Raw genomic sequence first — 229,638 nt, forward strand, 5'->3', positions numbered from 1 at the left:
GAAGCTTGGTCACCCTAAGAGAGCTCAGAGCCGCTGCTTCTCCACATACAGATGAGCCAGTTGAGGTGGCGTCCTGGACGCCTCCATCGAGAGACCGTAGGGAAGACCCAGGACATGCTGGAGAGACTACGTCTCTGAGCTGGCTGGGAACACCTTGGCCACTTTAAATCTTGGTGGCACACGAAAACCATGAGCTATATTTTCAAAAATCATTCTAATAAACATTGTAAAACCGCCTTTAGATAACTAACAGAGAGTAAAATGGCTACTGATATATTTTGATTTATTGTGTTACTATTTAATGCTAAAATGCGAACAATGTGAACAAATAAAAGTACAGTTAACATTTTGAGTTGCACAAACATTTTATTCTCCAATTACATTTGTCAAAAGGTGAGCATTTATTGCAAACAAAACAAAGCCGGGGAAACCAGATACAAACAAGAAATACAGTATGTGCAGAAACAATCACATACTTGCATAACAGCTGTTTTATATAACAATACTTCCCTAACAGGGACAATAGTCCGCGATTCTCTTTACCACGCTTCAGAATAGCTTTATGCGCATGTTGCTATGTTTTTTGGCAAACACATCCACAAAGTCATCAAGATCTATGTCCCTAGCCCTTCTTGGTTCTACACTCCTATCCCTTTCATTATGACACAATGTTCTTTAGAAAATCGTTTCTTCACCTCAGAGAGAAGCACATCAATAACAGGAATAAATAAACCTGTCCGACTGGACTCCTCCTCTATGCTCCCTTGTCTTTGAACCAATGGCATGAACAAGTAATGCCCTTCAGGCAAAGAGCTTGCCCTGACCTGAAGCCCTGAAGGTGTGTCACTAATTTTGGATTGCTCAGTAAGACTTGAAATATTGTCCCAGATGTCATTAAAGAGAGAGCCCTCTCTGTAACTCTCCAATGTGTCAACAAGAGAGTCCACAAGTGTGACAGCTGTGCCCAAATCAAGTTGTGGAAACTGTAAATGATCTAACAGATAGTTTATCTCACCAAGAAAACTGGTAAATGTTAGAATGAGGCTATAGCTATAGTCTATTTGGGCTAACAAACATCTTGCCTCTACAGTTCTGTCACCATTTTGCTCTTCTGATATTTCTTTTAGAAGATGTACAATGGCTGGCAGTCTGTCACTGTCTTGCAAGCGTTATACCTACATACCCACCGTGTCTCTGTCAGTCTTTGCAACTCTCTTGGGGCACCCTGACTCATTTATCTCTGTATCACAAGCCATCTTTGGTGAACATACAACCCCACCACCCCAGTGGCGCCACTGGTTCCCTATTTATATTTGGCCATTTTACACAAAAGAAATGCATTAATTTTATATATTCGTAATACAGGGGTCTCAAACTCAGTAACACAGGGGGCCTAAATCCAAAACACGCTTTAGGTTGCGGGCCAAACAACATTTATTGAACACACTAGAGCTAAACTAAACCTTTTGAGCATAAATATGAATAAAAACAGACAGGTATATTAATCCTAAAAAAATGTATTATATTTTGCTCTCCATAAAAACGTATTATGCCAAAATCATACAAATGTGAACAAAAGGCTAGCAACATATTAGCAAAAGGATTCAGAAGGTTTCTTTTCTTTTTAAACTTTGTTCTTGATCTTCTCCTCTGGATCCACAGACTCCATCAGGCTGGAGCTGATCTGTGCTCAGACAGGCTTGGAGATGAGGTTTAACAGCTTGTGGTCCTGAGTCTTTGACCAGCAGGATGCAGAAGTGATCTATAGGGAGCTGGGCTGTGGAGCTCCATTAGGCCTCTGGTGGGCGCTCTATGGAGAAACAGAAGCTCCAGATTGGAGCAGAGAGTTCCTCTGTGAAAGTCACGAGTCTGCTTTACTCGACTGCAAAGGCAGCAGTTCATCACAGAAGTTATGTTTTTCTGGCAAAGCTGTTGCCCTCACCTGTTCAGGTAGAGGAAAAGTGCTGTTAACAGAATGACTTATTTTTACATCACTTTCTATTTTGCTCCAGCCCATTTAATGTTGGTGGAATTGAACAGCCGCTGTGCTGGGGTCCTGGAAATATTTTACGGCACTGAGGGGAGACCAGTTTATGACATTGAATCTAATGGAAACTGGAACAACAGTGTGTGCACGGCTGGGTTGTGGTTCTGCTTTGATCCAAATGATCACAACAATTCCCCACTGAGAAATGTGTGGTTGATCAAGTCCTCTTCTCATCCTTTTTTCTACTATGATGAGAATTCAAAGCGCAAAGACAGACTGGTGGTGTTGTGTTCAGGTAAACTGATGTTATTGTGTAAGAAACTACGGGGTAAGATCAATGATTCACTTTAATTACAGTGAGGCAAAGAAGTATCAACACCCTGTGACGCAAGTGATGCAAAATGAAAGTGTCAGACCCCCTCAGTGGGAGACTGAAGGGGTCTGACACTTTCATTTTAGGTACATGTCCACTGTGAGAGTCCTATTCCAAACACATAACCTGAAATCAAATTGTAATTTTATAAAAATGTCTGTGTACTACTCAGTAATATCTTCTTAGAAAACTGTAGCCTGTGATCCAACTGAAGGGGGCGCCAGTTAGCTGCTACCCGCAGAGGAACTGACTTTTCTTTTTGGTCCCGAGTGCGCCATCTCGTGGTCAAATAAATACATAACAAATTAGAAAGAAAAGGTCAACATCAAGGTCAAAATCCAGTCAAAGATTTTGACTGTTATTTCCATAATATTAGTGGTTCGACCCACTGAAATTTCTGAAGGTAACTCATCTAAGAAGTTTTGTAAGGCCTTTGAACACTCAAAATGAAGAGACAAATGCCATTGTATTCATTAAACAATAAAAATGTAATTAACAGCATACTCCTAAACTTGTCTGCCACACAAAAAAGCTCTCCTGGACCTTCATGGTGCGCATTGCCATTTATTCTTCAAGTGGAACAGAACTGGAATCTGTGTGGGCACAGATGGACCAAAAAAAAAAAAAAAAAGATTGATGAGGTGTTGCAGCATCCCATGACTTCACGCCTTAAAGACATGGTTATTGTTAAGACATTGTTAAGGCATTGTTATGAAACAAGTGTTGGAGAGCTTGATAGTAATTTTCAGTAACAGCACGCCAAACATCTCTCCATAACCTCCTCAGCTGTGGGCACCCCTGAGGTTTCTTCGTTTTTTCCGGATTCCGTTTTTTTTTGGGAGTTTTTCCTTACCGCGAAGGGGGGTCTAAGGGCAGGGATGCCAGTATAGCTTAGTCAGTTTGTTAGTTCATTTTAGTATTTTCCTATTGAACTCTTTGTATTCGTGATCCTTTTAAGTTCATGTTTTACTTCGAAGCCCATCGAGACGACTGTTGTTGTGATTTTGGGCTATACAAATAAAATTGAATTGAATTGAATTGAATAACCTCTCAATATGCTGATTGTGGACGCTTTGGCCTGTAATGAAAGGTCTTCTCTCTGCATAAAGAAAATGAAGATTTCAGTGCAAGAATACAACAATTTTATGTCTAGGCAATTTCCCCTTGCTATATTTATAAATCAAAATAAGGAAAAAAAGTTCAGGGTGGGTTGCTATGAATGTAGAAATTAAAGTTTTGGAAAATAAAGTCAGAACAGAAATCAATTTTTTGATTTATTAAATGTCACTTTACATATCCAATGTTATACTACATCAAGGCATTCATCCTCATCCCATTGTTTTTAAGATACTTTAAGAAACTGAAATCTGAAATTTTGTTCCTAAAATTGCATGCATAATGAATATCAAATGCATGCATTCATAAAAGTCTCATCAGTCACATCAGGGATCCTCGTGCAATAACAATTTTACTCAAGAAATTGTCACCCCCTTTCTCACCGCGGACATGTCTTGGAACTCCAAACTGCTGAATGGCTTCAAGAAAGGCTGAAAGAACAATGGATGCCTTTTTGTTGTCAGCAGCCTTGAGGTACACAATTTTTACATTGATTCCCCCATGAATGACGATCCTACATCTGCACACAGCAAAAGAAGAAAATTACTAGTGAAGTAGTGTTCCAAAATTGTTCAAAAATAAAATATGCAAAGAATGTGTTTTCTACTTTCACTTTTGGAAACAACCCTCCCTTGAGGATGACTTGCATGGTTAACTTGGCAATGTTTTATGCCCTTCCTGACACAACCCTCTCAATCCAACTGGGCTTGAGACTGGCACAGCAGCAGAGGAGGGAATAGGGAGCAGTCTGGAATTTAACCCTGGTTTCACGGACGGAAGGTGCTGCAAACCAGCACGAGCTAAACCGGCCCCATGCAAAGAATGTGTACCGTATCAATTTATGATTCCCATCAATGTGCCGGAGAGCCATGGGTGCTGGTACAGAGTAGACTCTTCTTGGAATAATATTAATGCTCAGACCATAAAAAAAGGTTCCAACTGGATCAACAAGTCTTAAAGTTTCCATTATCCGAGATCTTTGGATTCTAAAAGAGCATATAACACAGAATCCATATCAGTACTAGTACAGCTTACATTGTAAATTGATAATTTATTAATTATTAATATTTCTGGTTACACATACAGTAATCCAATGCTGCTGAGATATCCAGAGCCAGTTTTAATCCTAGAATTGGGAAATTTCCAAATGAAATGACTGATTATGTCTTTAAGATCCGGATCTGGTAGGTCACTGTAAGACATTCTGACAGATAAACCATATTTTCAGATTCTTCGCCGTGTGGTCCTGTATTTCAGTGTTTTTCAACCAGTGTGCCGCGGCACACTAGTGTGCCGTGGGAGATGGTCAAGTGTGCCGTGGAAAATTGCCCTCATTAACTGATCTAAAAACATTTCCCATCTCCAGGATTTCAGCTCTGTGTTCATCCAAACAGGCCCTGATAAAACACTGAGGAGTTAGGAATATAAAAGATCGTAAAATACTTTTTCTTTGCGTTTATTTTATTTTATTAAAGACATTTGGATAAGAATGACAGTACCACGATTCAGCTGCAGCTCCGGCTGTGTTTGGGAAAAGTCCCGTTCCTTTGACTGTCTCCACCAATCATTCTTGAGGGGCTTAATCACATGTCATCAGTCTGACCAATCAGAAGTGGTTAAAGTCTTCACTTCCTTGTCCCGATTTAGCTCGTAAAGTCGCTCAGTTCTAACAAAAATACCAGCTAAAGCTCGTCTTTTGCGCTGTTGCTTTCCACAGAATCCGGTATCAGACCGTGGAACAAGTGAACAGAACAATGAAGCTCCGAAAACCGATCTCCGGCCGTTTTATGCACTACATCTCCCATGATGCATTGGGTTGTGAGAGTGACAGCGCATACGGAGATCTGTTGTTAAACGTCTTGAAACCAACGAACACGCATCAAACTATTTTTAAATCTTCTAACTTAACTTTTATTGAATCTTTTAGAAAAAAAAAGCTGCAGTTTCCAGCTTTTTCTGCAAGAATTATCTCAAAAATGCATGTGAGATTGTGGAGGGGCTGTAGATCAATACATACTATGAGTTTCTCCTTCTTTTTTTTTAATTTTTGGATGCTGGTGTGCCGCGGGATTTTTTTTAAGGTTAAAGTGTGCCGTGGCTCAGAAAAGGTTGAAAAACACTGCTGTATTTGACACAAAATAAGTGTGCAATTTCCCTCACTGTAAAATGAGTCAAGAAAGCACTGCAATTGTTCACAAGAAATTTCCCAATTTCCAGTTATCAGCAAGGAAGGCCTGAATCCCAAAGAAGGTTCATTATGGGCTTGTAGTAATTGCAGCACTTTTTGTATATTTGCTTCAATGATGTCCACATCTTGTAAAAGTCCCCTGTGTGCACATATTAGAAGTATTCAATGGAATTCTTCATTGCGGGAATAAAGGAAATCCAAATCCATTACGTAGCTTTGTGATTCCAGTTGATCACAAAGCCGCTGGGTCTCTCTAAAGATGAATTCCAGTAGCTCACGGCAGAGTGGTACCTCATCAAAACTGCGTTGGAAAGACATAAAAGTTGTCATATTATTACGTCAGGTCATCATGACATTGTTCACAGTCTCTCCAACTAGCTTGCAGACACTCGCATCCGCCACCTATCATTACCAGTGCAATAAAAATCAAGAGGACCTGGTTACAGGCAACAACATGGCGCCTTAATCCTTTGGTTGGAATTTAAACACTGGAGTGGAACTAGAGCTTCAGTGTAACAGTATAACAGTAAAACGATAAGCAGTTTTTGCCATGTTTTAAGTGCATTTTTCACGCTGAACCGTTCATTCACAAAGTTTTCCAAAGTTTTAGAAATCTTGGAGAATTTCCGTTTCCACCTAATGATGCCGGGGCGCCCTCTTGACAACCCCACCTCCACCCCCAGGCCTCCGCCAATGGATCAAGACCGGCCTTTTCCATCACCTTTTTTGCGACTACTCCTGATTGTGTCTGCGAGAGTTTTGTAATAATTATATTTCAATTTTTAAAATAAATAAAAAAATAAAAAACATTGCTCAGAGCGTGAGGTTTCATGTGTCATTTCTCAAAGCTAATCTATAAATATGAAGTACAACTACTTAATAACATAAATAGCTATTGTGTTAAGGAAAAAAACTGATATGTGACCAGAACCACCCAAAATAAATAAATAAATACATAAATAAATGAATAAATGAAACAAAAAGAGGGAGAGATAGGGTCTAATGGTTGACAAATTTTTGTTTGACAAAGATAGTTAGAACTGTTGTTTAATTGGTCAAACCAATGTCACTCACATATGAAAGCTTCGCCCACATCTGACCAAGCTATAAATACAAGCGCGGCAAATACGGCCAGTCTTTTTCCCGCTTGACGCAAGGGACATTGCTCCGGATTGTCAAAGAGTTGTGGAAAACGACTAGAAACGATCATCGGAATGGAAAACCAGAACTACACCAATCCTTTGTGAGTTATTTTGATGTAAAAGTTTACATACATTTATGTATTGTAGTTAAAATGTTTAGCTTAGCTTCAAGCTAACAGTTATGCGGTTTCAAGCTAGGTAATGTGACTGTTATTACACAAAAACTCTGTTTATGAGCGTACAGTGTTGCGAGATTGGGCTGTTTTCCGGGCAAATTGGCGGTATCGGTTCTAAATTTGCGGGTAAAAATGGCTTTTGGAGGATAGGAAAAATTTAAATAGGCGGGTTTTGAGTTGTTGCGGCGGTTTTAATTTTTTCATAAAAATATCGTAGCGACCTTTTCGTTCCTAGTGAGGTACGTTAAGGCCTAATCAATACAAGCATTCACTCTTTCCTGCCCTCCTTGCTCTCCTCTTCCTCCGGGTTGTACACGCTCACCGTGAACTCGCCAGCCTCCTTGCCAAGCTTAACCAAATAATAATACTAATTCACAAAGTGCTTCACGGTAAAGCGTAGAATATACAAAATAACTATGAAAAAGCAGTTTTAAAAAGATAGGTTTTCTGCTGCTTTTTTTAATTCATTCACAAACAAACAAACCTATAGACTGTATAGTTATAAGTTTGATGTATTTTGTAAAGTAAATCTGAAGATTGCAAAGATAAGGCAAACATTGAATGGAGGTTGAATATATGAATAATTTCTAAAGTGGACTGTGTTTGTAGTGAAGATTGAATGTTTTGTTTTATAGATGACATTTCAACAATTAAACACGCCTGGTGAAAGAACTTCACAAAAAGACACTGAAGGAATCCTCTATTGTTGGATTTAGACATTAAAAAACACATAAAAACTCTTAGATTATAAAGGTTTTTAGATACATATTATGAAATGTTTTCTAACTTCTGGGTATACGGATATAAAAACAGAATAATCCCAATCAGCGAAGATCCCAGAAGGAGAAGAATAATGGTGAAGTGACTCATCTGACCCTGATTTGACTGACAGCTGACACCAATGGTCTGGGATCTTCAGCTGATTGGGATTATTCCGACGGCTGGTCAGGGCTCCAGACTGCGACCATTTGGTCGCATTTTGCGACCAAAATTTGAGAGTGTGCGACTGAATTTTACATCCGGTCGCACATGTGCAACCAGTAAATTTGCCTCCCCCACCCTCCGTATTTTTATACATTAAACGTGGAAGGGGCACGTCAATGATCGATGAAATGAGCAATGAAATCATCAATGAGACGCGAGCGCACACGCACGCAGACAGACACACACACTCGCGCGAATACTCATGAGACTGGAGCACACGCAAGCGCACACTCGTGTGTCATTGAGTGATGCCTGAGGCAGCCAATGCGTGTGAGAAGAATAGGGAAAGTCCCTGTAAGTGGCTAAAATATGTGGAGTGGCGGGGCCTAGAGATAATCGAGTGCGCGTAAACATCTGTGTGAAGGAAACGGAGACAAATATCATCACAACCTGATATGTGCGTCTGAGCTATGAGCAAGCGAACGATTGATTCGTTCTTCCGACCTGCGGCTAGTGTACCAGAGCCAGAGTGTACAGCAGGGGTCTCAAACTCGCGAAGCAAACCGCGGTTCTCATCATGCACGGCTGTTACGGCAGCACACCGCTCCCGCGGGAGATGGTCAGCTGAGGAGAATAAATGCCCCACACGTTCATGCGTGACAGCTAACGGGCTCTTGACATTAAACACGTGTGAGCGACAACACGATTTAAAACAGGCAGGGGAAATGCAACGATAGATAGACGTGTTTAAGATGAACCAGCGCCCTGGGGGTGGGGGCATGAAGGCGAAGCTGCAGCGAGACTGAAGGATAACAGGAATTAGGAGTTGTCCTTAACATTCAATTTAGTTTTAATATGCCTCTCCCCCTAAGTATGATCTGTGATATTACATCTTTTATAATTATTTTAATGTTTTGTAATGGATGTAGCCTTTTTTTAATCAGTTGGTATTTTAAATTATTTTAATTGATCACTGAACTACAAAAAACCCATCAGGACGCATGTCCCATAATGCATTGTTTTGTAGTCTGTAGGGCAGCTTTCAGTCAGTTCAGTACTAAATTTCCAGCTGTGTTCGCTCAGGTTGGGGTCTTGCTTCCACCCCTTTCTGTTGATATTTTTGTTTTGATTGACAGGTGATGTTAGAGCAAAAACAAAAATATACGTCACACACCAGGTGATCTGTGCAGTGTTGCGTCCATCTGGGTGATCTCAAACACACTTATTGTGCATCTTGGCTGCACCCATTTGGTGTCGCCAACATGAATTTCCATCCTCTAATATTTACATACATTTAAGTATTGTTTGAAACTGTGAAATGACGAAAGGTTACTACGGTAATCACTTGTTACTAAAAACTTTTTTTTATTCTAAATGTATGGTATTTTTTTTTACTATTTGTACTGTCATGACAGCGATGGTGCTGTCAGTTTACCTGTTGTTGCATCTTCAAAAGTGCAGAATAAAATGTGACACTGATTTTGAAACAGCACATTGTAATTTCTGCATCTATTATTATAGTATTTATTCTTCACAGTGGAAATTAGTAGATTTGGTTTGAATGTTGATTTACGCTATGCACCCCTAAATTTTCTGGTTGTGCCCCTAAGTGCTCCTAGTGAAAAAAGTTAGTCTGGAGCCCTGCTGGTGGTCTCGGAGGCAGAGAAAGCCTGCTGGCTAACAGACGACTTGGTGCTTAGGTAATAGCTGCTCTCATAGTCATGCTGGTGCAGATGCTGCTTCTGCGCCGCTTGTATTGATCCCGACATCGTGAAGGCCACCCCGCCAACTTACACTGGCCGTCCTTTACCTTACCAGCTCTGTAAGTCAATCTAACTGTTATTCGTGTAGACGGATTTCAGAACGGGGGGCCATTAGTAAAACTCTGGGGGGGGGGGGTTAGAATCTGCTCCAAATATTGTAGAAAGAGTTGCTGTTATGACCGTCTTTCTTTAGAACAAAATGTTTTTAATAAAGAAAAATTACAATTTTGCAAACTGATCAATTGAAACCAAAATATGTTGATCAAAAGTGTGGAAAGAGCATCACAAGACTGGACAAGAACTTGTCTCATCACAACCAAAAAAAACAAAAATGAACGTATTTAATACTACCTAAAAGTGATGTTTATTGTGACAAAAAAAGTTGCCATAAAACAAGTTAAACGATTACACAAGCAGTTTTCCATCCAATCTCATCTGATGATGTTCTACAGCAAACAAGTTTTGGATTAAAGGTTTGGTCTAAAGATGACTGTCCATAAATACTCACGTTCATTCATTTTTTTTCTATTCCGTTTTATCCCTTTCGGGGTCACAGGGCTGCCGGAGTCTGTCCCGGCCACTTATGAGCGAAGGCAGAGGGACACCCTGGACAGGTTGCCAGTCTGTCGCAGGTTAGAATGTCCTCAATCACACACCCATTCACTCTCACACTCACACCTATGGTCAATTTAGAGTTGCCAATGAACCTATGAAGCATGTTTTTGGACGGTGGGAGGAAGCCGGAGAAAACCCACGGGGAACATGCAAACTCCACACAGAAAGGTCCCCCATTGATGTTCAGCTTCAGGTCCCCCCAAGCTGGGACTTGAACCGGGTGCTTTCTTGATGTGAGGCAAAAGCGCTAACCACTTCGTCACCATGCAGCCCATAAATAAATAAATACTCACAATTCCAATATATTTTCCTGGAAATATGAATACGTAAAGCTTGGTTTCAGCCGCCCTGCCCATCACTGTCTACGTAATGTTTTTGAATAAACCATGTGCTGGATGCATGCTTCAGCCAACACCTGCAAGCAACAAAATCAGTTTTTATCTGTTATTCTTAAAATCAGGTTTAGTTCCAGGCAAAGCGGCAGGGCGAGGGGCCGTGGATGCGGCAGCTTTCCACTGAGCAGAAATAAGGCTACCAATCGGTAGAATGCAAAGACACTGTCAGAACCTTTTAAGGCCGGAGCCGCTTTAAATATAGAACATGAGAACAGAAGGGCCAATCTGGATCTAAATGCAGACCTCCCTTGAGCACTGGACTGCAGGGCAAAAACAATCATGAGACGCAATGATATTTTATTTCAATATAATTATTGAGTTTGATGACAGCACCCAAAGCCGTGAAAGTGTTTATTATGAATGAATAAAATTGAATTAAAATTATACATAAAAATATAGTGAGAAAACCGTTATCCTTGGTTTTGTTTTCATCTAGTGGTGAAACATTTACTACAATCTTTTTAATAAATGAATGTAAATACATATTATTAATATTACATTATTATTATTACCAATAAATATAAATTTCAGCACAAATGCCTCATACTTTGAATGTTTATTTTTAAGAATATATACTAAAAACTAAAAATGTGTTTAATACGGCGCTGCAAAGTGGAACATTCTAGACCGTTAGTTTCGTCCAGCTGCCCTCTGATTGGCCTATTTTCATAACCAGAAAATAAAATATTGACGCTCCTCTTCAGTAGCCTGTGGCTTAGTTTTTAATCGTCATTTTCTCTGATCAATATTTGCACTAAGGTGGGTCATTCGGGTTATTTTTTTGGTCTTTAATTCTGTGAACAGATTAGTGTTCATCGATTTAAAGTCATCGGAGATGTGCTTTAGTGCTAAAGTAATCCCCTGTATCGCTAAAGCTAGCCCAGCCTGTTAGTTATATGTCAAGAGATGAGATAAATTAAAAAAAAAATTTTTTACAAGTAAAATGTGGATATTTTTCTTTAACTGTGATATTTTTGTCAGGACATCACTAGAACACTTTATCATCCTTTTTTTTTGTTATTGCTTTATTTTTAACCAATGACTGATATAATTTTACGTTTATTTTTGTGTTGTAGCAGATGATGCTAGCAATAATATAACAATTAACAAGATACCATAAAAAAGATATTATTAATATTGTTTTTACAATTAAAAATAAGGATCATATCATAATAAGACATTAAAAATATGTTTAGAAAAATATTTGTTCTGTAGGTTTTTGTGCTTTAAAAATCACAGTTTTGTTGCATCTAATTTATTTCAAAATAATTTCAAACAGACCAGATCTGTTGATTCTTTTTAAAGGTTTTTCAGCAAAGAAACAAAAACTAAAGTGTTTTGATTATAAAAACTACTCAATATAAACAAAAACTGTAATCTAGCACACAATCAATTTATTACAATAATGTCTTAACATGTAATACTGAATAGAAAGATAATTGTTAATATTATGTTTGGTAACAATACCAACACGGCCTATTGTTTATGTTGAAACTGACAATCATTTGTCTTTATTAAATATTCCAAAGAAATTAAAATATACGTTTGATGGATTTATTTTCAGGTAGAGCTTCTGTTTCACAGGTTCACAAACTAAATGTTCTAAAATCTGAGGATTTGTTCAGTCACATCCCATCTGTCAAACTGTAACTTCACTCAAATAATTTTTGGATTTTGTACATCAGTTCCGACCTGTCTTGATGTCTGCATTTCAGAAGTCGCCCAAGCAGCAGCCAAAATGTCAAGCAAGAGGGCCAAGAACACCAAGAAGCGTCTCCAGAGGGTCACGTCCAACGTGTTCGCCGTGTTCGATCAGTCCCAGATCCAGGAGTTCAAGGAGGCGTTAAACATGATCGACCAAAACAGGGACGGCTTTTTTGACAAAGAAGACCTTCATGACATGCTTGCCTCTTTAGGTTGGGCTTTATCAAATGTGTATCTATGCATGTGGGGCCGGTAAATATCCGGGGTTTGTTTTTCTAAAGTTGTGACTTGAATCTGTTCCAGGTAAGAACCCCACAGACGAGTATCTGGAAGCCATGATGAACGAAGCTCCAGGCCCAGTCAACTTCACCATGTTCCTGACCGTGTTTGGGGAGAAGCTGAACGGCACCAACCCAGAGGATGTGATCTGCAACGCTTTCGCCTGCTTTGATGAAGAGGGAACAGGCAAGTCCATCTGTTTAACAGGGTTTTCTAGGAAAGCCTTCTTAAGCCTGAGAAGTCCTGGGCCCTTCTAAGCCTTTTTTTTTCTTTTATACGATTTGCTCCAAAAACGTACCTATAAAGTAGTTTTTTGTGGCACTTCTTAGTACAATCCCAGCCAGGGATTTTATAATATTCCGCAATAATTTCACATGAACCTCAAACTACCGTATTTTCACGACCATAAGGCGCACCGGGTCATTGCGCGCGGTCTCAGTTACAGGGGATTTTTCAGTCTTTGACACATACAAAAGGCACATCGGGTGTTAAAGCACGGGCACTTTAACGCCCAATTCAGACCCTCACAGCCTCTAGAGTAGGTTAATAAAAGAACAGGTCTCTATTCTTTTACAGAAAACCTTTTTATTCTTCTCCCTAACTAGGCGCTTCATAGGCGTGTCTCTTAGCAGGCAGCATTTTCAGGCTTGGAGAAACGATGTTCTGCTGCATGCACACACCTGCTCTTTTGTACTATTGGGGTATGTCTTCTTTCACGCCCTCACTTCCCTGTCCAATCTCATGCTGTCTTGTAACACGTCCTCACTTCCATCAACTCGTTCTCATGCTGTCTTCTACGTCTACTACTTCTCTGCCAAAGCAGCCCCGCAACTACAAAGGCGCATAGGGCGCCCCCTGCTGGCTGAAGAAAATTTATGACTTTTTAAGTGTGTCTTATAGTCGTGAAGATATGGCATACAAAAAACACAATTCAGAGTTTGTCTTTTTTACTACAAAAATAAAATAAAATCACAAAAATTAGGAAACAATTAATTTTATGTTTAATAGCAAAGATCCAAAGTATATAAATAAAATATAAATGTACAAATTCCCCCTAAAAAATATAGAATATAGGTCAAAGCAATGTAAAGAAACAGTCTTAAGTGTTTTCAGCTGCACTACAGGAACATCTTATGAATTGAGATGGACAGATGCTAGAGTAACATTGGCGTTTGCTGACGTCTGGCCTGACGTTCTGAGAAAACATAAAAAGAGGGCAGAAACATATTTTTAGGTACAATTTTAAACATGTGTTTTTATTTCACATTTGAAAACAGCTAAATACCTGCATGCACAGCCTGTCTGTAAACCCTTGATGAGATCTTCTGGTGTGGACACACAGACCTCCTCCAGTCCAACCACCTGAACCTGCTGACAGCCATCCTCAAAAACCTGGAGTTGGGTCTTTTTGTTCAGCAAATCCTACACCTGTATGTAATAAGATATACTTTGCTGGAGTTTACTACGAATATAAAATGCAAAACTTAGTTATGGAAAAAGTACTTTTTCTTATTTTTCCATTGTAGATCTCAAAGAAACTGACATAGACAGACAAATCCAGATAAGCAAAGTTCCTGTAGTTCAGATGGGTGAAAACATCTTGGGCTAAATGGAGAGAACAAAATTTTATTTCACCCAGAGTCTACATACAGGAGGAAGGTGCAGGAATACTTGAAGATTGAAGTTGTAGTTCATACTTCTGCAAAAGTAGCAGCTGCAAAAGTGGTGCATGCACAACTAGACAAAAAACTTAATTTTTTCTAGTTTTTGATTGTAGATAACATTCCTCTTTTCAACATAAACATGATTCTAGACTTACTTTGTCAGTAGTAGCAGTGGGAGGCTCAGCAGTAGAGCCCTGCGCGGGACTATTTTCTTCATCCCGCCCGCGCCCGCTGAATTTCTGACCAATCCCGCCCGCTTCCGCAACGTATGCGTTACACTCCCGCCTGCACCCGCAATATGCATCTCCACTCCCGCCCGCACTCGCAAAACTCATAGAATTTAGTCCCGCACATTAATAGAGATGCATTGATTTTGTATCGTCTCCCGTCCCGCAGGAAAAAAACACGTATTTGTATTGATATTACTAAAGAGATTCATGTCCTCCTCCAGCTTCATCTTTTCATGCATTCCTCCTTTGTGTAATTTGCAACTTAATTATTAAATATATTTTCACAAATCCTGTTCGGTTAAAAGTGTGCGTGTGTGCGTGCGCGCCTGAAGCGCGCTCTTAGTAAGAGGCGGGGCGGGGCGTTGCACACCCCCAACAACAGGTTAGATGACAGAGGCCATTGGGCGTCTCTACCTGGTGCCTTCACGGAGCTTCAGTACATAAGAATCCAACAGCCGCACAGCCTAACGTAGTCCGCTAATATATATTCATGAGATATTCATGGCAGCACTGATCCCGCGGGTTTTTTTTTAGCCGCCCGCAGCACAATTCAAACCGCCCAATCCCAATGCAGCCCTCTACTCAGCAGCTTCTTTGTTGGCAGCATTGAGTTGACACACAAACTCTGGATTGAGTGGACACATTGCACGTATGTCAATCTAAAAATAAAAACAAGTGCTTGGTGTATAAATGCATGAGTTTAATTCAGAGCTAGAAAATAGAAACTCTAATGTATGAGTTTTTGCATATAAACATAACAACAAAGAAATCTATGAGGTGCCGTGTAGGACATTATTCAGAATTAGCATTCATAAACACATGTGAAATCTCTCACACACACTAGTGAAATGCTTGTATACATACAACTGAAAATGTATTCATTCACATACACATGTGAAATGCTCTCACACACACTACTGAAAATGCTCTCACATACACATGTGAAATGCTCTCACACACACTATCGAAAACGCTCTCACATACACATGTGAAATGCTCTCACACACACTATCGAAAACGCTCTCACATACACATGTGAAATGCTCTCACACACACCATCCAAAATGCTCTCACATACACATGTGAAAATTTCAATAGAAACGGAAGGCATTTCAGTAGAAACAACGTTTTTTTTTTTTACTTTATTGTTAGAAACGAAGTTGGTCGACTGAAGGCATTTCAGTGGAAATGAACCTGTGTCCGAATTCCTGCCCTGATCCCTAACTACTAAAACCTTATATAGTGCAGAACTATATAGTTCTCTATATAGTTCTCTGAATTTAAAAGCAATTCAGACACCCGTGCTCAGTACTTTTTTCTTTTGGGTGTTGTTCATAACGCGCTTGACACGGAAACAAAGTGGCGCATTACCGCCACCACCTGGTCTGGAGGCGAACTACTCCTATTTAACGCGGAGAATGACACTTATTTGTCAGAGTAAAAACATAATAAATATGAACATTTTACAAAGACTATTTATGAATCTGCTGTGTTCTGATCATGGAAAACGTGACTGATTTATAAATAATTAAATTACAAACACTTTGGTGTTGATTTAATGTATTTGTTCATAAATAAACCCCCAAGTTATTTTTTCATGCCAATATTTATTTTGTTTTTGTGCCGCTGAACGATTAACGGGCTCTTGCAAGGAGGCATTTTTTTCTGTAGTTTTCTTACACCTTACTGAAAATGGCTTTGAAAATGAATCTGTCCGTGTTCCTGGCAATAATTCAACCGTTTTTCGTGAGATCAAACTGAAAACGAGCAGATATGCAGCATCACAGGACGGCAAGGACAAGCAGACATCTCAGAAGATTTCCTCTGGATGCCCTGACCAGACAGAATAACTTGAGTTAAACTTAAAGCTTTTTTTTTAGTTAAACTTAAACTTTAACTTAAACTTTGTTACTAATCATGCTCAAGGTTACACAGTCTGCTGGGTAAGAGTTTAACATTCTTTTTCAAGTGAGTTGTGTAGTCCAATTACATGAAACACTTGTGAGTTCAAAGTTTAGAATATTTTATTCAGAGTCAAACCATATCACTTGTTTTAAACAAAAACAAAACAAAAACTTTCATTTTTAAAAGTTTAAATGAAAATCCAAAAACCCAGCCAAATAAAAACCACGAGATTTTCCAGAATTAATAAATACTTCATAATCTAAAATGTAAGACATCAAAATAAATAGAAACATTAAAAAAATGTGATTGAATTTCCTCAATGAAATAATTAATGTTGCATTTTCCAGGGTCTTCCACGTCTCTACTGCTTCACCAACACAAAGGTGTCTGTCCTGGCCCTTTACGCTGACGGTCAGTCCGACACAAGACTGGATTTTCGGTTGACCCGCAGGACCATCGAGCATCTGGGTCGATGGTCCTGAAGCATCAGCTTCGGGTTCCTCACACTCTGGGGGGTCACAGGAGACTGACGTCCTGGTGTTTCTTTTCTGGCTGGCGTGTGGCACATCTTACAGTGTGGTAGCCAGAGTCTTTGACATGACACGGTCCACTGTGAGCGATGTTGTCCACAGGACGGCAGACCGCATCCTCCAGCTGATGAGCAGGGTCACCCAGCTTCCCAGTGGGAATGAACTACCATAAGTCGCCTCTGGATTTTAGCAGCTCGCTTGGTCTTTCTCCTTCCAAAGGGTCACAAGGAGCATTGATGGCTGCCACATAAGAATAAAGGCCCTAAAAGAAAATGCAGCTTGTTATTTTAACAGGAAGCTTTTTTATTCCATTAAAATGCATGCTGTATGTGACTCTAATGCCAAATTTATAGATATTTTTGTTGGGAATCCAGGATCAATCCATGATTCACGGGTTCTACGTAAAAGCCCAATTTATGTAAATCAAACGAACCCACCTGAAGGATCCTTTTGGGTGATGGTGGGTATCCCTGCATTGCACATCCCATCATGCTGCTGACACCCTACAGGGAACCCATGAGGAATGCCATTGAGGCAGTTACAACCAGAACCACTCCAGAACACGCTCTGTTGTGAAGAGAGCATTTGGCATGATAAAGATGAGGAGGAGAGCAATATTTCTGGGGGCACTGGAAGTAAAACCAACCTTTGCAATGAAAATCATTGCCTGCAGTTCAATTCTGCACACTCTGTGCATCAGCAAAGGCGACTGCTTAGCCACAGATGTTGAGCCACAGCAGGACAACACCAGGAACATGCAGGACGAGCAGAGTCACGTCTGTCTGCAAGGACAAATCTTTGCTTTCCTTTCAGCTCCAACTGTGACACACATGACTCTAGAAGACCAGGATTATTGTTAACATGTATAAAAATAAATATTAACATATAAAACGAAATTCTAAATATGTACATCTGATATTTATATGAAAATCCTTTTAAGATTGTTAAAAATAGCTCAGATTTAAATAATACATGTAAATTATTCATTTTTGTTCATACATTTATTAAACAAATTGGAAAAACAATGGCTGCATTACATTTAGAACAATAATTTCAACTCAAGTAAACTTAACAGACTCTCCTGTCGCTGTTCCTCCCTTCTAGCCCTTTCCTCCTCTCTCTTCTGGGTCTTTAACATAAACCTTTAACCCAGTACGACAACGATTAACCGTTTATTAAAATGAAGTCAAATCTGATCATATGTCTCTACCCATCTGGCACAGGCTATCTTTCTCCATCCGCAAATGGATCGGATTTTCCTCATCCTCGTCTGTCCCTACATATATGAACACATTTAAAACATGTGTTAATAACTTGTGACTACGGTTAGAAGTCACTGCTTTTTGATGTAATATCTAGCGTTTGTTTTTAGCCTTCGGCGCTAATTCGCGTTAGCGTTAGCTTTAGCATTACTGAAATTGATGAGCTTCAAAACAATCTAGGTTGTTGATTGAGGAATATAACATATTAAACACATCATCTTAAGTATTTACAAATATATTTTACAACAGATACTGGATATTTTTTAATATACTTACACGTTTCGGTGGTTTTCCTTGCGCAACCGGCTGCCATTTTCGAATGATTCAGACGATTGATTATCTCGCGATAATCAGCCAACTTCCGTTTCTACTGAAATGCCTTCCGTTTCTGTCGAAAATTTCAGTAGTGTATGTGAGAGCATTTTGGATAGTGTATGTGAGAGCATTTTCACATGTGTATGTGAGAGGATTTTCACATGTGTATGTGAGAGGATTTTCACATGTGTATGTGAGAGGATTTTCACATGTGTATGTGAGAGCATTTTCAGTAGTGTATGTGAGAGCATTTTCAGTAGTGTATGTGAGAGCATTTTCAGTAGTGTATGTGAGAGCATTTTCAGTAGTGTATGTGAGAGCATTTTCACATGTGTATGTGAGAGATTTCACATGTGTATGTGAGAGATTTCACATGTGTATGTGAATGAATACATTTTCAGTTGTATGTATACAAGCATTTCACTAGTGTGTGTGAGAGATTTCATATGTGTTCGTGAATGCTAATTCTGAATTATGTCCTACACGGCACCTCATAGAAATCATGAAAATGTTCCTAAAATACTTGTTCATTTTTCTAGCTCAGTCTCATTGGGGGATTGGGTGGTTTAGTCTGGCCAATTGCTCCTTGTCCACGGCAGACTGAACAGTCGCTGGATGACAAAGACAGAACATATTATTTCAACTTATTTGCAGTTTTGTTTTTTCAAAAGGTTGTAACGTACATTTTGACATCATGAAGGGGTTACATTTAATTTATTATTCTATTAAAACTAATAAAGTTGGGGTTTGAACTAACCCATTAACTTCTGAGAATAATATAACAAGTCTGGAAGTACCAACTCAATGTTGTATGAGGGCTGTTTCATTGCTTCAATAAAATCATTTCCCCTCTTGAAGTAAAAATAAATGAATTATTAAAGCTGTTTTGCTTTAAAAAGTTGCAAAGTACAACAACAACAAAAGAATACCTTAAAGCTCAGCACAGACTTTCTCCTTCAGTTCTGTGACATTGGATATGGCGTCATACACGATGGTGTCTAAAGGAAGTTTCTGCAACACAAAAATAAATAAAAATATAAATGATTTTTTTTGGGTCTACCACAAACTTTATTATTATTTATTTTATTTATTATTATTATTCCGAAAGACTTGACAGTTAAAGGTTAACTCAAGTCCTCAGAGGAACTGTTGAAAGACTAGTTTGTCTTGGGTGCGTGATTGCTTTTGGAACTGACTTTCAGCTCCTCCTGTCAAATAAATAAAACAGTTGAGTTTTGTCACCAACATGTCTCTATACTCTAAAGGCCAACTGATGGAAATCAACTGCTGACTGCTTGGAAAAACTTTCTTGCACAAAACCATGTGAGCATTTTGCTCAAAATGGTGGTGACAAAAACTTCATCTTTTCTAGTTTTTGATTGTAACTAACATTCCTGTTTTCAACATAAACATGATTCTAGACTTACTTTGTCAGTAGCAGCAGTGGGAGGCTCAGCAGCTTCTTTGTTGGCAGCATTGAGTTAACACACACTCTGGATTGAGTGGACACATTTCACGTGTTTAAAAATAAAAACTAAAGACAAGTTGTTTTGACTAGAGAAAGAAATCAACCTGTTTTTCTCTGCATACATTCCACTCTATCCACTCCACCATAATGTGGATTTCACTGTCCACGGTTTTCACTGTGGCTGAATGGACTCGACCTGTTAGGAGGAAGCGAATTCAGAGAAAAACTAATGTCCCGGAGGGGTGAAAAAACAACAACAAATATAAATATATTGTAATGGCCACAAGGAAACTCCTTAGTCGGGCGATTGTCAAAAAGCTTTCTTTATTCACTTTCCACGTCGGAACGGTTACAACAGGAGCAAAATGGCGCAGCCTGCTCTTTCATTCTGCAGGGCAACGATGTTCACCCAATGCACACACATAGGTAGATCCCGCCTCCAGCAACTGGCAGAAAGAGGGGTGTGCAGGTTGCAGGGGGGTAATGCGAGTCTTGTGTGACCCAAGACGATTGCACATGAGGGAAAACACCCGGGACTCAAAGTTTCGGCCCTGGTTGGAGTGTATGGTCTCCGGAACTCCAAAACGGCTAATCATGCCCTCCAGGAGGGCGTCCACAACCGTTTCTGCCTCCTGGTCAGGCAATGCGTATGCCTCTGGCCACAGAGTAAAGTAATCTATGGCAGAGAGAACATACCGGTTACCTTTTGGCAGAGCGCAGCAATGGGCCTAAGATGTCCTTTGCCACCCTCTCCATCAGCCCTCACACCTGAAATTGTTGGAGAGGAGCATGTGACTGGTCTGAGGGACCCTTGCAGGCTATGCAGAGGTTGCACTGACGGCAAAAGTCCTCCCTTTCCTCCTACATTGCCCCCAGTAAAAGCGTTTTTTGCAACTCCAAAATGTCTGGACCTCGCCACTCGAGGCATGGCCTGCAGCCCCAATTATTATTCCCATTAATTTTATTATTATAAAGGGCAGTGGATCTGTGGATCAGAGTAGCAAAACAATGAGTAAGATCATCTATTTGCTAGCATAGAAAAAGCTAATAGTTGTGAGCAGCACTCAGTTATGCCTGCCACTCAGAGCTGAAAAGTCATTAAAAATAAAAGAAGCTAATTTTGATTTTCACCCCAGTGATTGATTTAGTAGAAGCAGAGACAGTAAAAATATAGTTTATTAAGAGGCCAGCAACTCTTTTTGCTCTTACAACCAGCAATTTGAAAATTTGGTTCATCTACTTCCAAAAAATGAATATGCTGACCTGACTCTTGAAGTTTGAGCTCGCTGAATCAGTAGCTTTGCAATAATATGAGCTATTAAGACAGGTCGTAGCATATTGGTCAGTAAAAAAATGTATCTATAGACAGGAGGAAGGTGCGGGAATACTTGAAGATCAAACTTGTTGTTCATACTCCTGCAAAAGTAACAGATGTTCCTGGTGTAATAGGTGACAGAGGGCAGTGGCTAGACTCTGCTTGGAGCCGGTCTAGAATGGAGATGTAAGGCTCCTCCTTCCCTCCACTAGCCTGGGTGTACACCTTGGGCAAGTGTTAGCACACCCTGAGCCTCCCTAGTCAGGGTACGACATTGGCAGTTCTGGCTATCAACTCGGTACCAGTTCCGGAAGTCGGCAGTGATATCTACGTCAACTCGGCAACATCTCTGGCAACAAGCAACAGAAGAGTTATGCATTTGTTTCAACTATGTTGTGCCACTGGGCAACATAATCTTCTGCCAAGGCACATTATTGTGCACCGTTTAGTGTCGTCATCGTAGGTGCAGCCTCACTTTAATCATGGAAGTAAATTCGAATTTGACAAATCATATTACCGCGTTCGGGGTAGCTGATGTGCCACAGGACACGGCCGTTGTGAACGAGAAACGAAATCCGTGGATCAGGAGGATCCTGATAACTGGACCCTGGATAACTTTCCTCGTTATCCAGGGTTTGTTATTTGTGAAGCAATTAACTTTTTTTGTGAGCACAACATTCTCCATACAGAAGTTCATATAATCTGTTATGCATTGAGATGCTCTCTCTGAGATGTCCTCTCCATAATGATCCAGCAGGACACTCCAGTCAGTGGTTTCAAAACAGTCCCTGAGCTCCGCCTCAGGTGTCCACCCCCTCGCGCTCCGTTTTATTGCAGGCTGTCTCCTCACCAAAGGTGTGTATGTAGGCTGTAAGGAGATCAAAACGTGATCTGATTTGCAGAGAGTGGGGAGGGGTGTGGCCTGATAGGCATCTTTGATGTTGCAATAAAACAAATCAATCGTCATGTCATTGCGAGTTGGGCAGTTCACATACTGCTGCATAGATGACAAGGGGGAATCCAGGGAGACATGATTAAAGTCCCCTGAGATGACCACAAGTGCCTGTGGGTGCCGTGCTTGTAGTTCCATGACCGTATTAACAACCACCTCCATTGCTGTTTCTGCGTGCGCTCTGGGAGGGATGTAAACACTGCATGAATTCTCAGGTGTGCTTGGAGATAAGCCTTCTGATTAAAGCTTCTACCACATTCTTCACAAGAAAAAAGCTTTTCTCCTAAGTTAATTCTCAGGTGTGTTTCACGAATATAAAATGCAAAACTTAGTTATGGAAAAAGTACTTTTTCTTACTTTTCCATTGTAGATCTCAAAGAAACTGACATAGACAGACGAATCCAGATAAGCAAAGTTCCTGTAGTTCAGATGGGCGAAAACATCTTGGGCTAAATGGAGAGAATACAATTGAATTAAAATTAGAGAAGATCAACACTTTTCAAATGTAAAAATAATACCTCTTTGTATCTTCAAAATTATTTTATTCTGGCTCTACAGTTAAAAAGAAATACTAAAAAATTCAGAGACCAAGCATTAAGATTGTCCCCTAACCTGCAAGAGCATATATTTATTACTTTGGAGATCTTCTGCCACTTGTTGTGAAATCTCCCATTGTCTGCCACTAATAGAAAGTATTAGTGTTTAAGTCAGTAAACCTTGGCTGTGTCCAAATTCCCACCCTAATCCCAAACTACTAAAACCTATATAGTGCGGCACTAGATAGTTCCCATGATTTAAAAGCAATTCGGACACCCATGCTCACTAATTTTCTCTTTCGGGTGTTGTTCATATGGCACTTGACAAGAAAACAGAATGGCGCATTACTGCCACCACCTGGTCTGGAGGCAAACTAAATATTATATATATATTATAAATATTAACCTGGCGGTTTTCCTGTTTGCAATAATTCGATTGTTTTTTGTGAGATCAATCCGAAAATGAGCAGATATGCAGCACGGGGCAGCAAGGAGGAGAAGCAGACGTCTCACAGCGGCAAGGAGGAGAAGCAGACGTCTCAGATTCAGAAGTTTTCCTCTGGCTGCCCTAGCCAGTGTTGAGGTGAAAAGGGGTTCCATAATATTTTCTATGATCTTTTCATTATGCATTACAGGGGTTCTATTATATTTTCTATGTTCTTGTTATTATGCATATAATATGAACAACTTGTGAGTTACACTTCAGCATTTGGGGTTACGCCATCTGCTGGGCAAGAGTTTTACATTCTTTTTCAACACTGGATTATGAGTTGTATAGTCTAAATACATGTGAGTTCAGAGTAAGTCAAACCATATCAGCCTTCAACACAAAGTATTCTATATCAGTTTATTTAGAAAAAAGATTTACACCATACTTGTTTTAAACAAAAATACTTTCATTTTTCAAACTTAATATGAAACTCCTAAAACCCAGCCAAAAGCACATGAGATTTTCCAGCATTCAAAAATAATTTATAAACTAAAATGTAAGACATCAGAATAAATAGAAACTTTCCAAAAATGAGATTTAATTTCCAAAATGAAATCATTAATGTTCTATTTTACAGGGTCTTCCGCGTCTCTACTGCCTTGCCAACATAAAGGTGTCTGTCCTGGTCCTCTACGCTGACGGTCAGTCCGACACAAGACCAGATTTTCACTTGGCCCGCAGGACCATCGAGCATCTGGTGGAGCAGCTTTGGGTTCCTCACAATCTGGGGTGGGCGCAGGAGACTGAGGTCCTGGTGTTCGTTTTTTGGCACATCTTACCGTGTTGTAGCCAGGGCCTTTGACATGCCACGGTCCACTGTGAGTGACATTGTCCACAGGACGGCGGACCGCATCCTGCCTGCTGATGCAAAGGGTCATCCGGCTTCCCAGTATTAACTGCCATTAGTGGCCATTGGTTTTAAGCAGCTTGCTGGGTTTGCTGCCTTCCAAGAGGTCGTCGGGAGCATTGATGGCTGCCACATAAGAATTAAGGCCCCAAAACATTATTTAATCACACTGCTGACACCCTACAGGGAACCCCTGAGGATTGCGGTTGAGGCCCTGTGGTGGAGAGAGCATTTGGGATGATGAAGACAAGGTGGAGAGCAATATTTCCTGTCAGCTCCAACTGTTCCACAAATGGTTCTAGAAGACCATGAGTATTGTTAAGATGTACACAAAAGTGTTAAATATAAGATGAAACTGTAAATATTTACCTTTGATGTTTATGATTGTTAATGTTATTTGAGATTGTTAAAAATGGCTCAGGTTTAAATAATACATGTAATTAATTTCTGTTCATGCATTTATTAAAATAATTGGAAAAATAAGAACAACAACAATGTTACATTTTTTCAATAGTCTTTTATAGTAATCTTAACAGTCTCTCCTGTCGCTCTTCCTCCCTTCTGGCTCTTTCCTGCTCTCTGCTCTGCCTTTTCTAGCAGACTGAATAGGCTGCCTCGCCGTGGCCTCTTAGCTGGCGGGGGCTCCTCCTCATCTTCCCCTGCCTGCTCCTGCTGTTGTTGCACTGAGGCAGAGGATGTGGAAGGGTTCTCCCAGGATAAGGCATGGAGGCCTCACTGATGCCCTGCTGCCTATTGCCTCATTCATCAAGGAGAACCACTTCCACAAAGCTGCTGAAGGTTCCCCTGCCTCAGTACCACTGCATGGACATGTCTAGGCCTTCATTTCTTCACAAACCTTATATGTTGTCTTTAGCTTTTTCCATTTCTTTGCTGCTCTGGCTGGACTTGTCATTTATGTCAGCCCCATTTCATGTGTCACTGCTGTAAATACAAGGGAACAACAAAAACCTTTACCCCAAATGATGACAGTTTAATGATAAATGAATACAAATCTGAGCTGTAATCATCTTACTCCCATCCGGCATCTAAAGCGAATCTTTTGCCTGAAAACTATCTATACTAGCTATCTTTCTCCATCCGCAGGCGGATCAATCTCTCAACATCTTTGTCTGTCCCTATATATGTTAACACATTTAAAAGATGTGTTCATAACTTATGACTGTGATTAAAACTCGTCCTTTTTAGATGTACTGCCTACTGCGTTTGTTTTTAGCCTTCGACGCTAATTAGCGTTAGTTATAGCATTACCGAAATTGATACGTTTCAAAATAATGTAGGTTGTCGAGGAATATAACATATTACACGTCATATAATATATATACAAATATATACTTGAGAACAGATACTTAATTCTTAACATACTTACATTTATAAGTCACCTTCGCCCCACCGTCCGCCACTTTCGGATAGATCAAACGCAATGCATTGTGGTCTATAGTTGCTAATGTAGTGAGCATCGATCCAGACTGGTTTTTCGCAGAGACTTGTGGGAAATTTCTACTGCACTCGATTTTGGAACTGTAGATTCAGACACCCTTACAAAATGGCGACCGTACTATATAGTGCACTATATAGGGGTTAGGGCGGTAATTCGGACACAGGGCTTATTTTAAAGCTGCTCCAAATCAGAATGTAGACTTACATGGGTCTTTCCACTTCCTGTCTAAGCAAAGCAAGTAGCCACACCCCCTTCAAAAATAGATCGCACCAAAGGTTGGCAGTAAACCTATGCAAGAAAAACGCAATAAATAAATTGTGCACATACCTTTAGCATGTGAAGAGGTTTTGAAGATTCTCCCTCTGGAAAAACTAACGCATACCCTTCATGACAATATTGAAGAGTTTAAAAAAACAATCTGGCAACCAATTATGGATGCCGCTGGTGATGAAGGCTTTTTTCTTTAACCTGCTGCCTTTTTATGTTGTGATGTTAAAAAGAAAATATGGGTTTGTAAACATCTTGATGTCCCCTTTTTTTCATGATTTCCTATGTTTTCACTACCCAAAATAAAGTGCGACAATTTCAGTCTTATTTAAAAAAAACTCACATACAATATTATCCACCAAAAATTGGTTTTATTAACTATAAACACATGCAGGACAACAATGCAAATCTAATCAACAAATGGAAAAAAATACATAGTGTATAGATGGATAAGTTCAATTCAGAGCTAGAAAATAGAAACTCTAATTTATGAGTTATGCATATAAACAAAACAACAAAGAAATCAACAAAATGTTCCTAAAATACTTGCATTTTGTTCATTTTTCTAGCTCAGTTCCAGTGGTTTAGTTTCGCTATCTGCTCCTAGTCCACGGCAGCCAGAATAGTCCCTGGATGACTGTAAAGTTACCTTTGTTAAACTTTCTTCTTCATTGCACTCTCTTGTTTCTCTCATTTCAATCTTGAATCCAACAAACTCAGTGAACAACAAGAGACGGTCTTAATCGTTTGAGTGGCTCTGTAGAGGTGCCAATGATGCCATCCATACCAACAACGGTAAAACAACCGTTCCATTCATTTTTTCAGAAGTTCACCAGCAGCACATTGCATCATTAACCCAAAAGATTTCCTTTTAGAAAAAACAGAACTTACTGACTTCAAAATAAAAGCATACATTGTTCTTTAAGATTAAATTATAACATCGCTGGCAATAAACTATAAACATGTCACATAAATGGCGCTAACAATGACAAAGACAAAACATATTATTTAAACCCATTTACAATTTTTTTCTCAACAGGTTGTAACATACATTTTGACATCATATAGTACATTGCACATCATGAAGGGGTTACATTTAATTTATTATTCTATTAAAACTAATAGAGTTGGGGTTTGAACTAACCCATTAACTTCTGAGAATAATTCAACAAGTCTGGAAGTACCAACTCAATGTTGTATGAGGGCTGTTTCATTGCCTCAATAAAATCATTTCCCCTCTTGAAGTAAAAATAAATCATTATTAAAGCTGTTTTGCTTTAAAAAGTTGCAAAGTACAACAACAACAAAAGAATACCTTAAAGCTCAGCACAGACTTTCTCCTTCAGTTCTGTGACATTGGATATGGCGTCATACACGATGGTGTCTAAAGGAAGTTTCTGCAACACAAAAATAAATAAAAATATAAATGATTTTTTATTATTTATTTTAGTTATTATTTTTATTATTATGAAAGACAGGATGTCCACTGTTTTGTCTGAGTCATTGATGGGTTTTTGCCTATGCTGAAAGTTCTCTTTCGGAAAATGAGTGTAGTGTCTGTGGTACGGTTGAGCAAAGACATTGCCTCCTGACAAGCATCTCCTTCCAGCTGCTCCTCAACTACAACAGATCTCTGGAATTTAGGGCCCCATGAAGAAAAGAACACACACACTTTAAAGAAATTAAGTCTTAGTTGCTGATCAGATATGTAAATATTTTAAAAAATAATGTAACTACAGTAATTCCAAGAAAATGTTCATGAAATCTAGTTAGTGGAAAGCTGCTTCCTAATGTCAGACATACAAACTACCGTATTTTCCGGACTATAAGTCGCTGCGGAGTATAAGTCGCACCAGCCCAAAAATGCATTATAAAGTAGAAAAAAACACAGATAAGTCGAACTGGACTATAAGTCGCATTTTGACGGGAAATTTATTTGACAAAATCTGAGACCAAGATATAATAACTTGCACAAACTGATATAACACAATCATAGCAGACTGTTTGTCTCATAATTTCACAGTATTTCTCTCATACTTATTTATTTATTCCTTTCATGAAGCATCATTGGCCAACTAATACTCTGTTTTCATCCTGTATTTGTAGAAACAATTGTCATTTTTATTGCATTTCTGAATCTATGAAATCATTGGAAAATAGAATATTATGTTTTTAGCCTTCAAGATCTTACTGTAAAAAAAGGTTTGCTGATTCTCTGAGTCACTTAACATACTCTTAACACTTAACATACCTCATACATCAAATTGACCCAGGAACATCATCTCTGTTCCTCACAAATGAACATAACAGGAGGGTTAACAATGTATTTATTTCAATTTATTTCTAATATAAGTCGCTGCGAAGTATAAGTCGCACCTAGAGCTATGACGGTGTCGAATTTTTGATCACCGCGGTGATGAACCACCAGGCACCCCCCCCCCCCCCCCCCCCCCCAAAAAAAACCCCCCACAAAATCCCCCGGCGGCCGCATCGGAAATAAATACAATTACAACGTACTATTCTTTGTTAACAAATAACAGTAACACCTACATATCTAACTTGTGAACTAACTATAGGTGTGGTAGATTGACTGTGTGTGTGAGCGTGGAGTGTCTTGTGTAGGAATAGTAGGTAGGTGCGCACACGTGTGTTGGGGGTGTGTGTTGATTCTTCTGCAGCGGACCGCTCTGGAGCTGCACGCAAGTTTCACCTGTTCTCTCTGGTACAGACATCTTATTCAAATATTATGTATTGACCAGTAATAAGCAGACTGCAGACACTGTCACCTTTCCGGTAGCCGTGAAGCCTAACTAACACCCATGAAGAACGCGGGGCAGGAGGCTCCACCTTTGTTTATACAGACACGTAACGTTACGCTGCAAAAAATAGTTCCCAAACAAAACATGTAGTGATATTCATGGAAATCTAACAGTTCATGTTTGGTGTTACAGAGTGAAGGAGAACAGTAATACCACCCCCCCCCCCCCCCCCCCCTCCAACACAAAATCCTCTGGTGGGTGGCAGTGTCGCGCACTTAAGAACGCACGCAGCTTGTAATGGAAATGAATACAATGGAAATTAATAATTAGAAAGCAGTAAATTTGTTGTATTTCCTTGCGAGACGGAAACTTCTGTTGTAGAGTGAGGATGTGTGCTTCTGAAAGCGCGCGCCTGTTTGTGTAACTGTAAAAGGAGCCGCGTGTCACGTGCAGCGCAGAGGCAGACAGTGAGAGCGCGCACCTACGAGAGAGAGTGACAGGCGCGGTGGGAGAAAAGGAGACAACAGTCTGAAAGAAAGAAGGAAAGTCTGAACACAGGACTAGCAGAAAAAGGAAATTATCAGCAAAGATGAATGCGTTTAATGAAATCAATCATGCACCATATGCAAAAAGTAAAAAAAAAAAAGTGCGGTGATGCGATCATCACCGCGGTGATGCAGTTATCGTCACAGCCCTAGTCGCACCCCTTGCAAAACTATGAAAAAAGGGCGACTTATGGTCCGGAAAATACGGTACTTATGTGAAAGAGGTGACAGCATACAAACCTAAAACCTTCTGTTTTCTTCTACTACACCAGCTGACATAATGTAACCAGTTTGTAAATGTATTACCTCCCACTTGAGAAATGCCAGTGAGGCTATTTGAAGGGGTAGATTCTCATCTAATCTTTCTCTGGATTGTCTTAAGACGCCAAGAAATGTATACTGTACTGCTCGCAGCATTATAGACATGTCCATAGACATGTTGGAAAGAAAAAGAAAAACTACCTTGATGGCGCGAAGGCTGCAGTTGATTTCTGCAGTCTCAACCAGAGTGCTGTGGTCACTGCAGTTGACATCCGTTCCACGCTCATTGCCAGCAAGATCGACCAATGAGAATTTGCCATGTGAGGTTTTGGGACAATCATTGCGCCGCAGCACAATCTGGAGGAAGGCATGGGAGCGTGAGGATTTGGCATTGACTGACGTCTGGTCTGATGTTCTGAGAAAACATAAAAAGAGGGCAGAAGCATAATTTCAAGTTTTACAAATTTAAACTTTTTTTTTTTTTTTTTACATTTGAAACCGTTAGAAAATAGTCTATTCTACTGTAGGTCTTGTGAGCATTGGAGAAAAAGAGTATTGTCTGTCATGTGGATGCAAGAAACGACAGATGTCCAAGACGCCATAGGTAGAGAGGAAAGACTGAAAGCGGAAGCGGCTTTGGGTATTGCGTATCCTGGTTTAATAGAGGATCTATCCATTTCTGGATTCAAACACAAGTTTAAGTCTCCACCCATAATGAGAACATGGGAATTTGAACATGGCAGTCGTTCAAAATTACGAGAAAGAAATTTCGATTGTCAATGTTTGGAGCGTATATATTAGCTAGAGTGACCTTGGGTAAACCTATATATAGGTATAGAGTAAACCTGTGACTATTACATATCTACCATTGGGATCAGCTAAGACTGAGGAGGGGGGAAAGAGATATTCTTATTTATTAATATTGCAACTCCCTTCGCCTGAAAAGTCTAATGAAATAGCTGTCCAACCCAACCACCTCTCAAGTGGGCATTGTCTACATTTTTGAGGTGCATTTCCTGAACAAATGCTATTCCTGTACCCATTTTCTTTAAGTGAGTGAGAGCTTTTTTCCTTTGACATTCCAGGTTACAATATCAACAGAACAAGCCATTAAGGCCTAAATATATTTAGATAAGAAAAAAAAAGGATACCATAACAGTAAGCACAGTGATTAGTCGAGGTACAGTCATAAATGCATATTTTGGCTGAGATGATGAAAGCAGAGATAAACCTTTGGTTCAATGTTGACAGCAAGGAATTAAAAACCATACTCCCCCCTCCCCCGAAACCCTAAAACGACCTGGTGATACTAGCTGTTAGAACAAACAGCACACCTACCCTATCAAAATGCAAAACTTCCACACTAAATCTAAACCCTTCTATGCCCTGATTTAAAATTAAAATAAAGAGATACCTGAAAGAATGCAACACCATGACTTGCAAATATTTCTGAAATATGTATACAATACCTTAAAAAATAAATATAAAATAGAAAATTTGTCCCAAATAGAAAATAAAACATTCATGGTAACACGCAAAGTATTCTGGTAATAATGAGTACGAAGAAAAATAAATAATAATAAAAATAAAAAACCAAGTGGCCGGAAAGCCAAAAACAAACTCACAACATGATCCAGATCAAGAGGGACACGCTAGGGGGCAGTCATTAATATAAACCGCTGTGTGGCTGAAAAAGCCTAAATCACGATTTAAAAGTGAACAAAGTTTTATACTTCACCCATGTTCAAATTATTTAATTAGTCCGTCTTGTGATCCTTCCCAAACTTTTCAGCCTCCAGCACCGAACTGATGCTCTGCCGCGTCCCATCATGTTTAGTGATGCGGAGCCGCACTGGGTAAAGCAGCAAGGCTCTCAATCCCATCCGATACAGTTCGGACATCACTGATCTGTACTCCTTCCTTTGGCCAACAACTTCAGGGATGTAGTCCTCATAGATGTGAAAGGGTTTATCCAAGTATTTCAGCTCTCTTCTCTTCCTGGTCTCCCTAATCAGCAGCTCTTTGTTTTGGTGCATGTGAAAACAAAGGATGACCGGCCCCAGGCTTCTAGCAAAGTGAAACTTTCTAGAGTTCAGCTTCAACCTTGCATCCCTAATTCTTGTTAAAATTAAAGTGAGACAACTTGCACAACTAAATTAAAAGATATATTTTTTATCACACTGTATTTCCATAGTTCTTAATTTTGTTCAAGCAGACCAAACGATTTCTAGAGGTTATCATATTTATTATGCCAATGCTCACCATGCAAGTTCTGGACTTCTCCCCAATGAAGGAATCCTTCAGCACTTTGGTTAGAGTGCTTGTTCTGAAAGGAATGTGATTACTGTTCATTCCCAGTGAGTGAATGCACTCCTATAGGAAACAACATTGGTTTAGTGAACATGTTAAGTGGAACATGTTAAGTAAATTGTTGGAAAGAAAAAGAAAAACTACCTTGATAGCGAGTAGGCTGCAGTTGATTTCTGCAGTCTCAACCAGAGTGCTGTGGTCACTGCAGTTGACATCCGTTCCACGCTCATTGCCAGCAAGATCGACCAATGAGAATTTGCCATGTGAGGTTTTGGGACGATCATTGCGCCGCACCACAATCTGGAGGAAGGCGTGGGAGCGTGAGGATTTGGCATTGACTGACGTCTGGTCTGATGTTCTGAGAAAACATAAAAAGAGGGCAGAAGCATAATTTCAAGTTTTACAAATTTAAACATGTTTTTTTTTTTTTTTTTACATTTGAAATCAGCTAAATACCTGCATGCACAGCCTGTCTGTAAACCCTTGATGAGATCTTCTGGTGTGGACACACAGACCTCCTCCAGTCCAACCACCTGAACCTGCTGACAGCCATCCTCCAAAACCTGGAGTTGGGTCTTTTTGTTCAGCAAATCATACACCTGTATGTAATAAGATATACCTTGCTGGAGTTTACTACGAATATAAAATGCAAAACATAGTTATGGAAAAAGTACTTTTTCCTACTTTTCCATTGTAGATCTCAAAGAAACTGACATAGACAGACGAATCCAGATAAGCAAAGTTCCTGTAGTTCAGATGGGCGAAAACATCTTGGGCTAAATGGAGAGAATACAATTTTATTGAAATGAGAGAAGATCAACACTTTTCAAATGTCAAAATAATAGGCGGCGGCATCTTCTCAGGTTCATTCTCCTTTTTCGTACGGTGGCCCAGAAGGGTCACAACACAACACATTAACTTTATACACAACACACTAACTTTACACACAACACACTAACTTTACACACAACACACTAACTTTACACACAACACATTAACTTAACACACAACACATTAACTTAACACACAACACATTAACTCACAACACAACACAATAACTCACAACACAACACAATAACTCACAACACAACACAATAACTCACAACACAACACATTAACTCACAACACAACACATTAACTCACAACACAATAACTCACAACACAACACATTAACTCACAACACAACACATTAACTCATGGCCCAGAAGGGTCACAACACAACACATTAACTTACCTCACAACACATTAACTCACAACGGAAGTAAAGCAGCAATTGAAGTGCTTTTATTCTGAAATTTCTACTGGGCTGAGCAGCTAACTACCTAACAGAAAGTAATGTCACAGTGAGCTGTGGAGGGAGCATGTTATTGCTACAAGAGAAGCTAGCAGCAGTGTTGCCAGAAACTTTGTCTTTACTATGGTTCTCGTTCCTCTAAACACACACAATATGAACGCACACTCCTCCCTCCGCTCTGACATCCCCCTCTGTCGCTGCACGCGCGCTCCTCTCCTTTTTTCGCTCCGTCCTGTGTGTGCGTGTGTGTTGGGGACTGCACGTGCCTGTGTGAGAGGACGGAGCGGAAAAAAGGAGAGGAGAGGAGCGCGCGTGCAGCGACAGAGGGGGGTGTCAGAGCGGAGGGAGGAGTGTGCGTTCATATTGTGTGTGTTTAGAGCAGTGTTTTTCAACCAGTGTGCCGCGGCACACTAGTGTGCCGTGAGAGATGGTCAAGTGTGCCGTTGGAAATTGCCCTCATTAACTGATCTAAAAGCAATTACCATCTCCATGATTTCAGCTCTCTGTTCATCCAAACAGGCCCTGATAAAACACTGAGGAGTTAGGAATATAAAAGATCATAAAATACTTTTTCTTTGTGTTTATTTTATTCAGTGATGAAAGTCAGGCAAGGAAAAAATCCCTGAACTTTTCTTTGAGCGATATGGCGGGCACAGAGCGAAATTTTGGAAAAATACGTGGTCTTAGATGCATTCTGGTGCATTCTGGCAACTAGTTATTCACTTCTTTATCAAGAAACTAAGACTAATTGGAGCATCATGATTTGTCATTCAAACCCCTAGTTTGACTCTCCATTAAGGACTTGCTGGTCCTAAAAAAGAATTTGGAAAATTGCTCAAAGTAACACAATCCTACAATCTACGCTTTTCCTTAAAGCTGCAAAACATACAATTGCTAAAATATAGTAACATCAAAGCCCCAAATGGCAAAAAGAACACCAGTAACTATTATATTCTATGAAAATACCTCAGTTATTTATACATTATTTCTGCTTTAGAAATGACTGATGTACAACATCCACTTGCACTGTTTTCTCAAACTATAACTACATCAAAATATGGGATCTGCTTTAAACTATAATTCTATAACATAATACATCAATTCTTTAACACCAATACTAAGTAATCTGGGAAATATCAAAACAAACATACAAACTAAACTAAACATTGTAAACATTATTTTTTAAGGGAGTGTGGGTCCAAACCATCAAATACTTATAATTAATGTCAACTATACTGAACTAAATCATGGTAATTAGGAAATACAAATAAATTAGATAAAGAAATGTATTCAAAATAAAAACTGAAACTCAAAACTAAAATTGAAATTATTTCAAAATGTGGTTTTGAGATTATTTTACACAAAAAAGTATTTGACCTACACTACCTTAAAAATCTTTTTTTTCCAGCCAAGACCACTTCAATTTGTTTTTTATCGTCTTCTCACAACTGAGGTCGTGACCACGCTCAATAATGACGATGCCTGCCATTATTTTAACACAAATTTGATCGCAAACTCTTCAGATGTGTTTGTGAAAATTTAGCGTGGGTCCGCCAGTTTTGGTCTCTAGGGAAGCGAGTCACGCTGACCACGTGGTGCAGACAGAGCCAATCAGACCCGTCGACGCATCCGAAAGCTACTAAAACGTCCCGTCATTGGTCAATTAGGCCGGGAAGACGAGAGATGGCCACGACCATAGAGGAAGCGATCTGCGGAGAAATATAGAAAATAAAGCTAAAATTAGCTGATTTCAGACCATTTTTTGATCCGGAAAGCGATTTGTCCGTAGAGATCAGGTCTTTATTTCCCGGAAAGTACGTTCGGTTTGCTCAAAAACCCGGATTTCCGGGAATTCCCGGAAGACTTTCATCACTGTTTATTTTATTAAAGACATTTTGATAAGGTACCGCGATTCAGCTGCACCTTCGGCTGTATTTTGGAAACGACCCGTCCCTTTAACTGTCTCCACCAATCATTCTTGAAGGCTTAATCACATGTCATCAGTCTGACCAATCAGAAGTGGTTAAAGTCTTCACTTCCTTGTCTCGATTTAGTTCGTAAAGTCGCTCAGTTCTAAAAAAAATAGCAGCTAAAGCTCGTCTTTAGCGGTGTAGCTTCCCACAGAATCCGGTATCAGACCGTGGAACAAGTGAACAAAACAATGAAGCTCCGAAAACCGATCTCCGGCCGTTTTATGCACTACATCTCCCATGATGCATTGGGTTGTGAGAGTGACAGCGCATACGGAGATCTGTTGTTAAACGTCTTGAAACCAACGAACACACATCAAACTGTTTTTAAATCTTCTAACTTATCTTTTATTGCATCTTTTAGAAAAAAAACAGCTGCAGTTTCCAGCTTTTTCTGCAACAATTATCTCAAAAATGCACGTGAGTTTGTGGAGGGGCTGTAGATCAATACAGAGTATGAGTTTCTCCTTTTTTTTTAATTTTTGGATGCTGGTGTGCCGCGGGATTTTTTTTAAGGTTAAAGTGTGCCGTGGCTCCGAAAAGGTTGAAAAACACTGGTTTAGAGGAAGGAGAACTGTAGTAAAGACAAAGTTTCTGGCAACACTGCTGCTAGCTTCTCTTGTAGCAATAACATGCTCCCTCCACAGCTCACTGTGACATTACTTTCTGTTAGGTAGTTAGCTGCTCAGCCCAGTAGAAATTTCAGAATAAAAGCACTTCAATTGCTGCTTTACTTCCGTTGTGAGTTAGTGTGTTGTGAGGTAAGTTAATGTATTGTGTTGTGACCCTTCTGGGCCATGAGTTAATGTGTTGTGTTGTGTTGTGAGTTAATGTGTTGTGTTGTGAGTTAATGTGTTGTGTTGTGAGTTAATGTGTTGTGTTGTGAGTTAATGTGTAGTGTTGTGAGTTTATGTGTTGTGTTGTGAGTTAATGTGTTGTGTGTTAAGTTAATGTGTTGTGTTGTGAGTTAATGTGTTGTGTTGTGAGTTAATGTGTTGTGTTGTGAGTTAATGTGTTGTGTTGTGAGTTAATGTGTTGTGTTGTGAGTTAATGTGTTGTGTTGTGAGTTAATGTGTTGTGTTGTGAGTTAATGTGTTGTGTTGTGAGTTATTGTGTTGTGTTGGGAGTTAATGTGTTGTGTTGGGAGTTAATGTGTTGTGTGTTAAGTTAATGTGTTGTGTTGTGAGTTATTGTGTAGTGTTGTGAGTTTATGTGTTGTGTTGTGAGTTAATGTGTTGTGTGTTAAGTTAATGTGTTGTGTTGTGAGTTAATGTGTTGTGTTGTGAGTTAATGTGTTGTGTTGTGAGTTAATGTGTTGTGTTGTGAGTTAATGTGTTGTGTTGTGAGTTAATGTGTTGTGTTGTGAGTTAATGTGTTGTGTTGTGAGTTAATGTGTTGTGTTGTGAGTTATTGTGTTGTGTTGGGAGTTAATGTGTTGTGTTGGGAGTTAATGTGTTGTGTTGGGAGTTAATGTGTTGTGTTGGGAGTTAATGTGTTGTGTTGTGAGTTAATGTGTTGTGTGTTAAGTTAATGTGTTGTGTGTAAAGTTAATGTGTTGTGTTGTGAGTTAATGTGTTGTGTTGTGAGTTAATGTGTTGTGTTGTGAGTTAATGTGTTGTGTTGTGAGTTAATGTGTTGTGTTGTGAGTTAATGTGTTGTGTTGTGAGTTGTTATGTTGTGTTGTGAGTTAATGTGTTGTGTTGTGAGTTAATGTGTTGTGTTGTGAGTTAATGTGTTGTGTTGTGAGTTAATGTGTTGTGTTGTGAGTTATTGTGTTGTGTTGTGAGTTATTGTGTTGTGTTGTGAGTTAATGTGTTGTGTTGTGAGTTAATGTGCTGTGTTGTGAGTTGTTGTGTTGTGAGTTAATGTGTTGTGTGTTAAGTTAATGTGTTGTGTGTAAAGTTAATGTGTTGTGTGTAAAGTTAATGTGTTGTGTTGTGAGTTAATGTGTTGTGTTGTGAGTTAATGTGTTGTGTTGTGAGTTAATGTGTTGTGTTGTGAGTTAATGTGTTGTGTGTTAAGTTAATGTGTTGTGTGTAAAGTTAATGTGTTGTGTTGTGAGTTAATGTGTTGTGTTGTGAGTTAATGTGTTGTGTTGTGAGTTATTGTGTTGTGTTGTGAGTTATTGTGTTGTGTTGTGAGTTAATGTGTTGTGTTGTGAGTTAATGTGTTGTGTTGTGAGTTAATGTGTTGTGTGTTAAGTTAATGTGTTGTGTGTAAAGTTAATGTGTTGTGTTGTGAGTTAATGTGTTGTGTTGTGAGTTAATGTGTTGTGTTGTGAGTTATTGTGTTGTGTTGTGAGTTAATGTGTTGTGTTGTGAGTTAATGTGTTGTGTTGTGAGTTAATGTGTTGTGAGTTAATGTGTTGTGAGTTAATGTGTTGTGTGTTAAGTTAATGTGTTGTGTGTAAAGTTAGTGTGTTGTGTGTAAAGTTAGTGTGTTGTGTATAAAGTTAGTGTGTTGTGTATAAAGTTAATGTGTTGTGTTGTGACCCTTCTGGGCCACCGTATTTTCGACTCACGTAGAAAAGGCACCGATGGCGCCGGTTTGGCATCATTCCCTCTGCGGTGCTGTTTAGGAGCTGCTGTACAAAAAGAAACAGATAAATAATAATAAATACATCAACATGAAAAGAGATTAATATAACAAATGTCTGCCATTGAGATGCATCACATTTACTGTACAGACTCCATTTTTTTAAGGTTTAAAAAGTTTGATACTAACCAGAACCAGAAACTTTGATTGGTTGGCGGGTTAAGATCCGGATGAATGGTCTCAGGGTGAGCTGAGGAAGACTGCTGGATGTGCTGCATGCTGTAGGGAAATGATTCAAATATAGTAAAGCTTTGTTCTCCAAACAAGCCCAGGTTTCACACCAAGCAGGTAGAAATATGACACGATCATAAAATACATTTTTGGTTTGTTTTTTACTTTAATAAGAAGAACTATATAGTTACTACAGACATCAGAATTTAATTTTAAACCGTTTTAATTTGCCCTGTGCCTATATATTGCTATAAAGGGGAAAAAAAGGGTTAGAAACGGATTAATCCTGTCTTTTATTTGACTCAACTCAATCACCAGCCTCTAATAACTGTTATCACAATTTTGCAGAGCTTGATAAAGCAATTGCTCAGCTGATTTTATCTAGAGGCATCATAATAATCATAAACACTGAGGAAGATCATCTGCTAGCACAGAGAAAGCTAATAGTTGTGAGCAGCACTCCCTTAGTTGGTGAGAAAAAATATATATCTACATACAGGAGGAAGGTGCAGGAATACTTGAAAAATGAAGTTGTCGTTCATACTTCTACAAAAGTGACAGATGTTCCTGGTTCCTAATATCTAAATAGCTACTAAACTTTTCTTATCTTTGATTGTGAATAACATTCCTCTTTTCAACATAAACATGATTCTAAACTTACTTTGTCAGTAGCAGCAGTGGGAGGCTCAGCAGCTTCTTTGTTGGCAGCATTGAGTTGACACACAAACTCTGGATTGAGTGGACACATTTCACGTATGTCAATCTAAAAATAAGAAAAAGACAACATTTAACTGGCAGAAACTAGAGGGGGGCGCAGGCCGCCAGCAGTTCTGTCTCAACTCGGAGTCGTTACAACATAGACTAGAGGGAAATATGAACCTACCACCATCACTGCGACTGATTTGGATAAACAGTCCCACATGTTTTCTGGACAGATTATCCTCCATCATACTATAGTGATATCATACTTCCACTTTCTTGAATTACGCTTTCTAATTTATTTTAAAAAATATTGCCTGAAGACAAAACTCACTAACGAGCTCTCTTTTCCAACAACTTTCAAGATTTGAAACTGTGCCGTAGCAATTTTTCCTTTTTCTGATTGGCTGCCGTCGTGGAAATGTTCCATTAATTTGTCATTTCCTAATTAATAAAAATGTATATTTTTCGAAGCAGACGGTGCATGTGTTCTTCTGTTAGCTGGTCTAACCCGGAAGTTACAGCGCCACATAGTGGATCGGGGAGAAGTTACAACTTTAATAAAATAAAAATTACACAGCAATGTAGTAAAAATACTTATTCATTTCTGTTTAATTTTAATTTACTTTGTCGTAAAAAAAGCAGTTTTTGCAGATGTTCCTCTGTGTTATTTGTTTTCTGAAGGTCACTTTATCCTCTGTGAAAGCCATTTTTTGCTGTTGTATTTCTGGATGAATTTTTTGCTGCCGAATATATGAGAGTTTAAAAAAAAGTTTATCTTAAACGTTTTATTTCTTAATAATGGAGATATAAACTAAATTATAATTACGAAATGTTGCACCTTAAGACACCATAATGGTCCATTTACTGCATAACAACTACAGCTATAATGTTTTGACAATATTTATATAAATCTGACTGTTGATTTAAAAGAGGAACACATGACAATCAACTTTTGTAATCATTCGATTAAAGGGGATTTACTTGTTATTTTACTACACAGTTACGTCAATACACAAAAATCAACCTCAATTGTCAAATACTTGGAGAAATAAATCCATTAAATCAGAAAATCTCAACTAATTAAGGAATATAATTTGGTGGGTTTGAAGACAATTGATTTTGAATCAATGGTTGGAACTCTTAGAATAAAATGGTTAAAAGACTTTATGTCTAATCCTGACTCAATATGGTTTCATATTCCTAAAAACATCTTCAAAAAAGTAGGGGGGTTGGATTTTTTTGCTGAGATGTGACTTTGAAAATTCCAAACCTTCTATAAAGATTTCAGAATTTTACTAACAAGTACTTTCCATTGGAAAATGATATTTAGCCATAATCTTACCCCTCACTTCGCCACCCTGTGGAACAACAGAGTAACTACCACAAACAGGAAGACCATGTTTTATCAGAATCGGTCTGACCGCAAGATTTTTTTGTAAGCGATGTTCTTGATTTGAATGGAGAAATTCTTCAATTAAACGACTTCAAAAGCAAATATGATATTCAATGTTCAACCAAGGAATTTCAGAAAACCTGCCTAGCAATTCCAAAAGCTTTAATCTATCTATCTATATACCCCGGATGTGCCCCACCAAAGTGGGGTAGCCTAGACAGGGCACACGTTTAATACATTTAATAAAAGTATAATATTGTCATCCAATATTCTAATCAAACTACCAAGTTACGTAATAGGTGAAATAAAAACAAATCCTTTAAAAAGGTCAATTGTACCATGACTTTAAGAGAAAAGTGAAATTTAAAATAACGACACCTGTCAAATCCGTTGCTAAACAATGAAAATTCTTGAAATGGCCAGTGGTCCCCTAAATTAAAGAAATGCAGTTCAAAATTATAAACAATTACTACCCATCGGCAGAGAAGTTGAGGCGGAGATTTGGCTTTGAGCTTAGATTCTGGCAAGATTTTAATAATTGTCAAATAGTTAATAATTGTCAACGAATTAACCTCATACAATTCATAGAAGATAATATTTTGTTTTATAACAGTAATTTGTCAAAAGAGACAACAAAATTAGTGAACATCCTCCTGATTTTGGGAAAATATATTCATAAAAAACTTTTCCTCATTGAAATGTATTCAGAAATCCTTTCATTGATGACATTTGTAAATCTGAATGGTTACTGAACTAGGGTCCAGATTGTTGATTGCTTTGAAATATAATTTATACTGAAAGTTTTTTTATATATCTATATAGATATATAAATATCTTTTATTGTATTTATTTATTTGGTTGTTGAAGAGCTATGCCCTGCATCATTGTATTATTGGCTTAAATCCATCTGGGGGGGGCATTTGTATGATGCCCTCCCCAAAGACACCACCGGAAAACGTCAGAGAAAAAAAGGGGAGAAATTTAAAAATAAAATTTCTGCTTTCAGAAAGCTTTTATTTTCAGTCAAAATATATTTTTTCATTTAATGTTTGTAATTTGTTGTTGATTTATCATAACTTTCTAATATTTAAGGTTTTATTTTCATTTTATTTAGATGCAGGAATCAAACAAGCTGAATTTTGCAAAAGCATGTTTTTTTTTTTTTTGAAATATTAATGCTGCCATTTAAATGGGGGAGCGCTCCAATAAAAAAATATAGCAGTTTTTGTTTTTATAATGTTTTTATTTTTTCAATCTCCATTTCATCTGAGGTCTAGCCGAGTTCACAGACATTTCAATTTTTTAATGAGACAGAGTCACTAGATCTGAGCTTCAATAAGAAAAATACAGAAACATTTTCATTGTTTTTTTTTGGTTTTGTTTTTTATTTAAAACGTCTTAATTAGACTGGTTTGAAAGATTAAACATTTGTTCTTTTACCGAAACTCTCAAAACTGATCTGCTTTCAAGAATCTTTTTTGTGTATGGTTGGAAAAAAAAAACAACCTATCCAGCCTGACTGTTTTTGGACAGGTCTGCACAGCATCAGGACCACAATCCTTTGCAGAAGCATCACTTCTTTACTCAACCTCTTGAATTTATTTCCAGCTTTGTTTTTGCTTTCAAGTAGATCCTAAATTAAGGTCAATTTGTGTGATTTGCATTTGCATCAATAGGCGTCAAACATGCAGCCCTACTGCTGCCGTGTTTTATTCAAAAAACAAGCTGAATGTAACACTTTTGATTAAAGTGGAAGTTTAAAAAGGAATTGGACTAGGGAGGTTCGCCTCAGGGAGGAACACAAAAAAAAAACTCCTTTAGCTGGTTCGATGCAGATGTTTTTACAGTGAACAAAAAATTAACAATATGTACAGTGTAAATAATTGTTGTTTTTTTCAGTCCAGTGTTCAAACAAGTTCACCCTCTTTGGGTGTTGCAGTGAGTCTTTGAAGTGGATGAATTAGCTCCAATACTGGTTGCTTGGTGATTGCTTGGTCAATCAATCAAACTTTATTTATAAAGCACTTTTCATATAAAAGAATAACACAAAGTGCTTTACTTTAAAAAAAAACAACAAAATAAATATAAAAACAAGCATGAAGATTAAAATAAACAAGCACCAAAAAATACAAATAAAAATAGGGCCCCCCTCCCCGTACCTACACAACCCCCCACTTCTTACGCATCTCCCACCCCCTAATTGATGGGGAAAGAGAATTAGAAATGAGAAATAAGAAATAGGCTGAGCACGAAAACAAGATGCTGGAAACGCTGATAATTGGAACCTCCCTCTCTGTGAACCGCTGCATGACCAGCCAAATGCAGCATCACAGGCGGTGACCGCTCCACCACAGCAAAGAGGTGATGCAGGTCCCCATCCAGAGCTGCAGTGGCTGAACAGCAGCCGACCCAGAGGGAGAGGTTCCAACTGAGGAAGCACCAGAAAAATAAAAATAAAAAGAGAATGAAAAAGTAAACATATTGATAAAAGCAATAAATAAAACATTGAAATAAGATAAATTTAAATAACACATTAGAATCTAGTGTAAGTTTATAAAACAAGATAAAATGGATAAATTAAAATAAAATAAATAAATAGTGGTAGTAAAAATTTGATGAAAGCCAGGTTAAAAAGTAAAGATAGAAAGTAAAGATAAAAAGTTAAAAAAAAAAAGTAAAATTTATTAGATTTTAAGTCGTAAATTTATGAGAAAAAAAACTCGTAAATTTACGATATTAAGTGGAAGTGAGCATCATGCAGAGCAGCAGGTGAACGCCGCGCAGCAACAGAGCAGACCCACTCAACGCAGTTGAACAGGTGAGCTGAATGAGCTTGAACGTTCCAAATATCTGGAAGTTCATTTGTTTGATTTACAATTTATTAAAGTTTTATTCATTGATGGTTGGTTTGCAGGATCCCTGCAGCCCGATGAAGCCATCGGTGTCCCTGCAGCTTTCCACTTCAATCCTTTCTTCCTCCACCAAAAACAAGATCTCTACGTTTGTGTGACGCATTTTCAACGTTCTAATAACATAATAGACTATTTTCATTCATCGTTGTTGTTTAATGATATAACGGGACGTTTACTTCCGCATTGGTGTTCGGATCTGATGACAGGTTCATGACGTAAGGTGACAGATGAACTTCAGGGTTTGTGAATGAAAAGGAGAATAAAAGCTGCAGCGATCCTCTGCACCCAAACGTGTCTCTGAGCTCCTTATTTTACAGATGAAACTCCGCTTTACTGACACTGAACCCCGGAAAGCCGGCTCCACTGACAATAATCTGATTTTGAGTCGCCAAAGGTTCAGAATCTCTTTGTTTTAAACCTATAATCCGGAAATAAAGCTTCACAAAAAGCCTCCACATCTTTCATCTTCAAGCGATGCTCCGATAAACGCACAACTTCGGTGTTTTCTCCTTGTTAATCTATGACCTTTTGTAAAAAGAAAAAAGTCATAATTTTCCTTTTTTTTTTTTTTTGGGGTGGCCCTTAAACTCCGTCGTAAGATGGGTCTTTAGCTTTTTCTTAAAAACTTTAATCCGGCTCTCAGGCAGACTGTTCCATAAACGGGGGCCATAGTCAGTGCTTCTCCGTTTTGGTTCTTACGGTCGTAATGGTTAACAGATGAGTGCCAGAGGATCTCAGGGTCCGCGAGGGTTCATACCTTACTAAAAGATTAGATAAATAAGAAGGCGCAAGACCGTGAAGACATTTAAAAATGGTGAAGAACATCTTAAAATCAATCCTGAAGCATGTGGGGAGCCAATGCAGGGATTTTATAGTTGGGGTGATGTGAGCCCGCCTCCTGGAAGACTGGAAGACCAGCAAGCAGGCCGTTACAGTAATCAGTTTTACTCATGATAAAAGCATGCATTAGCATCTCCATATTAACAAAAGAGAGTGGTGGGCGGACCGTAGCCAGATTTCTAAGGTGATAAAAACCAGTTTTAACCACCTGTGTAAGAGTTAATGTTACAGTGTTCGATTTGTGCCACCGTGTCAGTAGGAACTGTTGGGCATTTGGTCCAGGTGGGCTCAGCTGGCTTGCCATCAGCAAACGGAATGAGAATTTTCCCAGGTGGAAAAAAACCTGGCCTGTATAAAACAGGAACAAATACTTTTTTAAAACATTGAATTATGTTTCAAAATCATTCGATGACAATTCGTTTCCTAATATGCATATTTTTCCAAAATTGAATTTATCTGATTAATTACAATCAAATGAATCACCACAACATAATTCACAATAATCAACATGCGAATGATCAATTGTTGATTATATTAGAGTACTCATAATTACATTTATACTAAAAAAAAGTTTCTTATAGTTTTCCAGTCATTTCCTTTTGTGTTTTACCTGACCACAAACCGAGATCAGCAGACGCCTGGCTGCACCAGCTGACACACACACACACACACACCCAAAACGGCGTCACGTACCAGTTAAAGCATAAGAAAAGCGCGCGTAGATTTGACGTCTCAGTGGTGCAGGGCGTTGCAGAGCAAGGACTTTGCCGTTGGCTCCCGAACGTATGTCGCCTGTCAAACATCCCCGCCACTGATTTATAATAGAACATACACGGAAGTTGTCTGTGAAATCACGTTCTGATATATCGCGATATCTCCAGAAAGTGCGTCTGTGTGTGCGTGTGTGTGCTTGTGTGTGACAGCTTAAAGGGACAGTGCAAATTAAAATTCTGAAAGGCCTTTTAATTTACTGCAGTTTCTGGAAAGTGCATTTTTGTACAACAGTTTATGTTTTTTATTTTGTGAGATTTGGAAGCACGTTTTTGTTTTTTTTCATTGTTTTCTTAAGGAATAGAATAGGATAGATTAAAATACAATAGAATGGAACTTTTATCACAGACTAGAGGGCCACATGTCAGCACAATAAACAACATGTAAGTCATACAGCAGAATAAAAATACAAAATTAAAATACAAGTAAAATGTAAATCACAAACTTAGAAACTTAAAAGCTAAATTACTTTAACACCCGCTTGGTCTTGGAACTTTGTGTTTTTAACAAGTTCTTGTGGCATTTTTCTCATTATGGAGGACTATAGAAGACTTTAAGATAAAAATTTCTTCTTCAAATCTGGATGAATAAGGACAATTCAGACGAAAAAAATGCTGTTTAAAAAAATCTCTTTTGTCCACTCCATTCTGATGCATCCACTTAAAAAACAAATACATATATTAACGTCTTTGGTTTCCTTGGCTGAGCTGGTATCTAACTCAAAACTGTACGGCTGGATACCTCTAATATTGCTCACCATTATTGCTGCACTGCTAATGCTAGCGTGGGGTTGTGAGGAGCTGTAAAATGGTATTAGAGAGTGTAAACAAAGGGATGAAGGGATGTCAGCAGAGGCTTACAACTCACAACTCAGAGGTGAATTTCTGATGAACTCTTGCCGCTCTGCACAAACTTTATCCTATGACAGAGGCTTATTCTATTTTGTTTTGCATAAAAACAGCCTAATCATCAATAAAGAGCACTGGGGACACTTTTACTATAGACCAAAATGGTGGGACTGGAAGGGCTTCTATACTTGTACCTACAAATTGGGGATGGCTAACAAAGAGGGTTAGAATGATTTCATTAGGATTACATCAATGCACATGTCAAAGGCACATTAAGTCAGATTTTTTTGTACATTTTACTTTTATGTTTTAGTACTTATCTCAATTTAACATTGTCCTGTCTTTTTTTTTTTCTTATATTGATGTTTTTGGTCGGATTCCAGGCAACAGGAAAAAACTTTGAGATGTAAGCAATTTTATTGAAAAATGAACAGGAAATAAATGTATTTGGTTGATTTCTGAGAGAAAATGTATATTTTTAATCTGCATTTGTTTAAAGGATTTAAAGGATTTCTCCAATAATGCAGTGTTGCACTTTGTTATAACCTCTTTCATTTGAAGTAACACATCACATGTGCTTAATTGTAAACTCAGTCGTAGTAGGTATGTCATTGTTCTTCCAAATATGTAAATTTTCCTGGAAGATCCTTCTGTAACCGTAAAACATAATGGATGTTTGTTTTTTGGAGTAAATAAATGATGTTCTTCCGTCTTCGATGAATCCACAGTGGCGCTTTCTCCCGCCATGTTTAGGGAACTGCACCACTCCTTTGAGACCGAGGGGGGCGCTGTGTACTCAGGCATCACATAGACAGCGCTGACTGAACGGACAGAGAGCTTTGTGCCGAAAAACTAAGCCCAACCTGAATCAGACCAATGAATTAAAACGGCCCAGGTAAATACTTTGGAAGGAACGCTGGACTTGTGTCCCGGGATGCAGCATTTGATGGTTTAAAAATAGACTCATTCTGTATTTGTTAAGGTGTTTAAAATCCTCCGTGGGGCAAGTTGTTGAGAGAGAGGAGGGCTCAGGGCGACGGTAGCAGCCCTGCCTCGCCTGTAAACTAGCGGTAGTACGGAGCGATGCTGGGAAGTTGAAAAAGACCTTCACAAGTAAATAACCTCAATTTTCTAACTTCTAAAAGTATCGGCATTAGTTAGAAATCACAGGAATTGAGCAGGATCGTGGCTGTTTTAAACAAAGATGAGACGATACTTCACTTCCTCTGTGATTGTATGTAGACGGAGATGTGATGGGCACCTGAACAGTTTGCGGCCTAGGCTAGCATCGGAGCGCTGCTAATGGGAATTAGCAGCTAACACGACTTCCTTCCCGCAAAATATTAGCCTGTGTTGTTAGCACTTCTAGCTAGCTAATGTAAGAATCAATATGACAGGAGCTAGAGACACCGGCTCCTGTTGTGTTTTTTGTAATTGCCGTTTTTATCCGGACTGCTTTTATATGTGTGCGTTTTTAAAGTGTGAGCGGAACTCCTTTCCCTATCTAAACGGAATTTCACGAAGGATTTGTAAAAGCATAACTGCTGGTGTTTAGCTGGGGAAAATTAGCATGTAAGCTAATAACACACGCGATCCTTCTTCAGTGGTGCTATTTTTGGTCTAGGTGAAGGGATTTAATGTAATTTATCATTTGAATGTTGTTTTAGATCTTTTAAGAGGAAACTACAACGAGTGGCGCACACTAGTCTCCCTTAAAGATGTGTTTTAGTAAGTGCGGTAGCATGGTTGTATTGAAGTAATGTTTTTTGACCTATAGAGGCCAGTAGAGACCGTGTGGACTGAGCATCAACAAGCATGGAGTTCGCGCAACAGCAGAAACCCACGGGGGACGGGAAAGTAGTCTATCCTCCGGGAGTGAAAGAGATTACGGATAAAATCAGCAATGACGAGGTGGTGAAGAGATTGAAGGTACGTTGATGAGATTTTACCCTTACGACCTATGACTTTGTCAAAAGTACTCAGCCTGTGACTCAGTCCCAAGATCCTCCTGACTTTGTGAACTTCCCATAAATTCTCTTTCTTTCTGTGTTTTGTAACGAAATCATGTTTTCAGTCTAATGTTGTGGTGCCCAGACTCTATGTTTATGTCAAGGTTTTACCTAAAAATATTCAGTGTTAGAATCCTTTCCTCACATTTATTTTTACACTGAAAGCTCAGTTCGGATGTTGAATAGCAGCAGCAACACTAATACAAATTTGTTTAGCTATTAAATAATGATAATCTTGTAATCTCATTTAAAAACGTCATTTACAATTATGCAGTTTAGCTCAGATCCAAAAACGTATGTTGTCTTCTAGGACATAGTTTCTGCAGAACGACAGTAGTTTATTGAAAATGCACAAGAACATGTTAAAAACACAATTTTACCTGTTAAGACCCCAGAACATGTAGGAATTAACCCTTTAAATATGTAGTCACAGTGCTCCAGTTTAACAAAATTAACTACTGTGGTTGTATTTTTAAAATGTGATGTCCTCGCATGTGATCCTAAGAGATTAAGTGAGAAAAGGGCAAATTGAGATTGTTCAAAACATAAACTTCAAACTGTTTTTGACATTCATGTTATGAGGACAGGTATTATTTATGGAGAATAAAAAAGCCTATATCTTGTAACAGAGAAATTGTGTCACAGATTTAAAACTAATGGCATTATCTGAGATCAGACTTTATTGATCCCCGGAGGGAAATTTAGTTGTTACAGCAGCCAAACAAGAAATATAACCGTTAAAAAAACAAATAGCAAGAGAAAAGACAGACGTAGTAGTGAAAAATGGTGGTAAAAGTACACGTCCTAATTGTACAGTTTAACTGCTTTTGGGACAAAGGACCTCCTGTAGCGTTCCTTTTTGTACTGAGGGTGCAGCAGTCTGCGGCTGAACAAGCTACTCGTGGTCCTCACCATCTCATACAGAGGATGAGAGGGGTTGTTCCGGATGCTGGACAGCTTGGTCAGCATCCTCCTCTCACCTACAGAGTCCTCTGAGTCCAGCCCAGGACAGAGCTAGCCCTCTTGACCAGCTCGTCCAGTTTCTTCTTGTCCCTGTCACACACCATGTCATTTATTTGAACACCTTTAAAATTGCTTAAATGATAAAACTCAGAGTGTAGCAATCATGTAACGTATGCTATAAAATACATTGTTAAAGCTGACTGACTTTTCCATTGTCCGAATCAGACTCGTATGTTAGATTTTGAGAATTTATTGCTTCTTGTTGTGCTTTCTTGTTTATAGTTTAGTTAAAAAAAGTGTGTATCTTATGAAGTCCCTTCCTAGACACATTGACAAACCAAACCACCTTTTCAGTTCAAATTTTCCCCATAGTATGTTAAGTTTTTAATCAACTAAAGGCTAGTTTTCATACAAACACTCACTGTAATAAGAGGCTACTTACTGGTTAATGCAGACTCTCCCTGTCTGCCTTGACTCTATGTTCTAAATCATGGGTCCCCAAATCCAGGCCTCGAGGGCCGGTATCCTACATCAACGGTCCCCAAACCCCGGGCCGGGGACCGGTACCGGTCCGTGGGTCATTTGGTACCGGTATGGTAGGGTTTCTGGAAAACCAGCAGGACACCGGCCCTCAAGGCCTGGATTTGGGGACCCCTCTTCTAAAGGGAGGGGGTGTCCCAGTTTTATTGTGGAAGAAGGGAAGTGCTATAGCCTTTCAAAAGAATTTAAAGTTTTGTAGTTGTATACAAAATGAGAGACATTAAGAAACTTTTGTTTTTCAAAGTCCTCTTTTGATAAAATAATTCTTCATTTATCTAAAATTTTATCAGTAAATTGAAGATGGAGTACCTTCAGATCAGAATATTGAAAGCAAATTCAAGACTCTTAGTTTTAATTTTTGCATTTTTATCCTGTCATTCTCCTATTAAAAAGAGTGCTAAAATGTGTGCATAAGTCTCTACATCCTGTCTGTGAAACCCGAAGATCTGGATTAAGAATCTAATAATGCTAGCCGTCCCTGTAAGACATATGTGCACTGTTTCATGTTAAACTCTGTACTCGACAGTTGTTCTTCTGCATTTGCATTCAGCCTGCATAGAAGTGCTTCAGTCACACATTAAACTAGTAATATGAAATGCTTTGCATTTTGTAGAATTCTCTTCTTTCTTTTTTTTTTTAAAGAACGCTATGGATTTAATCAGTAATCTCTTGTGCAAATTAAACAAAGGTAGTAAACGTGATGTGAAAGGATGGTATACATGCACTTTATAAATATAAAATAAAAACAAACTGAACTTTAATACAGCATTTGCAAGAACAAACAAGATTGATTTGGGAGCCTTTTCTTCAGTGACGTTTCTCAGTTTTTAAATGGATTATGGCATTAGAGAAGAGTCAAATGTCATTTGATTTGCCAGTGTTACATTTACAGCAGTAGAAATTGTTTTCATAAAATGCAGACTAACTGGCAGGATCCTTATGCGACGATCTGGTTTGATGCCAAAAGTGATTTGCAGATGGAAGCGGCTACATCTGGGCTTAAAAAACAACAGCAGGCAAAGCAATAGAAGCAGACACCGTGACATAACATTATTTTGCTGAAAATTTCATTTCTGCCAGAGCAACAGGAAATGAAACATTGAAAACATAAATACACCATGTATCTACGTTATGACTCATGTCTATGTAAATGTTTGTGCACGTTTACATGAAATGCTGCGATTCATTTCTTTTGGTTATATTTGGTACCTGGTGTAGAGAACTGAAGTCTTTCAGTGCTGCTGCTAGTCATATAATTAGAGGATGGTTACATTAGTTGGTGGTGGTTGAGCAGATCAGTGTAACAAATATTTACCCACTAAGAATCGGTGGGGAATATTGAAATCTAGGCATTTATGGTGATTTTTTTTTCCATACCTAATAGTGTGATTTCCATGTTGGAAAAATACGAAAATAAAGCTAAAAGGCATAAAATAGCTTGGATGCCTGGTATAATTTAGAATTCAGCGAGTCTGCGGCCTATGGCTGTTATTTAGCTGTATTAGTGGAAGTGTCTGTCGAGGGACTGAACGATTACAGGATTGATTCCCTAGTCTGCACTTACTTTTAAAAAGGAAGATCAAGTCTTTACGGGTTGCAAAGGGTTTGTGGGAAAATATTAGATTGGTTCTCAAGTTGCCCCTTAGTTTATTCTTTTTTAAATTGATCTAACCTATTAACAGGCCAAATACCACCACTTCACTCATGCTTCTTACCCCCCCCCCCTCCAATCATGCATACATCCAAGTAGGGATATGAAACCTGAGGTACCATTCATTCCTATTCCCAGAGCTATGGAGCATCTACAACACATTCCTTACAATATGATGACGCAAACATTTAGCAAATGGATTTGTCTTTTATGCTCTATGATGAAAGAATTATAGAAACCTTATAGAGTTTGGATTCTTAAATGCAAATATTATAATTTGAATCTTGTGCAAAATAAAAACCATTATTGGCTCATGTTTCTGTTTATGTTCAAATCTATACAGGTATAAAAAACTTTATTGAAAGGATGCTGATTACAGTGGCGATGATGTCAAAAGCTGAAATAATGTTTTTTAAAAGAGCAGGTAAATCTGTTGTAACAGCGTTCCCAGTGGTCTTTACCTCTTATTTGTTCTGTTTTTAGCCAAAATAAACAAACCTGTAGTTTTCTTGGGCAGTTCGAGCAGTGTGACAGGAGTTGGTCAGAAATTCGCCTCTGAGTTGTGGGCGGGACCATTGACATAGAAGTAAGCCTCCACTGATATCCCATGATCCCTTTGTTTAGACTCTCCTGCTAGCTTACAGCCCCTCACAACCCCAGGCTAACGGTTGTAACTAAAATGGCGAGCAATATCCGAACTATTCAGCCATAAGGTTTTGAGCCAGATGCCAGTTCCGACGAAGAAACTGAAGACGTTAATGGATCTATTTGTCTGCATCAGGTTGCATCAGAGTGGGGCGGAGCAGGAAGACTTTTGCCCGCCCTTTTCAGTTCCTGCATCACAATTGAGAACTTTCTGAAACAGCTATTTTTTTTTTTCATCTGCTTCAGATTCTCTACAATTTGATTCAAGAAATTTTAAACCTACACGTTTTTATATCCATAATATGTCCTCCATTATGAGAAAAATCCCCCAAAAATGTTTGTTTTTTTTAAAGTTCATAGATCATTATAGAAGAGCCTTAGAGTGAAGCCTTAGCGTGGTTTTAAAGGCCATGTTTGTGTTTGTTGTGAAACTGCATCACGGTTAAAGCTTAGCTTGAATACATGGATATAAAACATGTTGTGTAGATGCACACAATCCAGGAGCTTTTGAAAGTGTTAGCACTTTCTTATGCAAAGAAAAGCGATGTATACGTGTGTGTGTCTGCACAGTTGTGTGTTGGCGGGAGAACTGCTCCTGTGTGTGCCGTGGGCCCATCCCCCACTCCTGCTGGCTGCCTGCCTGATGGTGGAGGGAGCTTTACCGCTGCACTTCAGCTCCTGAACACACCCACACACAGGAAGCGACAGCCTGACACAAAAATTCCAGACTTTTCCACAAAAACCTTAAGAGTGGTGTGACATATTCGGTTGTTTTGTAATTATAAGGGCTGAATAAAAAGCATACTAGTAACACTAGTAATTTTAACTTCAGTTGTTGTTATAGAAAAACTGATTGAAGAAAGATTTACGGTATGTTTGCGATGTCCGAATTCCCACCCTAATCCCCAACTATTAAATATCAATATAGTGCAGGACTATGTAGTGCCCTGGGTTTTGAAAGCAATTCGTGCACCATGGTCACTATTTTTTTATTTTATTTTATCCAATAAGATTTCGTCGATTTCAAGAAGTTAAAATCTAATTGATATGAGCATTTTGCGACGACCATTTATGAATCCACTGTCTTCTGAGGATAGAAATATTGATGGTTTATTAAAAAAATAGATTTAAATTAAAAAAAAAATTGGCAAAAATTGTTCAGACGCAATGCATTGTGGTCTATATTCGCCAATCTAGTGAGCATCGATGCACACTGGTTTTCTAAGAAATTTTTAGGGTACTCGATTTTGGAATTGTAAAATCGGACATTGTGAAGGAATTTGGACACTACCTTCATGTTTGTTCATTTTTTTGTTATAAGTATTAGTGCTATCTTTATGGAGACATGTTAAACATGGGGATAATCTTTTGCATCACCCTTTGACTTCAACTTGGTTATATTGAAAAGCACTTCAGGTCGGATGAAAAAAGGCTTGCAGTTTGCTAAAGCTCACTGTATTTTTAGAGAATAGTTGCAAACTTGTAAAATCCGTGTAATGACAACAAAAGTACATGGCAGTATTAGGGACATCATAACAGAAGAAAAATAAATGCATATATGGAAAAAAAAGTCGTACAATTCTGAAAAAAGAAAAAACAATTTGCATGAGTAAAGTTGTAAATTAATGCTTTAAAGAGTCCTAATTTTACTATAAAAAAAAGTTACATTTAGCGCTTTTAATGTTTCAACATAGACAGTTGAGCACTATCTGCTTAATTTATGTTGCACACAGTTAAGGGAAATCAGACGGACATCACACTACTCATGAATTTTTACTGTCACAAAATTGCAAATTTATTTACAAAAAGGCTCAACTTTATTTCTTGTAAAATTACAACTTTTAAATAATACATTTTTGAATATATTCTTTTAAAATGCTGACATTTTTTCTTTAAATGTACACCTTTATTTTTTGTAAAATGTTGACTTTTTTCTCATAGTTTCACAACCATTTTCCACAAAATTTTACAACTTTATCCTCAAGTTTAGATTTTTTCATATGATTGCTCTAATACTCATCGTACAAAAGAACCGTTTGCATCCCCCACCTCAGACTTTGTCCCTTTTATACTAACAGAGTATTTCTTCGTTGCACCTCCACTATGCCTGCGCAATAAATCGCAAATTTATCGTTATCGCGATATCAAGCTGTGCAATACGCTTATCGCAAAAACAATAAATGGTAACCTTAAATGTCCTGAAACAATCTTATGGCAGCTTGAAGTATTTAACGAATCAAATAAATCCTTCTATGTATTTGACCAATCAAATGTTGCCCTTCATGTTGTTGACCAATCAAATGTTGCCCTTCATGTTGTTGACCAATCAAATGGAGCCCTTTAATGTTAGACGTTTGCCTCCTATGTAGACGAGGGTCATTTGGAGTGTAATGCAAGTTGCGTTGACTTTTAATTAAATTAAATTGTTTCAATGAAATGGAAATGATTTTTGTTGTTGTTTTGGTATTTGTTCATGTATCGCAAGTTATGTCGTCATCGCAATATTGATCATTAATGTCGCACATTGCTAGTTTTCCTCATTGTGCAGCCCTGACCTCCACCCTCAAGTCAGTTCACACTGCACCCACAGGGAGGAATTATTCCTGCCCTTGAGTGCTCCGCAATTTATATCCAGCTCAGTGGCCTAGCGGTTAGGGCTCCGACCTGGAAGGTCGTGGGTTCAAACCCAGGCCGAGAAATACCAAAGACTTTAAAAATTGGACCCAATGCCTCCCTGCTTGACACTCAGCATTGAGGGGTTGGCTTGGGGAGTTGAACCACCAAATGGTTCCCGAGCGCAGCTGTGTCTGCAGCTCACCGCTCCCCCAGGGGTTGGGTCAAATGCGGAGAGCAAATTTCGCACACCTAGGTGTGTGACAGATAGTGGGACTTTATCTTTACTTTACTTTATTCTACAATTAAAGAGGTTGTAACTGCGGAGACCTTTTGCAATCAAAACAGATCTTATAATAAATGAGAAGGAAAAGAAATATGGCTGTATGCGCATGCCTGCTTGTGGAAGGCATCTACCTAAGACTTAAAAACAACACAGTTGTGTATCCTAATTTTCTTGTGAAGGTTGGCCCTTTCAGGAAAACTATGTACTTAAGGATGTAACTCTGGAATTGCTGGCTACTTTCAAAACCCACCCCTTGAGTTTCTTTGTGTCGACTTTATATAGAAAACTGGACAATGCTGTGTGTGACGTCACCCATAGAGAATACCTTACCTCCAGCTCCAGCGAAATGAAGCCTAATCATTAGCCATTTTTGCATGACACCCCACCATCTTGGAGCCAGACGACAGTGATTGATCCTAGTCGGTTACGTTTCTAGGGCAACTACTGTGGCCAATCATGAGTAAGCTTGTTAGAAGTCCACACTCCTTCCACTGAAAGCGGGCCAGGGAGAATGCGTCAATCAAATGTTCAAGGTGGGGGCCAGCATTATTATCACATGCTTTTTATTAGCCATCTGGTTGGTCAGTTTAGAATTTGAATAACTTGTGATAAAGAAAAAATGTAATGAAAAAAATAGATTAGCAAGAAAATATTAAGAAAAATGTATTGGAACAAGAACATTTAGTCTGACCAATGGAAGGACTTAGGAACAGCTGTTCTAAATAGAAGTCTCTGGGATTTTGTTTGCTTGGAGCCAGCATGTACTTCCTATTTGGAATGCAAGGGGGAGGGGTCACTCAGTCCAGTTCTCTGTATACAGTCAATGGTTGAGGTGCAGACGACCCTAGCCTTAGCTTTGCTGATATGACAACTATAAAGTCTATAAATGAGCTGCTGGTTTTTTGTTCACACGGAGGGAGAAATGACAGTTCTGGAAGTTGTGCAATGAGTTCTCATGTCACTGTCATCCATCTTCTCTTTTTTTTTAACAGTTGCACGGATGTAAAACTAAAAAATGTATTGGATAAAAGTGAATACCGTAATTTCCGGACTACAAGCCGCTACTTTTTTCCTGCGCTTACAGTCCTGCGGCTTATTCAGTGAAGCGGCTAATTATTGGATTTTATTGGCGGCCGCCGTGTACATATTTTTGGACACACTGAATGGTTTGAATTCTCTAACATCAAACACAAGTCATTTGTTTTTCAACACACCTCTAAGCAGCCAAACAGCATGGACCTCACTTCAGGTCTTAGACACTTCAGTCATGGTTCAACAAAACGAAACACGCATTCCCGGCCGCATCCCAGAATCCTTTGGTGCCATCAGACCCAACGTGCACGTGATCGCCGCTACAATATGATGAAGCTTTCAAGATAAAAGCAATAGTTAAAAGCAGCGTGAAAAAATCACCAACGGGTTTGGAAAAGCCGGTCAGCTGCGTGACGGAGAGAACAGCGCATGCTCAGGAGTGCATTTACCTCTGAGTCATAGTGACTCGGCTGGCTGCACGTAAATATGTGGCAATAATATCAGCCTTTATTTTGTCGGGACACGACTGGAAACACAAATTGACGTGGTCGTGTTAACGGTTTCTAAGGACTGAGCAGAGATTTGCATTGAAACGCTCACAGCCTCCGTGTGAGCTGGAGACTGCGTATCGTGTGAGCTGCGGGGCCGATGGCAGTCTGAAGGCTCCCACACGTAACAACGCATCCGCCCCTCATACACAAAACGTACAGTATTAAGTCCGATTGCTCTGCACAGACACGATTTGCTCCGTCCACCGGCGCAATGGGGACGAAGCGCTCCTCCCTGTAGCCGCGCTGGCCAGAGCTGTCGGAGTAGATAGGAAGGGGAGACAAGGAGCGCGCGGGGGCGCGGAGGCGTCGAGCCATTCTGCAGGCTGCAGCCAGGGCTTACTCGAGGCGTCCGCGGAGCACGTGTTTGTTGTGGAAGGAAACTTCTGACCCACGCGCCGCGAGGAGGCGCGCGTATCGCGCTGAGGCGCGCGCTTTTCAGTCGTCGCTGCTTTATTTTACTAGCGTGTTTTTTAACCAGCCCTGTTACTCCCATAACGCTGCCGCGACACAAGCGGAAGGAGAGCTTTACCCGTTCACCCCTCCATGCACTGCTGCTCATTCTTAAACACGTACAACAGAATGGCGAGCCGGGCGTTGGCCCCGCCTTTAGCCCCTAAGACTCATGGGAAATGGGGCATCGGGGATGTAAATTTCCTCATCATAACTGAGGGATGTAATTTTGATTATATGGTTACTGTTTGTAATTTTATGTGTGATAGCTAGATTGTCAATAAGTTAAAAAAAAATAAAAACCATAACTGAGGAACTTGTGAACAGAATAGAGGTGCATACTGTTTGGCAGATGCAGATAGACTCAAAGACATGAGCCTGAGGCAAAAATGACTCCACCCACTGTGTGCTAATAAATCACACTTACACTCTGAGTCAGGAAGTGATCCGTCAGGATGACAATGTTGCCTAATTCATGCGGCTTGTACCCCGACGCGGCTTGTGTATGTATAAAAGTAGTTAAACACGTGAAAATGGGTGGGTGCGGCTACTAATCGGGTGCGCTTTGTAGTCCGGAATTTACGGTACTTGCCAGAAAGTATCTGCTCTTTGAAGAGAAACCTTCATGTCAATTTAAATTGATGTCTGAATAACTTCTGTTATTATTAAAAATAAACCCCATCTACAAGTAAATTCAAAAATCGTGTAACTTAAGAAATCAGATTCACATCGTGTGTGTGGTTGCATGGAATCACACACAGTTTGTCTTCAGGCTTCAGTCATATCTGCTGCACCATTACAGAGTTTCAACTTTGAGACGTCTGTTCTGACCTCCAAGGTTTTAAATGAGGAAAAAGTTGCATGATGTGAACGTAGAAGCTGGAAAGACAGAAAATGAAATTGATGACTATAGAGCAGCTGCTGGTTAGCTGACTGTTACAGTAGAAATCAAAGCAATTGACAGCTGTACCATCTGTCCCTGATATGTTTAAGCCAATGATGGTTTAAACAGCTGCGTCATTTTGCTGTGTTTGCATTTGTATACTAATCTTGAATTCTGTCTGCTCAAGAATTTTATGTAAATAGTCTAATAACTCAGATCTTGAATATGACACAACCATGTAAATACATGTTTCATCATCTTTTCTGGAAGTGATTTATCTTACACAGAGGGGCTTTTCTGTGCTGTGGAGCAGCCTTCGACAACCTGTCTCTGCTTGACTTGATGAAAAAAATACTTTGTTTGCTTTTTTTGTTTTTACAAAAGTTTCTGACAGAAGCTTTCATTGATCCCTCTGGCATCTTTGAATTATACAGGAGCAGCAGAGCTCAGATTCTGTTTTTTCTTGGTACATTTCTCAAGCTCAATCTTCGATCTCAAGCTCTAAACAAACATTCTGCATCGGGTGTCTTCATGAGCTATCATGAAGTCAGACTTTATGAGAGTCAATTTAATATTGAATTACAATAATTAAATTAAGGATCCTGCAGCCAACGACATAAATAAAAGTGATTTTACTTTAACACCTTCCTTTCTTTTGACAGATGGTTGTGAAAACCTACATGGACATGGATCAGGACTCAGAAGAGGAAAAGCAGCAGTACCTTGGCCTGGCGCTCCACCTCGCCTCCGAGTTCTTCCTAAGGAACCCAAATAAAGATGTCCGGCTGCTGGTGGCCTGCTGCCTCGCTGATATCTTCAGAATTTACGCTCCCGAGGCTCCTTACACCTCCCACGACAAACTCAAGGTTAGCAGCTGATGCTTTACCCAACACAGTTTAAGTCAGAATTATGGAAAGATGGTTTAAATGCATCATATCCTGAACAATTCACAGGTGTACTGCCATTACCAATAAGAGAGGGGAGCCACCAATATATTTGACTTATTTTCTATGCCAACTTCACGATATTTCAAAATAAAACAAGCAATAAACAGCAGTCAGATAAAAAACGTTATGTTGTTAAATCTGCTTCTTCTACATCAAATAATAATAATGATAAAGTGTAATTATTTTTAAATTCATAACCATTACAATAAGTATTTTAACTGCATTCTGACACTTGAACTAACAGGAACAAATGTGTTTTAAATCACTTTAACATTGGTGTTATTAGTTGTTTGCTCTGTAATTTAACAAGACTTTTGGAAAGAAAACTTGGTTGATGGTTCAGTTATTGATTTTCATTTGAAATTTGTTTCTTGATATTTACCTTTTTGCCTCTTCATTTAAATAAACAGACTTAAAAAGTTGTTTTGCTGTAAGAGTCCACTGCTAAAAGGGCAGATGTGTTTGTACGGATATTGGAACTGAGTTCAAAATGATTTATTTCTGCAGGACATCTTTCTCTTCATTACCAGACAGCTGAAGGGTCTAGAAGACACCAAGAGTCCTCAGTTTAACCGTTATTTCTACCTGCTGGAGGTACAGTAGAAACCAAGTCCAACTAAAAGTCGCTTCTTCTTTTAGATTTTTGACAATAACCTTAATGTCTTAATATATGACTATAAATAAAGTCATTTCTTTTATTTATGTATTTTTATTGCTATTTATATATTATTGAAAGTGTCTGTTTTTAGAATTCAGTCAGGCTAAATGTCAAGTTTCTTTGTCTCAAACAAAATGCAGTCATGCACAAACCAATCAAGGTTTTTTTTTTCCAAACTTTTTGTTTTGTTTTCTAGAACCTTGCATGGGTTAAGTCATACAACATCTGCTTTGAACTGGAGGACTGTAATGAGATCTTCATCCAGCTCTTCAAAACGCTGTTCTCCGTCATCAAGTAAGGCTTTAGAAACCTGCTCTTACCTGTGAAACTCTTCCTGCTGGAGACTCAGGCGGTCTGATAAGCACCTTTTGAAATAGACAGATAATTTAAATCAAATACTGAGTGTCCGCTTAGTCATAGAACTGCTTTCCTTTTGCTTTATTTAGCTAGTTTGTTTTAATGTTCCATTTAAGAAAAATGAAGTGTAACATTTGAGTGTTTGGTCTTGAACAGTAACAGCCACAATCAGAAGGTGCAGATGCACATGATGGACCTGATGAGTTCTATCATCACGGAGGGAGACGGAGTCACACAGGAGTTGCTGGATACAATCCTCATCAACCTCATCCCTGCACACAAAGTAAGACCGTAGACCCGTTAGCCATAAGGAGCCATAACTCCTCAAGTCTATCTTTGAAATAGTGTCAATCAATTATATTGTTTACTAACAAAAATGTCTCTTTAATTGTCATATAGCTATATTTTCTAACACATATAGATTGAAACTTCTCCTGAAATTGCTTTATGAAACAAAAATGTGTTCTAATTTGAAAAGTAGTGTCTCTATTTATTAATGAGAAGCTCTTAAGATGAACTAAAAACACACACAAAAAAATGTTCTTCTGCAAATGGATGAAAATGTTTCATTCTCCCTGTCAGAAAGGAGGTTTCCTGTTTGAAATATTACTGCACATTTTTACCGTTTCATCCACTCACCACTCTTTCAACATTCCTTTGAATAGAATCTGAACAAGCAAGCATACGATCTGGCTAAGACCTTGCTGAAGAGGACGGTCCAGACCATTGAGACGTGCATTGCAAACGTAAGTTGTGGTTGTTTGTCTCCCCCCACTTTGGTTCAGGACTGAATAACTATGCGGGGAACTGCTACTCACCTCATGTGTTCATGTGACGTGTTTGCTTATTACTGCAACCAGAGTTATGTGAATGGCAGAAAGGCGTCTTTCCTAATGAAAGCTGTTTGAATTCTCCATAAGAATGGAAGGAAAATAAAGCACAATTCCCTGCAAAAACCGAATCTTAAGAAAGTGAAATTGTTTTTTTTTAAAAAAAGTCTTCTTTTCTGTTTTGCAAGTATTTTTTATTAAGAAAGTTTGTCTATAGCAAAACAATCTCAGTTTAAGAAAACAAGTCTTATTGACGATAAAAGGATTTTTCCTAAGATAAGAATTGTTGGTGAAACTTTTTAAAGAGAAATTTTCAAAGGTTAAGGACATTTTTACAGATTTTTAGGGGGATGTTGCTCCAGTGTAGGTCCTAATAAAAAAGTTATGATGTTTTGTCAATTCTTTCTTTCCTTCTGCAGTTTTTCAATCAGGTTTTAGTGATGGGAAAGTCATCAGTCAGTGATCTTTCAGAGCACGTCTTTGACCTCATCCAGGAACTGTTTGCCATTGACCCCATGCTGCTGACCTCAGTCATGCCCCAGCTGGAGTTCAAACTTAAGGTACTTATGGAACACAGGCCAGGAAAGCTCAGTCAGTCTCAGAACAGACCAAAACCTCTTCAAAAAAGAGAAAAAACTACTGAAACATTTGGTCTATTTCATGCTCAGATTGAATGGAGCACGTGGTAGTTGTACTTTTCTTCCTCTTATACTATACATGTCTGCACTTTTGCAGAGTAATGATGGCGAGGAGCGTTTGGCAGTTGTCCGGCTGCTAGCGAAACTCTTTGGGGCTAAAGACTCTGAGCTGGCCTCTCAGAACCGACCGCTGTGGCAGTGTTTCTTGGGACGGTGAGTCATCTCGATAGCCCATAATGCAGCTGAAAACTTCTGTTAAAAGGCTTCAGGGTTGTGTTTTCCTGCATTCTGGGCGAAGAAATAATCAGTTACACTTGTATTTTTGGTGTTTTTTTTATGTGATATTTGGTTCCTAACGCCTTTTTTATGTTCTTTAGGTTTAATGACATTCACGTACCTGTCAGACTAGAGTGTGTAAAATTTGCAAGTCACTGCCTCATGAACCACCCAGACCTGGCAAGAGACCTGACAGGTGAGCTTTATTTCAGTCCCATTATGAGGTCTTCTGCTGGTCCCTGCAACTGTGCTGCAGTGAGTTAACGGCCCGTTTCCTTTAATCCAGAGTACCTGAAAGTGCGTTCTCACGATCCAGAGGAGGCCATCCGCCATGACGTCATCGTCACCATCATCAATGCTGGAAAGAAAGACCTCAACCTGGTCAACGACCAGCTCTTGGGTTTTGTTCGGGAAAGGACGCTTGACAAGAGGGTGAGTTCAACACCTGTAGTGCAGGCAGAGAAACAGAAATGTTCTAAATGCATCAGTCCTTAGCTGTAGTGTTGGTCCTTTAGTGTTCATCACTGTCTCGTATACTTTAAAACAAGTCATAGAAAGGAATTGGTCAACTTGAGTTTACTGATGTTTTTTAACATCTTCTGCTTCTGGGTTGTGGAAAGTGATCTAATGTCCTCGTTTTTAACACCAGGTTATTTAACCTAAGCAACAGTTGTGTTTACCTATTACCTGTTTGTGTGTCCTCCTTGCCTCTGCAGTGGCGTGTGCGTAAGGAGGCCATGATGGGTCTTGCTCAGCTCTTTAAGAAGTACTGTTTGCACCATGAAGCTGGAAAGGAATCGGCTATGAAGATCAGCTGGATCAAAGACAAACTTTTGCACATCTACTATCAGAACAGCATCGATGACAAGTGAGAACCTATTTGTGCAGTTTTTAAAAAAAAATTGGGAATTGAAGCTGGTGCAGAGATTCTGATTTGCTTAGTAACGGACTCATCAGGATGGAGTGGTTACTCCCAACTTACGCTTGGATTATTTGTGCAGTCTGTTTTCCACGAAGGTGTTTGCTTTTAAGTGATTCATCGAAACTTTGTTTCTGCAGGTTATTAGTAGAGAAGATCTTTGCCCAGTACATGGTACCACACAGTCTTGATACAGAGGAGAAGATGAAGTGTCTATACTACCTGTATGCCTGCCTGGACACGAATGCCGTCAAGTTAGTAAAACTTGTGATGTTTACACTTCTCTGCATAAACTGACAGACCCAGTCGTATTACGACATAGAAGCAGTTTTTTAATGAGTGTGTTCTGTTTTCCTCTCTAGTAACTGATCTTTTCTTTCAGGGCTTTGAATGAGATGTGGAAGTGTCAGAACATGCTTCGAAGTCTTGTCAAAGAGCTGCTTGACCTACACAAGCTGCCAGTGGTTTGTTGCCCCTCCAACAGCTTTAATTCAAACAAAAATGTATTCTTACTTAATTTCGTATCTCCTCTCCATTTAGTCTGAGGCCAACAATACATTAATGTCAGCAAAGCTTATGGGCATTGCGAGTAAGTTGGGATAAAAAGCACAGGCGCTACATTTCTATTTGTTTTTCCTGCATAGTTGACTTTAATCTCCCCCCCCTGCTGGGTTTGTAGAAAACCTGCCAGATGCTGGAAAGGCTCAGGACTTCATGAAGAAGTTCAATCAAGTGCTGACGGAGGATGAGAAGCTGCGAGTCCAGCTGGAGGTGCTCATCAGCCCAACCTGCTCCTGCAAACAGGCAGAGATCTGTGTGGTAAGAGAACACATGGATTCTTTCTTTCTTTCTTTTAATATTATTTGTCCACTTCCCACATCATTGTATTGTTGTTTTGGTTAAGGCATGTTATTTTCCGACTCGCTAACGTGCTTGTATCACTCTCACTTGACTTGTTCTTTTGAATAGATGTACAAAGCAATTGGTATTTGTCACAAGTGTGTTGTTTTTCTGCGTGCACAGAGAGAGATCACCCGGAAGTTGACATTTCCAAAACAACCGACCAATCCTTTTCTGGAGATGGTCAAGTTCCTGCTGGAGCGGATCGCTCCTGTTCACATCGACTCTGAGGCCATCAGGTCAGAAAACCGGGAGCAAGACTTTACTCACATCATTTTATTTGAATCTGAATTCCAAAGGAATTGTGTTTGATTTCTGATTACTTATACAGGATGCCTGAATGTTCACATCTTTTCATGATAAGCATAGTTATTTGATAGGAAATGTGACATTTCTGCTTCACTTTTGGTGCTCCAGTGTAGTTGTATTACTACGCTTTTCTCAGTCACTGGGCCACCTAGTGGTGAAGCTGTGTAACTGCAGACCTCAATGTGGGCTGGGGTTTAACCCTTTACACTTGATGGAAAAATACTACAAAACCTTATACTCTAGTGACTACTTTTAACTTTGAAAGCTATATATATATGTGTGTGCAGTTGTTAAAGGTTTTATGTTTTTAAGTTTTGTAATCTGTTTCTTTCTAGTGCTTTGGTAAAGCTGCTGAACAGGTCTATTGAGGGAACAGCTGATGATGACGAGGAAGGCGTCACTCCCGATACAGCTATCCGCTCTGGACTGGAGTTGCTCAAGGTAACATGATTGGGCATCAACCAGTAGTGGGTGTAAAAAAAATAAAAAGTTTTGAGGGAAAAGCTCCACTAATTAAGGAGTAAAAATTATTAATGGCGTGTACTTTCAGGTCTTGTCGTTCACACATCCCACGGCGTTCCACTCAGCTGAGACCTACGAGTCTCTTCTCCAGTGCTTAAAGATGGAGGACGACAAAGTTGCAGAAGCAGCCATCCAGATTTTCAGAAACACCGGGCAGAAGATAGAGAGCGAGTTACAACAGATACGATCGTAAGACTGAAACCCGGAATTCTGCTTGATTCACATAAACATGCTCTTGGTTTATCTCACAATTTAACAGTTTTTTTGTAATATGCTTCCATTAAAAAAAAATATATATATATATAATTTAAAACCCTTTTTTTGTTTGGTTGTTAAAAATGAACAAAAGGGGGTTAAAATACCAAACCAGGCCTTCTTCTTCATAAGAATTTAAAAACAAAAGAAACGCACACTCTCCTCAATATTCTCTGCTATGTGTCTTTTAGGACACTTATTCCAATCCTGCATCAGAAAGCCAAACGCGGTACGCCTCACCAGGCCAAGCAGGCGGTCCACTGTATTCACTCCATCTTTAACAATAAAGAAGTACAGCTGGCACAAATCTTTGAGGTAAGGAACCACATGTTGATTTTATTCTACACTGGTGTTCATGAGTTGAATTGATGGAACTCAATAGACTGTGTCCTATAATAACCTTAGAACTGTACAAGTATGAACATAAATGAATAGAAATTAGGTCCATATTAATCCACAAATACATATAAATGGAGCAGACTTGTTTGTTTGCCATCAGAAGTGCAGTAGTAGTTGTTGAACGTTTGAGGGGCACAGAGTGCATCTTTTTCAGCACATTCAGATTAAAGACTCGCTTTGATGAAAAATTGTGTTTTTGGTGTTTTTAATTTGTATTTGTGACATTTTTCTCATGATGGAGAGCATATATAAAGAAACGGGCTCAAAAGTGCATTTCTGAGTATTTATCATTTCCAATCGGTGTGAATCAGGAGCAGGCGAAAAAGTCCGTTTGAAAAAGAGCGTATTTGTGACGTGGAAAAACGCTGGGCGGGGCCACATGTCCGCTCCATTCTGATGCAGACACATAGATCCACGGACATCTTCGTTTTCCTCGTCTGATGTGGCATCTGGCTCAAAACCGTACGGCTGGATAGTTCCGATATTGCCCGCCATTTTAGTTGCACCGCTAATGTTAGGTTGGGGGGTTGTGAGGGCCAGTAAGCTAACGGGAAAGCGTGTTAACGCAGAACATCAGGAATAGGGAGGGGGAGTGGGGTTGCTTTGCCCCAATTTAAAGGTGTCCCTCTGCAGAAACTATGTCTAGAAAACGACACAGATTTTGGCTAAAAACATCATAATCTTAATAAAAGACCACTTTTAAAATGGATCAAAAGACGATCAAAGTGGGTCTTTGATCTCACGCTGATCCCAAACTTGTCCCACATTCACGGTGTCTCTCGTCCTTCACGGCAGCCTCTGTCGCGGAGTCTCAACGCAGACGTTCCAGAGCAGCTCATCACCCCGCTGGTGTCTCTGGGTCACATATCCATGCTGGCCCCCGATCAGTTCGCCTCCCCCATGAAATCCATCGTGGCTAACTTCATCGTTAAAGACCTGCTTATGAATGACAGGGTATGGCCTCCACATTCACATCCTTTTGTTTAAGCAGCAGCATATCAGTAGACGTGTTTGTTTGTACAGATGGCGGGGAACAAGAACGGGAAGCTGTGGACCAGTGATGAAGAGGTATCTGCTGAAGTTTTAGCGAAGGTAAGACGTTTTCATCATTTCTAACCTAATCCTTTCTAGGTTTTCTTTTAGGACCAAACTAATATTTTTACCCATAATCCATGTGTTGTGTCAGGTTCAAGCGATCAAGCTTTTGGTGCGATGGTTACTAGGAATGAAGAACAACCAATCGAAGTCAGCGAACTCCACTTTACGCCTGCTGTCAGCCATGCTGGTCAGTGAGGGAGACCTTACAGAGCAGAAGAAGATCAGGTATGCGCAGCCCAGAGCTGTCAATCACACATGACATCTGCTTACCGTCAGGTCAGATTAGAAACTCGTTGGAGTCGATGGTTTCGTTTCGATTGTTTTCATGTGTCTTCTAACAGTAACTCCGACATGTCCCGCCTGAGGCTGGCCGCCGGTGCAGCCATCATGAAGTTGGCACAGGAGCCATGTTACCATGACATCATCACGCCAGAGCAGTTTCAGCTCTGTGGACTCGTCATCAATGTCAGTTTCACCCTTTTCTGACATTTTTAATTGAATTTCTTGCGGCTGTTTTAAGTTATGTGCTGTTGGTTTAGTCACCTGAGCTAAAACGAGTTTTATTTATTCACATTTAAAAAAAACCACCTTCAGTAAATGTATTAACTTGACTAAAACTCCTGACTTATCTTTATTTTCCGTTTTGTTGCAGGACGAGTGCTACCAGGTTCGTCAGATTTTTGCACAGAAGCTCCACTTGGCTCTGGTCAAGCTGTTGCTGCCTCTGGAGTATTTGGCCGTCTTCGCTCTGTGTGCCAAGGACCCGGTGAAGGAGCGACGCGCCCACGCCCGACAGTGCCTCCTCAAAAACATCTCCGTTCGCAGAGAGTACATCAAACAAAACCCACTCGCTCAGGGTCAGTTTGTCCCAAAATGTGATAGGACTCCAATTTTTTAAAGATTCTATCTATGATCTATTAATTAATGGAATTCCAATAGCTAGAGGCAATTACCCAGCTTGCATTTCTCGTCTTTTTCTTTGTTTTTATGAATATGATTTTTTACCCCAAACTAAACGGATCCTTTTTCTTCTCCCTTGACAGAAAAACTTATTTCTCTTCTTCCTGAGTATGTCGTTCCTTTTATGATCCATCTTCTGGCCCATGACCCAGACTTCACAAAACCACACGAATACGAACAGCTAAAGGACGTCAAAGAGTGAGTTTTTGTCTTTCTATTTTTTCCCATGTATCCACCGTTATTTTAAAAAACAGCAGCCGTGTTTACTGTGTGTGTAAACTGATTATTTTAGGTGCCTGTGGTTCATGTTAGAAGTGCTGATGACCAAAAATGAGAACAACAGTCACGCCTTTCTAAGAAAAATGGCGGAGAACATCAAACAGACCAAGGATGCCCAGTGTCCAGAAGATGCGAAGGCCAATGAGGTAGGGAGGGCCAACACTCCAACCTGAAACGGGGTCAAACGCGTACTACAAGTTCTGTTCTCATCAGTGCCTGGAAGAGATTGTTTTTGGTCCATTTGAAATGATTTGAACATTTTTGTTTTCCTAACAGAAACTGTACATCGTCTGTGACGTAGCTCTATTTGTGATCGCTAATAAGAGCACAGCGTGTCACTTGGACTGCCAGAAAGAACCCGTCCTTCCAGGAAAGTTCTTCCTCATACAGGACAAGGTAACACACACAAACACACACGTGGGTTAGTTAGATCACATCATCAACCGTTTTCTTCTGGGAGGTTGAAACCATAAAGTGTGAAGACAACATTTGCATCGATCTGTTTTTACTTATATTTTCGTGTTTGTTTTTCCATCAGGATTTCAAAAACGATAAGGAGTACCTGACTGCAGAGATGAGACAAATGCTGCTCACTGGGAAGGTAAACTCCAAACACCGATTGTTGGATTCTAACCAGGAAGTGGTTTTTTGAAAGTAGGTAAATGGTTGCCGTGATCACGTTGTTGTGGTTTCTCTCTTGGTCTTGCAGCCTAAACCCGCTCCTGTTTTGGGAGCTGTGAACAAACCCCTGACGGTTCCAGGTCGGAGGATCTTGACAAAAACCACAACCGTTGCAGACACGACTACCAACACCAGCAGCAACTCGTCTCCTCTGGCCTCCACCATCAACAAGAACAGGTCTGTAAACCAGACGCTGATGCAATCATGTTATTGGGAAAAATGCTGATTATTTCACTCATTTCTTTATCTGACGTAGTAACAGCAGTGTCCCTCCCGAGTCGCCTGAGAGCCGAGTGCAAGAAAACAACGAGAACCCAGTAATCGAGAATGAAGAAGTGAAGAAGGTCACACTTAGGACCTGTTTTTTGTTTCTTTCCAAATGCCAGCGCACTTCTCTTTAAAGCCTTTTTTTATTATTATTCTTTCCTGCAGGCAGAACAGAGTCAGAAAGGAACTCCTCAAGCAGGAACAGAAGGAACACCAGTCAAACGACGCGGTCGACCTCCAAAGTCTGCAGCCTCTGCTCCAGCGGTGAATGAAAAGGAGGCGGCGGTGGTGGTGGTGGCGCCGGCCGGAGCTGGCAGAGGCAGAAAGAGAGCAGCAGACTCCAACTCCTCCACAGAGTCCATCAACATCAAGATGTCCAAACAGCAGCAGATTGACCTGCAGAGGTGAGCGCACGCTGGGCCTTGTTCCGACTCGGGCAAAGCAAACGTTTTTCAGCTTCATTTCTGCATGAAGATAACTGGGAATCACCTATTTTTCAAACGCATCCAGCAGCTTTTAGGCTGTGATCAAACAAAAGCAGAAATCTGGAGACTAAACGAAGGATTCAGTGCCGACTCTAATGTTAAACGTTTGTGTTTTTCAGGTAAAGAGGACCTCACGACAACCACAAAAAAGAAATCATGACTCTGGAGAATGGGCCAGAATCTTCCTTTGTACCTTCTCACCTCTTAAAGCTTTCCTAAAGATATTATGGACCTTTCTAAAAAAAAAAAAAAAAAAACAAACACAAAAATACACACACAACCCTGCACACATCCTAGATTTTAAACACTCTGCAGTCATGAAATAGAAGCTCGCAGTATGTAGGTCTTACTCAGAAAGATATTTTTTCCCTTTGTGTTTGTTGTTCTTTGCTTCTTTGTGAAGCCATTTTTAAGAAAAGAAAAAAGACTGAGTGGGGGGGAAAAAACATGGACATTTTACAAATATTTTAATCTGATTATGATTGTTGCTTATTAAATTTCCTGGGAACAAAGCTTTGGGTAATGACTCGACCTCTTTCTCTGTTTTTTTTATTTGGACTAACGTTTTTTTTTACAGATATAGTTTGTAAATATGCGTGAGCAATTTATTCTTTAACTTTCAATAAATCCGATTGAAGCGAAAGCAGTTTAATCAGTGATTTAAATAAATGGGTTTGTTTAGAAGCTGCTTCCAGACGTCGTTTCACCAGAATACCTTTGAACTGTCCGGTCTCATTTATTTAGTCAGCGGTGCTGAAATGAAGCTGTCCTCTTTTTTATTTAGTCACAATTTTCTATTTTTGAAGACATATTTACTCATTTGTGTTCATCTTTTTCCTCTTTTACAAATGTCTTTTTTATAGAGTAAAATGAGTTGGACGATGTTGTTGATGCTCATTTACCTTTTATGTAGTAGAATATTGCTTTTTATTAAGGTTTTTTTTTTTCCTTCTCCCAAACAATAAATGCTTCAGATGTTACATAGCAGGACATTTTTACGCTCCTCTTATTTGGAAATGCAATTTTTAGGAACACAAGCAACTTGTTTTCCACTTTTTTAATTAAAGAAACATGACAATGTCACAATAAATAACCATGCCTTTTCTACTGCTGACGCGCCTCGAAGAAAACGACACAAATGGAGAAACTGAGATGCAGCAGCCCCTCTTTTTGCATCGTCGTCGTGCAACATTCGCACACTGAACACCAGGAAGACGGGATAGAGAGCGGGTGGGCGGAGCTCGGTCTCTGTTCTTACTTTTTATAGATGCAGATCCGGTCATCATTGATGAAGAACTCCACTATTTACAAGAAAGTTGTGCGTTCGACGCCGGGGTCACTCCCAGGGACAGCTGCACACTAACCTCCATTTCACACCGCACTAAATAAACAGCTCTGGGTTTTAACAAATGCATTTTCTTTCTAGTCCTCCTGCTGTGATTTTGTTGTAAATCAGAATTTTAAAAAAAAATGGTGTTTCAAAAGTAGGACGCATGTCAAGGCTCTGTAGAAATTGCACAGATCACATTCAGGAGCCGATTCAGATCTGTTCTGAGGCGGGGCTAAAATATTTTCAACAGAGCTAGTTTTTAAAAAAAGTTTTCAGAAAATACCCTGATCAATGCTACTATAATATATTCTTGGTGTCTTTTAAAGCAGTTTTCTGTCTATAGGGGGACTATTTGATAAAAATCCACCATATTGTTTGGTGAAAACAAAGGCAATTAAAAACATCCACCAGCAAAAGGCTTTGATTGTACAGCAGAATTATTGACCTGTAGGGTCCTGAGCCGACTCCTGTTGGATCAGGATTCCTGTTCAGTAAACCCCACAGAAGATGCAGGGGGGGGGGGACCAAAAAAATCAAAGTCCTGATCTGCAGAGGGAGTTTTCATGGATCACACAAGCATCAAATAAGTCTCGATACAACTAGGGATTGTTTATATTTAAAATAAATCTGTTTTTACAATGCCATCCGTGTATATAAAACAAAAATTATACCCCTAATGTATTTCCAAATGTACACATATCTATTTACAGATCAGCTGTTTGTGCGTGTGTGGAAACGTGAGGATGAACATTCCTAGTTCTACATAGATGATGGAAAATGTGTACATCCAAAGTTCTGGTTTAGCAGTTTAACGGCTCTCGCCCAGCAACTATACAGTCCAGTCAATTCAATCTGATGGACTTATAGCATAAAGATCTGGGTAAAAATAAGACTCAAAAGTCCAACTCTGCTCAAAACAGTATGTAAATTAGAGGAGTATGGAGGACTTTTATTCTGAAAAATCCCCCGGCTCTTGGCATCTTTTTTTGGGGGCGGGGAAGTAAACGAACTTCAAAGAAAGAGGCGTGGAGGATAGTTTTGAGGGATTGCTTGGGCTTCTTAACATCAGGAAGAAAACGGTGAATGAGATTGGACAGGCATCCGTGTTGAATTGGTAGTCAAAGGTTGGCTTGGACTGCTGTGTTCACAGGAGGGCGTCTGCTTTAACAAAAGGCAATGCTGGAAGGGTGCAGGCAGGGAGCGGGTGATGACGCAGAGTTTGGGTCCTCGCTCTTGATTGGGGCTCTTCAGTTGCTGAGCAGCAGCTCTGTTGCCGTTTCCACGTCCCAGGATTTTGAAGACAAGGCTGCTATTACTGCATTCTAAATACAAGAGGGGTTTTCGGTTATTTCATTATGGCTCAGTTCCAAAGGAGAAAAACTTTAAACAAGTCTATTTTTTATGCAACTATAACTTCAGCTATGTTCAATTAAGATACGGAACAAGTGGCAAATCACTTTTTCAAATCATTTTTTTGTAGAGTATAATTATTTTGTGTGTTGAGTTTTGTTTTTGAATGTACCACCTACCTTTCCTTTTCTGCACCATTAATCAAAGAATTATTTGTATACAGGTAATTGTCTTCAGAAAACCTACACGGATTCTAAAAATGACTATATATATATATATATATATATATATATATACGCTGAACAAAATGTAATGCAACACTTTTGTTTTTGCCATGAGATTAACTCAACATTTTCTACAGACACACAGAAACAAGCATTTCTCCTAAATATTGTTCACAAATCTGTGATCGTGAGCACTTCCATATCAAGACAGCATGATTATTGCACAGGTGTGCCTTAGACGGACCAAGAAAAGGTCACTGGGAAACCAGTTTTTTTTTGTTCAGTCAGTACAAATCTTTTTCATTTATGTAAGGGTTAATGGCTGACGAAATGTGCACTATCACTTTTTAACGCACGCTACGGAGTGATAATGCATACTTCGTCGGCCATTAACCCGCTTATACCATGGTCACTTACAAAAGAAATAAATAGTAACCCGTTTTTAGTCCTTAATTCTTGTTTTTTTTTCCAAGGTGGATCGCTTTTCTCACAAAAAGCGGACTAATTTTTATATATATATATATATATATATATATATATATATATATGCTGATCTTTCCGATGGGTTGAATAAAGCATCAGTTCAGAGAGGAAGTTCACCTCTTACCACTTGTTTTTGTCCAAATGATGAAGCTAAAGGTTCTTTTAAAGAAGCCGGCGCAGTGATACAAAACAAAACTTCTTTTTTCCCCGTGCGGTTATCCTGTGGTATATCACTTTTTAACGCACACCCAGCAGCCAATCGGAATCGAGTATTCACCCGGACCATAGTATAAATGGTAATGTGTAACAAAAGCAGTGCAGTGTGTCTGACCTTATCAAAGCCCATGGCACAGAGTTTGTCTATTTTCCGTGTGTAGTCCGGACTGGAGGCGGGAGCACCTGCGTATACGTGGGACCACAGCCTTGCAGTCTGTTTGAACATTTCTGGGTTCTGCTTAAACTGGTTTGGAGGATCAAAGAATAAAAGATAGGGTCATATTTTTGAGTAAAGAAAAGAAAATCTTGATCATGGAGTGGACACACACAGTACCTGGTTTGCTACTACTGCATCCTGTGGATCATCTGGTTCTGCTGCAGCAAGAAGAGCCTGTAGGGACAACAGCACCGTCCGCAGGGTCATAGCGGCTGCCCTGAGTGAGGCACATTTAAACATTGGAGGAGATCAATGGAAATGTTCAGCACGGAAAAATGCATTTTTCTGCAGCTCACCATTGGTCTTTTAAGATGTCCAAACATATTGCTCCTGTGACAGAACTGATATTAGGATGCCAGATCTTCGTTATGAAGCGCACCTGTAAAACAAAAAGAAAGGAAAAGTCTGAAAAAAAGTAAAAATGAAAGCACATTTGTCCCTAAGTGACCCTAAATACTACCTGAAACTTGTCTACTAGTATGGTACAAAAGTTCAAGTATTATTTTCTGTGCTGTAGAACTAGAAAAACCTCATCACACATACCTTTGGAGGATTAAACGGATAGGTTTCTGGGATCTTTATTTCAAGCTGATATCTCCCACCTTAAAAAGGGAAAAAAAAGTTATTTAACAAATAAATAGTATGGATTAGAATATTTCATTTGGAAATGTAGAACAATACCTTCATATGGTGTATCTGGAGGACCTGCTATCTCGCCCCGTAGTTCTGTGAAGTTCTCATCCACCAAATCAACTTTAATCTGGTTTTTACTTGTCTAAACGTGGAGAAAAAAAACAAACAAAACAGGTCGTAAGTGATGTCCCATTTATGGGGTTTCCTTATAAAATATTTAACCCCCTATTTCGTAAACTTAGAATCACTGACAAGTCTCAGCCTACTCTGGTCATTCCCCTGAAAATCAAAAAAAAAAGTTCCACGGAAGCGTGATGTGGCTGAAAGGGTTAAGTTATTTATGTTAGCACAGCACATAGCTTACTAATACAGATAGAACAAGAACAAAATAATAAAATATAAATAACTTAACATGCAATTTAATGACAACATAAACGGCCTTTCGTTCCGAATCAAACCAGCAAATAACAAGTTTGATAAATTCAAGAACATGAAATACACCACGGCATGCTAATGCTAACTCTAGCTGTCAATGTAGCAGACCAAAAAACTAGCTAACCTGAAGTGATACGAAAACAACCCACGGTGGGTACGAGAGTGCACACAATACTCGGCTTTTGTACGTAAATAAATTTACCTGCGATAGAATTTTATTTATGTATTTTAACAAAAGGCCCGTGACATAACAAACGAAATCCCCAGTGTTTCCTGAACACACCCACCTGACACGAGAGTCTCGACTAAAAACGAAGCTAAAGCTAGCTAAAGTTATCGTGGCCCGACCTGCTGAAACACCGGGGCATCCCCAGGTAAAAGTGCTCTGCCTTTCTTCTAAGATTTACTGTCACGGCAAATAAAATAAAATAAAGAGCAGAAGAAAAACAAACAAAAAATACTAATCTTAGGGGAAACCAACAGTTTATAAATCAAACGCACCTCTTCGCTTTTCAGAACTTCTTTGAACTCTCGCTTAATCCGCTGGACCGCAATGTTAGCCATGGCTGTCTGCTGATGAAGGGACTGCTGACTCCAAGGTGGACCCGGGGCTTGTCACCCGGGGTCGGCCGGCGGCGGGATACCTTACTGTGTTATCGATCTCGTTTCACTTTCAGCGCCCGGCGCTTCTTTTCACTCCAGAGGGAGCTCAGCCTCGCGGTCGCTGTCGGCAGTCTACCTGGCTGTGTGTCCGCCCGCCTGCACACAGACTGACTCCAGAACCAGCAGACCGTGAACACGCGCTGCATGGAGCACCAGCTGGAACTTTCATCAGCAGCGCCGGTGACTGACGGAGAACTTGGACTGCTGCATTTCTGAAAGTCCCTGAACACAATGGTTACGCCAACGACATCAGTCCCTGACAGCAAAATACGAACAACCAATTGTGTTCTGTCAATAGGAGTTTATTTTTTGATTTTAATATGGAACTAGCACAATGATGCTCCTTTTTTAAATATTTATTTATTTGTTTGTTTGTTTATTTATTTATTTATTTAAATCAATCAAGGAGCAACAAGAAATGACAAGTTTAGATGTGGGTGATGTTACAGTTAAATAATAAAAAAACAAATACATAAATAAATATGTCATATTTTGTTAAATGGTTGTCCCTAATTTGATTTTGGTCTTAAACTAATCCAGGCTATAACGTTTACTTCTTTGAAAAATGTGTCATCTAAAATACAATTATTTATTTTTTGAATATCAAAAACAAAGTATTTTTTAAAGTATATTTTGTAGTATATATGTAACAGTAGGCCAGAAAATTTTGTAAAATTCTATACACTGTATGTTTATGATTCAGTTGTGGACATAGCGGAACTTTACACAGAAGCACAGTGGAGGAAGAATGTTAATGTGGAATGCAACATTAGGACTTTTCCTAGACAAAACCCTTTAAAAGTCTATGATTGCTTCTTGTGTTGTGACTTCTTTCAGATTTTAAAGACCCACTCTGATAAAAATTGTTTTTGGTCTTTTTAACATAATCTTGTGGTATTTTTCATTTTGCACATTTGCATCTGCTTCAACGTAAACTTACCGGAAATATGATTATTCTATAGACAACATTGGAATGCTTTTTTTTTGGTTATTTTTGAAAAACTAATTGATTCAATACATACTCTGACCTCCACCAAAAATAAAGAAACATTTAAGATTTAGTTTGAAGTAGCAGGCAGTCAGAAGATGTTTATTAAAATTCAAACAGCATAGTCTTATCAAGGTGGAAGCCAACCAATTCATGTTTTCAAAGCAAAGAAAGGGAGAGTGTAAATTTGTAGTAAAAGAAATCATAAAAAATGTACCAAAAAGATTGAGAAAAAGGCGCAAAGCCAAGCTACTTTGACACAAGTATCGCCTGGAAAAACGTTTATTTATTTAAAGGTGAGGTTAAATACGAAGTGCTTATTTTTTATTAATTTATGTAATTATTAATTTAGTTTATATTATACAAAAGTTGAATTAAAAAAGAAAAGTGTAGATATAAAAACAGAAGATACTGGTGTTTGAAAAATTCGATTTCTTTAAGGTTTCCGTAGTTTTGGGCGATAACATTTTTAGGTTGGGGTTTTTCTTTACATTAACATTGCCATGTTAATGTAAAGCTTATATCTATGCTCTATTATTAACTAATTCATATTACTGGTTGATACAATTTAGACCAGGGGTGGGCAGACTGTGGCCCGCGGGCCGGATCATAGTTTGGTCTGGCCCACTGAACATCATCAGAGACCCATGTTTTTTGTTTTTTTTAATCTGGCCACACAATCGATACCAGCATAGAGGGTGACTTTTGTTCCACCCTTCTGCAGTCTGTGCCCCAATCTGAAATCCCGGTCAAACAGAACAGAAGGCGTTCCTACCTTTCTATGTTTTGCTTTCTCAGTTTTGCTTGTGCCAAAAATACTGGTAAGGACAAGGTGCCTTATGTTGATAGGTGATATTTTTTCAATGACAGAGCATCTAATACTCTCAGTTTCTCCTGCACTTCTATTCTGAACTGCTCTCTTAAAAACTGCTTTCCTCTTTCTGCTCATCAAAGTACAGTACGTGTGTTTGAGGCTGAGCTATTATGAAGACAATCCCGAAAAATTGAATTTTTCTTCATCCAAATATGTTCTCAACATCTATCGCTTATAATATATAATAATGATGAATGAAAATAATCTTTTTACTGCAATGTACTACATGACACAAGTGTGTACAGTCCAACAGTCCTACAAATAATTAGTCAAACTGTCTGTATTCAGCCAAATATTCAATTAATATTTATTTTTAAACAGTTTTTAAAAACTACAGGAATTATCATTTAAACTTTTAGATATACTTTTAAAGTGTGTCCCGTTAAGTCTGAGAGTGTTGTATTAGCACAGATGTTTAATGTCTCATTTTACTGCCAGCTGGATTTTGTTTACCGTTCACACGATCAGACAGCTGCATCGTGATTGGCTAAAAAACCAGCCAATCAAATATTTTGACCAATAAGGAGCAACCATCTGCCTCCCATGAGGTCCCGGATGCCGCTCACGTGTATTAAACAAAACACAGACCGATGGTTGACATGTCTTTGGTCTGACGGCGACTGTAGGGAAGAACTGTGAGGTGCAGGCCCGCTAAAGACGATTACGTCGCCTTGTTCGTGGGTCTGAAAAGTCAGGTGAGTCTGGTTGTGGCTGCTGTTTATGTTTTCGGGTTTATCGCGTAGGAAGGAAAAGGGAAAGCAAAAGGAAGCAGGAAATAAAAAATATAATTATAATCATCTGGTTTGGCTGGTCAGACTAGTAGCAGTGGTGCTATTTAAGCAAAATTCCTAATAGAGCAAAAAAAAAGAAGCGCTGACGGCTGTGTTGCTCGTTACCGAACCTGTAGAACCGCGATATTCATATTCCGTCTGTTCATCGCTCAGCCTCAGCCTGTGTGCCAAAACGAACAGGGCTGCACTAAATCTCACTAAAAATGTCCATCACACATTCGTTAAACTTAACATTGTTGTTTTAGTTGTGTATGTCACTGTTGTTTTCTGTAGCTAACTAGCCTAGCACCGACTAGCTTTGCTAACCCTATGGCTTAAGTTAAGACATCAACTTAGTTCGTAGTTAAAATCAAGGCAAAAAAAAGAGAGAGGGGAAAAAGGTAGAAATGTAAATTAGTATTTCAATTCATATAATTAAAAGATAATGAACTTAAATTTAATGAAGAAAAATTACAATCTTAAACTGACAGGCCATGTTTTTTTATTGTAAAATTTAAGCAATGAATTCTTAAAAACATACTATGTGACTTCTTTTATGGTATGTATACAAATTTTAGTAAATACTGTACTGCTCTTTTAGTTTCAGTCTTGTAAGACTGAAAGACTGTAGACAATCATATAGACAGATAAATATGATGTCACATTCCTATCATATTTGAATTTGGCCAAAAAAAAAACAAGACTAAATAAAAGATGGATGTGCTTTTGCTAAATTTGTCTTTGGTTTATAACACATTTGGTCTGTGGTATATTGTTATTTATATTTATCTATTACTTAATAATGTATTGTATATAATATAGCCTGCTATTTCAGTGTTTTTCAACCTTTTTTGAGCAAAGGTATACGTTTTCCTTGAATAAAAAAATTCCAACGCACACTACCTAGCGAACGATGAAACTCTGTCGTCTGTATTAGCAATACAGTCATTAAAAAATAAAAAATCTATCGTCTTCCTCTCATCTGAAGTCAGTTTGCAGGGGTAGAAGTTTAATAGACTGGCTCCAAATTCCCTCTCCACCAAAACTTCCTCCAGTTCTGCTGAGGGATTCAAAAGCTCTCCCAGACCAGCTGAAAAACATAATCCCTCCAATCCATCCTTGGTCTAAATTTTTTTAATTATACCTTTATTGTTTTGTCCAACAAAGACCTGTTTTTTGCAGGAACAGCAATGGTTTCATTGTCAGCATTTACTGGATGATTTTTTTTTTTTCTTGCTGCATGTTGCCAGCAGAGCAGTCTCCTCCCTCTTTATCTTTGTCCTGCTATGAAATAACAATAGTTCACAGCACCAACAAGAGGTAGCATTAGATTTCTCTCACTCGTTTGCCCTAGTTACAGTGCTTCTGTTTCAAGGTGGAGACGGTCTGGTGAGAAATGGCGGAGGGCGGCTTCGACCCCTGCGAGTGCATCTGCAGTCATGAATTCGCTATGAGGCGTCTCATCAACCTGGTGAGTAAAGAATAACTTAAAATGTGACAGGACAGGTTCCATGTCCACAAAGTGGTGATAACAGATCATTTGGACGGTAGGAAATGAAAACGGAAGTTGTGATAACATGAGAGATAAATGCGATGTAAAGCTATTGGAGAGATGTTTAGATGTAAACATCTGAGTAAATGAAAGACTTGACGAGAAGTGGAGGGAAATAAAGTTCCTTGATGCTACGCAAACATATCCTGGTTCCTGTTTTGTGTTTGTCTTGAGGGCTTAACACACTTTTTCTGTCTCTAATGTACTTAATAATGCAGGACTTTCACTGGGATTTCCCAAAAATGAACTCGGCTTTTAAACAAAACGTTTATCTAATAGACAGATTAGCTCCATTTCCAGAAAACTTCTACTCGCACAGTGAGTTTCAGTCGGTTTAGAGTTAAAAGCCAGGCTAAGGTTGCTGGTTTGCCCGCTGCATTGAAGGGTGTGTCCGGATGAAATTCTTAACCTTTTATTTCTTTACTGTCACTAAAACATTATTAGTTAGAGTTCACAGGGCACTAACTGGGGAGTTAATACTTTTTTATTCTGTTTTACAATTATTAATCTATTTTTGGGGGAAATGGTAAAATGCTTTTCTGTTTTGCTTCTTTTTCCCCCCTCTAGCTCAGGCAATCCCAGTCTTACTGTACAGATGCAGAGTGCCCTCAGGAGTGTATGTATTCTCTGACATTTGTTTTTACGTTTTTTTGTCATTTTTCTGGAAGCTGTCATGTTCTCAGATGCGTGATGGTGTTTTTGTTCCGTCTAGTGCCAGGACCTAATGGACTAGTCGGTGGAGATGGAGATCTGACCCTCCCCATGGTTCTGATGGGATGGGCCGTAGTGGCCTTGGTCTTGTTTTTGCTCCGCCCATCCAGTCTCAGGGGACGACGCCCTACAGGGAAACCCTCCGGACCCCAAAATGTCAGTACTAGTTCTAACTATTCCCCTTTTTTGGCAAGAATTAAGCCATTAAGTTAAAATTGGTTCTGACCAGTTTTTGACCTTGTTTTTAAAACTTTTTTTTTCACTTTTAATCTTTTTGAGCTTGACGTGGTTTCCTGCATTTTCTTGTAGTATTACAGCAAATACTTCTTTGTTTTAACTCAAAATACCAGGGTTTTGTCCATATTTTGTGGTCACTTTCTGACTGAAATGAGTAGTTTTGAATTGTATTTGTAAATACCTGGTGGCTGAGGATTATTTGACTTATTTTCAGAAACATCTATTTGGGAAAATTGGTGCTGCTGCAGAACATGGAAGCATATTTTTCAGAATATTATCTGAAAATTGAGTTCAATGCTTATATTCAGACAAAACTTGTTTTAAGACCTCCAACGATACATTATAATAACTACAGTTTGTACTTGCCGTCGTTTTTGGAAATTTATGATCTTTTGTGTTGCTCTCCAGAATCACGGAAGGGAACCTCCAGCCCCACCCGTTGACTGACACTGAATGCAGACGACCAGCAGTCCTGATGCTCTTTTTGGAGGAACGTGACCAGCCTTCCTGTCAGCTTTTATTCACATTTCCACCCCTCTGCCTCCTTTTTCTTTTTTAAAACTTCGGTCACAGGTCTTTATGTGATTGTTCCTCTAAGAGCCCGACTGAACTCAAATCTCTGACGCCATCACAGAATTTGGGACATTTAATGGTGAAGTTATGCAATACACAAGTTTCTAGTCATTCTTTAACATATATTAAAATATAATCTCTTACTCCAATATTTTAAACAAAATATTTACTTTATTCAAAATGAATGCACAGATGTTTGGTTTTTGGCATAACAGCAGGAATATGCTCCATTCCTGATCCATCTTTGAAAGTCAGGACTGTAAAAACAGACATTTGATGATTCGGTTGGACTCTTATCAGTTCCCTCCTTTCATCAGGAAATGAGCTGAGCCTGGACCAGGTTTAATAAACGTCAGACAGGATCTTAGAGTGAAGGATTGTGACATGTTTGGTTAGTGAAGGGGTTGCTAATGAACTATTCTTGATCCTGCACTTTGTATGATTAATGGTGGTGGGTGTCTCGAAACATTCCACCTCGTCTAAAATAATATTACACATTCAAACGGTGCCAGTCAGAATAAATATTATCAGTAATTTTTTCAAACCAAAATAATTACAGAATGTGTCACTTTTTATATTGAGCTATCTCATAAATTGTGGTTTAATTTCCGGAAACACTAATCTTATCAGTAAATCAGCTCTGTGTGTTTATTGATTTATGTTTCCAAGAAACCTCTACAATTCATAGTCTTAAATACATCACGAGGAAGAGTTTCGATGCCAGTTTGGTTGGTTATGGGAGACTGCAGTCAGTCTGCTGAGAATACTGGGCTAAAACTTGACAAACGCAGCATCTTAATTGTGAGATTACAGGGTATGGTCCGACATTAATACTTTCATGGACAGCGTTAAGAATTGGTAGAATTTTGGTTTGTTCTAAGATGACAAAAATGGTAAAACTGACCTCTTAAAAAAAGAAAAAAAGAATTGTGTCTTGTCTGTGTTCCTTTTCTACACGAAAACCCAAAGTTTCTAGCTTATGTTTCATTTTACACTGGTGAGGAAAAACAAAACGTTTCTTTATTTTTTTTTTTTGCCAATGTGAATGAATCATTGTGAAATTCTAGAGCACTTTTCTACAAGATCTTATTTTGTTTTATATGAAACGTGTTGAGAGGTGAGCAGAATATTTCCTTGTTGCTTGTCATGCTTGAAACCCTGACAAAAGCAGTATCCTGAACCGTTTGGTTCCTTCCCTGGTTTACCCACTTCCACCGTTCAACAGAATCATTGAATCCCACAATCACCAGCTAAACCTTCAAACTGTACCCTGTAGCAAGAAAATGGGGTTTTTCTTGAGCTCAACAATGTTTAACATTTTTGAGAGTTTATATATTGCACTTGGTTTCCCCGCCTTGACCTTAAAATGCCAGAGCATAAATACATTTGTTTAAAGATCAAAGGTTTTTGCATTGTAAAGTTTACCTTATGGTGCATTTGTACTATCAGTAAATGTGCACCATTGTTTTTTTTTGATATATACTGCTTTTTTTTCTTTTTAAAATTTTTTTTTCTGGAAATGCCAAAAAAGGTCGTCTAGATTTTTTTTTTTTTTTTTTTCAAAGCACTTGTGCAAAAGCAACAAGTTATCACTGAGATGGATAAATGAAAGAGACCTCAAATTATACTGTTCTAAATGTTTAAGGGCTTATACTATGCACTTTTCCTACAACAATGAATAAAGATCTAAGTCTTACATGTTTGGCTGTTTTGTTGCAAGCTTGCACGGACCTGGTTTAGTATTTACAAAATCTTTAAAGTACTTTTTTTTGTGCTAAATAATTAATGACAACTAACTGCACTCTATTTTAGCTATTTCTGTAAAACAAAAAAGAAGTATAAGCTATAAAGTAATAATTAGTAGTTTTATTACCCTTCAGAGGTTTATAAAGAAATGGTTATTCATCAAAAGATTACCAATGAGAATAATTCTAAGGGAAAAATGTAAATGAAAAACCACTGTTTTTTTTTTATTTAAATCATAGGTTTAAATGTACAGAGCGCTGGAAACATTCAAAATAATAAAAATTGTTCCCTCAAATTAGTAATTAGTGGGCACGAATTAGTATTTTGTGTGTACAAATTAGTCTTTTGTAGTCACAAATTGGTAGTAGGAATTGATACTAAAATAATTTTTGCAAATAAAATAAAGTACTTGGTGGCCACAAATGATTAATTTGAGGGAACAATTTTTTAAAATTTATTTTCACGTTCAGGGGTCCGTATAAACGTGTTATCGTTAAATCGAGCAAGTCGGTGTGTGTTTGTGGAAGTGTGCGTTGCTGTTTTATTGACTTAAAATCAGGTTTGAAAGCTCGTGCCTCATTGGGCTGTTCTGAGCATGCGCAATAGCGCAGGCCGTCGTCTCCCAGGGTTACCATCAACAACGCCTTTATCCACCATTGCCCTATCGTTCGTAGGTTTTAGACATACACCGTTCATTCTTGGTTGCATTGTGTTTGTGTGTATAAAAGCTTTGCCATTGCGTTTCACTGAGGAAACCATTAAACAAACTAAAACATCGGTTAATGATCCAGTGGTTAATTAGCCTCGAACACATGCTAGCATGCTAGCATGTTCTACAACTCCACAATCGTAACTCAATTATCTAGGTTTTTATAATGACACATCAAGAGGTTAGAACACTAGCTTACCCCAAAAGTCCAAAAGCATCTAAAAGAACAACATTTCAGGTGAGTGAAGTCGTTTGTTTATCTGATCAATCAGAAGCTAAATTTGTTTACCACTGACATTTCTACTTGTAGGATGAACTTCAGGCTGCGGTGTCTTCTAGAGCCAGCAGAGCTAAATTGGAGCATTATGATTATTATGATAATGATGAAGATGGTAAGTTGTGACAGCAGCATAATTGGCAAAGCAGTAATGTTAGCAATTAGTGATCTGTTGTTTCTCATGTTTCAGATTTTTTAAATGAACTCATCAACTCCAGAAAAAAGAGGAATGCTTTCAAGGCCAGGAAGAATAAAGGCAAAATGAATAACTTTGAGCTATCGGATGACGAAAGCAGTCAAACCACAAGAAAAAAGGTCTCCTTCTTGAAAACCCAAACAACCAGCTCCTCATCGAACCACACAGAAACCCCAGAGTTGTTAAAAAATGAGCAGCCGGTTGACAATAGTGGCTCTTTTTCCTCGGAGCAGTCGACCCATCTTGGGGAAGAAACCATGTCATCTAAAAACAGTGCCTTGGAGTCCACAGAACCGGAGATCGCTAGAGAAGATTCCAGTCTGTCATATCAAACATCAGAGGATAATCTACCTTTGCCATTGCCATCTGACAACAGTGTGGTTGAAACTCCAGATGTAGTGGAAGAAAATTCTGAGAGTCCATCCACACCAACATCCAACCAAAACCATGATATCCCAGCTGGTCTGTTTTGATGACTTTTTAAAAATATTAAAAAATGTCCTTAGATATTAAACTTACATTTCATTTTTTTCTTGTTATTCAGACAATATTAAATATAATGAACCACCCAAGCCCAAACCGCGCCAAAGGACCTTTAGACTGAGATCTCGTGTTACAGAGAAGTCATCAGAAGAAACTGGATCTATAGATCCTTTTGGAGCCCAGACGTCTTCTGCATCAATCCCACTCTCAGCTGATACCTCCAGCCTGATGACTGTAATGATCAGCCTGTTCATCTGTTTGCTATTTTGTGCTTCCAAAGTGAACATGTTTGCATAATCTCGTTTGTGACAGTGGACAGAAGGAGACCAAGCAGTTTCAAGTCTCAGTAAATTTTCTTCCAAAGAGAGTCAACAGTTTGTCACAAAGACCACATGTGGTTCTGATTCTAGAGGTGATAACTGGAACCGAGCTGTTCTTAATTCTTGTTATGAGGAATGAACAATATTAATTTCAGATCTGTTGTTTTAGATGGACTCATTTCTGATGACAACAAAGAGCCAGAGAGAAATTACTCTTCATCATTTCAAGAATTTAGTGTTAGTCTTGCCGACATGACTGTCTTTTAAAGTACAACTAACTACTATTACCTAACTTTTGCATATTTCTCTGCAGGAATCCTCGAGGGATCACACAGATCTGCCTTCTCAGTCCCCTGAAAAATCATTTGATACGAGGTTTGCTTCCAATTCAGACGAACAGAGCTAAACCCGTAAAAACAGGATAAGGTTCTGTTCTTCAGGGCAGCTAGACCTTTAAAAAGGAATCTTGAAAACAGTTTGTTGCACATCTGAGTGGTTTAATGTCTTCTAGATCATCATTTTAAACTCCAGTTGCCCTGAGGGAACATCATTTTGTAATTTTCTGCCATTTCTTTCTTCCTTAATCTTTGAACCAGGACATCGAGCTCCAAAACCCCTGAGAGGCCTCGGAGCGAGTGCACCAAAGTGGAATCCAAGTATTTGGGAGCACTCAAAGTTCTTGACCGCAAAGTTTCCCTGCAGGAATCTCAACCGCAGGCAGCTGAATCCCTCAGAGCAGCTGTTTATCAGGTCAGTGCTTGTCAGAGGGCTGTTTTACCTGCTACAGGAGCCCCCACTCCAGCAGTTATGTTTCTAAATATGGTTCCTATGTTCGGAAAGATGTCTGTGTGGTTACTTCTGGATTCAGCTACCCCTCTACTCATTTAAAGTAGTTAAAGACCGATGGATTAAAATCACTATTATTGATCCCTTTTTACCTAAAACTTAGTTTTAATTTAAAGTTGTGTTCTGCGGAAATTCACTTAAAAAAAACGAACACCTTTTTTTGGTATTCCATTGATGCTTTAAAATTTACTGCAGCACATATTAGTTCATTTTTGCAGCAAGACAGGTGAATTTTCCCACTTCCTATCTGAAGCAGGTAGCACAATTGAACGCAGATAATTGTTTTCTGATTTAAGAATAATTATAGCTACTACAGGGGATAGTTACATTGCCAAATAGAGGCTTTGTGATTTAATACCTCTGCATATTGAGCATAAACTTTTGTAATATTGTTTAGTATTTTTATTTTATTTTAATATTTATTTATAGATTTAATAATGTATGGAGAAAAATGTGCCAATCCTAGATGCCTATTTGAAAGCAAGAAAACTCTGCAGAAAACCTTTTTTAACCAACAGGGGGCAGCACTTATCTGAAGTCAGTGTGACAGTTGTGAGCTAAAGTTTTCAAAAGGACAGTTCTTAAGTCTGCAGAGAAAAGAAATCCCAAAATGAAATCTGTATTCTTATCCTTTCTTTGTGATCATGAATTCTAGGGACATTTGTGTATCAAACTGCTCCGTATTCTACATCTAAGATATTTCTTTCAGATATTTCTCTGACAAATCAGTTTTGAAAGTTCACTTTGACCTCTGCTTCCTAATGTGTTAAATTCTTTGCAGGAATGGCTCAAAAAGAAAAAAGAAAAGTCAAGAGAGAACATGCAGCTGAAGAAGAAAGAGGAACTTCAGAAGGAAAAAGAGAAAGAAGTGAGTCACCCTTTGCATATGTGAAGATTGAAATGTGAAAAATGATTAATCATGTTACATTTACGACCATTCTTTTATCAAAAAACAGGACCAAGAGGCTAAAAAAGAAGAAGCGAGTGCATCATATAAAGCATGGAAAGAAAAGAAGGTCGAAATTCTCCGAGCAATGGCCAAAGAGAGGAAAGACAGGATTAGAAAAGAACAAAGAACAACTCAAGAGAAACAGGAAAAAAGGCAGTCTGCCATTGAGGTAATGTTTGTGTTTGTCGTGAACCACCACACCAGTGTGCATTTGATGCTAACCTGAAACATCTTTGACAACAATTAAAGATGTTTGAGAAATGGAAGCGTCAGCATGATCATCTTCTCCAAGACCAATACAGAAAACAGAAAGAGGCCGAAAACAAACTGAAGGAAGGAAAACAACTGAAAGAGGAGGAAAGAAAGAAAAACACCCAATCTGCATTTTCTGACTGGTAATCCCATGTTTTTACGGTCATGTCGATTTCAGGTTTCTCATTTTTTTTCAAAGTAATCAGTCTTAAAAGCTGGCCATAGCGACAGACCAGGTAAAGATGCTGTAAAGTTGACATATCTTTTCCTAAAAAATTCTATTTTACTTGTATTTTAATTCTTTTGCATGACTTATGTTTTGTTTATTATGTTGACCTCGAGTCTATCAGATGAAGTGAACCATCAAAGATCAAATATTTACATTTGTTTTATCTGCCAAAAATATCTAACTATTGATTGAATTGATCAATACAAGGATTCTGTTTCAGTGAAAGCAAAACTGAATTAAAACACTTTGCAGGCAGAGGAAGCAGCAGATATGTAAATTAGTTTTTTCAGATACTTTTATTTCCTTTTTTCCTAAAACATTCAAGGTGTGAAAAGAAAAAAGATGTCCTCCATGAAAAGCTAAAAACGGAACGCAAAGCGGTTGAAAATAAGAAAGAAGAGGAGCAATATCTGAAAGAGGAAAGGGAGAAGACAGCTTTGCAGATGTATGAGAACTGGCTGGTAAGTAGAACGATCACAGACAGTGGAGATGAACAAGTAGGTGGTTAAGAAAATGTCACATCCCTATAAAATTTAAATACTTAAAAAGGACAAGTTTAGGTTTATTCATCCCCAAAACATGTATACATTTTAGTGATTTAATTTTGAAATACTTGGATACTTCTTTTCCATGCTTCCCAGTACCTCTACTCCTTAATTAGGACACTGAAAATAAAAGAGATGTTACAATTCATTTTTTTTTATGATTCCAACAGAGAAGAAAAGATCTGGAACAAAAGAGACAAAGAGAAGAAAGACGAATACAAGCAATACTGTTGGACAGTCCACCTCCACCGTGGAGCCCACCAAACAAAACCATACCCTTTAGAAAATAATCCTTCAACTACAGCTTATCCAGAGAAGGGTTTTAAAGTATTCCGTGACTGAAAAAAGGGACAGTTATGTTTTCAAATATCTACATATATATATTTGATTTATTTTGCAGCAACCAATTCATTTTTTAATGTTTTTATATACCAAAAAGCTGACCAACATTTTTTGGAAATTGTTTTCTTCAATTTGGTACAAATTAAATATGTTTTTAGAAATTTGTTTTCTGGAAAGTGATACATTTAGTTGTTACTAAAACAAACGCACATTAAGGAGCATTTCAGAAGGATATCTGTCATATATGAAAATCTGCAATAACTGTTATCTTTAAATGCTAACGCTGACCTGTTTTTTTTTTTAAACCTGTCTTTAGTTTTTATTTTTGACATAAAGACAAAAAATACCTCACAAACCTCTCCAAATCCAATTATTATCATCATTATTATCAATCATCCATATCATTTCAAATAGCAAAAGTGTTTTCCTCTTAAAATCAGCTATAAAATATGTTGATAGATTTGCTTTTGTTGTTTTACTTCTGTGAGTTTATCTAATAAACTGCTTTTTCTAGTTTCTTGTTCAGTTCTTGAAGACTTGAAACAAATTTCTGTTGTGAATGTGGAATATAGCTGGTATTTACTAGACAAGCTGTGAATGAAAATGTTTTTTTTTTTGTGTCAATTTTCTTGCTTTCCAAAATAAAATGTGTATTCTGTAGAATACACAAAATATTTTAAAAATACAAAAAAGAGGATTGTCAATTTAGTGGCGAATTGATATGTTGTTAATGTCTTATACTATAGTATAAGGAAGTGATTTAAATTGATTATTTGGGGGCATTTCATGAGGTAATCTTTGACAATATGTGCTGTAATATTTTCAGATTAAAAAAAAAAGCCTAGATTAAAACAATACATGAGGTAGTATTTGAAATGAACCACTTGTCTCTGATTAAGAGATGTCAAATTTGTGTTTTACATGAGCTCACGTGAATTTACTGATAAATGTAACTGTTATTTGATCCTACTAATAATTTCCAAAGACTCTGCCAAGGTGCTTTTCAAAATAAATTCATTTTACTAATTTACACGGAATTCCATTTGAGGTTAATATTCAAATTGTAGTTCCATATCAATACAATAAGCTAGTTAGGGTGTAATTGTTTTGAAAATCTAATTCTAAATAATTAAGTTGAGCCTTACTACACAGATCAACATTCGTTGTGCTTTTATTTTGAAATTAACCCGGAAGCGTGTGGACTTGTCTCAAAATCTGGTAAATGAACTGAAGTATGTTCATTTAACTTTTAGTTGCCAGAAGGAGCTCCGTGGTGGAAGTTCGTTTTCCGGAGCTCTGGTTTCCCTGAGGTTAAGGAAGGTTCGTCGTTGTTAGCAGACTCGCGGTTTGGGATTTCGTGGTTGTTTCGTCCAGAACTCTCATCTTTCTAAAGGAGAAGCCGGTGAATTCTACGCCTTCTTCAAGTTCCGACCTGGTGGAGGAGGGAACGCAGCGCTAGCTGAAGGTTTGCTAACCAGCCCAGAAAGAGTCTATTCAATTAAACACAACCTCCAGCTTCAGTTTGCGTTGACGCAAAGCTTAAAGTAGCTCGTGGGTGTTCCGTTAAACGTGTTCCGGTTCGCCGCTAAACTCGGCGTTTTGAGCCGGGAAGGTGTCCGAAAGCAGCTCCGTCTGTGGATGAAAGGCTCATTTATTCCCAGCCAGACGTGGCGAAACTGATGAACGAATAAAGGACTCTTTCTTTTTGCTCCACAAAGATGCCACTGCGTTTCTCTATAATGATTGACACTTCTAAGTAATAGAATTTGAATTTTCTTTCTTTAATTAATTTGGTACAGTTTCAGACTATATACCACATTTGATTTTAGAAGTAAAACTACTAAAAAAAGTAACATGTTTGTTTTCTAGTTTCATATACAATTACTATTCTTTCACGTGAAAATAGGAAATTCTACCTTTTAAGTGTCAGAAAGCATCTTTTCAGGCATATTTCCACATCTGTCTGGTACTATTTGTCATAATAATCTACTGTTTCTCTTCTAATTTTGAATTAATTTCTATTCCCACAATCCAATCAGTCTGAGGAAAGTTGTTAATCTAATCAAATCAACCTACACTACTAAGAAATTGGTTGAAAATGAGATCAATTGATAAGAATTGAATAGGTTTATTTTACTGTAACTATACTATATTTACTAAACACCATGACGACGACCAATTTAGCAAAGATGTGACCATACAGAGAGCTAGAATGTTCTAATAAATTTCCCTTTGATTATTTTGATGTGAGAAAACAACAGTGGGCTGAACTTTGATACTAAAATGTGAATGGATTTCTTATCAATTCTGGTTTACCTGTTTGATTGTACACATTTAATCTATACTTGATTAAGAAAATACAAGAACACACTGTCCAAGATGCTGGAATTTATCAGAGTCACACTGGTTGAATTTTTGGCTCAAGTTGGATCGATTTTAGGTCAGTGAATCGGATCGTTCAGAATAAAACAATATTGACTATGAATTGTATCGTCAACACAATTTATGACATGAATTGAACTGTTAAAAAGAATTGCTATCCTGTAGTATTTTGGTTGTTAAATGTCTCGATTTTATTTATAATCTGACTGATATCGAGGATCTGAGGAATTCAACTTTCACTCCTTTACCTTGAGCACAAAGAACCACCTTCTCTATCTAAAAGTTATAGATAAAGACACTGTTCATGAACCGTAAAGTGCTCAGCAAGCAGCAGTTATGAGTTAATGTTCACAGCTAGTTTATTCTTGTCGCTGAACGTACTATTACTTGCTTTGTTGTAGATGTTTCAGATCAAAAGGATTTGCTGCATCGGGGCTGGGTATGTGGGAGGCCCAACCTGCAGCGTCATTGCCCAGATGTGTCCAGAGGTCACCGTGACGGTCGTAGACGTCAACGAGTCCCGAATCAAAGCCTGGAACTCTGACACGCTGCCCATTTATGAGGTAAAGGAGGAGCTTTATCCAGTGGGGTGAGGGTTAAATGTGATTAATGGTAGTTTTCGATAAAGGGTTTAAAAAAAAAAAAAAAAGGCAAAGTTTATCAGGAGCACGGTTGTAGGTTTTTAACAAGAAATATTTATCTAGTGCAGCTCATGTCTGAATTTCCAGATGTTTCCAGGCAACTGTTGGGTTTGTTCACTATAATTCATCTTCAGAGTGCAACATAAATGAGTTCCAGACGGTTTTGCAATGACACTGCATCCACACTAGCCCCAAAGTGTTGCGTCATCCTGATTCTGACTTATTCTTATGACGTTTTTTGTCCTCCCTCATGGTTACTCACTCATCTCCCACTTCCTGTCCTTTCAGCCAGGACTGAAGGAGGTGGTTGAATCATGCCGAGGGAAAAACTTATTCTTTTCCACTGACATCGACTCAGCCATCAGGGACGCTGACCTGGTTTTTATTTCGGTGAGTTTCCTAGTCTGAGCCACACCCCCAAAAAAAACATGCTTGCAACAGTTTTAATGGCGGAATTCCACTTTTTCGCTACAGGTAAACACCCCAACCAAGACCTATGGGATGGGGAAGGGTCGCGCAGCCGACCTAAAGTTCATCGAAGCTTGTGCTCGGCGGATCGTAGAGGTGTCTGATGGCTACAAGATCGTCACGGAGAAAAGCACGGTCCCGGTGCGAGCTGCTGAAAGCATCCGACGAATATTCGATGCCAACACTAAGCCCAGCCTTAACCTACAGGTGTGCATTGTCACGTATGTGGTATGCTTTTGGTGCATGGGGAGTCACGTAAACATTACCGGTTGTTGTTGTTGTTGTTGTTTTTTAGGTGCTCTCCAACCCAGAGTTCCTCGCTGAAGGAACAGCGGTGCGGGACCTGAAAGATCCAGACCGGGTCCTGATCGGTGGCGATGAAACAGCGGAAGGCCAAAGGGCCATCAGGGCGCTCTGCGCCGTGTACGAGCACTGGGTCCCCAAAACGAGAATCATCACCACCAACACATGGTCGTCTGAGCTATCCAAACTAGTGAGTTCAGAGCCACAAAACATTACATACTTTACTGTTTTACTCTTGGTTAAATTGCTCCTACTTGCTACACTACGTTACAACCATTGACTGTATATGAGAACTGGATTGAGTGGCCCTCCCCTCTGGTGTTCCAAACAGGAAGCACCTGCTGCTGGTTCCAAGAAGTCACAATCCCATAGACTTCTGTGGAGAGTTATTGTCTATTGTTGCATAATCTGTCAATTGTAACTATTCTTGCTCTGATATCTTTAAAAAAAAAACGAATGTTTTTGCTAATCCAATTTTTTAAAATATTTTTATTTATTGGAAGTTATTCAAGTAATAAGCTGGCCAATCAGAAGCCTCAATAAATTTTGTGTGGCCCGCTTTCAAGTGGTAGGGGTGTGGCGTTCCAACAAGCTCACTCCCGATTGGCCAGGGTGGTTGCTTTAGAAATGTTGACCCAGCGGGAGAATGTAAACGGATGGATGATGGAAGTAGGACTCTATATTGATTCGGATCAATCACGGCTTACTAACCACGTCTGGCTCCAACATGGCGACGGAATTTTCGTTATTTGGTTGGAGCCGGAAGTAGTAAGCCGTTTTCCATGGGTGATGTCAGACTCCTTGATCCAGTTCTAATAGGAAGTCAATGGTGACAACCCAGGGTGATGATTGCAACGTTTTAACTGAAAGTTCTCTCATATTTGACTTTTCCTTCTTGATGACCTTGCTTGTATTTTTTACGGTGGTTTCTTGTTTATTTTAGTTTATTGAAACATTGTGTTTTTGGTTTCTCTGCAGGCCGCTAACGCCTTTCTGGCTCAGAGAATCAGCAGCATAAACAGCATCAGTGCTCTGTGTGAGGCCACCGGCGCTGATGTGGAGGAAGTCGCCAAAGCCATCGGAATGGACCAAAGAATAGGCAGCAAGTTCCTGAAAGCCAGCGTAGGTAAGATATGAGCCAGAAAAGCGTCCATATCCCCTATTTCAAGATGCAATAATATGTTTTTATAGCTTTAGTTTTGATTTCAGTTGGTTCGGTTTTTATCTTTCATATCTCGTTTTTTTTATTGCCTTTTACCTTTTTGGAGTTGGATGTTATTCTGTGCTGCCTTTTGGGGACTTTGGATGTTTTAAAGCCAGATTGTAGCGACTGTAGAGGGAAAAAAAGATGAAATATTGATTTAATTAAACCATATTTATGTTTTCTCTGAATATTGCACACTCATTGAGCTCTTATAGTTTTGGCTTAATGAATAATCTCTGATAACTATTCAAGGTTTTGGTGGGAGCTGCTTCCAGAAGGATGTGCTCAATCTGGTGTATTTGTGTGAGGCTCTCAACCTTCCTGAGGTGGCCTCCTACTGGCAGCAGGTGAGAAACCACTGAATGAATTGGCTGGGAGCTTTCTACTCTTTCTAATGAGTTTTTTTTGTCTTTTTTCTTCCAGGTGATAGACATGAACGAGTACCAAAGACGGCGCTTTGCCTGCAGGATTATTGACTGTCTCTTCAACACCGTTACTGGGAAAAAAATCGCATTGCTGGGCTTCTCGTTCAAAAAGGACACTGGCGACACCAGGTTAGCGTCTTCGAGTCCATCGTTTCATCAGTTCTAAATTCCACAGCAAACATGTCTTTGTTTTTTTATGGTTTACACACAAAGCTCCACTGAGTTTTGGTCGATGTGCACAGTCACCACGGATCACTTTGCTCCACTTGAAAGCCTGCCAAAGCACGTTGCAGTGAACTTTAGCACCGATCACGGTTAATGCCTGTGTGTTTGTGTGGGTCTTTCACAATACTAGGGAGTCGTCTAGTATCTACATCTCAAAGTACCTGATGGATGAGGGAGCCAAGCTGTTCATCTATGACCCCAAAGTTCTCAAAGCTCAGATCATGCTGGATCTCTCCCAACCCAGCATCTCAGGAGACAATCCAGAGAGAGGTGTGTCACAGAGAAATCACTCACATCTGTCAAACCCTACTACAGCCACAAACTGAAGATATTTTAGTTGGATGTTCTCTGAGTTAAGACAGGAGCTTAATCATAAGTCACTCAGCTCAATTTTAGCTTTTAGTTCATAGTTATTAAAACCCCAATGAAAATTGTGTTTTTGTTGTTTTTAACATGTTCTTGTTGCCTTTTTCTCATGATGAAGTGACATAGAGAAAGTTGCAATTAAAATAGCATTTTATTTTATTTTAGAGTATTTGTTTATTCAAATCGTGAATCGGGAGCGGAAGAAAACATTCCGCTGGAAAAAGCTCATCGGTGTGAAGCAGAAGCTGCGGTCGGCGGGCCACAAGCCCCCTGCTCCGCTCCATTCTGATGAATCCACTTTCAGACGAATAGATTTATCCACGTCTTTGTTTTCCTCGTCTGAGCTGACATCTGGATCAAAACTGTACGGCTGGAAAGCTCCAACATTGCTCGCCATTTTAGTTGCTCTGGTAATGTTCGGAGTGGGAGAATGTAAACGGATGGATGATGGAAGTAGGACTCTAAATGTGGCTTAATGTCAGTGTTCAGTGAATGGCAATACTTTATGCATCTTATAAAAAACTTTAAAGCTATGTGGTATTAGATGAACAAAAGTTTGTCTTTTTGCTCTTTTTAGATTTAAAATAAGTCATTTAACATTTCCACTGATTTGTAGTTCAAAACAATATTTGGTGACAAATACTTAAAGACTCACTCCGATCATCTTTTGCTCTATTGTAAAAACTTTCCCAGTGGTCTTTCGAATATAAATGTCATTTTTAGTTAAAAAGAAAAAAAAAACTGTCATTTCCTAGGACCTAGTTTCTGCAGAGCGGCAGGAGTTTATCAGAAATTTGCCTCTGAGGTGTGGACGGAGTGAGCCCGCCCATATGATCTGTCATCCATCTGTTTACGCTCTCTCCCGTCGGCTTACAGCCCCCTCGCACCCAAAAATGGCAAGCAATATTGCAGCTATCCAGCCATACAGTTTGGAGGTGGATTCCATAAATAAGCTCTTCTTCAAACAGTATATTTTTTTTGTTTGTTCCTGGTTCACAACAGTTTTTACAAAGAAATACTTATGCAATATTAATCTTCATTTTCTTTATATATGTCCTCCATTATTAGAAAAATGCCACAAGAACATGTTCAAAACACCATTTTCATCAGAGTGTCTTTAAACTCAGTGCTGTGATATTCTTGTCTCTTTGCATTCAGTTTAGGATGAAATCATGTTTATTTCTGACTAAGATGACTTCATTCCTTTCCTGTTCTTCACCGCAGTGTCAGATCTGGTCACTGTAACATCAGACCCATACGAGGCCTGTCAGAGCGCGCACGCTCTGGTCATCTGCACCGAGTGGGACATGTTTAAGGTCAGCTTCATGTCCAACCATCAAAAAATGTTTAAACACAGAAGAACAACCCTAAACCTGACATCCATACCTCCTTAAATCAGGAACTGGATTATGAGAAGATCTATAAGAAGATGCTAAAACCCGCTTTCATATTTGATGGTCGAAGAGTGCTGGACCACCTCCACGCCCAGCTCCAGCACATCGGCTTCCAGGTGAGTTTGGCGAGGAAAGAAAGTCCTCTCATACAAAATAACTGGGAGAGAACGACGTTTACTATGATCTTCTGCTGCAGATTGAGACCATTGGGAAGAAAGTGGCAGCAACACGAATCCCCTACACCCCGGCCGCTGCTTGTCCTCGCATCGCCGCCACCGAACCTCCCACCAAGAAGGCAAAAGTCTAAAGCCTGGAATCTTTTTGACTTTAGAAAACGCAGCACATTCCTTTTATTTTCATGCATCTCAGTGTAACAAGCATGGCGATCAGAGGCGCAGACCCGTACAGCCAGCTGGATGAATGCTTGCAGTGGATGAACGTGTGGAGCGCCGTGTCACACAGAACAAGCGCTTCCTGTCGTCGTGCAAATTATGTGATTTACACCACAATCATGTATTCAAGGCAGAGAGTTTTATACAGTTTTTAAAACTATTTTTTATAAAACACTTGACCGCGTCTTAACTTTTGTCTTATTCATTCAACTGTTGAAGGGGCCAATGCAATAAAATTTCTTTTTAATTCAACTTTGTTGCTGAATATTTATTCTACTCAACAAAACAGAATAAATGAAAAATCCAAAGTTAGTGTAACTCAGTCCTAAATCAAAATGATCTGCAGATTAATGTTTATCAAAGTACAGCTTTAAACTTTCTTTCTTTTTTAACCCTTGTGCTATCTTAGATGACCCCACCCTTACTTTGATGTGTTATTCCTACCATGACAAAGGTGGAAAGATTTCATGGAATCCATGGACACCAGTGAAGATCACAAATCATTGAAGAAAAAAGGTTCAGAGCACTGTCTAGTGGGTCTAGATGACCCAACTCCCAACGTTAAAGTGCCTAGGATAGCACAAGGGTTAAAGACTTTGACGTCTTTTTATTTATTTCTTCAATAATAAACACTTTGTCTTAAAGGTACTGCATGAACATGTTTGTCCCAACTGTGTCTAAACACATTTCATTTAACCAGACAGACTTTTTTAACCTGAAGTCCAGTTAGAAAAGGCTGGATTTGATGGTGAATGTGACTAAAAGGTCCCTGAAGGGCTCAAGCTGAAGATTCACAGCTTCTGCTAACAATAGATGGTACTTTGTTGTGTTTGTTCTGTCAGGTGTGCAGGAACTACGTCATGACCCACAATCGCACAGAGGTCATGTTTATCCAGGAGCTTTATTGCTGTGAGGTTTCTCTGATCCTAAAAGGAACAGCAGCACTTCAGACAGTTTAGAGGTAAAAAAAAAGACTGATTCTGGAAGTTGAGCTGTTTAAAAAGACAAGAGGTATGTAATGCTCATCATAGAAAAAACTTAAAGTGTGAGAGACAGGATGTTAAAAAAAAATACAGGACGTCACATTGTATTTTTTTTACACATTTAATGACCTACAAAAAAAGCAAGATTTCTGTTCCGCAGAAGCTCTTCCATCCTCCACTTGTTACCTGTAATAATGGCACCTGTTTGAACAGGTTATCAGTCTAAAAGACACCTGTCCACACCCTTGAACAGTCTGTCTGCAAACTCTTTATCATGGCAAACACCAATGAGCTGTCGAAGGACACCAAGGACAAGCTCATTCACCTGAGCAAGATTGGCATAAACCAAGGGATGAGAAGAGATCAACCGTTGGAGCAACTATTAGAAAAATGAACAATGAGATCACTGACTATCTCCCTTCACCTCGGGTTCCATGTAAGATCTCACCTGCTGGAGTACAAATTATCTTTAGAACCGTGAGAAAGCAATCCTGGAGAGAGCTGGAACCACCATAGGAAAGATTTCTATAAGAACACACTGGATTTAAATCCTGCAGATCTCCAAAGGTCAGTCTGCACTGGGGAACAGGACAAAATCCCAGCTGCTGTTTGTAGTTATTACAGAGATTACTTCTGTTAACCCTTGTGCTATTTTAGATGACCCCGCCCTTACATTGACGTGTTCTCCCTACCATGACAAAGGTGGATAAAGGTGGAAAGATTTCATGTAATCCATGGACACCAGTGAAGATCACAAATCATTGAAGAAAAAAGGTTCAGAGCACTGTCTAGTGGGTCTAGATGACCCATTCCCAATGTTAATTTGTCTATCCTAGGCACTTTACCATTGGGAGTGGGGTCATCTAGACCCACTAGACAGTGCGCTGAACCTTTTTTCTTCAATGATTTGTGATCTTCACTGGTGTCCATGGATTACATGAAATCTTTCCACCTTTATCGTGGTAGGAATAACACGTCCAAGTAAGGGTGGGGTCACCTAAGATAGCACAAGGGTTAAAGTGCCTAGGAAAGCACAAGGGTTAATTATTTTCTGCACCAATATATACTACTTTTCTGGGCGTTTTTGTTTTTTTTAGAAATTGATCACAGCACAAAGGTTTGCTCATACGATTTAATGATTTTACACTTTGTTTTTAATAAAGCCAAAACAAACATCACATCTAGAATAAATACCAGCATAATACAGACTTAACTACTATTTCCAAGTGTGTTTATGTGAGAAAGTCAATTGTATTGCCCATCTTTAACCAATAGATTTAATTAAATTATGAAAAGACTATGAAGCAGATGTTTCCTTTGGAAAACATGACAGCTTAGTGTCAACAGAATAAAGTGAGGAGAAAACTGCAGCCATTGTGTCTCTCTGAAGAACTGGATTCTGTCTTGATGTTCAAACTGATTCACAAGCTTTTATTTTCTGACCGGATAAAAACCAGTTTTTCTGTGACACTCAGGGGAATCTGAGATGGAAGAAGCTTTTGTTCTTCAAACGGTGAGATTCCAGCGCCGCTTCTCCTCATTCTTCTGGAGGAGCTTCAGCTTTTCTGCTCTTCAGTAAATTCTTCAAGAAGTATTCTCCTGTGAATGGAAGTAAACGGGGGTTAAAAGAAACACACGACCACAAATGTTCTTAAGATAAATGGTCAATCCAAGTGAATCCGAGAGAAGAAGAATTCTGTTCTTTTATTTTAATAAGCAGCATTTGTCATTTTAGCTCACGTGTGAAATACCTGCTGCAGACTGAGATGTTATAAAAATGATAAAAGCTCACAGAAAAAGAAAAATCACTGAGTTTGACGGCTTCAATCCATTATAAAGTCAAATTTGGCTGGATTTTTCTAAATATTAAAAAAAAAAAAAAACTTCAAGAAGTTGTAAATTTACGACTTTACTCTTGTAATTGAACAGTTATGACTTTTCTCATAAATGTACGAGTTTAAAATCATAATAAAAAAAATATTAATAAACTGGCCCTAAAACTCAAATTTAAAACTAAATTACTACGCTTTCAATTTTTTAAATAAAAAGAAATTCATTTCTACATAAAACAACAAAACAATTTGTCAAGTTGTGAGTTTTTCCCACTTATCTCTGCATAAAAAAGTCTATTCTCATATATATTATATATATTCTCATGAAGGATCAGATTTTTTGGACTTCACTCTCATATTTGATGTTTTCTAAATTATCCCTTTGGAGAGATGGATCTAAAAATGTTATTTGTGTAGAATTTTATAAATTATTTTCATGCAGAACAGGAATACTTCCATTAAATTGTTATTACAATGAGAAAATACTAGACAGTACATTAAAAGTACACGATTATGACGGTATACCTGCTTTGTAGGAGGACCGAACCAGAGGCCCGCTGGCTGTGTACACAAATCCCATTTGATTCCCAACTTCTTCCCAATGTGCAAACTTTTCAGGGGGAATATATTCCTCCACCTAAACACAACCACCCGTCATGGTTATTTCCAAGCTCTGCCAGCGGTTGTGAACGCAGCGCATCAAGAAACCCGACTCACCTTCAGGTGTCGTTTTGTGGGCTGCATGTACTGACCGAGTGTGAGACAGTCCACTCCCGCCTCTCGCAGCTCTGCGGCATCGACACAAGCGTTCCGTCATAACACGTCTGAGGTGAGAGGCTCCGTTTCAGTGCAGCGAGTACACACCTGTCAGAGTGTTGAGGATCTGCTCGTCCGTCTCCCCGAGCCCCAGCATGATGGACGTCTTGGTGAGCAAACTGGGCCTGACCTTTTTAGCGTGCTTCAAAACACTCAGGGATTGGTCAATGTTTGCTCTGGGGTCACGAACGTATCTGGAAATAAAAAAAAGAAGAAAAGGAAACTAGTCAGTTCATTCCAGTTTTTGCAGTATTTAAGACAAGTGCCTTCAGTTCTTTTCTTAAAACAGAAACTCTAAATTTAAAGGCATTTCCCATCTGATTTTTAATTTTTTTTATTTGGGGCAGATCTTTACCTTTGCAGTTCACGCACAGTCTCCACATTGTGGGCGTACACATCCAAGCCTGACAGCGCTATCGTCTCTACCGCCGCCAGGTCACCACGGAAATCCGGTGTCAAACACTCAACCAAGATCTGAGGGTTTCTGAATAAAAGATTAAAAATAAAGCCACTAATTACTCTACATGTTAAGGCAGAAGCAAGCAGTAGATTCACTGGAGGAGTCGTACCTTTCCTTCAGGTTAGAGACTGTCTTGCTAAAGTGAGCTGCTCCACCATCAGGAATATCTGGAAATCCAAAGTCAACATTTTCTTTTTTTGCAACCGTTTACACAATTTAACATACTTTTTCATTTTATTTTATTGACTCCTATTTTTTAAAAACCCTGAATAAGCCTGACACCGAGCTGAAACAAGCATTTTCATCTAAGAATTGATTTAAACAAAAAAGGAAACCTTGCAAATATTAAAGAGGCATTTGAGAGTTTGGTTATGCATCATCTTCACCATCTCTGTCAACAGAGGTCAGAACCACATAGTCCAGTCCCCAGGCAGCAATGGCTTTGGCGGTGTTGTATGGCTCGTCTGGATCCAGAGGAGGGGGCTGACGGGCGGTTTTTACTGAGCAGAACCTGCAGCCGCGAGTGCACGTGTCTCCCATCAGCTAAACGTGGAGAAAAATAAGTTGACCATAACTATTTCAACAGACAGAATGTCCTCTCTTTCCTTGGTTAAAAAAAATAAATAAATAAATGCATAAACAGATGTAGTTTCACTAGCGGATGGACAGTGAGTTTGGAAAGCCGTTTAGAACAGTGAGAAAATATGTTTGTAGATTAGAAATCCCGTTTTCTTTCAGCGACTCACCATGATGGTGGCTGTAGCCGTAGCATACTCTCCTCCTCCCCAACACTCCCCGATGTTAGGGCACCTGGCTTCCTCGCACACCTGAACAGAAAGACATGCGACGATCCTCCATGTGCCTTTCTGTGCCGCAGGAGAAACTCTTCTTCTGGCATACGCGCTAAGGGATGCATCCATTCCCAGTTTAAAAACTGAACCGCTTGTCACATCATTGAACCGAACCATGGGAAAAGGAAACGTTGCATCTCATCTGCATACGTTTGCATTGACAGTGTCAAACACACATTTATCACTTAATTTTACACGTTGAATATTGTTGTTTTTTTCCCTCCAAAATTTAAATTCCACAAACTTCAAGGTTTGAACTGAATTGTGGGGAAGGGAATCGTTGCATCCCTCATGTCGCCCCCCCCCCCCCCCCCCCCCCCCCCCCCCCCCAAAAGAAGATCAACTAAAAAAACTACAAATGATGATCAACTAAAAGCCTAAAATTCTCAAAGAAAAACTCAATTATCATCCGTATTTGATGGTCAAATTTCATGTTGAGATCTGGTAAACAGAGGTTTTAGACACTTCCAGCATATGAACAATCTATAACCATAACACATACTGTGTGCAGGTTGAGATCTCTCAGGGTGTTCTTCAGCTGGTTGTAGTTTTTTCCAATGGGGATCTCCGTCTTCAGCCACGGGGGAAGCCTCAGCCTGAAAGGAATCAGAGAAAGTTTGTTTTTTTAAATACAGAAACAGCAACAAGTTGTGAAATAACAGGCTATGTAGAAAAGATAAGAGTATGCAAACAAAGAATGTATGTCTTCACTTTAGATGACTAAAAACTAGGCTCATTTATTTATAAAACTCCACATTAAGAAAATTTCAACACACTATCTGCAGTCAAATTTGAAAGCCCTGTTTTGTCTAAGAGTTATGTTACCTCTCTCCCTTCTGCCTCTTCAGATGTCCTTTATAATCTGCCCACTTGGATTTCTCCGCCAGATCTCCTGAAATGAAGTCCTGGAGATCAGGACCATCGTCGCTCTGAAGCGCCTTCTTCCGGTCAACCGGCTCTAAGGGGGATCTGGCTGTGGTTGCCAGACTGTTTGTAGAAATCTGCAGGAAAAAAAAGAAACAAAAAGCACACATTGTTTCGCTGTGTTTTTTTTTTTTTTTTTTTTTTTTTTTTTTTTACAAACACGTTATTGCCCTTGAGAGTTAACATACAACAAACTAGTAAGTTTCAAAACCACAAAGATTTGTGATTAAAAACGTGATAGGGATGCGAACAGTCATGAGAAATACTCACATGTGGAATGGATCTACTAGGACTCAACCATATGTGATTTGTGGAGAAGCGGCCTGCAATACAGCAACTTTGTTTAAGTAACGCCATGACTTTGTTTAGCTAGCATACAACTGTCGTAAGCAACACAGATCGGTAATCGACTACCATGTCTGGTGCTGCATTCGCGTGATTGGTTTCACTCGGAAAACTAAGTTTTTCCGGCACACATTGAGAATATTGACTTCAAGTTCAATTATTTTTATTAAATGAAATTTTAGCTTTTGCTAGTGGTTATTTTTTATATCAAAATGTAAATATGAGATTGCGTTCTATAATTTTAGATTGTCTGAGCGTATCTAAATAAAATAATATAAAGCGATGACTTAATACAAACGTCAAATGTAACCATATTTTACAATCTAAACCACGTTGTTTTCGTTTGGCCTTCATATGGATGTAAAATTCTATTTTGATCAATCTGTTGATCGATACGTAATGTCTGGGGACGTGCGTGCGCTACAATTACGTCGTGACGTCCATCCGGCTTCCTTTCCTCTGCTACCGGCGAGGTGAGGATGTCTAGAATTTGTCGCCAGAGTGTAATCTAACTTCATCTTCGTTGATTAAAAGTTGGTTTCGAAAATTTTTTAAGTATAAAGTCGCTTAAAATACTGATTTTCATAATATCACAGGAATTTTCACTCCATTGCAAGCGTAAAGAAAGATATGCACACATCTTTTTTTTAGCAGACTGACTCTAAGGCCTAGCCCCGAATTGGTACTAACGGCTAAACAACGGTGGACACAGTAGTGTTTGACTATTTAGCGCATGCGGGTCACCAAGTTTCTGGGCATGAGAAAATACTTACACCGGAGTTTCCATTTAAAAGTCGTTTATGTCCCTGTACTGTAGCCCGTTAGCTTTATTATAGCTAGCATATGTCAACGTAGTGCGGCTACATTGATTGACCTAAGCACAGCTGAGTTGTACTGTACCAACAGTACACACTAGTTCAGACAAACATTTGAATAGAAACCACCAGCCTTTACTTTAAAGCTAATCATTGAAACTATTTTTGGTTTTCGTCAGAATGAAGACCATTCTCAGCAGCCAGACTGTGGACCTCCCTGACAATGGTGAGAAACTTGACCCACCTGGAGTTTGTGATCATCATCCGGGCGGGGGAGTCTGGTTGTTGACTGTTCCTTTCTGCGTTTTGCAGTCGAGGTGAGGCTAAAGGGGCGCACTGTGATTGTGAAGGGGCCCCGTGGCAAGCTCACCAGGGAGTTCAACCACATCAATCTGGATCTCAGCCTACTCGGCAAAAAACAGAAGAAGGTAAGAAATGGGTTAGAACTCACCGAGTAGAAATGGAAACCGCTGTTGTTTACATCAGGCCTGGAAACAAAAACGACAAAATGTGTACATTTGAAACATTAATAAACCTGATCAAATTACAACAAATACAAGAAAATTGGGCAATTGATTAATCATTGTTTTAAGGTAAATTCCACCATGTGTTGCTTACATGAAATATGGTAGAATTGTTTAATTGTGCGCTGTTTTTTCTCTTTTAAAGTGAAATATTTTACATGATCTCAGTTGTCGATAGTCGATCTTTTCTTTCAAGATAAAGTCTTGGATGTAATCTGGAAGTGATTTCAAACAAACAAAGCTTGTTTTCATCCTCAGCTTCGTGTGGATAAATGGTGGGGAAACAGGAAGGAGCTGGCCACAGTCCGTACTATCTGCAGCCATGTTCAGAACATGATCAAAGGCGTCACTTTGGTGAGGCGTCTTTCCAGCAGAGCACAGCCTGGTCTTTGGGAAAGACCTGATTGACTTTTGTTTGGTGGTTACCCTGCTTTCGTCTAAAACAGTTTTATTTTGTTTGAATGCAGGGTTTCCGGTATAAAATGCGTTCTGTGTACGCCCATTTCCCCATCAACGTGGTCATTCAGGAAAATGGACAGCTGGTGGAGATCAGGAACTTCCTGGGAGAGAAGTACATCCGCCGGGTCAGAATGAGGGCTGGTGAGTCTGGAATATTGTTCAGTTGGCAAAGAGCATAAAAAGACGCATGCATTAGTATTTCCTTAACCTTGTTATGTTTACTTTCTTCTGTCTTGAATGTAAGTTTGTATGTTATGATTGGGAAATAACTGCCATAACTCAAAGCACATTTGGTAGACTTATTTTCAGTTTTTCGTTTTTTATTAATAATTTTTATTTATTTACTTTTACCTTTTATATCTGTGTGAGATGGATCATTATTTGGTATATTTTAGGGGAACATTAAAATGTTGCCTTTATGCTGCCCTCTTTAGTCATGAAACTTGCTTTAGGACATCCTTTTCAGTCTTGAGCTGGAGTTGGATATCGTTTATTTCAAGTAATCAAAACAAATTCAAACTTAAGATACATGAACAAATAGCAAAACAACCGAAAACATAATTTCCTCTTTACTACAACAATTTCATTTCAATAAGAGTCAACATTACTTAAATCACCCTCCAAATGACCCTCGTCTACATAGGAAGTGAGCATCTAACAGAAGAGCTCCATCTGATTGGTCAACAACGTGAAGCCGTCCATCTGATTGGTCAAATGCAGAAATTGATTTATTTGATACGTTAAATACTTCAAGCTGCCATAGGAGTGTTTTAGCACATTCAAGGTAGCCATTTATTGCAATTTTCGCTGCAGCTTGATATTGTGATAAAGATAAATTTGCGATTTACTGTGAAGACCAATTATATATATAGAGAGAGAGAGAAAGATATGAAACTTGGGATAATTAGTTATAAAATGATTAGAAGATGTATATACATATGCATACATCCATATGCAAATAATTCAATTATAATGAATAAATCATAAATTGACCTATTGGCTCGTAAGCTTTACAAAGGTAAACTACTCGTGGAGGTTTTGCTTTGTGCTTCATCTGTGAATCACTATAAAGTCACACAAAGGTTGTTCAGAGCAAAGCTGTTGCTGGAATCCCGTTTTTCATTGACTTATGTCACTTTTACCTGCAGAAGTAGATTTCTCTGAGGTTACGGTGACGCGTTGAGATTTCTTGGTTTTTCATATCAGTGTGTCACGGTGTCTTCAAACTACTATGTTCTTCTTCCAGGTGTGATGTGTGCAGTGTCTGCTGCCCAGAAGGATGAACTCGTCCTGGAGGGTAATGACATTGAGTTGGTTTCAAACTCTGGTACGTTTCTTTTGGTTTTTTAAACTCTTTCTTTAGCAGTTTATCATATGGCTTGGTTCTATCTTGTCTTCATTTCAATCGGAGAAGAATTGTTGACTCAACTGAAAACATTTAGACCTGCAAGGAATTTAAGGTTAGGGTAAGAGAAGGATGGCAGTGATAGAAACTAGACCTTGTTCTATTTTATCATTTTAAAAGAAATGGCATTTTTTCAGATCTAAATTGTACTAATATAACTAGTATAACATGAGAGTTTAGTATCAATAAAGTTTTATGGATAAAATTGAATGTTCCTCATTTTAGGGTAAACTCAGTTTTTTCTTTTTTGACAGTTAGGTTTGGATGTTGAGTCAGGTGCTTTTAAGCAAGAATGACTTTGGAGTATCTAAAATAAATTAAAGATGGAACTCCAAGGAAATCCTTTTGTCGTTGTCAGTGGTTATTAATGCTTGATTCTAGTGATTGCCTGCAGCAAAACTCACATGCCCCAAAAATATTTTCTAGTGCTGGAAATCTAATAACTTCCCTGTGATTTTTGGAATATGACCCACCCTATCGACAGTACATACATTTGTTATGTTTTATATGTGCATAAATAAAATAAATCAAGCCTAAGCATTTACAAACTGCCAAGGCAAGACAGTTTTTTAATAACAGCTCAGGCTCAAACTAAATATTTTCCTTTTATACATTTGTACTATTTTGTTTCATGGAGGGAGGATCGTATGGAGACATCACACCGTTGAACTGTTTCCTCTAGAATAAGCAGTGTTTTAGCAAAAGTTATGAAAAAGCTGTGCAAATACAAAAGTAGCTTTAGGCTGGTCTGATGTTTGAATCCTTCTATCAAAGCTGATACTGTGAATTTGCAGGGGAGTTGACTTTTTCCTGTGTGAAACTGTTCATGGGTTTATGCCAAGAGGAAGAATTAATGTTTTGACAAATTAAAGAAAAATGATGATGACCTTTTCACAGATGTCATGTTCATCCGTTTTTACTACAATCAAGATGCCTCACTGGTTTATTGGATCAGTGGTTTATTTTATTTGATCTATTTTTCACTGAGCGTAAAATCGTATTTTCACCTCATTTGTTCACTTTCCTGTCAGAGTGGTGAACCTGTGGCCCAAAACCGCCTGTGAAATCTTACCGTCCGTCTCTGTTTTAAGTACCTGTTGCTCATCCTCGTCATAACCTTTGTGTTCCAGCTGCCCTGATCCAACAGGCTACCACAGTCAAAAATAAGGATATCAGAAAGTTCTTGGACGGCATTTACGTTTCCGAGAAAGGAACAGTAGTGGAACCAGAACAGTAAAAGTTACATCTGCACTTGTAGAGGTTAGACATCGCCGTCTGACTGCATGCTTATTACTTCTCTGGATACTATTCCTGCTTTTTTATTTATTTCTTTAATTATTCTTGCTTTTTACTTTTATTTCTGTCTTTTTTTTCCCTGTGACTAACCAACCACTTTACTGATAATTGTCTAACACACCAGGGTACTGGAAGTTACTCCCACACAGACACGGCCTGCATGCCGCTCACAGCTCCCGTTCTCACGCTCTGCTCTCCGCTTGTTGTTTCTCTCTTTGCAGCGGCTTTGATCCAGCAGGCCACCACAGTGAGGAAGAAGGACATCAGGAAGTTCTTGGACGGCATCTATGTGAGCGAAAGGACCACTGTGGTGGAGTCAGCCAGTGAATAAATGTTCAGATTCTGCTATGACCAATAAAATAACCTTTTTCCAGCTCGATTGATCTCTTGTTGTCTGTGTAATTGTTCTTTGCTTGATTAGAGAAAGCTGTGCATTTAAGGTTTAAGTCATCAAGAAGGTTTTAGCAGAAAACTGGACTCGGCTTTGATCCAAAGTTCCTAAAGACATAAAATGAGAGTATTGAGAAACTCATCAGTGTGACAGTATAAAAGAAGCAGGTGAGGGATTATTTATCAAAATATAAGGACAGCTTTAAATTGAATGATTTTCACAAAAACTTTGGGGGAAAACTGGTTTCCGTCATGCATCATTTACATGGATCAAGTCATTTTAAACATTTTCTGTCTTATTTTACATTAACCTTTGGTTATAAGATGGAGTTGTCTTTGTAAATGTTGGACAGACGGAAATGTGACAAATACATTTTATGGTTAAAATAAATTGTCCAGCTTTCTGTTTTGTGATCTCGACTGTCATCCACTGAAGCAAAGTGGAGCAGTTCCATCATCTGCCCATTTTAGTCCTAATTTAAGGCTGTTTATCTGAAAGTAGCTGAGCTCCGTTTGTTGCCGACATCTAATGAAAGCTTTATTAAAGACAACAGTTGTGATCTGAACTAAAATGTGGTAAAGTTTGGTCAGAGGTATAAAATTAGTCACACATACTGAAGGAATTGTTGAATGTTTTTTGTAAAAGTGTTCAAATTGGCCTTTATCTTTCAAAAAAAAAAAATTATCTGACAATCCTCTGTAAACAGCTAAAAATGTCTTCAATTTAGAGGCCAGCCATGTCAATGAATTGTTTATCTTGCCTCCTAATATTCTGGACATAATTTTTCTATTGTACCGTTTTCAAACTTTATATTTATTCTAGTGTAAAGCTGAATTATAAATACACAATAGAAAGTATACGCAGGCTTATTTGTGAGGAGAGATTTGTATTGACTGGACTGAAAATAAAAGTGAGAAACTGTTTATGAGGCACTTTAAAAGAAAGGGAAAACAAGCTTTACTACACATGAAAATGTCAAAAGCATTTTTACTTTTTTTAAATAAATCTTTAAAGTTAACTTGGTGCAGATCATTTATCAACTAAGATGTAGCTAGAAAACCACTTAAATTATCTTTTTAGCGGCAGAAAGACGTTTATATTCAAATGAGAAGTTTTGTCTAAAATGATTTTAAATGTATGTGTGATGAATTTCTCAAGACGCTGGTTGGATGACGCAGTGACGCAGCCAGCATCCGGTGCGTCATCTCCTAGCGACTGCAGACTTGGCGCCAAGTAGTTGGGAGTTTTTATTATTTTGCTGATAACAAACTGTGAGGTTTCCTTGTGGAATTATCTCCAACATGGTATGTTACACACCGTTATGGTTTCCACCTCACACAGAAAGCGAACGCATGTGAGCAAAGTCTGACATTGAGGAGAAACTGGATGCTAAGCAGATGTTGTCGCGCGCTTCTGCTGTGGGTTAGCTAAAACAGTTTTAAGACAATTGACTTGTTGACCTACATTTTTTATTTTAATATAGGAACAGGTTATTGCACAGCAGCTATAATTTACCGGATGTTTTAATAATTAAATCCGCACATTTGTAGTTTAAATTTAATTAATCCTTGAAGAGATGCAGGGATTTTTTTTTTGCACACTGAAGTACAGATTATTGATTTGTTAAAATAGCCTCAAAGTTCCTTTGCTTCTGCATTCAGGATATAAGGCGGTTCTTTGGACCGACATCAGGGAAACCTGCGGTGCAGAAACCAGCGCCAAACACCAAAGCAGAGGAGAAGAAGAACCTCAACTCCTCTGATGTGAAAAGAACCAAGGTTGATACTCTTGTGTTTTCATTTTTACTTCTACACTAAGTGCTGTTCCTGCACATGTTTGGGATTTTGAGCTTCTCTTGTGTTATCTCATGTAGGTCAAAAGCTCCAAAACAGAGGAGCGACGCAAAGACAGTGAGAAAAAGCGCAAGAAGTATTCTGTCATAGCATCAGGTAGGAAAGACTCTGGATGACCTAATGGGCGTGGCTTAAAGTCACGAGATGACCTCTGTGATTTAACAGCACTGGATGGGGGGCCAACTCCAGGTCTCCCTGTGCTGGTCCCCAGCCCGGATAAAATACAGGGTTGTGTCAGGAAGGGCATCCGGCCTAAAAAAAAGTCTCTGCCAAACCAAATGTGTGACTCAGTGAAAGCTGATTCGCAGCAGCGACCTCTGACAGGATGTGTCAAAAGGTGAACAACGAGTGTAATATGTCTTTGAGTGGTGCAGTGTCTCTCAGCATCACTATATAATAATGTCAAAGAAAAAGTGAGAGGCTGGCTGAGAGGTTCATATGTGATGCAGGAAGCATCAAGCAGAAATAAACATACATAGTTATACCAAACCTACCTACCAAACCACAAGTTCATTAGAAAATAAAAGAAGATTATGCTATTGTCTTGACATTATAATTACTCCTAATCATAAATAAACATAGTTGCACGTATGCATACAGTATGACACACATGACACATTAAATAGGATTATTAAATAATAGTTTAAAATAGCTTTAAAGGCAGAATTTATACAATCACAGCCCTATTATGATTTACTTACCTTTAAAGAAGGTATGAAGTTCCTTCATAAAATCAACATTTTATTTTAGTGTCAAAGGAAATTGTGAATCCTTGACTTAAAACAGCTAAAAGGTAAATATTATTTCAGATCCTATTTTTAAAAAGCTTGAAGGATAAATTCTTGTTGTTTTGTTCAGATTCAGAAGAAGAGGAGAAACCTGCAACAAAGTCTAAGAAATCTTCTAAATCGACGAGCAGCAAAGCAGAGCCTCTTCCTAAAAAAGACCCAGTGCAGTACGTCTCTGAAACAGGTGAGGCCTTTCTTCATCCAACGTCCTCCAGATTCAATAAGCTAAAAAGCCGATTTTCTGACGTCTGTTTTTGTGCTTTTAGACTCGGACAGCGACAACTTTCAGTCGCTGAAGAAAGGAGCCAAACCCAAACAGAACGGTTCTCCTAAAAGCAATAAGGCGGACGCAGAACGTTCTCGCTCAGGATCCAAAGCCTCTCCTGTCACAGGAAAATCTGGGCTAAAGAGTCCCACAACCCCCAAGTCTGTTGCACCACCTCCACCCAAACTAACTCCTACCTCAGTGGCGGATTATTTCGGCGGTGCTGCTATTCATCGCTCAGAAAAGAAGCTGGTAGCCAGCGCCAAGAGAAAAGCTGTGAGTGCTGATGAATCCTCCTCATTCTTCTCCTCCAGCTTTCAGGACTCTCATTTGTTTTACAACAATCCAGCTTCACTATAACTCCTGTCTTCCAGCCAACACAAGACTTTGAGGATCTGATAAGTGATGAGGAAATCGCCCGACAGTTGCAGGTGGAAGAAGAGATGGAGGTGAGCAGATCATCAAACACTCCGGCGTAAAAACAGAAGCAGAAGTTAGTGATTCAGGAATCTGTACACTAAGTTTACTCCTAGAGTTCACTCTAAAGAAAGTGCTCGGATCAAAACACAGACTTCCTCTAGGTTTGAAACTCTATCTTTTCGATTTCCAACACTTCCAATCAAGCTTTATTTATAAAATCCTTTTCATACAAAAGCAGCTGAAAAGGCTCCAAACATCAAATGTGAAACGTCATAGAGCTTCACTCCAAATGATACCACGGGTATAGACTCCAGGCCTCATTAACCAGTGTCCTACTTGTTTTTTCATCCAAGCTGCCGTTGTAGCTTTTAATTGGCAAAACAAACCTGATTCAGGTAACCATGGCAACAGGCATTTCAGGGTTTCTGAACAACAGGTTGCCGGCCCTCGAGGGCTCGAGTCCAACACCTCAGGTGTAGAAGATCCCAATGAGGAAAAGGACTGGAATAAAAAAAAGTGTAAGAAAACAGAACAAATGGAACAGAAAAATGAATAGAAAACATAAATAGCGACTCTGACAAAGACAGAAGACATCTGTCGAAACATGTAAGTTATGTGAAAAAATACAACCGTGTCTGATAGTAGAACATCAACTTTGGTAGAATATAGGGATAGAATTTTAAAAATTGCACAAAAATTGTCAAATTTGAATTGAAAAAAATGTAATTTAAAATAATAGAAGTAAAAAAATAAAAAAAAATTAAAAATTTTAGCTATACGTATGTTTATGTTATTATTAAGATTGTCATTTGTTCTCGGTGTATAAATGCTGAACTGGATCGCTACACTTCTTCTCGACGTAACTTATTCATTTTTTTTTTTCCACTTGTTCTTCATTTAGCTGGAAAAACAAGTCCATGAGGATGAGGAGTTTGCCAGGACGCTCGCCTTGATGGACTCGGAGCCGCAGGCCAAGAAGGTACTGAGAACAATCCCAGAGGAACATCTTCACTTTAGTGGAATCCTTTAATGAGCATTTAAAACTTTTTTTCATTTAGGCTCGTAAAAACGCGGATGAAAAACAAAGCACAACTCCCAAAAAGAGTGTTGGCGATGCTGCTGCAGAGGCGAGCAGCGTGACGAAGGTCAGGCGCAGCACCTCTGAAAACGTGATCAGTCCATCGCCCAGGAAGGTACAAGCCCCAGTCAAAACCAGCTCTAAACTATCCACGATGAAGAGAAAGGAGGAGGAAAAGAGTGCAGGACCGAGGAGCAAAACAGCCAACTCCCCCTCTAAAATGAAATTCTCACCTAAGAAGGAGCTGCTTGGCTCTTCAAGCACAGGCGAGAAGTTCACACCTAAAGCTGGAACCACGCCCACAGCACTTAAGACGTCTCCCAAGAAACCAGAGGTGAGCTGATGGGGAACTGATGTGTGACGTGATCATAAGCTAGAGGATAAGCATTCAACGATTTTATGTCTCCATCCAGAGCACCAGTACAAGTCCTGATGACTCCGAGAAGAAGAAAGCCCACACTTTGGCGTTCAAGAATTTCCTCAACAGAGACGGACCTCGCGCTCTGGGGTCAAAGGAAATCCCAAAGGTAATGTGGAATTTCTCTAAAACACAGCTCTGATAAACCAATCATTAATGTGGGAGGAACCCAGCCGTCACTGGTATCAGGAAAACTGGTTGTTGGTTTTTAGATAAATCCGTTAAGTATAAAAACTGTATTTAAATAAATATCATGAGTTTTCTGCCCCTAATCCCGATCTGCTTACACGTCGCTCTCCTTTAAGGGGGCAGAAAACTGTCTGGAGGGCTGCATGTTCGTCCTGACAGGAGTCCTGGAGTCCATGGAAAGAGAAGATGCCAAATCTCTTATTGAGCGCTATGGAGGCAAGGTGACGGGCAACGTCAGCAAGAAAACCACGTACCTGGTGCAGGGCAGGGACAGCGGAGTGTCCAAGCTGGAGAAGGTAAATGTCCGTCAGCCTCTTGAAGGCAGAGCAGGGATGCAGACTGACACGACTTTATGGATCAGAATCAAATGGAGAGGGTTTCGCTTAGGATTTGTGTTTTTTGACTGGTCCACTTTCTCAGTTTTGTGCCTTTTTGTGTTGAAGTGATCCAGAATTCTCTTGGTGTCTGTAGGCGGAGAGTTTAGGCACCCAGATTCTGGATGAGGATGGTCTGCTGGAGCTGATCAGAACCAAACCAGGAAAGAAGTCTGTGTACGAGATTGCAGCAGAAGCAGAGGTCAGAACCCAAGTACCTTTAAAAATTGTGGTTTGTGTCTAGAATCCAAAAAAAAGGAGGGAAGCTTTATTTTGGAAAAACTACTGGATTCTCCACAGTATTTGATTGTTCTTGACGCTCGGTTGGGTGTTGAAAATCCATCCGATACTTTCTGAAAGCAGCTATGCCAAATGCTAAACTGAAGCCAACAAAGTTAACTAAAACAAGCATATTTGCAAAGTTTCTTTTGCAGAAAAGTGTCAGCAAGAAAACAGAAGAAGAGCCTTTGACTTTAAAATAAAAAAAATTGCATTTAACACCAAATATGGATTTATTGCGACAGTTGTTCCCACAGACCATAATAATAAGGCCGAATATTCAGCAACCAGGTGTCTAATGTTACAAGGTTGCTGCTAATAAAGTTGCTTAAACAGTGGATCCACTTTTTATATTTAGAAAATATGACCTGTAGTGACCTTTTTTTGTTTTTATCCGTCGCACCCTAAATTTCAGACGAGGCTGAAGTTGGCGTCTGATTTATTCAGCTTCACTTTGACAGTTTTGAGTTGAGGGAAAATCCCAGTTTAATGGTTCTTACACAAAATCTAGAGTACAAATAAAGTTTAAAGCAGCTTAAAGAGGATGAAGATAAACTTTATCCTATCTGACAAATGTTTATTTTAGGAAATGTTTTCTCTTTCTGCTTTGTTTAGTGCAAAGCCACAAAGACCAAGACCCCCCCTAGCCAGGCCTCAAAGAACACCCCCAAAACTCAGAAGATCTCCCCCTCTAAAGGTAACTCCAGGTCTCCTCACACCCCAAGCCCATCAAAGACGGGTCGGGCTCAGAGGAGCAGTGAAGGCAGCACCCCCCCAGGCAGAGGCGCCGCTCACACAGCCCGCAGGGAGCTCGGCCTCTCCCCCTCCACCTCCTCTTCAGCTCCAAAAGTGGCGTCGTCATCAGGGACAGCGGAGGGGCCTAGCCTTCTGTGGGTGGACAAGTACCGGCCACAGTCTTTGAAGGCTGTGATTGGCCAGCAGGGGGAGCAGAGCTGTGCCAACAAGCTGCTCCGCTGGCTCCAGAACTGGTACAAAAACCACAGCGGTGGAGCTGGAAAACCAGCAGGTACTGGAGCAGAGGACTTTACTTTCACTCCACCGTTAAATGTTTGTTCTCCAAGGTAAAGTTGTATGTGTGATGCTCTCTGCTGCGCAGCTGCAAAGTTCAGTAAATTTGGCAAAGATGACGGCTCAACATACAAAGCTGCTCTGCTCTCTGGTCCTCCGGGGGTGGGCAAGACCACCACAGCTGCCCTGGTCTGCGAGGTCAGTCTGAAGAAGGAGAGCTGAACTTCATGCCAGCAGCTCTCACTCACCTGTGAACACGATTCCCCGCAGGAGTTGGGCTTCAGCTACGTGGAGATGAACGCCAGCTGCACCCGCAGCAAAAACAGCCTGAAGGAGGTCGTGTCCGAGTCACTCAACAACACCAGCATCGAGGACTTCTACAAGGGTCGGTTCTCCCACCAATCTGTCCACAAATGTAGAGTAAAAACGACAAGTTTAGCAAAAAACAAACAGAAAATGATGTTTACGGGTGGCTTTAAAGCGTCCACTTGAAACCTGAAACCCTGAAACTGTAGTTACGGTTCAAACGTTTGATTTCTGCCTGCTGTAGGAACCTCTCAGACAGTGAGCAGCAGACACGTCCTCATCATGGATGAGGTTGACGGCATGGCCGGTAACGAAGACCGCGGAGGAATGCAGGTGAACTCCCTTTTTCAATGCCGCCTTCACACCGAATGCTATTTGGGCATCAAATTTGCTACCTCTCTTTTGACGCACGTCAAATTCCCTGCTAGACACATATCCAAAAAATGTGTTGATAAACTTGACGCTCCTGACGCATGTGGGAGGAGCTACTGTCTAAAGCTTTTAGCCTCATCATTACATGGAAGCATTGACGGTATAACTGAAGACACATTTAGAAATCAGGGTTATTTATTTTGAAAAGCTCTACTAAAGTGTTGGTAATCACGCCCTCATGTCTCTGGTAAATTCAGAGACTCTTCCAGTATGGTGAAGTTCACCGTCTACTGTAGGAGCTGCGTCTGAATGACGGCCACTTTCAGCGCTACTTCTGTCTCTCTGTGACGCAGTTTGATGACTGGCTGTCCCGCATGAGTCAAAAGAGGGGGAAAAATAAGGCGATCTTTTGATTAACGGTCAGATTCTCCTCCATGTTGGTTTTGGATTTCACCCGCTCATTACATCATCAATATGTAATGGGCCAAAGCCGAGTCCCCGCCTGGTTGACACGAAATAAATTCTTTGCCAAAGTTCTGATATTTAAACTCTGGAAAAATGCAGACGCGAAGACACGGTGCTGCCAGACCGCCACACCACGCTCAAATCACGGCGCAGGGCCTCTGATTGGGTCTGTACGTTGACTTTACATGGAAACTACACGCCTTTGATGTGCGTATGGCGGGTTCCTGAACTGGAGCAGAACGATGGATTTTTGGAAATGTTGTAGTTTGTTGACGGAGACAAAGCTTTTATCCTTCAAACCTCCCATGGTAATGATATTCCATCATCCCCACTGAGGGTTTTTCTTTTGTCCTCCCTCTGATAGGAGTTAATCGGCCTGATAAGGACTTCAAAGATTCCCATCATCTGCATGTGCAACGACCGGAATCACCCTAAGATCAGGTCACTGTCCAACTACTGCTTTGATCTGCGATTCCAGAGGCCGCGAGTGGAGCAGATCAAGGTAGGCGCCACCTTTTTCACCTGACTACAAACCCAGGATCAATTCGACTAATTTGTGGTTCTTCTCTTTTTCAGGGCGCCATGATGTCGATCGCTTACAAGGAGGGGGTGAAGATCCCGCCCCCGGCTCTGAATGAAATCATTTTGGCCTCCAATCAGGATGTCCGACAGGTAAGAACGTCAGATAATAGTTCATTTTCTTGTGTTTTTATGACTTCCCAACTGTGCTTTTCTCTTTCCATCCTTCCATTCTAGGTGATTCATAACCTGAGCATGTGGTCAGCCAAAGACAAAGTCATGACATATGACCAGTGCAAGTCCGACGCAGCCAGGGCCCGCAAGGACATGAAGCTGGGGCCCTTCGATGTCTGCAGGAAGGTTTTCACCCGTGGAGAAGAAACGGATCACATGAGCCTCATCGACAAGTCTGATCTCTTTTTCCACGACTACTCGCTGGCGCCGCTTTTTGTTCAGGAGAACTACGTGAACGTCCGTCCCGCTGCAGCTGGGTGAATACGGCTAACCTGGTAAACCGTGTTGAGTTGACCCATCTTTTGGTTAAGCTGACATCAGCTGTTGTGTTTTCCAAGTGGCGACATGAAGTCTCACCTGGTGCTGCTCAGCAAGACGGCAGACTCCATCTCTGATGGGGATCTGGTGGACAGGAAGATCCGCTCGGGGCAAAACTGGTCACTACTGCCGACACAGGTAACACGGCTTTAAACAGTGGTTCACTTTTTATTCTTGTTCTGTGGTGAAAGTTAAAAAAACAACAACAACAACACATTTTTTTATTATTTCAAAGTGCTGTCCCAGCAGCAACAAAGTTTACCTTGAAACAGAACCTACCAGTACGTTATGACCTCATTGGAATATGTGTTTGTGTCTGTAGGCCATCTACGCCAGTGTGTTACCAGGCGAGCTAATGAGGGGCTACATGACTCACTTCCCGGTCTTTCCTAGCTGGCTCGGCAAAAACTCCTCCACCAGCAAACATTCTCGCATCATGCAGGAGCTCAGCTCTCACATGAGTTTAAAGTGAGTGTTTTTTTTTTAGTGAATGTATTGTTTTCATTGTGTAAAGCAGAGGTCCTGACTTTGCTCTGCACTCACCACCCCTGCAGAACGATGGGCAGCAGGCAGGCATTGAACCTGGACTATCTGCCCTTCCTGCGCCTGGCGCTGTTGGCTCCACTTCAGAGGCTCGGAGCCGAGGGAGCCGGTCAAGCCGTGAAGCTTCTGGATGACTACCAGCTGGTGAAGGACGACGTGGACAGCATCATGGAGGTCAGCGTCTGGGGAGGAAGACCTGACCCCTTCTCCAAGCTGGACTCAAAGGTCAGTATACTGTACTAACAGTACAGACATTCAGTATACTAACAGTACGGTCCTATATTGAACTAACTGTATAGACGTATACGATATTACCAGTACCGGCTAATATGAAAGTACTGGTACCAACGTATGTGGCACTATTGATACTGACATATATGTGACTACTGATACCAACATAGTGGTACTACCACTGCCAACGGAGATGGGGCTCAAGTATACGGGACGACCAGTACCATGTGAGGACCCAGATTTCTGTGTCAATCACTTCTATTCTATTCAGTTTTGCTGCTCGATTCTAGCCAATCGTTTGAGCTTTCCAGTGATTGTGGGCGGGCTCATATGTGTGGAGCTTCAGTCAAAATGCCAAAGGCAAAGCAAACTTAATAATCCAAACAGGACCCATCTCTAGTTGGACACTTCTGGGATGGATGTGGAGTTTTTTAGCTGATAATTGTGTGGTTTAGTTTCTGCATCCTGCATTTTTCCCCTCCTGATGTTCAATCTAGCATCCTTTGCGTGCATCTCTTCCAGGTGAAGGCAGCTTTCACGCGGGCGTACAACAAGGAGGTTCACCTGACGCCGTACTCTCTGCAAACTGTGAAGAAGGGTCGGCGTGGCGGCGGGGAAACGGATTTGGGGGGAGAAGAAATGGATCAAGACGGTCAAGAGTCGGAAGACGAAGGGCTCAAGACCGATGCCATGATCAAAGTAAGTGTCCCTGACTTGAGATCGAGCAGAAACATTGGCTTCATTGCTGCAGGGTGACCCGTGTGTCCTGTCATGCAGCAGAAGAAGACCAAAACCACTAAAGAGTCCAAAACCCAGAAGGAAGATTCTGGAAAAGGCAAAGGCAAGGGCAAAGGAAAAGGAAAGGCTAAGAAATGACCCTTTGTAGGAGAGTGAACTCCTCTGATCCTCCTTCATGGACAATTGTTCCTCTGCACCTTTAATAAAAACCACAAAGAACAAAACTGACCCTAAACTCAGCAGCTATTCAGAACAATGACTTCAGAAGCATTTTTCACCATTTCTTTTTTTTAATTTTAAACCTGAGACGTCTCTATAATAAGTAGGCGATCCGCTCATCATCATGTCTGCGCAGCTGCAGTTATCTGTCCTATCAGGAGCCTTTCTGCTGTCGTTCCGTTTGCATTCCTGCTGTCTGCATGTAAATAATGAAGACTGTTCACTTTCACTCCAAACATGTCTGACCTTTGTAGAAGCAACAGTTACCTGTAAATTAAAATTTTTTTGTAAGAATAACTTTCTGCACATTAATGATGGTTTGTGTTTTTATTGCTTCAAAATAGTTTTACAGAACAATGGACCATTCCTATTTGAAATAAAGAGGGGCAGCTGTGAAATTTTGAAATGCGATTTATTACAATTTGAGTACATGTATAAAATATAGCATTTGAGAAGTCCTACAGCTGAGACGCACTGATCCTGTCTTGTCATGGATCCAGCTCGTTGGTCTGCAGGTATTTGGAACAATCCGGGATCTTCTTCAGCTCCTTCGCACTCAGGTTTTCAAAACACATGGGACAGGCTGTCTCTGTTTCCAGGAACCTGCAGCACAGTCCGTGGCAGAAAATGAGACGAGCGCGGTTAAAAGGAGGAGAACAGGGTTTCCAAAAAATGGTCCTCATTTAGCAGGTCAGAGGTAATCTGATTCCTGACAGATTACATCATTTTTTGTTTTGCTTATGCTAAATGAAAATATCAAAGCTAAGATTTGTGCAGATGCTTTGAATAAAATGTTAAAGACCCACTCTGATAAAAATGCTATTTTTACTGTTTTTAACTTGCTTTTGTAGCGTTTTTCTGATGATGGAGGAGATATTTAAAAATAATAATTGAGGTAGTATTTCTGAATACTTGTATATTCAAAGCATTGTGAATCAGGAGCAGACAAAAAATGCAGTTTGAAAAAAAGCCTTTTGGTGATGTAGAAAATATGCTGGGCAGGCCACAAGCTCCCCACTCAGAGAGCTCAGCATTGGGAAGAGGAGCGGGGTTGCTCCCTACCAGCCGTCCCGCCCACAACTCAGGTGAATTTTCAAATGTGCCCCTGCCGCTCTGCGGAAACTACGTCCGGCAAAACGATGTAGGATTTTTTTATTTTGGCTAAAAACGGCACAAGTATAATTAAAAGAGCACTGGGATTTTTATAAATAGATGGAAAGACGATCAGTTACACTCACCAACAACCTTCATGGCGACTTTGTTTTTACTCACAACTGGAGGAAATAAAACATTGTTTTCAAGTGGTACTTACAGAATAAACTGTGAGTAGAGTGCAGGAAAGTCACAGTGCGGACAAGTAGACCAGTCTTCTTTTATTAAATGACGACCCTGAAGGGAATTTATTTATTTATTTAATAAGAACTGTCTTAAAGCAGCAAAAGCAAGTGGCATGGGGCATTTGTACCGTGGCGATGCAGTAGGGGATGTTGTTCTTGCAGGCGATGCACAGAAGCTCATTTTCTGGCAGCTGGAATCCGCAGTAAGGACACGGAGTGGTTTCTTCATCCAGCTCGGACATCTGTGGATGTCTGCAGATGAGACGGGCAGGACAGCCAGTAAATAAGTGTGAGGAACATCACATGGAGGACGAGGTACCAACATCACACTTTTACACCGTAATCACTCGGCTGCTCACCGAACCAGGGATTCAAACTTCTTCCTGAACTTCGGGTCCACATCGTTTCTGTAGTCTGGTCTCATCAGCATGGAAGCAAAGCTGAAGGCGGATTTCTTTAGACCGGCACGCTGGCATTCGATTACCGCTGACGTTAGAATTGGAACAACGTCTACACAAACAGACCAGAGCATCAGCTAAACAGCAGCCTCTAGATTTGTCAGTGACTTTTTTATCTGACTTACGTGCTGGAAACTTGCTAATGTTGTTGCTGACACGGATGAGCATGCGCGCCGCCTTCAGGTGATCTCCTCTCTTTGTATAGATCTGTAGAAAAACACATTATAACTGCAGCTAAAACACAGGGGTTGCAGCTCAGAATCAGCTGCTATCTTGTTAGTTGCATTAATTCCAGTAAAGATGGAGTCTAACCAGATCTTAATGAAGCTTTTGCTTTAGTTTATGCATTTCCGACAGTAAGAGAGGTTAACTCTTTTACATCAAAAGAACATCATCACAGTTTGGTAGCTGCTCCAAAGAAATTGACTCTTTTTCTGGTTTGTGCTGATTTGATTCCTCATAAACAAGTAAACAAATTTTATTCTGATGTCTCTCCATTTTAAGCAACACTGGGTCCCAAAAGAAAAATGACTCATTCCATGTAGGAATAGAATAGGACTGCCTATCTGCCAATTCAACTGAATCCTTTGATTCAAGTGTTTCTGATTGAATTTACTATTTGAGACGCTTTGATTAAAGTTGTTCAAATTTCCATCAAAATCTATTTTTTTCTGTACAAAATTTTTTTTAACTAGTGAAATAAAGTCAACATAAGTTGAAGGTGAACTAAAAGAATAGGAATTCCAACAAAAAGCTACAGAAAGTCTGTGTTTTATAAAATTCATTCATCTTCTAAACCTGTTTTGTCCCTTTTGGGGGTCACAGGAAGAAAATAAAATAATGATTTCATTTGATGGATCAGACTTCTAAGTGTGTAAGTAACTGCCCCCCCCCCCCCCCCCCCCCCAAAAGAACAGAAACCCATACCCCTTACCCTGGCCAGCAGGTAGGAGTGCAGGATCATCAGATTGGTGGCCATTTCTGCAGGGATTTTGATCTTGTGAGCTTGCAGCTCGGTGTACATGCTGAACAGCACGTTGTGAGCATTAAGGTAGCTGCCTAAGACAGAAACGCGCAGCAGAATATGTCACCATTGCAGTTACTGGTGTAGATTTTCTTTAACAGGACTGTGCTGGCACCTGCACACTGCTCTTCTCTGGCAATGATGATGGCGGTGCGAGCAGCCTCCCTGTACTGCTGCAGAGCCATGTAGAGACGGAAAAGGTACTTTGCATCCTGGAAGAAAAGGGAAACTGGTTACGAAGATTTTAGAGAGAAGTCTAAACCCTTAGTTACACGGAAATTTACGCTTCCAAAAATAAAAGCACGGGTTTAACAAAAAACTTTCACCTCCAGCTCCAAAAATGTTTCAAGTGGTTTTCGATTTGCTTAAATGCTTAAAATGTTGCAAACAGGCGGTTTTCCTAAAACAACATATCAACTTCACATAATAGACACAGAATTTCTCCTTGATAACCCTAAAAGAGAGATCACCTTTGGCATTCCATCACTTTCTCCCAGCAGGAAATCGATCAGCTGATTGGTCAAAGTCATATCTTTAGCCTGACCCACCTGATTGAAATGAAAACAAGAAAACTTTCATTTAATCAAAAGCAAACATTGTTTTTGTGTATAAACTCTTAAACATGCAGCTCTTACAGTCTCTATAGCCATTTCGATGGCCTGGTTGTCCTCTGTATTGGAACACTTCAGAAAGTGCTTCAGGGCCTGAGAATAGGACGGATGATGCAACATATTAAACTGATATTTTTTTAATAATCAAAAATGAGTAGATAACCAATAGCTCTTACTCTGCTGTACTGCCCACACTTCTGGAAGAACTTGCCAGCCTGCAGGTGTTTCTTTTCTCCCTCAAAGTAGAGAGCGATGCTCTGGTAGTCCTCCTGTGTTGCCTCAGAGCCTGCAGAAGACAAAGTCATAAACACCAGACTCTTTAAAAATGTGCAAACACACAGGGTATTAGTTGACGAGAATGTGAATTTCAGGTTGAAATGGCGGCTCAGACTGACCGATGATTGCAGCGTAGACCTCCATCTGCCCGTGCTGCTGTGCCAGATGGAAAGCCTCCTCGTTGCACTGGGACAGAACCAGGAAGTGGATGGCCGAGCCATAGTCGTTCAAGCGCAGGAAGAACCTTACGTACACAAATACGAGTGAAAACGGTAGCACCGTTTTGAAGCTTAAAAAGCTAAAAAGTAATCGACAGTAGTTTTATGTGTCAAAAAGTTTACATTAAAGAAAATATCCATATATTTTTTTGCTTCTTAGATAATTAAAGTTTGCCCTTTTTCTGAACTTTAATGGGCAAAATCATTCTGAGTGCAGATTAATAAAATATTTCTCAGGAAGGATTGAATCTGAAGTGTTTCAAGAAAAATTGTCTTATTTTCTGTCTTTCAAGAAAAATACTCTTATCAAGAAAGCTTTTCAATAGCAAATACCGTAATCCTAATTTAAAAAAACATGGATTTAGTGAATTATGTTATTTCTTAAAATAATAACTCTTGGTAAGAGCATTTTTCTTAACCCATTAGCACATTGTTTTTGCTTATGTGCTATCTTAGATGACCCCACCCTTACATTGACGTGTTCTCCCTACCATGACAAAGGTGGGTAAAGGTGGAAAGATTTCATGTAATCCATGGACACCAGTGAAGATCACAAATCATTGAAGATAAAAGGTTCAGAGCACTGTCTAGTGGGTCTAGATGACCCAACTTCCAATGTTAAAGTGCCTAGGACAGCACAAGGGTTACAAAAAATCTGCCAGTGGGGTAAGAATTTTTGTTTTTTCGCAGTGAGCGTAGTGACAAACCTGGCGACCATCTTTGCTCCATCAATGCTCTGCGTCTCCCTGACGATGCGTACGGCGTCATCTGGGTTGTTCAGGTGGTCCAGTAGCACACGGATCACGTTGTCCCAGTCTTTAGCGCTTTCATAGCCCAGAGCGGCCTCCTTATACCTGATACACAAAGCACTCCTTTACACCAGAGTTCCCGTCAAAACTAATGTAAACGCCTGTAAAAGATGAAAACTGAAAGCTCACTTTCCGTCTGCTTCTTTGGCTTTGGCGTACTGCAGGTGAATCTTGGGAGAGGAGACGTTGGGGAGCAGCTCTTCTACTTTTGCCCTGAGAACAGAGGAGCAAAAACATGGACTCGAACAAAGAAAAAAAGAACAAAAACAGGTCGTGTGACTATTATTCAAGCATGGTCCGGCTGAATAATTGATTCTGATTGGCTGCTGAGTGTAGATTAAAAAGTGATAATGGACAGTGGTAATGCACGCCTAAAAAATAAGTTCCGGTCAAATATAGCTTAAATGTTCTATTTCACTGTGATGGCTTCTTTTGTAAGTGACCATGGTATAAGTGGGTTAATTAACGCACTTTGTGAAGTGATAGTGTGATGAGTGTGAGCATTCGTTCAACTTACCAGTTCTTGCAGCGGATGTAAACTAACGCAGCCTTGTCATAAAACTGGCCTTTTTCATAAAGCTGGGCGGCTTCAGAGAATTGCTGCCATAGAGTCCACACAAATTAAGGCAAAAAAGATTTATAAAAATAGTTAGTTTCTACAACTCTGAACAAAGCATTTACAGCAGAATTAGTTCAGATATTTGGCCTTTATAACCCCTCAAAAAAATGAAAAACAAAATGAAAAAAATGTCTCATTTGTGGAAAATCATGTATTCTCCCTTTATATTCTGAAATAAAAATAGATTTTTATGAAAGAGGGATATTTTTTAAATGTAAAAAACACAAAAGGGCAGAAATGTTAAACTGAGATTAGGTAGGGCCATCAGCCTGCTGTCGTTTTCAGTTAAAGATCATTTGATATCAACTACTAAACACCAAGGTAATCAAATCTGCTTTTAATTTACAAGATTTGTTTGTTTGGGCAGAAAAATGACACAAAATTTCAAGACTTCTTGTACATTTCCAGTTTGTTTGTTTTTTCACCTTCATGCTTTCCAGAATGGCTCCACACTCCTTCTTGAGAAGTCTGCTGGGATGCTGAACCGCCAGAGCTGCTCCTCTCCTCACGTCTCCCATCCTGATGGACATCCTGGCCACGCCTGCCTGGCACGTCTCATCGTGCTCCTGGAATCGCACACAAGACCGAGGATCATTCTGTCGTCCTCACCTCCAGCTACTTTGAGTTCAAATGAGCAAAGATTGAAAAGAGGATTGAACTGAAGTTGCTTTATAGAGTAAAGACTTACGCTATCGCTGTGAGTGTTGCCTTTTTCATAATGAGCCAAAGCGTTTACGTAATCTCCTCTGAAAAGAGAACACAGAGTTTCTGGAAACTGAATTTTCTCTCATTCTTTGGGTTGTGTGTTGTGTTCACTTACACAAACTCCAAATGGATGGCATACTCTTTAGATATATACGGAATCTGGTCCTCTGCAAGCCTTTTTGCCAACAAAAGTGCACTGTCCCAGTGCAACAACTCTCTTCTCATCTAAACCCAAACAACGAAAAGGCTCCATTACAGCTTATTACTGAAATAAATATCTAAATATTTTACTACACACCTCCAAAGCAGTGATTGGGCAACTTGAAGACAGAAAAAGGTCTTGGGCCACATTGTAGTCCTCCAGAAACATGGCCAGGTGTCCTGCTAGTAAGTTCTTGTCCTCTATACCCTAAACAAATACAGAGGAGAGAATCCTTAGGGGGCAGAAATAAATGGTGAAAGCACTGTGGGAAATGCAGGCGGGCTCACCTGGATGCTCTGCAGTGACAGAACCATGTCCCTGTTGCCACTGATGCGGTAGACCCGGATGGCCAGCTCCACCTCCATGTGGACCAAACAAGCCCTGCCCAACGCCGCCCAGTCTGCACTGCTTCCTGCTGAGTTGCACAGATCCCACGCCTCCTGGAACCTGGACGGGAACCTCACATTGTCACTATTTTTGACGTTTTACAATAAGAAGCTGCCAAAAAGAGTTTGAGTCAAAAGAGTTTAGTTAAAAAGTTCAAGTTAAATGAAAAAAAATGTTTAAATGAAGCGTTCCTAGCTAGCAAGAAGGAAATACAACATAAAAATGTTTGTCCTTCTTTGTATAGAATAAATGTGTGTATTCTTTCATAAATGACCAGATTGAATGTATTTTTCCTACTGTCTTATTAGTTTGACCTTTTAAGCTGGAGAGCCTCAGCGAGCTGCTTTCTGAGCTCCTCTGGATCGGCGGCAGAGCCAGTCGGCGGCCTGAGAAAGGAGTGCGTGCTCAGAGCCAGTTCGCTGGTCCTGCCGCTTGACGTCTGACAGGTCAGCTCACCATTGTACAGCAGCAAAGGCTTCTGGGAAAACAGGAGCGCAGCGCTCCCAACCAACACCACCCGAGGGCCTGAATATAACAAAATAAAAAAAACACACACATCCCCTCTTCTGCTGACAGCTTACAGACATGGGTAGAAAACCAATGCGAGACGTTAACGTCTACATACCATAAACAGTGGTTTTGTGAAAGGCATATGTGTAGACTTTGTCGTTGTCATAGGCCACAAACACTCCTCGGTCTGCGTGCCAGGTGTCCCACAACACTCCTGTGATGGTGGGAGAAAAATTGGGGAGCTCAAAGCAGGAAGCCGTTACCTGCAATGAACACAGAATGATCAAACTTCTGCAGCAAACACACAAATCTCATGTTTAATGTGCCACTTCAAATTTGGTTTTGAAGAATTAGTAGCTTTGTTTTATTTACATAAAGATTAAAATTGATTCCAAATTGTATTTATTTTAAAATAATCTCGATAAATACAGAATCTTTTGAGTTAGCATGGTTTTCTTTTCAAAGTGAAAAGCACTTTCAGTTAGGAAATGTCCTGATGTATGCGTGCACTGACATTTGCAGGGGACAACAGGAAGCCGCTGTTTTCGTCGTCGATGAACACCACATGTGTGCCGTTGGCATCAGGAAACACTTTCCTGACTCCAACAGGATGACTGTAGGTGCTCAGAGTCTCCCAGTCCTCCACCAAGACGCACACAACGTTACCCATCTAAGAAAAACCAAAGACTGTACATAACTGTTCTCTAGTGTTTGATTCAGTTTGTTTTATGACTGAAGATCCACTCCGGTGAAAATGGTGTTTGTAACATGTTCTTGTGGTATTTTTGTGATGATGGAGGACACATATAAAGAAAATAAAACTTAAAATTGCATTTCTGAGTATTTCTTTAACCAAATTGTTGTGAATCAAGAGCAGAGAAAAAAAATGCAGTTTGGAAAAATAGTAAATTTGTGACGTAAGAAATACGCTTCAGTGCTCTGAGCTCTCATCAACAAGGAGAGGAATAGGGGCGGGCTTACTCCGCTCCAAATGTCCCTCCCACAACTCAGAGGCAAATTTCCAATGTACTGCCAATCTGCAGAAACTATGTCCTAGAAAACAACACATGCTTTTTTTTTTTTTTTTTTGGCTAAAAACGGCATAATCATTATCAAAAGACCACTTACGGTAATGCTATTCCAAATAATGATCGGAGTGGGTGTTTAAGTGTTGACATGGAACTGAAGGATCTGATTTACAAACAGGATGAATATGGGATGCAGAGGAGCCTTACATCAGTGCCGTAGTAGAGGAAGTCCGAGGTGAGGGCGTGACAAAGGATCCGGCTCTTTTTGACATCATCTGGAAAAAGTTTCATTTGCTTCCTTTCCTCCTGGTGCCTGCTTTCAATCTAAAGCACAACACACATCTGTAGCTTGCACATGCTCAGACCGCATCCCAGGGTTTGCTCCTTTGTAGCCTAAAAAAAAAATCCATCCTACCATGTGAAGCTGCACTTTCCCCTCAAACAGAGCCGCTGCATAATCAGAGTTGAGGTGCATGCTGACGATCGTGCCTAAATACTCGGTGTCCTTCAGCAAGTTAAATCCTAAGCGACACACAAAACGGATCACGTGACTTAAAAAGTTTAGGCAAACGTTACTGATTCAGACGCACAACACAAACACACCGGGTTTTTGGTCATCTAGAGCATAGAACCAGGCTCTGTTGTTCATGCCCACAGCCACATGATACGGTCCCACTGCGATGAAGGTGGGCTCTACTTCCACCTCTATGGTCACTGGTTTCTCCTGGAAACAGAACAGAAAAGTCCATTAATGATCCATCTGAATCCATCAAAGCACCACGGTCTGCAAAACACATATATCCTCTTTTTCAACCTATTTTTATTGATTTACTCTGAGGACTGCTACTGCTGATAATATTATGATAGATAAAAAAAAAAACTTCAAAATCTCTGAATGAATGATCACAGCTTTGGTTCATACGAAGTGTCAAAGTGTCACTTGGGAGGATGTGAATATATATATATAAATATATATATATTTATACACTTGAGAAAAGAAACATTAAGTGTACTACTTTTTGCCAAGGCTAGCTACTCACTGTCTTTGGACCTCTGACACTTTTCTTTTACCCATCTACATCCAACAATCGTCATCTTTAGAAATAAAACTGTCACGTTTATTCTGTTTTACTTAAGGACATTTTTTGTATAAAGTTAACAATGGTTTTACAGCTCCGTTGGTCTCTTGATATAAATTCTAATTCCTACATCGGTCCAAATTAGTTCACATTTTTGTCTGATTGTTGTTTTGTCGTAATGGTAATCTGCTGAACAGCAGGACCTGTGGAGAACTATGCCCACAAAAACAGAAAAAATAGCTGCTTTCTTCATCAAGGTTGAGCATAACAATAAAGAAAAACACATATATATATACTTGTGTCCATTCCAATAGGAGTTACGAAGAAATACTACATGTAGTATTTGGCCAAAATTCAATTACTGCTACTTTAACCCACTCAGTTAACTGGGTAACCCAGTTACCTGAGTGTCGACACAGCTCTGTTCTTACCCCTTCCACCTGATTAGAAACAGTAATCTCCAGCAGGGAGGTGAGGTAGGCCAGCCTGGTACCGTAGCTGTCACCCAGGATGGGTAGCTTGAACAGAAAGACGTGAAGCGCCCCTTTTTTGGTCGAGACAGCAAAAAGTTGCCCGTCGTCTGTCCAACTTATCTGATCCAGACCTACGGGGGAAAGGATGGAGTGAAGCGGAAATCTCTCAGAATGAAAAAGAGGAAGCATTTACCTTTAATGTCCTCGTCAAGTTGAACAACGCTGCTGATATATTTCGACTCAGACAACTCGTGGACTTTGATGCTGTAACAGCAGAGGAGAAGTGTCAATATTTCATTAAAACAAAAGCCTTCCTGGGTGTCTTTGATGGTCAGTTCACCTGTTGTCCCCACAAGATGCAGCTTTGTGGAGGGCTGGCGATACGGCCACACTGTTGAGACTATCCTCCTGGTTGCGAGTCTGATAGATCTCGTGCCCGATCTCCCTAATATGTGTCGAAATGACTATGAAGTATCCATGGGAGAATCCAATAAGAATATATCCATCGCCATACCTGCACAATCAGACAAAAAATGTAGTATAGAATTCTCAGCCTTGATTTAGTCCCCGCTGTGCCAAATACGGTGGTAGTGCGTGGAAGTAAACAGTACCAGTGGTAGGACACAATGCTTCCATAGGTCCTCTGAAAAGCCAGTTTTATTGGGTTTTCTGGGTCGTTGATATTGAAGAGCATCAGGGATTTCTTATCCACAATCACACTCACCTGAGAAGGCAGAGATTGTGATCAAAATACGGACATGTGTAATGCTGAAACAGGTAAATATGGTTCTGTAAGGAAAACATCCAGTATAGACAAATTCATGTAATAAAATGCAGGTCAACACAAAATGAGTACTATAAAAATAGAATTAAAAGTTTAAAAAACAACATCTCATAAAAATAAAAGTGTTATCATCATAGAGTCTGCACTCAGGCTATTACAAACAGGAGTTAAACTATCTGTTAAACCAATTATGGAAGAAAATAGGACACATAGTTCTGATGAGTGACAGTAACAGGCTGCTGCACCACAAAGTGAGGAAGAGCAAAAAACAAAAGGCTACAAATAAAGTCAATTTTTCAAGTATTATCGAACAACCTCACCTCAAACAGGCAAAACATAACCTATGGTTAAAGTAAAACAAATCAAGCCAGAAACCTACAGTACTCTCTCCGTGAGATGATCTTTCATCTGTTTTCATCGATGAAAAGTAAATGTCACCAGGTTCTCCACGCAGTGCAGCCTAAAAAAAAAAAAAAAGACGGGAAAGATTAACTACCGTACATTTTTTGTGTCAGATTTCCGTGGTCGATAACAATAATAAATGTTCTGACACTATATGACACTAAAGGAAGTGCACCAGTACCTGTGAGATGGTATCTCCTTCATGGTTACTGATGGTGAGAGTGTTGTCATCGCTCCCCAGGGCCAATAAATTCTGAGAGTTCCAGCATCCACAGGTGATCCTTTTGGTGTGTTTCCCTAAAGTTAGACAACATCAGACATTTCATTCTGTAACACTCACCAATACTGACATGCAGCTTTTGAGGTTGCATTCAGTGTGCTTTACCTAAGACCGGGATTTTGCGTGAGGTTTGTCTGTTGTAAATCAACAGGTTTCCTTTGGCGGTCCCTACAGCTAACAGAGGGCCGGTCTTTGACCACAAGATGAAGGACATCTGATCTTTGCTGGGGACAACAAGAAGTATAAAGGCTAAAATTAGTATTTTTATTTGCACTGAGAATGTTTCATTTGGTAACTATTCTAACCCGTAGAGATTGATTATCATACTTCAGGCCACTGTCTATCTGTGATGTTTTATTGACACTGGCGTCCCACAGGTAGATGGAGACGGATTTTGCTGCAATAACGGCCAGAATGTCGCCGTCGTTATCCCAGTCCATCCCCATACAGCGCCTTACAGGAGGAGGATGAGGAGGAGAAAGAAAAGCAAAAAGGTCTTTATTTTATGTTTTTCATCCATCTTGATCAAACAAAAACAAACCCTAAAGAAAACGTCCCACTTACCCTGGAAGGTTGAGTTCAGTCCATTTATGTCCATACCGATCAAATATTTTTACCGAGTTGTCCTGTCTGTAGCAATAAAGGTAGAAAGAAACATTTTTGAACTTCTGGTTATAATCTTACCTTGATTTTTAAAATCCCCCCCCCCCAAAAAAAAATAATACTCACCCTGCAACAGCAATATAATTACCAAGACTTTTTTGCCATTTGTAAAGCAGGTTGGAGCCGGTCCAGGCCTTGTCGGCAAGAATAAAAACACTCTGTGGAGATATATGACTCTTTTAATATATCACTGATCCAAAACCTAACTTTTCTCTGAGGGGACAATTTACAGAGATGCCTCCCTTGTTTATGAAATCTGCAACTTTTTAGTGCAGTACACAGGTGAAAGGTTATTTAAAATATAATTGTTCCTACATTTGAAACAACAGATTATCCTCTCATTGGTGGCAAAATGTTTGGTTTCCTCCCAATTCTATTCACTTAAACTTGTCAAAGTGGCTCATTCTCAAATATCTATGAATTATTTGGGTGACTTTTAAAAAACATTTACTTAGTTTGGATAATAAAAGAAAAAAAATGAAATTGGAAAAAAACAAAACAAAACAACGTTTCTCTGCAAGTAGCATCAAACAACTCATTAAAACTCAGTTAAAAACTGTTGTAGCTTATACTTCCAACCCGTTTTACCTTTTTAAAAACATCGTATACACTCAAAATCCATCCACAACTCATTAAAGAAAGGCACGAATTAATTTAAGAACACATACATAAATTTACCTTAGCTAAAACCAAAGCCTGTGTAAAACGTTAGCATAGCACTCAACACCACACCGAACCAGCTTTTTTCCCCCAGACGTATTTCACAGTAACCACCACAAAGTTCCCTTAACTGCGATATAAATTACCTTCATTTTGTTTGATTTAATTATCTCGAAACTGAAGTTTTCGTGCCATCAGATTCTCAACCTAAAGGGGATAAAAAACGTATTTCCCACAATGCTTCACTCTCAGGCGTCCACTACAGCGATGTCATAGCAACAGACAGTAGCCAATCACACACCTCCATAAACTGCCGTTCAAAAGGCTCTCGCCTGAAACATTATTTTGTACCTGACACGATTTTATATTTGCAATTGTGCTCGCTCATTCCCTCAATATCTACAGGATGAGGATTTTCTGTCATGACGTAATCAGATAAAACAGGTTTCTGCAAAAATAAACGAATTAAGTGATGTTAATCCTTACATTAATTCCTAACAAAACATAGATTGGGGTTTGGAAAATGTAAATTTTTTCATTATTTTGATTATTTAATGCCTCAATATTTAAGGATTCATACCCTCCAGGGCTGGAAATATTAGGATTAAAAATAATCCTGATTTGGCCAGTAATACATTTCAAGTTTCTGAAAAGAGTAATTGTAGAAAGTTTGTTATAGTTTATCACTGCAGTACCGAAGAGGATTAGGGCCATGGACAAAGAAAAAAAAAGCGCATAGAAAATTCTGACTTTAATCTCAGAATTCTGACTTTATTCTCAGAATTCTGACTTTAAACTCAGAATTCTGACTTTAAACTCAGAATTCTGACTTTAATCTCAGAATTCTGACTTTAAACTCAGAATTCTGACTTTAATCTCAGAATTCTGACTTTAATCTCAGAATTCTGACTTTAAACTCAGAATTCTGACTTTAATCTCAGAATTCTGACTTTAATCTCAGAATTCTGACTTTAAACTCAGAATTCTGACTTTAATCTCAGAACTACGGAGGCCTGTGAGCTACTTCCTTCAGTTAGCTTTAGCAGCACTGTGGAGTCATACATGCTGAGTGGAACTAACGAAAATGTCCTCTTTAAGTTTCTCGTTGCGTGCTGAAGTTTACCAGGAGGCCAGTGTGTTAACAGAAGGTGAGTAAAAAGAGATTAATTTAGAATTGTTTAATGAAACGGCGACAGACTATGCTAGCATTTTGTAACTGTATAACGTCTTTTAAAACTTTGTATGCTGTTATCGACATCTGTGACAGTCTCACGGACGGAGTTTCAAGTTGTGCATTTCTGCACACTGCAGTTGTTTGCATTCACCTACCTTTTTGACTTTTTTACATTTTGACTTTATTACAATATTTAGCTCTCATGCCTCCCTCCACGTCATTTTATGTTTTATCGTCTTATTAGCTGACATGCAGAAAAATGGAACTCCACATGCCAAGACTTAATTTGGAGAAAAAGAAGATGGTAATTTTCTTATATTTTTACTGTGACATCAAGTAAAACTCATACTTTTTTTTAAAATTATTATTATTAATTAATTTTTCTTTTGTGCAGATTGACCGTGATGTCATCGCTTTGGAGGATGATGCAGCTCTGGGACAGACACAACACACACAATCACCATTCACACACTTTACATTAATCAACTATAATGCTTTTTGGACTGATGGAAGAAGCTGCCGGAAGGTCATGTATGCAGGAGAACATGCTAACTCCACACAGGACCCTTTTGGGATTTGAAGCCCTCTTGCTATGAGGCACGCCTGCTAACCAGTACGTCATTGTGCAGCTGAGAGAAGTTTATTTTGAAAATAAGACTATTCTAAGTTGGAAGCAGTTATTAGAAACAACATTAATTTGAGTTTATTGTTTCAATCATGGTCAATTGGAACATACTTCCTTCAACACAGGAACAGCACATATATGAAGAAACAAAAATAAGTCACAATCTGAGTATACATCCCTGTATCTTACTTTTCATTATACAAACTAAACAGTTAATGCTTGAAATGGGAAGAGAAGAAGCAAATTTAACACATTCCCTATTATAATATGCATAACTTAATGATAAATTGTTGCTATGTTATAAATTATAAACTGTAATGTTTCTATAAAAATGTATGAATAAAGGTCTTTCTTCTGAAATGTTTTTGTATGAATTTATAGGAACCATAACACCTTTTTTACCACGTGTGAGTTAAACAGGAGTTGCTAACATTATTTAAAAGGTCAGAACTAACACATGTAATGCAAGTGGCCGAATATTTCAAAAGGAAACAAATAAATCATATAATGGAAATACAGTTGATTTAATACTTTTGATCTTAGGTTACTATTATTTGATGCATCTGTTATGGAAATACTGAAAATTAAAAGTAAATAATAAAATGAGAAAAAATGTGTTTAGTTATACATATTTCTTTAAATTTCACAGAAGAAATAAGAGGCCGGGATAGGCTCCAGCAGCCCCTAGGTCCCAAAAGGGACAAAATGGGTTCAGAAAATGAATCAGAAATAAATTCAAATTAAAAGGAAAAGGTATGTCAGTTATCTGCAGGTATTCTCAGATATGTACTATCGCACATATATTTAAGAAAAAACGACAAAACAGTCAAATTACTTTGTTACCATAGCTCCATTAAAAACGACAGATAAATAAATAAATGTGCTTAAAAATAATAACAAGAACAAGTTTCCAGTGTCTAATGTAGAGTCTAGCATCTGATGGGAAGAAATCTCAGCAAAAGAACTTCTTTCTGCAATGACATGTTGCAGACTCCACAGGGAGGGATGTGAAGTGTCATTTCTGGATCCTCCACAGCAATGACATCACTGTCAATCTGCACAAAAGAAAAATACATTAGTTATAAAAGAAATGAGTATTATTTGATGTCACAGGGAACATATAGGAAAAAAAACAAGTCCAGTAGTATTTTCAGAAGCATAAATAAAAAAGTGATAAATGGAGCTTCTTTCTTTCTTGCTGTGTGCAAACATTTGACATAAATGTACTTGTTGGCCATTTATATGCCCACTAAAACTGGACAAATGTGGTTAATCAGGTGAATCCGAACGGACTATGAAAATGCAGCTGAGAAAATAGAAAATAGTAGTCTACAGAAGAGTCAATCATCCGATTCTGCAGAACTACGTACATAATGACGTAACGATCAAGCTTCGCGGTGTTTAAAAACCCCCCGCCCAATAAAAATAAAATAAAAAAACCCGCCCTGTAAAAATAATAATAAACTGTACCCTGTGAAGTTTGCAGCGGTGCCGATAGCTTAATGTGGGTGCTAATGTGCTAAATAGTAAACACATTGCTACGGTTCAACGAAGAAGAAACGGCGGTTGCCGTGGATACGCAACTCTACTCCGAGGTGTCACGTGACTTCCACCACCTGAACTTTATTTAAACTCGTGCAGATACAGAATAACAAAAATTACAATATTGTATTAAATGTTATGAAAGGGTATGATTCTGTGACGGGGGACCGTCGTTTGCAGAGTGTTTGTTTAACAATGAGATAATAAAAATAGAGAACGTGTCTGTCACGTGAAGAGAAGGCTGAAAACCGAACGTTAAAGTTATTGGACGTGTAAACTAAAAGATCAGTGGGCATGATGCTGCATAGTAAAACACGACAATCTGTTAGACATACGCAGAGAGTATTTTCTGAAGGGTATAAAAAACGAAATTATAAGGTAGTTGTTGATATAAACGGGCACGACAATGGGTGCTATCACAAAGCATTTTTTGCACCAGCTATGCAAAGCCCTGCATGACCGATGCAAAATGCTAGCATAGCCTGCTGCCCGTAACCGTTCATACAAGATTCAGTTTAAAACGATTTCTTTTTACTTACCCTCTGTTCTTCCATTAGCGAAATGAGCTCCTCTGGTCAACCCTCAGCGTGCAAAAAGACACTTACAGACGTCAATTTTGTTGGTTTCACTCCGGCAGCTCCTTGGACTCGGCAGTGCTGAAGTGAAGAATGTGGCTCACATGCGACTGTAGCGCACTATTCTGACTTTAAAGTCAGAATTCTGAGATTAAAGTCAGAATTCTGAGAATAAAGTCAGAATTCTGAGATTAAAGTCAGAATTCTGAGATTAAAGTCAGAATTCTGAGAATAAAGTCAGAATTCTGAGATTAAAGTCAGAATTCTGAGTTTAAAGTCAGAATTCTGAGAATAAAGTCAGAATTCTGAGATTAAAGTCAGAATTCTGAGATTAAAGTCAGAATTCTGACTTTAAAGTCAGAATTGTCTATGACCTTTTTTTTTATTTCTCCATGGCCCTAATCCTCTTCCGTACTGCAGTATGCAGCATGTTCGCACAATTAATATTTTTTGCATGTACTGTAATTAGGGCGCTTACTGGGTGACGAAAAAAAAAGTTTGTTGTTTTTTTTTTGTATTTTGTTAATTTCTTATGTTAAAAGTTGAACTCAAATATATTGTAGTCATGAGTTTCGATTGTGGTTAAATACTGAACTGAATGCACCTTGAAAATCAGAGCATCAATGTATGAAAACAACTGGTTTGTTGTGCTGTTTTACTTGCAGCTTTTTAATTGCAGAATCTGACCACAAGGTGGCAGTATTAACCTGGTCACCAGTAAAGTTCCGTTCCAGACGCCTCATTTTTGTGATTTGAGCTGTGCAGCTTCATCAACAATGAATTCAAGGAACAAACGCGACAAAAAATAATAGTTTCTTTAACGCCCTCAATTTGTTTATTAATGATTGTTCTCTGCCTGTTTATTGCCCTGTGGCAGAGTAGTTCAGATGAAAGTGTTATTTCTGAATTAAATCCACTGCTTTGAATGACTTTTCTTTGTGTGTGGGATCCTCCATAATGCCCTATGGAAATGTGAACCTTATTTCCACTTACAACATCCTCTAATTGTCTAGGTTTTCTGCCCCTCCGTGAGTTACCTCCTGTTAGTAGAGTCATCAGTTATCACACTTGCCTCCTGTTGGCTGTTTTTGTAGGAAGAGTCACTTTTTTTGTATTTTTTGGGTCATGCAATACGCCACAATCTCATCCCATGATTATAAATCCTAAAAAGTGTTACCCTTATGGTTTTCTTCCACTGCAGTTTACTTGCCATGCAGCTGGATGTTATGGTTAGTACTGTCTTTGTGGGTCAGCATGCCCTGTCCTTGTTTGTGTTAATCTCACAGCAAGGGCTGACTTTACAGGGAAAATGTCCCAGGGGTAAACAACACACCTCTCAGCACTGCTTTGATGTGGTGTCAATCAGAAAACTGTGGTGTTCCCCTTTTGCTGGGCGTCACGTTTGCATTGGATACCATCTGCTACTTACTATTTGCTTTCAAGTGCTGCAGATTTATAAGCTCTAATGGGATTTTGTTAATAAAGTGTGAATTAACTCCATCAGGCCTCTCTTCTTATCGCCAAACATTGGCTGCTGCTGGATTTAAACGTCTGAGTCCTCGATCCTTGTTCTGCTTGTGCTGTTCCAGATCCTCTTTCAGTAGCCTCTTTCGTTTGGGATTTTCCTCGCCCCATCCATTTGCCAATGTATCTAAGTGCCGTGTTGGTGGGTGCTACTCTTACGACAGCTGCACCATGCTTCTCTCCGCACACTTCTGCCTAGTGGTCCTTCATTCCACACTTGCAGGGGTGTCAAACTCCAGGCCTCGAGGGTCGGTCTCCTGCTAGTTTTCTAGAAACTTTACCTTATTTGGTGCCGATTACCTGGATCAGGTGTCTTTAGCTAATAAGGAACTTCAATGACAGGTTAGTCGAAAAACATGTTAGACACCGGCCCCCGAGGCCTGGATTCTGACACCCCTAGTGTTCTTTTTTTTCCCTGTCTGAATAGTTCTTTTGATTTTTCATTTCTTTTCTTCTATCACTACATTTCTCATAATCACTGAGAAGGTTTAATATCTCAATGTTAACGGTATCCAGCTGTTAAAACCCTGTAGAGTATATGTCTCAACTTTCTTTTAGCACTAAAATCACCACAAAAACAAACAAATAAATAAATAAATTCATCTATAGTCCTGGGCTTCATATATTTTTGATTTTTGCCAGTGATAAACGCAAGTGAAAAAGGAGGTAATGAAGGAAAAAAAATGTTTGCAAATTTAGGAACAAAACATTAACCATCTTCTGCTCACACCACTAAACATGAATGTGATGATGTAACACATGACCCTGACCTCCAAAGATGTGCTTCACAGTGGTGAAAAACCAACAATACACCACGTTTTAAAACAATACAGAAGACACATATTAATTTTGAGTGTATGTAACAAAAACTGCTTAAGATTTAAAGTAACTTTAGACGAAACAGAGAGGGAAGAACAATTTAAGAGGCATAGCAGGTTCAGAGGAAGGGAATCCCTGGTGAAGAAGCAGTGAAAATTGCTAAAAAAGGAAAATAAAATACTTTTAGGCAAAGAAAAAGATAAATTAATTTGAAAATAATCATGAAGACTACATTAGGAGAACAGAGAATTAAAAAAGAGAGGTGCTCAAGGACAAGAAATATTTGAATAAAAAAAACACAAATGTATGAGAGACAGATAAAAGCCATTTGGAAAGAAAAACAGAAATAGTCACAGAGGAGCTAAATTTAGAAAAAGACAGGTCAGAAGCTGCAGAAGCAGTATTCACAAAAGAAAGGAGATTAAACAATTGTTACAGAAGGGTGGAAATGAGTAAAACAATGAAAAATAAATGAAAAAAAAGAAGGAAACTGTTTAAGGAGTCAGAAAATTAGATTAAAAATAGAACAAGAAATAAATGTAGCCCTGAAAGCTTAAAACCATTTTTTATTTGTGAATGATTAGAAACTGCATTACACACTGTTCTCTGAGCTCATTTAGTGTTTTTCTAAATGATCGCATCAAATGGTGGAAACTGAGATGTGAGCTGCTCTTTTTAGTTTTCTTCCTCCATTCTGCATTGACTAAATGTCTGAAATGCATAAGTAGGATAAAAAAAATGACTGCCTTGGGTTGTTTTATTGAGTTTTCATATTTGTGATACAATAATTGAAAATGTTGGCAGGGGAATGAGGATGATGAAAAAAAGAAGGCTGATTTGTGAAGCTAAAGGATTAAAGGCTGCTGCAGATTGCAAGACTTAGTTGATTTTACCTAATTTTGCTTTCATTGTCACATTTATCTTTACTTTTCTACTTTTACTTTTCCTAATTTTACCCCTTATTTGACACTACAAGAAAGATTAGAATATTAGAAAAAGCTTTTTTTTATTTCTTAAATGTCCAAATAGAATTTAACGTTGACCTACGGCAGATCTTCATGTGAGGTTTGATTCCTCTCCACTGAAGGGTAATGTTTGAAAATAGATCAATGTCTTTTTAAGAAATAAAAAATGATATCCTTACAAAGATATATAATATCACAATTATGCCTCTCATAATTATGTAGATTATACATGTAATGAAGATATTATGTTCTGAATGGTTAACATTGCTGTGCCAGGTGTTAGTTTTGCACTTTTAATCTAGAAGAATAATTGCGCAAAACTATTTCTAAAACCTTTCTGTCCAAACTGACAGTAATTAAAGAAGTCGCTGTCATGAAGTCAGACTGAATGATCTCATCACCCCAGACAACGTCAGCCTTTCCATCTCTGGTAATTTCATTATTGATGACAGATATAGCAAACCCTGCTGTGACCCCTATAAGTATTTTCTAAAAGTTTGACGGAAAAACGAGAGATGATATTTCCCTCCAGAGGGATGAATTGAAATAACAGCTGCATGAAACACATATTGCTGTGTGCGCTCCGGATCCCTGAAACAAAACACACCATGCTGACTCAGATCTCATTAAGATGCACAGAAAAGAGCTGCAGGAGGATTTTCCTCGGAAAATGGGCAAAATAGAAATGCAGAATAATACTTAGTGAAATATGAATGCTGCAAAATGTTTAGTTTGCAAGACTAAGACTAAGTGTGAAAAAAAAGTTTTTCCCAGTTATCTTCTGGTTCTTTCACAGATCATAAAACATTAATTCATGTGCAAAACAGTGGTAATGTCCCATGATTTGTTTTCTTCAGCAGCAGAAAATCTGTTACGATTTAATTTATTCCCCTTTTTAATTTCTGCAGAGCATTTCTGTGTCATTTACAGTTAGTATAGTTTTTATTCAAAATTGAATGAGAAATTTTCAAATTGTTTACAGCTTTGAAAATTCTTGGTTTAACCCTTGTGCTATCTTAGATGACCCCACCCTTGCATTGGCGTGTTCTCTCTACCATGACAAAGGTGGATAAAGGTGGAAAGATTTCATGTAATCCATGGACACCAATGAAGATCACAAATCATTGAAGAAAAAAGGTTCAGAGCACTGTCTAGTGGGTCTAGATGACCCAACTCCCAATGTTAAAGTGCCTAGAATAGCACAAGGGTTACAGCAAACACAATCAGAGTTATGACACATAATATTGACACCCCTAAGAATAATGCTTCACGTGTTTTTAAAACATTTTTCACTTCGTCTTTGCTTCATTTGTGGATTTATACTTTTTTTTGTCCCAACATGTTTGATCTTTTGCTACAAAATAAAGAAGACTGTTTGATTTTGATTTTTGCAGTAAAAAAATGATAAATTTTCCACTTAGAATTGCATTAATTGAATGGCAATATTGTTTAATAGAATCAAAAATGTATCTGTGAAAAAATAGAAGGTGGCGTTGTACTAAGATGATGGGTATCAAACACCGCCGCAAAAACAGTTTTAAAGGTAAATTATTATAGCAAACGAAAAAAAATAAAGAAAGACCAAAAAAAAGTCCCGGACTACTATAGAAAGTTGTTCTGTGTTTGAACAAGTTTAAGAAAGAGGTCAGTTAAAAGCTCTACTGAGGTTGTCCAAACTATCTGAAAACAGCCAGACTTGATGAGGTAAAAATGTGCGATGACCAACCAGACATTCTTTGAACCAACATTAAATACAAATGTACAATTAATGATATTTTTGTTAAATGTCACATTTTTGCTTTGGCAAACTCGTGCTACTATTTAGGACAAATGTTTTTCATCACCAAGGCTGTGTCCAACGTCATCCCCTACACACTACATAGTGCACTATATAGTGTGTTTGTCAGTGTGGAGTGCTGTCAGAAGCCACAATTCCAAAATCAAGTGCCCTAGAAATTTCAAAGATGTCTCTGCAGAAAACCAGTGTGGATCAATGCTCACTGGACTGGCGGATATAGACCAAAATCTATTGTTAGAACAATTTTTGTGAAGTAAAAAAAAAAGTATTTTAATGTATTTTTTTAGTGGTTTATAATGTAATTTTAGCCAATCACAACCAAGAAATCGTGCACACAGCTTTTAGAAGAAGTGCTGGGGGCCACATGTGATTAATTTTAAGATTTTCTTTTGCCTCATTTGGCCCACTGGCCAGACTTTAGACATGCTTGCTATATAATACAGTTAAGTTTAAAAGGATTCTTGAAAATCCTTAAAATAAATTCATCCTATCGTTAAGTTCTTTGATAAAAAGATTAGCTTCATGGCCGAGCTCTTTGTAGGAGATTTCTCTGTTTGGATCCTGAACAAGTGGACCATCTTCTTGTTTTTGCTGGGTGTAATAGAATCAGGCGGTGTTAAGGTTACAAGACAAGGTCACTGACACCATTTCTCAGTGCCAGTAGGAGCCATTTGTCAGAACTGCTAATGATTTAAGGCTTCACTTGTAATAAATAACCGAGGACTCAGCCGGCTTCCAGTCGCTGCCTCTGTGCTAAAAAGTATCCATAAATTGTGATCATTCCTCTCCCGCACGCACACACATTTGCTTTACTCAACAAACACTTCAACCTGTCGCTGTTTCTGCAGCTTTGCAAGTGAGGAGAGGCGCTCCTAAAGAGTAACGAGCCTCCGTATGAACTTCCAGGCACAGAAAATAAATGCAAAGCCACGCTTGAGCAGACCAAACCACTGAACCGCGAAGGCCACCAGTAGAGCTGCACTGATGGGGGTGCTGCAGGAGAAACGAGCCGCCCATAAACAAATTTACAACGTGATGACAGTTATAGTGATTGTGACGAATGCAGGCTGCCTGCGAAAACATCTGCACTGTAAACAAGGGTAGATGGTGCTGTTGGAAGACAGGGTGGAAAAAATAAAAACAAGTTTTAAATCACTTTTTGACTTTATTGTATAAAAGATCATTAAGCAGCAGCATCTACTGCATGTACAGAATTACTAAAGAGGTAAACCAGAGGAGCATCTGTGGCACCAGCTGTCTATGTTGTAGATCAATAAAGCGTATTTTGAATTCTTCATCGGAATTCGTGGTACAAAAAGAAGCACATAAATGTATTCACTATCATTTTCACAAAAACATGTACAGACTTGTATCTTTATATACATAGTAATAAATATAAGCTTTTGACATATTTTGGAATGTACCCTTTTTAAATAATATTTAACTGCCTGTAAACACAAAAACACAGTAAAGATGCCTTCTACTGAGCTCTAAGTGGAAATACGAAAGAAAACCGCAGGCGGGTTAGAAGGTGAGTCAAACAAAATAAAGCCCCGGTACACGAGAGGGGAGAAGCATCAGCTCAGCTGCAGGAAATTACCAGCTTGCCTGTCTCAGCCGTTTAGACGTCATGCTGAAAAATTTGGGTTGCTTTTCAATCATCCACAGATCCTGGGGCGCTCGGCTTTCAGCCGTTTATGCACAGATGGGAGTGTGTACTATCTGTCATGTTTGAATGTAAAGTGGATTCTTGGGGCTACATTAGCCCCACATCTGTCAGCTCTTGACAGGGTGCTTGATTTGACTCTTACTGAAGAACACGCTTTATACCAGCACTGTACAAAAAAAACCAACAAAACAAAAGACACAGATGTACAACAACGAAGTCATTGTGCGTCATTCCAGTCGTAAATCTAGTCACAAACAACGAGTAAGAATACACAAGTTTATCTCCTAGATTTATATTCCTCCTCTCATCTAATACTTGCTTCAAATCTAATAACCCTCTGAACATGACATCAAACAAAATGTCAGCGCCGTTGGAATTGACATGATTAAATTCATGGTCTCATTACATGGTCTGCTGTGTGCTCCGTCCAGCTGTAGAAGGAAATGGCGCAGGCATCTGTACGGGGATGTGTGTGCGACGATGAAAAGGGAAACGTGGATAAGGAGAGTGAAGCAGGGGATTGAAAATGTGTGGAGGAGGGAATGTAGGAAGGAAGATTCTCATTTAAGATAAGGGACTCCTTGCGGACTTTGAAGACAGAACAGTTCTTTTTACACAAACATCCACACAATGGCTTAAAGACCCACTGCAATGAAAATCACAGTTTCAACATGTTGTTGGGGCAATTTTCTAATGAAGGACATTCATAAAGAAAATTAAAATTGCATTTCAAACTGTTGTGAATCAGGAGCAGATAAAAAAATGTCCCCTTGCTCTGCTCCATTCTGATGAATCCATTTGCAGATGACTAGCTCCATGTAAATCTTCGTTTTCCTCATCTGAGCAGGCATCTGCATCAAAACTGTACGGCTGGAAAGCTCTGATATTGCTTCCCAAATATCGTTGCACTGGTAATGTTAAGCTGGGTTTGTAAGGGGCTGTAAGCTAGTGGCAGAAAGTGAAAACAGAAGTTTTTTTTGGGGGTAAAAAAAGGCGCAATTATAATTAAAAGCCCAATGGGAACGCTCTTAAAAATAGACCAAAAGATGATTGTAGTGGGACTCTAACATTGAGAATAGAAAAAGGTAGCTGGTAGACAAAAAGGCTGAACTGACATGGAGAAAAAAATGGCAACAAAAAAACAAGATGGCAATAAAAACTCATTAACGTTGCAGACTAAATCTTTTTCACATTTACAAACTTTGTATGCAACAATCAGAAAAGCACAATTAAAAATGAATACAAAAATACGAAGTTTGACAACTTCTTTGTGGACCTTGCAAACAAAAAAAAAGAGGCCTCTCCACCTGGAGAAGCTTCAGATCTGATGCAACACAGGAAAAACGTCAGGCGAAGTACAAAGTGTTTTCTCTGAATGAAGACGCTCGCCATTCTTCAGCGAGCAGCTGTTTTTAAGCTCGTGCTGATTATGTCAAAACCCTTTCTGTCAGAAATGTGCGCACAACAGCAGCCAAGCGGAGATACTCACTTGCCAACTTCAGCATAAAAATACCGGGGAAGGTATTAAAATAACAGCATCAGATAGTGGAAGGAGAGCAGGGAGCATACAGTGAGGCATTCTTGACAATCTCACCCATTTGTCAGCAAAAATAGATGCTGAAAGCAGCTCTGTCAGGGTGAGATAGTTTGTGTAGAGGAAAAAATCTAATAGGCAGAAAATCTAAAGTTGTAAGACAGCAGTTCTGTTGTACTTGGATAAAAGCAGCAGATCTGTTTTCCCTGTGTGTGCAGGTGGCAGCTCGGTCCTTGCTGGAAGTCGCTCAGATGTGAACATTTGTCAGGATGCTGAAGTCAAACTTCAACACAATTTCTCCCAAGAATATAAATGGTGTGCATAAATATAAAAACAAACCAGAAAGGATGTTTTGTGTGCAGCTGGATCATTGAGTGTTCATAATTTTCAGCAGGGACGATGAAGACAGTCTCTGAGCCCAATCCTGTGCAGTCTGCCATTGAAAGTCTTTTTTTTGTTTTTTTTTTTACAGTCTGACGGTCACCACACAAGCACCTGCCCTGCCCAGACACAGAGGCGCTACCTGAAACACAAAAGAGTAAACAGGAATCACAGATGGGCACAAACAGGAAATCTGACATGCAGCTCCAGTTAAATTGTTCGTATGAGAAGCTGTGCTGTCATTTCTAAAATCCAGTTTTACTCATCGACTGTATATGAGAACTGGAATAAGTGACCAGTGACCAAGCAGGCATTTTTCTCTTAAAGGGACAAATAAAGGTTTTTCTTATTCTTATTGGTAAAATGTAACAGCATTTAATTAAATCACTAAAAGGATTTCGATCTAACAAAACAGTTTTGGACTCAACTGTTTACCCTTTGACAACTTTCTGCAAAAAACAAGCAGAAGTGATGATACCTGGGAAAAAGTAACACAAATCTTTTTTTTTGTGTGTGTGTGTGTTAGTTTCTACCAAATGATAGAGAGCTCATTTTGTGGTTTTGATTTATTCCCATCTGTCTGTCAGCTGTAACACACCCACACCTCTCTTGTTGTCAGCATGGTGCCAGTCTCTAAAATGTCACATTCCCAGCGACTTTGGTGGAGAAACCTTTGAGGCTTTGCAGGAGATGAGGTATAAATGGAAGAGTGATCCAAATACTTGAGAGCTGCAGGAAGAGTTGAACTTTTCAAAAGTCCCCTCAACCTCCTACAGCAGCAAGGACAATATTAGCTCGGGGAAAACACACATTTAAATGACAAAGAAGACTGGTGGAGAGGACGCGGAGGAAGGTCAGCTGCTTCAGATGAACGAGATACAATGTTTGGTATTCTTATCACAACACTGCTTAACAGCATAAAAAACAAACCAAAACTATATATCTGTATGCAATACCTGTGACCACTCGTTGGTTTGAGGGTCGTAGGCTTCCACAGTATTGAGATACACCTGTCCATCATACCCGCCTACAGCATAGAGGCGGTCGCCGAGGAGACAAACGCCAACAGCATCTCGGCTGAGGCTCATAGGGGCTACAGCGGTCCACATGTCTGTCTGCGGGTCATATCTGCAAATACAATAGTGAAACCCACTTTATTCAGACCATGTTGCTTATAAATCAACAGTTTTTGAAACAACATTTTTTTTTTACATCAAGAATCAAAACCCATTAAATGTTCGTGTTTAATTTGGAGCTAACACTAGGAAGCGATACAACAAAGCTGTGCATCATCGCTGGAAGCAGATGGAATCACCACAGAAAATCAATGAAAGCATGACAGCTCTTCATTTCGCTGCAAGTCTCCTGCTGGTGACTGTTTACTGGACCCAGCAGCTAATGAAAAATGTAATGAAATCATTGGGCGTGCAGAGACTAAATTTAAAAAGGACTTTACCAACGTCTGAGGCAAAGAGGCTTCACAAAGATTCAATGAAAATACTAAACACAAATAAAATACTTGGTTTTTGATTGATTGATTTAAAATTGTTAAGAAACAAAAAGATTTAAGCTTAATGTACTGAATCAAAGAACTTCTTTTTTTTCCAGAGTTCCACACCTGTTCTGACAGCGCAGCCCACTTAATTCTGTTTATATGGACACAACAATCCATTTTAGCCTCCTGAAACCCTTAAGTATGCAAACATGGCATTTTGTCTGTCTAAGATGGGTTCAAGAGAAGCCTGGGTCTACGCTAAGTTAATTCTAACTTCCCAACAAAGAATTTATTAAATAGAAAACAACTTTTTTTTTTACTGCAGATGCAGATGTTGAAAAGGGAGATTAAGAACTACGACTGAGACACTAAGAAAACTCATTTCCAGAAAACTCTCCCAACCTAACAAAAACAACAAAAATGACAGCTCACACAGCAAACATGAGAAGAGTAGAAGCTTATCCCTGGAGAACCCAAGAACAATTGTCTTCTGGGCTTTTAAGGTTAATTTGACAACTTTTTTTCATGTTGGGAAGCAGCAATTAACAACAACCTAAAAAGTAAATAAAATAAAAGTAAAAAATAAATAAATAAATACATATAAATATTTTGTTTAAAAAAAGCAGCAACCAAATTTGACCTGGAGGAGTTTTGAGAAAAGAAGTGAGTGTTTGTAAAATAAGCGTCTAATCTTGAAATAGATCACTATGTAAAAGAAAAAAAATAACAAAGTAAAAGGGATTAAAAAAATGGCTCTAAAAAAGCGGCAAAACACGTCTACGCAAAATAGTGTCTCATATTTCCCTGTTTTGGTGGAAAATAACATCATGACACGTAAACATTAAAAAAGCTTTCGAATGCAGCCACACCTTTCCACACAGTCGCTTAGCCGAGAGGCCAAAGACGAAGCTGGAGCATCGTGACCTCCGATGGCGTACAGGAAACCATGCCACGTGGCCACACCCACACCTCCACGCCTTTTAGCCATGGGAGCACAGCTGTTCCATCTGTACATAGTGTTCAAAACCATCAGGAAAAAAAACCAACAACACAAAAAAGTAAAATATTAACTTTGAAAGAGCATTCTGATCTAATAAAAGCTGCATTTATAACATTTTTTGCCTTGGAAAAGATCTCAATCATCTCATTTAAAATGTCCCAGTTTAGACGATAATATTAAATCACAGATAAATTCTTTTTTTCCCCCAGATGGTTTTAAAAAGTACTTTTAAAGATCCAACTGAAGAATGCTTGTGGTGACTTCATACACAACCGTGGTGGATGGAGGCTTGTCTTCAGATGCAATAGCAGACAGGAAATAAAGCAGCCAAAGGAAATTAACTGCAGCCACTGCAAGTCGGCTGTCTGACCTGTTTATGTGAGGGTCAAAGCACTCGACTGAACGCAGACACGAAGAGCCGTCACGACCTCCCACAGCATACAGCCTAAGAAACAAAACCATTATACCATAAATCAATGCATTCTTAGAATTGTAACAATTTGAGACATTTTTAAGTTGTCAGAATAAGCTAACATTCATGGGAATCACTGAGATATTCCATTAAAGGTCCTGATTATAAAATATTTATTCAAAAAGTGATCATTTATAATGTTTATGGCATCAGGAAATAACATAACCATGCGATCCATTAATGAAAATAATAGATTCTCTAGAAAATGACAGCAAAAACAAATAATGGTGACCATTTTACATTACTGCATGGTTTAGCAGCTCTTTAAATCACCTTTACTCCTCCAGAGCTTAAAATAATTCTGTTTTACACTATTCTTTTTTACGTCTCTCGCACTGATTGTCCAAACATCACCTATGAAAACAAAGATTTGGTCTTTATTTCTATTTTTCCATTTGATTATATTCGTAGGTTTGTTATAAACTGGGTTTTTAATGAAAGGTGGAGAATCTGTTACAAAACTGTCACCATCAAAGAGCTGTCAGAAGGGAACAACTTCAGAAAATTCCTTATAAAATGAATGTTCTTTTTAAAGTTCATTTCAAGTTTAAAGAAAAATAATGCAAACATATCAAACTTGAGTGAAAAAACAATTTCATTTGCCTTCAGTTCATTTTTTCCTTTTTCTTGGACTGCTTGACAGGTTTTTCTTCTAAATCTGTGCATTTAAGCAGACTAAGAGTCCTTTGTAAATTCTTTGTACAAGTTTTATTCCTAATACTTTTAATAATTTAATTTTGGTTTAACTGAAATATTTGAACATTTTAAATTCCATCTTGGCATCATCGTTTTTCTTTATGCAAACTTTGTAGATCCACACAAAATTTTCTCTCCAACCAGCCTTCTATTTAAACGACTTAATCTATTAAATCATTATTTTTTCCAAAATTTTACCTAAATTTAACCATGAAAGGTCAACTGTCCAATGAAACAAATAACAGAAGGTTCAACACGAGGAAAATACTGAAACATTATATTGGCTTCATTATTTAACTAGCATATTTTTCAATTTTCTTTGATAATCTAATCCAGTTTAACTAAAAAGCTTCTAAAAATAATGTTAATGGTATTTTAGCTCATGTTAATTCTGAAAGTTCGTCTCTAGTTAGAATTCAATGTTTTGTTAAAAAAGGCACATTAACTTTATTTAAAAAGATTGACTACAAAACCCAGATTAAATCAAGAGGATATTTTTCCTCTGAAGTCCTACAGAACGTTGTCTTTTTAAATTTATGAGCAGAAACTGATTTAAATTCCTCAAAGGAGGCTGATAATCATATTCATATACGAGTCAACTCCCTGTGAAACATGTGATTTTCTCTTATCATGCAAATTTTATTCATGTAAGTCTTTATTTGTCACCAGGAAAGTGATGATTTAGAACTTAAGTGTGGTCCTTTTTTTTTCAGCAGCACAAAAAAGGAATTCTAGTTTCCAATGTCATGCAGTTAGGAGGTGATTTATCACATAAAATTCAAAGCATATTTCCAAAATAAATAAAAGGATTTTCTCCAACTAAATATTGCATGCAACCTGTTAAAAAAAAGTCAGGAAAGCAAATATTTCACCTACTTTCCATTGAGAACAGCAACTCCAACTGTGCTGCGAGGCGTCGCCATGCTTGCTACAAAGCTCCACTGACGAGCTTGGGGGTCCCACCTGGAAGACCAAACCAACACTTTACAGAAGAAGCCAAATCTGTTCACAAACTGAAATCTTTCTCTAAATAATGCATTTTTATTACTGTCATGCATTAAAAGTAAACTAAAAGAGCGACAAACCTGATGACATTTGGTAGTAAAGTTAAGGGGCCCCATGTCTAGAGTAAATGCCCACAAGTTAAACATCACTGCAAAGTTTGTGCTCACCTTTCAACTGTACTGAGGTAGCTCCAACCATCATGTCCCCCCACTGCATACATGGGCCCCTCTAAAACAGCCACACCTACGGCGGCAGATGTAGATCACTGTCAAAAAGCAGGAAACCTCCTACAACCTTTAAAAGCACGATCTGTGACTTCATTCCGTGCGCAACCAAATCCAGGGCATTAAGACTGCAGGGAATTATCTGCCAGAACATCTGCGCTTCCAGATGCGTCTGAGTCCTCGTCTTCGTTCCACAAACACATTTCAAAACACGTACAAGCAGCACAGCAGGTCTTAGGAAAACGTGTCAGAGTAACAGTAGGCTTCAGAGGTGATTTGGGAGAACGATGTGTTTTTGTGCTGCAACACTAAAGTGTCTTTTTCCTCTGCAGAACTAATATCAGAGGTGTGGAACATTAATGAAATGCTGATGAAAAGTCCTCAAGTTTAACCATTAAAGACTTACTCCAAAGTGTTCCTGGTGGTCTTTTAATTATGATTATGCCATTTTAAGCCAAAACAATAAAGAAAAGTATAGTTTTCAAGGACATGGATTCTGTAGTGGATTAGAATTTTGCCTCTGAGTTGAGGAATGGAGCAACACCGCCCCCCTTCCCCTCCCTGTTGCAGAGGAGAGCAGGGAGGTCAAATCCTCAAAAATGCAATTTTAAGCCTGAATATGTCATCAGAGTGGGTCTTTAACATTTGGTTTGTTGTGAAACAGATACGTACCCAAACCGTGCCTGTGTGTGGACATGGGCGGCATGACGCTCCAGGTTTTGCTCTGAGGACTATAACACTCCACGGTGTTCAGAGTCTTGAGTCCATCTCTGCCTCCGACCACATAAAGACGGCCGTCAAGCACAGCGACACCAAACTGCAGTCGTCGCCCGCTCATGGTTGCGACCTGCCTCCACGTGTCCCGGCGCAGACAGTACTGTTCAATGTTTGTGGCACCTGGATTTAAAGAAAAAGAAGAAAAAGACAATAAATAGATGAAGAATGATTAGGAGCCGTTTATTTCAGCACTTTTTAGGCCAGAACCATGATTCTGCAGCTGCAGAACTATTTGTTCTATTTGCATATCATTATGTAAACAACCGTTCAACAACATGTATTATGCATGATGGGCTGCACTGTTGCACTCTGACACATTTATTCATAAGCCTATGCATTTTGCAGCTCCTGTGCAGACTAAAGTGCACGCCATTATGACTCTTTCCACAGACAGCTGCTCTCATCTGATGATAACTCTATAGCATTAATTTCATTCCTTCATGAAGGACATTTAATGATTTCCTCTTGCAGGGCTTTTGATTAGTGTATTTTTCAGAAAATCAGTCGCGTTTTTTTGCATAGTTTAGTCAGGTGGGCGATACTCAAGAGCGACTGATGTGTTAATTTGAAAAAATAAAAAAATTGGCTTATATATCCATTATTTTCCCACTAACAACCACTAGAGGGGACTGTAGGTGTGTGTATCAGTATTTGCTCCTGACAGCACCACAGAAGAAGAAGCACCGTCCAAAACAAACATGGAGGACAATCTGGTTGTTCTCCTGAACTTTATGGTATTTTGCTGATTTGCATCGATACATTACTCTTGTTTTTTTATTTTTCTTCTTCTCAAACTATCGAAGAACAGAAATTCATCAAACTAGGTTATAGAGACACGGAAATAGCGCTGATAGCGCCGTCATTCAGACGCAGCTCCTGCAGTATAGAAAGAGAAAAAAAGACGGCATAATCTGTACCCAGACATGGAAAAATGATTATGGATACTTTTGTAGAGCTATTCAAAATATATAAATCTGATCTCTCCACGTTCTCCATGTCTTCCATGCATTATAAATGAGATGTATAGTCAATGCTTCATTGTAGGGATGAGGCCTAAAATTGGATGGTAGCTTCTCCCACATGCAACTAGAGCGTCTAGTTTATGTAAACATTTTTGGACAAGCATTAAGGATGGAACTTGATGCATGTCAAAAAAAGATGCAAATGCAATTTGTGTGAATGCATCATTACACCGGGCTAGGCAGTTCTGTTTAGAAGTGTTTCGCTTTTCTCCCAAAAGTGTGATTTTTATTCCTGAGTGACTTATATATGTTGTTTTCTTTATTATGCATTTCTTGGCTCCTGTGGCTTTTGCTCCGTAGCAACTTATATTAAAGACTCCTTTTACTCTGCACTTCGGAGAAAGGTCAAGGACTGACCCCACAACTCCAGTCTTTTATACCTTTTGAGGCGTCCATCCCCCCGACGGCAAACATGGCCCCCACGGTGGCTTTGCGTGGCCGCGTGCGGGGACTCTGCAGCAAGGGCTGCCGCTGGGGCAAAAGATGATACTTCATCCCCTCCATCAGGAGTCGCTGACACTCCACACTGTCACGGAGGAGCGGATTAGACTCCAGGTCTGCCAAGAACTGCACACATGGGGGGGGGGAGATTCACATATCAACACACTGGATCTTGTGAAAATGATAACAACATAATCACAAGGTGAAAATACTGTAGAAAAATATGGATGCTGGCCAACTGGATAGTGTTGGCTAACACGTTTTCTGCTCCTTTTGAAGAGGGAGAGGGGTGAGAGTTTGAAAAAGCCTGTTCTTTTATCGATTCAGAGATTATATCAGATCACACCAGCAGCTATTAGTGGCCCCTCTCCTCTCTGGGTCTCTTACATGCACAAGCATGTACACACCAATCATCTGACACACTAGAACTCTAATCTGTTTTCAACATCTCATCAGCGCTCAAGTCAATACCCTCTAACCTCATAACACACACACGCGCGTGCACACACACACACGAGCACACAAACAACCGGAGGCTGCAGCATGAAGCCCTCGATCCGCCAGACTGTTTCTTAAAATAAATCTGGAGGAAACGGCTGCCTGTGAGAGACAGGGTGGCAGGAGACAAGTTCTCCCTGAAGGCAAGAATTACATGATTTACATTTAGACAGGAATGTGATTGTGTGTCTTGGTGCGCATGTGTGGCAATAGGCAAGCAGTTAGGATTACCTGGCATATCCAGCAATTTTCAGGTTTTTCAATTTCTGTGCGTCTGCACTTATTTGTTTACTGGTTGAACTCTCTTGAGCGAGGCTCCAAAATAAATAAATAAATAAATTCCAATCAAACAAAACAATCGTTACATTGGACGTCTTGCTTTCCTTTTTATCCCCCTTCCCAGTTCGCCCACCGCCATCAAAAGGATTTGGTCACTGGATGCAAAATCTAATTTGGATACAAGAACTGGAGAGCATAAAACAAGCATGACAAATGGATAAGCAGCTTTCACGCAAGGATCACCCCGCACTTCAGTTGTACACAGGCGCAGTCGTTTATGTGTGCATATTTGCTGAAGGACAGATTTAGAAAAACATTTTTCCTTCCCCTTGTAGTCATTTATCCATCGTGCTGTGACAGGCTGCATGTGGAGGGGTGAGATAAAACTGAATACATCAGGTGTCCCACCTTCTGCTCCCCGTCCTCTCTTTACAGGGCGGCTTGCAGACGCTGCGTTATCCTGGTGCTTGAAAAAAAGACGACGCGGGTGCTAACCGCTTAAAACAAACACACCCACAGCGACACAAACACCTCCCAGGTGTGCTTTTAGTTTTGCTTTAGGCGCCTCTTCGCCTGTCTGGTAAAAGAATTTTCCCTCTAAACTAAAATCAATTTTATAATAACAATTGGTTTTCTCATTGCTGTCATATGACACCCTTAAAGTAGATGCCATTCTAGATGATATAACGTTCCTGTTCATTCCGATTTGACTTTTTTTCCTAGATTGGTAAATTCATTTAACATTAGGTGAACATTCTTTGGTTAACTGATTCTCTTTGCCTTGACCCACTTTTACCAAAACAGAATTGCAGCTGACCGAGTGCGTCACTCTTACAGTCAAGCAAAGGTTTGGCGCTCCAAAACCAAAGATCCACATCTATATGCTGTGCTTTATGTGACACTAGTTATCGGAAGTCTGGATTAAAGCTGTTAACTTTGAGAACTAATAGTATCCGCATCAGTAAAAGCCCAGTAGCCAAGATAAAAAGCTGAGTAATTGGTTGATGAGTATTGATTGGAAGACTCTGGAAGGTTTATATGCAACTCTACTAGTATTAGTTTCACAAGGCTGCCAAAAGGAATCTGTATTTCATTGTAAACACTTAATTGTATTTTGTCTGTATTTTTTACACAAGTGATGCAGCAATAAGAGATAAAATCCAAGAAAAGCTCTGATTAATGACCATTTTGAACATTTTAGCCACCTATAACTTCAAATGGTCAGAAAAGAAGTCCAAATCCAATCCTCTTTTGATCTATTGTAAAAGCGTTCCCAGCGGTCTTTTAACTGTGATTTTTCAGTTTATAGCCCATTTAAAAACATGTGTTGACATAGTTTCGGCAGAGGGTCAGTGGTTCATTAGACATTTGTCTACGAGATGTTAGCGGGACTGTCAGCAGGGAGCAACCCTGGCTGCACCCTGTGCCCTCTCTGTTGCTGAGAGCTCTCGGTGTAACCCTTGTGCTATCCTAGGCACTTTAACGTTGGGAGTTGGGTCATCTAGACCCACTAGACAGTGCGTTGACCCTTTTTTCTTCAATGATTTGTGATCTTCACTGGTGTCCATGGATTACATGAAATCTTTCCACTTTTATCCACCTTTGTCATGGTAGGAATAACACGTCAAGGTAAGGGTGGGGTCATCTAAGATAGCACAAGGGTTAAGCGGAGCGAGGAGCTTTTTGCCTGCTTAGCCTATTATCTACGTCACAAAAAGGCTCTTCTTCCAACTTTTTTGTATTCGCAAGGATTTGCATAAAGAAACACTAAGAAATGCTATTTTGAGCTTCATTTTCTTAATATATGTCCTCCATCATGAGAAGAATTCCTCAAGAACATGCTAAAAACACCACAAACACAATGTTGTGTAGTTCTTGAGTAAAGAAGAAGAACAAGTCCAGACACAAGCAAAATCAATATAAAATCAGCTTAATCTTCGCAGTGTCCACCATATATACCTATGATGTGACACTTATGCACCTGTTCCATAACAACTCATACACAGTAAACATGAAAGCTGAATTAGCTCTGAGGATATCTGGCATTTCATTTTATTGCTAATCTATTAAAGTATAAGCAATTTTCTATTAGAAGTTCAGTTCACACGGCTTCCATCTTTATGCAGACTCATCTGAACTACATCTAAAAAAGAAGATAAGACGGTTGTATTTTTTGACTAGAACGTCTGTTCACAAAGAATATCTCTGCTTTGTATTTTTGAAGTAGCTCTGGAAAAATAATGTGCAGAGATCTAAAGATGTATTTTCCTTGTTGGGCTATTTGGAGTTTTAGCTTTTTTTTCCTAAAATATCAGACTTAACGTCTTCTCTGGATGCTAGTTTAGAAGCAAAACATCAATAAATAAGAAATAGAAGATCTTAGGCTTAAAATTAATGTAAAAATCTGCCGGTTTTAAAATTGGACACAATCATCTTCTATTTGTTTGTCAATGTTTTTCAAAATGTGCATCTATGAATTTTTGCAGCTCTTACCTGTGGTTGCAGCAGCGGTATTCTGACGTGAGCCAGCAGCAAGGGAAGGTGGAGATGGCGGGTGGGAGCGTCATGAGAGACCCAGGTTAACAAAGAAGTTACCACCGTTTCCTCGTCTGGCACGTTGATGTCATCAGATTTGAGCAGTCTTTCCATTTCCTCCACAGGGAGGAGAAGAAACTCCTGGCCTCCGATAACATCTAAAAAGTGCTCCTGGTGGATAAAAAGTGAAATTTAGTGATAGGTAGACAGAGAAAGGTACAGAAATCAGGGGAATAGCATGAAAAACAGTTGGAAAAAAACACATCAATGAGGTGGGAGGCATCAGGAGAAAAGAATAAAAAAGTTTGACAAAGCAATAACGACTTTAATAGGTAAAAGATAAAAAAAATGATGTAAATAAAGACAAAGGCAAATGTGTAGGTCTAAAGTGTTTTTTTATAAACAGTAAATTATTTGATCAACAAATGGTCATAAAATGATCAAAATGGAATATTTTCCAATTTTCCAATATTACTTCCTATTTTTCCTTAACTATAGACTCATAGCTAAGAGAATCATTAATTAAATGTGACCTTCTTCCTACAAAAACATGCAAAAAGCCTGGGAGAGTTCGACTCCCATCGTCAACAAGGCAAGTGGGTTTTTCCTTTGCAATTTTAATGACTGAGATTTAGGTCGGCAACAAAATTTAATGAGTTCCCTCTCAGCCGACGCTTCCGCTCTCAATTAAAGTTTTGTAAAATCGAGCTCGATGCTTTTTGCACAATATTGTTATAAGATAAAGATCTAAGGAAACTCATAGAAAAGCCACAGAAAAGCCGTTTCTCAGCTCTTACACTGGTGGAGAAGTACACACTGTGTAGCCTTTAGTTTGATGAATCCCAAAGACTGTAGCGTTCATGTAAATGATGTGTTTAATGATGCGCCAAACATCCAACCAGAGGCCCTTTTACAGTATCATAACTGACTATTCCTTAGAAAGAAGGACACATGAACATTGCTGCTGACAAAGAAAGATACAATAGCAACACAATAAGAAATGACTAAATAAGGGGTTAAAAAAAAGAAAAATCCAGTAAATAAAGGAGGCTTTTCACTGTCACCATGGCAACCCTATTCTAAAAAGCATCTACTGTCACATACTGTCAAGAAAAATCCTGTCTGTGACCAACACCTAATAAAAGAAAGATGTATGTAAAGAAGACAGTTATAAATAAACTAAAATTAAATGGTTAACGTGAGTGTAATGTTTCCCCAAAAAACGCACAACCATTAATTTTTAATCCTGGTAATTTGTTTATTTGCTCATAATGACTTCTAAGGTGACCTAGAGCTGAGACTACAATTTAAACAGGCTGTGCTGTCTGCTCCCACCATGGTGTAGGCGTGAGCAGCTCTCTGCAGGTCGTTGCAGCCTTGAGCATCGGCGTAGGAGCGAATGCCGAGGCAGTTAGACGGGTGGAGCTGTTTCACAAGGAAAGAACAGCAGGCTTGGACAACCGAAGACAACTGCAACAAACAGGAGGCTGACAACAGAGACTCGATGGTGTCCTCTTTTAACTCGAGCCGGCCTGGCCAAGAAGAACAGAGAAAAATCATGTTGTTGTAATCAGAAAATCTTATACTTCTCATTAATTATGCATACAAGTTAGAATATCTGAAGCAGTTTTGAGTGGCCTTTGTTATTAGTACAATAATCATGGGTCTCCCAAAGGTATAAACAGCTACGACACATCTATAGGTCACCTAAAACGCTGATGATGTCACACTTTAAGAGCACAATGATAGTTTTATAGGTGGATTCAAGTAACATAGTGATATGTGATGACGCTATAGCAACAAAAATGTTCTTTGTATGTCTCGGGCCGATAAATACGTTAACTGATTTTTGCAGCATTACGTTCAATTAATCTCGTTTTTATCAGAAATCTCCAATCAAAAAGAATTAGTACATAATAAAGGAAAGTAGTATAAAAAGTTAATAATTGTACACAATGATGTACAAATAATGAAGGAAACGTAGGTATGTGTGCATACCTGTGTATGCATACTGAACCAGGACCCACAATGCATCAGGGTCTACTCCTTCCATCTTCACCTCATCCTGCTTGGCTTCCCTCACATCACTGGTAAACATGGCTGCAAAGTAATCTGACACAGATGACAGAACGAGCCTGGGGAGGACAGAGAAGAGACGCACAGCTGTTACAGAGGAACAGACGACCTTTTGGTTTCTGTTAGATTTTCAGTTCCTGTAAGCATTGCTTAGGCAGCTTTAGCTTAATCTGCGTTGGCCTTTAATCCGTTACGATAACAATTACATTAAAATGAAAGCAGCTGAAAAACCAGCTTGTGGATTTTGTAGATATTTAAAGTGCCACTCCAATCATCTTTTGAGTTATTTTCAAAATGTTCCCATGAGTCTTTTAATTATGATTGTCATTTTTAGTCAAAGTCAGAAATCCTGTGTTGTTTTTTGGGACATACAGCAGAGCTGCAGTAGTTTGTTGTGGGCGGGACTGTAAGCGTGGAATAAGCCTTCCCTCATTTCCCATCATCCCTTTGTGTAAACCCTCCCACTAGCTTATAGCCCCTCACAAACCCAACCATACATTACCAGTGCAACAAAAATGGCAAGCTATATTGGAGCTATCCAGCCGTACAGTGTTGAGCCAGATTTCAGCTCAGACAAGGAAAATGAGAACGTACATGGATCTATTTGTCTACAACTGCATGCATCAGAATGCAGCGGAGCAGGGAGCTAGTGGCCCACCACTGAAGATTTTACTTAATAACTACAATCATTTCCATTCCAACATTTCATTGGCGTGGGTCTTTAAATTTTTTTTTAATCAAGCTTCACATTCACAAAACTTCTGTGAATAAAAAAAGTCCTAAAGAAGGCTCTCTCCTATTAAAACTGTACGTTATCATCAATACAGAAGATGAACAATTAAAGGGACAATGATTCCTTGGTCTAATTATGGCGGAGGGGTACCTGATGTGAAACATAAATATCAGTCACGTCGAAGCCAACTGTGACCTGGTTTCAGCTTTGAGAGGACTGTATTCCTTTCAACCAGTGATGTCATTCCACTCTTTACTATTGATTGCACCATTAAGACACCACCTTGATGATCGATTACTGCTGAACTCCTTTTCAGGGAACTATAGAAATACCCTTTAGATTAACCGATGACAAAGAATAGTGGCTTGGAGACAACTTCAGACGTGATACAGCAGCTTTCCTCACCTCCAAGCTGCACGTCCTTCCGTGTTTGAGACTTCACGGGGGAGCAGAATGGGTTCGAGCATCGAGCGTGTCTAAAGTATATACACATGAGTATAACCTTATCGCTAAGTGTGTCAGTGAAACCTTGACAAATAGCCTGGAGCAGAGACAAGCTTTGTACCTGTGGTGCGTTTGTGAGTTTTGTGCAGACAAAAATGTCAAAACACTCTACAGTCAGCAGGAGGTTTTCCTGCAAGATTTCAAATACAGCAACCCTCCACCACCACCCCACAGACTCTAGCTTTCATGGGGCCTCCACCTTGTTAGGAGAAACAAAACCAACATTCAGAGAAAGGTTATAAGACACAAAGGACTCTGCTGAAGAAAGACAGGACAGTCAGAAAGCGTCACACAACAGAGACAGCAGCGAGACGACAAAATGCCCGAGGACAACAAGAAACAGAGGAGTCGATCTCAAGAAAGGAGGGTAAAAGCTGACAACTGCACACTGACAACTAGTGTGAGACTGAATAATTGGAACAAGCACTTCATCTACCCTTGAATACAGTGAGCGAGGAAAATAATAACGAAGCCACAAGGGATGTATGGTCCCGTGACTTTTTCTCCAAGCACGCCAGTGTGCAGCTGCTGGTCATGACACCCATGTGGCTCATGGGATTGCCACATGTTTGTGGGTTTGTGGAACAAGCTGGAAAAATTCAGAAAATAGAGAAGTTGGTCAGCTCTGTAGCATTATGTTTGTTGTGTGGAGCCAAAAACAGCAGATAATCATGAGTCTTAGTGGACAAATGTATGCCCCCGTATGCATGGTTATAACTTAAAGACTCACTTACATGAAAAACGGGTTTTTGGTGTTTTTAACATGTTCTTGGGGCAATTTTCTTATGATGAAAGACATATAAAGAAAATTAAGCTTAAAATTGCATTTCTAAGTATTTCTTTACCCAAATTGTTGTAAATCAAAAGCAGACACAAAAATGCTGTTGGAAAAAGCTTGCCAGTGTGACGTACAAGTTACAATGGCAAGCCACTAGCTCCCTGCTCTGCTCCGTTATGATGCATCTTCTTACAGACAACTAGATCCAAATACGTTTTAGTTTTCCTCATCTGGATCAAAACTGTACAGCTGGATAGTTCTAATATTGCTCGCCATTTTTGTTGCACCAGTAATTTTAGGTTGATGTTGTGAGGGGCTGTAAGCTAGAGGGAGAGCACGAAGACGGATGAATGATGGGAATAGGCCGGGCTAACACCAACAGTCCTGCCTAAAACTCAAATGCAAATTATTAATAAACTCCTGCCACCCCGCAGAAACTGTCCTAGAAAACGACACACTATGACTAAAAACTGCAAAACCATTTTTTAAGGACCACTGGGAACACTTTTACAACCGATCAAAAGATGATCGGAGTCAATCTTTAAGTCTGTGTTTATGGCATTATGGGATACAATGAACTGTTGAAAATAGCAATTAAATAAAACAAAGATCATGAAAGATCTTGAAAGCCATCACATACGGTAAATGGCGTATATTTTACAGTCACAGTCCCATTTGACCATTCACACACACCGATGACGGCTTCGCCAAACACTGGCACCAAACACTGGAACCACCAGGAGTGATGTTTTGCCCAGGGTCACTTTATTTTTATTTTTTTTAAACTTGTCCTGTCCAACAGCTGGGCAGACAGATGAGAGCTGAGGCCTCTTGTGTTGGACATATTTTACTTTAACAAGAGGGGTTATTAATCTTCAGACAAACCAAAGGCATGACTGAATAAACCCCTTTTGTAATTGAGACCAAACTTTATCAATTTCAATTATGTTTGAAAATCTTTGGTGTTGGACCGGACGGAAAAGGAAAGGAGGGAAGAAGAGAGAGGGACGTTAGAGAGAGGGGGGGGGGGGGGGGGGGTGATAGTGGGAGGGGGGGATAAGACCATGAAGCAGCATAGAGCAGACAAGTTTACTGGTTGTTTATCATTACGGCAAGGCTCAAATGTAGTACAAAAAGGGCGGGGCCTGTCCACACACACACTCAAATGTCATCAACACACCTGCTAGCTGCAAAAATGTCCACATGTCAACATGTACACAAAACAGATAGTGTTCACGAATGCATACCTATGCCTTTAAACCAACTAGTGTGAAATCTTTCATTCATTCAATTATGCAAACTATTAGTGCAAAGGTGAGCTAACACCTGTGCTCAGGTGAGTGTTTATGTTCTTCTAAAATGGATGGTGGAATGTGAAAAGAAGGAGGAGGAGCGCCCAGCCATCCCCACACCCAGACCCCCGCCGCAGCAGCAGCGGCAGCCAGAACCCCCCAATGCCACACGGCAGCAGGCAGGGGACAACCGCCCCCCGGGCGACCAAATCCGCCACCCAGGCCAGGACCAGCAGGACCGCCGCGAGGCCCCCAGAGCCAGAGAGCAGGGAAGCACGGGGGAAAGAGAGCGGCGCCCCAGCCCAACCAGGAGAACAGCCCCCCCGCCGCACCGGAAGAGCCCAACGCAGGGCCCGACCCGAGAAGGGCACCCACAGCCCCAGACGAGCACCCCATCACCACCCAGGAGTTCCGGGCATCCCCCCGCCCCAACCCCAGGTACGAGTCAGGACCCCCCAAGGGAGACCCGCTCAGCGCTCCAGGCAGCCACCCATGTGTGAAGGCCCGTTCACACCGGGACGAATTTCACCGGTGATTTTCGCCGACGTTTAACGCCGCGTGACTAAACAAAGGGCACCAATGAGAGTGTGCACACCGACGCGAAAAAACGGCATGCGTCAAAGCGTCAAAAAAAAAAACGCCTCGGGTTCTTTTTTTTTTTCGACGCGTCGCGTCGAAATCTATTCGACCAATGAGAACGGCGCTTTTGCACACGTGTCTGGAGCTTCTGAAGTTACAGTAAAACACAACTTGGGGGCACTCAAACACAAAACTGCCTTGCTGAGCACACATACCAGCGAAGAAGATAGACGCAGAGTTGCATCTACACAGCCACGAAGAAATAATGACGGACATTCTAAAATATCCCCGAACCAAGCACCAGTTAGAGCTACTGGTGCATGAAATATTCACGTTTTCTTTGTATTATTCTGACAAGCGCGTAAATACTTGCTCTCTTCTTCATAGTAAAAAGCGACTTTAAGAAGCGTAAATTTGCGCAGCGCCACCTTGTGTACAGGAGTATTTCTGTTTACATTAAGCGCCATCTAATGGCAGGGAAGGAAATTGCATGTTCGCTCGGCTCATCGTCAGCGAAAATCGCCTGGGTGTGAACACAAAAAACGTGGCGAAAAACGCTGGCGAATAACGCCTGGCGAATATTCGTCCCGGTGTGTACGGGCCTTTAAAGTGCCCAGGGTCACTTTAACACATGGCTGAGTAAGGCGGGAACAGAACCTGCAATCTTCGGATCAGAGGTCGACCACTGCTGCCATATAGACAAAATACAACATGATGGGTTTACAATGAGGTTTTCATGCACCATGTGTCAAATCTCTATTGAAGTGGATCCTTAATTCACAGGAAAAGTTCTGGACAGGATTGTGAAGTTGGGTCACGTTTTGTCATGTGTGGGTTTGTGTGCTCTACATTTTCATGAGTATTTAAAAATGTTGCTCTTTGCAAAACTTTGTGACTTTGATTAATTTAAGGAGCCCTCTGAAAATTGCAAAGAAAAAATTAAAAAAGAAAGAAGAGGACAGAAAAAAAAGATTAAGGTTTTATCCTAAAAACAGGAGGCTGTACAAATACAAAGAGTTAATTGCCAGCAGACCAACTTTAATAAACGCACAAGTCTTAGGCCCCGTACACAGCGGGACAAATTTCGCGCGCGATTTTCGCCGACGTTTAACGCCTCGCGACTAAACAAAGGGCACCAATAAGAGTGTGCACACTGACGCGAAAAAACGCCACGCGTCAAAAAAAAAAAAAACGAACCCGAGGCGTTTCTTTTTTTTGACGCGTCGCGTCGAAATCTATTCGACCAATGAGAACGGCGCTTTTGCACACGTGTCTGGAGCTTCTGAAGTTACAGTAAAACACAACTTGGGGGCACTCAAACACAAAACTGCCTTGCTGAGCACACATACCAGCGAAGAAGATAGACGCAGAGTTGCATCTACACAGCCACGAAGAAATAATGACGGACATTCTAAAATATCCCCGAACCAAGCACCAGTTGGAGCAACTGGTGCTTGAAATATTCACGTTTTCTTTGTATTATTCTGACAAGTGCGTAAATACTTGCTCTCTTCTTCTGAGGGAAAAGCGAGTTTAAGAAGCGTAAAGTTGCGCAGCGCCACCTTGTGTACAGGAGTATTTCTGTTTACATTAAGCGCCATCTAATGTCAGGGAATGAAATTGCATGTTCGCTCGGCTCAAAAACGCTGGCGAATAACGCCTGGCGAATATTCGTCCCGGTGTGTACGGGCCTTTACTCCCACATCATTAAACAGCAAAGAGCACATGTACAGTATACACAACAACGGCAGAGGGGTTGTTACCGGTACATATGGTTCTCGTGCTTGATTTTGTCAAATGGGACAGAAGTTGAAAGCGTTGAGAGAAGAGGAATGTTCCTGCTGGTATGTGCAAACCAATGGCCATATGCCAAAAGCAAACACAAACCAGAACAGGATATTGTGGGCTTTAAGGCAGATGAGTGCTGTGTGGCCCACAAGAGACTGCTAACTATAGTTCATGTGATGCAGAAATATGACAAAAATAGAAAGGACTTTTTGTATGTTGTTTTGGAGCTGCTGCATTTAAAAAAAAAAAAAAATGCTTTCCAGACGTGACACTGCACATCGAGTGTCAACTTTTTTTCCAATGACAGCTGCAGATTGACTTATTTAAGTTAATAATATACATTCAGAGACTGTTTAGTTGTTGTGCTTTCACCTGTGGGCAGGTATCCTCCTCTCTCCAGCCACAAGGATGACGTCGCACAGCTGTCTTGACCTCAAATAGCCCTCCATCTTGCGGAACGTCACGTCAGCATGAGACAAAGCGGTGAACATGCAGTCCTCTGGCTCCATCGACACACATGAAGACAGTGTGGCACTGCTGTTGGACGTCCTGTGAACGCAGGACAAAGAGGAAAACAAAGGGATGTTTCTCTGTTGTTCAAAGGGGTGAAAGGAAAGTCTAAGCTGCTTAAGTCCGTCTTGACAGACATCAGAATTTTTTTCTCATCATGTTCTTAAGCAAACTCCTTCTTATTTGATTTTAACTGGGTTACTATATGTTGCCAGGGGCATACAAAAGCCTTTTTTGATGGTCTAGTTACAAGCTGCAAAAGGAGAGACAAGTATAGAACACTTAAAAAGAGAACAAGCCAATTAAAATCAAAGCGGGAGCTGAGCTCTAAATACACTGTAATTCACCCCGTTTCATTTAATTGCAAGCAGTTTGGGGCTTGAGTGCGGCAGTAACACATTAATGAACAGACTTCCAGGTAGGGTCAAACCTGCATAAAACAAAAAAAAAAAAAGCAAAGCCGGAGGTGTGAGTCCACACTCTGGTTTTGGGTTTCTTAGAAACGAGGACCACAGCTACTCAAGAATTTTCCGCCGCTATAGCTCCCAGAACAGCACTTAACTTATGACTCAACACTGGACTTTTATTTTATTTTTTTTCCCCCCCCAACAACAAAAGTGTCAGAATTGGCCCAGAATAACATAAAACCAACACTGGAAAATGACTGCAATTCCACAGACGGAAAAGATATAAATCACTTTTAGATTTCTGAAGCCTCATGGTGTGATGGGGCTCCATCAAACTGTGATAAACTACAATTTTCCATTTATTCTAACCAACAGAGAAAGAATGGAAACTCGTTCCAAGTATTTGTTGAGAATGAAGTTATTTGAATGTTTTATTCTGAAAGATAATAAAAACACTCTTTCCGCATTTATTAGTGATGTTTGTTTCTCTGAGAAGAGCCAAAAAACAGTTAAGAGCAAAACTGGTGCACATGGCGTGCACTTACTTTAGTCTTTTTGCTTGCATGTGTGCCTTGAATCTGATATGTTTGTAACCAGAGTCTTCCTCCTCCCTTCCTCTACATTTCTCCTGTCTCCACTTTTACATCTGGAGCTAATCTCATCATTCACTCCCTTCATTCCACCTCATCATGTCATCCTCTTCTGTCTCAATTTCCTCTTTTCCCTATCCAGATCAAACCCTCAAAGGAAGCTTTTTTGGCGAGCTTTCCTGTCCTCGAGTGTGCAGGGGTGTGTGTGTGTGCATGTGTGTATATAGATGAATGGTGTGGCTAAATACTGCCAGAGGAGATGACTTTGAAGTGGGGGAACACTGCCTTCCAGTTCCCCCGAACGGAGCCTGGTGGGCACTCAACATAGAACAGAGAGGTGGAGAGGACGAGTGGAAAGAAGGAGGTTCTCACCAAGCAGACAGATTGTTAAATCCCTGCATCAAGCTAGGACAGTCCGCCAACTGTCATTCTCCCTCCCTGCTTCACTCTTTCACACCCACACACACACTTCCATGGCTATTGACAGGAGGAAATAGAGAGGCCAAATGAATGGTGCAGGGTTGGGCGTGGATGAACAGGAGACAGAAGGAGGGAGAAGAGGGTAATGAAATAAAGCACAGCAGGATTAAACGGGGCACAGCTTGGTGTAGCCTCAAAAAAAAAAGGGGGGGGGGGGGGCTTGAGCGGAGCTGAGCCCAGCAGAGCCTTAAGACATTTTGAGATTCCATATGCATCGCTTCCCACGATCCCCTTCAGAAACATGGCACCCTGGTTCTTGGAGTACGCAGGAACCCTCAAAAGAAGAGGAATGGGTCGCACACACAACTGCACAATCATCCATGTAAGGAACCCAAACCGCACGTACACTAATCTCTGCGTTGGTATGGCAACCACAAGATGTCCAAGGCTTTATGCATGTAATTCAAAATGTGTTCTTTTATTTTTGTTTACCTACCGGTTTTACGCATGTGTGAGGAGTAATTTGCTCTGCCTAACACCCATTATAATTAACGAAGATATGATTTGAAACTTGACACAACAGTAAACCATAATCATTTACTGTTTCCCTCGTAGAAACTATATCAGCAGTGACAATAAGAAAAGTCTTAAAAAAGAGACTTATCTGAGATTAAGGAAAACTAGGAGAAAACATATGAATAGTTGTCTTTAATACGAAGACTGCATAAGGAATATATATATATATATATATATATATATATATATATATATATATATATATATATATATATATATATATATATATATATATATGCAATTACAGTCTTGCATATTGAGTCATAGTCAAAATAGTACTTTTCGATGTAATTCTTTTCAATTTTTGTAGGTTTTTCACATAAAAGTAGTAAACGATTAGCATCATCCAAATCAGACAGTAGAACTATTTTCTTCAGTTTCCACTTTTCATGTGAGCGGATTATTTCCACTAACTTAAAAAAAGGACCACATTGGGGAACATTTGATGTCGAAACTTTTCCAAAAGTTACTATTTTTGACTTTTGTAAAACAAAATATAAAGTATTTTTCACAGCTTTTATTAATACCATGACACTATAAAATCTCCATCTCCATCCTACCTGCACGAACTCGTGTCTGTTTCCGGGTGGTTGTTGTTCTCCTCCGCGCCCACAGCCGCCGCCAAGGCAGCCTCCTCAGGCTCCGGCTCAACCACGCCATGAGCCGACGGCTCGGCTACTAAGTGGGGCATCGGGGCCTCGACAGGGGGCTCCATGTTTGTCACCTGGCGAGGGCGACGGGGGAGCGGAGGGGACACCCACGAGCCTCTGCACTCTGGGTGGCTGAAGGAGCGCGTGCAGGAGTTCCCCGTGGCTCCGAACGTCGCTCCCCCCGGACCGCTTCGACTCCCCGCCGATTCGGCAAACTTTCTGTTGCTGCCGTTGCACAGGTTCGAGCCCGCGCTGCCGCTGGCCACCAGTCCGCTGTGGCTCCCCGAGCTGTGGTTCAGACTGGCTGAATTGGAGTTGCTACAGCCGCTAACGGACGGTCCTTCCCCGGAGCTGCCGCCCGTCCTCCTCCTGGCGAGGTAATCTCCCACCGGCGGGGAAAGAGGCGGAGGAACCGCGGGGTGACCGAACCACCTCCATCGGATCCTAAGGATCTGCTTCACATCGAACTCCTTCCGCGAGGAAGAGCCCGATCCACTACACGACATTCCAGGGCTATTACACGAGGAAATGGCGGGGGGAGATCCCGTGCCGTTTTTTCCACCGATGTGGCTGCACACGCGTCTCTCTTGGCAACCGTGCGCCCGGTAACCGCGAGTCGAGTGAGAGAGCGGAACCACGCGGAGTATATGGACCGAAAGCGGAGCATGACAGAGAGAGAGAGAGGAAGGGAGGGAAAAGGGGGTCTGTTTAGAGTTTAAAAGAACTTAAAACTCCAACCAGACATGAGAAAGGGCATGTCCAAAGTCCGGCCGTGGGTCAAATACAGCCCCTGTTTAAATGTTCAGTGGTCTATAGGCTTCTTTCATAAAGTCAATAATATGCAGCCTCCAGCACTTTCTAAAAACTGTCTGAGGCATGTTGTTAATTGAATCTAACCAACCCATTATCAAATCGTTTCAAAATAAGATAAATCGATAATCAATATACCATTTGGATTGACACATCGTAGGTTCATTTTACTGAGGTAAAAATGACCAAGTGTCATCACAATGGACAACACACACGTGATGGCAGCAAAAAATGATCAGGCCATCATTCCAGTCCTTTGTAGCACTGAATTCTGCAGTCATGTGACCATACAGTGTGGTAGAATGTTCTAATGTCTCGTTTGCATTATTTTGTTGTGGAAAAACAACAGTGAGCTGAACTTAATGAAACTGAAATGTGAATGGTGCCATTAAATCTTGTTTACTTGTTTGCTTGTACACATTAAATTTACATGTGATTTGGAAAACTTCACCTGTTCCCCTGGTCGAACCTTTCACTAATGATGTCCTGGATCGATATGAGGTCGGATTGACTGGATTGAATAAGATCCTTCCAACTGAGCTAATATCGACTATGAAACAGATCAGCAACCACTAATTGTGACGTGAATCAAATCATTGTTTAAATGAATCATTACACCCCTAGTAAAAACATATTTAGATTTTCTTTGCGACGAAATGAAGAGTAAGGCATTGTATTAAAATGTTCGTCACACACCCACTCCAATGAAAATTGTGTTTTTAACATGGCATTTTTCTCACGATGGAGGACATACTGTAATCAAAGAAAATTAAGCTTAAAATTGCATTTCTGAGTATTTAAATAGTTGGGAATCGGGAGCAGATGAAAAAATGCTGTTGGAAAAAGCTTGTAGCTGTAATGTAGGTGCAACAATCAGTGGGCCACAAGCTCCCTGCTCCAATCTATTCCGATGCATCCACTTGTAGACGACTAGATCCATACGTCTTCATCTTCTTTGTCCGAGCTGACATCTGGCTCAAGCTGTTCGGGACGCAGGTGCCAACAGTTTCACCCACAATTTAGAGGCAAATTTCTAATGTACTCCTGCCTCTCTGCAGAATCTATGTCGAAAATGACACAGGTTTTTGATATTTCCTAAAAATGGAATAATCATAATTAAAGCGCCACTTAAAGTTGATAAACTTCAAATTTCATGGATTCAATGGGTCATGTATTGTATCTAATTAAAAGTATAATTTGCATTTGTCTGAACATGTATTTATATGGATATATATTTATTTTACTTCAATTTTTTTTTTCTAAACAACGAATGACTAATCATCTTAAGCTTGGTATATCCATGACATCTCTCTTGTTTGTCTTCTTTTGTACTTTTTTTGGGTGATATTTGCCTAAAATAAATCTGTTCCAAATCAGTTTCAAATAAGTTAATTATTTTTATTCTTTTCTGAAGTAAACTGGATTTTATAATGAATTGATCCTTTTTGCCTTTCTGCTCTCTTCCACCAAATATATGTAATACATAATTATACTGTTTATTTCTAAAGGGCAAAAGGACACTTTGGATGCACTTAGTAAGATGTTCATCCACAGCAATCATTGAACATTCTTAAAGATAACCATAAAAAAATGGAAGAAAATCATTGTTTTATCAATTTTATCAACCCTCTTGCTGTTTTCCTTTACTCCTCTCGGCAGGTGACTGAATTTTTTCCTCTTATACGATGGTCCTCTGAAGGACCAGACAATTTTTCTAAGCCAATGAAAATAAAAAGCAGCCAGCTTCACTTGGAATTATTTCTGTATAAGGACCCAACTGACCTTGAAAACAGAATTTCACTTTCAGTCCTGCGCCAACAATAGCATGGACACAGCGCCTTGGTCATCTTATTCTGCTCCCCCCTTTCTCAGCAAACCATTTCCCTTTACCATTATTGGCATCAATCTTACCGTTACAGCCTTCCTCCCCATTTCACGTGTTCCACCCCATCTGCAATGCAGCAGCTATTCATAGAAAGTAATGGTCGGCGAGGAGTAGGTTCTGTGGGAGCCATTACACACAGACACCTGGGAAACAACCACAGGCCAGCCAGTGCTTCTCACCATCTGCAGTGACCCCTGGACAACCACAGGACACGGCAGCACCAAGGACTCTGAACACACTGTATTCTGGACCGAGTCCCAGCATCAGGACAAGACGAGTGCTTTAAGAGCCCCACTCTAGCAAAAATCAATAAGTCAAACAGCTGAGGTCAGTTTGTGAATTACACAAATGGGAGATGTGTTACTCATAAATCAGCACTGGTGCCTGACAGTGAGGCTGAAGACTCAGTTTGTTTCAAAAAGAAGAGACTTGAAGAAGCTGCCAAACAAACCAGAATTTCCCTTTTATCATGTATTTTTCACTAAAAAAAAGAGGGCTGTTCTTTCGTTACAGAAAGCACTGATTTGGATCACCCTGCTGTTTTGTCTGTTCAATACGGGGAAATCAATACACGCACAACAGACACCCAGGGACCCGAGCACAAACACAAGCATGCTGGGGCTAAAAAAACATAAAGATTTTGCTCTGACAGAGCTAATGTTTTTAAGGCAGTTTGGATAAACTACAAAATATAAGGAGACAAATGAGCAATCCCTCCACGTTAGTTAAAGCATCCTGCAAAGTAAAATAAATGTAAAAAATATCATTTTAGCAATAATTTTCTCTACAAATATAAGATTAAGTATTTTTTGGTGAAAATTTGTTTAAATTTGATGATCTTTGATTTTTCTGGACCTCTGATATGCTAAACACTCTGTGTTTCATAATCCTTTCTTCTTTTTGGATTGACTTTTTAGTACAATTGTTATCGGGTTCATTAGCTTTACATCATTTAGCAGAAGACACATGGGTTGTATACAGTAATCGGACATTGTCTATAAGAAGATGGTGGATTCAAATGAGCTTTTTTATTTTGCAGGCTTATTGTGCAACAAAAGCAAAAAAAAAATTTAGTTAACTTCTCCCTCAGTTAGATTTTCTCTTTGTATTTGGATATACATTTTTCATTCTGAGTTCTAAGAAATTTTGATATATTTCACTTGAAATGCTATTTTTATATGGTACTGTTTCATTTCACTTCTGAAAGAGCCTGCATGTTTTTGGACAAAATAAAAAAAAATAATAAAAAGAGAAAAATAAAGCCAAAACATTTCTGCAACACTCAAGATACAAATGCTGTGCTGTTACTGGGGGAGTCTGGGAATGAGGCTCAGCGGATGCATGAAGCTGAGAAATGATGGGCAATTCAGCCCCCTTCATTGGTCACTTGGCATGAGCCGTCTGAGCTTCAAATGTTATTGGTCTCCTGGTTGTGGTAGTCCAATTCCATCACTCAGAAGTCTCTGGTGCAACTTTATGGCTTTACAGCACCAACGAAACAGACAGAAGAACATCACTGTGCTCCTTTTCAATCATTCTGCATGCTCTCTAATCTCGCCATTTACATGTAATCACACAAAAAACATGCAGTAAAAACACTTTCAGCAGCAAAATAACAGTATGCAATCCTCCTTCTGCACACCTTGAACTCTGTAAGCATTCAGCTATAAAACCTTAAACTCATAAAAAGAAACATGGAGCAAAAAAGAAAAAGGTAGGTATCTTCTGGGGGAAGTTGTTGTAAAAACATTTTGTGAAGTTAGAAAGGAAAATACTATCTGTCTGGTCTGCTTGTGATGTTGAATGCATCTCTCATGTCTGACATTTATCCTTCTTCACAACCTTCTATTTAATCTTCGTTCTTTACTTTTAAACCCTTGTTTCCTTGCCATCTACTCTCTGTATTTTGCTCCCCATTTCTCCCTATCCCTGTTATTATGCTGCAACACACCAGGGAATGAGCATGTGTGGGTTTGTGTGTAATGGTCGTATTTGGTCTTCATTCCCTGAAGTGTGGACCTGTGGACATCACATGCCTGTGCTCATGTGTCCTAGGATGATATTATCCTCTACAGTCAAATAGGTCATATGTAATGACCTCTCACAAGCACAGAAGTGTTAGATTATATACAAATAGTATTTTCACTCAGATCACTGCCATTGGACATACTAAAAAACCCCAGATTGTTCTGTAAAAGCATCGTGTAAGCTGGAGCTGTTGATCCTTTAAATTGAGAGCAAGCTCAGTGTAGTCATGCCATTTATTACCTCTACCTATAGGTTCATATGGCATATGAAGGATGAGTGTGTGATACATGAATAAATGTGTGTGTGTTTCAAAATTCATTTAAAAGAAAAGAAAAAATATTCTGTTATAATAGAAATTCATCATCAAGCTTTTTTAATTTTTTGAAAGGAGTATGCAGGATCATAGGAGATGTAAATGTTTGGGCTTTAGTTGACTTTCAGAAGCAAAGACATTAAAACTTCACAATTATATGTTTGACATTTTTGAACAGAAAACACTTTATGTCAAGTGTACAATGTAACCCTTGTGCTATCCTAGGCACTTTAACATATGGAGTTGGGTCATCTAGACCCACTTGTCAGTGAGTTAGACCTTTTTTCTTCAATGATTTGTGATCTTCACTGGTGTCCATGATTACATGAAATCTTTCCACCTTTATCCACCTTTGTCATGGTAGGAATAACACGTCAATGCAAGGGTGGGGTCATCTAAGATAGCACAAGGGTTGAACTGGTGCATTCATTAGTTACTCCAAATCTGCTTCCTGACCATCCCAGTCTCATTCCAAATTCTGTAATACTTACATTGGTCCATTGGGCAAAATGTAGATATTTTACAAAAAAATTACAATTTTCTAAGTTTTGTGGCAGGCAGAAACAATTGACCGTAAATGAAAACTGGACAGAGTGAGGGTGACGTCACCCACAGAAACAAAATAAAGTCCATTCACAATACAGCCTTCGTCATGTTGGAAACAGAAATCATTGGAAAGATTAGTCCGAGTTGTTCTGAGTCCACATTTCTATGGCAACCACTCTCGCCAATCAGGAGTGTCAGAAGACCACCCCCCTTTCTCTGAAATTGGGCTCAATTTGGGCCGTCAATCAAATGCTTCAAATGTGTATTGTGACACCACATACTTTTATTGATACTTGCGCTACAGAAAAAATATTGTGAAAGAAATTACGATTAGCAAGAACATGTTAAAAATAAGGTAGTGTAGCAATTCTGAGAAATAAAAAGCTGAGTACTAGCTTTTTATTTCTATGAGATCTAAATCTATGAGATTTTGGCTTTAAGGACCAAAGGGAGGAAGCCCACCATCCCAAAAAAAAAAATGCTTCATAGGTGAATTGGTTACTCTATTGTCCCTAGGTGTGAATGGGAATGTGTATGGGTGTGTGATTGTGGCCTTGCATCCGGCTGAAAGCAAGGTGTCCCCTGCTTTCGCCCACAAGGCGCGATAGGCTCCAGCAGCCCTGTGACCCCAAAAGGGACAAAATGGCCTTAGAAGATAAATGAATGAATGAATGGGACCAGAGCGTACTTCCTGTTTGGATTGCCGGAGGGGTCACTCAGTCAAGTTCTCATATACAGTCAATGGCAAAATCTCAAAAGTCACATGACCCTAAGTAGGCCCACATGGAAAATGAGAGTAGACATTCATTTTTGTAAAAAAAACAAAAACAAACAACCAACATATGTATAACCGAGATGGAATGAGGCTGGTTTTTCTTAACTCATCAATAATTTGGATTTCTGTATGACAGTATGGTTTTTTTGTTTTGTGAATTCTTCCTCTTAAGTGACAAAAATTATTTAGTTAACAAAGTAGCACTTAAAATAAATGAATAGCCTTGTCTTAAAAAGTGGATGGTTTGATGTTAGCCCTCCCAAAAACTAGCATAAAATCAGACCAGCGCCTTCCAATAACTGTCCTCTTTATCCGTCATCACAGGCTAACAGTCTCAAAGTTTTATGTTTCCATCTAAAAATGTGTGTTTTGGCTCCAATCTACAATTATTTTTTTTTAGATTTTCAAAAATGTTCAGATAGGTGAGACAAAAAAGCAAAAGTAAGAACATCAAAATTCCCAATTTCTTCTGCAGTTTTGTGGTATAACACAGAACACAGTCAAGTTCATAAGTGGGATTTATTGTTGCATTAGTCCACTTTTCAGTGAAGCAGCTTGCACATGTCGTTAACCTCTCCCTCTAATTTATATTACTCGCCCATCTCTTTCTGCATCATGCATGTCTGTCCTCCATTAGCCTTTTCTTCTCCTCCATCCTCTGCTTCAATAGATTAAAAAGCGAGTATTAATTTGGTGCACCACATGTGTGCAGCCAGCATAAGGAGATGATTGCAGATTAGAATATGGAAAATTCAAGAACAACAGAGAGTGGATAAAGGCCGAGAATATATGTCTCATTATTGGCAATGGGGAGTAATGTCAATTGAAAAAACATATAGAAAAATGCACATAGGCTCCAGAGAGTCGAAGCGCGAGCCAAACTGTCCAATTACTTTGATCCATGCCTTTTTCTGTGCGAAGAGAAAATAGATTCTTCTCTTTTGCCTTAAAGTACATCACCTGGGTATACACACATGTACACGCAGGCGCTCACGAACACATCATAATGGCTTTGGTCTGGCTTGCCAGCTCTAGTTCATCCTAATTGCCTGGGAGGATGGAGAGAGCTGAAAGGGGAATATGAAAACTGTAAAATGTAACCACATTTGCTGAGGGAAGCGCCTGTGTAAAGAGCGCCCAGAGCACAAGAAGGTGGACGGAGACGATGTCAGAGGCAGTCTTGTTAAAACGCAGAGAGCATTAGCTTTCATTTAGTCAGATCAAAATCTTCTAGACGTGACACAGCGTTTGGACTTTGTTTGTGCCCCTGTTAGGCTGACTTCTGACGGGCGTTTGATGTGAACCTGCTGTGCTTTGCCTCCATCACATTATTAACGATGGCAACTGAGTCCATAAGAAAATCTACCACATACAAAGCAAGGTAAAAGATTAATTCACTGTATTATGCAATGATATTGCAATTACAGCAATAAAATATAACATTAACAATGTTCTCCAAATTGCTTGTTTTAAGCTGATTTTAGGACTGGCTCCTTAGTTACTAAAGGCAAACTGTAAAAGCAGATTTTCTGTTACAATGGTTTCACATTCTTTATATTTATGTTATAATTAACGCTTCAAAATTATTTCTTCATTTACAGTAAAGACCCACCCCAATGAGAATCGTGTTTTTAAAAACCCCACTCAGATCATCTTTTGATCTTTCAAAAGCGTTCCCAGTGGTCTTTTGATAATGATATGTTGTTTTTAGCCAAATTTAAAAAAATCACAATCATTTTCTGTGACTTCTGCAGGGAGGCAGTAGTTTATTCAAATTTGCCTCTTAGTTGTGGGCAAGACTGTTGGCGTTGAGTAGCCCGTCCCCATTTCCCGTTATCCATCTGTTTACACGTGTCTCTCCCGCCCGCAGCACAACCCCAACCTAACATTACTGGTGCTACAAAAATGGCGAGCAATAGTAGTTATCCAGCTTTACAGTTTTTAAACCAGATATCATGAGAAAAATGTTTCAAGAACACGTTAAAAACACCAAAAACAGATTTTTTTTATTGGAGTGGATCTTTAACATTTTCTTGTGCCATTTTTCTGAGGAAGGAGGACATGTTTTGGGAAAATTAAGCTTAAAATAGCATATCTAAGCATTTATTTATTCAAATTGCTGTGAATCAGGACTGGACAAAAAAACAATTACAGTTTAAAATAGATCAGAAAATATGCTGAGCGAGCCATAGGCTCATCGCTCCCTTCTTGAAAGGACCAAAGCCCTTTACAGTCACAATCCCATTCACCCATGCACACACACATTTACCCACTGATGGCGGCTCCGCTGCCTAACACTGGAGCCAACCTGTAACCACCAGGAGCAATGTGGGGTTCAGTGTCTTGCCCAAGGACACTTCGACACAAGCAAGGCGGGATTCAATCCTGCGATTTTTCAATCAGAGGTCAACAAGAATAGCATTAGGACTGGTGATTTTTTTGTTTTCAGTTTAGTTTTTAAGTGTCTTCACTATGTTTTGTTGTGTTCAGGTTATTTTCAGTTTTACTTTCAATCATTCACACGGTTTCAGTTAATTGCTCCCAAGTCTATTTAAGTCCAAAGTATTGTTCTGCCCAATACTTAGTTCTTTGTTTTATTTCTCTCATAGTCTCCTGTTTTGAAGTTTACCAGAGTTTAATATTTTCTAAGTTTAGTTACTGGTCATTTTTGAGAAAACACTTTCATGTGGTTGCTTAAAAGCCACCTTTCCTAAAAAAATGGTTAGAGAAAACTGCATTGAAGAAAACTGTTCATTTTGGTTGTGTAAACAAGTAAACCACCTGATTCCACCTGAAAAAGGCTAATGTAAAACTGCTATGTTTGACTCTGAACTTGGTCCTCATCTGCAGCCACCTAAACTGCATTTAGTGTACATCTTGGTATTCACAAATGTTCATCATTATGCCTTCATCGAGGTGCAAGCTCAGCTCATTGTTTAAAGAGGCGAATCTTGCTTTAACTCAGTGAAACACTTTTATAAAGGTGCTGGAAAAATAAAGCAACATGACAAGATCAAATCCAGACTCAATCAGTCTTATGTTTCTTTGTGATGAATAACATGCTGCCTGGCTGTTGATGCTCCACAGTCAGACTTCAAAAGTGCAGCAAAATTAGCATTGATTTTTACTTTATAATTTAACATTTGCTTTCTTTTTTAAATTATATTTCTCTTTTCTGTCTTGTGTCTAAGAAACAGGTCCTTATGACAATAGATTTAAACCAAAGCTGTGGGGTTATAATTCCCAAAGCGCATTCCCGTTTAGCTTTGATCTCGTGTCAAATTTGATGCAAAGTGTATAAAGATTCAGTAATGTAGTTCTGGTCACATGAATGAGAGAAAAGGAGAATTGAACTTTGGAGTTTTGCTAAACCACTGGATTCAAAGAACAGCAGAAATAGCAAATAATTGTAGTGCCTGAAGGAGTGAACTCATTCAAACTCAAAATTTTAGGGGAAGAACTGAACAACTATTTCGATCACAGCAAACCAAGAATTTGATTGACACTTTAAAGCTCTGAGGCATGATATCTGCAGCTGCACACATCACCAGATGATACACATCCGGAATTATTGATAGAAACCAAAACAACTGTTTCCTTTTAGCTTCCTGTCCCCAATGGTACCGCCGACACTCCCCACTCCCAGATTTTAACGTTTCTGTACTTACAGCTCTTTCTTTCATTTGATTTTTGAGAGTTACACTTGTTTTTCTATCTAGGGTGCATGTTTTTGCTGATTCACCCAGTGGTGGACAGGTAGCAGGTGTGGAGGTTCGCAAAATGCCTGTGTGTGCATTTCATTTCCTCCTTTTTCATCCTCCTCTGCCTCTCCTTCCTCCTGCCCAAATCTCCACAGTTTTTCTTCCAAATTTCCCGCAGCCATTTATTCGTCATTCCAGCCCGTCTCTTCAAACCTCATTTCTTTGTGTTATTTTCCAATCTGCTGCTTTTCCCCTACGTGCTGCTGAGCTTTCTTTTCCTGTTTGCTTTCTCTCTAAATGAGTGCTGAGAGAGAAGGGGGGGAAGAGGAGAACTCGAGGGACCGAGAGATGGAAAGGGAGCTGGAGAGAGCATTTACGGCCAAATAAAGAGCAGGCCTTAATAATTTACTCTGCCCTGGAGCCACGAGCCAATCAGAACACACCACTCCCACTGAAAAGAGGCTGCCATGTTAGAGCGGATGGCACAGTTATCCTGTAATGAACTGTTTAGGGCTTATAAACGGACATATACTGTCAAAAATCTGCCAAAAAATTAGGTGTCCTGTTAGGGTGTCACAAAACCCTTCCAATACTTAAACTTTTAGTTTCTTCATGACAAGATTCTCTGAATAAAATAAAACATGCATGAGAGTTCTGGCTGAATTTAGCAGTTCACGGACATTGTACTGTGCATTAACGGTTTGTTCAGGCAGCTTCCATTAGGTCAAGAACAATGTTGGCTTATTTAAACTTGTTTTCTTTGTTCCGTGTGTATAGACGGCAAAAGATGACAGTACTTAAGTATCATAGTTTTTGCAACAAACACATTTTCACAAGTTTTTTTCAACAAGAGTTTAAGTAATTACATGATTCATTTTGGTCCCTCGAGTTCTCCTCTTCCTCCCCTTCACTCTCAGCACTCATTTAGAAAGTAAGGCCTAAGTTAGCCTGATTTTGTATTTGGGGTTGGTTAAAGTTTGTCTGAAAAGTTTGATGCAGCAAAATATATTGACAAAACAGCAGGAGAGATGCAGAGCAAGTTCTAACCCTGCCTTTTTACTTCCCTCTCAACTGTTGTAGTCGTTAGGTTTTATGTTTCTTTGCATCCTGTTTGGCTGGCTGTTTTATTATGAGTAAAGGCTTTACTGTTTAAATAGATTTTTCTGCTTCTGGTTTTAAAATTACTCATTCACGTGGCAGCTTTAAATTGTTCCAGAATCGTTGTCTTGTTTTTGTTGGTGCATTTTCCTGTCCTCCCACTTTGCTACGGAGCCCCTTAAGGGACATAGAAGTAAAAAAAGAAATAAATAAAGGAAATATTTCTTGTGTACATGAAAAACTAAGTGGCCATTTGTGCACAGGAGAGCTTTTCAGTCATTTACCTGAGTTTATTGAGTTTTAGTCTACCTTCGGACACGCCTTTTGCTTGCCTGGCGTCACCATTATATTATCTTGGAGCATCACCTAAACAAGTTTTAAGGTCATGTGATTTGTTTCAGCGCAGGGGAAACACCCGCTTTCATCCATTGGTCTGCTGCGCATGAGTTCTTTCTTGTGCACATGACTTAATTTTTCATGCGCACTAGAAACCAGTACAAATTTGAAACATTTTCAGCCAACATCCCATAAAAAAATGCAATTTTATAAGACCTTTTCCTGTGACAAAGACTAATAAAGAAAATATAAAAATGTCCCATTATCTATCTGAATTGCTTAGACTGAGGAAGGTCACCTCACCTCCCAGCATATCATTGATCCACCAACTTATGAGGTCACCTCTAGAAGACAGAGATGGAGGAACAAGAAACTGAAGCACAGAAACTGAGCTAAATTCCATGAATTTTAATGAGTGTGGCTATAGAGTTGCAATACATTGTATGAGTTTGAATATTGACCTGATTAAAACTGTCAGAGGTGAAAAGTTACAAGCTGAAAGTACTTTATCAGCCTGTCCAAAACTGATCAATTCGGACTCTATTTTCTTTTCTTTGTAAATTTTTAATAGGGAAGAATTAGTGAGCTCTCCCTGGCCTTTTTCCTAAAACTAAATAAACACAAAGAGACAAGAAAAAGAGATGGATGAGACAAGAAGAAATGACCCTAAGGTGGACCTACACTGAATTATTTTTAGAACACATATCCTTTCAGAACTACCAACCCTCCAAACCAGTGCGGCGATTGTGAATTTCTTCCAACTAAATATAAAAAGATGCTCAATTAAAGAACAAAAAGCATTTTTTTAATGATATAAATTATTATAGGCGTTCCATTTTAGATGAAGAAGAAAATTCACGAGTTTCTGGTTTCAGGTTGGTAAAACTGGAGCTGTAATTTTTGTTTTTGGAGTTAAAGTCTAGCAGAAGTCCAGTATCTTTGTGTTGCCCCATGGATACGTAGACCTAATATTTAGTTTAAAAAAATCAACAGAGAAATTTGGTAAAAACGTATAGTAATATTTCCTTACGGAGAAAGTTTTTTTTCTTTTCTGAAATGTTTTTTTTTTTTTAACCAGGCTGAGGCATTTTGGCCTGTATTACAATAAACTGGATTTGATCGGATTATAACAAACTAAGCTGATTTGATTTTTTTAGCCTGTTAACTCTCTTTGCATGGTACCCTAAAATAATTTTTAATTTGTGCCAAATTCAATCTTGGTAAAATAAAATGCTGCAGTTACAAGGGAGAGAGATGGAAAACTGTCTTCTTAACTTGCTATTTATCTCTAATTCTCAGACTCCAATCAATGTGAGTAAAATGTTTTTGTCATCTACCATAAAATCTGAGCCCATCTGGATGCCTAATGAAATTATCTTTATGAACATGCACTCTTAAGTTACAGCTAGGTTTTGATGCTTCGTTATAGAATTTAGTAAATTTGATAGGCAGAAACATTGAGTTTATGTAATCTAGACTGCTTGACAGTGGCGGAGCTAGAACATTTTCCATGGGGGCAGGAGGGGGGGTGAAGACTCTAGAAAAGAGAACAGCGGATTGGAAGGGCATTAGAAATGAAAGGATCTAAACTATGTGTTTCAAACAAATTTAATGTAGTTATTAATAATAAATCACCAGTTCTTTAAGATGAAGCTTTTGGTGATTTCTTAATCTTTGTTTTTTGACACTAATATTGACTCAAAAATTAAGGGGGGACAAAGCTTTTTGCTGGTGGGGCAGCTGCCCCCCTTCCCCCTTGTGGGTCCGCCCCTGCTGCTTGACCCATATTAAGCAGTCCTTCACAGTTTTTGCAGAACAGATTGAGTGAAAAAATGTACTTTTGCCAAAGCATCCACCATATTTTTTGTTGATTCTTATCAAGAAGAAATAAAACCCAGGTGTGATGGCTTTTAGGTAATTAGATAACAATTTGCTAAAAGAACCTTGTCCGCAGTTTGACTTCTGAGCATTTAGAATGATGCCACAGAAAGTCCAACATGACAAGCAAATAAACTGCATGCTGCAACACCAACTGCAAAGCCGTCTGAGCCCGGAGCACTAGGATAATTCACAGAGCAAACACATTTACTCTACTGCTTCTGACAGAAAAAAACTGAGGGGTATCTCAAAAGTCATGATCCCAATGCTAATTTCACTCAATCAATGGTTTTCATGGATTGACTGCAAAGTGTAAAAAGGTAAAGAGGAAAGCCATTTCAGGATTAAAATGTATGGCAGTATCCTTTGAATGAATGTGCTGGTCAGTTGGATCCTAGCTTTAATGCTACACCACTGTAACAAAGATTCTGCAGGTTCGTTTGCTTGTTTTCATTCTCAAGAAAGCTTTTTACTTTTAGATTGAGTTAAATTAGGCGTGTAGAAGACGTCAGATCAATGGCATTGAAATTTTTTAGTTTTTAGTTAGCAATTGTTGCCAATTAACCTATATATATATATATATAGGTTAATTGGCAACTCTAAATTGACCATAGGTGTGAGTGCGGGAGTGAATGGGTGTGTGAGTGAGGACATTCTACCCTGCAACAAACTGGCGACTTGTTCAGGGTGTCCCCCCTGCCTTCGCCCACAAGTGGCCGGGATAGGCTCCGGCAGCCCCGTGACCCCGAAAGGGATAAAACGGTTAAGAAAATGAATGAATGAATGAATGAGTTAGCAATTGTTTTTGTGAAACATGTTTTTCTCCATAAAAATTAAAACTTTGAAATCAAAAAAGGACACTTTGTCCCCATTTTATAATTTTATTAAACTACTAATTTATTAAGAATATTCTAATTGGACATCATAAAACATAACATTTAAATTAAATTTTAAATTATTATAAGCACTAAAATACATTAATTCTTCAGATTTCTTCTACTTTTCAAGATAATTTGTAGCAAAAGAGAAATAACTTTTTCATAATACAGACTGGACACCTCTCCATACATGAAATGCAACAAATAAAAGAGAAATCAAAAGAAAGACGAACAAAAATGGTAGATTGTGATGTAAACAAGGCAACAGACTAACATCTGTATGAAGCAATAAAACACGCAAGACAACTAGATTTTAAAAACGTGTACACAAAAACACTTTAAAAGGGAAAATGTTCATTTTTAGGAAAAAGGGATCATCTGTTTCCAAAGGCGATATTAGTTAGAGGGAGAAAAAGAACAGGTGTGAAGTCATGTCAGACAGAAGCATAAAGCATTAATCAGTGGCAGGTGGGATAATTAAAGAGGAGGAAGCATTTAGAGGATGCTGACACTGCAGCTCATGAAAGTATAACTGGCCTACGGGTCTCAGTGTAAGCACTTGTGAACATTTAGTATGCTTCTGGGGAACCGACTGGGTGAAATGAATAAAATGGAATAGTTTAGTGACAGTGGAACAAGTAGTACACTAAAAAAAGCAGTGAATTGTAAAGGATTGAGTTTCTCATCGAGGTTTGATGTTGAGAAATGTATTTGGTGCAATAAACATTCCTATGTTTTTTTTTGGTTTCTTGCAAGGTTGGATTTAGTTTATATCCATGTTCTGCTCTCTTTTCTATATTTTTTGTAAGCGATCATTTTAAGCTGAAAAGATTAAAACAGTAAAAACTGGTGAAAAAGGCACAATCTAAAAACTAGTATTCATCTTTTCTTTGTCAAACTCTCTAAACCCAGGTTATTTCCTCAGTGAAGCTGTCTGTAGAACACCTGGAGCTGACAACGATCATGTTAAGCCAATAAATCACAAAATAGCTGAGGTTTCGACATGAGTTTGAATGAATGGGGTTTTACATCCTGGTCCACCTCGAAAAAGTAGAAAAAAGTGGATTAAATGTCTTTTCATTGCCAGTAGCAGAATGTGTACCCCCAAAGCTGCTATGTATTCAAAGAATGTCCAGTGTCTCCCAGGGGATGTTTGCAGCATTTATATGCTGCATCCTGCAGCCTGTGTTTGTTCCACATTTTCAGATAAACAGGACATCTTGCAATGACAGTTATCATATCACAAAATGTGATTGAAAATGCTGATGCAGTGCATCTTATAGGTAGGTACAGACAAAAAAAAAAGTAAAGCCAAGTTTTTATCAATTTTTAAAAATGTGTTTACTACCTATTTTGGCTTCTGAATTATGTAATTAAGGCATTTCTGTTAATAAAATATATTTATTTAACTCATGCCACTGTCTACGCACTGCCGGTTCTCAGATACCCTGTAGGAATAATAAGATGGCCAAAGGAAGAGATACAGATCACGGAAGACACAAAAGCTCCTCATCGTACATATCACTTATACAGCACCCTGAGACTGGATGCTAACCGCAAGGAAGGAGGCTGAGGACTAGTGAGCGTTGAAGCCACTTTCCAGGATGAAACATCCATGATGCATGAATACATCAAATGTAAGGCCCCAACTGACAGTGTGCTCAGTGAATGTCTCAGGGAATGGAGAACAGAGGACACAGTGCTGGAGGACAGATCCTCATGGGAGGACAAACCCCAGCATGGGATGTACCACCAGATCATAACTGAAGTGGCTGATATCAAGAAGTCCTACCAATGGCTAGAAAGGGCTGGCCTAAAGGACAGCCTACAGGACATATGCGTGCATGGGGAGGGAAATCACTTCACACGACAAGCACTCTTTGCTCGGACACTTTTACTCGTCTTGAGCAGCTGAGTACAGATAATGCCTTTTAACAGGCTTGCAGTATTTGCTCAAGCTCTAGCTTAGGCACAGAACAGCAGAGAGACCTGTCCATGTCATGAGCACCTTCTGAAATCTCTTTCCGTTAAACACAACTTAGTCTGAACTAGTATTTACTTCACTTAACCAATAAAAATAGGCTGACAGGGGGTTATCTTATGTTGAAATAACTACCTCGTAATATGTATATATATATATATATATATATATATATATATATATATATATATATATATATATATATATATATATATATATATATATATGTGTGTGTATACATAATTTCTTTGCATTTATCCAACTGCTTATTCTTAAACAACACGGAAATGGGAAATAATATGCTTAGTGGGCAATAAATAGATTGAGTTTGGCAACTTTACTAAGGGAGCCATTCTCCTAATCGTTGGATATACATTACAATTTCTCCTTTCACTGTGCTCTTTTATTGTGGATTTTTACTGGGAAATTTTATGACGTTTGCATTGTTATTTTATGACAGGATTTTATTGGGTATTTTATTGCAACACTGTCTACAACATTTCTTAGCCACGGAGGACATTAAACGCTGATGGTGTGAACAGAGGTCAGTAAAGCATTTTAAACTGTAAGCAGTTGAACTTAACATGCACTACTGTCTACATTCAAGATCTTCAGAAAGCCTTTGGGTTTATATTAAAGAGTCCGTGCACAGTGTATGAAATAAATGATCTCCTGCTTGGTTTTTTTTCCTGCCTGCCTCCTTTACAGCAAAAGTCGAGTGCACATAAGTACAACCGCTCATTTGCTCAGGCTTGAAAAAAGGTGTGCTGAGAGCATATTGATTTTTCTCCCCCCATGTTAAAAAGCTTTTATTGACGTGGCATTTTCTGCAGAGAAAAGGTTACAGAAGAGAAAAAGAGAACTGACATGAAATGAAGACATTCTGTTCAATGGCAGCTCTCTGTGGATTCACCTTGTTTTAGCCCACTTTAGTGGCATTGTCGTCCTTTAAAAGAACAAAGTGTTTTGGTTTTTTTTATATCTCCAAAATACCCTCATGTGTACCATGAGGGTATAAAACATTCTGAGAGTAACATCAAAAGAGCCTGGTTTGAAGTTCTTTGAGGACAAAATTGGAAAAAAGGGGAAGATTCAAGGGCATTTTGTGCTCACTGTCAATCCAACAGAGATTGGAGCTCCGTAATGCTCAGTGTGGAAGTCTTTATAACCTTTTAAGTATCGCTCATAATGATGATCTGATCGTGAGGCGCCATCATTTCTCCATAAAAGAAATTTAAAGCTAACCCAGCCTCTTTGTCTCTGGAGAGCCCAGCTATGCCTTGCTGCTGACGCAGCACTAAATCACCTCGCTCCCATCCGTCTTCCTTCACCTCTGCCTTCTGCTCTGGCTCTAATGGAAAAACACCCTAATTGATCTAGCTCAAATTTTTCCCGATCACATCTTCATCCAACCTATTTTTCCATTTTAAACAACTCTCCTCATCGTTTCACCATCTTCAGTAGCTAATACCTTGTAAAGTGCACATCATCAACGTTTTCAGAGTTGAAGGCAAATATCTGACAATAATGTGTTACTTCATACTTTTAGCAGTGTAATAGAGCATTTATAGTATTCAAGAGGAGCTACTGCATTACTAGATCTTCTGACATAAAGTGAGTACAAAGTATATAGACATCTCTCTGGTAGAATATCCAATTTGTGGCTGCAGAATTCTTGCAGAAACAGACAGCAACTAGTTATAGATTGAGCTCTTCCATCAGAGGTGGGCGGTATCTAGTTATTTTTACTTTACCCCTATCGAAGCAAATATGCACTAAGTCAAGCCGGCTCCTTAATTACCTTAATTTAGCATCTTCAGGAAAGCAAAAACATAAGTAAACTATTATCGCTGTAAATAAATTCAGGGATCAAGGGGTTAAGTGTTCTTTTTGGTAAAAAAAATATACTTAAATAAATAAATAAACAAACAAACAAAAAAATAAATAAATGCTACAATAAATTTCCCTTCAGCATAGTTTTTTGTTTTGTTTTTGTGTTTTGTGCAGATATATGACATCAAACCAGTACATATTAGGTTTACCATCCGCCTATCTTCAGAACCCGCTTCCTGTGTTGAAGGAAGTATGTTCCAATTGACTATGCTTGAAACAATCAATAAACTCAAACTTAAACTGAATATTTAACCATGGTTATTTCAACATTTACAGCTATAGATATGCATTAAACATCCAATAGACTCATAGATTCATTGAGGCTCATTGAACATTGCAGTTTAGATGGCTGTAAAATAGCAGTTTTTAATTTTTTAAACTTGTAATTTTAATTTTTTTAAAAGAGTACCCTAATAGACATCTGAAAATATAGATTGACTTGTAGTAGATGAGCACATATCTTTCAGAATAGTATTAAATGGTAAATGGTAAATGGCGTATACTTATATAGCGCTTTCTACCTTCTTACGAAGGCCCAAAGCGCTTTACAGTCACAGTCCCATTCACCCATGCACACACACATTCACACACTGATGGCGGCTCCGCTGCCAAACACTGGCGCCAACCTCCCACCAGAGGCAAGGTGGGGTTCAGTGTCTTGCCCAAGGACACTTCGGCACATGGGCGTGCAAGGCGGGAATCGAACCTGCAATCTTACGATCATGAGTCGACTGCCCTACCACTGCACCACGGCCGCCCAGTAGACCTTTACTAGAGTAACATAATTGAGTTGTCTGAGATGTCCAGTAGACATCTACAATAGATGTATATTAAGTTACTGTATTAATTACTGTATCTAAAAGGTGTCATGTGCATGGCTACAAACACATACACTAACATTCATATCTAGGGGCAATTTAAAGACATTAATGAATCTATGTATCATGTTTTTGGACTGTGGGAGGAAGCTCGAGTGCCTGGAGAAAACCCGTGCATGCACAAGGAAAACATGCAAACTCTAAACAGAAAGTACCCAGTTGAGATTCTAATCAGGGTCTTCTTGCTGTGAGGCGAGAGTGCTAACCACTACGCACACCCTCCGATTTTAAGTTGGCATTGTCAAATTATTTAAATAAAGCATTACAATCCCGTGTTAAAGTACAGCATTTAAAAACACGTGTCACGTTTCAAACCTTTTCCTCAAAAGCTAAACATTTAAGTAGATATTTAATGAAAAAGCACTATTTCAACATTCAAAGCAGATATAGGTCCAGGAATCATACTGAGAGTAGGATGGGTAAGATCAAATACAACAACCTTCTTCACAAAGCTTGAGGGGTGTCATTGGCTCTCTCATATCTTCCCTTCTACACAAAGCCTTAATTTTAAAAGGCTACCGTTCTGTCCAGATTGGATTTGCGCAGTCATATCTGCAGATTTCTGCAGTGAGGCAAAAGTTGATGATTCTCAAGTGAATATTGTAGGACAATACCATGGATTACTAGCCCTTGTGCTATCTTAGATGACCCCACCCTTGCATTGACGTGTTATTCCTACCATGACAAAGGTGGATAAAGGTGGAAAGATTTCATGTAATCCATGGACACCAGTGAGGATCACAAATCATTGAAGAAAAAAGGTCTAGCTCACTGTCAAGTGGGTCTAGATGACCCAACTCCTTATGTTAAAATGCCTAGGATAGCACAAGGGTTACGAGATCCACTGGGGGAATTGGCTTAATATTCATGATACTGAGGAAATAACTGGATCTCTGATAAAATTCAATGCTTATGTTTACTTTTGTCAGAACACAAACACACACACAGAGTGAGCCTTTGCACAGTTGTGTTGTGCTCATTAAGAGGCCTCTGACTGCGGAGTGATGGATGTGTCATGTTAGCTGAATGTGACAAATGCTTCAGACTGTGAAACCAAACAGATTATTGCAGAACAAAGCACCTGTCAGGTTCCATTAATAATTGAAACACTCTTAAACCCTAAAAGGGATATTTACAATAGAAAAGGCTCAATGTTTAGTGTCCCAGCAGCGCTTTGGAGGTTTCAGAATTTACAACTGCTCCTAAAACTTCGGAAACTCCCAATTAATTATGCAACTTTTAAATGGCACCCTTGGCTGCAGTAAAAGTAAAAGGATTTAACCCTTAAATGAGAAAGACCTAACTACTAGATATAAAGCACAGAAGAAATAATGTTTTAAGTATACTGAAACCTTTATACATTTTGTGTATAGTGAAATAAATTTGTGCAATATTTGCATTTTCTCAATTGGGGTGCTGCTTCGCATTTGGTATCAGTTTGTCTCCACTGTACTAACCCATAATAAAGCTATTTCTGTCTTTTAGGTCACAAAATATAATAATTATTTTTACTAAAATGAATCAAAGGTACCTTTCTTTCAATCTTGCATGGACATTACTCAAGCACACCAAATTTTTCACAAGAGCTCTTTACTCCAGAAATCTTTTTTATGAAAAAATCCTTCAGGTTATAACCCCTGCCTATTGATGCTAATCAATGATGCATCAAACCACTTTGGCTCCAAAGTTCCCTTACTTTATAATCTACTTGCAAGCAAAAACAACAGTGTTTTTTTTTTACAATGTTGGGTCAAAGGGTGAAATACTGGCAACATAAGAACAACATAAAAACAAATCCATACCAGTGTTTTCAGGAGCAGGTTAAGTGAAGGTCTCCGATCCTACATGAGCTTCCTGCTGAGTTTTCATCATTACTGCCAACATATTTTATGGTCTCCCACTTCTTCAGTGCTACTACTTAACAGCTTCATCCATGAAATCTGTAGAATTATAGAATTAGGGAAAACAAGAAGACAAAATATGTTAATATTTTAATTAGCACATTTAAAAAAAAGAAAAAAGTAATTTCTTGCATTTACAAGTCAATTTGTTGGATCGAAGGTAGCATCTAATTTTGAAGTGCATTTAAGCCACTTGAAGTAACTTGAAGAGGATTAGATTGAATGTAGAAGCAAAGAGAGCATTCTGCCTTTCTAATATTTACTGGATCCATCTGTCTCCATAAGCTCCTGACTGATCTCAGAGCAGCAAACTGCTGTGGCGTGAAGATAAAGCTTCACCTGCCAGCTATGCTCATCACTGTGTGCATAGAAGTGTGTTTGTCACTGTGAGCAAGGTGTGTTCATTCAACCCTGCTGAGATAATTGTTTTTTAGCTAGCCAACTCAAAAATCGGTGCTACCCAAAAGCACCCAGCAGAGATAATACAGTCTATCTTTGTGCAGAAGAAAATCACTAATTGAGACAATCCACAATTAATGGGATTTTACATAGATGATGTAGCCATCATCCACTATTGTACATTTTCTGTCTCACATCAACAACACAGAACAGAGCTGTGTATATATTTACAAATTACAAAAAATTATTATATTGTTTTTATGTTTGATTTTAAAATAATGCTAAAATATTTGATTGGAACATATTTTCCCATCAAACATTTTGTTTAGGTTACAATAACATTTTTTTGTAGTTTTTTGGATATTTATTAAATAATAGCAGTTAGAGTACTTGAAAATGTGCAATCTGAAAAGAGCACACAAAAAGGGAGAACAGAAGCTTCTTTGAAAATGCAGACTATTGGCTTTGACCTGCAGCTTTGGTTTTCTGTCATATTTTTGTTTTTCAGTTTTCGGTTAGAGTGTTTTTGGTGTTTTTATGCTCTTGTGGCATTTTTTTGATGATGGAGGACACGTGTATAAAGAAAATTACGATTAAAATCACATTTCTGAGTTTTTCCTAATTCAAATCTTTGCTAATCAGGAGCAAATGGAAAAATGTCGTTTGAAAAAGATTGTAGCAGTGATGTAGAAGCTTCTAGTTCAAAGCTTCGCTCCAGTTTGATGTATCCACTTGTCGACGACTAGATCCGTACTTCGTTTTCCTCATTTGAGCTGGCATCTGGCTCAAAACTGGACGGTTGGATAGCTCCATTATTGCTCGCTGTTTTTGGTGCACCGGTAATGTTAGATTAGGGGGGTGAGGGGCAACTGGGGGAGAGTGTCAACAGATGGATGTTGGGAAGTAGGTGGGGGAGTTACTCCATGTCAACAGCCAGCAATTCAGAGGCAAAATTTTAAGGAACTACCTAGAAAAGGACACAGGTTTTTAGATTTTGCCCAAAAAAAAGATTAACTATACTGTAATTAAAACCCCTCCAGGAACGCTTTAACAACAAATCAAAACACGATTGGAGCGGGACTTGAAGACTTGTTCTGGTCCTGAACCTGGTTTCTACCCAAACCACCACAATTACACTATGCATGATTCTGCAGCACAACAAATTCAACAACTCACAGCTGGCTGTCAAAACACGACTACAGCTCCACAAAGGCAAACAAAACTGACAGAAGCTTGTTGAAAACAATTACCATGTGGTTTAGCTGGAGGTTACTGATGAGAGACCCACCCTGTCATAATTTTGAGCCTTTAAAAAGTTTAGTTTTCACTCTGTGCTGTTTTTAGAAAACCTAATTCATGACTGTGCAAAAACGTATGTATTTTTTCTTTTTCTAAAAAAAGATTAATCCAATACGAGTGCACATGTGCCATTTTGTAACCCGTCATAATGTAGCTCACATTTAATCTAAACTGGCAAACCGGTGGCGACAGTGAAGAGGGCGCCTTCATTCATTCTGGCATGTGTCAACGCCAAAACATATGAAGAGTCTTATTACTTACTTTTAAACCAACAGAAACCTTTGTTTTTCAACGCTGTTCTCCATTTTTTCTTTTGTTCTGAGAAATGGCAGGAAGTGCAAAAGGAAGTGAAGTTGCTTAGTGCACTCATTTTCGTCACCCTATGAACAGAGTCATCGAGACCTTTTTGGGTTCACTCAAGGAAATCCGTTGAGGGGAGACTAGACGCAAAGACACGTGCGAGTGTGCCTCACTCGATGGAAGGAGATGCTACTAACCTTATCTTGAGCTTTTTCCACTGTAAAAAAGTTTATGATCCTGGTGTGTGACCATGACAAGAGTTGCGGTGATCAAAATTCTCCTCCTCGTGATCCTCGCATTCATACTTTGTCTCCCAGAGTTCTTCACTTTACACAAAGGTAAGTTGTTCACATCAATTTTGAACCTCGTCCAGGAACTAAGTGTTCTCAGCTTTTTTCTAAGTCAAGTTAGAAAAGAAAGACCTCTATTGTGTTTCTAAAATCTTTAAAACCTTCAAAAACGATAAGCATACTATCATAAGTACACATAACCCTGCACATTTCAGCTGTTTGAAAATGTCTCCTTGCGTTGTCTTGAAGGCAGAGAGCAGCCCTGGTTTAACCTACGAGAGATTCCTTTTGTTTATTCCTCACTGTCTGTCTGTATGTCTCTGCTGTCAGATACAAACTGCTGTAAACAACTTTCATTGTAAGATCCTCGCTCTGATGTCTGACTTGTGAGGACTTTGCTGTTTTTTCTGCCTTTTCTTCTGCCTGCATCCACTGAGAAATCTTTGTGGATTGTTATTCTTTTCATCTTTTTAGTGTTGAAAGTGAATTTCCAATGCCTTTCATACCGACTCTGTGAAGAAGGAAGTCAGGTGAAGGAATGGAGGAATGGAGGGCCAAGAAATGCAGAAGATGAGACGGAAGACATTTGTGATCCTTTGTCAACTTCAGTCCATGAAGACTGGATGCATATCTGTCAGCAGAATAATCAAAGCAGTTTATTGGATTTGGCCCTTAAATCATGGAATTCTGATCCAAAAACCGGCTGGATCATGTGTGAAACAGACAGAAATATGCAGGTATTACACCTCAACTCAACCTCAGGTACGTTGGTCTTCTTTTTTAATGGTCCCAACTAAAGAGATCCTCCCTGCCTAAAGCCTTAGCCACATGCACCTGTATGAGGGTTTGATCCGTTTGAGTTGTGCTGATTTTTGGGATGTTCGGCCCATGGACAATCATAGAGAAAGCCGACTGCATCTTAAAGGGAGCACAGGGGCCTCAAGGGACCTCAAGGGACCTCAAGGGACATCTTGAAAATAGGACGTACAATTGTCATGCCTGAAAATGCATCATGAAGCATTCGTAAACCTAGTGTGAAGTTACACTGCCTTATGGCGTGCGGGTGATGCTGTCTAGTCATTAGTAAGATGTGAGTACTGGCTTCTTACTGACCGCTCATGAATGCCGCAGGCATGGCGGGCGTACAGGTTATACATAAGTACCTGTAGGACACCCCCACTCAAACTACATTCTGATTGACTAATTTCCTCATATCTGACTGCCAGGCTCACAAGGGGCACACACTTACCACTTGAACGGCACTAACCGGCTCTTTGTGCAGTGCGCAGGATTTGGTGGGTCGAAATTATGAATAATCTGTACTACATCATGCCTGCATCTCACCTCATTCTCTCTTATTACCACGCATGTGTTGCTAAAGTGTTCACTGTAACCTATCACCTGCAGGATGCAATATCCATGTATATGATGATATATTCCTTTGGCACACTAAAGAAAGATTTTTCAAATTAAAAATTTGTTATTTTCGAGAGCTATTTTCCTACTTGAAAGTAAGACGACTCAATCTCTGAGGCAGTGGCTTTCGGTCCGTGTGGGTGCCGCCCATTTCATGACGTTAACCTAGAGTCGGCCTCGGCAGAGTGTCTGCGTCTCGCCCACAAAAACAAACAACATCCGAATTTTTGCAAAGATGGATGTCCGTATAAAAGGAAAGCGTTTTTGCCAAACACTGCTAGCTCCACAGAGAAAGTGTATTTGTGGATTGGGAGGGGCCGGTGCTCAGAGTGCAGGTTATTAGAAGAATACTCAGAAATGTGTCAAAATACCGCTTAGGGTTTCTTCAAAGAGAAATGAACACCATTTTACACTTAGCAATTCAAAAAACACTTTACAGTCACACAAACAATCACACACTATTGATGGCGGCTCCGCTTCCAAATATTAGCATCAACCCATAATCATCAGGAGCAATGAATAAATTGTAAGGATAACGTAAGTTACACACACTTATGAAATGCTGTGTGTATCGTAACAATCGTAATTAGTTTTTTGGGTTTTTATAACATTTTTGTGTATTTCTTTATAATAAACCAAACAAATTTCAACTATTTTACTATTTCCGTAGTTCTTTCACCATTAATTGTTTTTCTCGTACTTACTTCTATCCAAGTATTTTAAATGTTATTCTTTAAATAAATTTAATTGACATACATTTTAAATACATTTTTTGGAGGTTTGGAAAATATTTATATCACACTACATCTGACTTACTTTGACTGCTTTACCGTGGTTTTAGACAATAAAGTATGATTAGAAAACGCTTAATGTTACAACTCAGAGCTGGTGAACCCAGGATGGCATTGATCTACTCTGGAATCGGCTGACTTTTATGCAAGTATTGGTAACTTTTATTTTTATTTTTTACTTAAAATGATCGTCTTATGATAATACATGTATTGAATTTTGTCGAAACATGTTCCCGAACCAGAAAAAAAAGAGAAATTCCAGTAATTTCAGTCTTTTTTTTTTAATATGACCAGATATTTTTCATTTTTTCTTTAACAGATGTGGAGTTACTTTTGGAGGTGTCACTGGAACTTCAGCTTAGTCAAACAGAGAATCTCTCTCTGACTTTGTATGGCCATAGTAATCAAAGCTTCTTAAAACTCCATCTTCCTGAAGAGAGAGGAGTTGATGGAGGCAATGATGAAGGCCAGAGGGAGGTTTTCCACTGCTGTCTCCCTCTGCTGCCCACATCTAAATCATCCAGTCAAAGCCGCTGTCTCCTATGGCTCGCCAATCAAACTCTTTTGAACGGAACAGCAAAAGAAAAGCTGCCATGGAAACGGATGCAGACAGGTTGGTGTTGGCATGAGGGACCAGCATTTCTTTGTTTCCCCATGTGGCTAATATAACTTCACTGTAGGATAGGAGAAGAAAGAGAAGAGCAATAAGAGGCTAGGGACCTGGTCAATCAGTTTTCGTTTCATGCAGAACTGCCAAACTCTTGAACCCCGTGGAGTCACTTTGTTTCAATACAACAAATTTCCTCCAGCTCTCAGCTGTGACTTTCATTCTTTCTTTGTCTTCATTTCTCTATGATCTTTCAAGACCATACTCTGTTTTAATCTGCTGAACCTCCTGTATTGATTTTGGCCTGCTTCATTCTCTTCTGCTCTCCAGCACTCCCTATTACTTAAAGCTGCATACATGTTTTATTTTTCCATTGTATTTGCTTAACCAAGTCTCTTTTGCCTCCATTCTTCAAATATTTCTACAAACTTAAAGACCTGCTCCAAGGAAATTGGGGCTTTTAACATGTCTATGTGGCATTCTTTATGAAGGAGGACATATATAAAGAAAATTAAGCTCAAAAGGGGATTTTTGAGTGTTCCTTTATTCAAATTGTTGTAAATCAGGAAGAGAAAAATGTCATTGGAAAAAGCTTGTAGCTCAACGTAGGTGCTACAATCTGTGGGCTACAAGCTCCCTGCTTAGCTTTATTTTAATCCATCCTCTTGCAGACAAATAGATTCATGTGCGCCTCTTTTTCCTAATCAGACCAGGCATCTGGCTCAAGACTGTATGTCTGGATTGCCATGATATGGGTCACCATTTTTGTTGCACCGTTAATGTTAGGTTGGGGCTGTAAGGGGTCTGTGAGCAAGCAGGAGAGATAACAAAGGGATGATAGGAAGTGTGGTAGACCTGCAATGCACCAATGGTCCCGCCCACAACTCAGAAGCAAATTTTGAATGAACTACCGTTGCTCTGCAGAAACTATGTCCAAGAAAATATAGGCATAATAATTATTAAAAGACCACTGGGAACGCTTTTGAAATAGACCCAAAGATGATCGTAATGGGAATTTAATGGCCTTTTTTTGTAGCAGTTTTTCATTTTCCAATTTTATATTCTTTTTCTATCATCCAATAATCATCCTCTAATATGATGTACTCTCTTCTGAGCAGCTATCCTCTTTTATCTAGCATTGGCAATGAATACTTTTTTTTTTAACTTTTATAATGAAAAGATCTGAAGCTGACTTGTGGGAAATGGTGATGGAGTCTGCATTGACTAAACAATTAATCCTCCTTAAGCCAATACAAAGATAATGATATTAACAGCTGTTAAGGTTCTAGATCCATTATGCTTAAAGTCTTTACTCTCTCTGTTTCCCAGATGAATGGCGCTGTGTGTACCGGGCGATTTGGTTGGCTCTACTGTGTGTGGTTTTGCTCATTTGCCTTATAGCTGTGATTGGACAAATCCCCAAGGTCATCAGATTAAAAAGTAATGAACACACACACCATGAGCTCAGTGGACTGATTTACTCTAATAAGGAAAACATGACGTTCTTTTTTCTTTGACAGAAAAACCCAAGGTGCAGTCCAGTGATTACAACTCTACAAATCTGCGATTAAATGGTAAAAAAGAAAAGAAGAAGAAAGAGTAATGTGACTGAAGATTGTCAGTTTTTCCTTTTCCTGAAGATAAAGACCAGAGTTGATTTTTTTGTATGATAGTTTTCTCTAAAAATATATCAAAACTTGTACAATTGGAGCATTTCAGGGGTGTAATCAGTAAGGTAAAATGACATTTTCCAACATTGAATCTTTTTCTCTAGGTGTTAATCAGCAAACAAAAACCACAACCTTTGCAGGTAAATTATATCAAACGTTTTTAACATCAGTAGTTTTTATTTTGCAACTTTAACCTTTATTTTTTTAATATGGACAGACATCCAATCCAATCCGTTTTGGCCTCTGTTTGGTAGGTTTATTAAATAGTTAATAATAATAAAAGGTAAATAGTAATATGTTTTATGTTGCTTTTGATTGATATTTTTTTTTCGATTTTCAGGGTTGTCACCAATTCCAGAAGATATCATTCAAGGTGTAAACACAAACTCACACACACAATTGTTAATAATATCTTTTTTTTTCTCTGAACCTAACCTTTGCCTGAAATCTAAAATTAAGCTTTTAACTTCACACAGCAAACGTTTTCTTTAAGGCTCGTTGGGTTTTTTAAGTGTCCTCACATTGAAAGGAGGCTGTCCGCTGGTTGGTCCTCACAAGTATAGAAAGCCACATTTATGCACACATGCAGCAGTGTTTACATGATTTTAGTTTCTCAAGTATGTTCCTCTGAGCCTACTGTCTTGCAAATGATGGGCGAAATTTTTCATTTATCCAGGTAGCGTTGTCACTTGACTTGAAATCTTCTTTCTTGAAACATTTCATCATTCATCCAAATGGCTTCCTCTTGCACATGTGGTGAAACATTTCAAGAAAGGAGATTTTAATTATGCCAAGACTCGACTTCAAGACTACTTTCCATACAAGTTATACATGTTTTAATTCTCCAGCAGATGCACACAAGCTAATCAGCTGAATGTAAATGTCCCAGCTTATGTTTACTGTCTGTCTATTTTCTTGTGATAATGCAGAAGATCTGATGTATGAAGATGCTGACCACAGCTACACTGGTAAGCTTCACTTTTTACACACAAAGTCACATTTGCTGTGTTTCCATGGACTATGAATTTGCACAAATTAGATTTATGATGATAATCACGGAGTAACAAAATTGAAATTTCGAAAAAACGCCATGGAAACACAATTAATTATTCAGTTTGCATGTAAAGTCTATAAAGGAGAAATACTTTTTGATAACTAGGCAAAAAATAAACAGTGAAGCTGTATCCTGTTACCTTACCTTATATTCTTGTATTATTGTCATGATTTGCTGTTCTGCAAAAAATCAAGACCAAAAAAAAAAAAAAAATCAGTTTAATGTAATCAACATAATATCATTTATTGCATATTTAGTGCCGAAACATGTCAAGATCTGCTCTTTCCCAATTAACTGAATAAAATAGTAACTGGATGGATCCAGACCAAACCTTTAAGATGTTTTATTTGCTACTCCAGACTGTTTGTAACTTTGTCTCTTCTTCAGGCAATCTGCACCATCGCGGGCATCAGCCATCCTCCTCCCTCACAGAGGACTGGCTGCCAATCAAGCACCCGAAAGGTTTACCGGCAAGACAAGCTCATGCTTTTCACGATTAAACTAATATTTACGAGAAATACAAAGATGATGGAAAAACATTGTTTACGTATATACAGTACATGATCTTATTTTGTATTTTTTTTCTACTCTTTTTTTTTTTGGGGGGGGGGGGGGGGGTAGGCAAACAGTGTGAAATAAAATGTTTGTTGTTCAAACTAATTTTAGTTCACTTGTGTGTAACCCAGTTTAGTTTCTGCAGAAAGGTAAAGAGCACAACCCAGCCTTGCAATAACTCAAGACACTTTGATAGAATAGAATTAGAAGTTATTTGCATAACATTTTCTTGCCTGCATCAAAGGTGCATTAAAAAGTGGAGGATCAGAGGTAAAGGGATGCCAGCACTCATTCACAAGAAAGAGACGCGTATGAGGCTGCTGGAAGCACAACCCAGTTTTACTTCATTTTCTGAGGAATGTGATGTTGAAGAAAAGAGGAAACACTTTTGACAATTTTGGAAATTCGCTGGGGAGGCAATGGTGTTCAATGGAATGATCAAATGCAGCCCTTATACCTGTTGCCTGGCAGTGGGTGCACTAAAATGTTTGCAGGGATCTTTTAAATAATGAGAAGAAAGGCTTCCATAGGTCTAATGCTGTGCAACACTTCCACTGTGTTATTTAGATGGTGTTTTGGGAAAGCTTTTATCCTGGGATGACAGGTTCTTTTCCAAGCAAATCAAAAGCCTTCCTTTCAATTTACAAGTCTTTTTTTTTTTTTTTTGGATGTAACAACATAAAGTGCTATTTTTATATTACATTATTATTATATTACATATTACTCTACTTTTAAAGCATGTAGTCCTCTTACTCCTATAATTTTTGCAAAACTGCACATCAAAATCAAACACCTTTTTTCCCCCCAACTTTTCCCGTCCAGCAGCGGAGCAAACAGATAAGAGCTGAAGGCCTCTTGTGTTGGACAGATTTTACTGTTACAATATGGGGTTATGAATCTTTGGACACAGGAAGTGTATATTTGTATAAACCCCTTTTGTATTTATGTCTAAACTTTATTTATATTAATTATGTTTGCATACATTTCTTGTTAAGACTGGACAGAAGAGAGAAGGTTACGTTACACTTTTAATGTACACAGTGTGAGAACGCGACACAAAATCATTTTCTTTCAGGTGCAATATAGAATATTTTAAATGAAACCGTAAATAAGGGCAAAAAACAAAGCAATTTTCGCTTCATATAATTTAACATAACAAAAAATAATGTGACATGTCTAATACTGTAGTTTAGATTTAAACCAGAATTCACTTCACAAATTTCATTAGTGTTTTATGTTGTTCAGTTATCATTTCAGAAATAGTATAGAGTGCAAGAAAATTGACATAAATAAAGTAGAATTAGTTAAATTCTATTATTTTCTGAATTTACTAGTTGAGAAACAAACAAACACAAATAAAGCTCCAATGAGCTTGAATTTAAAGCATCATATTAACAACAAATATAGACAAAATAACATCCGTAGCAACAAAGTGGCAGAATTTATCATACGGCCTCTATAGGTTCATAATTCTTTCAGCGGTTTTCTCTCAGATAATATGGTTTTCTTTTTTCTGTGGAACTTTGTTTTGAGTCAAAGCAGCATATGTAGAAAATCCCATGTCTACTATGATTATTTAAACGTGTATTATTAAAGGCAAATTGGTTGTGTTAATGCTGTGGTTGTGCTGCAGGCTCTCCTGTGGGTCGGCCTGGTTGACTGTGGATGTGGGAGATCTGCAGGACTGGCAGCAGCAGCTGCAATGCATTATGGATGTAGTTGGTACTGTTGGCGCCCTGCAGACAGAAGACAAATTGTTTTTTTTTGTCGCACTTATGGTACAAAGAAACATAAAAGATGTGTGTTTTTAATTTAAGGTTTTAATGCCAAAATCTATATGAAATCCTTATCAAATTTTAGGTGTCTTTACTTCACTGTTTTTCTTGAAGTTAAGCAATAATTACACAAAAGTATCAAAGGCTTCACTTTGAAAAGCAGACACCAAAATACGTTGGATAAAAACGTCACCTCTAAAAGCACGCCGTTTATAAATGGATTCAAGTCCTCTGCTTTCCTCTGACCCTGAAAGAGAGACATTAACACGGGGATGAGGCCTTCAGTGATCGATCAGTCCTCACGCTGCTGCCATTACCTGGAGGACGACTTTACTACATGGGTGGTGCTAAAAACTGATACAACATGGGTGGTTACTGGGTTTTTTTTGCAAAAAAAAAAGAAAAAGGGTTTTCACAAAGCTCTTTTGAGATGCTTTCTAAGCCCAGCAGCTGCTGTCCATAAAACAAAATGTGAACGTTTTTTTTATAACTGGACAGCAGCACCCTGACGCACTCAGAAAATACTGAAAATATTTAACTACTTTATAAACATCTGCAAATCAAATTTTGGTAGTAATCACATACATTCTCCCCATGATACTGGCTTTTTTTTTTTTTAAATACAGACTAAAGTATTTATACAATAACAGTACTGTCTAACACTTAGTACTTATGGAAACTCTTCCTTACCCCAACAAGAAGGAGTGTTTCCGAGAACATCTTGGCCAAACAATTCACCTCCTTACACATGGCACATGTCAGTCTAAAATTAAAAAAACATTGATTATTACTTGTACTTTTTTGGTCCTTAAAATGCCTTAAGTAAGATAAATAAGTTTTACATTTAGATATGGGCATTAGTGTTTAGTCTCTGTACTTGCAAACATCATGTCTGATCATGAGCAGAAAGCCCACCAACTTCGAGGATTTGGCTGCATTTGTGTAAATTTAACAACACATGCTCATTAACTGTGTGCTAATGGACACAAACAGGCACATTAAATGGTAAACTTGCCCTTAATACAGGGAGAAATGTTGCATCATAAAATACAGAGAGACAGATGTTAAAGTAATTTGATCCCATCCCAAACAGGTATGTTAGCAACTAAGGTCAATAATTTGACTGTATTGGTAAAAATGACAACCATTAACTTTTTATTGTTTCTTTATTTGTGATTTTATTAAAATTCAATGAATGTAAATGGGTTTTCATTTGTTATCATATACATTCTCCAAAACTTTATTCTTTAATGTGGTTATTAATTTAGAGTAAATTTATTCTGTAGCAATAAAAAAAAAAATCAAATTTCTTCTTTAACAAAAAATTCATAACGACACATAAAACCTGTATGCATATTCTTTTTAAATAAGAACAAAACCTTCTTTACCTTTGTGACTTTAGATTGCATTTGTGCCACTAAAACAAAGGTTTTTGCCCCACAGTCTGGTTGACTAAACATATATTGTGTGCTCAGAATACAAAAACAACACAAACAAACCTGGTGAGAATTTGTGCCTGGTCTCTAGCTGGTTTCTCTAGCTCCTGACCATGAAGGATGAGTTCTGCCACCTTGTGGAGCTGCTCAATACTGCGAGCCGTCACTTCTGCCAGACTGCCGACTGATGATAAATAGACGGCCTGCAGAGAGGGGGATGAAGGTGCACACAAACACCCACACTGACTGATAACATCAGATTCTGCAGTGACAGCGGGTAGATTAAAAACCTAAACGCCGCCTCTGCCTTACCTCTACAGATTTGGGGTCACTCTCTATTGCCTCGTCTCCCTTGCTTCTCTCCTCCTTCTGCTCCTCTTCATCTTTATTCTCCTCCTTGTCCTGCTGCTCCTCTTTGCACTCTCCAGGCGGGTCTTCTTCTCCTGGCTGGGCCGGAGTTTCCTTGCCGACTGTCTCTGTGGTGACAGGCTGTTCCACCTCCATCACCCAACCGTGGGCTCTCATACGAGCCTGCAGATGCATAATCACCTCCCATCAGCTCAACACGGTGAGAGGTCGACGTCCTGATGTATGCTAATCACATGCACAAACATGACTATGCTAATGTGAGATCGGGAAAAAGTGGATGCGATCGTGCAGAGGATCTTCAAAGACGCTAGCTGCAGCATAATGCATACAAAGATATAGGTATGACCATGTTCACTTGAGTCATTTTAGACAATGTTCTTCACAGTGCATCGAGTAGATTGCATGTTGTTTAGGATAATATTTGTATTCATTAAGTTACTTTTCAAATATTCATCATTCAGCTGCAAAAAGGACATATTTTAATAGTTAGAAATGCAATTTTGAGCTTCATTTTCTGAATATATATCCTCCATCATGAGAAAAATGCCACAAGAACATGTTGAAAGCACCATTCTCTTCAGAGTGTGGCTTTAAAGTCTACAAAATAAAACTGAAATCAGTGCGACGTTGTGTGCGTGTGTGTCACCTTGTTGAGTTTGTCTGGTGTCGCAGCAACATGAAGTTCAAACAGCAGCTCAGTGAGAACACTGACAAACTCCTCGCCGTCAGCAGCTGACAAAAACACACAGGTTAAACTTACTCATGTTATGGCATGCAGCTTTGTGGCACGTGTGATGATGGTTCGATTCCCCCATGCTGGAATCAGAATGGAATAATTTCCCTCTCCTCTTGATTTTCAATTGATTCTTGTTTCAAATCCAAATGAATGAACTAATCGGTCACAATTCCATTTACAGCTGAGTAATTATTCTGACACACATGCACATTTACTATTTGGGTGTGATTGTCCTTGAGGTGTGATGTGAAAACATGGCAGCTGCCTCTGAACACTGACACTGGATGAGGTTGGGATCTGCCACCACGTGCAGGGCTTTGACATTGCCACAGTGTCACATGTTTAAAGGCTCCAGAGATGTGATAACACTTACCATAACCTTCAGTTTCACTGCACACTCCAGCCCAATTGAGACAATGAGAGACAAAGTAAGGCTCCAACGTTGCTTCATAGTTGATCATTTGTCCTAAATTTTTGTACAACTTTAAGAAAATAAAATTGCAATTATTTTTTGATCAGGTGTTTGGTGAAGCTATTGTGTTAAATTTAGAATACAAAAAATAAACTAAAATATACTAGAATTCTGCAAAAACGGTGAACTAAAAAAAAAAGGACAAAACTAGATTTTTGACAATTTTCCTGATTTTTGCTAGTTTTCTGAAAATCTTTGGTAAAAATTTTGTTAGAGTGCAGATGCAACCAGAGACTCTAGATGTAAACCCATAAAGATGATGGGATGTGGTGCTTTGCAGTACATCACAGCAGCAATACAGGACCAATGCAAGGCTGCAATGAAAATGTATTAGTCCAGGGTTTGGAGAAAAGAAAAAAAAAAAGAATCAACAGTGAAAAGTAAAACTAAATCAACAGTCAGAGTTGACTAAAGTCAGCCTAATCCTGGGTCAGTGTTCAGAGACATCATCTACCTCCAGCTGGTCTGCTCACTCACATAATGGGGTAGAACAGTGTATTTGGGAATTTAGATCACCATTATCCTTCGTCTGTCCTCCATCTTCTTCTTCCTCTACTTCTCCTTCTTCCTGTTGTCTGGTGAAAATTTCTTTGATGAAAATCAGCTCCTTTTTCTCCTTCTCCTGATCTTCTTCCTCAAGGGAGGAGAGGAATGCTTGGACCTAGCAGATATAAGGAAAGAGTGCACTGTGAACGTGAGGCAACTAGGCACGCGTTTACTACAGAGCTATGGACATTACATTCCAAAATAAAGTTCCTTCAAATTAATAATTTGTGGTCACAAATTAGTTTTTGTGGCAACAAATGACCATTTTGGTCACAAAAAAGTACTAGGAACTGATAATACTAAAATACTAATTATTATTTAAAAATAAAAGCTTATGTGTGCACACAAAATGCTAGTTAGTGTCTTCACATTGTTAATCTGTGCTCACAAAACTCTAATTTGTGACTGCAAATTGCAAATTGATGCACACAAAATGCTAACGTGACCACAAATTCAAATTTATGCTCACAAAATGCTAACTTGTGACCACAAAATGCTAACTTGTGACCACAAAATGCTAACTTGTGACCACAAAATGCTAATTTATGCACACAAAATGCTACTTTGTGACAACAAAATGCTAATTTATGCACACAAAATGCTAAGTTGTGACCACAAAATGCTTACTTGTGACCACAAAATGCTTACTTGTGACCACAAAATGCTTACTTGTGACCACAAATTGCTCATTTGTGACCACAAAATGCTAATTTGTGACCACAAAATGCAAAATTATGGACACAAAATGCAAAATTATGGTCACAAAATACTAATTCATGGCCACAAATTGTATTTATCTGAGGAATGGGTTTATAATGTTTATGTCATGCTTAGGGCTCCACAGTTTGAACATAAAGTAACAAAAATATTGTTAACAGTGCACCGACAAAAAAAACTAAATTTTTCTTGCGAGAACATTTTTAGAGCTGTTCCGTTGAGAATGTGAGCAAATATTTCAATATTTGAGCCAACAAGAAACACTGTGTTGTTTTGAGCTGAACCAACACAAAAATGAATGTGTTGCATATTTTGAAGTAATATCTAATTCACACTGTACCTTTGCTTCACTATCGTTGGAGAGGATCTCCAGAGCTTCGAGATGTGACAAGCCCTGGTATTCATCAAAGAGAATGCTGTAGTGAGCGGTGGGCGTACTCGTCGGCTGGTTACTCAGCCGTTCCTGGTCTTTCTCCTTGGCTTCCTTCAATATCTATAAGATAAAAAGCTACAAATAAACAAATCACTAACTGCAGATTGTTCTGTCCGTGTAAACACACACCTTCCTCATTCGTTTTTTAACCAGCTTTTTGTTTCTGTGAATGAGTGGTATGACTAAGCGTCTGCATACCTGACTCAGCGAGGCGGTTTTCTGCATTAGAGTCTTGGTCTTTTTAAATCCTGGATCACTTTCTGCAAGAACGTTCATGGTCTTCTTTCCAATGAACTCTAAGGCATCCAGACCTCCACTGATCACCGACTTACCCTAAGAACAGAGTTCAGGAGAAAAAGGAACAAAAAAGATTGTTTAAAAAAAAAGGTTATGATTAAATATGTATTTAAAAAAAACCAACAACCTCAAATAAATTATAAATTGTGTTGACTTTCTTTTCTTTTATACAATATTAAAACAACAACAGATCACAAATGACCCGTCTTTTTTCTACATTAAAAAGTATTCTAGAATATAAAACACAGTATGGGTTTTTAGTGCTTACAATAGTTTTCATGTTCTCATTTTGACATTTTTTTATGTACTTATTAATTTTAGCCTGAAAGTTCACAGGCTAAAGGCTAAAGATCACAGGAGCAAGAATATTTTAGCAGCTTGTATTGTAAAATTTGTAAACCCTGGTTTTGTGTGATCTTGCTTCAACGTTTGCGTTTCTTCACCGTGTTCTGCACCGCATGTGAGATGGTCGAGAAAACGCCCCTGCTCGGGACATCAGCAGACGTCGACTCCTCTGCGCCGGATGGCTCAACCTCCCCGGCTCCATCCGTCTTCCCCTCTGCTCCTTCCTCCTCTTCTCGCGCCTCCTCTCCTACCGAGGTTCTGTGGAGGCGAAGAGCTTCTCCTGCCTTCACTTTCACTGAGGTCAAGCTCTGGCCTGCAAATAAACGACGTGGAGATAAGATGGAGGAGGGCTGGATTTGAAATACTTCATGAAAGAAAAGATCTGACCAAATGATGTCCAAACTTGAGCCGTTTTAAAAGGAGGAGCACAGAAAACATACCAACACTGGAGGTGGCAGTGCTTAGGAGAGATTTTCCCCAGGAACTCCAGCCTCCCCAACTTTTCTCCTTCTGTTGAAGAGAATTATGCACACACAGTCACACACATGTACATTACAAAGCATGACTCAGCAATTGTTTCTATTCGATTGGTTAAAAACTAGATTACATGTGTAAAATTGAACACATATTTTGACGTTTGTCTGCAAGACGACAGGCAGGTGTTTGTGTGTGGAGGACATCAATTGGAATGGAGGAGATCCAGCCACAAACCTGTTCATCCTCCTCTGCAGCCTCAGCATCTGGCTCCAGGCTCACTGACTGGTTACATTCGGTCACTTGACCCTCTGCCGCTGGCTCGGATGTGTCCGTCTTGGTAGTTGTGTCCTGTCTTACTGTGTCCTCAACAGGATGCGGCATGCTCAAAGTCTCAGGGTGGAGAGGTGGCTCCAGCTCCAGCGAAGGCACGGGACCTGCAGGGCCTGATGGGACATCCTGACAGGGGTCAGGATTTGCAGAGAGAGGTTGGACAAGTGGAGGACTGGAATCTTTGTGGAGTTCTGCTTCAGAGGGGCTGTCCTGAGACATTTTGATCTGGAAAAAAATGATTTAGTTTTTGTATTAGTCTTGTAAGCAGTGATCTGTACTTATCTAAAATAATTTCTCTACAAAAGTCTGCTTTTTGCATACGATTTAAGACTGGTTTCTAAATAATAATTCTAAAAAGAGACAGAATTGAATACAACAATTGATTATGATGATTTAGACACAAACTTCTAAGCAAAATTCAAAGAAAAGGGAGCTCTGCATTGGATTTAAAAAATGCCCAACAAACCATGAAGGAATTAAAAAAGCAGATGTTTCATCTGACTCATCTAACAGATGACACAGAAATATCAAAATCCTCTGGGAAAAACAAAATCAGTCTGAAAATAAGTAAAAACTGTTTTAAAAAAGTGAAAGAAGAATTTAAAGATTTATAATTTGCAAAAATTTAAACAAATCAAAAGAAAAGAGGCTTGTTTACAGAATTTGGGCCTCTGGCACAAAGTTCAAACTAAACAGACATGTCACTAAATCAATGAAAATAAACATTTTAACCATTTTCTTTATGTCAGTGTCTTTAGCACTATCACTTGACCTATCAGCATTGTCATATTAAAAAAAACAGCAATATTAAGAACTTTTTCAACACATAAAAAGCCTTTCAGGCTTTATTTTTTAAACTGAAAATAAATAAATAAAAATCACAAATTATATTCTGGTGTGTTTTCTATACAGTACATGTAAAACGCTCCAATCAATTTGAAAAGATGAGTAATTTTATAATAGATGACGTGAATTTGCAATGAAAGTGGCATGAAACCAAATGAAAATAAATGTAATGGCCAATAGCGCCACTTGCTGACCACATACTGTAAATGCAGGACTCACGCAATGTTTTTAACCACGTGCACGTTTAGTCGTTACAGGCTTTAAATAAATAAAAATTAATAGCCAGGTTTGCTTCTCTGATAAACTGTACATGTGACTTAGTTTAAAAGCAGCAACGTTAATGTGTATTATCTATATTTTTGTTCAACTTTGTAAAAACTTGTAGACAGCAAAAACAAAATAAACCTACGCAGATAAGAATAATACCCATAATCCCGTGCCAAGACAGGAAGTTTACTGACAAAATGAAAAGGTACCTATTACATTTATTTTGAAATGTATTTAAATCGTTTTTATAACTATAAACAATTTCATACATTTGACATCATTGTAAGCCATTTTGCAGGTACCGTAGCAACCTTGAATAATGATAATAAAAAAAACATTTACAGCACGAAAATGCATTAAAAAAATACGAAGAAAAAGTATAACACAGAAAAGCCTCGTTTTTCATGAATGTGTTATGAAATATGACTTTTGTTTTGAAATCTAGTGAGTTTAACAAAAGTGGTGTGCACTGAACTAACTGGTAAACAATAGTTAGGTTAAGAAAAAGTTTGCGTTCTGCAGTTAAAACAGACAAACGAGCGTTGTAGAGCAGAAAAATCGCGTGTTATTAGGGAGAAAGTAACAGAGCGGCTCACCGTGCGGTGCCAGACAGCGGCTCCTCTTCCGCCCCGCCACGTCGGCAGGCTGCTCACAGTGACGGCACCGAAGAGCAACAAACCAAGAGAGTTCCCTGCATCAAATACAAACTTTGCTCAAAGTCCAAAGTGAAATAGACAGTTAACGCAATTCAAAGTATTATTTAGCTCTTTTGTAATGTTATACCCTTAATTAAAAAAAAAAAAACATAACCACGTAAACTGTTGTGCATTATTCAGCTTTGGAGGTTGTTTTTTTAACTTCCGGAAGATGAACATCTTTACTGAAGAGTTTCTGTCATTCCGTTCACAGAATGCTAATGTTTAGAGATACTGGACTTTATCAAAAATACAATATTAACAATACAGGTAACATAATGAGACACAATATCTCCGTATTTAACTTGCATTGAAATTAAATTTAGGTCAGTATTTTGATAAAGTTTACTGTGAACATTTACCGACCTAATAGATATTTACAGTACTTGAAAAAATTGTAATAAAGGCACTGCACACGCACTCATCACAGTTGATCATAGATAGACTAGTTGTATCCTGATCTTTCTGATGCAAGCCACGACGGCTCGTTGGTCTAGGGGTATGATTCTCGCTTAGGGTGCGAGAGGTCCCGGGTTCAAATCCCGGACGAGCCCAATTTTCTGACTTTTGACGAATCAAGAAAATCTATTTCAAGTCTGGGAAAAATGAATACTAACGCTCTAAGATTGAATACTAACGCTCTAAACTCAATGACATGTGTAAAATTTATGGTGGGAATTAAAAAATAATGTAACAAAATCTGCCCCCCCCCCCAATAAAAAATCAAATAAAATGGCAATAACGCATAACAAAAATAGACAGTCTTGAAAATGTTACCAATAGGTTTATTGAGTAATAAGAATATTCAATTTAAAAACATAAAATGGCATACAGACCTTTACAGTTATATGTTCACAGTTTAATAAAGTTCCCTTTGAACAAAGTTCAGAGTAGAAAGAGAAATAGTTTATTAAAGACATCTTATAAATTTCTGAATATAAAATCATGCTTAATAAAAACCTTTAATTGCCCTTTCTGTTTAATAATCAATCATAACATATCACAACTTACATGTGCAGAATGAAAAAAGCAAAAAACTGCAAATAGTATTAAGGAGCAAATGCAGAACACTTGAGCTGCTACATTCTGTATGTAAATTTGCATACATATGAATAAATGACAGACAGGCATTATATTATTAGAACTTGATAAATTTGATGAACATTTCTGATCAATTTGATCATCAAATTAAGGGTAAAAAAGGGAACCCAAACAAAGGAATTAAAATGTTTGGCCTTGGGAATGACAATATTCTTGATTTATATACCTCTATGCTATTTTATACATATAAAATTACTTAAAGTGCACGTTGGAGATGTACAAATACGCTCTTTTATTCTCCAGGTGTGTAAAAAAATGAACAGATTTTTTCAAATCAGAACATTTCCTATTGTGACATTTGGTAGTAAAAACTTTAGACTCTTGATTTCAACACATAATTTTCTCTATAGTGGGATCAAAGAAGAAGAAAAAACACTACTTTTCCTGAAAAACTAAATTTTTTTGAGAAATTTTCCCTGCTTAGATCATTTTTCTTTAGCATAAAAAAAGTGTCATTCAATACAAACAGATACCACGGTCAAAATTCATAGATACATCAATCTGTAATTGGTAAAAAATAACATTTCTTCTACCCTCATCAAACTGAGTGATGCTTTTTTGTCCCACACTCACAAAATAATGCCCCAATGCAACAACTTTCACATTTCTGAAAGAAAAGCATTCATAAACACTTCACTCTGACAATGAATGAGACCCACTTTTTTCTTTTCACCCGAAGCATGAAGAAATTACGGCAAAGCTACTTTGAATAAGTGCAAGTGTTTTTGATGTGTTTTACGCAATATATACCGAAGAGAAAGCAAGTGCGAAACTACTGATCATCACTTCATTTAGCAAAATGTTATGCTTTCGGAGGCAGATGAGGTGTGTGGTGTTTCAACGTGGCAGTCCGTGGAGGAAGTGGAAACGAGGGTCACCGGGTAGATCCACTGGTGACAGCAAAAAAGACTGAAGTATGACACAATGCATAGACGGTGTGATATGATACATTCTGGAAAAGTTTCACATTTTATTGGCCTGTGTGGAAAAATCACATGAACTTTATAGAGAATGATAGCTGATGGTGCACAGAGGCTTGACGGAATGTTGATGGGATTTGGTTTGTAGCCACAAGAGGGCGCTGCTCTCAGGCCAGCTAAGAGGCAGCAGCACCTCTTAAAAAAGAACAAAAAAAAGAAAAACAGTTCTTGGACCTTCCACAGCTGATCACAGGGCTGACAGCTTTCAAAAGCTCTCGCTCAGTCTGAGTTAAAAAGAAAAAAGGTCGAAACAGGCACCCGAGGAACATTTTCCCACCTTCTGTCAGAGTCCATTGTGTAAGGCCAGCTGTTTTAACCCTTTCAGGTCAAAGTAGCACTGTCCAACCTGGCCCAGAATTTCTTTCAGGTTGCTTAATCGAGGTGTTACACGAGGAGGTGGCGTTTCTTGTGCAAAGCCAGGTGGTCGGAGCGGGAGAAGCTGCGCTCGCAGTCCGGACACTGGAACGGTTTGACCCCCGTGTGCTTGCGGTAGTGTCTCGTCAGCTCATCCGAGCGGGCGAACTTCCATGTGCAGCCTTCCCACGTGCACTTGTAGGGCTTCTCACCTGCACGGAACGGGAAAAAAGACACCGCTTGTTGAAGACGAGACAAACAGGAGCCGTTCTTATGCCACAAATGGCTGAGAACCCGCCTCACCTGTGTGCGTCCTACGATGGGCTTTGAGATGGGAGCTTTTGGTGTACACTTTGTTGCAGCCTGAGAAGTCGCAGCGGTGAATGCGCCGCTTCTTCAAAGAGTCAGGAGAGTCAGGCGGGAGAGGATGCTGTGGATTTGAGCTGATAATAGTTATCACTGACTGGCCGTTGCACCTGAAAGACAGAGAAGTGGGAAAAACCTTTAGTTGCTGCTGCCTCACATCTTTATTAATTAATGGACATTATAAAAACCCTATAGCTTGAATTCGTCTTGTACTGACAAACAGGCTGTGTGTTTGTGTGTGGGAGAAGCAGATGAGAGGTGTTGAAATAGGATTTAATTCTTCTGTAAGGCATGTGGCAACAAAACACCAGCAAACCACTGATTATTGCTGAAGCTCCCTTCACCTATTCATCCATCCAGTTACAGTAAATGATAAACAGCACATGTCCCTTTTTATAAAGAAAAACTGTTGACAGATTAAGTCACGCCCACTTTTTTTTCTTTTTTCCCAAGGCTTACATTATTTCATAGTTGGAAGTGTGACAAAACAGCATGAGAAGGCAGTCCTCCTGTCAACGGCATAAAAGAAAGGGCGTCTTTCACACCTTCCTCTTTAAATGGTAAAAAAAAAACTGCACAAAAGCTGCACACAAGGCCCCTATACGAGGAAGAGCAGGGGTTTTACAAGGGCTGGGTGACAGGTATCAAGATTGCTGACATAAATAAACCAAAAAAACAAGTGTAGTCATGTGGTCTCCTCTGAGAAGACGCGTCTTAGAATTCGTACAGAAATGGGTCAGGATGCAAACAAAACTTAAATTGTTTAATTAGACTGGAAATAAAGATAAAAAGATGTGAGAATGGACACATGAAATATCAGCACAACGGGAAACATGAAGGTTAAAGTTTCTAAAAATCCATAAAGAGAGATGGCATGGGGTCGTGACAGCCCGATACATTTTCTCTGTCGTTTGCATTAAAAAAAACGAAAAGGACAAGTTTTTCTCATTTGGTTGGTAGTAGCTCCATTTTATCAGGTAGAAAAATAATTTAATTTAACTAACTTTAGTAATTTAATTTACGTCTAGTACTTTTATTTCCCTCTTATTTAACTTTAAAGAAATTTTATGTCACTTTTTAGGTAATTTCCCCTTTGTAGGATCAATAAAGTTTTTTTATTTTATTTTCTTAAAACTCCCCATATTATGTCTGCAACATGAAGCACGTTTCTGTGCAGTGGTTGTGGGTTGGCGTTTGAACTCACTCGTATTCAGACAGTTTCCTGATGACGGGGGATTTCACTTCATGGAAGCAGTTGGGGTCGGGACCCAGATCCGCACGAGTCTCCGTTTTCACCGCCTTGTGGCTGTCGTGGCCATCGGTCATGTCGTGGCTCTCTGGCGGCTTCGTGGAATGACCTGAGTGAATTTGTAGACAAAAAAACGATTCTTTTAACTTTTATTAAATAAAATAAAAAAGGAATTCCCTCAAGAACCAAATCAATTTTGGAATAAATCCACATTTCCACATTGTGCACTTTAATATCTAGAATTTTTGTTTGTAAATCTTTCCAGAATAGAGTAGAACCAAACAAATGTTGAAATGATGCAAAGGTTAATTAAAAAAAAGACACAAATTCTTGAAAAGACCGCAGGAGTTTCCCTTGAAAGAATCAATAAAAAGAGGAATATTATGGAAAAAGTGTTTTTTTCTCAATGTGACACCGTCTGTTTTTAACATTGTGGTGGGATGCTTTGAATTCTGCTGTCATTTCAGCTGTAAGATGAGTTAGGAGACTCCCTGCATGGAACGGCTGCAGGCAGACGTGCTGCAGCTCAGTGCACTTTGTTCCTCAGGCTGTCTTGTTGTTCCGTGCACGCTGAACACCTCAATTCTAGAGGCTTAAGGTCGAGGCGGCAAACTCACTAACCTTGAAGATGTGGATCTCTGCATGGGACAAAGTCTTCCCTAGTTTAAAGTGTTTAAAGCTGCATTGGTGGTTTAGGTTTTTGATCAATTTAACATGGTTTTCCTTCACTTCTTTTTCATTTCTTTCAATTGAGCTCAGCATATTACAGCTGATCGGTCAGAAGCGGCTCTTTATTTCCTGTGGGGAGCATTCAAATAGCAGACTAAACATTAAACAAATTATTTTCATGGCTATGTAAATAAAAAAGAATAGGAAATCCTTTAAATGTGACATATTTAAAGACATGTAGAGAAGAACAACTCCCTCTGCTGGTGACTTTATTACTTTTTCATTCACAAAAAAATCTTTGAGCAAAGAAGAGGAATCCCTTCCAGGAATTGAAGATGACTTTCTAAAGGAACAAAACGTTATGCTAACCTGCACAAATGTACTTTGTAAAACAAGAAAAAAGGAGGTCTCACCTGAGGCGTGCTCCCTGCTTTGACGGCGCTCCTCGTCGTTGACAGCACTCGGGCTCATTATTATCTGTGGCTGTAGGTGCAGGTGAGGGGAGTAGAGAATTGGCACCATGACCGGGGACACCATGACCCCCGGGCTGGAGCTGATCACAGGGGTCACCATGGAATGGTACGGCACGGAGGGGGCCGCCGGAGGAAGGGCATGGGACGGAGAGCAGCGCAGCTGGGAGAGCGGGGAGCGAGGAGACGCTCGGCTGTACGGGGAGGGCGGGGAGCTGGGACTGGAGGCCACGGAGGAGGAGGACGAAGAATGCGGTGGCGAGGAGGAGCGCTTGCTCACGGACAGGTCCACCGGCTCCAGCTGGTTCTGCGTGGGGTTGCTGGGATTGTGAGAGGCAGCGAAGGGGGGCAAGTGCATCTGATAGAGCGGGGCAGGATGGGGGAAGATAACTCTGTACGGTTCTGGTGGGTTCATTAAGGAAGGATAGAATGACTGTGAAAAAAAGAGGAGAGGATGCAGGAGAAGGAAGCAGAGAGGAGACACAAGAGCAGAGAGTTAGACATTTCCGCTCAGCCTGGAAAAACACAGAAAAACATGTTTTTGTCCTCAAAACAACTCGAGCTGGGGGGAAAAAAATCAAAGAACAGCTCTCTGAGAGAAAACAACTGTTACGTTTCAGAGGTCGGAGTGTGCGTTCGTGAGTGTGTGCACTGCCTGGCATTGTATGCAAATGTCCACTGTACAGCAGCTTGTTTGTCCAGGAAAAGCAGGAATGTGGGAACCCGTCTGTCTAGACATGTAGCATGAATGCGTGTAGGTGTTTGCAGGGCTGGTATAGTAAAGGAGCGGGCATCACAAACATGTCCAGGCCTGCAGGAAAACACACTCACAAGCACACAAAGTAGCATTTTAGCGTGATTTACCGTGTCCATGTCTGTCGCTGGAGGGTAATCATACATCAGCATGGCTGCACAGGCCAGGGTCCTGCAAAGAGGAACAGCTGAGCGTCAGGACACACTTCTAATCTCACCTCCAAGCACAGTCTCACTTTTATCTAAGATTATGTATCCATCTACAGATTAGGGATTATAGCCATCAGCAGATAAAACGTTTAGATTCCCGAAAAAGACTCCAAACCTAGAAAACTGGGCTGCAGTCTGGGAAATCTCTGGTAAATTGTGAAATGACTGCTGCAGATTGGGCTGATAATCAGTTTTGCTTGAACTTGTTGTGCAGCAGACAGAACATCATGTACTTTTTCTCATGTAGTCCAGCTTTAGGTTAAGAACCAACAGAACATTACGACTAAGCTTTACGCTATTTGGGCATTTCTGTACATAAAAAAAGGGTTTTATGTTTTGAGATTCTCAGCTGAGCAGACTGGAGGTCCTTAAAGATCAGGTGATCCATTTAAAAGGGGTCATCAGAGGGTTAAGAGAAACAATGCATCACTTTCACGCTGACTTTTGTTTTTGCTTGTTTTACTCTTCGAGTTTCTCCAAAGGAAGCATCCGACAAACAAAATGTTTCAACTCTTGCTAAAACCCACTAAATCACAGAAAAATCATCAAACTCAACTTTTTTCTGCCTTTTTAGTGCATTAATTATGTTCTGGCTATGTTTTTTCCTTGCCACAAATTAGAAAATACTTGTATTCACTTCTTTATAATTTACTATGGTTTTACTGAAGACCCACGCCAATGAAAATTGTGTTTTTGGTGTTGATGGCTTGTTCTTGTGGCATTTTTCTGAATCTGGAGGACACATACAAACAAAATTTAGCCAAAATTTGGAATTGCTGAGTGTTTCTATATTGAAATCTTTGTAAATTTAGGAGCAGTTGAAAAAAATGCTGTTTGAAAAAGAGCTCATTTGTAATTTAGTAGGGTGGGCCACAAGCTCCCTGTTCCCGGCACTCAGCAATGGGGAGGAGAGGCGTGAACACAGTTGATTGACGCCAGTGGTCCCGCCCACAACTTAGAGGCACATTCTGAAGCCGAATTGTCCAAGAAAACAAACAGTTTTTTGATTTGGGGTAAATAGATTTAATAGATCAAACGATGATTGGAGTGGGACTTTAGTAACATTTGTACAAAGACTGAAAAACGCTGCAACTGGTCTGATGTGACATGACCCACAAATCCCTGGTCAGGTTTCTTTTTCAGCTGCTCCCTTCAGGGGTCACTGCAGGCGATCATCCCCCTCCCGTACTCCGTTCTCCTCACTCCGACCACCCACATCCTTCACTACATCCATGAACCTCCTCTCTGCTCCTCCTCTAACAGCTCCAACCTCAGCATCCTTTTACCAACATCAATCATCAGCGACAAACTTCCCACATGGAAGAATAACTTTAAGGCAAATTCTCCTTTTAAAAAAAAATCTTTGTCCTCTTTAACATGAAGTTAAAGAAATGATTTCATCTGCCAAAGCTCTACAAATAAATCAACATAAATGAACAATTCAGTTTCAAGTGATTCAGTTTAAATTAGGGTTCAACATGATTGAAATGAGCATCATTTCATTTATCAAACCAGGTGTTTTTTCATTAGGAAAGAGTTTTTACATATCTAGAGATTTCACTTAAACAGTATCAATTCTTGACTAAAAGTAACAGAAAAAACTGGTCCAACCCCCCCAAAACCCCAGAAAAGTCACTTTAAAGGACATTTATTTTATGAGGCACTAAAGCATCGTACAATTCTAAATTGATTTGAATTGATCAATTCTTATTTTCCGATCAATTCAACAAAAATACTATTCTTAAAGTGAAAATGTAACCTCCTATAAGAGCATGATATTCCAGCATAATACATTCTGTGGGTGTAGTTTTATTTTATTTCTTAAAATATGATCCAATAACTAATAGGTAGCTCCTTTTAACAGTTAACCCTGCACCATCTAAGGTTTTTAGTTCTCTGCTTTTCACTGTAAACATCCATAAATGTGACATTTCTTTACTGATACGGCCGGAATGAGGGGGGAACTTGTGTTATATCAACAGGTGGTTGTGTTTCATCTGCTCCCCCATTAAACTGTGTATCCGGTAGAAATGTAAAACATAAATAACACACATATCACAAAATGATTCATCAATAAAAGTCCATTAGTGGGGATTACAATGTGGGACTTCACCTGAGTCATGAAAACCTTCACACTACACACACACACACACACACTACACACACACACCTCCTGAAACCTGTCTGGCGTTTGAATAACAAGGTGTGCGGTTTCAAAGGAGGTTCCAGTTACCTGGGCTGTGAAGCGGCCAGGTGCTGCAAGGTCGACCGCTTGTGTCTAAATGAGTGTTTGCGAGCACGTTGGCGTTTGTTCAGCCGTGCATTAGGGCTACGTGAACTGTCAAAGAATGCACCCTGGGGGGGGGGGGGGGGGGGGGGGGGGGGGTCTGTGTGTGTGACCTGGTTAAAGTCCACAGTCTGGAGACAAGCTAGCCTTTAATTATTAACAAATGGGCAACAACGAAAGGCCCCGACACACACAAACACACACACGACACAGGAAGGAAGACAGACACAGAATGCAGATGGAGAAGTGTCCAAAACCAGAGCAGGATGTCCGATGGTTGGGTCAGGAAGGGTGTGAGCGTGACGAGAGAGGCCTCGCCCTTTGCCCGTCTCCAGAGAAACAAAGAGCCTGAAATCAGGTGGGAACTCAGTGTCCTCGTCTGTGTTTGAGTGCATGTGTGTCGTAAGGGAGTGTTTTCTAATCCAGGTTGAATTGTACTAAAGTTCAGCCGGAGTTCATGTGATTGCCTCACTGTGGCTCGGACTGAGGCACTAAAGTCGACAACAGAAACTAGAATGAGACGCAAACAAACTGAGGAAGGACCCACAAAAAAAACCAACAAAGGTAACTAAATGTAAAGATTTCTTTAGGAGAAAAATCCTGTGTGGGGAACAAGAACGTTCACAGAATCTGCTTTTAAGCTAAAAGCTTGTTTAGAATGAAAACTGTGAACACAGATTTCATTCAAATATCTCAATATTGTATGAAATGCAGAACAGGACTAATAAAAACACCAAGGGAAGCTGAAATGATATATTATGCTTTTTTAAACAGACTGCAATGGACTCTCCTTGAGTGACATATTTAGTTTCTGTTCTCCTAAATACTGTGATTTCAACCACATATGAGTCTGTTTGTTCTTTGCTGTTAATAAAAAAATATTAAACCATGATTTGACACAAATAAAACCAAAATAAACCAATTTAGAAAACATTTTAGTGCAAAATGAAGAAAATTTGGTACAAATGGAACATAGATGGATCAAGAGGAATGAAGTAACAGGTGGGAGCCCATGGAGAAGTGGTAGAGCAGTCCATGTCTGCAGGTTTGGTTCCCGCTCTGCCATCCCATGTGTTGAGCAAGGCACTGAACATCCTGCTTCCTGTGACTTGTGCTGATGCACAGCAGCTCTACCACCACCAGTGTATGAATGTGAAAAGTGCAACATAAATAGACACTTATCATTCACCAAAAGTTGTTTGCATTGAATCCCTTTGGTAATTCATTTGTTTGTTTTTAAAACTAAGAATTTTTGAAGCTGAGAAAAGAAGATTTTATGAAAAAAGACATTTTCACACATTCAAATCGATATCAAAATGTTTTTGTCAGTAAAGTTATATTCAGTCCTTCTTGGCAGAATAGCATCACCTGACTACACTATTGAGCTGTAAGCCGGTTGAACAACAACAAAATCATCTTAAGTCTAAAAGGCGGGAAGAGGTGTTCACATTTCCACACACATTTGAGTGCACAGATGTGCGCACGTGCTGAGAAAGAACAACTAATCACCGGTTTATCAGACCAAACAGCCTGCAGCTCCATAAGCCCAGGTTCCTATTCTTGGAAGGATTTCACGTGCCGCAACGTTCAACTTTACCTCCAAAAGGGCCCCAGTCAGCGAGGCAAAACTCGATTTATGATATTTTTGGTTTAAAGGTTTGGCTCATTATAGATGTAAGTAAATATTCAGCACCCTAGATTGGTTTAGCCCCCACTCACAGCATCCTTGGAAGATACTTCCTGCTACTTTTCAATCAAATCCTGGATGAAAACGGCACATTCCTAAAACACAGTCACTGACTCCTCTTCATTGGAGCATGTGCAGGTGAAATCTAAGGTGAGATGTCCAATAAACTGTGAGCTAAAGGGTAGTTTTCCTCTGCAAAGCTGGGTGTGTTTGTGCATGTCTGCAAATATTGTCCATTTATGTCAGTACTGCTTCTGTTTACTCAACCCCAGCCCACTCAGCAAACACTTCCTACATCCCCGTTTGTCATTATTCCTCCTCTCTTCGACTCTGGAGTTTATCCTTCATCTCCTCCTCCTCCTCCTCCGCACCAAGCCGAACCTCTACTACTGTACTTATGTGAACCGCACACCACCCCGGGCTCTTCTTCTCCTCTTCCTCTCTGTTAATGATGTGAAACAACATGACCGAAGGGGGGGGGGGAATCGCGGCTCAGAGCCGCTGGCTCGTCCGCACGCATACTTGGACGCGCAACCGCACACTGACTTTCTGCTAACTCAACAAAACACACACACTAAATCACGGAGGGGCTGCATTATTGCAGACACGCACACACGCGCTAATTGCAACAGGCTGGACATGATGAGATCACCAGAGAGACCAGAAACCTCCAGACGACTGCTGCATCCAAGAAGGACGCACACACTTTCTCTTCCTGTAAGCCCCCCCCACGTTAAAACTGAACTGTTTTGTGTCTTTGGCTTTTGGAGCTGCGACGACAGCAAACCCGCATGGAGACTTGACCTGCAACCTCACCCCCCCATTTAGCTTATATTTAGCAACCGATGGTGCAAATCCTACAACTAAAGATCAGGCAACAGGCTGCAGGTCAACCCAGTTTCCTCTGTCTTCCTGATTTCTTTAATGACACTTTTCTTTATTTGACGCCTGCTCTTTCTTTAAGACCCCCCCCACCCCAAAATTGGTTTCTCCATTCCTCATAAGTCAGACACGCATGTGCAGACCCTCTCAGCTCCTCTCCAGCAGACCTCTGGGGAAGTCACTGGGGGGCCGCCATCAGGGAGGAGGAAACACGATCCGCCGTTGCGTGGAGATGCAACGGCAGTTTTCAAACTCCATGGACGGCGACCCCACGCGCGTTCACTCTAAAGTCAAACTTTGCTTTGATGCTTTCCAGACAACGGAGAGCAGAGGTGGGAGAGAGGCGGAAGCTCTCAAGAGTTCACTGTTATTATTTCCACACTGGGTTTAAGGGGGGGGTGATAGAGTACAGGAGAAAGAGGAAAGTGAAGCCAGATGGGGGGGGAGGGGGGGGGAGTACTCCTGCTGCAGGGGGCCTGTGGTTTCCTGTCTGACTAACTCCTCACCACAACCACCACACACCCCAAGAATGAGAGGGAAAAGAGGGGGAATGGAAGGAGAGAGGGGGGCAAAAAAAAAAAACAGCGTCTGGGACCAAACTCTGTGAAATCCGTTAGGATGGAAGCAACAAGGAAGAACAAAAAAGGGGAAGGAAAACATTAAATATGACAAAAAAAGAGAAATAAACCTCAAAAGGACAAGGCGGTTAGACGGTCACGGTGGCACAATCCGGCTGTTTGGTTGGGAGTGTGTGTGTGTTTGTGTGCTGGCAGGCGCGGAGTTGTGTAATCGCTTTAAGCTTTTGGGGTTTATGGGTGTCTGTGCGGTACAGTGTTCATTTCCCGAAACTCCTCGCAGAGAATGACAAAATGTTCAGCATCAGAGAGTTTAATGTTTAGCCCTAATGTTCCCCAAGACATGCCCTTTGAGCAGTGTGTGTGTGTGTGTGTGTGTGTGTGTGTGTGTGTGTGTGTGTGTGTGTGTGTGTGTGTGTGTGTGCGTGTGTGTGTGTGTGTGTGTGTGTGTGTGTGTGTGTGCGTGTTGTTCCGCCAGATAACATCAGCATGTTGATTCAGGAAAGGAGGCACAGGGATGGGCAAAGAGTTTAGGGCGTGTGGGTGTGTTTGTGTGTCCTGTCCTGATGTGGGAAAAACACACCTAATAAATACCCTAAACGGTATTGGTTTATCTTTTCCCCCTTAAGAGAAAGGCAAATTAACGTTAAAAAAGGAGCAAAATACGAGATGTTGCCCTCATTCCACCCGTCTACCCCCCACATCCTTCCCCTCCCTTCTTCCTCCCTCCCTCCCTTCTTCTCCAGCCTCAGAACAGGATAAGAGCTTCATGTGCCAAGTGGAATGTGTGACGCAAGCCTCAGCCTTGAAACAAAGCACAGGAAATGGGGAGAGACAGAGACGGAGAAACAGAGAGAAAGAGATGTGTGCTGTTAAAAAAAATAGACGTGAAACTGGAGGATGGATTTAAAAAAAAAAGAGAGGAAAAAAGCTCAGGTATGACTCTGTATCTGTCATCATCTGTCACTCCCACACTTCTGCTGGTTTCTACATCACGGAAAAACTTCCCAGAAGAAGAGTTTATGGGAAGTGCATGCCTATGAAAGCCATAATTATCTGTGGGGACGATCATGTTAAGTAAGCTGTCAAGGAAAACTGAAAGGGAGCATTTTTATCAAATTGCATGGCGTTTTAATAGATTTTTCTGCTTAACAAAACTAAGGTTGATTATTAATAAAATATCAAGCCCTTTAGGGCCATTATATTTATTTTATACCAGAGCAAACAGCATCATAGTCTGTTTATAATTATTTGAATTATGACACCAAAAATAATTCATCTGAACAGCAAATTCAACAATAAATATTTTCTTAGGGTTTCAAATAGTTTGATTTAACAAAAAAAAAACATTAAATCGAATTATCGAACAACAATTTTTAGTGAAAGATGTTCTTAACTTTTTAATTTTTATTTACTGCAAATAAGCCAAATTTATTTAATTTCAAATGTGAGGGGAAGCAAAAAAGAAACAATTTAAGTGAGAATAATTAATTTAAAACTTTTTCACACATAAATCAACTTCTTGAAGAACTAAAAAAAAAAACAACGTTTATAAATATATATCTTTTAAATTTTACCATCATAGTTTTTGATGAACCACTTACTTCTTCAGTGGGACACACTGTCTAATCCCGCAGGTAGTGTCCCAGCTGCCTTGCTAAACGGCACACGGGTTCCTTCTCGGACAGAAATAACTCCGCAGGAGAGGGGAGGTAAAAAAAAAAAAAAAAAAAAAGTGACGCACGAGCTGCTGAGCTCTCCGCGGTGTCACAGATATGAGGCTCTGGGGGAAACACGGACGGTGAACGACGGTTCCGAAAAGAAAAAGAAAACTTCCCAAAGTTCCGAAAGTCCTCTCCGTGAGGCCGTACGTCTCTCAATGGGACTGTGAGAGTCAGTGTTCGCTTTTGTCGTCTGTCACATGATCCGCTGCTGTCTGTTATCCTGGTGGGGTCGGGCCTCTGGGCGGGACCTGGGCTGGGCGGGGTGGTCCGGTTCGCATGCGTGGGTGGAGCAGGCATTCTGTCTGCAGAAGCTGCTCAACTGCAGCGACACAGTTCACTGACAGTAGTTCAACCAAATACATACATTAATGCGCCGAAACAAAGTGATGCAAATGTGTAAGATAATTAAAAATAGTAATACTGTCCAAACCATTGCACGGTTTTAACCATGCACAATTGAATCAGCCATAAATGAAAACCTGAAATGAATAATAAGACTTTTACAATCTTGGGTGTACAAATCTGAACTGAGCCAAGCTCTGCAACAGCGCTTGGATGCACTAATTGTATAACTTTTGGAAACTTTATGGACACTGTCAGTCTAAAAAATTTATATAACTGCTGTTGCTTCATACACATAAAACTTTCTATAAATTATCTTCAATCCACAGTTTTCCAAATTTAGTAAAGGTCAAAACTGTTCTGACCTAGGGTCAGCTTTCTTTTAATTTACTAAGTTACAGCAGCAACTAAAACGGGTCAAAAACTACTTTGAGTGGATTGGGAAACTACAGGAAGTGAATAGATTTTTCTCCCCCTTTTTATTTTATTTTATTTTATTTTTTTACAGTTGTAATTTCTTACATACATCTATTTCTGCCTTAATGTCTGCCTTTATGTCTTTTAAGCACCACAGATAAATCTAGCCGCTGCATTTTGTGTTGTGTACAGTTGCCACTGCGTCTTTTATTGCATTGTTTGGGTTTTTTCTATTATTGATTGCACTACAAATTTGGAATAAACTAGAAATATTTATCTAGCTATAGTTCTTTAAAAGATAATAAAAAAAACAGACACTGAGGAATAATTTTCCAAAACTGTACTTTTTACAGTTCTGGACAAAGCTGCAAAAGCTGAACTTAAATGTAAATGATGACTACTGCAGCATTTACAGTAAATTATTATTTTCAATAATGTGTACTTATGGTTAAGTGAATGTTTTTTCTTACTCTGTCAATGGTAATGCACTCACAAACACAAATGCACACCCACAGCCACACACTCACTCACAGGTTGTGCAAATTCCTTAGAACTGCGGCTTCCTTATTCCCTGAATGTTTTACAGTGACATAACTCCAAAAGTATATATCTATAAATGTAGCACTTCCTCTCTTCAGTAATCCCAATCGGAATTCTGCTGCAAGTGAACTGCAAAAACCTGCAAATGTCAAATCCTGAGGAAAATCTTTTTTTTTTAAGTCTTATGTAATGGTTTGTTTTATCTTAGTGGACAAATGCTTTTAGCTTGGAAGGACAGAATTGAGACAAATCATGAAAACGAGATTATGAAATTCACAGAATAAAAATCTAAGATGCAACAAAAAATTATTTTTGTTTTACAATGTTTACTTTCTTATTAGTGAATCAAATTGAACAAAAAACTGTTTATTGAACACATATTTCTAGAAAAAAATGTGAGTAAACCAAGCAAAACTTGCTCCTTTTAAGGAATAACCACCCAAAACAGATGTGTATGTCTGTGGATTTGTTGTAAGTCTGTAATGAACAAACAAAAAAAGGTATTAGAGACTTTTGTATAACACAACAACTGGGTTACATCCCTAACAGCCATGCAGTGACACCTATTGTCAAAGATCTGCCCTTCAAGTTCACCTGTCACATGCGCTGAGGCGAGGCATGGAGGCAGGTACTACAGGTGCTGTCATGAAGCTAGATGTTAAAACAAAACAGCTGTTGTTTCCAGCCTGACCTCCTTAGAGGAAGATGGAGAAATCTACTCGTGTCAACGTCAGCCTGGTCCAAACAATTCTGTCTACATGCGATGTTCAGTGTGAGTCATGGAGATGTTGTACGCTACATTATTTGGAACAAAAGTAGGTCACAAACAACAAAATGTGCTTGGACAGTAGATTTCATGACATCACACTGGGATTAAACAAGACCTGAAGGCATTTGTTTTGAAAGTTTTCCTGTCACATTTAAAATGCTGCATGTATTACATTTGTTAAAATAATAAAGAGAATATAACTGTGTTTTTTTATTGCATTCATTTGTTTTGATAAAATGTCTTTAAAATACAGGATACTCATTTGGGGGGTTTACTATGTAAGCACTGCCCATTCTAATAACTTCACATCCATGTTTTTTTTTGAGAAATAAAATCTTCCTCCCTCTGTCTATATGACTGTAGGCTATTTTACCAACAACTTTTTTGCTCCTTTCTTTCACCAAAATTCTTGAAAGTTCAGGTCCTCACCTGCCCAGATATTATCAGACAGACAATACATAACTTCTCTGTCGTTAGTTCAAAGAAGCCGCACACGGCAATGTCACAACAGATCTGTATCATAAGAGAAATAACCTTTACCGCAAAAATTGCTGGTAATCCAAAATGCTCAATATACATCCTTTCAGTTTTGTGAGCAGCAAAAATTAAAACCTTCACTTAATCCTTATCGTAGGCACTTTAACATTGGGTCATCCAGACCCACTAGACAATGCGCTGAACCTTTTTTCTTTAATGATTTGTGATCTTCGCTTGTGTTTACTGGATTACATGAAATCTTTCCACCTTTATCCACCTTTGTCATGGTAGAGAGACCACGTCAAAGTAAGGGTGGGGTCATCTAAGATGGCACAAGGGTTAATCCAATATTTAATCCTGAAGAGCAAGTAAAAAAGCTACTTAAAGGTGTAACTGTTAGAATTAGCTCAAAGAAAAGGATCCAAAAACAAAGGAAGTCGGGCTCTGTGCAGGTTATTTCCTCTGGAACCCAACACCTGATATTTCAAAGAAGAACTCTGCATAAATTAGAAAACATAACAGATACTTTTGCACATTTTTGGACACATGGATAAAAAGCGGTTTTGACAAGAGTTTTTTTTCTTCTGCAATGAGAACCTGTGGTTCTTATTATTCACACCTTGCATTCCTGTATGATAAAGAGCACCCAGCTTTCGAGTCTAATTTGAGTCGTTTTCGTGTTAATGATCTATCATACCAGCAGTTTTAAGGAAAGCGACTCCTGTTATTCAGGTTTGGGAGCAGCAATCCATCTGTTTTGATGCTCAAGCACCGAAGCTGATTAGTCGTCATTAAAAACAAATGTAGAACTTCAAGTACTCTAGGCTGTGCAGTTTTTACTGTTACCGTGACAGCAAAAGCAGAAGCAAATTTAACCTCGTGAGACTTGCCATCCACACGTGTGGACATCACACTGTGGGCTATTTCACCACACTAGTTCATTCTGCACAATTGGGGTCCTTTGATTATGAAAATGTAAATCAAATAAGAGCTCAGGTCTCAAGAGGTTAAAAGTAAAAAAAACTAAACCCTTTTCTTTCTTTAAAGCTTTTGAAAAATAGATTTCACAACATCAATTTTACCCAGTCATGTTTCTGCTGTCAATTTAGAAAGGAACTGATTTTTCATACAACAATACACAAAACCATCCTAGAAAGTCTCTGTTCTGACTGACTTGATACAGAGATTGGTCACAATAAAGACTAATAAGTAAATAATGCCAGTTCCTCCCTACTTGGCTGTAGGGGGGGGGGGGGGGTGTAAATCAATAAATGACTAAATGACTCCTGAGAGGGGCTCCAAAGGAAAAATAAAATCCCTCATGATAACTGACAGACAGTAACAATTCAACTTTGTTTGTCCGCCTTTTGACATGTCCCTAGAGCGAATCAGCTGTCATGGACTTGCACAGCTTTTTACACTGGATGCCCCTCCTGACACAACCCTGTATTTTATCCAGGCAGGGGACCGGCACGGGGAGACCCAGACTTTGGGCCCCCTTAAGGCTACATAGTTAGGCAGTAGTCTGAAGGGTCTCGCCTAAGGACCCACACAGGATTCAGCTCATCTCACCCCTTGGGAAACGAAAGGGATTCCTGGCTTCCACGCCATGGCTTCCCGGGTGCCATGGCGCCAGTTCAACTGAGCCATCCAGACGCTAGAATTTTAACTTTAGGAAATTGTTTTTATTATGTAAGAGGGGAAAAAAGAATGATTAATTCTGTTGAGTGTTTGACTCAGTTCTGCTTAGAGGCATTTGGAGACTATCTGTGGTTTTTCTAATAAGCAGGTAGTGATGATATCTTTCTGCAGAAATGAATAAACAATGTTTGGCTTCAACAGAATGCCACTGTTATTACACGTACCACAGTGGTTCATTTCTTTGGACTTGTGACTTGATACACTCCCTATTCTACTAATCATTTCTGACACTGTGGCACCCTGAAAGTGGAAGTTTACGTACTCAGATTTGAAATTGTGTACTTGCAGCATGGCATATTATAAGCTATAACTACATAGAGGGACAGTGCTATGTTTCATATGTAAGGTAAACCAAGGACACTATTTTCCTGGAGGAGGTGAACTCAGTTCTTTCTTAAGTAAACAGTAACAAAAAATGATGCAGTTTCACAATTACTACATAAAAGTCCCGTTGAAGTATGACACAAACATTTTTGTTTTTGCGTTGTTCAAACGTTCTTTTTACATCCACCAAAACATCCACCCATTTTCTAAACCCACTAATCCCTTTTGGAGTCAGAAGGTTGCTGGAGCCTATCTCACCCACTTTTGGACAAAGGTGGGCCACACAAGCACACAAACGCACTTTCACACCTAGGGACAATTTGGAGTTACCAATGAATCTATAAAGTATGTTTTTGGACTGTGGGGAAAAGCTGGATTGCCTGGAGAAAACCCACCCATACATACATAATGTTACATAATACATATTAACACATGATGTTGTTTCTTCTCAAATTCAGTTTAAAAAAATATATAAATCAATTTTCTTAATTTAACTTAGATAACTTAGAAGACCTTAGCAGACTTGTTCTCTTTTCCAATTATAGATGTTTTACAGCCTGTATTTATTTTGAGCTTTGAAAGGTACTTATCAAAATCAGTAATTATTGTGTTAAAAAAAATTTTTCTTTTCTTTACAGCTTCATTGGACAGAAAAAGAAAAAAAAGAAGAGGCATTAAGGTTCATTTGATATAGTAACTCCTTGACCCCAATTGATGCAAAGATGTATCAAACTGCTTCAAACTTACCTAATTTAGCATCCACTTGGAAGCAAAAACATAGGTGAATTTTTTAATATATAATTGTAAAAAGAATTCAGGTGTCAAGGGGTTAAATTAGCTCGAAATGACTTTTTTATTATGCAACAAATATTTAAATCGGTAAATTGTAGCTTTCTTTTTTTACTTGACTTTAATTGCTTGGAAAAATAGGTTGTTGATAGTTTCAACATCAACATTTAAGACAAATTGTAACTTAGTAAACTCTATTAATTCTATCGAGAAAACCAAATATGTGTGCACAAAGTTCTTTAATTGAAAAGGCTTTATTAGTTTCAACCATTTGTCAAACTTAATTTGATTTAATTTAAACACAAAGTATTTTTGCTCCGAGCACTTACATTTCTGCGATGGAGAGTAAAGAGGACTGGATCCAACAAGTCAAAACAGAGCTTTTGTTGTCTGCTATTCCAGATGTCAAGACAATCCGCATGAGTTATCTTTTCATTCACAACATGTCAGATCGGCGGGAAAACTGCAAAAAGACAGGCAGATGAAGTGGTGCACGTTTGTAAATTCCACAAGCTTTCCAAATTCGTCTGCCTCTGCCTGCCTCGGCAGGGGTGGTGAATTAGTGTGATCAATCTGGTCTGAAGGGGGTGGGAGGCAGAGCCGTAACCAATGCCAACTGTGCGCAGTTGGCAGAAAAACAAACAATGACAGGGAAACTGAGTTCTGTGGAAGTCAGCATTGCTAAAGACACGTGTCGTTGGGGATTTGATGCATCTCCAGTTGCAAAATGACGATGAAATTATTATCATGAGATTACCAAGCACATAGTTTGTCTTTTGGTGCAGCTGCTATAAATATGTTTTCTGTAGTTGCACTGAAATATAATTTTGACTAAAAAAGCTTTGGAGTTTCGCTAAAATTTCTGCTTTCTCAAAACATTCAGTTGTCTTGTTTAGTTATGTATTTGCTCAAAACCTCTGTTTTCAATGATGTTTTCCCCTTTCTTTTGATTTAAATTGGAAAATTCCCCTCCCGACGGAATATATTTGTCTTTTCTTTTTTTTTAACTTGTCCTGTCCAACAGCTGGGCAAACAGATGAGAGCTGAAGGCCTCTTGTGTTGGACATATTTTACTTTAACAATAGAGGTTATGAATCTTCTGACAAACCAGAGGTATGTCTGAATAAACCCCTTTTGTAATCGAGGCCAAACTTTATTCATTTCAATCACATTTGAAAATCTTTTGTGTTGGACCGGACGGAAAAGGAAAGGAAGGAAGAAGAGAGATATTTGTTTTTTCTAACTCCTAGATGACCTCAAGGACTTCTGCTGAGTGACACAAGAAAACCGGTTTCTCCTGATATTATTTTTCAAATATTCCTGCGTTACAGCTTGTTGTTTTGTGGGTCATTAATCGGTCATGGCTGCTGTAGGTTGGAAATCAGCAGAGATGCAAAAACCCGCTTCTGAACAGGCATGTATGTATGTATGTATGTATGTATGTATGTATGTATGTATGTATGTATGTATGTATGTATGTATGTATGTATGTATGTATGTATGTATGTATGTATGTATGTATGTATGTATGTATGTATGTATGTATGTATGTATGTATGTATGTATGTTTGTTCCAACTGTTCTTCAGTTTCAATGTAATGTAGAAATCAAACTCTGATCATAGTTTTCTTGGACTAATATTTCTAATTTTTAAATCAGACACGCTGACCTTTCCCTTTTGATCAAATGAATAGAGTTTGTTGTTCATGTTTTAGATTTAGACATTTTTTAAAATAATAATTCAACAATAAGATTTAAGTTTCTCAGTGTTTTACCTTGTAAATGAAATACTTTATTTTATAAAAAGCCTGTATACAGCCACAGCTCAGAGCCAAAAAGCCATTTGTTTTTTCTGCTGTGTAGGAAATTGGTCTCCAACAGCATATCCATATACACAAATTACCGTTCCCAAAACTAGTTTAATGATAGTGCACACTCATACAGCTTTTATAAGAAAGGCGTGGTCTGAAGGCAGCGCAAACTTGTCCAAGCAGAAATAAAATGAGTGCATGCTGCTATCAGAACTGCATTTGTGGCGACAATAGTTTATTTGTTCTTTTGTGGAGTCACTTTCACTTTAACAAAAAGACAAAATGGAACAAACAAATAAAAAGATTACTTAATCCAATTTAATGCAAAACCCGCCAGTTTGAACTTTCAGATGTCTCTCTGCAGGTTGTTCACCTTTTCAGCATATCCCCTCGGGGGTCACCACAGCCTTTCACTGATCTGCACATTTGGTTTGGTGGACATTTTTTATGCGGGATGCCCTTCCTGACACAACCCTGTATTTTATCAAGGCTTGGGACCGGCTCAGGGAGATCCAGACTTGGGGCCCCCTGTGGCTACGTAGTCAGACAGTAGTGTGAAGGGTCTTGCCTGCAGGTCAGTTTGTAAAATTTCCACCCTGAAATTTCCGCTCATCAAAGGTGAGACCATCCTTTAATTTTCTTTTAATGTTTAACTGACAAGAATAATTTTGATGAACACGTCTGATGGCCCTCATTTTTTCGTACAAAACAACCAAGGAGAGGTATCCTCAAATGTTTTAGTAATTTATAAGAGACTGCAACTGAAATCCAAACCTTACACAATCTGACCCATAACATGTGTGTGTGTGTGTGTGTGTGGGGGGGGGGGGGGGGGTATTTTTTTTTTGCACCATTTTGTATTGTCTGTTTTAATAAAAGTAATTTAAAATGATCTCACAAAAAAACAAGCTCATCTGTGTTCTTGTACAGAATCCAGAACAGCCCTGGTATTGAAGCAGGAGGTTTGTGTAAAAGCCCCCTGGGGTGTGGCGGTTTGACTGATCGTTTTCTCCCTAATTGGAAGGTGAATCACCTGGGAGGGTGTTGGAGAACTCAAAACTCTCCCATTTAAAGCAGGTGTTGTGTACAGAAGAGCATTTCGAATGACTCTCTGTTTGCGAGTCAAATTCACAACTGACAAATGTTTACCTTGATACTTGATATGTAAAAATGGTTTGGCGTCCGTCATTTTGCATTTTGCATTTGAAGAGCCAATGATGAGACAATCACCCCTGTTTGAACCGTTGAACACACTCTGTGGAATGACTGCTGTTTGTTTGCCACATTTGAGCTCTTGGAAACACTCCAATGTGGCGCCTGGATCAAGAAACACAAGAGACAGGATATTAAGCAAAAAGATAAGTCACAGAAATCCACAGAATTCTGCATTTGTGAACGACATTAATATACAATAACAATTCATATACATTTTCATTTTTCTTAGACTTCTGAATACAAATACCCATGACCTCACAATCTTTCCACCTGAGGAACACAGCCCATCAGCTTAAAAAACAAATATTTTTCTCAAAGGGTTCAAATTTTACTCTATGCTGCATATCTCATTCATCAAGATAGACATTTTTGACCTGGCACACGCTGTAGACTTAAAATCTTCCTAGATTTGCTTTGTTTTTATTCAAAGCAAATGAGAAAAAGCTGTGCATGCTCCTCAAGGGAAGCAGCAGAAAAGGATTTAGAGAAATTCTTTTTTTTTACTCCAAATTTTTTTAACTTGTAGGAAGTCAACAGCTTTCCAGTAACCACTGTTGTTGCCTTGGTGACATTTTTTTTTTTTTGCAGCGCCTTCCTCCTTGTTGCACACACCTGCTCATCCCTGTTATCAGTTAAACATCAGTTCCTCCCCTGAAACACAGCCTCTGGATTTGCATATAAGCAGCTGTTGTGTTTCAGCGTGTGCACTGTCATGTGATCTGCATTTACAGGGCGTGTCACGGCCACAAATATGTCTTTTATGGGTGATGTGGCTAAAAAAAAAAATGAACAGGCAGGTGGAACAGTCTAATATGCCTTCAGTGTTTCAGCTTTTAAACAAGTCTGTTCACTGTATTTCACTTAAAGGTGTTAAATGTGTTTTTTTGTGTGTGTGTTTGTGAGTTTATAATCCAGGCTTTTTTCTTTCAAGATCTTTTTTTTTTACTTTGTTTTCTCCCTAAAAAAGTGATATTTCAGAAAGGCTTAAGGACAAAACAAATGGTCAGAAAAAAATTATGTTCAATGTTAACATATTTTAAAATTGAGGGGATAAAATGGCTGCTATGAGGATGCAGTACCTAAAGCCTTGTGTGCTGAAGAAAACAGCAAAACAGGTAAAAAATAACTACGGACTCAGAAGGAAACAAGAAAAAAATAGAGTCCAGTATTTACAATGAAATACCTTCTTGTCAACAAGTTGTCAGTTTTGTTGGCAAGTAGCACGTTTTGTAATTATAACTCAAAGAGGTGAAACTTATCATGTTCACATAAAACTTTAAATTACACTTGCTGAAATTCCCCTTTAAGAAATATTTTTGAGAAACAGGATTTTTAGAAAAAATAAAATAAAGAAAACAAATTGAAACTTGAAATGTTTAGATGTTTCTTCGTTTAGATTCTAGTTGCAACATATATTTTTCTTTTCAAAAAGGGATCAGACAGGTGCAGTGGTGCACATTCACCTGGGGAGCATGGTGTACTTAACTCAAACGTGACAGCTTTGTTGCTGAACATTTGGGTAATCCTGGTGACAGATTATTTAAGCACAGTGACTCATTAACTATTAAAGTGTTGTTTTGAAACCCCCTCAACTAAAGCTTTTGTCAAAACCTTTTAGATAGAAAGACTCATCTTTTTTTAAAACTTGTACTATTTTTTTAAAATATCAGAGAATTTTACCAGTTTCTGGTTGTAAAGGAAGGAATGACTTTGACAGATAAACACAATAAATAACATCTAAACAATGAGGAAGGAGGTGTTAAGTAACACCCAACACATTAGCTGTTATTTTTCCCCTCTTGCGGTTAAAATTAACACCTTCAAAAAATGATTCAAGGGTAAAACAGAAGTAAGCATTCAATAGTAGAGAAACAGCTGAATATTTTTTATTTTTTATTTGAGTTATTTAATTTTTTTATAGCTTATTATTTTAAACCCATTCAACAGTATACTCCAAACTAGGAAAAACAGACAATAATTAAAACACTGTTTCAGTAATCTGAAAGAAATGCTTGAATTTCATTTTGGGATTTTTAGTGGGGCAAAACCCCAAAAGTGAGGTTGATCATGGGTCTGAAAATATTTAGCAAACATTTATCTCAATATTGTTATATTATCCTGGTTGGCAAGGACAAAGATCACAGGTTTCCTAAAGCACCACCAGCTTTGCACTGTAGCTTAATTTTGGTCCATCATACCATGCAGTTCTTCTCTAGAGCTATGATACTGGGCAACACAGACTTTCTACTTTTTCAGCAAATTTATTAATGGATGGAGTGGCTAAGCCACTACAGAACTTTGAACCTCTATTGCCAAGGGCGGTTTTTTTGGGATTATTTGGGGGTCTAGAAGGTCCAGCCACAAAATCTTACCATACATGACCCCATTCATCTTTTCCTTATTACAGATCCATTGTCTTGTTCCCTTTGCAGAAAAGCAGCCCCAAAGCATGATGTTTCCACCTCCATGTTTCACAGTAGGTGTGTCATTCCTGGGATGCAACTCAGCATACTCCCCCCTCCGTACACGGTGAATATCTTGCAGAATCTGTGACTGCCAAAGACTGTCTTTGCCCAACTGTATGTTAAAAACATAGAGCCAAAAAATCAACCAGTGTGGTGCAGAGATAAATACCTGTGTACTGAACAGTGCAAATAAAGTTTTCCAAAATCTTTGTATTTCTTTCAATCAAGTGTAATTAAATATATGTGCGAACAAACAAGTAAACAAGAATTAACGACAAATTCACTCACATTTTTTGGCCACATGTCTTGTGTTATTAACTGCGATAGCACCTAGTTGTTTTTACGTTTTAGTAAAATAAACCTACTGATATAATCGATTTACTTCATTTTGAAACGACTTTTTAATGGTATAGCTTGATTTGCTTAACAGTTTGCCTCAGACTGTTGGAAAATAAATCAATTTATCGATTAAGTCGATTAACCATAACACATCTTTAATGCAGCAATATAATATCAGATATGATTAGTTGTTTTTTGCATGCTGAAGCTGAAATGTGCATCTTTATGTTCTAATTACTGAAAATGAAGTTATTTTAGTAATTTCTAAGTATGCAGTAAACATGCTTTTCTTTCTAAAAACTGTCTGTAGTCTGTATTCCTGACATTAGCTGCATAGAACTTTTAGCGTCCTTAAAAAGGAGGTTGTGAGCTTGCAACTGTGTGGATTTTACGGGCAGTGTATCTGTGAATCAGTGTGTGCATAAAAAAAGAGTCCATATATCTGTGTGTGCGTGTGTTTTTGGGCGGGGGCCGAATGAACCGTCTCCCCACCCTGAAGGGAGTAGTGCTTCCTCTCCAGGGTTCAGAAATAACCAACTGCTTTATTGTTCAAGAAAACTTCCCTGCTGCCTCCACCCCCCCCCCCCCCCCCCCACCTCAAATACACACATTCACACACAAAAATATTAGTTCTCTCCTTTTACAGATCTCACAATCTGACAAGTAGAGTCTCGGTTACACCCTGGCTCTGAGGAAACCGAAAAAGAAAAGATAGAGCGAGACAGATAGAGGGGGGTGGGGGCTGATGGGGGGGGGGGCTTTGTGGACACTTGATGTGCTGACAGGACAGCGGCGGTCACACCCAAACTGTGGCGCCTGACCTTCTACAACAAACAGAAACACCCTTCCACACACCGTGACATAAGCACACATGGAGACAGACCAACTGAGTAACATCATCTTTCCCGGTTTTCCAGGGAGGATGAGTTCTCTCTGCTCAGCCTGTTGGTCCAGTTAGCAGTTTGTGACTCAGCAAGACAGCTTGCAAACTTCTTCAGTCATAATCTGTTCCTCTATTACTCTCCAGAGGTGAAGTGACTCTCCACTCAGCCACTCTGCCCTGTACTATAGAATTTGGAGCAGTGCTGCTCAGCATTTGTCCAGAGGTGCATTAAAAATTGACTAAAGCATCAATTTGTTTATTCTTTATCTAACCTGCAGAAGGTTTGTCTCCTAGCACGTATCAAAAGTTTTATGCATGCTAAATTACAACATTTGCTTTATTTGATACGTTTTTAAACTAAAACAGTAAAATTGGTCAAATTAATTTAATGGAACGTCAAAAAAAAGTTTCTGCTTTCATGAGTCGCTGAGTTTGTCATTTGCCAAATAGTGATAAATGGCATTAATATTAACCTATAAAATCCATTCATTAACTTTAAAGAGGCTGAATCACACTCCTTAAGGCTAAATCATTTTCGATTTTGCTGCTTGGTGTGGGAACAGTTGGTGCTTTCACCTCGCGGTAAAAAGGCGCTGGTTCAAATCCTGACTGCTGTGTGGAGTTTACATGTTGTCCCTGTGCATGCATGGGTTTTTCTCTCAAAATCTAAAAACATGCTTCACAGGTTAATTGGTGACTCTAGATTGTCCCTAGGTGTGCATGTGTGTGAGTGTGTGGCTCTGCCACTAACTGGTGACCTGTTAGTTGCAGCATGTACCCCTCTTTTACCCAACACCAGCTGGGTTGGCTCTGGCAAATCTGTTACCATAAAAGGTATTCAACACGTTCTGGAAACGGATGGATGAATTTTAGTCCTAAAAAGCAAATTATTTTGGTAATTCATACTTTTGTGACCCAATTCTTTTTGCCAAATAAAGGACTAGAGCTGTGAAAGAAAAAGCCTGGTGCAAGAGATTTGGACCATTTTGACATTTCGCACCTACCCTCTTCCAACTGTGAGTACATACGCTAGTATCTGGTAGCAACAGTTCAGAGTGAACACCGAATGCTAAAAGAGCGTTCAAGGATGGCAGTTTAGTGCATACTTGACTGCTCATCACATGCCTGCTGAGTATAGAGCATTAGAAGCTCCATTTTGGTTCCATTTTTCTTGACTTGATGTTTCCTCTTTGTGTTTTGAGAGATTGTAGCCTGATGCTACATCTCAAACCTTCTTGCATACCTTAACTGAACTTCAGGAGCAACAATTCCAAACTTTCATGGATGCTAAATAAGTAGACTGTTGTTTGATCTAACCCTGGTGCTATCTTAGATGACCCCACCCTTCCATTGACGTGTTCTCCCTACCATGACAAAGGTGGATAAAGGTGGAAAGATTTCATGTAATCCATGGACACCAGTGAGGTTCACAAATCATTGAAGAAAATAGGTTCAGAGCACTGTCTAGTGGGTCTAGATGACCCAACTCCCAATGTTAAAGTGCCTAGGATAGCACAATGGTTAAAATCAGCAGAGCTTCAAATTAGTGGCTGCTCTTCTGCTCATGTGTGCACCAGGTGTACTTGTTATGTAGTTCTTGTACAAATATCCCTTCACAGTGGGATGCCTGCTTCTAGTACTAGGACATCTCCCCCTAAATGCCCTTGAGCCGTTCTTGCACAGTTCTTGTACTGTAGTCAGGGAACATCACTGCCTCAGAGAGATTTTTTTTTTGTAACAGCAGAAGGACATTGCATGTTGTGTAACATCTCGGAATGTTGTACAGTAAGCAAAATGTCACCCAAAGATGAACATCAGCAAAGAATTGTACTCAGGTAAAAGTAATGTAAATTTAAACCAAAATTACTTAGATGAAAGTAAAACTCACATAAAATGATAAACTAACATAATGTTTCTTTTTATTATAGTTTACGGCAGATCACAAATTCCTTTCAAATTAAAGACTGGGCTGAATGTATTAAATTCAATCTGATTTAATCAATTAAACTAATACAAAAACTGTAGGGATTCTTTGAAAATAAAAACAGTTCACCCTTTTTTTTCATTTCTGCACAAAAGCAGCAAACCTAAAAAAATTATATCATCAATGAAACTGGCCTTCAACAGCAAGATGCTTCAATCAGCAGAAAAAAGTGACCAGGAAGGGTGACAATGGCAGAAAAGGAGACAAAACTTGGTAATGTGTAGGGAAATTACTGTAAACGCAGGTGACTTCTTAGGAAAGGTCATGTAGCAGTAATCAATACAGACACATGGGCTGGGGAGTGGCTTGGAATGCCATTGTTACCCAACACCATCCACTGTAGCCTTCTGAGGAGAAATCTGAAACAAATCGCCAGGAGGAAGTGATGAATCAGCCAGGCTCTGGAAAACTGGTGTGAGCAGAAGTTCCTGACAGTTGGATGGATGAGAAAATCTTTCAGCTTTTTTTTTTTGGAAAATAAACAAACACTCTGTTCAGCATCAACCATGCAGGTGGAATGGTGGATCAGGGAGGACAAACAGTAGAAATGGCATCTGTGAATGTGCCACTAATGCGGGGCTTTTTTTTTTTACTTTAAGAGGAAGTTCAATGAAATAACAAACAAAAAAAAGGTAAATATATCAACAGATGAATAAAACATAAGTGTCATTAAGTGTCATTGCTGGCATCCGATAACAAAACTAGAACGTAAAGAGAGCCAAACGTAAAGCAGACTTTGGCATTGCTGGAATTTCCTGAATGGAGCATCGTGGATCATTGTGACCAAACAAAAGCCATGCAGGAAACACACGTCTATATAAAAACACTTACTGTTGTTTTCGTCTGAAACACAGGTTTAGGTTACATGGTATTTACACACTTCACTTCAGACTGGAATTCTCATTCAACCTGGACAAGCGGGAAACCGACAACAATTTTCCAAAGAAACGTGTATGACGAACTTTGAAGATGAATTGAAAAAAAAGCTTTATGGCCACATTATTTACTACTGGGTTCAAAAATGACTTTTTGTTGAAACAATGTAAAAGTAAAAATTCAAAAGCTGAGGAAAAAAAAGTTTAACTCCTTGATGACTACGGATGCAAATATGCATCAAACCAGTTCTGCTCCAAACTTACTTTAATTTAGCATCTACATGAAAGCAAAAGCAGAAGTAATTTCCTTTTTATTGACGAAAATAAGTAAACTCTGAGACAAAAATAATAAAAAAACCTAGAAGGAGAGTCTAAGGGCAGGGATGCCCAGTTTAGTTTACTCTGTTTAGTTTAGTTTTACTTATAAAATTCTAAAAACTATAAACTATAAAATTCTGCTCGAGTCCTGACCAGAACCAGGAAGTATGATCACATTAGTCCTGTGCTCAGGTCTTTGCACTGGCTCCCTGTACC

General features: G+C 39.2%; 14 protein-coding genes, 3 long non-coding RNA genes and 1 other non-coding gene across 29 annotated transcripts; 9 read left to right on the top strand and 9 right to left on the bottom strand.

The window, feature by feature from the left end:
* The first annotated feature begins 6,769 nt into the window (after positions 1–6,769).
* On the top strand, positions 6,770–13,057 carry LOC144990425 (myosin regulatory light chain 2, smooth muscle minor isoform-like). Of its 2 annotated transcripts, XM_078943650.1 has the most exons (4): positions 6,770–6,907; positions 10,226–10,301; positions 12,395–12,595; positions 12,687–13,057. In XM_078943650.1, exons 2-4 carry the CDS (start codon positions 10,253–10,255, stop codon positions 12,917–12,919), a joined length of 483 nt encoding a protein of 160 aa, XP_078799776.1. In that variant the 5' UTR covers positions 6,770–6,907; positions 10,226–10,252; the 3' UTR covers positions 12,920–13,057. The 2 variants fall into 2 exon arrangements, with proteins under 2 accessions (XP_078799776.1, XP_078799775.1); XM_078943649.1 differs by lacking the exon at positions 10,226–10,301 and having other exon boundaries at positions 6,831–6,907.
* Positions 13,058–17,075: 4,018 nt separating this feature from the next.
* On the bottom strand, positions 17,076–18,585 carry LOC144990427 (uncharacterized). Its single transcript, XR_013654421.1, has 4 exons — positions 18,530–18,585; positions 17,638–17,827; positions 17,429–17,558; positions 17,076–17,253 (listed from the first exon to the last, which is right to left on the bottom strand). It is a non-coding gene; the product is annotated as an uncharacterized LOC144990427 (long non-coding RNA).
* Positions 18,586–26,253: 7,668 nt separating this feature from the next.
* LOC101164958 (kinesin-like protein KIF2A) lies at positions 26,254–37,954 on the bottom strand. The gene is made up of 9 exons (XM_023961115.2): positions 37,918–37,954; positions 37,766–37,855; positions 37,563–37,625; positions 32,462–32,553; positions 32,234–32,376; positions 31,922–32,135; positions 31,730–31,840; positions 29,669–29,882; positions 26,254–27,299 (listed from the first exon to the last, which is right to left on the bottom strand). Exons 1-8 carry the CDS (start codon positions 37,952–37,954, stop codon positions 29,805–29,807), a joined length of 828 nt encoding a protein of 275 aa, XP_023816883.2. The 3' UTR covers positions 26,254–27,299; positions 29,669–29,804.
* Positions 37,955–45,991: 8,037 nt separating this feature from the next.
* Positions 45,992–68,188, top strand: LOC101171888 (sister chromatid cohesion protein PDS5 homolog A). 5 transcript variants are annotated; one of them, XM_023956570.2, is made up of 34 exons: positions 46,041–46,168; positions 46,256–46,386; positions 47,051–47,202; positions 57,559–57,762; positions 58,351–58,437; positions 58,698–58,795; positions 59,015–59,141; positions 59,524–59,604; positions 60,108–60,248; positions 60,424–60,539; positions 60,704–60,798; positions 60,889–61,034; positions 61,319–61,470; positions 61,662–61,775; positions 61,904–61,985; positions 62,062–62,110; positions 62,201–62,340; positions 62,545–62,660; positions 63,066–63,171; positions 63,281–63,441; positions 63,699–63,822; positions 64,702–64,860; positions 64,930–64,998; positions 65,093–65,229; positions 65,346–65,469; positions 65,657–65,861; positions 66,048–66,162; positions 66,257–66,389; positions 66,520–66,639; positions 66,782–66,844; positions 66,953–67,101; positions 67,181–67,268; positions 67,357–67,595; positions 67,796–68,188. In XM_023956570.2, exons 3-34 carry the CDS (start codon positions 47,089–47,091, stop codon positions 67,797–67,799), a joined length of 3,858 nt encoding a protein of 1,285 aa, XP_023812338.2. In that variant the 5' UTR covers positions 46,041–46,168; positions 46,256–46,386; positions 47,051–47,088; the 3' UTR covers positions 67,800–68,188. The 5 variants fall into 5 exon arrangements, with proteins under 5 accessions (XP_023812331.2, XP_023812338.2, XP_023812340.2 ...); XM_023956563.2 differs by lacking the exon at positions 46,256–46,386 and having other exon boundaries at positions 45,992–46,168; XM_023956572.2 differs by lacking the exons at positions 46,041–46,168; positions 46,256–46,386 and adding an exon at positions 46,616–46,845.
* A 530-nt stretch (positions 68,189–68,718) lies between these two features.
* Positions 68,719–73,460, bottom strand: LOC144990424 (ubiquitin-conjugating enzyme E2 K-like). 2 transcript variants are annotated; one of them, XM_078943647.1, is made up of 7 exons: positions 73,066–73,460; positions 72,178–72,271; positions 72,040–72,098; positions 71,793–71,875; positions 71,614–71,713; positions 71,395–71,523; positions 68,719–70,328 (listed from the first exon to the last, which is right to left on the bottom strand). In XM_078943647.1, exons 1-7 carry the CDS (start codon positions 73,126–73,128, stop codon positions 70,254–70,256), a joined length of 603 nt encoding a protein of 200 aa, XP_078799773.1. In that variant the 5' UTR covers positions 73,129–73,460; the 3' UTR covers positions 68,719–70,253. The 2 variants fall into 2 exon arrangements, with proteins under 2 accessions (XP_078799773.1, XP_078799774.1); XM_078943648.1 differs by lacking the exon at positions 73,066–73,460 and adding an exon at positions 72,767–72,790.
* A 2,171-nt stretch (positions 73,461–75,631) lies between these two features.
* Positions 75,632–80,628, top strand: LOC144990426 (small integral membrane protein 14-like). The gene is made up of 5 exons (XM_078943651.1): positions 75,632–75,784; positions 77,235–77,330; positions 77,979–78,027; positions 78,124–78,278; positions 78,768–80,628. The coding sequence occupies exons 2-5, from the start codon at positions 77,256–77,258 to the stop codon at positions 78,804–78,806; spliced, it is 318 nt and encodes a 105-aa protein (XP_078799777.1). The 5' UTR covers positions 75,632–75,784; positions 77,235–77,255; the 3' UTR covers positions 78,807–80,628.
* A 628-nt stretch (positions 80,629–81,256) lies between these two features.
* On the top strand, positions 81,257–86,339 carry LOC101166442 (microtubule-associated protein 9). Of its 2 annotated transcripts, XM_004065742.5 has the most exons (13): positions 81,257–81,625; positions 81,698–81,779; positions 81,855–82,322; positions 82,405–82,577; positions 82,656–82,755; positions 82,833–82,900; positions 82,977–83,038; positions 83,260–83,413; positions 84,291–84,377; positions 84,466–84,627; positions 84,708–84,853; positions 85,265–85,400; positions 85,655–86,339. In XM_004065742.5, the coding sequence occupies exons 1-13, from the start codon at positions 81,554–81,556 to the stop codon at positions 85,772–85,774; spliced, it is 1,830 nt and encodes a 609-aa protein (XP_004065790.4). In that variant the 5' UTR covers positions 81,257–81,553; the 3' UTR covers positions 85,775–86,339. The 2 variants fall into 2 exon arrangements, with proteins under 2 accessions (XP_004065790.4, XP_078799771.1); XM_078943645.1 differs by lacking the exons at positions 82,656–82,755; positions 82,833–82,900.
* Positions 86,340–87,022: 683 nt separating this feature from the next.
* Positions 87,023–93,878, top strand: LOC144990423 (UDP-glucose 6-dehydrogenase-like). The gene is made up of 12 exons (XM_078943646.1): positions 87,023–87,291; positions 88,610–88,771; positions 89,138–89,239; positions 89,324–89,524; positions 89,613–89,810; positions 90,599–90,746; positions 91,077–91,171; positions 91,248–91,378; positions 91,605–91,744; positions 93,065–93,156; positions 93,240–93,350; positions 93,431–93,878. Exons 2-12 carry the CDS (start codon positions 88,610–88,612, stop codon positions 93,539–93,541), a joined length of 1,491 nt encoding a protein of 496 aa, XP_078799772.1. The 5' UTR covers positions 87,023–87,291; the 3' UTR covers positions 93,542–93,878.
* A 1,849-nt stretch (positions 93,879–95,727) lies between these two features.
* On the bottom strand, positions 95,728–101,099 carry LOC144990428 (lipoyl synthase, mitochondrial-like). 2 transcript variants are annotated; one of them, XM_078943664.1, is made up of 11 exons: positions 100,897–101,099; positions 99,394–99,569; positions 99,071–99,164; positions 98,464–98,544; positions 98,104–98,260; positions 97,827–97,884; positions 97,613–97,741; positions 97,306–97,451; positions 97,159–97,229; positions 96,967–97,078; positions 95,728–96,208 (listed from the first exon to the last, which is right to left on the bottom strand). In XM_078943664.1, the coding sequence occupies exons 1-11, from the start codon at positions 101,038–101,040 to the stop codon at positions 96,147–96,149; spliced, it is 1,230 nt and encodes a 409-aa protein (XP_078799790.1). In that variant the 5' UTR covers positions 101,041–101,099; the 3' UTR covers positions 95,728–96,146. The 2 variants fall into 2 exon arrangements, with proteins under 2 accessions (XP_078799790.1, XP_078799791.1); XM_078943665.1 differs by lacking the exon at positions 100,897–101,099 and adding an exon at positions 99,763–99,929.
* A 4,785-nt stretch (positions 101,100–105,884) lies between these two features.
* On the top strand, positions 105,885–115,677 carry LOC101171387 (replication factor C (activator 1) 1). 2 transcript variants are annotated; one of them, XM_004065844.5, is made up of 23 exons: positions 105,885–106,031; positions 106,389–106,505; positions 106,601–106,676; positions 107,439–107,552; positions 107,635–107,909; positions 108,008–108,082; positions 108,955–109,032; positions 109,112–109,465; positions 109,545–109,658; positions 109,855–110,034; positions 110,210–110,314; positions 111,007–111,418; positions 111,509–111,618; positions 111,691–111,805; positions 111,971–112,059; positions 112,928–113,065; positions 113,140–113,235; positions 113,320–113,573; positions 113,655–113,772; positions 113,957–114,102; positions 114,189–114,402; positions 114,931–115,107; positions 115,186–115,677. In XM_004065844.5, the coding sequence occupies exons 1-23, from the start codon at positions 106,029–106,031 to the stop codon at positions 115,282–115,284; spliced, it is 3,459 nt and encodes a 1,152-aa protein (XP_004065892.1). In that variant the 5' UTR covers positions 105,885–106,028; the 3' UTR covers positions 115,285–115,677. The 2 variants fall into 2 exon arrangements, with proteins under 2 accessions (XP_004065892.1, XP_011473247.1); XM_011474945.4 differs by having other exon boundaries at positions 115,189–115,677.
* An 81-nt stretch (positions 115,678–115,758) lies between these two features.
* Positions 115,759–128,170, bottom strand: LOC144981204 (WD repeat-containing protein 19-like). Of its 2 annotated transcripts, none has more exons than XM_078943660.1 (36): positions 128,037–128,170; positions 127,297–127,388; positions 127,132–127,197; positions 126,895–127,020; positions 126,673–126,791; positions 126,469–126,584; positions 126,265–126,345; positions 125,713–125,825; positions 125,442–125,615; positions 125,295–125,365; positions 125,060–125,232; positions 124,153–124,273; positions 123,965–124,071; positions 123,757–123,873; positions 123,036–123,191; positions 122,637–122,784; positions 122,326–122,536; positions 121,912–122,071; positions 121,721–121,831; positions 121,538–121,647; positions 121,406–121,463; positions 121,143–121,283; positions 120,616–120,698; positions 120,228–120,311; positions 119,997–120,143; positions 119,191–119,315; positions 118,972–119,081; positions 118,820–118,888; positions 118,655–118,732; positions 118,300–118,396; positions 118,095–118,219; positions 117,286–117,367; positions 117,062–117,212; positions 116,831–116,954; positions 116,678–116,754; positions 115,759–115,968 (listed from the first exon to the last, which is right to left on the bottom strand). In XM_078943660.1, exons 1-36 carry the CDS (start codon positions 128,040–128,042, stop codon positions 115,854–115,856), a joined length of 4,044 nt encoding a protein of 1,347 aa, XP_078799786.1. In that variant the 5' UTR covers positions 128,043–128,170; the 3' UTR covers positions 115,759–115,853. The 2 variants fall into 2 exon arrangements, with proteins under 2 accessions (XP_078799786.1, XP_078799787.1); XM_078943661.1 differs by lacking the exon at positions 128,037–128,170 and adding an exon at positions 127,909–127,936.
* Positions 128,171–128,897: 727 nt separating this feature from the next.
* Positions 128,898–130,049, top strand: LOC144990429 (uncharacterized). The gene is made up of 3 exons (XR_013654422.1): positions 128,898–129,038; positions 129,309–129,368; positions 129,459–130,049. It is a non-coding gene; the product is annotated as an uncharacterized LOC144990429 (long non-coding RNA).
* LOC144990430 (uncharacterized) lies at positions 129,742–132,219 on the bottom strand. Its single transcript, XR_013654423.1, has 2 exons — positions 131,771–132,219; positions 129,742–130,744 (listed from the first exon to the last, which is right to left on the bottom strand). It is a non-coding gene; the product is annotated as an uncharacterized LOC144990430 (long non-coding RNA).
* A 5,838-nt stretch (positions 132,220–138,057) lies between these two features.
* Positions 138,058–164,079, bottom strand: LOC101171137 (kelch-like family member 5). The gene is made up of 13 exons (XM_023956525.2): positions 161,754–164,079; positions 159,063–159,239; positions 152,939–153,075; positions 152,276–152,472; positions 150,899–151,111; positions 147,568–147,754; positions 146,061–146,285; positions 145,332–145,407; positions 145,036–145,122; positions 143,362–143,436; positions 142,861–142,998; positions 141,453–141,624; positions 138,058–140,638 (listed from the first exon to the last, which is right to left on the bottom strand). The coding sequence occupies exons 1-13, from the start codon at positions 162,347–162,349 to the stop codon at positions 140,582–140,584; spliced, it is 2,337 nt and encodes a 778-aa protein (XP_023812293.1). The 5' UTR covers positions 162,350–164,079; the 3' UTR covers positions 138,058–140,581.
* A 20,775-nt stretch (positions 164,080–184,854) lies between these two features.
* LOC101170901 (uncharacterized) lies at positions 184,855–191,192 on the top strand. The gene is made up of 10 exons (XM_023956532.2): positions 184,855–185,080; positions 185,507–185,794; positions 187,559–187,852; positions 189,176–189,286; positions 189,367–189,420; positions 189,621–189,656; positions 189,734–189,766; positions 189,857–189,889; positions 190,446–190,484; positions 190,958–191,192. Exons 1-10 carry the CDS (start codon positions 184,993–184,995, stop codon positions 191,068–191,070), a joined length of 1,089 nt encoding a protein of 362 aa, XP_023812300.2. The 5' UTR covers positions 184,855–184,992; the 3' UTR covers positions 191,071–191,192.
* Positions 191,193–192,140: 948 nt separating this feature from the next.
* LOC101165031 (protein NOXP20) lies at positions 192,141–200,869 on the bottom strand. 2 transcript variants are annotated; one of them, XM_078943663.1, is made up of 13 exons: positions 200,768–200,869; positions 198,963–199,283; positions 198,692–198,761; positions 198,350–198,564; positions 197,808–197,942; positions 197,517–197,669; positions 196,430–196,574; positions 195,352–195,437; positions 194,649–194,867; positions 194,400–194,539; positions 193,591–193,663; positions 193,094–193,147; positions 192,141–192,861 (listed from the first exon to the last, which is right to left on the bottom strand). In XM_078943663.1, exons 2-13 carry the CDS (start codon positions 199,275–199,277, stop codon positions 192,736–192,738), a joined length of 1,731 nt encoding a protein of 576 aa, XP_078799789.1. In that variant the 5' UTR covers positions 199,278–199,283; positions 200,768–200,869; the 3' UTR covers positions 192,141–192,735. The 2 variants fall into 2 exon arrangements, with proteins under 2 accessions (XP_078799789.1, XP_020558553.2); XM_020702894.3 differs by having other exon boundaries at positions 196,391–196,574; positions 200,768–200,865.
* Positions 200,870–201,348: 479 nt separating this feature from the next.
* trnap-agg (transfer RNA proline (anticodon AGG)) lies at positions 201,349–201,420 on the top strand. Its single transcript has one exon. It is a non-coding gene; the product is annotated as a tRNA-Pro (tRNA).
* A 210-nt stretch (positions 201,421–201,630) lies between these two features.
* On the bottom strand, positions 201,631–214,395 carry LOC101170648 (Kruppel-like factor 3 (basic)). The gene is made up of 6 exons (XM_023956524.2): positions 214,054–214,395; positions 206,920–206,980; positions 205,999–206,488; positions 204,872–205,025; positions 203,605–203,777; positions 201,631–203,513 (listed from the first exon to the last, which is right to left on the bottom strand). The coding sequence occupies exons 2-6, from the start codon at positions 206,959–206,961 to the stop codon at positions 203,332–203,334; spliced, it is 1,041 nt and encodes a 346-aa protein (XP_023812292.1). The 5' UTR covers positions 206,962–206,980; positions 214,054–214,395; the 3' UTR covers positions 201,631–203,331.
* Between the last annotated feature and the right edge of the window lie 15,243 nt (positions 214,396–229,638).

The sequence above is a fragment of the Oryzias latipes genome (genome assembly GCF_053564925.1).
Source record: "Oryzias latipes strain Hd-rR chromosome 1 unlocalized genomic scaffold, Olatipes_Hd-rR_3.1 chr1_Y".
Lineage (NCBI taxonomy): Eukaryota > Metazoa > Chordata > Actinopteri > Beloniformes > Adrianichthyidae > Oryzias > Oryzias latipes.

What these genes read in the sequence shown, in the direction of transcription:
- LOC101171387 (XM_004065844.5), top strand. An exon ending in GCAGTACGTCTCTGAAACAG is followed by an intron (nt 107,553 to 107,634) that starts GTGAGGCCTTTC and finishes TTGTGCTTTTAG; the next exon opens with ACTCGGACAGCGACAACTTT. An exon ending in GGTCACTACTGCCGACACAG is followed by an intron (nt 113,773 to 113,956) that starts GTAACACGGCTT and finishes TTGTGTCTGTAG; the next exon opens with GCCATCTACGCCAGTGTGTT.
- LOC144981204 (XM_078943660.1), bottom strand. An exon ending in TCCTCTACTACGGCACTGAT is followed by an intron (nt 123,192 to 123,756) that starts GTAAGGCTCCTC and finishes GGTTTTTCTTAG; the next exon opens with ATGGGTAACGTTGTGTGCGT. An exon ending in ACTCCTACCTGCTGGCCAGG is followed by an intron (nt 117,368 to 118,094) that starts GTAAGGGGTATG and finishes GTTTTTCTACAG; the next exon opens with ATCTATACAAAGAGAGGAGA.
- LOC101171888 (XM_023956563.2), top strand. Translation starts at nt 47,089, where the DNA reads ATGGAGTTCGCGCAACAGCAGAAACCCACGGGGGACGGGAAAGTAGTC. An exon ending in GAGTTACAACAGATACGATC is followed by an intron (nt 63,442 to 63,698) that starts GTAAGACTGAAA and finishes TGTGTCTTTTAG; the next exon opens with GACACTTATTCCAATCCTGC. An exon ending in CTGCTGAAGTTTTAGCGAAG is followed by an intron (nt 64,999 to 65,092) that starts GTAAGACGTTTT and finishes GTGTTGTGTCAG; the next exon opens with GTTCAAGCGATCAAGCTTTT.
- LOC144990426 (XM_078943651.1), top strand. Translation starts at nt 77,256, where the DNA reads ATGGCGGAGGGCGGCTTCGACCCCTGCGAGTGCATCTGCAGTCATGAA. An exon ending in TGAGGCGTCTCATCAACCTG is followed by an intron (nt 77,331 to 77,978) that starts GTGAGTAAAGAA and finishes TCCCCCCTCTAG; the next exon opens with CTCAGGCAATCCCAGTCTTA. An exon ending in AACCCTCCGGACCCCAAAAT is followed by an intron (nt 78,279 to 78,767) that starts GTCAGTACTAGT and finishes GTTGCTCTCCAG; the next exon opens with AATCACGGAAGGGAACCTCC.
- LOC101164958 (XM_023961115.2), bottom strand. Translation starts at nt 37,954, where the DNA reads ATGTATTTTATGATCGTGTCATATTTCTACCTGCTTG. An exon ending in AATCAAAGTTTCTGGTTCTG is followed by an intron (nt 37,626 to 37,765) that starts GTTAGTATCAAA and finishes CTTTTTGTACAG; the next exon opens with CAGCTCCTAAACAGCACCGC. An exon ending in CAGACAGGCTGTGCATGCAG is followed by an intron (nt 32,136 to 32,233) that starts GTATTTAGCTGA and finishes ATGTTTTCTCAG; the next exon opens with AACATCAGACCAGACGTCAG.
- LOC144990423 (XM_078943646.1), top strand. Translation starts at nt 88,610, where the DNA reads ATGTTTCAGATCAAAAGGATTTGCTGCATCGGGGCTGGGTATGTGGGA. An exon ending in AGCCCAGCCTTAACCTACAG is followed by an intron (nt 89,525 to 89,612) that starts GTGTGCATTGTC and finishes GTTGTTTTTTAG; the next exon opens with GTGCTCTCCAACCCAGAGTT. An exon ending in AAGGACACTGGCGACACCAG is followed by an intron (nt 91,379 to 91,604) that starts GTTAGCGTCTTC and finishes TCACAATACTAG; the next exon opens with GGAGTCGTCTAGTATCTACA.
- LOC144990424 (XM_078943647.1), bottom strand. Translation starts at nt 73,128, where the DNA reads ATGGCTAACATTGCGGTCCAGCGGATTAAGCGAGAGTTCAAAGAAGTT. An exon ending in ATGCAGTAGTAGCAAACCAG is followed by an intron (nt 71,524 to 71,613) that starts GTACTGTGTGTG and finishes CCTCCAAACCAG; the next exon opens with TTTAAGCAGAACCCAGAAAT. An exon ending in GTGCCATGGGCTTTGATAAG is followed by an intron (nt 70,329 to 71,394) that starts GTCAGACACACT and finishes TCTTGTATTTAG; the next exon opens with AATGCAGTAATAGCAGCCTT.
- LOC101165031 (XM_020702894.3), bottom strand. Translation starts at nt 199,277, where the DNA reads ATGTCTCAGGACAGCCCCTCTGAAGCAGAACTCCACAAAGATTCCAGT. An exon ending in ACACTGTTCTACCCCATTAT is followed by an intron (nt 195,438 to 196,390) that starts GTGAGTGAGCAG and finishes TGTTTTTGTCAG; the next exon opens with CTGCTGACGGCGAGGAGTTT. An exon ending in TAAACGGCGTGCTTTTAGAG is followed by an intron (nt 192,862 to 193,093) that starts GTGACGTTTTTA and finishes TTCTGTCTGCAG; the next exon opens with GGCGCCAACAGTACCAACTA.
- LOC101170901 (XM_023956532.2), top strand. Translation starts at nt 184,993, where the DNA reads ATGACAAGAGTTGCGGTGATCAAAATTCTCCTCCTCGTGATCCTCGCA. An exon ending in ACACCTCAACTCAACCTCAG is followed by an intron (nt 185,795 to 187,558) that starts GTACGTTGGTCT and finishes TTTCTTTAACAG; the next exon opens with ATGTGGAGTTACTTTTGGAG. An exon ending in ATGGAAACGGATGCAGACAG is followed by an intron (nt 187,853 to 189,175) that starts GTTGGTGTTGGC and finishes TCTGTTTCCCAG; the next exon opens with ATGAATGGCGCTGTGTGTAC.
- LOC144990425 (XM_078943650.1), top strand. Translation starts at nt 10,253, where the DNA reads ATGAGCGAAGGCAGAGGGACACCCTGGACAGGTTGCCAGTCTGTCGCA. An exon ending in AGGTTGCCAGTCTGTCGCAG is followed by an intron (nt 10,302 to 12,394) that starts GTTAGAATGTCC and finishes TCTGCATTTCAG; the next exon opens with AAGTCGCCCAAGCAGCAGCC. An exon ending in TGACATGCTTGCCTCTTTAG is followed by an intron (nt 12,596 to 12,686) that starts GTTGGGCTTTAT and finishes AATCTGTTCCAG; the next exon opens with GTAAGAACCCCACAGACGAG.
- LOC101170648 (XM_023956524.2), bottom strand. Translation starts at nt 206,961, where the DNA reads ATGCTGATGTATGATTACCCTCCAGCGACAGACATGGACACG. An exon ending in AGGAAACTGTCTGAATACGA is followed by an intron (nt 203,778 to 204,871) that starts GTGAGTTCAAAC and finishes TCTGTCTTTCAG; the next exon opens with GTGCAACGGCCAGTCAGTGA. An exon ending in CCATCGTAGGACGCACACAG is followed by an intron (nt 203,514 to 203,604) that starts GTGAGGCGGGTT and finishes CGTTCCGTGCAG; the next exon opens with GTGAGAAGCCCTACAAGTGC.
- LOC144990428 (XM_078943664.1), bottom strand. Translation starts at nt 101,040, where the DNA reads ATGTGGTTGAACTCCCTGGTGAGCTTGCCACGGGGCCCCTTCACAATC. An exon ending in AAGAGGCAGAAGGGAGAGAG is followed by an intron (nt 99,165 to 99,393) that starts GTAACATAACTC and finishes GATTCCTTTCAG; the next exon opens with GCTGAGGCTTCCCCCGTGGC. An exon ending in GATCCTCAACACTCTGACAG is followed by an intron (nt 97,230 to 97,305) that starts GTGTGTACTCGC and finishes TCGATGCCGCAG; the next exon opens with AGCTGCGAGAGGCGGGAGTG.
- LOC101166442 (XM_004065742.5), top strand. Translation starts at nt 81,554, where the DNA reads ATGACACATCAAGAGGTTAGAACACTAGCTTACCCCAAAAGTCCAAAA. An exon ending in CATCATTTCAAGAATTTAGT is followed by an intron (nt 82,901 to 82,976) that starts GTTAGTCTTGCC and finishes ATTTCTCTGCAG; the next exon opens with GAATCCTCGAGGGATCACAC. An exon ending in TCAGAGCAGCTGTTTATCAG is followed by an intron (nt 83,414 to 84,290) that starts GTCAGTGCTTGT and finishes AATTCTTTGCAG; the next exon opens with GAATGGCTCAAAAAGAAAAA.
- LOC101171137 (XM_023956525.2), bottom strand. Translation starts at nt 162,349, where the DNA reads ATGTCGTGTAGTGGATCGGGCTCTTCCTCGCGGAAGGAGTTCGATGTG. An exon ending in ACAGACACGAGTTCGTGCAG is followed by an intron (nt 159,240 to 161,753) that starts GTAGGATGGAGA and finishes CTGCGTTCACAG; the next exon opens with GACGTCCAACAGCAGTGCCA. An exon ending in TACCGCTGCTGCAACCACAG is followed by an intron (nt 147,755 to 150,898) that starts GTAAGAGCTGCA and finishes CCATGTGTGCAG; the next exon opens with TTCTTGGCAGACCTGGAGTC.